Raw genomic sequence first — 288,358 nt, forward strand, 5'->3', positions numbered from 1 at the left:
ACTACATATTGAAATGAAAATATTGTGGATGTAGTAAGTTAAAAAACTACATTATTAACATTAACTTATTTGTCCCATATTATATTTCCATTTGGCAGCGTTACTCCTGTCAAAATACCTCCCTCATTACACTCAAAGATACATTTACCTTTGACTCTTTCTGTCCTTAGGATACACAGCCATCTACAGCATGCCTTGGGGAGTAAAGTCCTTACTACAGCTATTTAAAATTCTTGTGAGTCTTTTAAAATCTATTTTCTAAGTCTGATTTCAGACATTTCAACACTCTATTGATCTTTTCATTAACAATTCTTTCAAATCTCTGCTATTTTGTAGATATTCCGTTCCTGTCTGGGAAACGCTATTGCACCCAATTTATGATGGTACAGCCTCATTAGTTTCTTATTAGTCTAAATTCTTTATTATTTTCTGAATGTACATAATCTACTTCCTTTTTTTCTTCAAGTTCTTAACTGTTACATGGGGAAATGTTCAAGACACTAAAGACCAGAGAGCCCAAGTAGAAATGCAGGGTCTAATCTCAATGGATATTTTGGAGAACATTACGAAAAGGAAATGAAGGTTACTAGGATCCAACATGAGTTCATTTCCTAAGAATAATCCTATTCCCTCCACTGGTATGATTGGTAAAACAAATCAGGGGCACAAAGTTTCCTGATAGTTTAAACAAAAAGTTCAAACTATTGGTCCCAGACAGGTAAGGAACAGATATGAATTTATTTCACTATATCTATCCAAGATGTTGTTACTTGCACTGGTTTTAATTTGAGCTCCTGGCCCATGGCTTTAAGAGGCCAGCAGCAGCAGATGAGAAAGGGAATGGCAAAAGACACAAAGGAAAGGAGCTTTACAAGAGCCAGGTCTAAGGAGTGAACCTTGTATCTACAAAGTAACTAAGAAGCATTTTTCTCTGAGGTTGGTGGACAGGCCTTGAAAACCATCTCCAAAGAAAAATGGCTAAAACATTTTATTTCTAGGGACAGTCTCATTATCTTTTAGCCATGCTTCATTTGCAAATGTAAGCTTTTCTGGGAAAAGGGAAAAGGTCAAATCTTGGTTTGACTTACAGCTCTGAGATGGAGCGCTTGTTTTGTGACTGCAGAATGTGAGGGGCTGCCCTCAAGTCAGCCTGAAAACATAAAAGGTTCAAAAAACCCTTCTGTGCTGCAGAAGAAAGAATCTGAGGGGAAAATAATCAAAGGCAGAAAACTCAGAAGGCCTGACTTATATATACAAATTTCTGCTTTAGACAGAAAAACCAACAACTAACCTCCAAGCCTGGATGTACTAAAGAATATAGAGGACAAGAAGTCAATAAAACAAATTACTAGATTTAAATTCTTAAAAAGTGCTTCCAGGTTGTTATGACCTGTACCTAGATCCCCACCCCACTCCCAGATCCTCATTCACTCATCAGTAAAGCTTTTTGTGTGTGATATTGGGACTAAGGGTGTGTGTGTGATACTAAATTGATCTACCATGGGGTTTGAATGGCATCTGACTCTTCCAGTTTCCAACCTGCCTGCCCACAGAAACACTACTCTCAGTAGGGAATTCATCGCCAGCACAGGATGTTGTAAAGGCGATAAGGTAAGACAACGAATTTTATAGGCCCTGGGACATCCTGAGACACCTGAAAATTTACACTGGGCTGTCAAGGACTCTGCCCACTGAGGTGTAAGTCTGCCAGAGAACTCTGACCACAGATGTTTATTAAAATCTTCCTGCTTAATGTCCTCTACCTTCTCTCCATCCTATAAAAGGGAACACTTCCCTTTGCTCCCTGAAGATGGTCTTATTGCTGTCTGCCTGTCTGCACCCTGGCCCAATAAACTGCACACCATGTTACCTTTACAGAAGCCTGGTGGTCCCTGCTGGTCCCATCCCCAACCCTGTGTGTTACACCACTGACAGGAATGAGCGTAACTCTGGGCATGACTGACTGGATTTTCTGAAGACAAAACTCCCACCTGGGTAAGGTGGCTTGTCACCTGGCTTGCTGCCTGCTTGCTTGCTGCTTTCTGCCTCCCACGCCATGCACTATTTCTCTTCCGCTGTGCCCCTCTTCCCTGCCACCCTGCCAGCCAGCTGCACGCTGCAACCTCTACAAACTGTGAGCTAAAATAAACCTGTCCTCCTTTAACTTTAGATGTCAGGTATTTTGTCTTAGTAATGAGAAAAGTAACTAAGACATATGTCTTTTAAAATTTCTGAAAGATATTTGTCAAAATTAAATAAAAAACAACAACAAATGCAATAAGTGAGATTGATTACATCCTACCTTTTAGAAAAAAGACATTCTTGTGATGACTAGAGAAATGAGAAAAGACTAGAAATTAGACTATTATAAAGTCTATGTAATGGACATTATAATGTCATTGGGATTATGCAAAATCATATAGCAGTGAAGTGTCTAAAGAGTATAAATGTAGCAAATGCTATTAAGAAATAAAAATATAAATAAACCCATTCTGATGTCTATGGCCCATAAAAACCTGCCCCCATTAAATTTATGATATTGAATGAAACCTTACATGATTGGTAACTGTGAAGTTCTGTGTAAGTTCACATGTGCAGCAAAATTCCATCAGACAATACATACAGGGCATGCACAAGAGATCAGTTATGGTCATACCAATCTTCAAAACATTTCTTGTCAAATCTTGGACTAGGAATGCAATACAGTAGTTGAGGGTATAGATTTTGATTCCTGTAAACCTGGGCTAAAGCTACACCATCACTTACTTGCTATGTGAAATTGGATAAATACTTAATCAGCCTAACCTTTGTTCTCTTTAATAACTCTAACTAACAAAACTGGTGCAACAATCAAATGAAAACAAAACTCTAAAATAGTAAGCTTGTGCTTAATTCATGGCAGTTATTTTTATTTACACTGCATCATAACATCGGGTCTAAGGGTTAGGACTGAGCTCAGTGGTGCAGCACGTGGCTGGCAAGCCAGAGGTCCTGAGTTGATTCCTGGTTACTGCACCCCAAAAGAAAAACACTGGGTCTAAGTGTCCAATAGAAACACAAGATGCTATTTCAACTTTGACTACCTTTTCTCAATAAAAGGCTATTTGAATCTTGATTTCAGTGATGCATTCAAGAAAATCTCATATAATAATGTGAAAATATGAGATAATTTCAAATGGAGAAATACTTAAATTTTTATCAACTAATGTTCAGATTTAGCAATCTGTACTACTAAAGAAAAAGTTAGAACAAATCACAGGAAAAAACATTTAAAAGTAGCATGCTTCTTGCATACAAAAGACTTGAGATAACTGATAAGAGAGCAACCACAGGCAAATTAGGCTCTGGCAAAGAGCCAAAAGTGATGACGATGATGATGATGATAATGATAGTGCTAATACTACTACTACTAATAAAATCATTCTATTTTTGAGCTCTTGCTGCTTGCCTGGCACTGCCTATGTCCTGTGACATGTCACTCCACTTGTACAAGTCAACATCAAATTCTGCAGTTACAGGCAGCTGAGTTACAAACATAGGCAGTCAGACAGGGCTAGGACCTCAAAGGACCAGTGCAGAAGCCCAGATACCTTGCAACTGTGGGGGAAACAGGCACCTTCTGCTGTGGGCCAGGCCTCAAGACAAAAGATCAAAAAATGCATCCACATCCTAAGGACTGATATTCTAAATAGTTCCCTATCACCCTGAGGAAACCAGGAGTCACCATCCCAACCCCCGAGGGAAGAGTCACTGTTGTGTAATAATGCCCACTTTCGATGTGACTTACTTCCTCCTGTATCCCCAATTTAATCAATTTTACCTCAACCGTTTATCTTATTGTTTAACCACAGATCTGTCCCACCTGACGCCCATCTGCTTTGTGAGTCTTCCCCGCGTTAAATTCATCTCACCCCATGATTTTACTCTGTAAAAATCCCTAGGAAAGCCAGAGTCCTTGGCAACCCACTCGGGACCCCTTCTGTTTGTCTCTCAGACAGAAGCTTTCTTTCTCTTAATAAATACATCCTGTCTTTAACCTCTGTTGTTCCTAAAATTCATTCTTTGATTTTAGGAGCATGAACTCACACCTGACCTAGCAGGTTGGGAGTTTCTTGCCCTGTATCACTGCCAGCTCTCCCTTCAGAACACCATGCAGGCATCTCTGCCTCTTCCCTCCTGGTCCACCAGCCCCACCTGCAGACATTTCTTATCTGTGCCACTCCTGCAACCTCCTTACTGTTCTCCCTGCATCTGCCCTTCTGCCCTACAGACCCGGACCCCAAAATAACTCTACATTTCATTCTAAGAAGCCCTCCAAACCTTCCCATTTCACTGAGAGTAAAAGCATCTAAGTATTTAAAGGCCCACAAAATCTTATCTATGGGTTGGTCCTAACTACTTCTACAAGTTTATTTTCTATCACTTTATCCCGCAATAGCTTCCTTGAAATGTCCAAAGCCTCTCAGGGTCTTCCCCCAAGTACCCTCTGCTTGCAATTCTACTCCCCTAGACAGCCTCATGGCCTGGACTCAAACTTCGATAAGCTGATGTGCACCTGTTATCCTGTCAAAGAGTCTTTCCCTGGCCACACTACATAACTAATGAACTTTGTACCACATGGAGTACTATGCAACTGTAAAAAAAATGGGGTGATCTCTATGAACTGATTTTTCACATACATGGTTAAATGACAAAAGCAATATTCAAAAAAGTACATAGAGTGTTACCTTATTTAAGAAGGGGAGTTAGAAATAAATATATGTATCTGTTTATAACTACAAAAAGAAATAGGACAAATAAACTAGTATTACCTGTTTTGGGGGAAGAGGGAAGATAGGAATACAATTTCTTGGGCACAGCTCTGATTTTGAGCATTCTCCAAGCATGTGTTTGATTTGATTTTAACCATGTTAATATTTTACACACTAAAATTTAGAATGTATAAAACTCTTAAATTGAGTAGAACCAAAAAAGCAAACTACTACAGTTATACATCAAATTGATAACATGGACAATATCAAAAGGAAAATGTCCAAGTATCTTTTAGTATCCTATACAATATTGTCGGATTATACTGAAGAATAAAAGGAAATGCAGAGAAATCTTTAATTGTATTTAGTGCCTTTGCATTTGGCAGTGGTATTAGAATAATAATCATGAAATTGGTTTTTGTTTAAGACAGATTAAAGATATATTGATACTACTAAGAATAGAGTTTGCCTTTGGGAAAAGGGAAATACAAATACGGAATAGAGAGGCAGAAGAACTGAGTTGTTGGATTAGTCACAGAGTCAGGATAAACTCGTGACTTGGAGAAATTTCTGTTTCTTAGCTCTGAAAACTAACACGGCTGAAGAAAATGAGCCTAGTCACCTTGAGTGCGTGTCACACCCCGATCTGACATCTACACATGGTCACCCACTAAAAGGAACCAGGGCCTTAAAAGGTTTGCACACTAAGATGGAGAATGGCAGCAAGCTGTCACCTAGCCTGGGCAGCCTGACCTTGACCCTGTCTCAAAATAAAAAGAAAATTAAAAAGGGCTGGAGATGTAGGCCAGTGCAAACACCCTAGGTACAGTTGTCGATATCACCATCAAAAAAAAAGGTATCTGTACAAATGCAAAGTCTGCTGCACTCCACCCCAAACAAACAGACCAAGTAAACATGTCAAATTATGAAGCCAGTTGACCACACTTACCTTCTGAGGTGATCAGCTTGAGAAAGATGCAACATTCCTCCCAGAGTGATAGCCAGAGTCTAATTATGAGGAAGTGATTAGACACCACAAGTCAAGGGTCATTCTGTGCAATAGCTGGCCCAGGCTCTTCAAGAATGGTGATAACGTAATAAAGTGCCAAAAAAAAGCAAGCAAGCAAGCAAACAAGAAAGGAGAGGAGGGGAAGAGATATCAGGGGAGGGAGGAAAGGGAAGGAAAGGGTCAAACTGCCAGTTTTAGATGTTAAAAAAGCCTTAAAGAGTCATGACTACCTAACACAGTGTGTGATCCAGGCAGGAGTGCTTCTGCACCCTTATCAGGAAAGAGTTTGTCCCAGTGCCTACCATCAATCTTCCATTTCCATGGCTTCCACCTCTGTGGATTCAACCTGCCCTGAATTGAAAATATTTGGGGAGAAGGGGATCTGCATCTGTACTGAACAAGTAGAAAGACTTTTGTATTTCTTGTCATGATTCCTTAAACAATACAATGTAACAAGTATTTACATAGAATTTGCATTATGTTAAATAGTATAAGTAATTTAGCGATGATTTAAATGAGACGCTGTGTGAAGGTTGTACGCCAACACGACACCATTTTTTGTAAGGGACTTGAGCATCTGCAGATATTGGTGTCCACGGGGAGGGTCTGGAGCCAATCTCTCCTGGATTCTAAGAAACAACTGCTATTCCTGACTTGTGTCGATGATTCTGTGGCTTGTGGGAGGGTGTGCTTGCTCTATGATTCACATGTTGAATTATTTGGGGTAGAGAAGTCATGAGATCTGCAACTTCTAGATGATTTAGTAGGGAAAAATGCGCATTCCTGTTTCTGTTTTCTTAGTCTCCTCTTCATTGCTGTATGTCCACACACCACTGTCCTTCAGGTTCAAGTACATTTTCTTCTTGACGTCATTGCTTCACAAGACACTTGATTTCACAAAAGATGTTCCCTTTTCCCCTCGGCACACCCAAATCCTTCTTGTGTAGCCATTTCAGAGCACCTTTCTGTGTCTTCCCTCTGGGCTGTCTCCTGAGGGTGCATGCACCCCACTAGCACAGGGTACACACTTAACAAATGAATGGAGACAGACAGGTCTGATAGTCATGAACAAAGCAGTCCATACTTGGAAACCTCAAGGAAAAGAGAGTAGCTGGGGTTTACTGCTGTACTCCAGGGGTTTGACTGGAGGGGGAAATGGAGACGTCACCTATTCTGTGGGGAGTTGGGATGATTTAAGTGGAGACACAGTGTTAAAGAATGAACACAATTCTAGATGCCAGTGCTGTGATGTTTGAAAGGGAGGGGAAGGGTTGGGGATATAGACCAGCAGCAAAACACCTACCTGTCAAGCACAAAGTTGTTAAGTTTGATTTTCAGTACCAAAAAGTAAAAAATAAAAATAAAAAAATAAAGCAGGGGAGAGAACAGTATACTGTCACGCCACATAGGCCATGGCTCCTCAGACTCTTTGGTGCCTCTCCTTTCACCCTTTCCTGCTGTACTGCTGCTCTGAAAAGCTGCGACTAACTGCCAACGGAAGGGAAGGGGAGCAGGAGGAGTGAGCAGAGTCTGGATGAATTTATGGGCAGCGGAAGTGGCTCAAAGATCTGCTTAAACTGTTGGCAAAAGTACCTTGGGAGGTAGGGAAAGTCATGCCCCTCTGGAGGAACACTGAGAGAGCTGGCTGAAGGTTAGGGTGGGGTGATGATCTGAGAAGGGTCTGTAGAAAGAAGAAACCCCTGAGCAGCACGGGAGCCCAGTCCTTTTCTTCCCTAACAGGACCTGCCTCTGGACCCAGAGCTGACTGCAGTACTTGAAAGCCAATACTTTGGAGAGGAGAGTTGAGGAGGGAAATCAGTCTTCAACAGTTAGCCCTAAGATGGAGGGATTATCCTTCTTCAAGCTCTATCTTAGGGAGCTCACAGGTGTAAGGGGCTTTTATAGGTAGGGAATGTGGGAATAGAGAGGCAATGGTAGGAAAAACACGTATCATCCAGGGACGTGTCTGAATTTTTCCTCTTCTGTGGGACTGTCACTATGTACCTGGACTCTCTGGAACTAGTTCCTGCAGTTCTTTTCGACACTTTACTCTTCTGCAAGCCAAATCCCACAGCAATTTACCTGTTTTGTGTTATCTGATGTTCTGAACTAAATAATAAGCATTATTGTATCACGTCATCTGATGCAAACTGAAGGTCACCAGATATTCTGAGTTTTGTAACTCTGAAGATAGTTTAGCAGTTAACATCCTAATCATTCAGATAAAGCAACTTTTAAAAATCTGGAATGCTAGGCAAAGGGAAGGCAAATAGCCCTGCAAGGCTGTGGCCACTGTTTCATACCGGTTTCATACCGACGCAGGAAGGTGCCTCGTGATGAAATACTTTGCTATCTGACTTTCTCCCAACTCAAACCCGCAGCAGCCTGGCTGGAGCTCTGGAGCCTTGGAGCTGAAGATAGCATGGCTCTGCCCCTGGGGTCCCGGTAAGCCTCCACTCACCTCACCCAACAACAGAACCTGAGGACCTATTGCCCCAAGACCCTGGCACGCAGCCTCCCAGCCTCCAGTCTCCGAATCTCTGGCCTGGGTGCCTGTGAGGCCCTGCAGCCCCGCCCCACTCAACAGCATCCATCCCTTTTCCCAGGGCGTGGTCCAGTCCACTTGCCCAGTGGCTTGCTGTTCATTTCTCCTGCAGCTCCAGTGCTTCTGCTTGGTCTTGGTGTCCTGATGAAGACAACTCTGAGTTGGAGGGTCAGGGTGAGAGCTGCTCCCCAAAAGCTGCACCCCACTGGGTTAGCACCTCAGGTGAAGGTAGGAGTGGGCCGAAGCGCTTCATTCCACCTGTGTTTTCTAGTAGCAGCAGACTGGACATATTGGCACTGGCCTTTCCTGTCAATTATTCAGTTGGGTACCCTGGAGAAGACAACCTCTCTGAACCATGCTTTCCTCCAGTATTGAAAGGTGGGAAACAGTTAAGATGAGCATTAGGAGGTGTAGTGGTGTGGGGTTACAAGTGCCCCCCTCCTCACAGCCCTTGCCCTCATTTTATGTATTAAGTACACGGTGTTCGTCCTGGCAGAACCCTCCCTCTCCTACATGCCCTGAGCCCAGCTGCTGGGATCTCCAGCCTTAATCTCTCTCTCTTCTGTTTCCTTTCTATCCCTCTCTTCCTCCATTACCTATGCGTTAGGTCCATTATCTCACTTATAATTTGCCCCCTCTCTTTGCATTTATCTACCCCAAGCCTGGCTTGTTCTCCCTCAAATCCAATAGCCCTAGGACCAAATTACTCCTGCACAGAGGACACAGAGTTGAGGCAGAGCTGCTCCTGCCCAGACCAGGCAGTTAAGAGAACTCTAAACTTATGTGAGCAGGACTCTGCCACCCAAATAAACACCAAAGTGTGTTGCAAGCTGTGAAGTGAAGGAGTAATGTGCTTATTTATTTCCAGCTTTATCATGCTCAAGTGGAGAACCCAGTACTCAGAATGCTTAAATGTACTGCAAGAATTCACGAACTATTCCTCAAATTGCTGTAAAATCCTGAAATGTGCCCCTATTAGCACTGAAGCTAATGTCTTGTCCCAGGAAGCCTGCTACCTGAAGACATTCCTTGTTATCCAGGTGTTGAGACTCAAGGCAGGTGCAGTGTGTTAGCATAAAAAGTGAGGAAGTCGCTTGCCCTCTGCTCTGGACTGGTAGGAGCTTGGGCACCTGCAAAGGAGGTAGAACCAGTCTGACCTCCAGGCACTGGGGAACCATTAGGAGGTTCTGTGTTGGGACGCAGTAGGACAGCAAGGATCTGTGGAGCACTCCTCAGACACCACACCCTGACTTAGGTGCCGCACCTAGATTACTCTTAACTCATGTTCCTGTTTGCACAGATGCAGAAACAGCAGCTTGGAGAAGGTAAATGACCTCAGGTCACACAGTTAAGGGGCAGAACAAGAGTCCGACCTAGGCCAAGTGCAAAGCTTTCGCTCTTGCTCTTTGACATAGGCTCAGGCTGTAGTAAAGGGATATACACTGACACTTTGCTGAATGTGAACTGACCAGCAAAAGCTATCAACACTCAAAGCAGAGAAGAGATGATAATTAGCCAGTTACTTGGATAGGGGAAGTGCCCCCAGGGTCCTGGTCTCCAGATATGAGGTAAGCAATGATTCATTAGACCTGTGGTCAGGCTCCCCTCTGACCCAAGAGCCAGTTCTTGCATTGAGAGAAATACCCTGCTTCCATCAAGCACTTTTAGAAGCACTCATATGCCTGGTCTCGCTGACTTTATGAATGAAAAGTGGCCCAGAGAGACTGCCCCTATAATGTGTTTGGCAGACAGCCAAAATGGCTCCCTGCACACACTAAGAAGCTGTCCCTGAAAGGATTGCTAGATGTATTTTCCATTCCGTGATTGGTGTTGTGAGGCCACTTTTATCTTCTTGTCACTCCAGATAATCATGAAAAAGAAGGTAAGGAAGGACAGCCCATCAGCCTGGGACCACTCTTCCTGCCTGCTGTTCTCTGGTAATTGGCTCAAGGTTCTTCCAAATCCTTGGAACTATTCCTGTGAAGAATAGGGACTCCAGGACACAGTATATCAGGACACTGCCTCTCATCCTGCAAAACATGCAAGCTATTGTTTCCACCACGCACCTCATGCTCAGGCACGCATCCATTTAATTTATATGAACACCGGGTAGACTTCCACAAAGGGCATATAGGGGCAATCTTATTTCATCGAGCTTTATCTCCTTTCTAAAAATTTAGTTCCTGGCAGAAAAAGACCATTTGGAAGAAAAGAAATTAGGCAAAAATAATACCTAAGATTTAACATGAACCATCATGGGCACCCAAGAGACAAACAGTCATATTTTACACTCTCAGCCACGCCAGCAACTGCAAGAAGTTGATAAGGATGCAACAAATAGGGTGAGGAGCAGAGGAAAGCACATGTTCAACGCTCCTGGACTTAAGGAAAGGGAAACACTGCTCTGCCTTTCACCTTCGGCCTGGTTCCTCTGAGTGTTTCATCAACTTTAAAGAATCACAGGTGGATTCTAACCCCATGCCACACAGTGCCCTTAATTATTCTTACACTCTTCTTAATTCTGTAAGTGTGGTGAGCGCCTTTGACTTGAGTGGGGAAGAAGAATGGGGGTGCCATTCAGTCTCCCTGAATGACAGTGTGGAAGAAGTCTGCTGACCAGTCCAGGTCACAGTGTTACTGCACGGCTCCAGATGGATGGTAGAGCCCTGGTAGCCTGGAAGGGTGTCCCAGTTCCTGCCTCCCTGGTCAATCCTCCCTGCATCCTTCCCGCCATAAGGAAAGCAAAAAAAGCCCTCAAGATTGTAAATTCTCTGTTCTGAACCGGCCCTGCTGGCTCCAGATGTGCTGTGTGTTCACAGATCTAGGGTAGCAGAGCCTTACCCTCACAGCAGAGGTGCACACTTTTTTAAGATACATTTCAGCAGATGGCAGTAAAGTGTCTTGATGAAATGGGGTTTGGTTTGGCCTTAAACAGTGGTACAAAGGTATGCTTTAGGCAGGGGGTGGGGCATGACATAAAGGCTGCAATTTGTGGACCTTGAGCCTAGCAGGCCAACACCAAGAGCAGACCTGCTGCCTCCACAGCACAGTTCCACAGGGCAAGGGCTGCTTAAGTGAGGGCGAGGAGAATGCAAACTTCAGAAAATGCAAACAGCCATATTGTCAACATAATTTACTACAGGTCTCTGAAGTGTATATAAAACGTCTTAGTGCAACATCTTACAAATAGTTTTTCCTTTAAAAAACAAAAACAACAGCTCTCTACCCCCATGCATGGGTGGTTTTCTCACCCGATCTTCCTTTTTTTTCAACAACGCAGAGAAACCATTGTTTAAAAAGGATATGAAAACTTGCTACAGAAACACCCTGATGAAAGAGGGTGTGGTCATATCTGTGTCCTGGCATGTGCCTAGCACAGTGTCATTTTTCATAAATACAATATTGCAGACAGTAAGTCAAGAGTATCCGGCAGTTTTTCTTTCTTCAATTCAAAGACTAAAGCTCCAGTAGACTATATGCAAGGAGTTCTTACAGCCACTGGAGGGCACCATTACTATTCATCCACATTTCCATAGAAAAGGCCAAAGAAAGGTCCTGGGGTTTTTCATAGAAAGCTCAAAAAGCTCAACTTTTGATGGTTTCCCCCAGCCGGACAGAAAAAAATACAGAAAAAGCAATTATTAAAATACTGGCTTCGGTTTCTTTTTTTCTTTTCAAATCTCCTGCAACTGCTTCACATAATTAACTACGCGCAGCACCTATTTTTCTACTACTATGAACCAATTTAAACTGGCATAGTCCCAGCCAGCCCTCTGGCATCTTTCTATTCAGACAGCATACAAGTCAGTCATCTCTTGTTGACTCAGTCTAAAAATCAGGAGTCGGCAAATTCCCACTGAAAACACACCTCCTGAAATGAAGAAATGGGGCAAAAGACATTCTTTCTTCATGACTGAGCCAATTTACTCACTACCTCTAACATGTTGATGCAGCATAGGAAATGAAAATCTGCTCAGCAGGCACCAGAAAGATTAAGGTGGCAGTGCCTGCAGCGTCTCTTAAGAGAGTTCGGAGCATCGGGAGGGAGAGACTGGGTAAGCCTGTAGACTCGGCTGAGAAGTCCCCTGGCCTCCCCTGAGCTGTGGCTCAGCATAGCACCCACTGAGTGGCATGCAGTCTGCATACCTGTAGACACTGATACCCATCCGCCCCCATGTGTCACAGGGGATCCTACAGCCCCCTCTGGAACCTGTGCATCCTGGGGACCCAGGTTCACAGCAATGTCTCTCTTTAGACCTAGTTCCAAATCCCTGGTCGCTTTTTCCAAATCCCTCTTAGGATTAAAGTTGTAGGTTCTATGGGGACAGGAGAGAGACTATTTGGCCAGCAAAATACAAGGAAATGAGGGCATAAAACGTTTTCACAAAATGACCAAAAGAAAGTATTTGCAACGAATGGTGCTCCAGGGGAGCTAAGTATCTGGCCAACAGTGTGGCAAATCTGGCCCTTGGAAGGGTCATTAAAATTAAAAACCAGAATAGCAATCAAATAGCCTAAAATCATAACATGATCCAAGAAAGGGGAGGGGGAAACCCCATGGACAACAGATGGGCTCACTGTCTGCTGAGACCAGGTAAAGGGAAAGGCCCACAGGGTATGTCTGGAGCTCCCCCAGCAGATAGTCCTAGGGTAGTGAGATGCGGGAGAGATAAATGGTAAGGAAGACATCATACATCTGAGGAAAATCTCACTGGGAAGAACAAGAAAAACATCTTCACACCTCCAAGAAGGCAGCTATCCCTCCAGGCTCACCAACATCAGGTGCTAGGAAGCCTAGGCCAACCCTCACTGTCCTGCTTGCAGTGTGCGACCCAGCGCCCTGCAGTGGGTATCTACAGCACCCGCTTCCACCCCATGCTCAGCCCAGCTCACTGGTACTTCCCTAAGAGCATGACAAAGCACTCTAGACAAAAGCCTCCTGCTCACAGTCATCAGCTAGAGACTGCTTTTGCAGAACAGATCAAGCCAATGCCAGACTTCTCGTACTGCCTTCTCCAATCACTGACTGTGATCAATCACAAAAGTCAGTAGCTACTAAAAGCAGCCCTCAGCCCACTTTAGCTTGGGAAGTGTGTGCTGTCTGGAGCTTTTGACTCATTGTCCAAGACAGTCTTATTTTTTTGGCAAAGATTGGAAGAAGCCTTTTTCCCCTCCCTGACAGACAGGCTGGCCAGGCACCATCTATCCTAATGGGGTTATGCAGGATTTCTCTTGCACATATGCAGTTCTTTGAAGCAAAATTCAATGCTTTCATCTTGACTACAAAGTGTTCCAACAACTCCAGCTGAGGGAAAAGATAAGATACAAATTGGGCCCACGCTACACACATTTTTCAAGTCTTGTTAGGAAAGTAAAAAATGTTTGGGTGCATTTTGATCCACGGGTGGCACTTTCAAATGTGCAAAAACAAAAAGTCTTGGAAGAGAGTCTTTGTTACTATAAAGTCATCCTTCCTCTTGCCATCAGTTGTATGTGGGTGAAATTTGTCCACAACATGATGGAAACCTATAGGGGTAAACCACAGGGATTTGGAAAGGGTACGGTTACAAAGAGTAAGAACCCTCATAACATCTATCTGAGAATACTAGATAAACCGGTGAGTAGATGTGGCACCTGAACTACTCACTACATTACCAAAACCAAAAACTAGAGACCTACAACGGCAGGATCATGACATTTGGGCACGAAGAGCTAACCAACCAAGACTGCCACCTGCAGGCAGCCCGACTCTGTGATGACGACTGGGAGCTGTGAGCACTCTCCAGCTCTGACAGTTTTCTCCAGGGACAACGGAACCTCTGGGTGCTGTCGACTGTCTAATCACAGAGCAAGAGGCAGCGCGGGAGAGCCTCGCTCCTCCATGGCCAAGGTCTGCTGGGACACTCCCTTAGTCTATGGCTCCAGGGTGGATGCTGAGCACTGGGGGCTCCAAGCAAGTAGGGGAGTAGTTGAGGTGCGGTTCCTTGATCCATAACAGGGGCACCCCATTCTTCCCATCAGAGTTCTTGCTGGAGTTCCGGCTTTTGAAGCGCACCAGCAGGATGGTGATGATGAGGATGCCAAAGATGGGGAAGGGGTAGAAGAAGACGAAGTAGAAGAGTGCATCATTGGAGCAGATGAGTGACTGGAGGGTGGAACCTGCAAACGACAGGGGGAGGCATGACAGTAAGGGCTGTGAGCTGGACGGTCCACGCCTGTCCCTGAAGACCTCACCTGATGTGACAGAAGCTACTGCTGACTCCCATACTCACGCTGCCCTTTCCGGGCTACTACTAATGGTGAGGAGACTCTTTCCTCACATCCTCACCTCTTCCAGTTGACAGCTATAAACCAAGCAAAGCAACGCTTCCATTTCACTAAGATCCATTGTTTCTGCTTGAAAGTCACATAAGAAAGTGAAGCTTATTTATTGCAAACTTGACTGCATCTAGGACAGTAAAGAGGCTGACTGCCATTCAGTCTGAACCTCTTTTGTAATTACAGTTTACACGTCTCTTTTTGCACTTAGTTGTACTCCAAACTTCCTGCTTAGGAAATCTAACATGCTCTCTTCCCGGTTCTGAGAGCAGTCATACTAGAAATGATGCTTGCATGCTGAACATTATCAATTAAGATGTCATTACAGACCGCTGCCAATGGCCAGCGTGTCTGTGGCTGCACAGAGCACAGTTACTGCTGTACAGGGAATAAAATGTACCCAGGTGCCCCACCCAAGTCAAGGGGTGCTCAATCGCTCATCAGACTTCAGCAGGGGCGTGGCCACTCAAAGCCTACATTTTCACTGTAAAATAAGGCCACTGGATGGTTTCTATGCTCTACAAAGTTTAGTAACTGTAGATGCCCACAGAGTGTAGCTAGCATGTGGCCTAACCTCCTTCTCTTTTACTTTGGGATGCTGAGTTATTCAGTAGACTGTCTATGAATATATGTTATGCAGTCCACATATGATTTAGGTTTTTTCTCCTTTCCCCTGCACTGCAGAGCTGGTGTTCCTCGGTATTATTAAAAAAATTTAATATACATTTATACTTGCTGGACTGCCAAGTAAATGAAATTGCTGACAGTCAACTACTTCTGACCCACAAATCTCAATGCCATTTAACAGCATGTTAACAGGAGGTGATCAAAGCAAAGAAAGAGCTCACAAAACTTAAACAAGATGATGGGGTAAAATGTTCTGACTTGAGAGGAAGATAAAAATTCTAGTAAATTTTTTATATCTGTATATAGGCTAATTCTACAACAGTAAAGACTATTTTCAGTTTGATCTATTCCACATTTTGACAGACATACAATCAAAAACTTGCCTTGTGAGAACAAATAATTCAGGTGAGCGGGTACTCCTTACAGTCTTCCTTCAAGTGAAAGTCACCTATGCCTGTGAACTCGGCACTGTGGAACATTCTGCTACTAAGCCTCTGCTGGCTTTCCTGGAAACACACTGCCCAACTATACTGGTCCTCCCTGCCAAGCAAGCAAAATGCACCTACTATCTAGGCATCCTCCAAAATTAAAATGACCTGAAAATCTGAGAAGAATGATTGCACAAGCTTCATGCTTCTCTTAGGAGTCTGAAACACTTGGTCAAGTTCACTAAAGAGAAACTAGGTTCAGTATCCTAACATACAGCAAAGTGATATCTAACAGCATATTTTCACCATGAAATCTTACTGAAATAGACTCTGGTGGAGCACCAAGTTTATTACAAAGGTTATATGATTGTATTATTTACTTTCTGTACTCCCTTTCTTTTTTGCATGAGCAATCAGGAAAAAGTAGGGCAAATCCTACCACATCTCAAACATTACTAATAAATGATTATGACCATAAGGAAAGTGCTTCTTAACTTATATCATCAAGCTCCACATTACCCTTCAGACACAGTTGGAGCCACTAGTGACATCCTCCCTTTGTACTTGGAGAAACTTACTTGTGTCCAGGACACGGATGCCAATGGGGGCTGACTCCTCCTCTGTTAGCCGGTACCACTCCTTTTGAGGGCTTGGCAGCCACTCCTCCACGTGACAGGAGTAGTTGCCCGTGTCGTGGGGGCTTGCCTGCAGCACTGTGAGCCGGTAGAGCAGAGGCGAGAGTCTCTGGAAGCGGAGCCTGCCCTCCCAGGGACTGCCCTCTGGGCCGAAGACAGCATCTGGGCCCACGCTTAGCAGGACCGTCCGCTCTGTTGGATCCTCCTCCTCATCCTCCTCTTCCACTTCCTCCTCCTTTTCCTCCTCTTGCTCTTCCAGACCGAGGTTGCCCCTTTTCCCTCCAGCTTTAGTCCTTAGGGAATACCAGGCCACAGCAAAGCGAGAGTCCTGGCTCGAGCGGGACACAATGCTGCAGTCTAGCTGAAAGGCTGCTTTCTCAGACACGGTGGCATTGGGGACCACAGTGTCCACCTGGAGGGCAGCATCTGGGGAAAGACAAGGTGCAAAGAAGGGAGAAACACATTGAATGCCCAGTGCTCACTACATTATGTTTTATGCCACCCTACACAAGACTACTTGTGCCCCTTTTGCCAAAGATGGTGGAATTTTTAGGGCTTTCAATGTTTTTAACAAATAGCTAGCTATGATATGCAAAGTACAGGTTCACTACTACTGCCCTATTGGAAAGGCAAACAGGCTGAACTGTGTGGAGAAATGTGGAAAGAGGTTCTGGAAAAACTGTTAGAATCCAGAATGTATTTTATTCTGACATGTTTATATTTCCATAAAATCTCTGTGGAAGCATCCATAAGAAGCTGGTAATGTGATGCTGTTGGAATCCGGAGGAAAGGACACTTATTTTCAGTAGAACCACTTGTAGTGGCTGAATAGTATCTCCTCACAATGCATACCCATGTAGACCCTCAGGAGGTGACCATACCAGGGAAAGGGATTCTTCATAGACGAATCACCTAGATAACATCACACTGGATTAGGCTAGACCCTAAAACCAGTGACTGGTGTTGGGATTGAATTATGCTCCCCTCCAACCAATTTGTATGTTGAAGCTATTACCCTAGTGTGATTATATCTGAATACAGGTATCTTTAAAAAATCTTTTTATTTTTGGTACCAGGGATCGAACTCTTGACCTCACGCTTGCCTGGCAGGCACTTCTGCTACTGAGCTAAATCCCCGGCCCCTGAATGCAATAATTTTAGAAGATAACTTCAGTTCATTGAAGATAACTTCAGTTCATTGAAGGGTTGGACCCTAATCTAGTAGGAATGGGGACTGTTTAAGAAGAAAAAGAAATCTCTGTCTCCTTCCCCTTAGACATACATATGCAAAGCTATGTGAGGACACAGTGACAAGGCACCATCTTCTGATACCAGAAAGAAGGCAACATCAGAATCCTACCGTGCTGGCACCCTGATCCCAGGTTCCAGCATCTAGAACTGTGGGAAATGTCTGCTGTTTAAGCTACCCTGTCTGTAGCATTCTGACAGCCAAGCATACAAAGAGCATTGTGTCCTTATCAAAGGACACACAGAGCTAAGAAGGCTATATGGCAACAGGGGCAGGCACAGGTTGGAGGGATCCAATGGCAGTGCGAACCAGGATGCCAGGGTGGCTAGGAGCTGGAAGAGGTGAAAGTGGATTCTTCCCTAGTGCCTACAGGAACACCGCTGCGATGACTCCCTCATTTTGGACTGCTGGCCTCCAGAACTGTGTGTGAGAACACATTTCTTTTGTTTTATGCTCCCACATGTACGGCAATTTGTTATAGCAACCCTAGAAAGTGAATATATCCACTCAGGAGCTGCTGCTGAATTTAAATGGTGTGTGCATAGCCACAGTGAACCTAACGAAGTAGATACTCTACCCAAGGATTGAAGCCAAATGATGGGCAGAAGGCCCAAAAGGACCTCTCCCTCTTCTCAAGAGGGTGCACATGGACACGTGCTCCCAGCATAGGTGGGAGACACAGAATCATCACAGGAGACCCCACAAGGAGTTGCAGCTCACAGACACCACCAGCCTGCCTCGCACCCCAGGTTTTTTCTCTTTTTTCTTTTTTCTTTGCCACACTAGGGGAAGCTCTAAACAAACAACTCACTCCCTTACTCCTAAAAGGCTTCCCTTTGGCTCTGTTTATGAAATGTTCATGTGAGAAGCTCATGTCAAATTAACAGCAGTAGACATAGTAAATCAGATTCTACTTGGATAGAGACCAAAATGAGCACGTCCCAGGTTCCATTCCGGGCTTTCATTGGACAGGCTCAACATCACTCACAAGTAGACACCAAGCTGGGGTTCTACTGCTTCTGGAGGGCTCTGGCAAGCTCTCCATGCCCCACCCCTATTCCTGGCTGGCCCAGTTGGAATCTCACTGTGCACTGCAGGAATGGGAAGGTCAAGTAGTCTGGTACAAGTGACAGGCGCAGAGCACCAGCCCCGTGATCAGAGTCTCTGCCTCAGCACAGAAATGGCAGGATGGAGGGTATTACACCACTTTTAGGTGATTCAGACTCTCCATACTCATTAGTTGTCTCTCCCTAGAGCACAACCGAAGTGTAAAGCCAGAGCCATCAGAGACCTGTGCCCTAGATGCCATGTGCCAGCAACAGCACAACATCTCCGAGCTCCTGGTACGTGTGTGTATCACAAGAATGGCCCTGGGTAACGTTCAGTGGAGCCTATCACGGCAAGGTGGGTCAGAGGCCATTATACATTTAGCTCCCTCCTCTCTCTTTGCTTTCTTCTCTTCTCTTCTAACAGCACCTCATATGCATTAATGACGCACACTCCGGTGACCACTTTCCCTGCTCTTGGCTGTGAGAACTTCCTTTTACGCTTTATTACCCTTGTCAGTACAATTCACAGTCAGGATTGTCAGGAGGACTAAACGTTAATTTCTTAACAGTCACAGGGATGTAGCTGGTACTCCACAGCCACCTGTCTCCTCCCACCAAGGGGCCTGCGCCTGAGGATCTGCAAAATGGGTGGGAATCAGAAAGAAGAGCACTCAGCTGTCATTCTCCAGTTTTACTTTCAGAAGGAGACAAACAGAAACTCTACTCATAAATAAAGCCCATAGAAAAATACTAGGAATTCAAAGTGAAGGTGATTTCCCTTCTAGTGAGACACATGCAAGAGAACACTCCTGTAACAAAGTGTGTATTCAGTTTCTGGAAACACGGTCTGTGACGTACGAGGCCTAGTTCAATCTTGATGGTCCACTGTGCTACCAATAAAAAGAGTAGCTCAACCTGGAGGTGACACATACTGAAAACTTCCACCAGCGCCAACCACAGTGTGAAGCTCAAAACAAGACACAGTGTTCACACTGGTGGAGGTCACAAATGCACGCTCCATGCCTTTATGGGGACTATCAGCTTGAATCTGCATATCTTAGCTCATGTGTTTAAATGTGTGACAACAATTTTACCAGTAATTATACCCATTTAGGTACCTTAGAAGCAGCACCAGAGACAAGGAAAGCAAAAGGCCACACAGAATGCTCATTAGTACCAATAAAATTATTAGGAAGTGAGAGAGTAGAGGCTATAGATACTTAATTACTTTCTATTTAAAGAATCAACTCTTTTCCTCTGAAAATTCACCAGCTTGACTTTTTGAACCACATAGCTATTGCTGTAAGACTTTTATTTTTCATATCAATTGTTAGTCTGAACCTAGTCTTCAAAAAGAAAACATTCTGTCCTCTAGAATAATTAATTATTCTAATTAAGAGATCAAATCACTTTAGGCCAAGGCCAGATGGGCAACCTTTCATTCTCAGGCCAAAAAAACCCCACGAAAAACCTGAGATCATTCTGAATATAAATGCAAAATGTTAACACAAATATTCAACTGCAAAAGGTAAACTAATTTTATTCACACATGAAATATTATACTTAAAGTGAAAACACCAAAAGGAGAGGAGGGGGATTTGAGCCTCACCTGGCCGCATGACTGTCACTGTGGTCTGTCCAGCAGTGTCCTCCGCCCGTTTATACCACACGCCACTGGGGCTGGGCAGCCACTCCTCCACACGGCAGCTGTAGGTGCCGCTGTCCTGCACAGCCATATTCTGGATGAAAAGCCGGTACACACCGGGAGAGGGGCTCTCCAGGTGCAGCCGGCCCTGCAGGTGGTTCTTGGCTGCCTGCTCTCCATAGTGGAAGGTGGCCTCACGGCTCAGGTGGGCCACTGTCTCGCGCTCCGGGTGGTTGGGCTTCCACACGAACCATTCCACTGTGAGCTGAGAGGCCGCACTGGTGCGGTTCAGGACCACACACTCTAGCTGCACCTGCTGGGTCTCCAGAACTGACAGGTTCCCTTGGGCTTGGCTGAGCTTCAGGCGGCTGTCTGGAAAAGCAAGGAAAGAGACATCATGATGTGACCACGGAGGTCTGCATACACCTTTCTGAGGGGAGGTGAATGGGTACCTTCTAAGTATAGGGGAAATAAAGACTCAGTTAACAGGCACACTGCTCAGATGTGGCCCCCCAAACACACAACACTCCTGGGTCATGTGTGCAAGTGCCTAGGTTTCAGAGAGTCCAGTATGATTGCAGTAGCCGTCTCCAGTCCATCACTCTCCGGGGATTGAGGGAGGACGAACACCAGCTACAGAAGGCTGCGCTTCCCAGTGAGGACAGATCAGGAAGCACAGAACTGGGTGATGGGGCGACTGGTGAGAAGCAGGCAAGGGCAGGGTGAGAAGCTCTCTCTCGGCAAGAGTAAACTGGAAACTGATCGCGCCATAATTTGAATACGCTGTGTTGGTGCCATGAAAAAAATAGGAAACCCAGTTTCATATGCTCATGTGTGTGGTCCAGGGCCACCTCCCTCCAAAGGCAGGAAGAGGACTGACCAATACCATAAAGAAAAGACTGACACTGAGGGAACCAGATGCTTTGAAAACTCACAAACAAGACTCTCCTCTGGTGAAAACATATCATTAAACATGGCATGCTTGCATAGAGCCCTCCCAAGCCTGCCTGGGCCCAAGGGATCTAAAAGCCATGTGACTGTAAACACACAGAAGCACCTCAGGGAAACATCCCCAGGGCGACATCAACATCGGAGAGGAGGAACTGGGGCATTTTCACTTTTTACTTTCTACATTTTAATATATTTGCATGCTTTGCTTAGGACTACTGTTGTAATTAAAGGATAAAACACCTCATAAAATATATTTTAAATATATTCTCCAAAATACACATATATAAAGACGCAATCTCTGGCTATCTCTAGGTTGTAAGATCATTGTATTCCTCATTTTGGGGTTCTTTTCATTCGCTTGTTTTGCATACGTGTGTGTTTCCTCATCATTGGGAAACAGTTTTTAAAAAAGAAAGAATTAAAAGCCAGGAAAAAAAAAAAAAACAGAATGAACTAGAGAGCTTAGCTAAAAAGGGTAACACTGTTTTAATCCGTGCCTTGTGATTTTTCTGTTTATAATGTTAAAATTCACTGTCACACAGTTGCCACTTGTGTTGACAGGGACCCTTACAATCTTTTTGAACTTCCTCACTTAGCTTGACTGCAGCCTCAGATGGGGAAATCTCCTTAATAAACTCAGGATGTGCCGAGAGAATCCTGGTTTCAGAGCAAATGAGGAACAGAAAAGGATGGTGCTGGCCACAGAGGGGTGGCGATGGTGTTCTCCTAGTACGGAAAATAGCCGATAAAGTGGAGAGAACAGGAACCAGAAGGCTGGTGGCACTCGGTTTTCAAAAGCCAGAGAGACTGATCAGCAGTGAGGATGCAGGTCACTGAAACCCCTGCAGGACCACTCCAAAGCAGGTTTCTTGTCTAAATACACCAGCAGCTGGGCCAGTAGAAAATGTCACTGTGTTGCTATTGAGGGTCCCGGCATACCTGCTGGCCTCTGGAACAGGAGAGGAATGTCTCACTGCCCCCAGCACTGACCATGCCACACCTGGACTCTGAACCGGGTCCTAGCAGTCTCCTAATATATGTTTATTGAGGCTTCATGGGAGTCAAGTCCTTGTGATCATTGAGGGAGTATAATTCTCATAGAAGAGGTAGACCACAAATTTATATGTGTGTATTTGGGCATTTAAATAAGTAATATACTAGCTGATAAGTGATTCTAAGTATAAACATGAGTAAGTGCTTCAGAATTACTGACATACAGGTAAATGAAGAGTGCCAGGTGCTGGTTTCAACATGAAGGGTGTGGAAGACAGAATGACCAGGGTATTATTTAAGTTAAAATGAGCTAGAAATACCCTTCAGAGGAAGAGGGAGATAAAAGAGCATCTCTGACCAACATATTCTAGACTGGGAGAACCGTGAGTTCAAGGCCCTGTGGTGTTTGGGAAAGCAGCCATTTATTTCTCATTCAGCTAGTACTTACTAAGGGTGCCACACGAAGGGCTGAAGACATAAAGACACAGCTCTGTTCTCACGGGACTCTCAGTGAAGTGAAGAAGAAACAGAGATCATTAGTACCTGACATTTTGTAGAGGTCTTCTTGTGATACAGGAGACGTCAGGAAGCACTGTGTGTGAACTTTTGGGGATGACTGAAGACAGGCAGAGGGGCAGGAAAGCTGCACTGCAGGCAGAGGGACAGCACAGACAAAGGCATGAAGACAGATGTGGGGTGGCCACAGAGCCTGAAGCCCCCGCAGCGCTTCAGAAGGTAAAGGCAGGGCACGTGGGGAGCAAGGACAGAGAGGGCCTTAGGCCTCACCGCCTGGGAGGAGCTGAGGTCCTTAACCAAGACAAGAGACTAAGAGAGGACAGCCTGTGTGCAGCTGGAAGGAAATGACCTGACATTCTCCTGGGTTGTTCTAGGGGCAGATCTACAACCTGTGAGGGAATGAGGGCCACTGCACCAAAGACTGCAGAGATTATTAAGGCCTTTATCCGGGACCCATTCCCACAGAAGATATAGGCCACTGTCAGGGGCCCCGCTGAGGGCTCCACACTGAGGCCTGAGGTCCAAGGGCCAAATCAGTTTGGGGACAGGAAGGCCTAGTCTGGGAAGCTCTGGGAGATGAGGGAAGATGGGAAGATAGCCAGAACTTGCAATGATTTTTATATAGGAATTCTGGGTGTAAAGCTGGTGTCAGGCTGAGATCCAGGATACAAATCGCAAATCCAGGAAGAGAATTAGAAATTGCCATAGACTGTCTTGCCTTGTCACATTTTGCTTACCACAGCTGCCCCTGAGTATCCCTGGGCAGACTATATCCCTAAGAATAGTCAAGGATGCTATATGAGCTTTGCACCCACATGAGGGCACGCTGTGGGTAGACAGAAAGGGTCATAGAGGCACCTAGACAGTATATCTTGCAGACAGGTCCCCTCAGTGAGTCCCAGTCCCATAAAGTCTCTGCAGGAAGCCCTCTGGCTCCAAAAGGCTGAACTCTCTGTTCTTACCTGGCTGTTTCACGGTGACTTCTGTGCGGCCCGAGACCTCCTCTGCCAACTTATACCAGGCATAGTTGGGGCTGAGCAGCCATTCCTCCACATGGCAGTAGTAGCTGCCACTGTCACTGACCTCGGCTCTCTGGACCGTGAGGCTAAATAGGCCGCCAGCCACATGCCGCTCAAACTGCAGCCGGGGTCGCAGGCCCTCCTCCTCAGCGTAGGTGCCGTACTCGAAGGTGGAGCTGTGTGTGGTTTTGAGGATGAGTTTGCCATCAGCGTCAGAAGGCTTGTGCACGTACCAGAGCACGGCAAAGTGCGAGTTCTGGCTGGTCTGAGACTTGACGGAGCAGTTCAGCTGAATGGGCCTGTTTTCCACCAGGGTGAGTGTTCTCTTTGACTTGCTTACCTGCAGCTTTGTCACTGTGAAAGGATGGGACATGGTTCAGAAGAACTGCCACACACTCCAGAAAATATGGACCACCCTAAACCTTATTTCTGGGCTTCAAGCTTGACTCAGTCCAGCACAGCTCCTAGGGGTCTTGCCATTAACGAGCTTCTTCCAAAACACAGTTTGGTGTAAGGACACTCTTCCATCTGCCTCTTTTTTGCCATGCCCCAGGATTAGGCTCTGTTCACCTCTCCTTGTCCCCTGCCAACTCTCCCTTCCAAGGTCTGCCCACATCCTGTCCCTGCATAAAACGTTTAACAGCTCCCAACTACCTACAGATTCTAAAGGAAAAAAATTTCTTTTCCCAGCAAAAAGGCCCACCATGCTGAGTATGATGGTACATGTTTGTGCTCCTGGCACTTGGGAAGCTGATGCAGGACTGCCTGAAATTCAAGGCCAATCTAGGCTACATAGTGAGTTTGAAGCCAGTCTGAACTGGCAAGACCCTGCTTAAGAAAGAAAAAACAAAAATGGTCCATTAGAACCTGACCCCTGTCCAACTGTCCCCACTCATCTCCCCCACTTGTCCCCAGGCAGTTCCCCCTGAGTTTGGCTTCTGTCCCTGCTGTCCTCTCTGCATGTCTCCCCTGCCATCTCCCCATCTGGACCTTCACTCATCTTCTCATCCCTCCTCCTCCCCACCTCGCAGGATGAGAGGGCCTTCCTCAGCACACTCAGAAGACTGCAGCCTGTTTTTCCTCACCTCTCTTCTTCCTGAGCTGTGAGGTCCTCAGGACCCAAATCAAGCATATTCTACTCAATCAACCAGTACTTCTGAGGACCTGCCCTCCTTCCCGCAGGCTGTGAAGTGCTGGGTTTCCCCATGCAGCTCATACCCATCCTCATCGACACACTCCAAGGGCCTACACTTCAGACAGGGCTTCCTCGGCATTTGCTGAAACACATGTCTGAGTGGGCAAGCCAGTGAGAGAGGGCTGTGGGGTACTGCAACAGTGTTAGATGAGGCAGAGGCTGAACTTCAGGCCTAGAGGGCGGCTGAAGAGATGCGATGGGCTCCAGGACAGAGCAGAGCTAACGCAGGTTCCCTTCCCCTCACCGTTCTGTTCCCAAACAGCAGGAGTACAGACTCCAGGGTGCCACCCTAGCTGCTAATTGCCGATGATGTTCACCTTAAGGTGGCAAGAAGCCAAGCTCTAATAAAATATATCTTATTGAGGTAATCTGAGATCCTACTCACTCCATTATTATTCTCAGCTCTGCTTTCCCCTATCTATCTTCCTCTCCCTTTCTAAAAAATAAAGGGAAAAAGGAAAAACAAAGAATTGTTAAGTGTCTCTCCTCCGGGCACTGATAGTGCAAACACCGTTCCGCCCCCATCCTCTTCTTTATACTTTAAGTTTTCGCCACTTGCCACCTGGGAGAGAACTTAAGAGCAAGGTATAGACCCGTACAAGGTGAGCCACCTGGGTTTCCTGCAGCAGGAGGGCATGTGGGTTGGCCCTGGCTGGTCTCCAGCACCCTGCTGAGCAGTCTCTGGTTTCTCTCTCTCTTTTTTTTTTTTTTTTTTTTTTTTTTTGTCTTTTTCTTTTTTATCAGTACCGGGGATCGAATTCAGGACTGCCTGCTTGCGAGGCAGGCGCTTATGCTGCTGAGCTAAGTCCCCAGCCCAAGTCTCTGGTTTCTTAAAGTCTAGTCTAGCTGCAAGAGTAGAAACTGCATCCAGACACAAACAGCACTGAGCTGTCTGCTCCCAACCCTGAAGGTCCCTGGCCAGCCAGCTTTATGCATGCAAAGACAACCCCCAGGTTTGAATACCAGATGTTAAGGAATTCAAACTTTTGAAACCCATATACTGCCACTCAATTCCCCAGTACCGAACAAATGTTCTGAATGGCTGTGAGCTTTGGGAAGCTAGTGTGTGGCCCACATCCAGAGCCATTACTGAAGACCAAAAACCGTCTGAGGATGCAGCTCCTGGTGTGAAACTGGACTTCCTCTTCATGAGGACTGCCCAGCTCATACTCCACAGACCTTCTCAAATCAGGGAGAAAACCCCAAATAGAGAAACCCTCATCCCTCTGTTATCATCTTTTTTGTTAACAAGCCCCACCCTCTCCCTTCTTTTTCAAAGGCAGAACCTCCTCCGTGGCATGCTGAGAACCCAGGACAGGGTTTGCCATGAAGCTCCCAATCCTTGGAAATTGGACTTGAGTTAGCTTGGCAGTCAACTTTTCTGAGTGGATTCCTGTCACACTTGAAACCACCGCTCCCTTTTCATCCCTTTCCACCCCATTCACCAATGCAAATGATATCTCTATCTGTGCAAATGATACCACCTGAATTATCTGGTTCTCGGCCAAAAAGGGAAAAAAATAAATAAATAAAAAACTGGGTTGTTCAGTATAGAGTAGAAAGAGCTTTAAAATGTATTATTAATTGGGGCCAGATTATTTTTGCAACTGTTACTAAGGAAACCTCAATTGCTATAGTAACTGCATATGTTAAACTGGAATCCTATGACTCAACTTTAATTCAGTCACATGGTCTGAGAATGAGAATTCAAGGAAGAGAGATGTTTCAAAGCATTTCCATTTTTTTCCCCTTCCCATGTCAAAATATTGTGAAGTGTTGAGAAGCTTAAAAAAGAGGCACTTTTAAAATTTGGTGCATGTCTGACAGGTGGGCAAGAGGTCAACTCTTACCCTACTCTGAATTTCCTCCCACATGGCAAGGACAAGGAGAATCGTTCCTGGAGCCAGGGAGACCTGAGATGCTGTAGCTAATTAGGAAGCACTCGTGTGCCCTGCCACAGGACTGCCCTGGGCGGTGTAGTCTGAGTGCCTCACCTCACTGCATAGTTGGTGAGCAAAGGCTGCTCAAGGACCAAAGGTGTTTCCATTTGCAAAATGAACACAGTAATAGTGATAATAGCAGTATTCAGCTCATTAGGAGTGTTCCGCAGATTAAAGCAATAGTGTATACGAAGCTCAGCACAAAGCCTGGTATATAACCAACACTGAGTAAATTTTAGCTACTTTCATTCTCCTTTTTGGTTTCTCTGCCTGGTCCCAAGTTCAAAGCTCACAATAGGGAACTGTCATACATAACTGGCAATGCTACTTCTAAAGGTGCTGCCATAGATCAGCAACAGGGAATCAGCTGTGAGTATGTGAGAAATGTAGGCTGTTAGGTCCATTAAGTCAGAATCTGCACTTTAACAAGTCCCCCAGGGGACTCAGATGTGTCCAAAAGCTTGAGAAACCCTGGACTTTGCTGCATCAATGCATGGACTTAGGCAATAAATGCAGAGGTGAAAGTAAAGATGTTCAGAATTGAAGCTTAGTTAATCCCTGACAGTGAGTCAGCAGGAGGAAAAAAGAATCCAGCAAGAGGCACAAAGAAAGGTCAGAGAAGCTGGCAGGCGATGCCTTAACTGGATACCAGTGCTGCCTGCCCGGGCCACTCCCATGATTTGTAAAAACGGCCCTTTCTTTCTGCAGCAGGGCAGTTTCCTTCCCAGGCTTTCAATTACTGCTTAGCTGTGGTTGGCAGTACAGGACATGCTTTGCGTTAGAAGCCAGGACACGGTGATATGAAGGGGAAGACAGGATGCAGGAACCCAGCAACCAAGACGAGCAGATGCTTTAGCAGCCAACCTACCACCCTCCCGGTCCCACTCTGTGTGTGCTCTTCTCATGCAAAACACATTTATTCCATCAATAAAGGATTCTACTAAACTCCAGTACTTGTTGCCATCTACTAAAATAATTTTTAAAGGTCTTCCTGCAAAAATTCTAGGGCTCTCAAGGGCAAGGATTCTGCCCAATAATAGTTAAACAAGTTAATAAATGAGTCGCCAAATAAATTAATCCTTCTAAAAGAAGTACAATCAATTTTTTTACTATGATAGAAGGGAGAGGACATTCCAAAAAGCCATGACCTCTGAGCTAGGTACTAAGACACAAATGAGGAGGTAGAGAAGCAAAAGTGAGAAGGAATCACACGGAAGAGCCAAGCTGACCTTTCTGTGCACTACACTCAGGAAAGAGCAAGCTGTCAGATCTGCTAGATGAAGTTAAAAAGCCAAGCTTAGCCAGACTGGAGGGACCCTGAGTTTATGCTTGATCTGGTCCATCTGTGGCTCTCAGGGTGATATCCATGGCTCTGTAGCACAGGTTCCTTTGGGATCTACTGAGGAAAAAGCTCCAGGGGAGAAGCCCAGCTGCCCACAGGTTCTCCAGCCCTCCAAGGAAGTCTGTTCTTGAAGTCCGAGAAGCCACAGGTGTGGAGATGAAGCCACAGGTAGTCACCAGGAACCTGCAGGTGCCAGTTTCTGTACAGTGGTGGGAGCAGAAGGCAGTGGGTAGCCAGGGAGGAGAGCTGGACAGTGAGGAGTAGAAGAGGAGAGGAAGACACTGTGCTTAGTACCAGACAGCTGACAGCAATTTCAGGGATGGAGGAGGCAGGGAAGGGAAGCAAGTCAACCAAGAGACTGGAGACCAGCTGGGAATACTCCCTTAGTTTCAGGAATGCAGACAGCAAAAGCATCTCCCTTTCCTGCAATTACTATGCCTTAGGACTTCTATGTTCTTAACTCTACAGGGCTCCTTGCTCTTCTCTCTCTGTACAGCTATGAGTTATCTGAACCCTTAATAATTCCTTCTCCAATGGTTATAACTGGATTTTTTTTTTTTTTTGTCTTTTTCGGTACCGGGGATTGAACTCACGACTGCCTGCTTGCAAGGCAGGCAATTATGCCGCTGAGCTAAACCTCCAGCCCCCCAATGGTTATAACTGGCCTGCCGGTGAGGCGTTTGGGTTCCAACCTTAGCCACAGCAAGGGACATCTTTATAAGAGGCAAATAGGAAGGAGCACTTCATTTTATTTCCTTTTTAATTTTTTTTTGCTTTTTGAAAAAGGGTCTTGCTCTGTGGCCTCAAACTCATGGTGATCCTCCAGAGTGCTGTGATTATAGGCATGTGCCACCTCGTCCAGCTGGAGCACCTTACTTTCAAGTACAGAGAAAGCTCCCCACTTCACAGCTCACCACAGCAGTTCTCAATAGGGTGCCCCCAACAAAAGATGAAGAACTATCTGGGAAAACTATGTGCCTTGTGACTTTCAAATGACGTTCACATGGGTGGGAAATTCTGTTTCTTGAGCCTAGAATATAGTTTTATTTTTTTAGAAGTGCAACTACTTTGGACATGGTTTTAGTATATGGCAGGTCAATCGAGAGAGGGTTTTCCTTGTTCCATCAGAGCACAGGTGGCACTTCAGAGACCCTGGCCCCCAGCAGTGCTGCCTGGGGCACAGGTCTGTAGCACTCCGTAATGAGGAGCAGCAGCCAGCACGTGAGACCACATTTGCCAGCGCGAGCGCTCACTCTCACTCGAGCACTGACACACTTAAGCACACTATCGTGCTTTAAACTACACTCTGTCTCTTTCTGCGGCACTGGGGGCCACTCACATGCTGGGCAAGTGCTCCCTCACTGAGCTGTATCTTCAGCCCTGAAATGTATTATTTTAGTTTGAACTACTTTGTGAAAAAAATCCTCCTTTATACTACCAATAAAACAATACAATAATTTTTAAAGATTGTATGATTAGGAAAGTTATATTGCCTATGAATTTCATTTCAAGATAGTAAAGGGAGTATTACAAATTGTTATTAAAAAGCAATATGTGATCTTGTATGATCTAAAGTTCTAATTTTCTGTTTAGGGCACTGTTATTTATTTATGAACTTTTCTATAGCTCCTTCTTCATGCTTAGGTCTATTCTTTTGTTTGTGTACAGCACTAGGTACTCAATCTAGTGTCTTCCCAATGAACTATATCCCTAGCTACTCCCCTCTTTTACTGCTTTGTTTTGTTTTGTTTTATTTAAATTTTGAGACAGGACCTCTCTAAGTTGCCTGGGCTGGGCTTGCACTTTCAATCTTCCTGCCTCAGCCTCCCAGAGTACTGGGATTGTAGGTGTGTGTCACAACGCCTGACTACTCAACACTATTCTAAGCACTTTATAAATATTAACTATTTGGTCCTCATGTGTTCTATGAAATAAAATATTACCCCCCACCTTAACAGAGTTGCCTGCCTGAGGTTGCATCTGTGGTACAGCTAGAATTCCCACCCAGCCCACCTGCTCTGCCCTTGTGTTTAGTCACGATGCCTGGCAATGCCCTGTGCTTGTGTGTGCTCATTCCTTTTGCTGGCTTTGCCACCACATCTATGAAACCTTACTGCACTCCTCTGTGCACAGCCTGCCACCTCTTTTAGGCAGTCCACAAAGCAGCAGAAAGGGGCAAGCTGCTGGCTTCTATAACACAACCATCTCTGAAGCCTCAGCACCCAGCAAGTACCTGATGCAGAGCAGATGCTCAAACATCAATGCAGAGAGATAGACAGACAGACCAAAGGACTGGACAAGGTGAAAGAAGCACAGACTTGAATGTGGAAACACCTAACTTGGGGACACCTGACACACCTGACCCTGCCTTCTCTGTGTGCAGACCGAGTAGTGACCTTTCTGATTGACACCAATAACAAGTGTCATTGTGACAACAAGGATTTTGGCCGGGAAGAGGGCTGGGACTTCCTCTTAGGGTTTCTGTGCTCTTGTTTACTCTGTCTCTACACAGACAACAGGCAGAAGCCACTGGGATGGAAATCCCGGAAGAAAGCAGGGCCCACTACTCTGAGGGATGGGGCAGCCAGCTACCTTGTGCACTGTGACAAGGAGGGCCAGTGTTCACATGCACTGGACTCATGTAAGTCAAAGAAAAAGCCCTCAGCTAAACCAATCTGCAAGGTCAGCAGCAATAGGAAAGAGAAGAAAACGAATTTGGCAACATCGAGAGGGTATTAAATATTCATCCTGACTACCCATCAGTACAATCCCAACAGAATACACCCACTGACAAGGTGGCTCTCCACCACCGGAGGCCGTCCTCCTGGAAGCTTGTTTATTGCTTTGTCAATTTTAATGTGCAATATTTAATAGCCAGACCAAGATATGGTCATAAACATTTGGCAAATGAGTGCTGACATTTCCCTTATTGTGTCTGTATTTAGTAATGTGTAATTAGAGGGTGTCTTTGGAACTAAAGAAAAGCATAAGGAAACAAAGTGATACTTCACAATTAAAAGAGGAAAAAATTGATTAAGTATAGAGCATGTTGGACTGCCTGAAAGTCTTCCCAAATGTCTCCTGGGGGTCACACTGTGCATCAATGGGAGTAAGACTAGGCTAAATCAATGACAATAAAGGAGGGAGGGCATTCGTTTCTTCAAGATTTCCTTGGGGATGTGCACACAGAAGAGGAAGCATGCATACAGAATGTCAACAACAGATCTATGGCAAGTCAAGTCTAACTGGGATTCTACAGAATTAAATTCTTAAGATGTGGTCAGGCTCAGCAGGTGGCTCTGGCAGGGCGCAGCCTGGGCAGTGACCACACAGACCACACAGCACCTTGGTGAGAGACAATACATTACTGCAGTGGAAGCTGATGGAACACAGACGGGTCCTAGGTTTCTCATTGATTTTTTTAGAGAAGAACATTTGACAAATAAATCTTGAAATGGGTGACAGGGTCATTTCTAACAATCCATGTTTTGAGGAGAAGGGTATGCAGAAACAGTGAAGAGACAGGCACTGTTTGAGGTTCTGGTAGCCCCAAGTCTCACAGCCACCTTATGGCAGGAGTTAAGGGAAATAAAGAAGTTCAACGAGTCACAAGTTAAACTTTAATGCTCTTGGCAACCTGTGTGTTGAGGAACTTTGTAACCCAACTTCTATAAAATTTAAGGACCAGGAAATCAGGGGGCTAAGCCAAATGGAGGAGGCCTTATATATATACATCATGCTAAGGTGTAGCTCAGTGGTACAGCATGTGCCTAGCATGTAACATGTCCTGCATTCAATCTCCAGTGCACGCACACGCATGTACACACACACACACACACATATACATGCACGCATGCATGGTACCAAAAGATTCCTGAGGGAAAAAATTAATCAAGAATACGGTAGTATGTTTAGAAAGTTCCTATTAAAATAAAATTAAGAACTTGTTCTCTGGAGTCAAATTGAAACCTGGGTTTGCCAGTTGTTACAGATCACTGCACAATTTATTTAATCTCAGGGCAGTGTTCTGATCTATACCTTAGGTGGGGTGGTACCCTCTCAGACACTGCACAGAATTAGTAAGAAAGAATCAATTAAGTTATAAAATCAGAACATTCAGGGTTGTGATGGTCACACAAGAAATGCTGAATAATTATTAGGAATCACTGATGTAGCTACTGCTATTACTAAAAGTCCCAACAGCACTAAGACTCTCCTATACCAGTGACTTACTACTACAGGACCTACTACATGAACGCAGAAGGAATAATTTCCTTCTCATAATAGGCCTCATAATGGGTCAAAATCTCCCTATACCAACTTGCGTGTGTGTGTGTGTGTGTGTGTGTGTGTGTGTGTGTGTGTGTGTGGTACTGGAGATTGAATCCAGGGTCTTGCACGAGCTAAGCAAGTACTCTTACTACCGAGCTACAGCCCAGGCCCCACAACTATTCTTTAATAAGGTGTAGATAGGTTCAAATTCCAGCCTCCTTACTACGTGTTGCGCTGACTTGGGCAAATTAGAACCTTTGAGCCTCTGACACTTCATTTATTAGACAGAAATGCAATACCTGTCTAATAAGCTGGCCAATACCTGGCCAGCTTTCTCATGGCTGAAACAAAAATATCTGATACCCATAACTTAAAGAAGGAAAGTTTTATTTCAGCACGAAGTCTTCAGAGAATTTAGTACATGGTTGGTTGGCTTCAAGGCAGAAAGTTATTGTGAAAAAACAGTTCAACCATGGCAGCCAGCACAGACAGTGAAAGGAGAACCCAGGGAGGAAGATATACCTTCCAGAGGCCTCAGTGACCAGCCCCCTCTACCCACCGCACCCCACCCACAGTCCCAGTCAGTGGTGAACCAACTGATGAGTAGGGCACCTTCATGCCCAATCACCTTCCACGCATATGGGACTTGTAGGGGACATACTACATTTACACCATAACACTTCTTCTTAAGGTCTCAGTGAAGACTATTTAGATACTCAATGTCTAAAAGACTGTCTCCACTCCTCATGTATTTTTCTACCTCTACATTTTTTAAAGTGAAAGCACCAGTACAATCAATGGATCTAGGGAAAAGGAGAGAAATGGACCTAAAGCTCTCTGGAAAATATGAAGTGCTAGGCTCATCAATATTCAATAAAGGGAAGACAGCAACACCAAAGGGACGCACTCTCCCTGGTGTGCCTGGCACTCTGGACTCCTATGCAGCCTCAAGCTCCCACCTTTAGTTCTTTCCATCCTCCAGAGCACCAGAAGACTGTGTTACTATGTCCCTTTAAGCAGAGGCCTCATCATACTCTGCGCCCAATGAAGTGCCAAAGTCTTCTATGCCAACCAGAGGTCATTCTCTTTACAGCGAAAACACAAATAGAAACTAACCCCACACACATGGATCATGAAGGTAGACTTGAATCTGGGGCCTCTGAGCTCTCCAGCTATTTTTCTGCTAGGAAGCAATAATATGGTATAATAGAAAATACAGACGTCAGAGACCCAGGCTCCACGTTCAATTTAAATCTCAGTTCTTCTGCTTAACTAAAAATTTAGCCTCTGCCAAAAGCTCCAGCCACTGTGAGACTCTGTTTCCTCACAGCAAAACTAGGACAGAGATATCCACATTATCAGATTGTTGGAGGAATTTTAAAAGTACACAAGTGCTGAGCACAAAACCTGACACCCACTTCACAAATTTTTTTCCTCTTCAACCTTTAGTACTATTGTAAAATAATCAGAATCCAAATGGCAGTCTTCAATGAATTCATTCCATATCTGTCCCTTAGGTGCTCTAGTCTTAGATTCCAAGTAGTACAAGAAACAAGCAAATATTGCTTTATTCAAAAAGGCAATAACAGGCAAGGCCTTGCGGTCAGCATCTCCTCTGTCTTCAACTACTGCAGAACCACGTGACAGCCAGTGCTGCTCAGGACATCAACCCTGAGTGACAGAGGAGACAACACAAGGCACAATCATGATCTCAGTGTTCTACTTAATAAGGTTCGCAAGTGGGGGCTTCAGCATCTTCCACAACAAGGGCTCCCATCAAATGGGGTATCTGCCTAAGCCTCCATTAACCTGCAAACCCTCTTAAAAACAGCTGTTACTCCTAAAATTATATTGGTCTGGGTCAGGCTCTAAGCCAAAAATAGTGTTATCATTTATAAAACTTGTTTCAAAACTGCTAAAGAACAGGCCTCTCTCCAGGGGTCAGAAAACAGGAAGGATAAACTCAGACATTACTGTGATTTAACCTTACGTTGCTGAAAAAAACCCCGTGGCCATCTAAAGTCAGCTAGTGGACCAGACTAGGTATTAATCATAGCTGTTAGTGGGCAAAGCTAACATCCTTTATGCAGTGGGTTCAAACCATCTTTGCAAAATAAGTAGGTCAGAAAGTCAGAAAAAACTTTGCAAAGTCTAACCTTTGCTACTCACTGTGGGAAACCTGTTCTGTCCCGCACATAGGCTGGGCAACAGAGGGATGCAGAAGCCTATAGCTGGGCTCTGCCTCTACCAGCTTCTAGTCTAACAGATACAAGGACATCCTCAGACGAAAACCTCGAGTACTGTGTACTGAACTGCTCCAGCACGTAGGAGAAGTATCCACTGGTTTGTGCAGGAAGCCTCCCTGGAGCAGTGCCTCTTTCTGTCCACCTTCAGAGAAGAAAGGAACTAAATTTAGCTATGTGGACAGGTCCCTGAGTCAAGGAGACAGTGTAGGAGGATAAAGACCAGAAGGGTCAAATCCTGTCCCTACCACTAACTAGCTTCATCCTTCCTGGGGCTATGAAATTCTGATAAAATAACCTGAGCACAAAGCAGATGCTCAATAAGGGTCCGCTGTCTTTTTTTTTTCCATTGAATCTCCTTGTCTATAGACATGCAAAAATGATATCTCTTTCATATAATTTTCATGTAATTATTGAAAGGATGAGAAGAGATGAGGTTAAGTACAGACATAACTTTGCACAAAATAACTGGCCAGCACATGCCATAATGTCAATATCTTAACACAAACAGACAGCCGGACGGATGGATGGACGGACACACACACACACACACACAGGCTAGAAAGTTGTTCTAGATTGACACAGAACAACTAAATGTAATGTGTGATCCCTGACTGAATCCTGGTAGGGAGTTAAAAAAAAGCTACAAAGAATATTACTGGGCCCATTAGAGAAATGCAGGTAATGGGACTATACTAATGTTGGACTCCTGGACTCTGATAATGGTGTTGTGGGTGGGCAGGACAATATCCTGTTCCCCAGAGTTAGATAGTGAATATTCAGGGAGTGTCGCAATGTCCACAAGTCTCTCAAATGGTCCAAAAACAACCAGAACACAAGAGGAAAAGAAACAAGTGCTAAGACATTAATAACTGGTCATCAAGGAAAATGTAATACAAATGTTGGTGTATGATTCATGCTACCTCCTATTGACTGAAATATTCTCAAAGTACCCGGTGGATCAGGGATTGCTATTCACATCACTTTCCCTTTCTGCATCTCCCAATACTGTGGAAGCCTGTACCCTTGGGTTTCTCAACATATCCCATCAGCACTCATCATCCCTCAGGTCCTACGGTAGCGAGACTCTCAAGCCAGCAGCACCCACCTGGCTGCAGCACTCGAATCTCCAGCAGGTTAGAGGTCCTCTCTGCCAGTCGTGTCCAGGTGTTGTTGTAGTTCCTCCGCCACAGCTCTGCCACGCACTGATACTTGCCCGCTTCTGTGTCACTGGCCCGGCTGATGCTCAGGCGGACATTGTTGCTGGACTCAGCCTTCTCGATGGCAGTTCGGGTTCGGAAGGTGGAGGACCTGTCTCCCCACTGGACCCCTCCATCCCGTGTGAAGGTCACCAGATCATGGAACTCAACAGTGCTCACTGGCTGGAAGCGCCACGTCACCGACACAGGGACCCGGGCCGGGTAGTGGGGCTTGATGATGCATTGCAAGTCGAAGGAATCGCTGTAGGTCACTCCTGGTGTCCGGGAAATGGCTGTGACCGCAAAGCCTGTTTCTAGAGAGAGAGCAGAGAGTCAACCAGAGGAGGCACCTGGCTTTCTTGGGGCAGCGTGACATCAGTGACAGGGCTACTAGGAAAGTCAGAGTATACCGCAGTGGCCCAGAGCTTCCTGTTCGTATCGGTACTAAAGCTCCCTGGTCTCCACAGGGGGAGGCCTGAAGTTCTCCACGTGAGACTCTCACATGGATCTGCTTTAGATCCTCTCTAGAATCAGACACCATTGCCTTCTAGGGGCTGATCACATGTAGCCAGGACTATGTCTAGAAAACCTGAGATTTCATGCAAAAACGGGAGGAAAAGGCCCTTAAGTCAGGCCCTTAAGTCCACCAGCCTGGCCTTTTCTTCCCTTGCCTTCGAATGTTTGGGTGCCCCAGAAGGGAGGCAAATGCAGGAGGCCTCAATTCCCTCCTCACTTCCTCCACAGAAGCTGGGGCAGAGGCAGTAAGGTACCCACAGCAGGAGGGACTGATCTTCAGCAGGTGACCTCAGCTGAGGTGGGGAACAATGGTCCTTAATTAGGGTTCTGCAGTCTCAGGGGGTGGTGAGTTTTTCAGGATTCCTTGTTGAAAGGGCAGCATCACTAAACCCTCCATACTCACTCCTCAGTCTAGTGCTATGGGTTCCTTCAGTCCGGAAATACTATTCTTTGTTAGTATACTGTATAAAATCAGAAAACTAGTAGCAGCCAGAATTCATTGAGCACTATCTATGTGCCACACATGGGGCCAACTCTGTTCTTGCCAAATCTCACTGAATCAAACAAGTGTGTAGGGTAAGATTAACTGCTCCTTTGCACAGGGCACGGAGGAGTAAAATAAACTGTCCAGCACCGAGGAGCTAGGAAGTGGCAGAATCAGGCTACAAACTTGCATGTAGCTGATTTTGGGGCCTTATGCTGTTGCTTTCTCCACGGGAAGTGAAGCACAATAGCTAAGGACATAGATGCTGCAACCAGCTGTCCAACTGTGACAGCTCCTAGCTGTGTGATGTTAAACCAATGATCTAACTGCTTTCTGCTTGTTCCCCCATCTGGAAAATGGGTTCTTGTGAAGATTAAATAAATATCTGTGAAATGCTTGGTGTAATATGTGGCGCACAGTTTTAAAAACTAGGTTTGCTTAAGAAACAAAATGGACATAAAGGAAATTAAACTTTACAGATGAAAAGCAAGGCACATGATGAAGCGTCTTCCTTTCCAGGGTAGGTTATCAGACAAAATGTGCTGAAAACTCAGGATCTTTTTTTTTTGTTTTGTTTTTTTGGTGCCAGGATTGAACTCATGACCTCACACTCACCAGGTAAGCACTTACGCCACTGAACTAAATCCCCAGCAAAACTCAGGATCTTCAATTTGGATTTCATAACATATATCCTTAAAACACTCAGAGCCTACACCCTCCCCAAAAAACAAAAGACTCATGCTCAAACATTAAGCAGTTATTTATGGACCTACAGATAGCATGCATTACCCCAAAAGGTGTACAGAAAAGGACCTTGGGGACCGGGCTAGCACAAGGCATTCCTGGCTTCACACCTCAAGGGGAGACAGCTTCTCTACACCAGTGACTCTCCCAAGCTAATGAGGAATGTGTCATGGTCAACGTATGATGCAGTATGTAGTCTACGGACTACAGTACGTACAATATCTGAACAGTTCACATGCACAGACATCACAGTCTATGGGCATTTGGAAGATGCTCTGCCTGTTACCTTAGCCATACCACTTGTGACTGTCACCTTCCTCCTGAGATGGGATCACACCTAACTGTACTGATAAGAAAACTGTGTGCTGTTGTTGACGTTAGACGGAAAAGACAATCTTTATCTACAATGCTCTCCTGTTTTTCTCTGGCCTACTACCTTGGGCCACCCTAACGATGGCTTCAGCCAGAGATGTCCTGGAGGAGAAGCAAGCGGATAGAGTTGGCCCCAGGATACCAGTCCCCCTCAGGATACTTTGGCTGTGGGGACTGCTAGACATGGTGAATATAGAAATGCTCTGAGAATGACCTGAGTCAGCAGAAGTACTTCTACAGAGAAAATCCTGGCTCACTCTAACCCTGCCTCAGACACTGCTCACCACCAGTGCAAGCAACGCTGTGCACCCTAAGCTTTCCCCTCCGATGCCCAGCACAGGCACAAGCACAGGGACTGAAATCATCAGGAACAGCAATAGCAGGAGGAAGTTTCTAGAGCCAAGAGATGTAAGCCACACGATTATTGCAAAGAGCAAATTCATCTTTGGACTTTTTAAAAAATTTTTTTGTACCAGGAATTGAACTCATGACCGTGTATTTGCCAGACAGGCACTTGCGCTACTGAGCTATATCCCTGGCCCCTCATCTCTTAGATTTTTAAAGAGCAAATGTAAACCTCACCTCAGAGTGCAGAAAAGTAGAGGTCTTGTTCTTAGACAAAGCCAGTGGGGGCTGCCATTACCAGACATTCTGACAGTACCACCAGCTCAGCCTGTGAGGTGACATGGACCCTGAGAGTGGGATGTAATGTTGCTGAGGATAACTGATGCCAGCCTCCTGATAAACAGAAGACCTGACATGACAAATTATCTTCCTAGCAAAGTGAAAGACTGGTCTTTCAAAATTTAATATACTGATTGTATTTGGCAGATAAAAGTTGACACGAGCCTTTTTAACTACCCCATGAGAAGTAAATCTAATATTCTTTAGTTTTAGCAAATCTCAAGGTATCTTTTTTTTTTCATGCTAATAAGGAAATGGATTTCTTAAGTAGGAGGCTTACAGAGGAATGGATAAAAGCACAGGCCTTGAAAAATGTTAAGATGGAATGCTGGTTTCCTGGGCTCACACTGTGGGTCAGTCACTTAAAAACTGTCATCTTGGAGCTGGGGATTTAGCTCAGCGGCATAAGCGCCTGCCTTGCAAGCAGGCAGTCATGAGTTCGATCCCCAGTACCGATAAAAAGGAAAAAGAGAAAAAAAAAAAAAAACCTGTCATCTTGGGCAAATTAGCTGCCCTTTCTTAGTTTCCTATCTAATTAAACTTGGCTTGGTAAAGCTTCAGTAGAACAACTAAACCCAAGTGCTCAGACGCAGTCAGAAACACACCAATACTAAAGAAATGGTAAAGGACTTTCCTATGCTGCTCTGCCAACTTTCAGGAGGGCTGGCTGTGGGCCTCAGAGCAGGAGGCCGGAAGGCCAGGAGAACAGTGCTGTAGAGTTCAGTTGTTTCTCTCCCTCTCTTCCAGGCAGTTTTGACAGTAACCTTCCTGCTGGGCAGCGGACCTAACCCAGCTTGAATCTCAGCCCTAGATATGGTAACACTGCCCAAAGTTGCTAGCTCTGGCTGCTTCACCATCCACTACCCTGCCCATTCAACCCTCAAGAGTCTTTTCTATGAAAGAAGGTACAATGGTGTCCCACCAGAACTCTGATATAAACGTCATTGGGGAACAGCCTTTCGAGCAGTCCCATTCCTCACTTACCGAGAGCTGTGATGGAGACGAGGGTGCTGGCCCGGCGCTCCCCGACAATCTGCCACTCACCATCCACTGCCCGCACCCATTCGGTCACATGACATTCGTACTGGCCCTCGTCCTCCTTCCTGCTGTTGAAGATGCCCAGGCTGAAGGAGTTGGGCTGCACCTGCTCCATCTGGATGCCCCCGAAGCTGCTGCGCTCCCAGTAAGATGAGCCCGGCTGCACAGTGCCATCTCGGTCTAGCCACATGATGTTGCTGCGGCGGTTCTGCCTGTCCACGAGCTGCCAGATGACAGAGAAGCGGCCCTGCAGCCTGCCCGCTGTGCGGACACTGCAGGAGAAGTGCAGGTCCTCCCCCTCGAGGACGACGCTGGCGTTGCTGGCTACCTCCACGGAGATGCTGCTCTCTGAGGAGAGGAGAGAGGGCCATGTTGGGGTCATGATGGTCTCCACGGTGCCCTCCCCACTGATACTACCACAGGGTGTGTGCAAATGGAATTCGTATTTCATATTCATAGACAGTGAGCTCAGAGGAAAAGAAATACTCTAACATTTCATGCTGAAAGATCTAGCTGGTGGCAGGCATCACCTCCTATGATTCTAGATCTGAAACCTAGGAAGTTCTTTGCTACATGCAGAGGACTGGGGTAATGAGGTTCTGAGACTGAGTCAGAATCTAAGAAATACAGTTTAATGGCATGATGTTTAGGACATAAAACAATTTATAGAGTAACCTATTTAGCTGGAGTTCAAAGCTTTCAACTTGGACTTTCAGCAAAATGAGTAACTCTCAGATCCTACTTTACCTCAGTCTTTCCCCGATTCGGTGCCACATCAGTTTAATAAAAGCTGAACATCGATAATGTATCCTTTGAGTCCTTTGCGGGGATATTAGAAAGACAAAAATGCCAGGAAGTATTTGGAAGATTGTATGTGCCTGTGTGTGTATCATAATGACACACAGATGGCTTGGTTTCTCACAGTATGTGGGGAATGAGTTTTCACACTTTCATGAATACAAAATAAACCAAAGCCAATGGCTCATCATCATCCATTCTCCTGTCTGTCCTCAGCCCTGCTCCCCACCTTGAAACATGCTGCCAATCAAATCTTGGGGAAAAGATCCCACGCCCCTCGCTAGTCTGCCCTTGTTACTAACTTGATAGCTGATCTCACTCAGTTAATGTTATACTCCTTAGTTTCTTCTTCTGTAACATTGGTGGGATGCTACTTTTAACTGTAGAATTTGAGACAATGTATACAGATTATCTAAGGCATAGCAAGGTTTCACAAAATGGTCAACATGGTGATGATTAATTTTACTATCGCCAATTAACTTTTGTTTTTATAAAGAGCAAGCATATCTTTATCTTAATTATGCAGATACTATCTTGAATAATGACCTATATTGAGTTCAAAAGGACACTGATTATTAAAGAACACAAAGATCAGTACCATAACTACCTTGGCTCCAATTTTCTGGACATTAATACTTACAGTAATTTTAAACCAATCAATTAAATCAAATACCAGATTAGGAAGCACACCTGATTACTGAAGGAAACACACATATACACATAAATCAATCTTTTCTTCCCTTTATTTCTCCCAGAGGCAGAAACAAAGAAGAGTACAAGTCTCAGCATTTGGCTCTAGTTATGGTGAACATGGCTTTTACCCATTCTGGATGTACTTGTTTCATGTAAAAAATCAGATCTGTACAAAGTAGGAATAGTAGTTTTCCAGGAGGGCACTGTCCTCCAGGAGTCTTACTGAAGCAATCCATGGAGATGCAGAGGCTCCTGCAGAGCCCATCTATGGCATTAGAGGCTAAGAACATGGATATGGAGCTCAGGTTCCTACATCCTAACTTGGTGACATTGAGGTTCCTACTTACCTATTGATGCTCAAGTTCTTCTGTGCAAAATGAAGGTACTGACAGTGCCCACCTCTTAGGGTCGTAACACTGAGAGGATCAGATGAAGTACTTATTTTTTATCATCATTAATACTACTACTAATAATAATAATATTTAGAAGCATGGCATGGTGGGGCACACCTGTAATCCCAGCACTTGGGAGCTGAAGCAGGAGGACCGTTGCAAGTTTGACACCAGCCTAGGCTACAAAGTGAGCCCAAGGCCAGCCTGAACCACATAGTGAGACCCTGTCTCAAAAAGACAAGAAAAAAAGTCCTCTTTAGGGTAGAGACTTATCCTGCTGTTATCAAGTCACAGTGAGGTATTAAAGAGTGACTTCAGCCCAAAGGGAAGATATCCTTTTGCTTGTGCTATGCAGAAGAATGGCCTTCAGGGCATCATTCCCATCCTCCCTGTCACCCAATGGACTCCCTTACTGGCTTGTTATTCTAGGGGCTGCTGTTTTGCAGAAAGCCTGGAAAAATCCCATGGTTAGAAGAAGAGCTACTCTGGCAGGAGAGGTACAGGCAGTCACAGATCAGTGCTGCATTGCACATTATTACGATTCACACGGGTTCCCAGGCCTGTAAAAAGGTAGCCGACAAGTTAAAACTCTGGATTAGCTGAAAACTAGGACAGAACTAATGAGAATCTCAGTCCATGTTCACAAATGAAAATTTCCAATCGAGAGGCTGACGGTGTAGCACAAGCTAAGCGCAGAGCAGTGGATTTGGAGTTAGAAGCAATTGTGTCTAATGCGATGCAAGCTCAACTACTAACTGAACAGGCTCAGCCCTTTCGTTGAGTGGTGCTCTGACTTTATTCATAGGGTGGATATAAGATTGGCCTCTACAGGGATTTGAGAGGTGGGAGCAGAGAAGGAGATAATTTATGCAGAAGCATTTTGGGCTCTTAGGAGAAAAGGCACCATTAAAGTCCAAGGTATGATCACCATTCCCGATGTGATTGTTGTTATTCTTTGGTAGACTTACCCAAGTGGCCTTGGGACAGGATCTGGTGGTGCTGGGGGACTTTAACTACCCAGTTATCTGCTGGAAAAGCAATATAGCAGGCCACAGATCATCAAACAGGTTCTTGGAAGGGATTTGGGGGAAATCTTTTAGTACAAAAGATACAGGAAGTAATCGGTGTGGCTGTCCTTCACGCCATCCTTACAAAACAATGAGGAATTAGTCACAGATTTTAAAGTAGAGAGTCTGTGGTTAAGGCAAGCACAGGCCAACAAGAAAATAGTGAAGAGACTGGGCATTCAACTCAACAATTTCAATTATACAAGTATTCAGCAAGCACCTACACTATGCAAAGCACCATGCTAGGCATTGCTGGGTGAGGTAGGGAGGCTAAGAAATAGAATTTCGTAATAATTAGGGGTGTGTGTACAGGTTTAAAAAAAAAAGCAAGCAAGAAAGAAACTAATCCTGTTGATAAGGAAAGAAAGTAGCAAGTCCTCTGTGTCTATTTTTGACTTCACACTTAAAGAGAAGTATTTTAAATATGTAAAAATGTAAAGGAAATCATTCCAAGACTAAGAGAAAGAATAGTCTGAGCATCCGAGAAAAGGTTAAAGGTTAGTTTTACAACTTTACCACCTCGTTTAAAATTAAAGCATTGTTAATTCGTATTATCTTTTCACTAAAAACAGAACTATGAAAGGAAGAAGATTAATAGGAATACCATAACACTATGGGTATTTAAACACAACATGCACAAACACTGGTCATCTCTGGAGTCCCCAGCAAGGGCTCTCCCCAGGCAGATAACATCAGTTTACAAGGAAGCAGGCCCCTCCTAAGCAACTGGAGATGGCCTAAGCTTTCAAAGGCATGCTCCAGGAAGACAGGACAGCCTGCCCACTACTTTTGTTCTTCAGGGCTGGGGATAGAACCTAGGGTGCTGAGCATGCTAGGCAAGCACTCTACAAGCCACTGTTTTTAATAATGTAATTTCAATAGGGAAAACAATTATGGGAATGCCCACCTTTCTACCTGCAAAAACTCAAACACTAAATCCCGCTTCATAATGTACTTTATGATTTAAAATCCTCACAAAGAAGACCAGCTCTCCTTAAGTGAGCTTTCAAGACAAGCCTCTGCCCACTTCTAGAACTTATTGCCACGTAAGAACGATCAGTACTCTGAGCTTGGTCGTTTTCCAAACTGAGCTGGCACTCTAGTGTTTACACTCAGCTGCTCAAGCTCAAGTCTGCAAGTACCTAGCCCCAGCCAGAGACACCTGCAATGTTCTGGGTGCCTGATGGCCAGCTGAGTGTGGGCAGGAGGCCTAGAGGAGGCCGTGAGGCTCAGTGGTCCTCTCTCTCTGTTTTTACCCTGAGTTTCATGGCTTGCCTCATTCCCCCTACTTCTCCTAGTGACACTAGCCACTGACTCAAGGACCAAGGAAGCACAAGCAGGTAACATGTCTCTTTACTTACTGAGGGGGAGGACAATGATGGGGATGTTCTTAGGACGCTTGCTTTCCTTGTCGATGAACTCCCCAGTGACAGTTTTCTCTCGCTCAGTCACTCGACAGTTGTATTTCCCACTATCTTCCTGGCGAAGGTGGTAGATTTTCAGCACAAAGACACTGTCGCTCTCTTTGGACACTTTAAGCTGTCCCCTGGCTTCCCGGTGGGCGAATTCATTGTTGAGAATTGGCACAGCATTAGGCCCCATGCTGGCAATGAGGGAGCTGTTGAAGGCCCAGGAGACAGCAAAGTAACGGTCAGGAATGTTTTGAGCCTCCAAGATGCATCTGAACTCCACTGGCTCACCCACCGTGTGCAGCCGCTTGTCTGTTTCCAGCCGAACGGTGAATTCTTTGTCTGAGAAAACAAACAACATGGATCCCTTCTGGGCATAAGTGGGCCGCAACTAACCAAACTGCATCAGCAAACTCCCACTGTTCTTGCCTGTCCTACAGGGAGCACACAGCACTTATCCTGAGAGAAACCCCAACTCCGACCCAGGTTATCTGAAGCCCAGAGAAATCACTGAACATCACTGTATCCTAGCTAGACTCAGTTGGCCTAGGATCATGCTACTCTCACTAAGACCAATGGGGCTCTGTTCAAGGCTTCTGCTGTTCTTGATTAGTCCCCTAAAACCCAGGAGGAGTTCCTATTATCGTTTCAGTGGCAGACTGCAAAGGTTACCTTCATACATACACCATGTACTCCACGGAAGCAACACAATTACAAATGTTTTCAGCAGGTACTATAGAACTTACGCCCACAGAGCTTTATGAAATATAGTGACAGCGACCTAGCTGCTGACCCCAATCTTAGTAATTAATACTCAAAAATGAAAATACTGAAATTCTCTCTCTACCCCCATGTGAATACTGGAAGTAAGACATGAATAAGAAAATCCTGATAATATTACCTAAGAAAATAAAAAGCAACATCATTTCACTGGTCTACCACCTGCTACAGGGTGCATGGTGTGGGAAGGTACCCACACCCACTTAACTGGGCAACCTCTTAATTGATCGAAGAACCTAAACATTCTTTAAAGAACCAAACAGAGGAGAGAGACTCAAGAAAGACTCATAACCATGATGAAACATGGTCACCAACAGTGTTCCAGGCAATGGTACATGATGACTATCAATGAATGAGACAGTTATGCAATCTCAGAGGTACCCCATTAGCAGAGGTGAGAGGAAAGAAAAGGAAATTGAGGGTTAAAGGAAACCTTTGTCCAAAGAAACAGAACCACAGAGCACTAGCTATAGGTGGCAGCTGTGACCTCTGCCCCAATCCCTCCTTGCAGTTCTAGCTCTGTTCCTCCAGAGAAGACATTGAGAAGAAACCAAATCATAGCAGCATGCCGGTTTCCTATAGATTCTTTAGCCTCAATCACAGCTTCCCTCCCCATTTGGCATTTGTAGGATTTTCCAGAGCTTCAGGACCCTTGACTTAATGATTCCAGGTCACATACACTCTGCACACAGATAAAAATCCTGTTTCCCTGAAGAAGGCAGGAGTCAGCTGTCTTACCCTCCCCTTTCCAGCAGCAGCTCAACGTCACACCTGCTTGCTCTCCATCACCACCCCTAATAAGCCTTCTCCCCTTCCCTCTAGTACCACGCTTGCTACCATGTGTGAGTCACCACTGCTTCCCTTTTCCAAGAGGCCAGACCTGAGAGATGCGGCTGGAAGAAGCAATTTTCCTCTGCCACGACCTCCTAGATGGATGCACCCATGTTATCTGTTCTCTGTTATTAGCCCTTGGGTCAACTAAAGTATAGTGATTCATAACCCAACATCAAGCTAACAGGCACTCCTACATAAATGCCAGTGTGGACATGCCAACATGACACAGAGCTTACTTTTCCATTTGCCCTGGTTAAGCTGGCACAACTGTGGCTTCCCTCTTTTTGGCAACCAAAAACATCCCACAGGAGTCCACCCATGGCTCAGGAAGCCTTCACATCTCCATGCTAAAGATACACGTTACCCCAACTCCTGCAGAGCACTTTGCTCTTGGCTACCCCTAGCCAACCAACTGGAAAGGGATTTATGCCTCACTCCTTAGCTCACTGAAACCTGGCCTCTGGTCCTTCTCCCAGAATAAGTCACTGACCTAGCAAACAGCACCAATGTTTCATTCTAGCCCATACCCACTGTCATAAGCAACAGTTCTGCCCAAGGGCCTCTGCACCCTGATTCTCCCTTGGATTCCATGACACCCTCCCTCCAGCTTCTCCTCCTACTTGCTTGGCCTTTTGTGCTTCTGTCTCACTAGGTCCTGCCCATTTGGGGTTAGTGCTGCTGTTCTCCTGAGCCTAGAAGGCTTTCCCTGGGCCTTCCTCACTCAGACGTTTGGTCTCCACCCAAGAGCCAGATAGTCTTGTGTTTTCATACTCTGTTTGTGGTTTGGTATTTCACACTCTGGTTTTTTTTTTTTTTTTTTTTTTTTTTGTGGTTCTATAGACCAAGGTTCAAGCATCCATTGACTGAAATTTACAAAACAAGAAAACAAGAACTTCCACTAATAGGGAGGCAGAGACTTTCAGGCAGGACTCCACATGTGCTTCCCTCCTCCCTCCTTCCCACAGTTCAAGGAACCCCAGTGCCCCAGGCCCAGCCCCAGCTCCAGGCTCTCAGCCAACACTAGGTACAAGAGCTCAGGCACTTCCAAGGGCTGCTAAGGTTTGAAGAATAGCTGGAAAACTCCTGGTCCACAGAGTGACTCCAAGCTCTATCTCTTAGTGTTCAGGCTTTGGCTACCTTTCCTTCCTTTCCTTTCTTCTCCCGCAGTTCAAACCCAGAACTCAGCATCTAGTCATGTTTGACTTTTCTCTGCTTGCCAAACAATCAAACAATGTTGAGACCACTCAAGTCATTACACTTCCAAGAGTTACTGGATTTGCCTAACAACTATTCCACCCAAGAAAAACTTAAAAGAGCAAGAACCTTCATATTTACTGTGTTCCCAAAGCACTGTGGTCAGATGTCATTACAGCACTTTGTACTTCCTACTTGGCCACTGATCCTCGGGTCTACAAGCACCTCAAGTGCAGGGAGCTAGGTTACTCATCTCTGCCTCCCCTAGTGCCTCACACCACACTTTTAGTGCTATTGAGACTGATGACAGTTTACTGAAGTGAAGTAAAAGAAGGGTAAAGTTGGATATGAGACCACTGAGCTTGAGACCAGTGCAGAGTCAAGTCACTACCCTTTTCCTTTCATTAAATCTTCCCCCTTGCTGGCTTAGCTTGGATACATTTGGAGGGTAAATTCAAAAAGCCCTAATTCCGAATGGGTAAGATTAAAATAAAGAAGATTAACTGATGCAACCTAATTTAAAAAACATTAAGACTTAAAATTTGGTTCAGACTTTTGAAGCTGATCTTTAAACCATCCAGCAAGGAAAATGATAAATAGGAAATAAAGCTTCTTCAGTAGGCTTCTTAATACCAGAAGATCCAGAAGTTGCTAAAAGTTCTCGGTCCTATAGAGCTGATGAAGTGTTCCTATCCAGGAATCCAATCCTCTGGTGAAAGCATGACATCCATTAGCTTCCCTCAGAATCTCCTCTGCCTTATTCCCTCTAGAGCTATTCCAGATAAAATGTAGGCAACAGAAGCAATCACCTGGTAAGTGCACTGAACATCCAGCTGCCTGGACTCAGAACTTCTGGGATGAGGCCCTGGAAGTACTCTATTAAGAGCGTGTGAAGCACTAGGCTTGAATATCAGAGACACCATGCAAAGACCCTCAAAACTGACTAGCAAAGGGGACAAGGAGATGAACTGACATTTTCTATCGCGAGGACTCCACGGTAACCCACAATTCTCTATTCTCTTACCAAGACTGCCATCGCCCTCACCAAAAAGAAGCACCAACAAAGGAAAGACTCACAGTCCACCTGGTATACCTTACTAGGAGCACAATGACTACCTTCCAGAGCTAGAGACTGATGGTACAAGGGAGAACCTACCTCCCAATCCAGCAAAGGCAAGAGCAACATCTGTCAGCTCTGACTCCGAGCTCCGAAAGCTCAGGAGTGAGCATGGAATGGAGTCTGGAGTCATGGGAGACATCAAAGGAAGCCAGGGAGGACTGCAGCTCTCTAAGGTGCCAGCTCTAAACACATCACTCAGCCTCCTCAGGGATTCCCATCAGGTATTCTCTGGAGAAGACATCTATGGTAGGACCTGGTACTCTCTGGACAGGTTCATCAACAGAGTGACTCTGCCTGGGGCCCTGAAATCCTCTGCATTCAGCATCAGCACCTATGAAACAGGAATGCCACTACCTACATATCTCCAGGCCATCCTAAGCAACAGTGACAAAATGTGATAAAGCATTTTGGAGATTATACCTCTATGGAAATATTAATAAAAATAATGTAACCCACATTTCCAGGGTTCATAATTTTATAGCTATAATGGCAGGTTCATAATCTCAACTGCCTTTTACAAATGAAAATAGGTTGGTACCTGAAGGTGGCAAGGGTACCAAACTGGGCAGTGCCTATGTCTAATAGGAACGGAAACCCAGAGACACGAGATATGAGCAGCTCCTGTGAAATCTTTCAACTTTTCAATGTTTCTTGCTTTAAAAGATGTGAAACGCTCTTCAGATAAGGAAAACAAGACAATAGGCAGGATTCAGTGTGAGCAGCACCTATCTGTGATTTCCTGGAAGACTAAGTCTTAGGAGACTGCATTCAGTACATCCCACAGTGTCTTCTGGCTAAAGTCAGGACCATCTCCAAATTCATCTGGAAACCAGTACTACTATAGGTCACCAAAGGCAGTGTCTGCACACCCTCCAAGTGTCTGACAGTCCGCCCATCTGCAAAAGTACAAGAGAAACAAGTTCGAGGAGACTGACCAGTGGGCTGTATGTTGACCACAGCACCCTCAGAGCGCTTCCGGGTCATGGCATACCACGACCCATCAGGATCCTGGATCCACTCCGCGGCCTCACAATAGAACTCGCCCTGGTCAGAAGGCTGTAGGTGAAAGATGGTGAGACGGAAGGTGGTCCTCCCCAGCTTGTCCAGCCGCACTTCTCCCAGGCTCTGTCTCAGGGCATATTCGCTGCTGGACTGCAGCACGAAGTCCCGGCTCAGGGAAATGACTTCCACAGGCTTCTCGCCACCTTTCTGCCGGAGCCAGGCCACAGACAGGTGACTGTGCTGGAACGTTTCTGTGACCACCTCGCAGCTGAGCTCCAGCGGGTCCTGCTCCACTTTGTGCAGAGTCTGGGGCACTGCAGTGGTCTGCAGGGAGTCTGGGATCACTGAAACACAAAATGTCCCGAGAGCATGTGGTCAGAAAGACAAAGCATCTGAGAGATCCACAAGGGGCAAGACTCCCACTCCATGCAGGTGACCCCAACAGAGACCACCTCTGACAGGCAGTTCAGGGTGACAGATAGCCCCGAAAGGCACACAACGGCAAGATTTTGTTTTAATGTATAACGCAGTTTTAATGTATCTTTTTGGCACTTAAAATTACCTTTTTGATATTTTAATAATGCTCAAACATATTGAAAGTTTAACTGATAAACAGGCTTCCTGAAAAATACTGTGTCAGAATAATTTTCTTTTAGGCTTATTAAGATTTGTTGTTGACTTTAGTATTGCTCTGAAATACTTGCACTTTCCCTCTGGCTGATCTTCAAAGAGAAAGGGCTCCTTAGCTTCCAGCTTCTCATTTCAATGCAACATGCTCATGACCCCCTTCTCTCCGGCCCACCCTCCTCCATATCCTCTAATGCACTTCAGCAATGCATGGTCCTTGAAAGGATTGTTTTGTTTTGTTTACCTTAGCACATTTTTGGCAGAGCAAATCACCATCCCCTATTTTCCTAAGTTATATTTTGTATAACTCATCGAAGTGGCCCACACTGCAAGAAGCCATGGTATGAGATGGACTCAGGCAAGCAAAGACAATGCCCTGTTGTCCCCTGGTTGGAGCTTTCCCCTGATTCTTACATCTTTCCAGAGACTACAGCCCACCACCCTTCTGTCTGATGCGGGTATCCTGGCCACAGCTCCTGTGTTTTCTCCCTGTACTTACCCAGGACTAAGTCTTAATGTCCTTGTTGGTAGTATATAGGCTTATTAGAGAAAGAAAAAAGAAACATGCCCTGTTTAATTATGGTAATAAAAATAGAAATTAAGACTCAGGCAGAAAAAGAATAAAGCCTCGACACCGTTAATCTTTTCACATCGGCAAGCACTGTGGCCAGGGCTGCCCAAAGGACAGCTCCCAGCTCTGCTTCCTGGAGCTTCCTCCATCATTTAGGAGCATCAGGGGAGGTGGTGAGTTCACAGTTTCTTCCATGGGGCCAGGGGCCTGAGCAAGGGCCTGGACACATGTTCTTCCTGACTCAGCAGTGCCAGCCAGTCCGAAAGCTATCCTTCTGAGAGGTAAGGACTCCATGGAATTTCACCCCAAATAGTGACGTGGCATGCTGAGTATTTTAAACAGGGCCCATGAGGAGCAGTAGATGCTCGGAAAATTTTGTCTGATATCCCCTATCTACCTAAAGACCAGACCTGACAAAGGAGAAAGTAATTACCTTTGTTCCTTTTCCTGAGTTTTCATTAACTGAACTCATGTCTGCAGGGAGGAAGATTAAAGGATGTAACCACCTGGACAGATTCTGTCACGAATTGTACATCTCTAGTCCGTTCAATTTCCAAAAAGCACCATTTGCTATTAGCTGAGCATTGTCAGTTCATTCACCCTCAAACCTGTCTCATTCCTTGCCTCCCTCCACACTATGAAGAAGGGTCTATAAGCCTGGACATCACTGGTTACTGGGAAGTCACTCCCCTACACTTCTCCCAATGCACATTAACATGTTTGTGCAACTATTTTCCAATTAATTTATCTACCCTTCATTCATTTCAGCCTTTGGGGATGAGCATGGCAGTTTTTCTTGGCCTGTATATGGTTTTGCCTCTCTTTCAGCTGACTTTATAGTTTTATCTTCCACGTTATTTTTTCAGATTATCACAAATGTCTTTCCCCTATATTTTCATATTCCCATTCACCAGCGCCACCATTAATAACCTCTGAATCTTTTAACATGTTCATTAGATCTTTTTTACAGTTTCAGCTTCAAGCTTTTATTACTAACAGGTGAGAACAGAAATTTTGTTTACTTGTGCTACCTGTTGACCTTTAAAATATCTGAGGAGTCTTGCTGTCTTATTTTTAAGTCAAACGCATGGTACAAAACAGAGGTACGCTATGAAAGAAGAGACTTTGGCTGGCACTAGCCACATGGAAACAGCATTTCCTTACCCGCTAGGTTCATCTTTGCACTGTAACTCCCAAAGTACCGCTCGTCAGTGTTGGGCGTGTGGCATTCATACTCCCCTGCGTCCCGGGCTTGGAGATCTGTGATGTGCAATAAAGCTGAATTGCCTTGGATCCTCTCCACGTAGATCTTCCCACTGCGGACACGCTGGGTGTAGATTGCATACGGGAAGGAAGAGTCCATGGTGCTGACAATCTGCACCTCGCGCTCAGGGGCAGAGGGCAGATAAATGGACCACTGGAATTGCTGCTCTGATGGTCCCTGGTAGCCACTCACATTGCACCAGATGGTGATGTGGGAGCCCTCTGTGCGATACAAGGGTCCTTCCTGGACGGTGACCTGGCGTTGTGCTGCTACCATACCTACAGGGGAGACATACAACATGCTTGCTCAGACCTAAATGCAAAACAGGCAGCAATCTCCTGAGGATTTGTTATGTGTGACATGATAATAATATAAAGAGCTTACTGGCCCTCTCAGAGGTGCTCTGTGATTTATAAATATTAATTAAAACACTCTGGTAAACCACTGTCTCTAATTTGCATATATAGGAATTTGATGGTACAAGGACATGGATTTGTTATTTATTCAACAGCTGACCCTTGTGAGTTTCATTTAGTCCCTCTGTCATTTATGCAGCAGCTTTCCATCTATTTATTAATGCTGTTTATAAAGTTTTTAATAAAATAAACAGAACAAGTTGAATCCTTGGCACAGATTCAGATGAAAACAAAAGCAACCATCTCGCAATGTAGCTGAATTAAACATTGCCTCCTTGATAAGGAGCCCCGCTGGGGAGAGTCTTAAAGCCCTTATATGGGGGCTGCCCTCTTCATTTTCCAGTGTAGCCACTCCCCAACCCCATCCAAGGGGCATCCTTGTTCCTCTTCCTTCCATAAATGGAGGCAGAGTGGAGCTCCTGCAAGCTGCTTGCTACCAAATTAAGCCGAGCACACGGACACAGGAATGTGAAGGGCCGAAGCAGATCCTGCTGCCCAGACTCCCACCAACTGCCAAAGGGGGAAATGGACAATGCAGAGCAAACCTGTAACAGGCTCACACCCTACGTCCTCAGTTCTCATTCACTATGACTCCATCATCCCAACCTTTCCGGCTGAGATGTGGTCATGAAGGTCACTCCTGCCTGCCTTCCCCCCGTGCTTTTTCACATGGTATCCCTTGCTGGGGCAAAGACACAATATGCTGAGTCCAGGTTCTCATTCTACCCCACCTGCCCCTATCTGAGTATAGTCAGAGGCTCATGTGCTAGAAGCTGGCCCTCATGTGATGAAGTGAGAGGTGGTGGGATCTTCAAGAGATGGGGCCTTGTGTACCATACTGAGGTCACTGGACACTGGGATGCTGCCCACAAAAGGGATAATAAATAATACTGGTCTCAGGTCCTCTTTAACTTACACAAAAGTAGTTGTTACAAAAACAGAAAGACCAGGCCCTCTGCAGCGGGCTTCCTGTCCTACCACGTGACCTGCACACATTCCTGCCATGATACCATCCACGTTGCTATGATGTGCCGGGGGCCCCTCAGCAGAAGCAAAACACATGGGTCAACAGTCTCAGACTTCTGTTCTCTCAAACTATGAGCTAAACAACCTTTTAAAACTAAAGTACCCAGGCTCAGGTACATTGTTATAGAAATAGAAAATGGAGAGTGGCAGCCATGTGGGCTGGGAGGAGGACCAAGAAGTCAACTCGTCCCTCCTGTGAGCCAGCTGGTGCATGGGCTGGGAGACAAGGAGCCCCCCACCCCAGGCAACTGGCTGATTTGGAGGAACAGAGGCTGAGATATAGTAACTGAGATACAAAAAAAACTTAATGCTTGTATTGTTCATTGACTTTGCAGGCCTAAAGCCAGAAGTCTGAATGTATGTTTAGAGGATAACAACATGCAATCAGCAAGTATGGGGGATTTTCTTGTTTTTGAAATCTAATGTTGTTCTCACTGTTTTGTTTTGTTCCATTTTATTGTTTTATTTTATTCCCTTCAAAATAAAAAAAAAATAGAAAATGGATAACTACACTAGCACAACACTGCCTTGCCTGAGCCACACAAAAGGCTAGTGATGCTCCCCGCTTTGCACTTCCCTTGGCACCTGGGCACAGCCGCGGAGCTGGAATACCATGTGAGTGCTCATCGTAGTAGCAGCCATGAATCAGAACCGGCAGTGTCAACTTAGAAGAGTTGCTTTTCCTCTCCAGAACTTGATCTCATCTATAAAATAGTTTCTGTGGCTTTGGAGAGGACGAGTTTGTATTCCAGTATCAGCTCTGTCACTCATTAGCTGTGACCTTGGATACATTAAGTTACTTACCATTTCTGAGTCTTAGTTTCCTCATGTGCAAGATAGGAATAATAATGCGTGCCTATACAGTTATGGCAAAGATTAAGTAAGAACATATCTAGATTGAGTAAGGATATCTCTAAAGCCTCAAGCACAGGGCATAGACACAATTTATCCTCAACAGGAAGCTGGTAGCTAAGACCCCAACTGGCTGGAACATTTTGTGGCTCTGGAGCCACAGACAGCAGGTTTTAGCCAATGACTGCTCAAAGATATTTCAATGACCTCTTGACAAGGAACCATCTATGTCTGGCCATCTCCACCTGTAGCTGCAGTCCACTGCCTTCGAATCTTCCCTTTCACTCCCATGGGCAGGGCAGCTGTCCAGCGTAAACTTATCTGCGTGGTGGCTGTAGCTGACACTCAGACAGGATGCTTACGGACTAGTGGGAGGCAGCTCTCAACCCTGCCCAGGGATGGTTGTACCCTAAAGTAAACTGATGTAATCTGCAGGATAACAGACCTTCACACTACAGGCTGTGCAAGAAAAGGCCTGTGGCATACAAACTGCTATTCATACACAACCTTTGCTCCCTAAATAGAACACAGAGGCTCATCTTTGCTTTAGCAGAAGCAGGAAAAATGAAAGAAAAAAGAAAAGCAGGAGGAGGGGATGAAGAAACAAAACAGAATCATATCTGAATCTGATACATTCTGCTTGATGACATTCACTACTATATTTAAAGTCAGAGAGAGAAGACAACTCATTAGTAGTCTTCCGTATGTTAAAGTTTGGTGTGTAACAGTTATATGTACTCTTTGTAAGACAATTTAAAAACATATAAACACACACATATTGTGACAGTGGAATCAAATGTTTGCAGTACTTCTGAAATGCAGAATACTTCCTTGCCCGCATGAAGAAGGCTGGAGGCAGGTTGGTCTTCTTTTAAGAATTACTCCCCTTGGGGCTGGGGATTTATCTTAGTGGCATAAGTGCCTGCCTTGCAAATGTGTGGTCGTGAGTTCGATCCCCGGTACTAAGAAAAAAGAAAAAGACAAAAAAAAAAAAAAAAAAAAAAAAATTTACTCACCAACTTAGCACCCATATTGGAATCACAGAGGCACTAGGAGAGCTTTAAAAATAACAGTGCCTGGACTGCTGTGCCCGCCTCCTCCATGAGAGGAATGGCCTGGGCATTAGTATTTTTATAAGCTCCTCAGGTGACTCTAACCAGGTGTGCCCGGGTCAAGAACTGCTGCCTTAAGATATCTCTTCCTAGATGGTGCCAGCCAGGTGATCAAACGCAAGAACATTCCCTAACTTGAGGCTCTGAATGGCTTTAGGCTCCTCCACTCTAGAGATTCTGCAAAGATTAGGCTCGAGAAATTTTACTCTCCTCTTGCCTTTCTTGATCCAAAGAAAGTACCTGAGACCCAGCAGTTAGAACCCATTATTATACAATAATGTGTCTAACTTGAGTGCATTCTATTTGCAGACCTTATAAAAGCACTTGTGGGCAGATCACATGTATCCCACCCCTGGGAGAAGTAAACAGTGTTAAGTGGCCTGAAGGAGCCAGGGCAGCTGGGTCAAGACAACTTGTTCAGCCAGAAGCAGCCCTGACAAGTACACAAATACAGAATTGTGCTTTAACCACATACTCACCTGTACCTGTTTATTAAGTATTTCCTTATTTGCCTCCCATTCTACAGCCTTTGATCTCTGAAAATAGTGCTATCCTTAGAAAGTAGATCTTAACATAACAGTAAAAATTAACTCTTCTGTCCTGAGAGCTTCATTTCCTCTCCACACTCTGCCCTGGCCGCGTCCCTCTGCTGGTTCGGCCCCGCTGTACTGACTTGTCGCCCTTAGAGTGACCAGGTCCCGGCCCTGCCCAAGGCATCCCCTGGCTCTGTGCCCCTTCCATCTTCTTCCTAGTGTGTGACCAAGGAAGGCTCTTCCTGGGCAGGGCCACGTTTTCAAAAAATAACTAACTTTAGACATTCTGCCCTCTCTGTATTACTATGCAATAAGCAACTACTACTTCTGTAATGTAAAAAGAAAAATCAAAGTATTATATATAGTTATGTAAAAAGGAATAAAAATAAAATACTAGGTGATAGGGTACCAAATAACTTCTATTTTTCTTCTTTATATTTTCTTCCTTTCCCAATCCTCTGCAAAAGAATATGGCCTAGTTTTACAACTAGAAAAAAATTTAACCAAAAATAAAAATAATCAGTGATAGCTGTATAAAATTTCTTCTGCATTCACTACTATACTATAATAACTATACATATTTTGCCCCTATTTCCTGGCTCTGAGCTCTCACATCTCTTGGAATTTCCTGAATGACTGGAGCCTTTTCATATATATAATGAACCTCTTTGGGCCATACCAGAGACTTACATTAATACCATAATTCAAAGTGAGCCCTTACATGGTTTCATGGAAAGACCTGGCTAGACTTAGCTAAAAAGTTCAGCCCTACCCCAGACCTCCAGGGACAGGGCAGGGGTCTGGAAACTGAGTTTAACCATCAAAGGCCAATGATTTAACCAATCAACCCATGGAATGAAACTCCAGGTAGAAACCCTTGACCACGGGTGGGTAGTCTTATTGTGTTAGTGAACATACAGAGGCCTCTGCACTAGCCCCAACCATATACATTGCCGTATCAACTCATCAGAGCTGACTTGTGTGGCCAACAGGAAATGCAGCAACAGTGGTGAGGGACTTCAATGGTGGGCCATGGGGAGACACTGGGGTTTCTCCTTGCTCTTTCAGATCACATACTCCTAAGATTGCCAAATGCCACATGCTGCAGCAGGGACACCAAAACAGTCTAACAGGGAATTTCACAAACAGCCTCTTGTTCCAGCTAATACTAAGCTGCCAGTACCCTGTATGCTACTGAGTCCCCCTGGGCTCCAGTCAGGTCTTCAAGTGACAGCAGTCCCTGAGGATGTCTGGGCTGCCATCTCCTGGGAGCTTCTATGCCACAAGCATCCAGGTGAAGTGTTACTGAATTCCAAAGCCACGGAGCCCATGTGCAATAATAAAAGTTCATTGTCATAAATTAATAAAGATACCCTCAGGTTCCAAGATTGAATGTAAAATAATGTCACATATATGTGTGTATTCTCCTGGAAAAGGATCTGTGTATTTCAAAATATCCTTAAAGAATTCAAATACAAAAGAAGATTAAAAAGTCAAGATTAATAAATAAGTTCATGTCCTTTCAGATTGAGTTTGACAGTTTCTGGCCACACAAACACATGATACCACTTAACCAGTTTTTCAAGATATTGTGTGTCTAAGGATGCTCCCAAATGTTTTGTGCTGGAGTCCCAGATGAGCCTGGCTAGGAATATTATGACTCAGCAAATAGTGAGCAGGAAAGGATGCTGAGCTTTTCATTTAGTTACTGGAGTATGCTTTGGTTCAGGCCTTTACCTCTAGGTTTAGGATCCAATTCATAGGTTCAAGATACATGACTGAATATATCAAAGTGTCGGAAGGATCTAGATCATAGCTTTACATATGTTCTTTCAGAAAGCTCCTTCAACACCCTGCTGTTCCATATACTACATAGGACTCAGTCACATTAGTATCTTTCTTCATCTGTCATACAGAAAGGATAAAAACTACCACGCACGCATCAATCTCACAGTGAACCACAGCGATCAAGTAACATGGTGAAAAACAACAAATGAATACTTTAGAATTTTAACTGATTTCTATCAAAGTGAGATATCAATTTAAAAAACAGGAAAAAATCTTTGTAAAGTACAAGAGTATTAAAAAGAACAGTAATGTTTAATTTTGAGTTAAACAAATAAAATGGATATGCAGTAAAATTGTGTTCACAAAAAAAATCCTGTACCCAGAAAATGACCACACAAAACGTTAATGATTTTGGGTGAATCACTGAGTGTTGAGAATATAGTGGATTTCCCTTTCTTCCTCACTTATTACAGGAGTGACAATATGTACTGTTCTCTATTTTCCATTTTTCTCAATTTTCCCACTCTTTAAATAAGGAAGTACATGGTACTTTTAAAATGAAGACAAACGATCACAGTGATTAGCACTTCAGTGTCACGCACCATCCTTACTGCTTGGCTTACATCTCACTGAATCCTTGCAGCATACAAATGAGGTCAATTTCATCAGAGCCACACTTACAGGAGGAGGAACTGGTGTACACGGTTAAGTAACTTTCTCCGTGACGCAGACATGAGTAATGGTCTTCTTAGACCATCCACAGCTCATAAAGAATGTGCTCCACAAGTATCAGTGATAAGCGATAAAGCACGGGTTGGATTTTCTTGCCCCCCTAGTCCTGAAGGACATGATAGGGAATGCCCCTGAGTTAAAAAGAAAACTGCTGTAGCATGATGGATGCACAGAGACCAAGCCAACTAAGTGCACCATAACATACAGTGGCTCCAGAGAAAGAGTTATCAGAAAGGAACCAGCAACCACATGCATTAGTCACAACACCCAAAGATTCCCGTTTGTTAGCCTTCAGTCGGGGAGACAAGAAGTAGCATGAGTCTATTAGCCCTTACCAGATCAAAGGACAAGCAGACACAAAGCTCTAGGGTTCAACCAGGATCTGAGACTGTTTCAAGACTCTGCAAGCACTGACTTTAACCCTTGCAGCAACCCTACAAGCTGCCTGGTCTCGGTGACTTCACCAATGCAGAACCTTATTGAATAGCTGAAGAATAAATGGAGCTGAGCTAAATATGAAAATCAATTAACAAAGAAGGCCATGGCCAGATCAATCTCACTACCATGCAGGCACAGGGGAAGCCGCAAGGCTGTGACAGCTTGAGGCCCAGTTCTGCAAGATCATAGGCACAAGATCTGTATCTGGATTCTTCCCTTTGTCCAAAACGTCCTTTGAGCTGGGGTGGTGGCACATTCCTGTTGGAGGCTGAGGCAAGAAGGTCACTGGAGCCCATGAATTCAAGACCACTGGAGTGCACAGTCAGATCTATCTCAAAACCCAAATCCCTCAAATCTGTTATCAACTCCCACATGGCAAATGCAGTGCCGAAATGCTGCAGCAAACTGAAAGAATGAAGCTAATTCCAACGTCCTCTACCTCGCCGACCTCCCATCCCACAGGTGATAGCTGGGAGACTTTCAGTTGATTAACATCTCTCAGGCTCAGTTTTCCCATGTGTTAAACTGGGATAATCTCCCTGAAGAACTGAATATCTTTGCTACATTTAAATACTACAATTATGACTTTAATTCCTGGCAAATAGTAAGTATCCCTTACATTAAGCCACCAACTTCAGTAGCAGCAGTAGTCGTAAAAGATATTAGCTGCAGCTGGTAATTTCTCCCATATACCATGCCAAGATGTAGTTTCCAAACATAGCAGTAATAATGTCTCCTGTCCCACAGTCTCTTTTGCAACGTGACCATGCCATACTTCATGAAGAGGTAGACAGTTTTTGCATCTACTAAATGATCATGTGATTTTGGTCCTTAGTTCCGTTTATGTAATGTACTACATTAATTGATTCGTGTATGTTGAACCATCCTTGCACCCCAGAGATGGCTATCATCAAACCATCATAACAAATGCTGATGAAGTTACAGGGAAAACGCACCCTTCTACATCCGTGGTGGGAATGTTAACTAGTACAACCACTATGGAGATCAGTATGGACATTCCTCGAAAAACTAAAAATAGAAATTCCACTTAATCTAGCTATTCCCCTTCTAGGACTTCCCAAAAGAATTAAAGACATAATATTACAGTGACATATGCATATCCATGTTTATAGCAGCACAATTCATAAGATCTACATCTTAGAAGCAGTCTACAAATCTACAACAGGTGAGTGAATAAAGAAAATGTGATATTTATACATAGTGGAGAACTGCTATGCCATAAAAAGGATAAAAGATGGATGCATCTTGAGATCATAATGTTAAATGAAATAAATCAGATGCGCAAGCTTATATACTGCATAACTTCTCATATATAAGAAATTGCAAGTTAAATGTCTTTAAAAACAAAGTAAAAGAGAGATAGTAGGAAACAGAGATACAGCCTTTGCAAACAGGAAAAGGATTCAGACATGGAGGAGGGAATAAAAAGAATTAAGATATATTAAGTACACACACCTACTCCTTAAGATGAATGTAAACATTCTGTCCTATAAATATGTACTAATTCAACAAAAAGCAGCAGAGTGTTTGGGGCTGGTGGTGTGGCTCGACATAAGTGTATTTGCCTACCACATCTAAGGTTCAGTGTTTAATCCTCAGCTTGCAAAAAACAAAAAGGTAGAGCTTAATTCCTTTTCTTTGGATCTGAGCAAGCTCGTGGCACCACATGAACTCCAAAGCTAGGCCATGAAAACGCAGTGTCCATTTTGCTAGCTAATGCCTTAAACCACCAATGGCTGCTATGCCATGAAAGAAGTAGCCATGAACCAGAGCGCACCCAGTATTGCCTGCCCAGCATGACACGAAGTAGCCTCTATCGCAAGGCGCTTCCTAACCCTGAAAACTCTGAGCTAAGGCCCAGCCATGGCCTTACGCCTGGCCCCAAACCCCACTTAGAGATTCTGTGGATACAAAAAAATTGGTGATTCAAGCTCCTGAACTTTGCAGTGATTTATTACACAGCAAAGTATCTGATTTATATACTACACTGTATTTTGCGTTTTTGTTTTTCTGATTAGTACATGTTTGGAGTATATGATTACATTTGCATTTCTCTACTGGCCAGTGATGCTGAGTAATTTTCATGTATTTACTGGACATCTTACACTATACTTCTAATCAACATTTTTTCACAACCTATTATATGATGGATATCAGGGTAGAAACTGTGAAGGAGAAGCCAGGCATGGCGGTGCACACCTATAATCCCAGCACCTGGGTAGCTGAGACAGGAAGATCACTATAAGTTGGAGGCTAGGCCAGTCTGAACTACCTAATGAGACGCTGTTTCAAAAAAAAAAAGAAAGAAATTGTGAAGCTGAGCATGGCGGCACATGCCTATAATCCCAGCACTTGGGAGGTTGAGGCAGGAGGATCATTTTAAGTTTGAGATCAGTTTGGCTACAAAATGAACTCAAGGCTAGCCTGAACTGCACAATGAGACCCTGTCTCAAAAAGACACACACACACACAAAAAGAATTGAAACTGTGAAAGACAGATGATTAAGGTATAATTTCGATCTAAGCTGATACATCCCCACAACTAATGATCACTGTACAACACAGTACAAAGGCAATGAGGTGCCCACTGCAAGGTTAAGCCTTCTCAGAAGGACAGAAGGTCCAAAGAGGCTTCCCAGAAACAGTGAATCTGAACTGAGTTCCAAAGAACACAAGGGGAAGGACAGGATGTGTCACATGAAAACTTCACGTACGTTCCACGTTGAGCAAAAAGTTGCCCAAGGTGGTCACAGGATCAGAGCGCACAACAAAGCCAGGCAGAAAAGAGGATGAGAGGCACTTCAGTAAAGTCAAATGCCTCCTCTGGGACAGGGAGAGTTGAGAAAGAGTAGATATAGACAAAGACTGGCTTTGTGCTCTGCACCACCCCTCTGTTGGAGCCAGAGGAAGAGCAGACACCAAGTCTAGAGGCAGGGAGTCCAGATGTAACAGTCAAGGCAGAAAAGATGAGGGCCTGACCTGGTTTTCAGGCCAAGGGCAAAAATATCATTCATTCATCTTTTATTCTTTTAAATCAATCTCCTGTGTATCTAAAATAGATCTGGTCTGAAGATGGTGATTAATAAATGCTAAATTATTGATGCCTGTCTAAGGTGTGACTACCAATGATTCACTTCACGCCAGCCGACTTCGATCTCCCAGACGTCTACACTGCTGACTCGCCTGAACGCCAGACTCTCCCACATCAAGGCATTCAGCTGCTGAGTCCAGGGCTAGTTCCCTGCGTCTGAGCCATTGCTTAACAGGCTCTTCTCCAAGGGCTGCTAAACTATGGCTTCAGAAATATTCCAAACATGGTAATATTGACTTAGAATTCACACTTCAAATACTTTTAAAAGTTAAAATATCCCCTGATTACCACTAGTACTGATCTTGTTTCCTCTTCATTTTCTCAGAGGTGGCACTATGATAACCTAGGGATGTAATTCTCCAGACCTTCTTTAAGGTGCTGGGATCAAACTTCAGACTTCAGACAGGCTAGGCAAGTGCTGTACCACTGAGCTACTTCCATAGCTTCAGACATTTGAAAAGTTATTTTTATACACATAATGTAAAACTACTGAAATATACTGTATTGTTCAGTATTTTTAATAAAATATTATCAAACCTTATCCTGCCTTATACCCCTTGATTTTTTGCCTCAATGTTTTTAATCAAATAAAATTCTAATTCTTTTGTTACACATAGCTGAATGGGACTGCGTTCCATCGCAGGATTAACCCACGTCCATGGCTATACAGGTTTTGTTTGGTTTGCTATAATTATCGAGTCCTTCTCCTTTCACGTGCCTCCTACCTCTTGTCCTTTCCTCACTTGAATCTACACAATTCCTCAGCTCCTCTCTGTGTCATCATTTAAACCAAGAGGAAAGCGTGGTTTACAAAAGTTCTGTGCTCCAGGCTACAGTAAGTCCACTAAAAGGCCCCATCACTTACAAGCAGCAAGGCCTTATTTCTTCTCACTATCACTGCTAAAGTGCCCCTGGCTCTTTCATCTCATGACAAAGACACACCTCCTGCTCTTTGAACTCTGCCCTCCTCTCACCTCACTCACCTCTTCCCATCACCCTCTACTCCTCTCTAGAAAAGGCAGGGAGAATGCCCCCAGAGCCCCATCTCCCTCTCACATTCCTTTTCTACAGTTCTTGCCCTCACTCGGGGATACCTCAGGAGAGCGTCTAGGACAGGAAGCCCTCAGCCTAGCCTCGGGCAGCCTTGTCCAGGGTCACAGCCACAGGACAGACCCCTTTCTCAGCTCCAACAGGATGCAAGTCAGCATCCACTGAAAAGGCTTCTGGTTGAATCTGAGAGCAAGCATCTGCCTTCTATTTTCTGGAGGGATCAGATTACTTGCCTGTAAATGCTCTCCCTGTAATTACCCTAACTGCTCTTTGCTTCCATCCGGTTTCACAGATAACGGAGATGGGTGGAAGCTGGCTGACTTGTGAGGGGGGCAGAGCATGCACCACCCCCCAAGCTGGCCCAGCCCAGTGGCTCTGGGAACCACAAAATCAGCAAGAGTTCCAGTAAAGGGCCATTGCTGGGCACCACCCCAGGCGTTGGTCCTTGTCACAGAACAATGGCTATTGCTGCTACTTTAGCCTCCGTTCCTGGTTCAAAGAGAGACTGCTTTCTCCAGATTTTCAATCTGGCAGAAAGGTGGTTACTGGATTTCAGATCGGTCTCTTTTCTAGTTCCCTCTGCTGCCCTCTTGCCTGTGGCCATGAATAGCTCCTCCTGTCACTCTGTCCTCCTAAAAGCTGGCTAGGCCAGATGCTCGCAGGGCCACAGGAAGAGGCTGTGAAACCCACACGCCCTGAAAGCAAGCAGGAGGGGCTTCTTCAGGCAGTCAGGGTGGAACCCACCAGGCAGTAGAGGACAGTGAAGGGCTTTGCTAGGAGCTTCCAGAGCAAAACCTGACTATGGAGGGGTGGCCAAGGATACAGGATGTTCCTGAGAAGTCACTCTGCCCCCTGCATCCCTCAACAGAGTCCCTCAGTCTGTCTCCAGAACCTGGGCCGTGGACGCACAAAACTAGGAAATGAGGCTGTTGAGACGCCAATGGTTACAAAGACTCTGAGACAAACATGAAGGTTCCTCTCCTCTCAGCTCCACAAAAGTGTCACTGGCCAGAGCCTTCTCAGCAGCCTCCCTTTGGCTTCTTAATGGCACCATGGTGACCCACTCAGTAGTAGAATTGCGAGTGATAAGCCCACAGGATACCTTCTTGCATGTCAGCAGGATGACCATGCAAAGCAGGACCCCTTCCACTAGATTGAGGTAGGTCTATTAGTCACTTTTTGGTCAGTGGGACAAAAACACCTGATACCCACAATTTAAAGGAGGGGATTACTTGGCTCACAATTCTCAGTGGGTTCAATCCAAAGTTGACTGGTTCCAAGGCAGAAATGACATGGTGGAGAGCAGCTGCTCATCCCATGGAAGCCAGGAAACAGAGAGAATAGGGAGGAGCGAGGGATGAGAATAAACCCTTCCAGAAACTTAGCCTCTTTAATATATGGTGCTGGAAAAACTGGCTCTACACATGCTGAAGATTACTGTATCTTTCACCACATACCAAGCTAAAATCAGAGTGGATCAAAGATCCTAATATTAAAACAGAAACATTAAATAAGTTGGAAGACACAGTAGGTTAAACTCTTCAACACACTGGTGTAGGCAAAGACTTTATGAACAAAACTTCAATTGCACTGGAACTATCTCAAAGAATTAACCACTGGGATCTCATCCTATTAAAAAGCTTCTGCACAGCAAAAGAAACCACCAACAGAGTGAAGAGACCACCCACATCGTGGGAGAAAATGTTTGCCAGCTGTTCCTTAAAGGATTACTATCCAGAACATATAAAGAACTCAAAAAAATCTGTCCTCCAAAATTTAAAGATCCAATCCAAAAATGGGCACCTGAGATGAATATGTATTTCTCAGATGAAGAAATACAAACAGCAAATAAATATGTGAAAAAATGTTCAACATCATTGGTCATTCAAATTAAAACAACACTGAGATTCCATCTCATTCCAGAAAGAATGGACATTATCAAGAAATCAAGCAACAACAAATGCTAGAAGGGTTGTGAGGAAACAGGAACCCTTCTCCATTGTTAGTGGATTACAGACTGGTGCAACCACTGTGGAAATCAATGCAGAGAGTCCTCAAAAAACTAGGACTAGAGGTCCTATTCAACCCCACCCAACTATTCCTCTGCTGGGTATCTTCTCAAAAGAATTAAAAATATAATACCACAGCAATCTATTTGCACCCATGTTTATAACAGCAGAATTTGTAACAGCCAGATCTTGGAAACAACCTAAATGCCCACTGATTGAGGAACTGATAGAAAAGATGTGGTATTTTTATATACAATGGAATACTACTCAGCCATAAAGAAAGATAAACTGTAGACTCTCATAGGTAAATGGATGCAACTTGAGACCATACTCATCAGTGAAATAAAGATACACATGTAAACATTATATTGTCTCATTAATGTGAGAGGCTGAAAGAAACAACATATTATATATGTGTGTATGTATATATATATATATATATGTATGTATGTATATAAAAAATAGTTAAGATGGTTATACTATTGATTTTCCTGAGTTCACTGAAGAGAAAGATTTGGGCCGGTATTATAAGGACAATTGAATACAGATGTCTTGTGCTCTGGGTGAATGATTTGGGGATGACAATGCACAATGTAAGTACCACAATTGCCTCCAATTGACATGTTTTGAAATTTTTAGCTCCTCTTCCTCCCCCTCCCCTTCCTCTTCCTCTTCTTCTCCCTCTTCCTCCTCTTCTTCTTCCTCCTTCTCCTCTCCCTCCTCCTCCTCTTCTTCTTATTCCTCCTCCTCCTCTTCCTCTTCTTCTTCTTCTACTTCTTCAAATAAAATAAATTGGGAAAAAAACAAAAAGAATATACCCTTCCACAGCTAGTCATGGTGACACATGCCTGCAATTCCAGTGCTCAGGAGGCTGAGGCAGGAAGAGTCATGAGTTCAAGGCCAGTCTGTGCTCCATAGAAAGACTCTTTCTCAAACAAATATATATATTTGGGCCTACCCCTTAACAGCAAATTCAGCTACTGAACTTGTCAATGGATGAAATCACTGGTGAGTATAGAACTCTTGTGATTCAATTACCTTCCAAATACAGAGAATCTGAGGAACATTTTATATACAAATGATGACATGAGGGGAGAAAAGGTACAGAAGATACACAGTAGGATTTCAGAACACCCAATGGTACAAATCACAGCACAGCTAAGCATTCAAAAGACCAGACCCAGAAAGTCATGTAACTTCGACTAAACCTCAGGACCCCTTCTTTGTCCTTCTGCTGTCTGCGGCCTTGCCCTGGCCAGTTTCTAAGCTACCCAGCTCACACAGGCACACCAGTACTGCTGCATTCACACCTGCAGCTCTCAGCGTACATTCCCCAGACAGCAGCTCCACAGCTGAGCACCACTGTCTATACGGCCACCCACCGAAGTTACAGATTTGGGAGCTGTTGATACACATTTCACTCCACCCAGGTCTAATCCACCAAAAGAGTCTGCATTCTACCACCCAACCACTTAGGGCAAAAGCAGGGTCTGTGGGGGCCTCCCCCTGCTATAAGCATGAGCAGTCAGGTACCTTGAAAAACATCCAGCATTCTCACAGAGCTGAATTGCTACTCTCAGCTAAAAATAGTCAAGAACATCCACACTACTTCTGGAGATTTTCCCAAGCACCTGTTACTTATGATAACAATCCAGGGCCACTCCTTCCCCTTCAGCCTTGACTTTCACTGCTGGTGGTCCAGTCTCCTGCATGAGTCCTCATCTGCAGGTAGGCCTGGAGTGGCACGTTTTCCAATCCAAGGAACATGCTCTGAGCATTACAATGAACAGGCAGTGAGCAGTAAGCTCCTGCTTGTTCTTACTAGGGGCACAGGTAAGCCAGCATCACCCACCAAACAGAGCCCCAGGGATAGAGACCAATACTGCAGCAGCCTACTCTACAGAAAAGAACTGGGGCCACAGCACCAGCAGACTCAGAGCACCAGTGTCAGGAAGGACGGCTCTCATTCACCAGGGAGAGTCACAAAAGCAGCTAAGTCACTAAGGGTGAGAGTCACTAAGAAAGGATGGGTTAAATAAATTACTCCACTTCCTAGTGTGATAAAGTATCGCTTAGCCATTTAAAATCAGAAAAAATATATAGGCAACCACACAAAAGGCTTTGAAAATATTTTTATAAAGAAAAACATCCACACAACTCTGTTTTTGTGTGGGGAAAATATTTTTTTGTTGTTTTTTGGGTTTATTTTCCTTTTTGCTTTTTTTTAGCATGTATAAGAAAATGCTAAAGAGTGATTGGTAATAAGGGGTTGTTTTTTCCTTATACTTTGTGTTCTCTAAGCACTCTGCACTCTCAATGGATTGCCTTCATAATTAGGACAAATGATCAAAAGCAACTGTTGAGATCACTTTCCTGTAAAATGCAAAAACAAAGGAATCATAGAGTACGATTTTGGTGATTTTGGTGTGGAGGACTCAGGTTGTGTAAGCAGAACAGCAGGGCACCACAGGCCTGGGAGGAGCACGATGTGAAGAGGGAGGTAACTGAAAGAGAAAATTGTGGCAAAAACGGAGAAGCCAGGCTGGTCGGTGAAGCATCAGACGGTGACTCAGTGGCCCTCCACTCGAGATATTACTGCTCAGGGGCTAAATAAATTTGACATCATCTACCTAAGTTTTTTAAACTGTTTAGTCACTTTCATAAAACTCCTTGTCCTCCGAGTTATTAAGCTTTCATATTAATCCCACTGAGCCTTCTCACCCATTTCCTCTTGCTTCTTCAATTTGGAGGCCTATGTGCGGCAATTAGAGATATCATGAACCCCGATTCTCCAAGGGTAAAAGAAGCCACCTGAATGAAAGATGGCCTGAGAATCCTGAGAAAGCAAAGGTTTGGGCATTAGCACGTGGATTTCCACTGCCTCACATAGCGTCAAGGATGTGACATAGTGCAGGGCTATTTCTAAATCCCCCTCAAGCATGGGATCCCTGCAGGCACTAAGATTTCAGATTTGGGCTTTGACCTTTTGCTGCAAACTCTGACAGAGGAATGGGAGGTCAACACCTCCGGCCCCTGCTAGCAAACTCAACCAAGAATGTAATTGGCTCCCTAGGTACATACGCCTTCCTATTTGGTACCAATTTTAAAAAGTTGGCCAAAAAAATGGAATGAAGTGTATTGTCCTGAAATAGATGCTTTCTCCTTGGTTATCATCTGAAAGGAGAAACAAGGACTGAATATCTATTATTCTAAGTATCACCCAAATCTGTACTACCTCAAGCACTTCCACACGTGCCTTCTCATTTTAACTTATGAGAGGAGCATATTGTCCCCATTTTACAGATCAAATGAGTAAGCTGTGTTTCCAAGAAATTACCAGTGTGAGACAGGAGAATATTTAAGTTTGAGACCAGCCTGAATAACTCAGCAACTTAGGCAGATTCTGTCTCAAAAACGTAAACAAAGGGCTAGGAATGTAGCTCAGTACAAAAGAACTGGGTTCAGTCACCAATACACAAAGAGCAAAAAGAAAGACAGGAGGGAGGGAGCAGAGGGAAGAGAAAGAAGGAGAGAGATGAAGCAGCAGAAAGGGGCCCACTCAGGGCAGGGCTCAGTGCTAGGCTGAAGAGCTTGGGCTTCATCTCTGGGCAGTAGAGAACCACCAATGAACTGAAGGGAAAACAGATTCTGAATCTCTTGAGAAACAGGTTCTGGTAGGAATGGCAGGAAAGGATTCTTGGTAGGTTTCTGCAGTAGTGCAGGTGACAGTTGCCCCAACTAGAATAGATCACAGGAGTAGAGTGGGTAATCTAGCAGGAGAGTACAATAAAAAAGTACAATAGAGTCAAGAGCACAATGGTGACTATGGGGTCATCCAGAATAACTCCCAGGTCTTGGTGAGAGCAACTGATGAGATCACCAGGGGACAGAGAACCTACTTCCCAGGACCATCCAACTCTCCAGGATATCTTGTCATCTACTCTTTAAAAATAATTTAAAAAATAATTCTTGCAGCAGGAAAGATAGGGCAAAGACCCACAGCCACGTAACTGATGGATGGCAAGCATTCAGACAGGAGTTGCCTCCATGGGCCATGATAACCCTTGGATTGATCTGAGAATGATCAGTTCTCAGTTAATTGAAGGATGCTTTAAAATACTTAGAATTCAGTCTTTCTCAAAGTCTCAATCAGCTACAGACCTGCTAACTCCCAAATGAGCTTGGCTTGCTGCAAAGACTAAGACACAGCAAAAGTCACTGAGGGCAAGGCCTATTCCTGGAAAGCAATGGAGGACAAATCTATACAGTCAACCAAGAAAGGCTCAGAGAGGCTCTGACCGCTTACTAAGAAGAAGAATGGCGGGCAAATAGAATATTCACACTAGAAAATAATCTCAAGGCTCCAAGTTCGGCCAATCCCCCATACACAAAAGAAAAAAGAAAGAAGAAAAGAAAATGATGCCATTAATGAGGGCTCTGAAAAGCTGACCCTTTGTTGGAGCTGCATATTTAAAATACCTACATGGTAATCAGAACCCAAAAATGCTGGCTATTCCAGAGATCCCCCACCTGATCCATGCTGACACACAGCATCAGTGGCCTTTTGTGGACAGCCAGGAGATACAGATCTGTGTGGGACGAAGGCATGTGCCAGCAGCCCTCAGCAGCAGTCTGTCATGAAGTGGTGACACCTACTCCAGGATTTCAGCAGCATCTCAGACACCACTTTGAGATAACCAGAGTAAGGGCACAGCATACAGAATGAAGCAGCTTTGGAGAAGCTAAGAACGCAAATCTGTAAGGCCGTAAATGGCATGCTGAAGATTTAATTTTTTCCAACAATCGTTTTTCAGGCATATATTTCTGTCTGCCCAAACTCAGGAAGGATATTACAAGAAATCCGTGCTCTAGGGAAGAAAAAGAGAAATTTTACTCATTAACTTGGAGCTGACCTTGTTGGGCAGGCTTAACTTGATGTACTTGTAGCCCAGCCCTGGTATATGGAGGACAGACAGACAGCTGCTAAACCCAAATAAATAAAAGGCTGCAATATGAACAAACAGGCAAACCACACCTATAATCCCAGGGCAGACTGAGGCAGGAGGATCCCTGTGAGTTCAAGGTCAGTCTGAGCTACAAAGTGAGTTCAAGGTCAGCCGGAACCTTGTTTCAAAAAAAGAAAAAAAGTGGGTGGGGGGGAGACAAACAGACAACAAATAGAAAGTAGCTCTGAAAAAGTTCTAAATCCCTGGTGTTTGGGACAGTGACACTAGTGTATTTACTAAGCATTTGATTTACTTGCAAAGGCAAAATTCCAGAAATAAAGAGACTGTGGGACCTGAGCAGAGAGCTTCTCCACTGCAGCTACTGCTGCCAGGCTCATTGTTAAGTAATGAATTTTGTGGACACTCACAGAGAAAAATAGCTTTGAATGCTGAGGATCGATGCTGCGCACTGCGGAGACACTGCCTCTGGGTATTCTGCAGAGTCCAGCAACAATCTGTCCTTTGAAAGCCAGCTAAGAAGTCTGCCTCAAGCTTGGGCATGGCTTAATCTCTCACAGTGCAACCTCAGAGGACATCTGGGTTCACCCTTCCCTATCACAGCCAGATAAGTACTTCCCACCTTCTGCTTTAGGAGGTTGGGGATCTTACAGGGTCTCTCTCAGTCTCAGAAAGTTCAGCATACTTGATGTGAATTTGTTGGTGCTTTATGGTGGACAAAGTGGGTACTTTAGATAATCTTTTAACTTTTTCTCTAAAGCTATAAATTCTCTACATGTCAAAAAACATTTTATTTTCTTAAAATGAAGAGAAACAGACAATTTTTAAAATACCCTTCCATCTCCAAAATTGTATAATTTTATGATACCAGTATTCAAAGCACCCAAAGTCCCTTAACTGTATCTAACTCAAGAAAAGATATATGTAAATGATTAGACAAAAAAAAAAAAAATAGAATCATGACCTTAAGAGTTTAAAAAAAAAAAAACCCACTTAGAAACCACAGAAATCAACATAGAATGAATGTGTCTAGAACTGAAAGCAGCACTTATAATTACAGGTTCAGAAAGGGCCTGAGCAGAAGCCAGGACTGAGCTCAGTCCATAGTCTGCAGGCCCCTTCTTCTTGTGAGGGTGGGGACATGGACATGGAGAGGATATGATGGGCCAGAGGGGCCTCCATGCTACAGAGGCTGAAATGCAGCTCAGCCCTGCTGCTGTGGACAGCCCACATCAAAGAGGCAAACTGGTGGAGAACTGTTTCTGAAGGATACACATGAACCGCAAGGGTAGTAGCCTCTGAGGAGAAAGGGACAGAAGCAAACTAGGACATCAGCTCCCCACACACAAAGCAGAAAGGACTACTTTTTTGTTTCACACCCACAATATTCCAGAAAAGACTTAAGGCAGCTCAAACACAAGGAATTCTCTATCTTTTTTTTTTTTCTATACATTTTCTTGAGTGAACAAGGAATTCTCTTCCTCAAACCTAATGACGATCTTCTTTTGGGGGTACTGAAATACAGCACCTGGCTTTCTGACCTGCATCCAATATAGGAAGGCAAACTTATGAAGCATTACAAAGCCCTGCACCAACAAAAACCTCCTCCACCCAGCCCGCCCAATGCCTAGTCATACTTTAAGACTCGTTTGCCATTTGTTACCTCTGTTAGGAAACCTTCTTCCCGCCTTAGGCAAGTAGGCATTCTCTCCTTGCGCTGTGTGCCCTTGCCACACTGAAATTCATTTTCATATAAATCTTTCTGCCTCTCTAAACTTAGCACACCTTAAATCAGTGTTTGTATTTCCCTTTCTGCTTCAGACAGTAAGTGCCCAATAAATGCTTGTGGGATGAATCAATTAGTTATCTTTCCAGAAAGCCCTCTTTCCCAGGGTAACTCCCCAACAGAACAGCATTCCTCTTCACAGGGGCCTCAAATTACTTCCAAGCCCTCTGTGAGGGTCTCTCTTCACCTCAGTCAAAGTTCTTTGTCCCCCAAGAAAGCCCCACTCCATAAACACACTCCCTGGCGAAGATGGCCCCTGTCCCCTTTGCTAGTCCTTCAAAGCATCTACTCAGCTGCCGGCTTGGTGTTCTGCACTTAGCGTTGGCCTCTTCCCCTCTGAGACTTCAAGTACATCAAAAGCAATGTTGGACTCTTCATGAGCTCAGGACGGTTTCCACATACATTGTCTTTGTGCCTGGAGAAATGCTCTCTCTGATATTAATGAAATGAACAATGATTCTTAGCCCTCTGGGTCTTAAACTAGAGAAAATATTAGTATAGCTAGATTCCCAGTTCCTGGGATGGAGTATGAGACATAACAGAAGCTCAACAAAATCAGTAGAACGAATGGAAGAGTGCTTGATAACTGGCCCAGCCCTACCTTGGAGAGACCCCCTTACACTGTGCCTCCAAACCTGAGCTCACCCAATGACCACAAGGGGACTCACAAGGGAGTCTGAAACCCCTTCCTCTGCCTCACAGTCAGGTCCCTCTTCTGTCCAGCCCCGGCTTCCTCGCCACCCATCCCCTTCCACATTCCACACACAGCCTCTCCCTAAGAGGTTCTGGACAGTATCCAGGCATATTTTTTTTTCCCAGGCTTTAAAACAAATTGTGACAAATGGCTCTACAGAGCTACTGGGCCATGGAACTGAGCAGATGGGACTGCAATTCACACCATCAACTTAAATTCTATCCAATGCTGCTTCAAATTAGGGCATTTTATCTAGAAATTATAAAAAGCATTGTTTGCGGGTAGTACAAATTTGCACTTGTAAATTGGCCAGCAGTTTCATTTACAAATCTACTTGCTCTTGGCCACTCTCGCTGATTGCAGATTTTTTTGCCCACTGTTCCCCACCAAAAAGACCTGATCACATGGAAAACAATGGATTCTCGGGGCCCATACCTAGTTTCACTCTGACTGGGGAAATCCTGCCTGCAGGTGCATGTATCAGCTGACAGCGCCCAGGTGGGGAAGCCCTGTATTACAAAGTCCTTCCTTACTGAGAACTAAAATCAGGCTCAGGGATCCTGGAGGTAGGACAAGCCCAGTCTTATTTATTTATTCAGCTGATAGCAGGCCGGTTTTTAATGGGACATAGAGGCTGGTACTTAAGCTCCAGAGAGCTGTGTGGGAACAATCTGCACCCTCAAGGAGCTCATGTTCTGGGGGTCAGCTCCCTTTCTCTTTTCTTATAAACACTTGCAGACACTTGTCACTATCACTCAAAGCATGTTGCCCAGAACTATGTGCTGTCTCTCTCATGTGATCTGAGCATGATCAAGACAGAAGGCACAGTATGCTCTCCCAGGGTAGACAAGACAGCTTTGTTCGATGGCCCTGTCCCAGGGCTGATGCTTCCCAACTAAAACCCTCCATCCTTCCTGCAGGCTCTCTTCTGACACGTGTGCAGCTGGATTCACAACCTTTCAGTTACCCTTCCTTCCATCCTAACAGGACCCAGACCATCAGCCTATCTCTCTCCTCGCCGATCTACATACATGCTGTTCTTCCTTGCTTTAAAATCACCCAGGTGACTTTAAATGACTCAGATGACACCTTCATGACACTCATTAGGAAAATGCAAAACAGTCAAGGACACAGTCATGCAACATCCCCTCACAGGCAGAGAACTCTGAAGAAAAGGCCCTGCATACCATTTCTCTATGGACATGGGCTGTACCCGTCAGACCTCAGTCCTCCTTGCTGACGTCCACAAGCAGGTATATTCAGTGAACATGGCAGGTAGAGGCCAAATCCTAAGCGGTTCTGTACATACTGACAATCAAGGAAGAAAAGAAGGTAGAAAGGAATGAAATTAGGAAGGAGGGAGGAAGGGAGAGAGAAAACGAAGAAGGCCAGCCAGGTAGGCACACACCTGTGCTCCCAGAACTCAGGAGGCTGACCCGGGAATATCTGAATCTACAAGTTCAGACAAACTTGGGGAACTCGAGACCCTACCGTAAAAAAAGAAAAAAGCGCTGTTCACCCTTTCTGTGTTTTCCTGCAGTGTAACTAGCTAGAGGTCTCAGAATGAAGATGGTATCTCCCTTTTCTGTCCCTTCATCTAGCTGGTAGACCTCACCTGAGCTGTCCTGTTCGCTCCTACTATCACTAGGCACTTTGCTTTTCTATTTTCAAGGTCTTCAGCATGGGTTAAAACCAGTCTCCTTACTGATACACTGTATACCGTTCCTGCCAATCCCCTCAGCCAGCCACTGCCAGGCAGGTCTCACAGCAGTTGTCACCGTGTGAACAATGATCTGGTGACTCCCCACTACCACTCATGCACCTCCCCTCGGCACTCCAGGTGTCTCCACTCTGCTCTACTCCCTCCCTAGAGCCTCCTCCCATGGGTCTTCCAAACACAACTTGTGATCTCACTGGCTGATGTCACTGTCTTCACTTCCAGGACTGTTATTTGCATATTTAGGGTTTTTTGACACTATCATCCACCTGTTTTTTGTTGGTGAGCAAAATATGAGAGGAAAAGGAAAACAGAAAAGAAGGATCAGGAAAAAGGAACAGGAAGAACAGGAGGAGGAAAAGGAAGAGGAGGAGGAAGAGAGAAGAACAAGGAGGGTAACGACCGTGCCAATCCTTGGTCTCACAATGACCGCCTGAGGCAGGGCCACTCTCAGTCCCATTTGCACATAACTATGGGGCACAGGAGCCAAAGGACTAGACAGCTCAGGGACAGGTAAGGGGCAGACACCCATCCCATCTCATTCCACCTGAGAGCTGCAAAGTTAGGACTGGAGGCAAAGGAGAATTCATGGAAAGAGCTGGCACAGGTCTGCTGGAGGGAGGCAGTGCAGTAGAGGGGGTGAACAGACAGGCAGGACCATGCTTGTTGTTGTTGTTGTTGTTGTTGTTGTTGTTGTTGTTTGGTGGTACGGGGGTTGATCCCAGGGCCTCCACACTGTTATATTCTCAGAGCTTTGTCTTTTGAGACAAGCTCAGGCTGGGTTCAAATTTTCCATTCTCCTGACTCAACCTCTGAAGTACTAGGATTACAGACATGTGCCATCACACCTGGCACAGGGACCAGGTCTTACAGCTTGTGTCTTGCTAAATAAAGATGGGCCCATAATCCTGTGATGTCTACTCAAGAATTCTCATGGACCCAAAACCCTGTGTTTTTCCAAAGAGACAAAGCCAGTCTCCCTCTCACCTATCCTCCCCACTTCTGTGCAAACCACAGAAGTGATTTGTGGAGACAGGTGTGCACCAGCTGCAGATGACAGAAGAGAAGCTGCATCGTGGACTGGAACACACAGAGGCGACAAAAGCTCCCTCCTCTGCCCTCTCCCTTCAGCTGTTCTTACCTTCTCTGGGAAGAAAAATAAAATATAGCCTCGCTGCTTCTTTCACTCATTAAGTCAACTCATTAAGGTTTTCTTACTTTTTTCTAGCTATTAATAGAAATGTCTAGAAAATATCTGGAGTCATGAACCCCTAAGATTTCATTAAGTTTATTTATTTTTGGTTTCTTAAGACCAGGTCTCTCTATGTAGCTCAGGCTGGCCTCAAACTTGTAGCAATCTTCCTCCCTCAGCCTCCCGAATACTGGGGTTACAGGTCTGGACCAGCACACCCAGCATTCTGTTTTCTTTCTCCCCCATCTCATTACATTTAGGAAGATCCATGAGCTGCTGCCATTAAATGGGGTAAAATAAAATGCAAATTTTTTTAGGATCAGATAAAAACTGTCAAGTTTCTGAGCTTCACATCAGGTGACAACAATGGCTGTTTGAAGCTCATTGAAAGAGGAAGAATAATTACCCATTCCTAATTTTTTGGTAAGGAACTACTTAATAACACATAAAAGTATCCATAATATACATAACATAAACAAACATAAAAATCATAAACAAACATACATAAAGAATAAATAACAAATGCCTGTGCACATGAAAGTTTTCAAATCAAAACATTTTACTGTATTTCCTTTAGAGTTTTTTCTTTTCTAAGAAAGAAAGCATTACAGAATTTGCTCAGGTTCCTATTTCGACCCCTTCCTAAACAAGTCACCCTAGAAATGACAGCATCCTAAACATGGTATTATCACTCTCACACATTTTTACATTTTACAACATATGGATATAACTGTAAACAATATAGACTTTTGCAAGGTTTACATGTGTTCAAAATGCATTACACTGCACATACCTTTTGGCATCTTTCTTTTTTGACTTGATAAAATATTTGCGAGTAACTCTTATTGACACGTCACTATAGTATATTCATGTAAACTTCCCTATGTCTTAGACCACTGTCCAAATATTCAATATATATGCACGATCTATTCATTTTCCGACTGATGAACTTTTAAGTGGTTTCCAACTTCTCGCTGCAATAAATAAACTTCTAATTCTGCATCCACACTAGGCAATGCCCCAACCTGCAATATAATGTCACTGTCCCAACCTATATTTCCAAGATAAGTGTCTAGATGTGTCTGTGTTTCATGTTTTCATCAACTGGTGCTATTGTTTGACTACAACATTTTTACCAATCGGATGGGAATTCTTGTTATTCTGAAAATTAGTTTTAAATGGGAAAATAAATTTAACAGATAGAGTTTTTAGCCACACCAGGAAATACAGTAAGTGTTCACTGAATTTTCTTGGAAATAATACAGGAAGATACGTGAGTCAGAGTACAGATAAACAAGAGTGGCGATGGCTGATAACCACTGGAACGAGGTGATGGGCAGGTGGGGGCTCATTAACCTAGTTCATCCCCATTTGTACATACTTGAAATCTTCTACAGGAAAAGATTAAAAGAAAGAAATGCTTCAAAACATCCAGAGCAAAAAAGAACAACACTGGTCACTGCAGAAGGCAATCTTTTAGACCAGACAGAGGTAAAGCTGGCAGGAAAGGATAAAAAAGAACCAGGAAGAGGAGGTTGGGACACTCTCTAAGCTGTGTTATGACTTCTGTGAAACGAGGCAGGAATATTATATATTGATCGAATGTACATTTCTGGTACCCTTTACAGTACTCTAGCACTAACCCATGTCTTCAGATATTAAGAGCACCATCCACATGATGATCACCCCTAAAATACCACTGAAAGCTTTTCATTCCTAACATTTTACTTTGACATATGGAACATTTTATTTGTAAACTGTTTTAGTTTAAAATATTTCATTTAGTCCTTAAGGGTTCCATGGCTCCCCCCTTCTCTGGGGTATGCAGGGGAAGTTTAAGTCTGGAGCAACTTAGTAAAGGTAGGTCAAACTATATGCTTTTAAGTGACACTGTGGTTGTGGTTAATAATTTTAGAACTCTAGATGTCTGTAAGTAGCTGGAGCAGTAAGCATAGGTGAAAGGGAGCCCTTGCTTGAGGAAAGGGGACCCAGGGACTGGAGTCAGTCAGGGCTCCCAGAAGGTAAAAAATGTGTTACAAAGAAATAGCAAAATTTGACCTGGCAGGGAGCTACAAACTACAATCATGCCAGTAGAAAGATGCACACTGGCTCAAAAGGGTAAGAAAACGTAGAAAAGTTCAACAAGAATTTATATCCACAGTTAGGAATAGGAAACTGGAAGCTCTCCGCTGGTGCCCTGAACCAAAGGTGTGGTGGAGGGTAGCAGGCACAGAATTCTGCTGAGATAGCAGTTCTGCCACCGTGTTATCCGTCAGCACTCCACACTGGGCCTTGGGAAGCTGAGGGCTGGTAACACCTTCCAACCTGGAACCCCTGGGACCCATCGTTTTCCTCATTTACAGTCCTCACTCTCCCCCTCTGCCCCTAAAGCAATTATTCACAAACCACAGGGATTCAGCATTAGAACAGAGAGGCCTCCAGGCATATCTGTGCCTGCCCTTCTCCAAGAGCAGTGTGAGAGTGTGAGGAGGCTCCTCTGCTGAGTATCCTTCTCTGGTGTACTGTAAAGCCACCAACAGATCTGGAGTCAATCCCCTGGTCCTGTCCTCTCATCTTACAGATAAAGCAAGATCAACTTTTTCAAGGTCATATGGCTGGATCCTGACAAGAGCTTGGAGAACCCAGGTCTCCTGTTTCTCAAATCTACACTCTTGTCCCTGTCATGCCACCTTGCTTCTCTAAAGATCCACCCACAGGGACCTCTTTAGCACTGACATCACAGCTCCTTTTCTACTCACACCTGAAGTTCACTGAGTAATCCCACTTAGGATGGCCACTCCATGACCCTCTGTAGCTCTGACTTACTCCTTACTACTCCGAGGTATCCTGGTCTCCAGACCGCTCCTCAGCAGCTATGTCCTCCTCTGTGCATTTATCACTGTCAGTTAAAGGCGCCTGCGGAACGTTTCCACACCAGCGCTCAGGAGCCAGTCTGTCCAAGTTGCTCCTAGTCACACAGGTCTTCCTAGTGATCCAGGAACAGTGGCTAATGGGATAATGAAAGAGTGGCAGGTGGCTTCTTGGGTGCTAGCTTTGCTTCCCTGGTCAAAACACATGCTCAGGGAGGTGGGCAAGGCGAGGTGGCACATCCCTAAGCATGTAAAGAGGCTTTGGCATGCAGGGATCTAGGAACTTTCTTTTCTGTAGTGAAGAAACTCAAGTCCAGAAAGATCAAATGATTAATCCAAAAGGTCACAGTGGTAGCCGGGGTCAGGAAAAGGCCAGGAAACAGCTTCCAATTCCAAGGCCAGGATATTCAGCCCAGCAGCCAAGTTTTCCAGCCTTGTCTGCCTTCTCAAATGCATGCACAGGTTTGGGGAGCCTGCTGCTCCCCAGCATGTCTACTACACAACAAAATTCTGTGCTTAGCACTCTGGCTGTGACCACAATCCTTTCAAAAAGGAGACCTGCACTTACCTTCTTCTCACCCCCAAATACCTGATTAGCAGTGATCCCACTCACAAAATACAGAAATAAGTAAAGAAAAAAGTAAATCCAACCATATGTTCCTGAAATGCTTTTCTCCAGTCACAGAGACCAAACAAAGCAGAACTGTAACCTGATAGCACTCCTGTCTGATTTTGGCTCTGTCAAAACACCAGGGACCTAACAGGAAAGCAATACAGGAAACTGGTGGAATCTGGCTGCCTGCCAAGGAGAGTCCTGAACAGCGAGCTCTGGACCTAAAATGTGTCATAAAGCAATGGACACCCCACACAGCCCTGCTCACCAGCAAGCCACCCCTCACCAGCAACCATAATGATGAAGTGGCAGTGTCCCTACCCCACCTTGGCTTCCGTGTCAGGCTCACTTAGGAGAGGGTGTCTCTAACTCAGCTCTGACAAGGAGCCAGTGTAAGAGAAGCCTGTGAAAGCTGGGAAGCGAGCCACATAGAAGTGGACCGTTCCAGCGTCCACAGGCTGCAACGCATCCCAGCTAGAGCACTCGAACTCCACAGCTGAGTCTTCATTGTAAGCCAAGGTGATGGCACACACAAAGCAAACAGGCAAAGATGTGGGTGGCCAGCAGCAACCAGGAAAAATAGTCTTCTGGGCATGGTGGCACACACCTGTAATCCCAATACTTGAGAGGCTGAGGCTGTGAGTTCAAGCCCAGTGTAGGCTACACAAGACAGTTCAAGGTCAGCACGCACTACACAGTGAGAAAATTTTTTTAATTTTTAAAAATTAAAAAATAAGAAGAAGAAGAAGGCAGCTTGTGTGGCTAATGGTCTCTCCAAGGAAACCCCTCCACTATCCACTGGCTGTCAAGAACAAAGGCAGCCTTGGGGCACACAAACACTTCAGCAGCAAGTGACACTAAACACTATGGGAAGGTAATGGATTCCAAGTCAGGTTCCTGGTCCCCTTCGCACACAACAGGTGAGACAGCAGAATGTGTAGCCGCTTCGGAAAATAAGGTACAAGTTTCTTTCTTTTTTTACTGTTTTTTTCTGGCAGTTTCTTACAAAGTTAAACATGAAGTTACCAGATGACTCAGCAATTCCAGTCACAGGTGTTACAGAAAGCTAAGTCCACACAAACACATACATGTCATAGCAACTTTATTCACAGTAGCCCCAAACTGAAAGTAAGCCCAATGTTCCCTTGGTGAAAAATGAAAAATGAAATGGGGCACATCAATATAATGGAACACTACTAAGCAATAGTAAGACATGAACTAGGTAAGGCAGCAACAGGAGGGAATCCTAAATGTTATGTTGGACAAAAGAACCAGATTCAAAGGGTACACTGCAGCAGTCTACATGTGTCATGGTCCTGGATTGGACAGAAGTTCAGAGAAGTCTGGTTGCCTGGGGCCTGCAGCTTGGGGAGGTGGGATGAGGAGGCACAGGGGAGCACCTAGGGGTGATGGGAGAGTTTGTATTTGACTGTGATGGTGGCTGTATAACTGCACTTTGGTCAGCATTTGAACTACATGCTTAAAGCTGGTGGATTTTGTTGTATGTAAAATGTAACACAGTAATTTGGATTTTCTGACTCCCTTTTCCTTATCTGGATCTCAAAGACATGGGCAAGCTTGGAAAAATCACATAACCTTACTGGGCCTCAAGTTCCTTATTTGCACAGGGAGCTGCATAATAACCCCCTACCTAGGCCACTATGAGGCTGAAACCAGAGAATACCATGAACACACAAGAGTCTAGAACTCTGGATAAATGTCCACTTCTGCTTCCGCTGCTCAGTGTAAGTGACCCTAATGATCCACAAATATTCCAGCCAATAGAGTTAAGGATGTGCTGAAAGACTAAGAAAAATACTGAATTGTCAGAGAACAAGGGGCAGAGACTGAGTGCAGCACGCCTGAAAGACACCTTGCGTAGGGCAGCCAGGAAGCCACGGCCATGGCAGTTAGGGGAATGGGGACAGGAGACGGAAACAGTGCAAAGACTAAGAAGGATGACAGCCACTGACCATGCTGCCCAAGGCCAGCCCCACTGTGTACTCGGCCTCTGACTTCCTCCACCTTAACACGGGGTCACGGGAGTGCATTCCCACAACTGCAGCATTCAGTACACTGAGGCTCAAACACAGCTGAACCCAGCAGGAGAAAATCCCCTTTATGACTCACTGTGATTTGTTCCTGCTGCCACTCGAACCCAGCTCTGTGACATGAACACAAACTTCTGCAGCTCTCTGTCACTTCCCATGGGCACCAACACAGATGGAACATTCCTTTGGCTTCATTTAGTAGGGCAAAATGCTATTATTTTGAGAGAAGACACTGTCTTCTAGGGGTGAGGCCAAAATGAGGATGAATCCAAAACACTTCTAGGAACTGGAAAAGCCTGGGAAGCGCACAGTGCCAGTTCTTCATTGTATCTGATTTTGCTTTAAAAGTTCCTTTTAATACAATATCACTCATCTACCAAGCCAGGGTTAGCTTTGGCTCACAAACAGTGAAGCAGAGAATTTCCTCAATTCATTGGAGGGGAGCTAGAACCACGCAGAAAGTGGACTTGAGGAGCATTCAGGGTGACCAAGGTTGCAGGTGCAGAAACAAGTGAGTTATCACTGGTGAAATGCAGAGGAAGGCAGACAGCTGAGCTAACACAGACAGGGAAGGATGAGGCTGGTGCCTCCAGGGCTGGGCCACTGCCGCCAGCAAGTACAGCTTGCTGGCTGACAGTGTGTTTCTGCCTGTGGAATGCCGTGTTTCCAGTGATACTCAGGTAAGAAAAGCAACCATCTCTCCAAACCTCCCCGCCCCAGGGATAAGTCACTGGGTTGCCCAGGATGCTGGAATGAGGAACTACTTTACCTGCCACTACTTTACATGCAAATGGCTAATGAAGGTTCCTCCCTCTGACATAGCCTGGGACATGAGATGATGTCAACACTGCTCTCTAAGAAAGCAAACAAAAGCAATCCTAAAGAGCTGGCCAGAGAACAGTAGTACGGACAGAAATAGGATCCTGGGTAGACAGAGGTGGAGACAAATAAAAACATTTCAGGGAGGGCATAGATGCAATGCTAGTATGGGTAGCAAGAAGGGTGAAGCTGAAGAGCAGGGCAAGCCAGACAGGAACACCCAACGAGGCAGCACGGGCAGCACTTCAGAGCTGCCAACGTGCTTCACAGCAGTATTCGGGCCCGGTGAAAAGTCAGGGACCACAAAAATTAGCCAGTGGCTCAGAGATTATTCTAGAGCACAATCCAATCGCAGTGGCCTTGCCTTATCAAGACTGAACCGAGAACAGTAAGAAATTCCAAGGGAGGTGACAATGTGGTCCAAACTGTACTATGGCTCAAAACTGTACTATGGTATAAACCCAATCTCCAAATGACCACACAGTGTCTACTGCCACCTGTGGCAAGTCAGCTGACCTGGGTGGCAATGCTCGTACTGCTCAACAAAATGACAACTACCATTTACTGTGTGCCAGGCACTGTGCCAAGTGCTGTCCTCATAGCCCCATATAATCCCCACAATCACCCTAATGAGCATCTCCTATGATTTTACAGATAAGGAAATGGGAGCCCAGATAAGTTAAGCAACTTACTCCAAACCAAATTCTCAGTTCAATAATAAATGTTTATGAAATTCTAGCTGGAAGGACAGATGACTGGAAAGACAGGTGGAAAGTAAAAAGCCAGGCTAACAAATGGCCCCAGGAACACCTCTTCTTGAGATTAAACCTGGACCTTATAGCCCTGTCAGAAGAAGAATGGCAAACAGTACATAAAATGAGAATGGATGCCAATGAAAAGAATGGACTCAACGAAGACTTATGATATACCACTTTTGCTGAAAGCAGAGGAAAAAAGAACCCAAGCTTTCCACTAGAAAGAGAAATAATGCCATCCCTGACTTTAAGTTTTCAAACACAGAAAGTGGGCAATGCCAGATGACTCTGGGGATATGGAGTCTAGATGTTCAGCTGGAGGAGAAGCAGGAAGTACTGTACATCACACATGGAGCAGGAGAGGCGCTTTCCCTTGCATGCACCTAACTTTGCTTTGTTTAAAGTAAGATCATATTCTGAATTTGCAATGTTCTTTGCTGCCTGAAGAAAACCATCTGCTAAATGCCTCCCAGCAAATCATCAGGGCCTCTGCCCTTAGGAAAACAGCATGAGTCAGCCAGACAAAACAACAATACTATAATGAAGAGAGCATTGCCCTTAGCTGCCTAACTGGACTCAGCCATTAAGGAAAGTAAGAAAACATTTAAAAGATGGGCCTTCCATTTCATTCTCAGTCTAGAGCTGTTTCCTAAAGGTTTACATTTAGCCAGGTGATAAGAGACATTCACCCTGGTATCAGGGGATGCCAACCACCAAAGCTTTCCATCAAAGTAACAGGCCACTTGATGTTCTATTATCCCGTAGAGACAGCAGCCACCTCACTGCTGAACAGGGATTCCTTCCCCTGAGAAGCAAAAGGGCCTTTGAAAGCCAGAATGCAAAATGCCCTCCAAAAACATTCCAGTCCAGAAATAGAATGGAGATAACCAACAAGCTCTAGCCACTCACTTCGGATCTCTGGACAGATCCAGTCAGGAGAAGGAGCACTGTGACCCAAAGACCACACACCACCCAGCCCTACACAAACAGCAATCAGCTATGCCTCATCACACCAGCATACATATGTCTGATGAGCTACTGTCTCTGCCATGTCATCTTAAGCCCTGACCTTTCAATCCCAAAGTCTAGCCCATAGTTTCAAATGAAATCAAGGTCTCATTACTTACATCTTTCATCATCATCTCAAAACTCCAGTGGCAAAACCCAAACAACACCATCCTAAAATTAATTCCCTCCCCCAAATTTCCACTGCATGACATTTTCCAAGTTATCACGCTCACACTTTTGCAGTCAGCTTCTAGCTTTCACCCTTCTCCAATATTCAATCAACCATTCTTCCACCAGTTATTTATTCCTTTATGATTTTTCTTTGATATCTTCATCACCATCCTCATTTCCTACTGCCACCAACTGAACTCTCCTGTGACTGAATTATCTTAACAGCTTAAACTGGCCAGACAGATTTTACTTTCCTGCCCTTCAAGTTGACCTTGTTACACAGCTTCTTAACTCTATTTCTATCTCCCTCCCAAGGTTCACTTTATTAGTTTCTCCTCACAATACTTTCCATTGCACAAATCAAGGGTTGATGTCCTTTTCCGTATTCTGAAATGCTCTAGAATTAGGACATAATCTCATTGTTCTCTGACAGTGTCACATCAGCTTCTGCCTCCAAGCTTCCGCTCAGGTCTTTCTCCCCTTCAGAATGCCCTCTGGCTCTTCCTATGCAAATCCTTATCCTACTTCAGGATCCACTTCAAAGACAATCTCCTCTCTCAAATCTTTCTAGATAAAATACTTTCTTCTTTTTTTGGTCTTAAATCCAGGGGTAATCCCTGGCTCTGAATAGTATGCTCTTTGATGATAAATCTAAACCATACTGTTTCATAAAAAGAAATCCTATTTCGTACCCTTGGAAGGAAAGTCTGATAGAAGTTGTCTTCAACTATATAAGTAGTAGAAAATACTAAGTCAACTGGTTTACACAAGGAGTACAAATAGCATGGTGGTTGGACTGCTCGGCCAGCAGGGACTTAGTCATTAAGGTGTTCAGTTCCTCCCACATTTTCCCCTCTGACAGCCTTAAAAATCTTGTTTTCTGCTGGTAACAAGATGGCCAACTCATTTCCAAAAATCAAGTGGAAAGAGCTTTTTCTTTTTTTGAGTGCTTCTTTTTAAGAGATGTGCTTCCTAGACTCACCCAGAAGACTTCACAACCTCATTTTCCAATTCTATATCTAAACAAAGGACTATCATAACTGGCTTAGATTAATCGGCATTTACTCTTGAGGTAGAAACAAGATTGCTTTTCCTGGAGTGTTACAATGCCCAAACCAAATGAGGCTCTGTCAGCAGGAAGAGGGAAAAAATGGCACAGGCAATCAATTGTATTCAACACTACCAGAGACCAGGGTCAGATATTTGTGTTTCCCTCACTTGCCATCACCATCATGTGTTGGCACGATGGTGCTCAACACAAAGCTGTGGAATTGAACTGAACTAGAAATTACCCTGTGGGTGTGAGAAAATACTGAGCATTATTATATGGTGGCACAATTAGACATTTGTGCACAGGAACTAGAAAGAGAGCCATGAAATCCAAACAGATGCAAAGAAGTTCTCTGCTGGGTAGCGCTGGTCCAGTCCTCGCCTGGGCCCAACTCCCAGTTCCACAGATATGGAGCAGGCTGTGGGCCAAAGTGTCAGGTTTCTCTAGCAGGCCCAGCTGGCTCTTCTCCTCAGTTCAACTCTGGTCTACAGTCCAGCCCACTGCTGATAAAACAAAGTCCCAGGTGCAAAGAAAGCTTATGATGTGGAATGTTAGTGTCTAGCAAGTAACTGAGTACCCTGTATGGTAGTCATTTTTTCATCACTGTGACAAGATAATCAAATTAAAGAAGGACAGGTTCCTTTTGTTCCATTTCAGAGGTTTCCGTCCATCGTCACATTTGGCCCCATTGCCTCTGGGACCTGTGATGAGGCAGCACAAGGGACATGTGATGGAGTACAGATTCTCACCTCACCTAATGGCAGCTATAAAACAAAGAGAGAAACAGGGGGGAGCCAGGGACTCTACATCTCCTTCAAAAGCGTGACCTCCTACATTCCTCCGAATAGGTACCACCTCCCAAAGGGTCCAGCACTTCTCAATGGTGCCATGAACTGGAGACCAAGTCTTCAACATATGAGCCTTCTGGTGACATTCAAGGTGCAAATTCTGACACCATGGGTACATACAATCACATGAACTCTGTTCTGGACAAGTCAGTGCTCCTGCACTCAAGGTTAAAGGATGGATCCTTTAGCTGTGGTCCTTCCTTTTCCTCTTTCCTCTTCAGGCCAACCAGCTCCTCCCCCTGCCTTCTATCCTAGTTTCTTAGCACACTTATCTAGGTTCTTTGGACTATTGATAGCACTCCAGATCCACACACACACAAGTTTTCACCTGGAGTTGTGTGATGCACTAAAAACTGCATAGAAAACACATTGGTCAAGGATCTCCAGTCCCACTGATGCCGCATGACTACATCAAAGGCCATAAGTTTTAGCCATCTGAAGTTCTGGAATTCTTTTATAAGTTCTGAGCTGACACTGTCTTAGCTAGAGAAAACAGCATTAAATGCGGCACATTGTAAGACCTCACAGGTTTAACTCTATAAAAAATGGTGATATACAACTCTTTTTTGACCTGTAAAAAATGGCAGCATCATACATTTTAACATAATATGATTACACCAGGCAATAAACAGCTCAGGGGGGCTTGAAACACCAAACAAAACATACACAATGCTTGTCCTGATAGAACACAGTGTATTGAACTATTAAATACAAAAGTAATACACAGTCTAGCTTTACTAATATAATGAACTATATGTGCCCTTACCTGTTTACTGCTCTTTTTTTGTGTCCTTGTGGATACCTTACTACACAAATATAGTTGAAAGACTGGCAAAGACAGTTTTGTCTCTCCATATCACACACTGCTAAGCACAAAGGAAAACACATTATATATTTGTTAAATCTTACTGATTTGTATTATAATAGATAAATGCAGGTGTTGGAGAGGCATTTTGCAGACAGGACCAGCCTAATCATGGAAGGTAAGGATCAGGGACATCACTAATCTGGAATTTCTGATATGGGTGATATGGTTGAGTTAGATTTTCACAAAAACAAGTCTTTCTACAGCATATAAACTACCAGCATAAGGGGGTTTCATAGGGACTATTTAAAATAGTTAAGAGAACAAATGGTTCTCAGGCACATCCTAGTATTTGGAAAACTCCATTTACATAAACAATTGGTACACTAATTGCAAATCATTCTTATTTCTCTCCTAAAGCAGGATCCCCCAAGGATCTTTATTAGGCACTCTATTAGCCTAGTTTGAGTTATAGTATTTACTTAAAAGTAATAATAATGAAGATCTTGAAAAATATTTGGTAATTGAGGTATTTTACTAATTCAAACTAATCTTTCTCATTAGTCTACATTGTTAGGGATTATAGCACTCTATTAAGAGAAAGTACTAAAGGCTGTACTTAAAACACATATTCACTAAATTTCTTTGAAGGATACCTTTGGTAGCAGGAGTTATCATCAGAAGGTGAGTGGGAACAGGAAATAAACTCAAACAGGAACTATAATCCAATATAGTCCAACAGACAAGATACATATGAAGTCATAGTCAATTTATAAGCAAAGAATATGACAAATTCCGATTGGGTATCACTAATCCTTTGATTAACCTGATAGAATTTAATGAAACATGTCAGTGAATGCCACTGGGTACAGGCTTCTGATTTATTCTGTAACATCTCTGGGAACCAGGCCTATCACTGTCTCTGAAGGAGCTTGGAGATTTAGTCGCACACCGGTCACATTCACAGAGCATCTTGAACTCTCTTGACACAGTAAATGAACAGCCGGCCTTGTCGCCACGCCAACAGAAAACAAAAACCCATCGCTAGCCAGAAGAAGCACACCAGGTCTCTCTCAAGGATGCCAGTCCCCAACCAGACTCCTCTGCAGAACCTCGCCAATCTCCCAGATGCAGAAAGGATGATCATGAGCTGGGGGAGATTATGCTCTGAATGTCTTAAGAGATTAGTTACTTAAAATCCTCCACATGACTTCAGCCATCCCTGTTACAGATCACAGAGTAAAAGCCACTTGATTAAAGCTGAATGCCTATACATTTGCAGAAGGGAAAACATGTGGAATAAAAGTCAGATTTCTGATGGGCAAAGCACAAGCTCCAGAACAGGAGGGTCTGCTAAGGATGACAAGGAGGCATACAGAGGGATCGTATCTTTGCCAGAAACACCCCAGCCCTTAAAGCTCACATACTCACTTACTTTCCCCAAAGCAGAGATTGAATCCAGTCTTATCAAATGAGGCCCAATCTTTCCCATCTTCCAAATATGGGAAAAGACAGCTCCTCCATGGAGGGGGTAAGAGTGGGAAGGCAATGTTTGTATTGCATACTGTTTTAATTAAAACAAAGATGACGTGCACCAGAGCCTCTGCTAGGGGCATTTTCCAGTCCTCCCACTCTTTCTGTCCCTTCCCCCCAGGCCCCCCTGGTCTCTTCTTCATCCTCAGAATTAATTCATCTTTAAAACACGGGATTGAACCTGATACCTGTAAACACTCCTCCAAGGTAAATCCAAATCTAGGGACACATTAGTTCGCAAACTACTTTTTACCTCCCCTAGAACTCCACTGTTTAGAGGAACTCCCAGAGAGACGTCATCTATTGCTCATTCCAACAGAGTGAAAGAAAAAGAGCCAGGGGAGGGTCTTCAAACACGACAGTCCCTTTTTTGCAATAAAATATCAGAAGACAGATTGCAAAACTGTTCTACAAGCTATCTTTTGTTCTGAAACACCGAAGATATTATGAAACGGTTCAGCAAATCATCTCTAAACAATGTCATAAAGAGTTGTCTAGTTTTGGGGTGGGCCTGGAACAAATCTATTTGTACCATTGCTCCTCTAATAAAATAACAAATGTGGGCCATCTGTGAGGCAGAATTCTCCACAGCCCAACCATCCCCAGACCAACACAAAACCACTGCCAAACAAAACTAACTAAAGAAAACCAGGACGGCCTCCAAGACAGGAGGCTTACAGAGAGAAGCAGTGCCTTGCACAGAGGCTCCCAGAAGTAGCAACTGCTTACTTTGGCCCATGACAATTTTTACCAGCCACAGCTTGTAAACAGCTGGGGACCTGCTGGCCTGGGGCACTTGGTGGAGAAGGGAGAAGCACCTGGCTCCGCAGCATGTCAAAGGTATATATGAGAAAAGTTCAGACCTTCTTAGAGGAAACCCCAGACCCCAGAGAGCATACAGCAACAGCCAGACCCTGAGGAGTAGAAAAGGCAGCCCCAGAAAACAAGGACAGTAGTGGTGAGGCCCTACGCTTTGTCCCTACCCTCTCCTTTGCACCATGAGAAGTCACACATCAGGGAAGTAGAGGGTATCAATCTTACCACCATCGCGACCTGAATGCAAGGAACCAGAGAAAGCCACTACTGGCACTGCCTTCTACCTGATGGAATACATTCAATTTTTCTACTTCCACTTCTCTTTTGCTCTGGCTTCCTAGAATTTCAGAGCTAAGCATGAAATTCCCAATTCTCACAGGCAAATATTCCCAACAATTAACAAGGACATCCCACATACCTGAGACATGGGACATTTGTGTATTTTCAAAGGAAAGATTTTTTCCTTTACCATCCTGCCTTAATCTCCCCCTACCCCACCTTCATTGGTATTCATCATCTAACTCCTAAACTAACATCTAACTCTATTCATCAGGGCTGCTCAGGGTATTGATAATTCATGGCTGCCAAGGAAGAGCTAAGAACAAAACAGGAAGAAAGGATGTCTAAGTGACAGTAAGAAAAAAGCCTTACCTTAGGGATAAAAAAAGTTCCCTCGTAGAAGAGTGTTTTAATTAATCATTCTATTTATTAAAGATTAAGATACAAATCATGTGACTACTTAAAATGTTCATCATGATTTTAGCTTTAACTCTGTGGCATCTGAGATAACAGAACAATGAGTGCCTATAATAGAGACTCAAACACTTGTGGTATGAACAGACAAAAGTGTCTTTTTAGGGAAGTCTTACAAGTACATCTAACAGAAGAGGGCTGCTTCAGTGGTCTCGGGAAAGGTGGGAGCAGGTCAAAGCACTGACTACGATATGTGAATCCAACAGACATCTTCCAAAAGAAGCACTACTTTAAAAATCGGGTCTAAAGGTGAACCAGCCAGAGTGTGCTTTTATTCTGTAGGTTTTGAGGAAAGTCATACCAGTGGACCTAAGAAATAACCCATCACTTTGAAATGATAATAACTTTATAGCAGCAGCTACTCTACTCTTTGGGCTGGAGAAAAAAACTTCCCTTCCTTTGGGTTAAAGTCTTCAAAGTTGAGCTAGTAGCTGGTGACCTCAGAGGTTCTTCTCTTCCCTTCATTCTAAACGGAGGGGATCCTCAGGGAATTGAACATGTAGGGAAATGTTGCATTTTTTCCTAGTTTCTAAACAAACACTTGATTGAGTCAGACAGGAAACCCAGTATTTATGGTTGTCTTCTTAACAAGTTTTAAATAGGCTTCATTTTAACTTAACATAATTTCAACATTGTGACAAAATGGTCAGTAAAATATGAATGTGCTTAATTTGTCAAATTTATGTGTTTTCCAGAGAAAACATTCAGAACAAACAAGTCAATTACATTAAATACATTAAAATTTAAGGGTAATGTTTTTATTATCAATTGTGCTCTCTAGATACAGCAAGACAAAATTATTCTGTTATATTGCTACTGAATGAGGTTCACTACTCCCCAATGATTTCACAAATTACAGCTTCAACTAGCTATAAAATAACCGAATCAGTTCTGATATGGCCATAAAATTAAGCCTGAAAAAAGAGTGAAGTAAATCACTTTCTTAAAGTCATGTTGTCGAACAGTATGTTCTGTATGATTTCATTTATGTCAGAAAAAATCTATACTTGTATAAGTATATGCACAGAAAAGAGTCTAGAAGAATATATATTAAATAGTAAAGAACATATATCAAATTCAGTAAAGGTCATAGGACAAAGGGAAACTTCCACGTTTTACTTTTCATATTTGTTACAACAGAATTACATCTACTGTCACCTCAGACAAGAAATTAAAACTTAGAAAAAAATGTTATTGTCTAAATTAAAACCAGTATCTTTTATACAACACTTTATCCCAAAGCACTTTATTAGCTATTTTAAATCATGACTTCATTAAAATCAAATATTCAGTTAAAAGAATCTAGATTTCCTTGTTGCGGTATTATATCTAAGGGGTTATAAAATATCCTCCAGGAATCAGTCAGTCTCTCTCTCCCTCTCTTCCTCTCTCCTTCTCTCCTTCTCTCCCTCTCTCCCTCTCTCTCTCTCTCTCTCCTTTTCTCCCTTTTGGAATTGACACAGAATAGCCAAACAAATTTATGCAGCAATGGGGCAGGACTGGTGTTTCAATTCCATGATGTATACATTTTCTGAATTTTTTTCTTTAATTAAAATATTAGGTTTTAAATTTTTTGAAGTTAATTTTTTTAAAAAAGAGGAGACTGTGCCTGGCCAGGATAGGGTGGGTAGTCTGACCTGCAGCATCAGAGAACTCAACTCTAGGTGTCCTTTCCCTTCTAGTAAAGTCAATACAGGTCATCTATGCAAACAATCAATTTGAAAATATCATCTAGGGGACCAGAGGTCCCTAAGGCCCAAACTTGGGGTCAGGAGGCTGGTCACCTTGGAGATTTCAAAACATCACTTTCTCTAGACTACCGATGCAGAGCTGTAGCTATGTGTCTTTGGTCATCAGCAACCGAGAATGTAAGGGTTGTTACAATTTAGAGCTGGATTATATGAAGCATGAGCAATCACACAGATTACCATATAGGAAAAACTGAATTAGAATTTGATAGATGTGATCTTTCTGGGAAACACTATTTCAAAATGTGGGGCTGCTGAAGGGAGGGGATTATAAAAGGAGTCACTGAGTAGCAGAGTTGGAAGCAGCCTCATACCACAGTACCAAGGGACAGCACAGGTGTGGCAGAGCCCTGCTCCCAGCAGAGACAACGCTCTCAGAGGTCACCATGCAAAAGGGGACAACAAACTGCACTCAAAAAAGTTGGGCAATTGGTGTTACAAGCAAAAATAGATTTAATACACAAAAAGAACACCTACTAAAGCCACGGCTGGACAAAATCTACTACGGGAAGAATCACCCATCATTGGAGAACACCCACAACTGGTATCAGATATTTTTTTTTCTGTTTAATAAAAGGCAAGGGATTTGAGAGCTGGGTGTCCCTAAAAGATCAGACACTGTTTTCTTTTGGGGCAACAGTTTTGATAAAATCCCTTTGCTCTGACTGTCTTCTGATGGAAACACAGAGCTCTAGCTTTGGCACAGGGGCAAGCCACATGCACCTCTCCACCTCCAACAACATCCCATGGCCTCCCTGGCCACTTCTCCAGGACATGCACTTCTAATTTTCTGGTACCTTCCACCTGTCTCTGGCCCCAAATTCCACCCTTCACACCAACAAACTGCTCCAATCCTTACCAAGTAGCACCTTCGGGGCCCTGACCCACTGACATTCAAGCTTTGGAACTCTTCTCTGCCTCTATGCCATAGTTCTGACAGGCTGTTTTCTCCTAGTGCTTAGAAAAATGTCTAAAATTCCAGCTGTCCCAGAAGGCCTTTCAGGACTGACACTCAAGAATTTCTCCAGCCTCTTCCCTCTCCTGGACAGAAAACTCCCTTCACACCGCTAGCAAAGCTGGAAATAAGAACAAACTTCCACTGCCTTCTCTCTCCTAAGACACTCATCCTTGGAGAGCACAGGATGTTTGTGTCTTCCTGTCCATTTGCAAATCGATCTCCTGCTCTTTTCTGCCGTGGCCTTACATTACTATCTCCTAGAGGGCAGGGCCAGGGTGGGGTTCAGACAAGCCTCAGTCACCTGCATGACGGGAAGAGGGTGTTCCCATAATTTAATTAGAGGGTCAGGCAGAAACTTTGCTTGAACTCTCCTTGTTATAAACCTTATTATAAAGCTTTTTAAACTACATCTAACCACTTTCCAGCCTGGGTAGAGTTAATATAATTTAACCTTTGATTTAGGATCTTGTAGAGCCCTGGGCACATCATTCTCTTCTGCTGCTATAATTATAGATGCAGAAGATGTAGAGACTGGGCTGATGATTGCTTGGAAGCTAATTTTTAGAATATATCCTTCCTACTACAACTTTTGATTTTTCCCCTTCTGAAAATATAGCTGAAAAATAAAAACAAAATCCCACTTAACTTAAGATTCCAGCTAAGGGAGGCCTATTGCCATAGTCTTTATTGAGTGTCCATCACGGTAGCTCACAATTAGTCACTTAACAAGGGTTTCCTGATGAGGGAATTTGGCATCGTGGTTTTCTACAATGCTAAGCTTGAGTTTGAAGCAACTATTCATTTCTCTGAAAAAAAATTAGGGACAGGAACACATAGGTGTCCTAAATTTCCTTAAATTAAAAAAGCCTACCTTTTAAAACGAATAGCTGTACTTACTTTAAAGCACCAAAGACACAGGGACATGTGCATAGCAAATGAGAAACTCCCAAATTAACCTAAAACTATACATCGTGGGTTTATTCAGCAAGCACAGAGTTTCCAAGGCCATCACAGTTCTGCAAGTGGAGTCCCTTCCTCCAATTCACAGGGCTGTGCTCAGAAGTAGTTGGGTTCCAGGGACCCATTCTAAACCCAAACCCCAACCCCAACGCCACTCTAATCTGAGCCAATTCTCCTGGCTACCTTCACTGCTCTTCAAGATCATCAAGTCACTTCTTCAGTCCCCACAAGACCACTCCACCATTGTGACTGCTGAGTCCTCTGCATCATATGACTCCATTGGGAACCAAAGGTCTTCCCCATCCAAATCCTGCCCATTTCTGAACACTCAGCCCCTGACCTCTAGAATACAGTGTGTCCTCAATTACTACCTACACTGAACTGCGGTTTGAACTCCGCAAGAGGCTGGGGAGAGAATGCAAGAAGCATGTGAACTTGAATGAGGAAAAGACCTTTTATCTTTAGTTTCACTGGCCTCTAAGTGACCTTTAACCACCTTTTCATTATGAGTGTAGATAATCAACACAATAATGTCACAATAGAAATTACGCTTTCGCATCAAATCACGTTGACACACATACCTTAAAATACCATTTACATTCATTACAAGATTACAGTAATTGTCAGACCTACTATTAGAAGCTATTATTTAATGTGTTATTTTAAAATATTTGCTGTATCACAGATTTGATATTTCAATAGCTAAATGTCAACATAATCAATTTTATTTTATTTTCTTTCTTAAATGTTAGACCCAGGAAGGATCCGTAAGCTTCACCAGACTGCCAAAAAAACAGGTTCTTAACTCCTATTTGGTGGAATAAAGGCTAAAGTTCTAAAATCAGAAAATCTTGGACTCAGATTCAGGCTCTTTCTCTTAAAACAAAATGGTTAATCTCCATTAGCTTTGAATTTCCTCATCTTGATCAGGGAGTAATACAAAACATTTGCTTTCTGAAACCTGGGGATACAGCTTAGTGGTAGAGTACTTAGTGTGAGGCTCTGGGTTCAATACCTGGCACCATAAAACAAAACAAGCAAGAAGCATGCATTTTACTTTGTGAAACATTCATTCATTTTTAAAAAATCACCTGAACACAAACTAACTTTGTGCCAGGCATAAGGTTGAGGTCTGGTGCTACAGTAATGAACATGACAGAGACAGTCCTTAAATCCTCTCCTATAGAGCGCATGCTGTGTAGTGATTAGCACAGAGACCAGTCTAGAAGCATTCTACAAACATCACAGTACTCACTGCTACATGGCAGGTGGAGTGTTTTAATTATGTGCTGACTTATGTTGCCTCTTAAATATTGGTTTATCTTGCTTCTGCCCTCCCAATTAGGTTTCTTATGGGCTACTGGCTGGTCCTTACAAGGAGGCTGCTAACTTGTTAGATGAACGATTCAGAACCAAATGACCAAGGCCATTTCAAACCCCCATTCTGCCACTGGCAAACGCTATAGCTACAGCAGAGACAGGAGCTATCCCCAAATTCTTTCCTTTCCTTAGTATAAAAGAACCCAAAGTTTTTGGTAGGGCTCACAGACACAGGATAAGTATAGGACTTTACCACCCTACAACTAACTATAGCCACATGACAAATTCTAGACAATGGCTAGAAGTGATGAGTGTTAACTTCCAGGAAGCAATGTTTACCTAAGAGAACCTGCCTTTCACTCTCCCTTTTCATCCTTCCTGATGTCTGGGGCTAGAATGACACACATGTGAAACAACACAGAAGCAGCCTAGATTCTTAACGCTGTAGAGCACCGCATCACCCTGGTCAGTAATCTAGCTTAGTTACTTATCTCTTTGGACTTCAATATCTCTGTCTACAAAAAGATGATAACCTAAGGTAACTACATTGCTATGTTGTTTTTGAGACTGAATGACAGAACTTGGTTCACAGTAAGGGCAAAAATTAAGACAGCTGGTATTACTGCTGTTATAAAAGTAACAACAATCCTGATGCAGTGGAAAATCTATCAAGAATAGAGCATCTTAACACAGCCTTGGGTGCCCAGAGCAACTCAAATGATTCTCACAGTTAAAGATGCTACGTCCCCCAAAGGCCCACATACTGTCCTCAGGCTTGGTTACCAGGGTGGCAGTACTGAGAGATGATGGAAGCTTTCAGAGGCAGAGCCTAGTGGATCCCTTTAGATGACTGGAAATGCCCTTGAAGAGCATAATGCTACCTGGCCCTCTATCTTTATTTCCTGGTGATGAGATGAGCAGTTTCCCTTCATCATGACCTCCTGCTTTGATATGCTGCCTCATCGTAGGCCCAAAAGCAGCAGAGCCAATCTGATCAGGGGACCAGAGACAAAAGAAATCTCTTCAGAAGTTAATTGCAGTGAATCACACGGTGATGAGAAGAGGACTAACACAGAAAGCGTCCTGCAATCTAGTCCTCCTGAGAAGAATTCTCTTCTCCAGCACTTTTAGTAGTCTGCAAAGGACACTACCTCTAAGATAGTCTTACACTAGTGGTGTTTATTCATCCATATATCATAATCTCCATTACTTTGTTCCGGAACCCTGCCCTGAATGCCCCAAATCACTTCACTTCTCTCCTCTACTGCCTCCTTTGTTTCTGCCTTTGATCACCACAGTCCCACCTCTGAGCTCGTGCCCATCAGTACATCAAAGTTTCTTTCAACCTCTTCTGGAAGCACCCCTTGGCCTCTTGCCTAACTAAATGGGAAGTAAGTGTTCACTTACTCAGTACCATCCTGTTCAAATGAGAGGCTTCCCAAACTCTGAAACTAAACTCGTCTCCCACTGGAGGACAATGCAAATGATCATTAACATCCTCAGCTCCCTCATGTTGACCCAGGATGCCCCATCTCCTACATTTTACACTGCTAACACTTTCAAAGCTATTTCATCTTGCTGCAACATCATCATTGGTCTGGGAGGTGTAACCTTTCATGGCACACGAAATCAAAATGTGCTTTCTGTGTCTAATGCTTACATTCACCTTTACTGATATTCTTCTCCTGTGCACGCAGACACAAATCCTGTTCTCTTCTCCCACACTGTTGTCATGCTCCATGTCACTGTCACAGACACAGGACGTCCCTCAGCATAGACACAGCTCCAGGCACTCCCTTCCTCATTCCTTCTTCTTCACAATCACACCAGCCCTTCCTGCCTCTCTCTCTTCCACCCTTCTGGCTCCATCTATTCTCAGGAGTGAGACTTTATTGTCTTCCTGGCTCACTCAAGCCTGGGCTTAAGGAGAGTTAGAAAGGGAACAAGGGCTGTGGTATCAGCCAATGGCTCCAAGGTGGATAGGGCATCGAGGACTGCAACAGATGAAAACAAGACACGACTGTCAAGTGGGCAAGGAGAAAACCATGAACTTCAGTAGTAGCTTCAGTAGGACAAAGCCACACAGGATCAGTATCCTAACAGGCAGTAAGAGTCCTCGACATTGGCAAAGGAAAGGAGCAGAAAAGCATAGGTCTAATGATGTCCAGGGAGTCAAAAGCAATCTTAGAGATTTATTCCATGTACCCCTTTACATATAGTACCAGGATTTTCTAACTCAAATTGCCAGTTCTGGAGCTTATACCTGAATCAATCTCACTTTACAAAGCACTTACCTTTACTCAACATTTTACAGACAAAAATATTTTTCTAGATGTGTGATCCACATGGGTTCAAAGCCTGAGATTCTTTGTTGGCTTATATTCACACTACACATTAATTCAAATTACTTATGAATCCACAGTACACAGCAAGAATGCTGACATATGAAATCAGCCCACACCAGACTCTAAGCAGGAAAAAAAGACCTCAAGATGGGCTCATTCCTTCTCCAAACACACCTTCTTCTCCAGGTTTAAAGGCAGTAGCAATTTCATCTCCACAATGGTGGAGAAAAGAGGAGGTTCCACGAGAGAAACTCAAAAGCAGGCAAAAATCAGCATGCCTATTAAGTTCCAAATGTCCCTACCTGTATCTATGTCTAGCCATCTCTATTTACAACACCTTGATGCTCCCCTCCACACACACACAGCACCCCTTTGCACATGGAGTTGAGGAGGAAGAGGCCAGCACCTGCCCAGACCCAGAGCCCAGGTTCCACAACACAGAGCAGCACAGAGAGTGAACAGCAGGGAGACCAGCAGGCAGCCTTAACATTTCTTGAGCAGCCAAAAGAAACAAAAGGCACAAATGTCACATTCCCGTTTTCCCATTGGAGGCTTCTTCCCCAGCCCTGAGCCCCTCCCTTCCACTCAGCCCTCTTTCCCACCTCTGATGCACGCCACACCTACGCCCCTCAGAGGGCTTTCCTTGTTGGGAGTCCTTTTGAATCCACAGGAATCCCTAATTGGTGATTCAAATCCACATACTAAGTGAATAATCAAATATAGCATGAGAAATACAAATTCATTATCAAGAGATGCAAAAAGAGGGCTACCTGCCTTCTTGCCTCTGCCCAAGAACACCAGAGACCCTATATCCTAACCCTCAGCTGTCATATATACATGTGTGTGTGTTGGTGCATGAACACAAGCTTGTGGGTGCATGCACCCACAAGCCCATGTTGGGCAATAAAGGACTGCCACCAATGAACTCACACTGATTTTGTGACTCAGGCACCAATGGAATAACCTGGGAGAGGTCAAAGATTCAGAGAATCTTATTTCATTTGTTTGGGGGGGTCACTGTCTGAACAGCAGGATTTTTTAAAGTTCCCTCCATGATTGCAATGTGTACCCTAGTTTGAGAATCACTGACTGAACGCATGGTGAGTTTCAAACATTTTTCACGGCAGTAAGATATTTGGAACACATTATATCCTTTAGTTGACACAAGAGCCCTTGGATTTTTTATGAGAGCTCAGTTATCAATCATGGCAAGTCTAAGTTTGTTGTGAACTCAGGTTCTCTAACTCCAAAGTCCTTTCTTGGGCCACATACCTGTTAACAGTGGTACCTGTGTAGACAATGTGGGGAAGCTATCCTCACTGCCAACAGATCGTGAATAATTTCTGTAAGTGCGAGACACCTAGATTTGAAGCCATGACCACCCCTCTGAATATAAAGGTATAATTAATAAGGAGGCAGCAAGGGTTTTGTCCATGGTTGAGGTTTGAGAAGATGAGGAGAGACAATGTACCAGGTCCTACCTATAGAGTTGATTCGAGACCCAAGATAAGTTGTAAGATACCAACTTAAGGTGTGCTCAGTGGCATACAAAGAATGGACAAGTGTCGGGGTGATGGACTCTTCCCTGGAAAGACAATCTTAAGACAGAAGTCAATGGATCACTTCTCAGGGTTACAGGTTCTTTCTCCTGCTCACTCTACGCATTGGGAGTTTCTCTAAGGGGACAGAAATTATTCCTAGTACATGCTTATTAGGCAGCTTCAATTTCTGTCTCTTCCCAAGATGACAAGTGGAGCTTCCAATGGAGAACAGACACAGGAATAGTATCCTCAAATGCTTTAGCCCACAGACCACTTAGGGAGGACAAAGCATCCCTTAACACCATCCCCACTTTTATCCAAAAAAAAAAAGGAAGAGGCACCATCATTATCACTAAAGCAACTTATCTGACAGAGTGAGAATTACTTTACCACTTCCAATTAGGGATGAATGCAGACCAACACAAAAGTGCAAACACTGGAGCATCCTTTTTTGCCACCACTCAAGACACTAGTCCAAAATCCACAGTAAGTCCTTATACCATGGAGCTGAGGTGAGTGACCTCACCTCAAAGCCCAGTGCAGCAAATAGTCCCCGCTAAAAACAATATTCCACCATTCCAACAGATCAGAAATGGGCCTCTTGGTACTCTATTCCAGTCCATGCATACCAAGTGTTCTGGCGTCCCCTAAAGCATTAGTTGATGGGAAAGAACCACAAGGAATTACAGGAACTAAGCAGGTTAAACTTTCACATCGATTGCACTGTTAAGAGTCACTCACCCAGCACAGTCAGACAGCTCAGCACTGGGAAAAAGCACTTCATGTCGGCAGCGTGGTGAGAGGACACAACACAGGGCACTTCCTCTTCTCCAGGCACCTAATCTTTCATTTGTGGCAATCCACTTATAGCTCCAGTTTTGGAAATAGAACTTAACACAGAAAATGAGAACTGGTTAAGGAGAAACAATCAGGAGGAGGAAGCTGGGGGGAAGGCAGGAGTGTCATACAGGTGAAAAGTCCTCTAGGCTGAAGCAAGGGTCCAGAGCAATTCTGATGGTGCTCCAGGCTCCCGCCACATTGTCTGTCTTTCAGTCTCTGCAGGATCTGTAGATGGTGGTGGATTAATCCTCTAGGAAAAAGCGGGAGAAAAGTCTCAGAAAATCCTTTCATCCACTGATTATACAGAAATGTCCTTGGCTTCCCAGTGAAGGTGTCTGTGATCTCCCTCATTCGGTTTCCCCAAAGGAAACAGGGCGGGTTTTGTCAAAATCTCGGACTGCCAAATTACCCTGGCTGGTGTCGACAGTTTGAATTTCTTCATCAAAAAGTCCGTCTCCATCCATGGTATAGATCACAACGCTGTCCCCGGCCCCACACCTGCCCAGGACACATGAAGCAAGTGGGCATTCGGTGGCCCCGAAGCGGTCCCACAATGCTACCAGATCTCTAAAACAAACACAAGAGAAATTAATCAAAGGCAAACACAACCGGCACAAAAACCTAGAAGGTTGAGCACTGGGTTGGTCCTGGCACCTGGGTCGCCTCTGATCTTGCACAACCTTTGCATTCTGACCTTGGGCTGGTCGTTCTCTCTCCCTCCGCCTCAGTTTCCCGGTCCACTGTAGGGCAACTGGAGGAAGCCCAATTGTCCCTGAAATACTTTCACCAAAAGCTTCACTCCTGGGGTTTCCCGTCGCCTCCCACGGAGCCCGGTCGGGGCAGCCCCACCCTCCGCCGGGGCAAATCGGGCAGGGGCTCCGAGGTGGGGCCGCGCCCCCCGGGTTCTACCCCGGCTCGCGCACCAGCCGTGGGAGCGCAGAGCGCGCCGCGTCCCAGGTGGCCCCGCTATTGTTTTACCTTCCCGGGTGTTTATTTTTCGCTGATTGGAAAGAAAAGACCCGGGAAGAAGGCAGCCGGGGGCTCCGTCTCCGCTGCCGGAGCGCGCTCGCCGCGCACCCGACCGGCCAGGCGAGGGGTCCGGGGCCCGGCCGAGCAGCGCGCGCCGCCCCCTCCCGCCGGCCCGGGCCGGGCGCCACCCCCGCCGCCCCCTCGTGCGCGCGCCCGTCCGCCCGCCCGCCCAGCGCAGGAGGCTGACCTCGCCCCGGCCCGGTCCCTCCGCGCTCCTCCGCGGGCCGCTCAGTCAGTCGGTCGGTGCCGGCGCGCGCCTCGGGGGACGCGCTGCTTCCCCTCTCGTCGCTGCTACAGCCCCGGCAGCCGCGCTCCGGCCCCTCCCGAGTCCCCGCCCCCCAGCTCCAGCCCGGCCCGCGGCACCGGGCGAGGCGAGGCCAGCTGGGGCGAGGGCGGCGGCCTGGGAGGAGGCCCCGCCCCTGCCCGGGTAGCCCCGCCCCTTCCCTCCCCCCCTCCTCCCGGAGACCCGCGGGCGGCCGGACCTGGGGGTCGCGCCCAGGCCTGGCTACACGAGGCCCCGGGCAGGGCGGCTGCCGGCTGAGTGCTGGAAAGTTAACCACGGCCCCCGCCCCACCCCGGGCTCCCGGCCGGCGGGAGAGATGCACGGGCCCTTCCCGATGCCCCGGGGAGGACCCAGGTCGTAAAGAGGGCAGCAAGAGAGCGCATCCTCTCCTGGAGGGACCAAAAACTGCCCTTCCCTGAAAAAGACCCCGTATTGTGTGTACTCTAGAATAGAATCTCGGCTCTGGAAACAGTCTGGGGTCTGGTCCCAGCCTTCCACTTCCTACAGTGCCTTAGTTTACTCACCTGTTATATGGGGAAATAACCCCTGCTTACAGGGTTATAGGAGATGTCTATGTCGTATTTATAAAGCCCTTAGAATAGTGCCAGATACATCATGCCCGCTAGTAAATATAAGCTATTATTATTTTATGACCACAGCAGTCTTACCCAGGCAAGAGCTTTGACATTCATTCAATACTATTTACATACACACCCTGTGGATGATAAGATGGTCATAGGTGACAAGGCGGTGCAGGACAATCCTCATGGAGCTTCCAGGTTAATGGGAACACGAACAATAAAAAAGGTACGACACGAACAAGGCTGTGTTTGGGGATGGCAGGGAGCTGATCTGGTCAGGTCACGTCCCAGGAAGGAAAGGAGAGGTGCAAGCGGCAGGAGGAGGTATCTGAGGACCACGACAGGGCATTGGGTAATCACAGTCCAGAGGGGAGAGGATTAGCCAAGGTAGAGGGTCAGCAATCTGTGTGCGGCCCAAACTAGACGGTAAGAAAGATGTGTCCAGAAATGGACAGAAAAGAAAAGCTGGAAATTAGCTGGTGTGCTGAGGGGTTTGGCCTTTAACCTGGAGCCACGGAAGCCCCTGAGGATTCGGAGCAGGGGAGTATGGTCACCACCTGTGCAGTTTTAGGAGCCCACTCTGCCTTAGGTGTGGAGGGCAGGTGGGAGAGGAGTTTCACAAGAGGCTGCTGAGACTGGAGCAGCATGGGATTGCTAAAAATCCAGAAAATGATGGTGTCGAGACCACAGAGGTAGCAACAGGGTCAGAGAAATACAGAGGTCCTCTTGGTGTCAGCAGATAAGCTCTGCAGAATGTCAGGTAGAGTGTGAGGCATGAGGCAGAAAAAAAATATTACAGCTCAACCACTGAGATCCAGATTGAAAGCAGAAGGCTGGATAGATGTATTGAGTTTGGATACCCAAGAGACGTGGAGAGGATGCTATCCAAAGAAACAAATGGGGAGAGGTCAGAACTCACAGAAAGCTGAGTGTGTAGTGTTTCCACCTTCTTGTCTTCTGCTACAGCAAAAAATTTAGTGACAGACTATGCTAATTCACTTACGTAAAAAAGTAATATCCCCAGTATATCAAACAATGGAATTATCCTATAGGGGATGCAAAGAGAACTTGAAAGTCTCACCTTGTCCTCTCCCCACTCTTTTGGCTATAAATTCCTTGAAGGTGGGGTCTGACCTTTAATTATCATTAATCACAAATAATTCTTGGCATAGGTAATCATACTATAAACACTTTTGTGGAATTGAATGTGTATCACATGTTTAAAGTATTATATTGAAAATCTCCTCTTGCGTGTGAAATATTACCTCTTTTCCCCAAGATGATAGTGACTCTGGTATCTCTCTGTTCTTGTCTGTTATACTCTTCTGTTTGTTGAACATCTACGATTTATGAAGAAGTCTGTGATCTCATCTGTTTAGTGAAAAACTGACAATGAAACATATGTGACATAAAGTGACATATATTCTCAGGAAAAGTGGGGGTATGCGGGAGTGTAGGGATAGGGACTGTGTTCTAGGTGTGTGCTGAGGGAATACTTCTCAGGGAATGACATTGATCAGAGAACCACTGAGAAGGGGAGAAGAAGCCTTAGAGATTTCTGCAGGAAGGGAATCCCAACCTTAGGGAACAGCAAATGCAGAGCCCCTTGATCTGCAAACAAGAGGGATGCTGGTGAATCTGAAAGGGTGTGAAAGAGAAGATGAAGGAGGGATGTGATGAGAGGCCGCATAGGTCAAATCCTATAGGACCTTGCAGAGTGAAGGGCAGTCTGGACCACTCCGACTGCTGGGGAAGGAGTGTCAGGAATGGGGATGGGTGCAGGGTGCTGAGAGGTGGCTCTCACAGTCACAGGGGAAGATGGCCATGCTTGGACTAGGGGTGTGGGTGTGCAGGGTGTGAGGAGTGGAAGGATGCTGAAAGCAGTCTGAAATTAGATTCTGTGGGATTCTTCAAAGACTTGAATATGGAGAAAACAGAGTAGTGAAGGAGTCTTCTAACAAGTCTTCACTTCAACCTGTTTGGCAGCTCTCTGTCCATTCCAAGCTGCCCAGCTCCTCCATATCACACCTCTCAGGACTTCTGCCTGGGCCCTGAACCTTGAACATCTGGACTCAGCAGTTCCTTCTAAATGTGTAGTTCTTTTCTTCTCAACCTGCCCTTCCTCCTACCACTTAGAAGCCTTGCACTTTTCTGCATGATCTTCCGCCCCGGGTTTCTGTTAGCACTGCAAATATGTGATGGTTGTTTCTCAGCTTAGCCTTCTTTCTAATTTCCACATTTATGGGAGAGCTACAATATGCAAAGAATTGTACTAACTGTTGGTTAGGGAGAGAAAAGTACAATTTAAAAAATGCCTCTGCCCTCCAGACATAGGAGCAACCAAATGAAGTAAATGTAAACAGTGGTGTGATGGTGGGCCCTTCAGAAGATCCTCAGCTGGCAAAGAATGAAACTGAGAAAAATCCCAAGGGATGGAGAGACATCAGAGGAAGGCACAGAAGTCCCCAGTTAGCAAATCTCTTTGGTTTCTCAGCTGAACATTAGCAGCTTGCTTCAAGACATTTTACATTTGAATTTTGAAGCCACTTCTGGATTGACCTGGCATCACTAGATATTTGAGACATTTTGGAAGACTCCTGAAGCTTCTCTACCACAGAGTTAAACTCAGAAGCCTGTGAAAGTCAAGCTGAGGCATGGCACCAAGGATCTCAGTGCACAGGCTGACGGGCCTGCCCAGCTCCCCCCGGGCACTGCAGCTAGGAAGCAAGGTCTCTGGGGCGTGATTTTCCTGCTTTCCAAGAGAATTAGGAAATCCACCATTTTGAGTTCCTCCAGTTTTGCTCATTGGAAACTAGTGCTTAAATTAAACACTGTGAGAGACCAACACAAAATCTATTTGTAGATAAGATATGCCCAAGTGGTTCTACCAGTTTGAGGTCTCTAAACTCATAGGAGGTTATAATCAAAAGGCTGATCTATAAACTACAAAATAGCCTAAAGTTACACTTTTAAGATAAAAAGAAAAAAAAAAAAAAAAAACACGTGGAAGGCCTAGCCTAGCTATCTTTTGTCACTTGAAAGAAAATTGAGGGGAAAGCATTTTGTCTAAAGATAGGCTGACACTAGCTATGCACTCACAAACAACAGATGTTAATTGTTTCTAATGCACTCTGAAATGCCAAGTGAAAGGAGCAGGACCTCCCTACCTCACAGAACAGCAAGTCAGAGCTAAAAGTGTGCTCTGAACAATTCTCCTGATAGCCACTTTCTTCTTGGTGATTGCCTCCTACACAGGCAAGGATCCCCAGTGCTGAAGACTGGAAATAGCCTACACAGGATGCCATCTGTCTTTAAAGTAAAATGAAAGAAACGGAGGTGACTGTTAATATCTGGACACCAGGGCATGGGTGGTGAGTGGGTAGTCCCCGAGAGCCTTGCCCACAGGTGGGCGCTCAGAACTTGAGATGCGCCATCTAGCGTTAGAGGGGGGCTTGGATTTGCTTTCCCAGAGGGAAAAATAAGTTGCTTTTCATCTTAAGGTCTCCTTCCTCCCCAAAGCCTAGAGGTGTGCTTGCTTCTTTTCTTGGTTGACAGAGAGATCTCTGGATCTGAAGGAGAATGACCAGGTTTGTGTTCCAGATTTGTGTTTATTGACTCCTAACTCTGTTCAATATAACTTCTCCTGTTCAAGCTTCCTTATTTGTAAGAGGGGTTTGCAATAACTCCTGTCCTCAAAGAGGCGTTGTAAGAACATCATGTATAGGAAGGACTAAAAAACATGCCTGGTACTGAATTCTCAGTACATGTTAGATGTTCTCCTCACTAACTGGGCACTTTATGTAACCTGAGAAGTAAGACCCTGGTAGTCCGAGATTCTAGGTTCAGTCCAAGTTCTGCTGTTTATGCTGTTTTTGACCTCTGGACCCAAGTTTCTTCTATATAATTATGTTGGCTAGATTAGTAAGAAAGTCTCAACTCACTGTGCATGAGTTATTGCAGAAACATTTAAAATGCTGATTTCCACACCATCCAGAAGATTCAGTTTCTGAACATTTGGGTAAAATTGGACTCAAATGACTGTTGAGGGATCAAAATTTTATTGTGTATCTGCAATGGTTTGGATGTGGTTGATCCCCATTAAAATTCAGATCCAGTTTGTTGAGATCCAGTTGCCAATGCAATAGTGTTAAGAGGTGATTAAATGGTAGGGGCTCCCCTTTGGGAAGGATCAATGTCATTTCCAAAACAATGGCTTAGCATGAGAGAGTTTGGCTTCCTTGGCTCTTGTTCTTGTTTTCTCCCTTATATGTGCTCTTCCACACATGCCTGCTTCCCTTCCACTTTTCTACCCAAGATGACACAGCGTGAGGCCTTCGCTAGATAGCTGAGCATGCCAGCACCGTGCTCTGAGACCTCTGGAATTGGGATCTATATAGATGCTTCCTTTATAAATCAACTAGTCCTAGGTATTATGTTGTAGCAACAGGTAACAGACTGGAAACAGATCATCACAAATTCATGATTCAACTCCTCCTGTCTGAATGCATTTCTGATTTTGATTGAGAGAGGTGGTCACCTAGAGCAAAGGAGTGAAAGGAGCTCATATTCTCCACAGTATTTATGCTGGACTTTGCCCCGACCAGGGTAAAAAGGCTCCCTATTCTTTCCAGCTCCAAATCCCGAGTATTTCATTGCTCTGCACGCCTCTTTTCCAAAACCTCAGCAAATCTTGACACTTTTTTAAATAAAATCTAACAGTGATAGATATGCCTTTTTATACCCTGCTCTGGCTCTTGGCCAGTAGCTTTCCTTCTACGGGCTCCTTCTCTTTAGTTAAAAAAAAAAAAGCATAGAAGTTGTGGGTAGGCTAGATGCCATAATGTTTGTCATGTTGGAGTGACTTCTCTGCGTTAGATTGGCTGACCCCCAATTTTGTTCCATCTCAATGTCCCAGGGCATCTGGGCTGTGTGCCCAAGCTGGCTGCCACTTTCAACCATGCTGCGGTCCAGGTGGGGGACTCTTAAGAATCTGTCTTAGACTCTGTGGTTTAAAAATAAAAAAATTAGTTTGATTACAGAGTATCTGTCTTTGCACAGGGACAGGTATGTCACCATGAGTCTGAGTTTCTAAGAATCCAAACAACCATGAACTGAAAGCAGGACAGACCCCTCTGGATGCAGTGCTTTTTCTGAGACATCTGTTACCCCACTGATCACCAGGGCTGTTTGGCCTGAGCTGGCTGGCATGTTGCCTCTCCCTGCGAAAGACTGCAAAGACATTAGCGAGCCTCGCCCAAATATACATGAGCCTGGCTGATGGCTCCTAGAAGTTCACTTGGAAGTTAATTATTTGGAACTCAGAACATATTTTCCCATAACAGAAGTATAATATATGCTGATTATATTTCCAGGCTGACATTCAAGTGTGCTTAACCCTTAACATGCCTGAGATACTACTCATTTAAGAAGAAAAAAGCAGTAAAACAACAATATGTTTGAAACACCAAGAATTTCCTAATACTGAAAAATAACACTGAAAAAAAGAACTTTGTTTTGTAAAAAGAAAAAGAAAGAACAAACATTTATTTCACTGACTGCACTGCTCTATGCCCTGAAGTGGTTTGAAATAAGCAGGTGAGTTTCTATCCTTATAGAATTATATCCTGTATTTATTTCTCTGTTTATTGTCTGTCTTCCCCAGGAGTATAAATGCTCACTGTGGGCAGAATCTGGTTTGTCTTTTTGCTAGTGTTTGCTCAGTGCCTAGAATAAAGCTTAGCACATATCATATGTTAGATAAATATTTATTGAATGAATGATAAAAATCTAGTTGGGAGATAAACAAATTAACAAATAAATATGCAATCAAACTACATATGGTGGTAAGTGCTATAAAGAAAGGAGGGAAATAATTATTTTCAATCGAGTAGTCAAGAAAAAATTGTCCAAACAAATGATACTTGAGGCTAAGGATGTGGCTCAGCGGTAGAGTACTTGCCTAGCATGTACAAGGCTCCAGGTTCATTCTCAGCACTGCAAGATAGTGGTGATGATGATGATAAAGGTATTTGCACAGAGATGTGAATGAAGGATAGGATCATGGGAGGATCTATGGGAAAGAGTCCTCCCTTTGATAATGTGGGACCAGGAGGACCAGTGTTCTGACAGAGGTTAACTAAACTGGACAAGATTTCAGTATTCTTTGATAAATTGTGAAAGTTGTGAGGAATTATCAAGAAAAATCTAAGAGAGGATCTGTTCCTCAAATCCACTGTTGTCCTGAGTACATTTGTGCAAAATAAAACCTCAGAACCAACCTGAGCTTTTATCCTCTTAAGGCAGATGAGACAACACAAAGTACAGGAAGAAAATGAGCCTCTAGTCTCAAAGCTCAGATCCCGGAGAGCTCGGTCTTCATGATAAATAGGAAACAGAAGTAAATCAGTCCTTATACAGACTTGGAACTTGGCTTCAAGTGATCTGGATAGTATGAGACCTTGAACCCAGCATGTGGATCAAAGTGCTCCCAGACTAGGATTAGCACCAAATACCTGACAAAAGTAAACATTTCCTGCAGGAGCAAGACTCCACGATCCTGAGCCTCAAATTATTCCGAAATAGAATTTCCTGCATGCAGTCAGATATAACCTAGAAATAAGACAGTATGAGTGAGAAGCAACAGATGACAGAAACAAACTCGTAAAATCTGGATATACTGAAATTACATGGCACAGCCAATTGAATAAATAGGCTTATTATGTTCAAAGAAATAAAATCTCAACTTGAAAACTTTGGTAGAAACTCAACCACGTTAAGATCTGGAGAAGAGCATCAGGGTAAGAGGACAAATGCTAAGGACCTGAGGCAAGCCTTGCCTGTTAGAGAGAAAGTAAAAACGTTAGAGTGGTAACAAGTCAGAGTGAGCAAGAGGAAGAGGAAAAGCAGAGTTCTGGGAAGGACAAAGGCCAGATTCTGTGGGTCTTATGAGAATTTCAGTTTTAATTTATGTGCCCAAAAAATCCCACTGGACGCCTCAAGGAGCATTAAAGTAAGATGATTAACTTATATATTTAATAGGTCAATGTGACTTTTATACAGAAAACAGACTGTAGGAAGCAAGGAGATCAATCAGTAGATAATAATGTGGTGCAGACATGATGGAAGCTTAGATTAAGGTAGCAGTAGCGGAGGTAATAAATGAACTCAACATGCACCTTCTGCTGTTACTGCTGTGGACTGGATCCAGAGCTACCACTGAAGCTACTCTCCCCGCCCCCGGTTTCTAGAATATACTTCGAATTACACTGCAATGCAGTGTGAGAGAAAGGTCATAACAGTTCCTTCCACTCTGTACCCCACTATATGGCCTATTCTCCCTGAAACTCACCTGGTTTCTTTCTTCTATCAGCAGACATTTTTGGCCCAACATCTTACCCTGTACTTTACACAAAAAGAGCCAACTGCCTTCTGAAGTGTTCTACCTGGATGTCATCAGACCTTACGCAGAACATTTCCCAAACTTGTTACTTTCTCCCTAAGCTGCTTTCCCTCCTCAATTCCTATCCCAGTTAATACACACTTTTCTCTCAATCACATAAAGCACAGCCTGTGGAATCGGGGTAGACTTCTTACTTTCCCCATCCAACTGGTAACTGAGTAGTGATAATTCTGCATTCTTCACCTCTTTTGAAGCTATTTGTTTCTTTCTGTTTCTGTGGCTTCTGCCCTAGATCAGGCATTTATCCCCTCTCTGTAGACTATGGTTGCGATTTCCTACCTGGTCTGTCATGATGATCTCACTCCCTCTCTTTGGCCCTTCTAAAATGTGCATCATTCTAAATTGTATATTTAACCTTCTGGAGATGCCATTTGCTTATATAAGGTTCAAGTTTCCTACAGTGGTACAAGGAACCTTTCACTTCCCCTTTATTGTTCTTCAACTTCCCTGTGCTTTTGACTCTTCCTTCCTGCTATGATCTGGTGTTTCCAGTTATCAGTAGTTTCTTGGCCTGGATGAGCCAACGTTTCAGCTACCCACTAACCTGACAAACACTAACCTTTTTGGAGGGATACCAAGAAGCAACTTTCCTCCCCTTTTTCTGGAATTGAATCAATCATCTATGAGAGCTCTGCACTTCTTACAGATCTCTAAGGGAATTCATTTATTTAGCTTACTTGTTTAATGTTACCTACTGAGGGTTTATTTTGTTTTGTTTTGTTTTTTTGAGATCAGTGATCACCTGGAATAACTGTCTTCACCTGAACAATCTAAAATCTAACTAAAGCTTGACAAAATAGATGCAGGGCTTATTAGATGAATGCCTTCCCAGAATGTGCTGTCATGCCCACAGATTGAACCTCCAGCTCACTGGCCCTAGGCAACTGCGGTTGCCTCAAGTGTCTGTGTGTGTGGGGGGGTGAGGTGTTGTAGTTTCTGCCTGGGTGACTCTGTCCACAGAAGCTACCTCTCTCCTTTGTTGCTTTGGGTGGGAGGATTCACACAAACAAGCAGGAGATCAAACTTTCTGTTCTTACTTATACTAACTATTTTAATTACTGATCGCTCTTTTTAGTTCTATCCACAAGAGCTGGCAAGGAACATCTGTCTGGGATTCATACCCAGTCCTTGGAGGACCCTGAGAACCTAATCAGCAGCAGCTCCTCCTCCAGGCTTCAGAGATTAATAGTATGCAGAATAGAAGCTGTGGAAGCAGAGGACATGTCTCTAAATTCGCTGTATAGATTACCATATATGGACACCAACAAGTTTACCAAAGTCACTTGTAATTTCTACAATACTGTGACCCTCAATTTCCCTTTACTTATGATTTGCTATTTGTAGAAGAGTTATACCACAGAAATAAAACTAGAAAAAGACAGAATGAACCAGAAAAGGAAACTTGAGAGGGGGAAAGAATGGAGGAAAAGAAGGGGGGGGAGAGAAGGAAGGGGAGGGAAGGGGAGGACAGTAATAGAGTGAGGGATAAGAGAAGAAAAGGGAAAGAGAAGATGAAAGGGAAAGGAAGAGAGGAAGAAAGGGGAGCGGGAGAGAAAGAAGGGAGGCAGGCAAATCATTACCTCAATTAACTACACACACGTCTGGGAAATATATCTGTATTTTCTACTTAAATGGTAAGAAACTGATGGCAGATTCTAAACATGTAACTTGCTAGAGAATCCAGTCATGAAACAAAGCCCCTTTTCTTTGCGACCTTTCATATAACCCAGATGCAGGAGTTGCTATTTTTCTCCAGACGGTATCAACCACAGCCATCTGTCTTGGTCAGAAATTGCTTAAAAATATCTTTTTCCTTTGTGTGTGTGTGTGTGTGTGTGTGTGTGTGTGTGTGTGTATCAGTGACAAGACTAAAGTAGTCCTTGTTGCAACAGTAACCAACTTGTGGAATTCAGCAGTGACTCCCCCAACCCACTTCTGGTTGCCAGATGTCAGGCAGGCAGTGGGTCCCTTTCATCTTCATCTACCACAGAGCCATTTCAGCCTGAGTAATGCTAAGGCTCACAACCCTTCCTAGGCCCCACCCCAGAGCCCAGCCAGAGGCCTAGTCCTGCCTGAGGCAACTGTGGGGGAGGGCAAGAGATAGGCCAGTTGGGAATGGTTCCAAAAGTTCAGCCACTGCTGCTTATTTAAGGGTTTTAAGGTTGTTTTCATCTCGGGAATCCTTTCTTTTACTCTGTTTACATCTTTAACAGAAGACAGAGTAACACCAAGGTGTGAACCTGGGTAATTAACGGGGAAACACACAAGAGCCCCAGTTCCCTGAGTGCAGGCTGTGTGTTCCTGTGGACTGCAGACTGGACCTGGATAGTTCTGGATCCCCTTGCTTTTACCACCTCCTCCATTTTTGTTTTTCCTCGTTCGTTCCTCTTATCTTTCTCCTCCTCTTCCTTCTCTACCTCCCTTTCTTTCATAGCTGCCAATTTGTATCACCAGCAAGCACACAGTAACGTAGCTGAAAGTCACATCCTATCGATAGGCCCAGCACTGGCAGCTCCACCCCTGCGACCTGGGGGAGCACAAGGACAATAACAGTTTAACTTTCCAGGTAAGAGTGGGAATTTCATACTCACTGTTTAACTGGCCTAGGGGCAAAAGGAAAGCCGTTTGCCTTTTTGAAGTTTTGCTGAAATGAATTGACAATAGACAGATTAACAGTAGAAAAAGTATATAGATTTATTATTATGCATGGGGGAAAATATCATGGCACAGGAGTCATGCAAGTATGCAAAGTCTGAATCTTCCAAAGGACCAGATGGTCAGTGTTTAAATATTCTGAGCTATAATCTGCAGTTGAGAAAAAATTGTCCTATTAGGTAGACATTTTAGTAAGTAATCGGTCTACTTGCCTCAGAAAAATAGGTGAAAGGTTTATCAAAGCAGGGAGTGATATCTTTAGAGATATCTCTTCCTTCTCTCAGTGCTTAATCTTTCCTGGTTATTTTATCAGCTTGCTAGGGAGAGGGTGCTTAGGACAATTGCTTTTCTTTTGAAAGAAGCTTTCCTCAGTCAGACAAGGAAATTCCAGGGAGTCCTGGCCTACACATGGCAGAAGGAGAGAAGAGAGACAAGGCTGGAGGGACTGAGACTCCCAGGCAGATTATAAGATTTTGCAACACACATCAAAGTACCAGAGCTTGCAGTAACCATTTCTGGGCTCTCAACACTTGATATGTGACCTTAAATAATTTTTTGAATTAGCCAGTTTTAGTCTCTTGGTCTGCAAAATAAAGATCCTAGCAACTATGTTTTAGTCACTTTCTCATCACTGAACACGATATCAGATACCCACAACATAAAGGACTTTGGTTCATGACGTTAGACGATTCAGCCCTTAGTTGACTGGTTCCAAGGCAAGAAGGGCATGCTGGAAGGCCATGGCCGAGGAAGGCTGCTCCTGTCATGGTAGCCAGGAAGCAGAATGACCCATGTCCTAATAGCTACTTAGCTATAGGGTCCCATGATCCAATCATGTCCTAAACGTATGAGGCCTTTGGGGACTATTTCAGATCACACCATAATAACCTGCTTTATTTGAGGAGATACTATTTGCATAGGATTAGCATGGATAAAATATATACTGATAGAAATGTGGGGGACCGGCAGCAGCTGAAAAGATTAGTAGTATGAAATATAAATGACCTTTATTTTGAGAATGCAAAAGGAAAGAGAGTTGTCGGGAGAGACACCCCGATCCCCTGGGGCGCGGCATCTCCACCCTGGGGTCGGTGATCTCTCCGTGGAACACGTGGAGTGAGGCACATAAGTAGCCTCGGTTTGGGGTGGAACCTAAGGGGGCATTAGGGATGCACAGGTGGCCATTTGGTCTTTGTTTGGTGCCATAGGTAAATTCCTAGGGGTGGGGGAGATAGGAGCTCCTTGGCTTTCCGGGCTACCGTGTCCTGTCTGGGCCAAAACTCTTTCATATACTAAGAAGTAAATGCTCAAGACAGCTCAGTAATTTAATAAATATGATTAGAGAGGTGCTAAGCACCATATTCCGTTCTAAGCACTAGGTGAACAAAAGAGACAAAAAAAAAATCCTGCTTTCATGAAGTTAACATTCTCGAAAGAGGAGACAACAGTAACAAAATAAATATAATGTATAGCACATCAAAGAAAAGAACAAAAAGAAATAAAACCAAGGAGAGAATAAAGGAAGGAAGAAGGACAGAGCTGTTCAAGACTCTTTGCAAATGGAACCTTTGAAAACAGACTTGAAGGAGTGAGAGGCAGGCATGGAGGAGCTAAAGGGAGACCAGACTGAGTGAGGAGTGTGCAGGGTGTGCCAGGGAAGCACCTAGGAGCTCAGCCCGGGTGTGGCTGGTGTTCAGGAGACAGAGAGAACCTAGGGATGAGGTCAGAAAGGTAATGTGCATGTGTGCTGGAAGGGAAAGCGGGGACAGGGAGTGCTAGCCTGTAGGAACCAGCTGCCATTGGAAAGCCTGGAGACTCTGAAGGAGAAGAGTGATGGAATCTGATTAATGTTTCAACAGGATTGCTCAGAGGCTGTGACAACAATAAACTGTGAAAGTCAAGAGCGAAAGCAGAGAAACTAGATAAAGTTTGGTACAATCATCCAGAGGAAAGAAGATAGTGACTTGGGAGAGGTCACTATCTTCTTATGATGACATGCCTATGGTCTTACGATGAGACGTGATTAGATTCTGGGTATATTTATTCAAGTAAAAACTAAGAGCATTTGATGGCAGATTTGATAAGAAGTGTGAAATCAAGAAAGAAGTTCAGGAATCTCTGGGAAAGTTTTGGCCTGAGCGACTGAAAGGATGAAATGGCCGTTTACTAACATGGGAAAGATTGTAAATGGAGTGTATTTGGAACAGGAATGGGGTGGAGGATGGTGGTTGTTATGCGATGTTATAAATTCAGCTTTGGATATTCTGAGAGATTATAGCTTTAATATCCCAAATGAGTCATGATTGCACATTGGGTTTACACTACTGGGTTTGGTCTCCTAGAATGCTGTTTTAGACTTGTAAGGACCCCCAGGTCATCCTGTGTGAGAACCATAAGAGTAACCAAAGTCCCTGACTGTGGCTTCAGTTAGTGGCCAGCTTGGAATTAGGTACATCTTAAGATATCCAGTACTAGTAAAATTTCAGAGTATTTTAGTTGCATGAGTGACCCTAGGCAAGATCAGAACCACCTGGCTGAGCTCAGCTGAAATGACTGTTTCAGCTTGTTACTTAACAACAGAAAAGTGCTATAATCTTGTAAAATTCGAAGCCAGTGGACATTCAAATTAGGATGTCAAGCAAGCCTTTGGACGAGTTTAGAATCCAGGAAAGATGTCCAGGCTAAAAAGGTATATTGGGAGTCATCAGCATACGGATGGCAGTTAAAGCCATGAGACTGGCAAAAGTGTCAAGGACATGACTGTAGGTAAACAAGTCCAAGGATAGAGTCCTGAGGCACCATAACACGTAAAGACAAAGAATCTACAAATATCATAAGGAAGGACCAGCCACTTCTATATGAGGAAAAGCCAGATACATGTGATGATTAAGTACAGAATATGTTTTTGGAAGAAAGGAGGAATCAGTTGTGCTGAATGCTGCTTACTGAGCAAATAAGATAAGTACTGAGAATTGATCATTGCCTTTAGTCAATGAATGTCTTTGGTTTCCTTGAGAGGAACAGTTTTAGAGATGTGCTAAATGTGGAAACCCGTTTAGGGGTTAAAGACAGAATGATAGGAAAGGAATTGGAATCAGATAACCCTTTTGAGAAACTCTAGTAGAAAGGAAAACAGAGAAATAGATCCACAGCAGTGGAAGGACATTGGGTTAAGAGACAATTGTTAAGGTTGGAAGCGTGCTGTTTACAGCTGGGAAGGATCTAGCAGGAAGAGAATAATGCAGTGACTCAGGAGGCAGAAAGGAGATCTGCCAGATGATGTCCTGGAGCAGCTGAATGAGACTGGGACCTCAGGTAAAAGTGCAGGCATTGACCTTAGCTGGGAGCAAAGATGGATCATATATAATGTGGAAACGAGGGAAGACCATGTGCTCCAATATTCTTGGGAAAAGAAGTAAATAGAAAATACGGAATTTCTCTACTTATATTTTTCTCAGCAAGGTCATTTGCTGAGTTAGAGGGTTAGTGTAGATGTGTTAGAAGTGACAGGAAAAAAGGAGCTAAATTCTTGTCTGGAAAGGAATGGTATCCCTCGTTATTATATTCTTGTAGGAGGCAATGTTTCCATTCTACTTGTTAATGCTCAAAAACTTAACGCTACTGTTCTGAGGGGCCCATGCTTGATAGGGTATAACACAGACTGTGACTGTACTATCGTCCCTAACCGAGATCATGTGTTACTTCCTCTTAGGTACAGAGCCCAGTTTTGTTCAGATAAAAGGTAATTATGAACTTAGGGAAATTTGAGTTTTGATTCGTGTGAGCCCATCAAGAGGATTCTACTTTCTTTACCAGTGATTGTTTTAGCCACAGGCATGTTCCCAGCTCTGCCCAACAGCACGTGAGAGATCGGATGGTAATCTCTTAGTGAAGATTTATTTTATGATAAAAAGAGAATCATGTTAAGACCAGTTTTTCTTTGTTCCCTGGTTCTGTATGTGTGTGTAGGATCTAGATCTGCTCAGTCACAGTGTGCCAAACATTAAAGCCTGACCCACAGACTGAAGAAGACAGTCCTCAGCAATGCCTCCAGAGCTGGGATGTGATGCCACAGCCACCCAACCTCCAGGCTTCTCCATATATGGAGTATTGTTATGTATTTTTCTCATCAACTATGCCCTTTTGTGTTGATTCATTTGTGACTTGCAACTGGAATAATTGTGATACACACAAAAAATCAGCAAAATAAATGCAAAATTCAGCTTAGCATTCTTGAGGACACAAATTCAATTCAGTGTCATATAGAAAAAATGAGAACTTTGTGTCTGGCACAGTATTAGATGCAGATCAATAAAACTGCCTTACCATGAATAGTTTATAGCAAATATATATATATGCATCTCTATTGTGGACTGTGGAGAATCAAATATAGAAATTACTATTCTGCAAAGCAGAATATGTTAAGTGCCTAGAAAGAGATACAAGAAATCAAAGAAGATAGTTATGACATCTACCGTGGGAAACGGGTAGTGTTAATCAAAGAAGCAGGATCTAGGAAGGAGACAATAGTCATAATAACATAGAGGTTAGCAAATGGACTGGTTTGGAAATTCAGGTGGTAAATTCAGTTTGGCAGGCTTACAGACTGCATGCAGCATAGGAGTGGTAGAAATAATGTTAGAGGCAAGAGTTTGAGAGGTTTACAGACAGACTAGGCTAGGTTAAGTCGGAAATGGTGACCCCTGGAGACTTTGTTCTAATAGGCAAGTAATATGATCAAAGCTGAGTGTGAGAACATTCAGATTTGACAGGGGAATGGCAGGCAATTCTTTTTCATCCAACAATAACTAATTGTTTTAGACATTTACCACACCCAAAGTATACACAGGTGTCTCATACAGATACACCTAGACCTCAGTAGTACAAACAAGAGAAAATTACATCCTCAGACCCAATCAACAAGGGTGAGAAATCTGCCTGGGGTTCATACAAAATTCTCCAGCCCTTTTAAATATATTATCCAGGCTTCTTGTAAGATGCCTGCTATGGCAGAGAGCCTCCATCCTAATTAAATCCTGCCCCCCAACCCAAATTTGTGCCAGGATAGTGGTTCTATATTTTCTAGGTTCAAACATTCACATCATGGGACTCTTTCAGTCAGTGATGGTACCCTTTGCAGAATACCATGAAAAATCAATAGATTTAAATCTGAAATAGTGCTTATGAATTAGCACAAAATTATATATTTAGTGCTTCTATGCTTAAGTTGCTTTAAAATGTTAAATTTAATTAAATTTATAGACACTGGCACACAATATAGAACCACAACCATAAGCCCAAACACCTGTCCATAGAAAAAACAATCTGTCAAACTAAGCACTGTCAGCTCTGTCTGATTCCATTAATATGCATTTGCTACTTGCTAATTCTTCCTGTCATCTGCTAGCACTGGCCAGTGGACGAGCTATAACAGGTGCCAAAAGATCTAATAAAATCACAGAGAAAAAAAATAAAAGCTGAGGAAATTCTGCCCATTAACTTAATTTTTCTGGGAATTAATATATTTCTTTTTCATACAACAGAGATTGATTGAGCAGTTTCTTGTGCCAGGCATTGTGCCAAGCAGAGACGATGAAAAGCTGCACCCCTCACTTCCAGAAGACATCCAGGAGGGGAGACAGAGGAGATAAGGTAGGTAGGTCACGGGAAGTGAGGGCTGTGTTACTGCGGAAGCACTGCAGCCTGGAGCCCAGGGACAGAGAGTCTCAGAGAGCGTGAGTCCCTGGGAGGCAGAGCTTGAAACTAAGCACAGGTTCTCTAAGCCAGCACTCCTCAGCGAGTGGGACTCCCCAGACCAAGGCTCTGTCTGTGGACTGGGGTGGGAAGGTGGTCAGGACCGACATGAAATAAGATTCATTCAAATGATCATTCGCCACTATAATGTTACAGAAGAAAGGGCGTTTTAGAATTGTCCAAAGACAAACTACGATACATTTAAAGATCTTAATTGGCATTATTTGTAATTCTAGGATCAGGCAACGCTTCCTTCCATAAAATAGAAGTAGTGTTTCAAAGTGGGCTGAGCAGAGAAAAGAATTTGGTTTTATAGAAAGGAAGGCTGGAGGGAAACAGATGCAAAGAACAAAATGTAGATTGGCTGTTTCAGAGTTACTTTTCTTGTAGGGCATGACAGAGACAAAACAAGAGAAAAACTGATTGGCTAACTTCAGGCCACTTTTTATGGGTTAAGGATTAAAGCAGAGAAGCTTTATTATCATGTTGACTGAAACTGGCCATTTTAGGACATTTGGTTATTATCTCTTTCTCCTAATTTCTGAGAAGGTTAGATAAACAGCTTAGTTTTGTTTTGCTGCCCTGAAAGTTTAGTCCAAGTGCCTCCATGTTTATTTCTAGCCTGGTGTGTTTGGGCTGATGTAGGAACCTAGTTCAAAACAATGGCCTTCTCTAGAAAAGGAAAAACCTAGATAGATAAATTTAGATAAAAAAGAATTTCTCTTTAATTGGTACAAATGTAGATTTGTGATGAACATATTGCATTGACCTTCTTGGTCTCATTCTTCTGCGGATTCCTGCAAAAATGAGCCACAGAGCTACAGCAGAGAAAGAGGCAAAGGAAGGGGCCACGGGTGGAGGAAAGGAACATGGGCAGAGGTGCTGAGGACCCAGGCCTCAACTTTTTCTCTAGTGCTAAGGTCTCTAGTACCTTCAGTGTGGTGGAAGAGTTGGGGGGGATCACTCTCAATAACCCGACCCCAGACCCACACCATGACCTTTCACAGAAGGTAGTTTTTCCTGGGAGTGGTGAGGGCTTTGCATTTCAAACCACTAAAAATTATATTTTATGACTGCAGTGATATAAGAAAAAATGTAATCCAAGTATAAAAGTTCATTATTTTGGGTCTGGGGATATAGCTCAGTGGCACCGTGCCTGCCTGGGGAGTGCAAGGTCTTGAGTTCAATTCCTGATACAAATGTTTTTTAAAATTATTTTCACCCTGATATTAAGAAAAGTTGAAACATTTGGTGAGCCTCTCAAAGCACTGTGGCTCTATAACTCTGCCTACTGTATCTTATGGGTAAGTTAGGTCTGAGCATCCTAGATTTTAAGCAGCATCTAATGGGTAAGATGGAATTTTAGAGGATTTCTATATTCTGTGGGTGAATAAATGGATGGTGGAACTCTTCTACATTAAAAAAGATTGAGAAGATATAACAATCAAATTGTAGTGAGTTCCAGGAGTGGTGGCACAAGCCTGCAATCCTAGCACTTGGTAGGCTGAAGCAGTTGGATTTCTATGAGTTTGAGTTTGAGGCCAGCTTGACCTGCATAGTAAAATTCTATCTAAAAAAAAAAGTGACAAAAAAGTTTGTAGCAAGTGAAGTTGATTAGATCCTAGATTATAAAAATGCTATAAAATAATTTTTAGATTTTTGGATTATATATCAAGCACAATTGCATGAATGTTAAATTGTTTATGTGAGTATCTTCATTCTTAGTAGTTGTAGTTGAAGTTTCATGATGCCTGTAACTTATTTTCAAATAGTTTAGCAAAAATAATCATGCATACATACGTATTGACAGACATATACATGTGGTATACATGCACCACACACAGAAAGAGGAAAAGAAAATGTGGCCAAACATCAGGTAGTGAACTGAGGAAGGGGTACACAGGCATATCCTTAATATCCTTTCCAGTTTTCTCACTCACTTGGCCTTTGGAGAAGTCTAAGCCTGCCCGCAGAGGGAGAGGGAAGCATGCTAGAGGGAAGTTGAGGAAAGAATTCACAACATGACCAAATCCCACAGAGGTCCATGCATCTGGAGGTGAGCACAGTCTGAACCAGCACTCACGGAGCTGAGGGCCTTTGCCAGTGACTGGTCGATGGGCTGCTCCTGCCTGGCCCCAGGGACGGGAAGCAGCAGGACCTGCCATCTAGAAACTCTGCCAGATGGTCTAACATTCTGGACTTGGCCTGATCTGCGTTTTATCAGACAGGGCCAGACCAAGCCTCTTATAACCCAGAGCCCCTCCCCTGTCAAAACTGCCTGAAATACTGCTCCCAGTGTGAATTTTATACACTAAGGGTTAATTTCTTATCTGTCTTTCCTTTCTTATTCATGCCTCCAGTGTGCCTATGTTACCTGTGTGATGGTGGAAGAGAAGGCCTGGCTTTCTGCTCAGAGGAAGTCTTATCTAGGATATGCAGGGCTGGAGAGCAGAAATCAGGGTCATTTAAATGCTCAGGGCATTTGAGTTTACCAGTGGGAACAAAAAATGCAGAAAAAAAGGAAAGGAGGGTAGAGAAGTATGGAGGAGAAGGGAGAGGGTTTGGAGTGAGAACAGAGAGATGGAAGGAAAAAGAAAGGGAAGAGGAGGAGGGAGAATAGGATGGGAAAGGAAGGAGACACAGCAGGCATACATGGCAGGTTGACTGTTCACCTTTTTGAAAGAAAGATACATCCTCACAAATATGCTTGTTCTTATGTATTTCCCTGGGTCCCCCAGACTAGCTAAAGTTTAAAGTCAGTTGCCCATCCATCAACATTGAGAAAACTGATGGGGAGAAAAGGCGAAACTCCCACAGGAATAGTGTGTAAATGAGCAAATATTTTTGAGTTCTCTGCTAAAGTCTCCTCACCTCTACTACCACATGACATTTTATAGTGGGAAAGTTCAGAGTTATAGAAAGCTGGAAAGGACATTGAAATATAACTATTACCCCTTCCTCAGTTCACCACTTGATGTTTGACCATATTTCCTTTTCCTCTTTCTGTGTGTGGTGCATGTATACCATGTGTATATGTCGGTCAATACATGTAGTCATACGTATGTATGATTATTTTTGCTAAACTATTTGAAAATAAGTCACGGGCATCAAGAAATTTCACTATACAAGTAACTACTAAGAGTGAGGACACTCACATAAAATATTTAACATTCATGCAATTGTGTTGTTTGATATATAATTCAAATCCAACTATCTAAAAATTATTTCATAGCAGTTTTATAATCTGGTATCTAATCAGCTTCACTCACTACAATTTGATTATAATATCTTCTTAATCTTTTTAATATAGAAGAGTCCCCCTGTCCCTTTATTCATTTGATATTGATGACACTGGTATTATTAAGAATTCATTCACTGTCTTGTTGAATGGCCTATAGTTTGGATTTTGCAGATTGTTTCTTCACCATTGTATGCAGTCTAATTTTGGAGCCTAGTATTCTATGTAGGTGAGCTGGGGCAATGGCCCTGTGTTTCATTCAGAGCACTAAACCAAACAAACAAACAAACAAACAAACAAAAAACCACAGGAAACTACACCAGTGATACTGTGAGACTGTGTACTGAGCCTTCTACCCAGGCCCATATCAGGAAGCCTGTAAGGCCACTTTCCCACATGCTTCTGATGCTCCATTTAATTACTTAATTAAGAGGATGTTCATCAGATTTCATCTCTGCATGGCTATCTATTGAATTTGTAATTAATAGTTTTATTGTGGGTGTTAAAGTCTCTGTCTCTTTTTTCAAAGAGGGCAAAAGTTGGGGCCGGGGATTTAGCTCATTGACTCAAGGGCTAGCCTGGTAAACGTGAAGTCATGAGTTCAATCCCTGGTTCCAAAACAAACAAACAAACAAACAAACAACAAAAGTTACCTACTTTTCCTGGAAAACTTTTCTTCCACTGTCCCACTGAAAATTCCACTAATGGGGAGGGACGCTTTAGGGCTCATCCCATCTTCCAACAGGCTGCTTCTGTGAGATGAAGACTGGCCGTGGTAATTTATAATCATAACAGTTCCCAATGCCTTGTGTACCACTTCACACGTCATGGAGCATGTTCACACAGACTGCAGCTCTTGATTTTCCTCAATCTTCACTGCATTGTGTAAGAAGTGACCCTGTTTGCAATCCTTCACTCACTCAGCCATCCATGTGTCTGACAACATGCCAGCCCTGGGCAAGAAGCAGAGGCCTTCAGAGTTGTGTAGGGGCATCAGAGACAGGTGAGAAGCCCAACACGAAACTCCTCCAGAGCTGTGCACCGTGATACTGCGGGGCAAAGTTCTGGTGCAGAGAATGTGGGGATGAAGAAAGTTAACTGGGAAGAGTAGAGAAGAAATTGAGCCTCCAGCCTGCCCTACTCTGCCATGAGAAAAAAGCTCTTTCTTCCTTTTTAAAACATTGAGTTTTAAAACAAGAGTTTTCCATTACCTGCAGCCAAATGCATCCTAACTGGTACCTTCAATGTCTTCACATTATAGGTAAGGGAATTGAGACTCCAGAGGCAAAATGATTTTGCCATATGATGCTTACCTAGTCAGTGTCCAAGGTGGCTGTTGATCTTAGGTCTTGATTACAAGTCCATTGTTCTCTGCATGACCTGCTACTTTCTATGTGAAGAGACAGGAGTGCCCCCAACATCAGAGCCTGGGAGCACTCCTGGGTTCTCCTCTTCTATACACAGAGCTAGGCAGAAGAAAGATGCCCAGTGGCATTTAGATGCCTCAAATACTGGTCACTTCCCCCAGGGGGCTGAGTATAGGCATTTCAGGACACAAAGCAATTTCATTAAGTTCAGTACCACTCACATGGACAGATGGTGATGTGCACAGAAAGTCAGCCCAAACAGATAAGCCTCTGTCTGAAGGCCACCAAGTGCCCCATGAATAATTCCATTTAACGCCCATCCAAAGTCCAGGTTTCAGAGGGACTGGCTGACTGTGTCAGAGACTGAGTGGCTCAGGAAATAGGAGTTAATGGATGCGAGGAATCTTTCGGGGTCGAGGCCAAACAGTAGGCTCAGTGTAACAAAGAGTGAGCTGGCCAGCCTGCTGTGAATTTGAAATATGGGGGCAGTTAAGCATGAGCTGTTTGCAGACAGAACGAAAAAGGTGAGCTGCAAGGCTGAATGCGATGTGCGGGCTGGAGGTTGAGTACCATCACTCTCAATAGAGGCTGGGAAGTGATATCGAGGTGCACCCTCAGAAGAGGGGGTGCCCGGAGATGGGGACATTTAAAGTACACCATCAGGGTTCTAAAGGACATGTCATGTATATAGATCAACACAAATGTCAACAATTCTAAAACCTTGACTGCTAATTGTTCTAGTTCAGCGTAAGTAATTTTGCTAGAGAATGCTGATACAGCTTATATTTGCAGGGTGTGTGTGTGTGTGTGTGTGTGTGTGTGTGTGTGTGTGTGTAAGGTAATGAGATGGGCAAAATGTGACACTTTTGCCAGGTTTGCCTTTTTTTTTTTCCTTCGGTCTTTTCTTCCCCCCTTTCCTTGCTATTCTCCACCCCTACAATAAGCTGAGCCAGTGTAAGTTACAATTTATTAGCTGGTTGCTATGGGTTACACCAGCACTCCACAGATATTCCCTTCAGAAATAGTAACATTTAATGTAATGTAAAACAGAACTACTGTACCACCACTTGGTTGGCTTCTGCTGGCTTGCAATATTATATCCTTCCCTGCTGAGATTGAAGCCTCGGGAAATTAGCTGGTTCCGTTATTTTATTATGATGATGGGTGTCTGCCATCCCCCCAGTTTCATGAGAAAAAGAGCTTGCAAACCAGGGTGCCTGCATGTTCTGGGGTCCTGGACACTGGCTGCTTGTTTCATCTGTCAGTTCATTATTTAAGGCAGTCTTCTCAAAGTCAAGGCTCTGTGGGGCCCGAGGCCAGTTACCCTTTCTGGGAGGCTAGTCTTCGCTGCCTATGGTTTTTATTTATTTTACCATCTAAATAATATTAGTGGCAGGTAGGTTAACACAATTTTGGGGCTGATATATTTTTAGGATGCTAGTTAACTGCAAAGGTGATTTAAAAAGCAAAGGTTAGGGGATGGGGACCCTGAGGGTAGACATTCAATTTAGAATCAGCATAGTGGGGCGGAGATGGCTGTTTTCAGCTTGTCTCCGGTGTTCTTTCTTTTCTGCCCACCATCTTCATCACCCACTAACCTTACCACGACCCCTCCCAGAATGTACCTTGTCCTGCCTGTCTGCCCACTATCTTCTCCCTCCTGCCCATGGAAGTGCACTGACTTTTACAGGTGGGTCACCGGGTCAGTCTGCAAGTATGTGCCTCTCAAACACAATCCAGCTGTGTAGGAGTCCTGCGGTTACGGATGAAGTATGGGCTCTTGGACCAGGCTGTATGGGCTCAAAGCCCTTTGGAGCCTCAGCTTCCATATTACAAGTGGGAGGTGAGTATTTCTCTGGCATGCATCTTGCAAGGGTTACAAAGGAGAAATGAACGTGAGACACTTAGTACAATGTCTTGTTCACAGTTGGGATTTTGGAAGTGGTCCTTTTTGCTAAAGACTCAGCTCAGACACATTACCTTGTGAAGCCAGCTCAGTCACTCTCTTGCCTACCCACATTCAGTCAGAGTTCCTCCTGCTCCTGGCTGCTGCCACGGCACCCGGTGGCCCTGCTTTGGCAGGAGGTCCACTCTGCATTGTTGGTATCTCTTCACATGTCTTTGTCCCCCTGGAATCTGGGATTTTTCAGACAGGGCTTCTTCTCAATCTCTCTCCATACTGCTGTGCCTAATACCCAGAGGTTTTCAATGAATACATGAATGAAGTAAGGAAGAAACTTGTTCATGAATTCACACCTACCTGACATTACACCTAGTGGATAAAAGCCAATGCTCCAATCCACAGCCCAGTAAGGCATAGTGAATGCAGTTTGCTCTGTGTTTTAGATGTCTTTGCAACAAAATGCATGAATCACAATGACTTAAAAGTAAGAAAATGCTTCATAACAAGGCCAGAGGAATAGATAGACCAGGATTGGTTAATTTAGTATCATCATAGAAGACCCAATTTCTTCAGACTTCCAGATAGCCACCTTCATCATGTTGGGTTTTTCCTCCAGATACTCCTCAGCTTGAGATGCTGGATGCAGTTATGCTGCACGAGGTGTCCGGATGAAGTGATAGCGACTGCTTGTCTTTTTATGAAGGGGAAACCTCTTTGAATTCCCATCCTGTCAGTGGAGTTCTGATCATCTTTTGGCCAGGATTAAGTCACAGATCCTTTCTGAAACCAGTTATTAGCACAGGGGAAAAAACAATCGTGAACAGTGATACACGCTCAGTGATACACATGCACAGATAGGACATGTTGCCAAATCAAATCGGGGTCTGTAGGGAGAAACAAGAGGGCCAAGTTATCCTGGATAAGCAACTACATGCCTGCTGCTATGTGCCTTCATTCACCATTTATTCACTCCATGCATGTATATTAAGCATTTATCATATGCCAGGCATTGTTCAGGAAGTTGTGAATAGTGGCGTATAAGAGACAGTGTCAGCTGCAGGAGCCAACATTCCAGTGGGGAATGAGAAAGTGAACACATAGCAAATGCACAGAGCAACCCTGGCCGTACTGCAGTTTGGACCAGGAATGTCCCACTATGTGTTAAACGCTTGGTTTTCGGCTTGGTGCTATTGAGAGGTGGTGGAATATTTATAAGGTGGTGTCTAGTGGGAGACGGGAACTTGGATATGCCTTTGACGTGAACTGTGGGATCCTGGCTGTTTTGTACTCTCTGTGTTTCCTGTCCTGCCTCACTATAAGCTCAAAGTGATGAGAGCAATCATTCATGGACTGAAGCTGCTGAAACCATGAGCCAAATGAATGCTTCTTTTCAAATTTGTTGTCTCTGGTATTCTTGTACACTAACAGAAAGTTGGTGAACACAGTTGTAAATGTCAGAAAGGAAATAGATAGTGTCGCATAGCAGAGAGTGAACAGGGACTACATCGTTATCATCATCATCATTGTTATTTTGGTTCTTTGAGAGAGGCTGTCACTATGTAGTCCAGGCTGTCCTTGAACTCACTGTGTAGCCTGAGCTGGCTTTAAAATTGTTTTGATCAACCTACTTCAGCCTCCAGAGTACTGAGATTACAGGCATGAGCCACTATGCTTGACTAAGACTATTCCAAAAGTGCACACAGGAGGCCCTCTTGGAATGGGATATTTAATGGAATAGGAACATCGGGTCAGGTATGATCAAGAAGAGCATTCCAGGCAGACAGAATAGCAGGTGCAACAGCCCTGAGGCAGGAATGAGGCAGTTTGTGTGACTGCAGCAAAGTCTATGCCTAACAATTGATCCAAAGTTGCTCCTGGCATCTAGCCTGGCTCCCACCCCAGGCTGGAGATAAATCACAACTCTAGTTTCCTGAACCTCTCCTGTCCAGACTTGTATCCCCACCCAGGCAGAGGTATAGTTGTGAGTCCATAGAACAATGAGCTCAGCCCTGGGTGGAGAGGGAAGTCGCCATGGTTCTGAAAACAAACACAGAAACAGAATCAAATATTTTTTTTAGGTGCTACTTATTCTATGTAGCAATTTTTTTTTTAGCTATATCTACCTGGAAATATGAAAAGACTGGTTTAAGAAAATGATGTAACTACTTTCTTTGTGGATTTTGATATCCTTACTCGATGGTTAAACACCTGCTAGCTCGCCCACTTTGGAGGGGTCAACCCAGCAGCTCCTGCTTCATCCAGAATCAGGGCAATATTGGTGCCATGTGTCTGAGGAGGCGGGGATTGGAGTTCTCAGCTGCTGCTGTAGCCATCTCTACCAGCCCACAGCACAGACGTGGAGTAGGACAGTGTTGAGCAGCAGATGGAGTCTCCTGGTTTCATTCCACTGCAGGGCCTGCAAGCTCCTCACCCAGAGTCCTCACCTGCTCCTTCCAGGTCCAGGCAGTTGTACCCATCATTGCCTGGCCAAGCCGTAGGGCCCTTCAGTCCGCCTCTTTCCTCCTCTGTAAAGCAGCAGCATCAGGAATCCTCCTTGGGCTTTCTTTGAAGGTCTCTTCCTGGCAGTCATTTCCCCAGAATAATGTGTTGGTTTGCATTCCTGTGACAAAATACCCAAGTTTAAACTCTGAAAGCAGAAAGGATTCAGTTTGGTTCTCGGTTTTAGAGGTTTCAGTTCATGACTAATCAGCTCCGTTGTTCTGAGCCTGTGCCATGCAATCCTTCAGAGCAGAAGCACATGAAAGAAGAAACCTTTACCTCATGGCAGCCAGGGGGGCAAAAAGACAGGGGAAAAAGAACAAGTTCTAGATGTCTCCTTCAACCCAGTGACTTGACTGGCTGACTCTTGGCCCCACAGCCGAAAGTTTCCTCTGTGTCACAGACCAGTCACCAAACCTTCAATATTGAGCCGTTAGGGGACATATAAGATACAAATCACAGCAGTGAGCTCACCAGATTCTGTTTGCTTTTGCTGTCGTTTTTGAGATAGGGTTTACCTGTGTTGCTTAGGCTGGCTTTGAGCTCCTGGGTTCAAGAGTTCCTTCTGCCTTCGTCTCCTTAAGTAGCTGAAACTACAGGCATGTATCACCATGTCTGCAACCACATTTGTTTTTTAGGTGATATTGGGGACTGAACCCAATGCTTTCACACTGAGATCCACCCCAAGTCCTCTTCTTTCTTTATAATTTTGAGCCCGTGTGTCTCTAAGTCACTAACCCCAGGCTGGGATCAAACTTGTGATCCTCCTTCTTTCAGGCTTGTGGGACTACAGGCACATGCCACCATGCCTGGCTCCAGCTTCATTTTAGCTCTCATTTTCCTTTGAAGCTGTTGTGAAATTATTGTAACTGTGGAATGTCCAAATATGGCTCCATCCATCAAGCAATATCAGGCAGTCTGAGCATCTCTCCGGAGGATGACAGTATGCAATATAGCGAATATGGGGGATTTCTTTCTACCTTATTTTTGAAGTCCAATACTGTTTTCACTATTTTCATTTGTTTTGATCAATTGTTCTGCTTTATTCAATATTCTGTTTTGATTGGTTTTACTGTGTTTTGGTTTTGGCTTGATTTTGCTGTGCCTGATGGAATGGACAACCATTGTGAAGATAACAAGATATACTATGATAGCTACTATTTTCCCAGTATTCTGCTCTGAAGTTCTGTACCAATTTTGCTGCATTGTCTTGATTGGTTTTGTTCTGTCTTGCTTTGTTGTATTTTACTATCTTTAAAAAAAAATTGGGCTGGGGATTTAGCTCAGCGGCATAAATGCCTTGCAAGCGCGTGGTCATGAGTTCAATGCCTGGTACCGGTAAAAAAAAAATCAATTATCAGTCCCCTCTCCTTGCGTCTCTTCCCTAAGACACCAATCTACTTATGTTGCAGGGTGTCTCATCCCCTAATTCTGTTTCCCTGGAGGTCCTTGGAGAGCACTCACACCAGCAGATTGCTCTGTCTTCCTGTACCTTTGCTCTTGGCAATCTGTTTGGGAGTCTAGGAAAGAGAGCAACTCCCAATCCCCAGGTGACAGACAATATTTCAGGGACCAGTGGCAGGGTTATTTGGCATCCAGGGCCTGGGAGGTTGGTGCGGGGCCGCCAGGATCACAGGTTGCAGCACAGCCACACTTTAGGTCTGAGCCACTGCTTCTTCTGCTCTGCAGCTGTGCCTCTGTGTCTACAAAGCCCCCTCCCCCCCTTTTTAAGGCTGTCTCCTAGAGGCTCTGCATTTGGACTTTGTCACCAGCCTCCCTGCCTCCTTCATCTCTCTCCTAAGTTCTACAGGCACCAGAAGTTCCCGTGGGGCTCTTTGCCTGTGTGGCTCTGGAAATTCAGGTAGTCCTGTGGGAAGGAGTTGGAAAAGGGCATCAAACAAATCTGAGTCTAGGCTCTGACCCAGCCTGCTGTACAATTCACCGAGAGTCTGGGAGTCATCAGTCAGCTGTGCCCTTCTGTGGAGGAGAAACCAGAGGCCCAGGGAGATGAACTAGCTGTACCAAGGACAAGGTCCTCAGAATCCATGGCAGGGCGGGGCTAACCATGTCCCTTGACTGGGGTCTGGGTTTGTACCTTCTGCTCTTGCCTTTTCCAAGTGTTTGAAAGGTCTCGTGGATTAGGGCTCCTTCTCCTCTTTTTGTCTACCTCCTTCCTGAATGAAGTCTGATAAGGAGTCAAAAAGAGCTTGGTATTCTTGGTTTACCTTGGTAAGGACGACTTTGTTGCTCCCTCCTTGAGCACACATAGGGAGAGTGACACATATGTATTGAATCAGATTAGAGCATAGTTTCTCACTATTTATTCTACAGTGTATCAATAAGACCACTGTAAAAATAAAAGTGTATATTTTCTCCCCCGATAATTATATTCAACCAGGTTAGATGGGCATTTTCACTGTAGCACTTAGAGCTTATCTTCAGCCAAAGAGCCCTGTGATTATGGTCACCCACTATGAACCTAAGAGGAGTCCAGAAAGTGCTCTCTGCACCACAAGTAAGGAAGCAGTATTTGGGATGCACAGAAAACTCAAGGCTTCTCTGCTGGCCTGGCAGGGCCTCCCGGTTCCCTGGGACAGACCAAGCTCTGTTTAGTCTCAGAAACAGGCTGCTATGGAGCAGGGCGATGCTCAAGTCACCCTGGGAGCACATCAAGGGTATCTGGAGTAGAGGAGATGCTTGTGCTATCTGTGCCCCACCTCCTACAGCAGAGTGAAAGAAACCAGCCAGGCTCTCAGCCCAAGGGACCAGACATGAAACAAAACCTGTCTTCCACCAGGCATTCTGCTGGCTTTTCCTTCCAGTGGAATTTTGACTGCAAGACTGGGTTTAAACACTGAATTTTAATTTTGTACATACCCTGAGAGGCCTGGGGGCAATAGGGGTGTTTGAAATGAACACCAGTCCAAGTCCTTTACCTGCCAAGTGTTCGATTAAGCTGCTTAGGTCGGTTTCCACCATCCTGTCTTTCAAATATTTATGTGGCAGATTATAGGCAAGCTTCAAAGGCAAGAAAATGCAAATCTGCTCTATAAATCATAGAATAACACAGCTGCTGTCTTCCTTGGAGTGACAGCTTACGAATGCCAGCATTTCTGTCTGCAGAAGGGTTGGTGGAAGGTGGGTTTCTTGTGTGTGGTTAGGGCTGGTGTGTGTGTGTGTGTGTGTGTGTGTGTGTGTTGGAGGTGGGGGAGGGTATGGGAAGTTCTAACAGTATTTACACTTTTGCAGAACAGAGTATTTTATTTTATGTATTTTTTATTGTCCCAGAAGTTTAAGAGTTCATTTTTCTTGCTAATTTTAAAGAACTGTGGAGAGATTAAACCTCACCTGAGGTCTGAGGCATTTTGGAACTAGTTTCTTATGACTCTCATTTTGCCAAAAATGTACCTGAAATGTGAAGTAAGGGCAGAAATGTCAACAAGCAAAGACTTCCAGAACTTCAAAATGAATTTAATTTAGCATACATGAATAAAAAATAAATTTTGCATTGCAAATAATTATGCAAATTAAGTTCTGCCCCAGGGTCTTCAATGACGTGCCAATAGAGGCCTCAGATGCCAAAGATGAGACTTTGCCAGCTCCCTTGGCTATTGCCATGAACACTTGGGTTTGGTATACCGGTGTTTGGTGACACATTAGCATCCACCAAGACCAGCGCTGGATTTGTGGTCCTTGCCACCAGCTGCTTTTGGCCTGGCATCATCTTGTGGAAATACCTGGGACTCAACAAGACAAGGGTGTTCAGGGGAAGAGAGTACAAATGAGGAACTGTGCTAGGAAAGATTCGCCAGGTATTAGTCAGGATTCTGCTGTAAGTGACTCAAACTTAGGCAATAGGGGAAATTTTCCGGGTCACGGAGAGAAGGGTTGAATAGCCAAGTCATGGAAAGGAAAGGGATATGGCTGGGCTTGGGAACAGCTGAGACCAGTACTGGAATATGCCAGTGCTGTCTTTTGTCACCTGTCTTTAGATTTTTCTCTGTGTTGGTTTCTAACATAGTTGCCAACAACTCCATAGATTTTGCACCTGACAATTTTTGTGCTATGGGGCATTATTCTGAATAATCCCTGGGAAGTGCTATATTTTGTTCAGTTTGGATCAGGTGTCTATGCCTCAATCAATGAACGGTAGAGAGAAGAGAAAGGGTCATATAAAAACATGGCATTTCTTAAGGTAGTCTTATTGGTGATAAGAGGGATTTCTAACAAAAGATCTGGGAATGTTTTAGATAATTTAGTGTCCATCTATGACAATATAAATAGAATTAGAAAAAGAGTGCAAATATAGCAATGAAGATGGGCTGGGGGAGATGTTGTGGCAAATGAGTTACATATTGAATTCACTGGGCTCGCTCTTGAAAGCCAGGATTCCACAGGATTCCTTAGTGACACTGAATTCTTCTGGCTCTCTTCTTTTTTTGACGTCTCTTTTTCTCCTTGGTTGTTCTAGGTCCTTCTCTTCTCTACACTGAGAATCTACTCAAGATTGCAAGCTCTTTGTTGACTTGTCTTGTGTTAGTCAGCTTTTCTTTTCAGTGCACAAAATGGTAGAGATAATCTGTATGGAGGAAAAGATTTTTTCACTGACAGTTTCGGATACTGGAATCCATGGACAGTTGGCCTGTTGCTTTGGAGCCTATAGTGCAACAACGCATCATGGTAAGAAGCGCGTAATTGGGAAAACTGATCACCTCAGGTTGGCTGGAAAATGTACCAGAGTGGTAAAGCTAACTAAAGTAGTGGGACTTTCAAGAGGTGATTAGACCATGGAGGCACTATTCTTAGAGGCATTAATGTAGGTCTTTTCCAGGACTGCATTATTTACAGGACAGCAGGTTAGTAAAAAGGACGAGCCAGGTCCCTTCTCAGTCTCTTGCTGTCTTTTTTTTTCCCCACACACATTCCCTGTCTGTATATTCCAATTTTCTAACTTCTCCACCATAGTATGACACAACCATCCACCAGCATTATGCCATTTAGAGTTTCCTGCCTCCATGCACACAACTGTCCATATATTACCCAGTGTCAGGCATTTTGTTTACAGTAATACGAAATGGACTAAGATAATCAGGTAAATTTTAAATACATTCAAGAAGCACAGCTTTAAGAAATTGCACATTCAACATACAGATTTCCTGTTTCCTGTTTTCCTGTTTCCTGTGCTTAAATAAATCACTCTTCATAATTTTTCCAGCAGATAAAAGGAAACCAGATCAAAAAACCAAGATTCGGGGCTGGGAATTTAGCTCAGCGGCATAAGCACCTTCCTTGCAAGCAGGCGGTCGTGAGTTCGATCCCCGGTACCAATAAAAGAATTAAACAATTAAAAAAAAAAACCAAGATTCAACAACCTTCAGAGTTATTTTTTCAATATTTTCTTGTTTTCCTTACCTCTAACCAATCTACCACCAGTGTGTAGCTATTTATTCCTGTGTTCCATTGTTCTGCTTTTCTTAACTTTGCTCTCCACATGTTCAGTAGGCTCTTATACATGCATTTGCTAGTGAGCATCTTTATTTATTAAATGGGCCAAATAATAATTATAATGCCCGATACACAGTTACACATAATATACATTCAAGGTATCATTTTCATCCTACTAGGACCAGTTTTCAGCTTTGTAAACAGTTATAAAATACCATCATTTATCAGCATTTTATATTTTAAAATAAATTAGAAGAGATTAAAGATTACTTCTGAAGTTACTTTCCCTTATCTGCATTCTAATATGATACAGCAAGGAGCAGAGAAGGCAGTAGAATGATACCCTATAGGCTAAGTATTAGAGTAGAAATGTTTTTATGTGTGAGCATTACCTGTCATAGGGGTTAGCAAATTCTGTACTAAATATTGTAGACCTTATGGGCTGTATGGCCCCTATTAACAACTATTTAGTTCTATCATTAAAGTAAGGATGCTGCTACAGGTTGGGGGTTTAGCTCAGTGGTGTAAGTGCCTGCTTGGCAAATGCAAGGTTGTGAGTTCGATCCCCAGCACCAAAAAAAAAAAAAAAAAAAAAAAAAAAGAATGCTGCTACAGAGAATTCATACTGATTATATATCTCTGAAGCAAGTCTTAAAATCAGATACAGTTCTCACATTTTGAACCTTTTATTCTTAATTCTTTTGGCAAACATAGCTTGCTTTCATTTTCTATAAATTTTAGGTTCTGCATAACAATTGCTTCTTACAAAATCTGCTGAGATTTTTATTGAGATTACATTGAGCTGAGAGACCAATTTGGGAAGAATTGACAGCTAATGGTATGGGGTGATGCAATCCACGAACACGGTATGTCTCTCCATTTTTGTATCTTTTAAAATTTCTTGCAGCAGTTTTTGGGGGGCAGATTTTAATATGTAGATCTTGTTTATGGTTTGTTAAATTCATTCATATGTGCTGTATTTTATTTTGGTATTATTGTAAATAGCATTTAAAAATGTTATTTCCTACTTGTTTGTTGCTAGTATACAGAAATACAATTGATTTTACATACGGATCTTGTATTCTGCAATCTTGATAAATACATTTATTAGTGTGATATCCTTTTTTGGCAAAGTTGCTAGTATTTTGTAGTTCTACAATGATGAATAAGAGAGTTTTGCTTTTCTTTATTCAGTTGGTAAGTTTTTTGTTGTTCTAATTTTTCATGTCGTATTGTTTGGTTTTTCATGTCTTTGTCCGCCAGACAAGACACTAATGCAATACTGAATTAAAGAAAAATGCTAAAAATTCTTACTTTAATTTCCATATTAAACTGAGTTTGGGGTGAGTCTGGGCTACATAGTGAGTTCAAGGACTGCCTAAAGTAGATAGTGAGACCCTGTCTCAAACAAAACATTAACAAAAAACCCCCACAAATATTCAAGCCTGACATTAGAAAAAATAGGAAATATGAATTATCCTATCCGTTTAAAATCTTCTGAAAAATAAACTGAAGAGAAAATAATAATTTTAATAATCTTTCAGGAAATAGAAGAAGAAACAATATCTAATTCATTTTATGAAATCATCATTACTCTGATATCAAAAGCAGACCAAAGACATTAAAAGAAAATTATAAAGCAACATTCTTTATTAACATATTTAAAAAATTCTTAACACAATATTAGCAAATAGAACCCAGAGATATAATTAAAATGTGATAATATATTATTACTGACTTCCATGAATGGTTAATTTGACATTTGAAAAACCAATCAGTGTAATTCAATACTTTAATAGAATGAAGAGAAAAACCATGATTATTTAAATCAGTACAAGAAAAATCACCGGGTAAAATTCAATATCCCACTATGAATTTTTAAAAAAACTCGGCAAACTAGTCAAAAATATTATTACCTATTGTAACAGAAAATGCCCCCCAGCTAGACTGTTGGTTGCCCGGGTAATAGTTCCTGTTAATACTATATCCTGGAAATGGTTGGTCACTGTGATACATAGTTGTTCACTATGATGCATGTTGTAAGATCCAGTCAAATACAGCCAAGTACTCTACTTCTTGCTCCAAAGCCCGTAAAAACTTCCCTCCTTGAGCCTTTGGGGCCTGACATTTTGAGGGACAATTTTCTCTGTCAATGCCTGTCCGGCATTAAATAAGTCTCTTTCCAAATCCTGGGTGTCACATCAGTGTTTTTATTTGCTGTTGCATCTGGTGCACTGACCAGGAAGACCGACTCTGCTGGCCTCTATGGTCACCCATCATGGACCTCATAGAAGGAGCGAGGACTTCTCCAGGACTCAAAAGGAAGGTGGTCCCTCTAGATTTCTCCAGTCCCCTTGGAGCTCTGGAGAAGGATTCTTAGCTCCCTGTTTGAGCAGCTCATGTCAGACCCAAAAGGGAGGAGGATATAGTCTGATCTGGTCATTAGATAAAGTAAGATCCCTGGGGGATCCTGTGCCATGCCCTTTGCCATGTCCAGAACAGCTCTTGAAACTCCTTTGGACAGCTCTTGAAACTCCTTTGGATAAGACCTCACAGCTAACCTCGCTATAGTTTTCTAGCATAAAATGTGACTCCACTTCTGATTAGACACCCAAGCTGCCTGCAAGAAAAGCACAAAAGTTCTGATACAGAAACTGATTATAAGGGGAAAAACTCTGCAAATTTCTTGGAACTTCTGGCTTCTACAAAATCTGGATCCTTGAGTTCATAGAAACAATGACGCTCACTCAGACTGTCAGCTGTGGCTAGGCTCAGTGGCCTTCCTATGCAAATACTTGAATCTGGTCACTAAGGGCTTCCTCCTCCTTTGTCTTTGTGCTCTAACAGCTATTATCCTTCTGATCAAGAAAGCCAACAAGCTCACCTTAGCCCAAGACCTAACTGTCCAGGTGCTGTACTGGACCTCCTGAATAACTGAGGACCATTGAATCCTGCCATGTGCCTGCTCACCAAGCTGGGTCCACCAGACCATGACTGCCTGGCACTGTCTGATGAATGGTTTTCAAGGAATTATCCAGATTTAAAATTGAACTCTGTGACAGATGCTGAGTATATCCAGTTTACAGATGAAAGTAACTGTTAGGAATGGAGTTTGACAGGCTAAATATGCTGTGGTCAATTTGGACAAAGCTATTTTGGCCAAAACTCTCCTGCAGGAATGGTCTGCACAGCAAACTGCTTCCTGCTGCTGTTTGAAAGCTTGCCAGCAATGACACCAAACCTGTGCTCACAATAATCTGGTCCAGAGGCCTATGTCACCTCAGGAGGTCTGATTGACTGAAACATCAACCCCAGCCAGAAAAGCTTTACCTGGTACTCCTGGAAGATCAGAGCCTGACCTGCCTCCCCCTCCCCGTTATGGTCTGCAAGTTCAAGCCACAGTGCTGGCATCCATATGTCTGCAATCAGCTCAGTGTTTGTGTCACTGGACCTGACTTCCAGCCTGACATTGTGAAGGACAATTGATTCCCTGTCGCTGTCCATCAGACATTAAATAAGTCTGCATCTAAATCCTGGGTGTTATTTTGTTGTTTGTTTGTCATTATTGCACTATAATCTAATAAAGGAACCTATGAGAAACCAGCCAAATTCTTCCTTCTTTCCTTCTTTCCTTCTTTCCTTCCTTCCTTGCTTCCTTCCTTCCTTCTTTATTTACTTCCTTCTGCCCTTCCTTCTTGTTTTCTTTCTTCCCTTCAGTTTTATAGGAATTATAGGAAATAGATTTCTGTTGTAGGCCTCAAATCTATAATACAATTACAACCAGGGAATACATTTGTGATAAGAGATCACGTGATATGGTATGAACCATAGTATCAATTGTTCCAAGAGATTTTAGCCTAAACTCAAATTCTTATCGTTTATCTTTCTTTGGTAGTTATAATTTTTCTGGGTTCATGGAGTTTTATTTCCAACATGTACATCTTATTATGCAGCCAATAATTCAGTGGGATCCTCTGCAGATTTCTAGAAACTTTTCGTGCCATTCTTCCATTTTGGTCCGCTGTCACACAGCTCCAGTGGCCTCAGGCCTCCCCTGTTCTCTCTGCTTAGACTCCACCTTCCTCCAACTTGGTCCAGAAAACATACTGAAGTAAAGCCCAGGGCTAGATGCAGTTTACCTCATTCGTTAGGGATGGAGGGATCCCAGTGATGAAATGACAGTTGTTCAGTAACTGAAAATAACTATTGAACATATCTTGTGTATTTCTCTAGTTATTTACACTTGATGAGCTAGTCATATACTAGTTATGCTAGAATGGCCAGAAATAGTCCTATTAAAATTAAAATTTAATGTCTATGCTGTCTTTCATGAACGCTCTGTCCTACTTCATTTTCTGCTGCTTCCTATACACAATTTGATGTTCTTCAGTGTGTGTATTTAGACTCTGTGTCTTTCTAAAATGTACTGTCCCTTTTCTTTTTGTGCCTGTCCTGTTACCGATCACAAACTCATCTTTTCCTGAAAACCTCCTGAGATTAATCCATCTATCCTCTTTAGTCACGACCCTTTGTTGTAATTTGTGCAGTAATTAGTTTCTGCAGCATCTAATTGCATTGTTATTCCTACAATTTTGTAAAACTGTTTGGCAGTTTTAAAAAATGGCTGATTTGATGATGATTATAGGCAGGAGCTTAGAAATGGGAAAATTAGTCTTCCATTTATTCCTTTATCACAAACCACCTAAGACAGTTTGGCTTCCCAGTTACAAAGTATTGGTGGCCCTCAAAAATTAGAGCTTCATGTAGAGACAGTGATATATCAAGAAACACAAAGCCGAACATGAAAGTTCTTGTTGGATGGGCCATTTCTTGGACTCTGTGGACAGGGGCTCAGCTATCTGCTTACATGGTAGAAATTTCTATAAATGTTACAAGGACAGCTATTTGAATCACAATGAGGCATTCTCTCTTTCCGTTATAAATTCCTTTCAGCCAATCTTGCCTTTTGCCGAGTAGAGTACAGTGGCATTCTGGGAATTTAGATATAGAAAGGTGAATTGGTAATGGACTTAGCTGAGGTTTGAGAGCAAGCATTGTATTTATGCAGTGTGCAGACATTTCATCACATGGTTACCTTATACCTAGCTGTCCTGTGCAGGACTGTTCTTATTGCACACTGGGTCAACTTAACCTAGAGCATGGTAAGAATACACAGGGCAGCGGGCTGGCCTATGCAACACACACCTCTCCGTGTACCCAGAACTGGATGTTTATAGGGAGAGGAAGAGAAGCCAGAGTTTAATTGTGCAGAGCCAGGAGTAACATTTGACAATCTTGTTTCAATCAGACATATCACCTGGGGGAGTAGTGGGGGGTCAAACTCATGACCTCTCATTTACCAGGCAAGTGATTGAGCCACTGAGCTAAATCCCCAGCCCTCGGACATACCACATTTTGAGTGGAGGATTTGGTTCTCCTCAGTTTCTAGTAAAAGAAATTCTGTCAGACGATACTATTTATGTAGTGTGTACAATTATAAGTGTGTCATAGTTTTTAAAAATTTCAAAGAGGTTAATCAAAATTAAACAGTGGAATTTCTTTGTGTATAAGACACAGACTTGTGGAGGTACTACAGAGAGTGAACTTGCCTAATGAAAGTTACATATTTTATGAATCTTTAAAACTGAAAAAGCCCACCGTGATGGCACATGCCTGCAATGCTAGCACTTGGGGGGCTGACGTAGGAGAATCACTGTGAACTTGAGGCCAGCCTAGGGTACAGAATGAGTTCAAATCCAACCTGAACTATATAGTGAGACTCTGTCTCAAAAAAATATTATATTACTATCTGGATTTTGTAGCATTTACTAACTTTTTAAAATTGACATGCATTATAATTTCTTTTCTCATTGTTCATGAATATTCACCTTTATGCCAGATTTTATTTGCACTTATTAGACTGTTATGTCCTATTCCTGCAAGGGAGGGGACGCGTCTACAGAATTCTATTTAATTTCTTTTCATTGACCATCATTCCCATCACCGACCAAAAGCATTTCTAGCACTTTTTATGGTAAGCAACAAGCCTTTCTGCTGATACTGGTGAGGATGACAGCTAAAGGACTCATAGGACTTACCCTCCCCGGTACAGCTTTTGGGGTCAGTGTTAGCAAAGCACCCCTGGGTGTGCATTTACAATTAGAGCAAGTGACGGTCCCCTGGGTGCATGTTAAATCTAGATGCCCGTCCAAACAAATTATACTACTAATGCTGACACATTTCAAAGTAAATTATGGAGAATGTAACATAGCTGTCACTTCCGCTCTAGTCCTGGGGACCCAGGGCTCCTGTGGAGCAAGGCAAAAGAGAAGCTTCAACCACGGTAGCTCTGCTTTGACTGTCCTACACTCTGGGGTTTTGCACAGTGTTTTCTTTGTGATAAATACAGTGGGAGAGCTCTGGTGCTAGCTTTTGAAACTTTGGTGCTCGTACTAGCTACCTCTCTATGGACAATGCCAACTTATTGCTATAAAGAAAGATTAAAAATGATGCTTGAGTTCATGTGTGCCAATGAATATGTTGCTTGGAAACTTGGTCTAGGTCTGCTGAGCTGAGTGTAAAACAGCATCGCTGTCTGGTCCTCTTCTCCTTTCCTGCCGCACCACTTACTGTTGCTAACGTGTACACCCACACCACGTTTTATCAGAAAGCTTTGTGTCCTGCATCCAAACTTCTCATAACCAACTTGCCAATGTACAATGACTTCTGGCCTAGAAGGTTGATTAGAATCATGAAGCGAGCATTGTCCTGCTGGACAGTGAAACTAGGAGCTTGTGAAGCTGTGGCTGCTAGAGCCCTCATGTCCAGCCATAACAGCAGAGCCAGTGGGGACACAAAGTTCCCCAACAGTAAGTGGGGGAAGGGGCAAGAACAGTGCCTGGGAGCTTCTAGTCCTGGTGCCCGTATCAACAACGCCCTGCTCTATTCCCTTTCTTGTTTAGGCTGCATGAATTCAAAAATTCTCTCTATTACTGGTGCTTGTTAGAGTCAGACTGCTGTCATTTTTAAAAGCAAAAATGTTCTAAACAATGTACTAGCGAAGGTAACAAAATTACAGAACTGGATAAAATAAAAGAAATGGAAGCCACAGATGAATACAGGAAATGTTTGGTAATGTGCAGGAACAAAGTAAGTAGGGAGCAGAAAACTGTGCAGCCTAGGATGTCTGCACCCCAGGATACAGAGCACAGTACTGAAAACAGTGTTTCTGAGGCTCCAACTCAGGAGGATCCACTTGGCTACCCTGGTCTCGCAGCATGGTGCTGGGTAGATGGCAACAGTGGAAGCGTGTTCCTCTGTCAAGACAGAGCTGGCAGGCAGGTGATCAAGGAATGTGATGTGAGCACCTGCAAAGAAATCCACACTCTGTGAAGACAGACAGAGTAGCAGATAGGTAGAGAGACAGGGAAGGAGACTATGGTCAGTACACCAGGTTGTGCTACCAGCTCTAAGACAGGGATGACACTTTCTTGGGAGTGTCTAGTCCACATGCTGGACAAGTGGCAGGACCACATCTAGATCACTGGGAGTGAGTCAGGGATTTAAACCAAGGGCCAGGAAGCAAGGAGCCAGGCAGGGGCACATCTGGGGACAGGGGACTACGCAGAAGCAAACTGGATTGAGTCTGGAGTACACAACTAGGGGTTCAAGGTCATCAAAGAGCAGGTGATGCAAGAGAATCAAACTTAAAGGCATGTACAGGCCCAGGTAGAGGTAGCACCCAGCAGCAGACACCAGTACTCGGAGCCAGCTCAGCTGGGCTGTGAGAACTTGGACTGTCTCCACGTGTGCTTTCCTTTCTCTTGTCCACAGCAGGAAGCTGACTGCCCTGGGGGTTCAGAGGCACCTGTGATCCTCTCTATTATAAAATCCCCTCACGGCAGATATGCCTACAGGTGGCCAGGGCTGAGATTCCACTTTCCTGAACACAGGCCATCTGGTAGGAGGTCCTTTACACTAACCATTTCATTGCTCAGAGGCGGAAGAAGGGAATGAGAAGGACTGCTACCCTGTTATTGCTGGATATCCTGCGCTGCAGAAGAGGGAAGGAAGAGACAGGGAGAGGAACTGGGCTCCGTGAATTTGGTGACATCCAGGGCTTCATCAGCTGAGAGCCCTGCACCATTTGGAAAATAGGTTTAAGGAACTTTCAGGAAAATGAGGAAGACGTGGGAAGTAGAGATGCTCCATGAGAAGCTGCTTAAGGGAAGGGGAGGTTAATTGGACTCACTGAGTTTCATTAGTAGTTGGGAGCCACAATGCATAGCTCCTCCTCCTGTGCTTTGTCTCCCAATTCTCTGACCAGAACACTGACCCTCAGACTAAAAAGGGCAAGTGCTGAAGCCACATATGATTGCTATGCACACAGACTTTGCACACCCATTAAATACTTAAATGTCCAGCAGGGTTTAACCCCCTCAAAGTGCTCCTTGGTGTAGCTGAGATTCCTCCATGGTGCCAGACTCTGAACGTTCTCCAGCCAGTCTGAACTGTCCCCTGCCATTAGTGATTCTGAAAAGGGAACGACCTCTGTAGTGCTGGGCCTTGCTGCGTTTTCTGCCCAGCAGGGCACATCTGAGGTTGGATAGTCCTTCCCCTTGAATGCAGCTGCATAAGAGCACAGACTGGTGAGTCCTCCTCACTCCCGTTCCCAAAGTCTAGAGCAGTTCCTGGCAGGTAGCAGTTCCATAAACCGACTTTTAACAAATCTTGTTAAACATTTAAAAGTAAACAAAGGAAAGAACAAGGCAGAGAACAGCTAACAGTAATTAAAAGGTTGCAAATTTCAAGATCCTCAGGCTCAGCTTCAGGAATGCATCTACATCAACTACAAAAAGTGCCCCTTGATCAGGCCTATGGCCTTGTATATGGAAGATGCTTTCATGGGCCATGCAAATTCCACTGGCATATCAAAATAGAACGTGTCCTCTCTCCGCCTCCCCAGGTAGGTAGATTTATCTGCAGGAGACCTCAGATGCATGTGGGCATGCCCCTGTGGCCCAGGGTCTGATTAGTAGGTGGTATCTTTGTGTAAAGAATAAGGCAGAGGCAGTCCACATCAGAGTAGACATGACCCTGTCCTTCGAGTCACAATTCAGTGTTATACCCTTGACCAGAGACTTTTGTTCCACATAGGAGCCATACTATCTGCCCCCATAGCCCCCATCCTGGCACCCTGTGTCATGAACCATCACCTCTGTCCACAATGCAAGTGACCTCAGGTCAGGACCACTGTGTCTAGAATCCCCATCTCACCCCATGCAAGACCCAGAAAGGGCCAGGGGATCTCAGAGCCACCCCTTGCACTGACATGCCACTCTCTGGAGACTGGTGGTAGACCATTCCCCAGGAAATTAGTCCTCGCCCCAACCTGTGTGCTTATCCTGTGCCCTCAGGAGAATAGTCACTTCAGAACACAAGTCCCGAGGGTTTGGGGGTCATTGGTCTTCATCAATGCCACGTGAAGGACAGACACTGCCCATTTGAGCCTTCCTGTTCTCCGTGCCCTTAGTTCTCTTTGATAGTCTCTCTTCTAGGAAGAGGTGAAAATTCTGACTAAATGTCCTTCTGTAGTCCTCTGGACTCTCAGTTCTCACAAACAGTGGTAAAAACACTCTCAACTCTGCAAGAATAAGCAAAGACTGTAATTCACTGCATTCCTACAGAGCTAAAAAATATTTCTCCCTTTCTCAGAACACAGGAGAATTATAGAACACAGCTCAGGCTCAATTGTTGACAAAAACATACACTACCAACATAAAACGTGTATCATCCAAACCTCAAATCATCATCCGGCTTAATGATGCCTTTATTCTTGTTCCATAGAGCACACCAGATGTTTGCTTCATGTGTATGTGTGCAGCAAAAAGAACCATGAAGGTGATTCCAGGTAAGGTCTGGATAAATTTGGGGTCTTTGTTGGTGTTGTTTGCCCCCATCCCAATATAGGGGATTAAATCCAGGGTTTTCACACTGAGTTATGCTCTCACTCCCTTTCTTATTTTTAAAACTATTTTTGTGTTTAAGACAGGATCTCGATATGTAATTCAGACTGTTGAACTCCCTAAATTCAGGCTGGCCTTGAACTTTCAGCACTTGTCCTGCCTCAGCTTCCTGAGAGTGCTGAGATTACGGAAGTGCACTATGCTTGGCATTTATTTTTTATTTTGAGACAGGGTCTCACTAAGTCACCAACTTGCTGGGAACTGGGCTTGAATTTGTGATCTTCTTGCCTCAACCTCCCACACTACTGGGATTACTAATGTGCACCACCATTCCTTTCAGTGGTAGTTTCTTCAGAGTCTACCTATAAAGTTTCCCCCCAAAATTATAGGGGCCCAGACACCACAGTTATAAAGAAATAATTATGACATGCAAAAGAGTATCCTATAATTGAAAGTGATGTCACATTTCTTGGAAGCTAAGAGATCTGCCCATGTGACTGCTGAGTCTGTTAGTCGTGTTTGTTTGTCTGTCACGTTTGTTTGTTTGTTTTGAATTAGGGTCTCACCATGCAGTCCAGACTAGCCTTGAACTCACAGTGATCCTCCTGGATAAGTCCCATGGCGCTGGGATTGCAGGCATGCACCACCAAACCAGCAATATGCCAGTCATCTTTGAAGAACTGTGATGAACAAAACTGACCAATCCTAGATCCAGGAAAACATCCTGATGTGAAAAACAAAACAAAATAAACAAACAACAACAAACAAAATAGAGGTGAGTTCTCAAAATTACAAAATGGACATTGAGTTCTCAAAACTACAGAATAAGAAACACTCTCAATTCCAGGGCGTATTTATGAATGAATGGTTTAAAAGGGAATTTATGGGCATCTAAAAAAAGAGAGAAGTGATTAAGTGATTACTAGGAGCCAGTATAGGGTGCTTTATCCTGTCCAGGTAAAGTAACTGCTTTTCCCTTTCTCTTATACTCAGGGACTCTCAGACAGTGTGTGTATCTCAAGGAAGAGCTCAAGACTACTCACAGACTCTGGTAAATCAGACACTAAATTCTTGTCCCCAGGTGTCTCCTATGCGCCCTCCAGTGGCCGCGTGGGTGGCAGTGTCCCTCGGGCGGTGGTTCATCCTTTTCTCTCAGGCTTGGCCAGAGGCATTGCTTTGGCTAACAGGGTGTGAGCAAAAGAGATCTTGGTCACTTGGAAACAGAAGCTGCAGAAGGTTTCATGTGAGTCTGAGACCCTCTTTCCCATCTGCCACAAGAGAACACATCCAGGTTTAGTTATGTTCACAGTGGATCCTGGAGCAAAGGGACTCCAGAGCAGACCCTCAGTGCCAACACGCAGCATGCCCAGAGATGAGCTCTGTGGTTAGAATGCTCCGGAATTTGGGAGCAGCTTCTTGTTATAGCCTAGAAAAACGGACTGATGAACGGAGGTGTCACATGAGAGTCTGGCTCTTCCGTTGCTCTGAGTCAGAAGATCCAGTGACATTGGCTCCGTGACCAAGTACCACATAGCTGTCAGGGAAGGGGAAAGGCAGCACCTCTATAGCAAGAGATGGGTCTCCTCCTTCTGTCACCCCACCCAACTGTGGCTTGCCTGGCCCTGCTGATTCTGACTCAAATCTCCATGCCACTCCTGCATAACGAGAGCTGGGAACCTATGAAGGCTGTCTCGAGCAGTAACACCCTCTGTATGAGGCAACTGTTCGACTCCTTGCCATGGTTTACGTGGTGCTGGCGGATCTGGCCCTGCTTTACATCTCGCCTCTGACTCAGGCTTTCTCAACTGCTCTGAGCTCCTTCGAGCAGAATGTTCTCTCACCCCACAGCAGATTTGCGCAAGTGGTGAGAAAAACAAGAACAATCTTGATCTTCTTTTATCCTCCGCCTCTCTCTCAGATGGACCCCAGGGTCTGTGGTACATCCACAGGCACCCAGGTCAGGCAGCAGCATGCCGCCATCCTGGCTGAGGCCTTTCCGACAGTGAGAACACATATAATACAGGGCATAATCAGTTAAGTTCCCAAGTTTGTGCTTTAAATGACACTGCCTTCATTGTCATTTAGTTCAGTTCATGAAACTAAAGCAAGGTGGCACCCACCCCTTCCCTGGCATGGAGAAAGAATGCAGTAACAGCTGTTCGTGCTTGCGGTGGGTAGCTCTTATCCATGTCATTTGTGCTATCTTCCTGCAGTTAGCAACTGGGACCTGGGACCACCCCAGGATATCTTGATATTTTGGCCTCATCTGGCCTCTAATCTTGCCTCATGCCAATTTGGTTTATAAACTGCTGCCAGAAAGAACCTCATAAAATGTCCATACAATTATGCCAAGAGCCTGTTTAGATACTCTTCCTGGTTCCCATTGCTTTCAAGATACAATTCAAACTTCTTAGCATAACAGACAAGTCTGCTCATGATCTGAGCCCTACAGACCTTTCCATCCTCCCGCCCTCTTGATGCTGAGTTCACCCTGGATCAAATCGCTCAGGTTGTGGCATGTGGCTGCTCCTCATATTGGGAACACCTCTTCCGGATTGTCCCAGCCAATTCCTCCTATGTGTTCTTCTTTGGACAGCTTCCCTAAACCTGCAGGTTAAATTCAATACCCATCCCTGAGCTACAAAGCCCTCAGCCTCCCTACGACACAGCAGTTCTGACAGTGTGTGGCTACTTGTTCCCAATGTCATTTGCCTATAGACAAAGGGCACCAGGAGAGCTAGGACTCTGCCGTTGTGGGCTGAGTGTTGTCTTTGGCATCAAATAACAACAGCAATCATCCCACTATGTCACTCTGTTTTCTTCTTTCCTTGCCACCATCCATCCTGAGCCTTCATATTTTCTCCACTAATCTTTGTGTATATAATCAGGAAGACATCTCTTAGGATTGTTGCTTTGTTCATCCTTTCATTCATTCATCTATCCACCCATCACACATTTATTGTGTCCACATTACAGCTGCAACCATACTAAGTGCTGGGGACCTGTGAGAAATAAGCCTGACAAGGCTGAGGCCTTCATGGGGTTCACATGCTGGGAGCGTGAGACAGACTAAAGCAATTCAGGCACTGATCATTGGCCTGGTTAGATGCTCTTGTCGGTAGCCTGCTACCTACTAAATAAAGGCTGCATTAGGTGATGTGTTAGGAAGAAAAACAGAACACTACCAGGAAGATATGAATGCTGGGGGAGGTTAGAATTATTATTTTATCCAGCACAGCTTGGTAAAGTTTCTTGGGTAAAATGTCATTGGAATTTTGTTTGTTTTCTCTTTTCACGGTGCTGGGAATCAAATCTAGGTCTCTGCTCATGCTGCATAGGGACTCTAGCTCCCACCAACTAAACAAAGGATTGGCAAACTTGGTCTGTAAGGGACCAAGTGGCAGATATTTCATGTTTTTCAGGCCATATGATCATTCAAACATAAAAACAACCATAGATGAAATGTAATGAGCACAGCTGTGTTCCAATAGAATTTTACTTACAAAAATGGGCAGTCAGCTGCTATCAAGGTTGCTGACCTCTGTTAAACCAGAAGCAACTGGTGCTGGTCTCCTCTTATCACGCATTCTAATCAAGGTACTGATGGCAGTTACAGAAGACAGCCAAGAACTCTGGATGTTGTCAGTGTTTGCACAGCAGCCACTCCCAATGAACTGAACTTTTCTTTTCGTAGGAACTCTTGTGGCCTAAGAATGAAACAGCTTCCCACTGTCTGTGAGCAAGTTCTCTCTTGACAAAGGAAATGGTTCTTTGCCAGGTCTCTCTCTCTCTCTCTTTTTTTTTCTTATAGTCCAGGCTCATCAGCTATTCTTCTTTAATGAAATACCTTTATTATGTGTAATTAAGGCAGCAACTGAGAAAAGATGCAAATGTGTTCTTAGAAATCTGACTTTGAAGCAGCAGGGAGTTTACAACCTTTTAAAAGAGCAGTTTTAAACTGAAACACATTAGGCATATGCCAAAATGGAAATAGAAGAGAATCAAAGCTACAGAAATGAATTAAAAGATAAAGGGCCTGAAGATTTGTATTTAGGAATCTAGCTAGTCTTGTACTCACCCTGTGGGCTGAACCCACCAGGAATACCGGGGAGCATCCCGGGTTTTATCAAACACATGATTTACCCACCCTATTATCCACCCCCCTCCAAAGCTAAAAGCATGATCACAGAAGAAATACCACAAGCTGCCACTTTCATTGGTACCACTTTTATTGGTACCTTCTTTGTCAGAATTTTATCCATCCTTCTACCTGGCATCGTTGACGTGTGACAAGACAAGGCAACTGAAGAATAGGGAAAGAGGCTAGAGAAAGAAAGTGGCTGTCCCCTCACCTCATTAAGGACGAGGACTGGAAGCCCAAAATGACCCATTCTTCTTGAACAGCACTGTCAGTGGTACCTTGTGTGGTGTCCAATGTTCGGCCTTAGCTATCCAATGCGATATCCATATATGGCTATAAAATGTGGCCAGTATAACCGGGAAAGTGAATTCTTGATTACTTTTACTTTAATTACTTTGAATCTAAATGTTTACAGCTGTGTGTGGGTGATGACACTGTATTGAGTAGTCAAAGTATGTTGGTTAAGAGCTTGGGGTCAGGAGACAAAAGGACCCAGATCTCCATCCTCGCTTCCCACTCATGGTGTCCATGTGCGTCACTTATGCCGGACACCCCCGCAGCCCTCATTTGCAAGCCGGGCTGCACTGTGCCTGCAGCATGAAGTAGATGCAGAACGAGTCAGCAAGTGCAGGTGAAGTGCGCCTTGCACGATGTGGCCGCGGGAGGGCACCGCTGATAATTGTCCCAGGTTTTGTTCTTCTTGGGGTTACTCTTTAAAGGGCTTGTTCCACTGGGTGGCATGACAAGAAAGGGACCCAAAGGCATCTGAACTGGCGTCTTGCAAGCCTCTCTGGTTCTGTATGACACTACAGAAAGTAGACTTAAAAGAGGAACCACGTGAGAACAGGAGGCAAAACAAAGGCCACAAACCAAAGCTCTGCCACCTCCCAGCCTTCCTGGGAAAGGCACAGGTTTCCTGCTTCCCTCTCTGTGCTTGATGGCACTGTCCTGCCAGAAGAACACACTTCCTGGCCTGGTTTACAGTTAGGGAAAGTCCATAAAGTGTAAGCAGATCTTACGACTTAGATCTGTTCAGTCTAAATGTGAGGATCTGGACCTTCAGAAAGAGTTAAGAAGGGTCAGACTGTTTGTATGTGCCCTTCTGTCCCTTTGCCTTCTATCTGAAATACAGACATGATGGCTGGGCAGCTGGCAACCTTGAGATGGTGTCCTTGAAGGCGGGAGCTCTGTACAACTATGTACGATGAGGCCAAAGCAAAACCTGAGTTTATAAACAGCAGACCAGCCTGGGACTATCTACCTACAGTTTCCATTTATGTAAAAGAAGCCTCCATATCACAGTTAAGGCATTATTGGTTTTTTGCTTGTTCTGCTTTGTTATATGAAGTAGCTGTGAGCTAATTATTCTCAAGCAGGGATTAATTCTGCAAATTCAAATTCTGTTATTGTTTTTGCTTTTTTTTTTTTCCTTTGTGGGTACTGAAACCAGGGTCCCCTGCCCCCCAACTTTATTTTAAATTTTTAAAAAATCTTTGTTTTACTTTGAAACAATCTTACTAAGTTGCTTGGTTGGCCAGGCTGGACTTGAACTTGGGATCTTTCTTCCTCAGCTTCTCTGAGAGTTCTAGAATCACATACAGGTATGCACCATCCCTCCCAGCTAAATTCAGGTTTTATGCTAGTGTGAGAAAATCAGTGTTTGTTTCTCCACACTGCCTGAAGGGGGCATCAAAGCTTAGGAGCCACATTATACATCACCTACAGCCTGGCTAATCCTTGAGGGGGTTCAAAGTTTTTTTTTCCCTTCAATTTCTTTGTTTTTCTTTCACCCTCTTCAATGAATTCCATGTTTCAAAACAAGATTTTCATCAGTAAGTAAATTCTATTGTTTTTCTCAGCATGAAAACCAACTGTCAACTATAGTGGACATTTTCACTTAGGAGTTCACACAGCAACTGATCCCCTTTATATATTTGGGGGGCTTCTCCTAATAAAATGGAGTCTATGAAGACCTAATACTGGTTCTCCCTGCCTCCAGCAGCTGGAAGTAGGCGCCCAAGACTTGCAACTCGATGCTTTCCTCTGGGAGTCACCCTCTGGGGAAAGTAGCCCAGAGAAGCAGCCATGGTTTGGAATGCATTTCACAGGGTAGCAGTATGCTACATCCTGGAGTCCTGGTTCAGTGGGACGGTGTCTGGTGTCTGGCTGCTCCTGGGGTGTGACCTTAGCCAAGCCCCTCACCATTTAAGTTTCTCTAGTCACTGCCTATTCCTAGAGCCAGGTCCTCCTGCTTTTCCATTTGCTCTGGAATTAGCTGACATCTTTTCAGTGCACATATTTTCTGCTTACATTAACCAGATTTGGTTTCTATTGTTTGCAACCAAGAATCCTGATTGATGCACATGCTGAGCAACATGATTTTACCCCAAATACCACAGAATTGACATCATTCCAACCAGATCAGGAGACAGTGTTTATATGCAACTTTCACAGGCTACGTGTGCACTTTCTTTGTGCTTGAGAAAACTCAAGAATGGTTTTGTCTATTGCTCCATTTCTTTTACTGCAGATTGTAATGGACTGGGTACTCCAGTCTGTAATCCAAGGGTTCCATTGTATGTTTTACAGAGGAGTAAATGAAATCTAGAGTTAAAGTAACTTACTCCATGTGTCAGGCCAGGGAAAGAACTTCCCAGCAAGAGTCACTGGTCATTTGTTCTTGCACTGGGCATGGCCTATGAACACGGTACCTCAAGGAACTCAGTCAGGCAGAAGTGGATGATTCCAGTGGATTCACAATCCTACTCTTCTGAAGTCAAGCTTTGGGGAAGGCAAAAATAATCAAATAATCAGGAGAAGGGCAGGTGAGGATTTTCAGAAAGAGACATTTAAACTGGGTGCACTATATATTTGTAATCTCAGCTACTCTGGAAGCTGAGGCTATAGGACTGAAAGTTCAAGGTCAGCCTGGGCAATTTAGGGAATCTTGTCTCAAAAAATAAAAGGGACTGGTGATGTAGCTCAGTGGTGGAGTGCTTGGCTAGCATGTGTGATGTCCTGAGTTCAATCCCTCAGTACTGAAGAAAAAGAGAAATAGGGAAGGATGGAAGAAGCAAGGAGAGGCACTTGAGTGACAGAACAGAAGGGATGTCACTTAAGCTTTAAGAACTCAAGCATGGTGATAAGAACAGGGACTTGGGGAGTTGTTGTTAGTACTGTTAGTGTTAACCTCTGTAGTGGGCCAGAAGAGAAGATCGCCCAGACAGGGCGGAGTTCTAGAGGGGAACCCAAGAACTGTTTGAATGGAAAGTTGCCAGAGTGACAGAGTGAAGCCAATAGATGTTGTGCTCTCCTTTGCAAATGTGTGATACAGGGGTCTCTGAAGTAGCAAAATAAATTGGTGAAAAGAGTATGCACTTTAAAGACAGGAAGACATAGCTGTCTTCTAGGCTGCAATAATTGTGTTTAGCATGTTTATATTCTTCACCAGCATGTTGGGATCTCCATTTCACAGATTAAAACCTAGGGTTCATAGTTACATCACCGGTTGAGTTCATACAGCTGGCAGGAGGTAGACCCAGATTTGGGGGTTATTCTCTCTAGCTCCAAAGACCCTATGTTTCCCACTGTACCATGATACCTCCCACAGAGCAACTTTAAATAATGAACACTCAAAATGCATTTGGAAGGCACTTCTAATTGAAGAGACTCAATTTACAAAGATTAGATTTGCACAAAATTTTGAGAACACATCCATCGCACAAAGCATTATGCAACAATATAAGGATAAATTGTGTGGATCTCATGCAAAAAAGAGGAAAATAATAGAGGAAGTGTGGTTAATTAATGCGGCAGGAACTGAAACACTACAGGAGCAGATGAACAGGCACTCCCACAATGCGATACAATAAACGGCTTCATTAGGAAGGTAATTTATGTGGAAGGAGAGATAATAGCAAGGGAGACAGGAAAATGTAAAAACAAATTAGCCTACTGGAAAACACTGATTTGAAAATATTTTACAATGATTTATTTGTCAGCGATCTGTCTGTGATCAATAAACATGGAGCTCTACCTTTAAGATATCTGAAAAAATAGGCCAGTCTCTCTGGGTTGGGCAGGTTTAGGTGTGATTTTCCTCTGTGGGGAAAGGGACCAGCTGGATATTTTCAAAGATTCCCTTTAGTTTATGATTTGAAGGTTCCACTTAAAGGAACTTTCTATGATTGTCATTTTTCAAAGCTGGTTAACTTGGTGGCTTTATTATTTTTTTTTCCTTCCTCAATTTCCCACAAGGCTTTAACTGAATCAGACCACATTTGGAGTTGTGTGTTGCTTTCTGGGCACCACATTTTAAAAGGGACATTGACCTGCTTTGCTGCCAAGAATGGAACCAAGACAAATGGGTGGAGGTTGCTCAGAGAGAAATTTTGACTCAATATAAGAAAACCCTTTCTCTTGCTCTCCTAGCCCTCTGACAATGGAACTAGGCTGCTTTTTGAGACAGTGTGCTCCCGGGGATGGGAAATGCTAAAGCAGAGGGTGTTTGAACAGCTGTCAAAGTTGCTGTGGAAGAGATATTTTAAAAACTAAGTTTCCTTTCAATTCTGACACTGTATGATTGATTGATCATATAAGTGTACAGTATATTTTGCCAAGTTGATAGCTCCTTTTTAGTTCTTTTACCTTGGTGATTAGCCTCTCTTCTTCCCACTATAAAAAAAGAAAGGAAGGAAGGAAGAGAGAAAGAAAGAAAGATTAGCTAAAACAATGCAGAATGCCAGTTCCCACTTGGAGGTTCTACTGCCTGATTTGCCATGGCCCCTCTATCGGGGAAGCCGGATACCACAGGATGCCACAGGCCCAGCTAGTTATCACAGCTAGTTATCCACAGACCAATCCAGGTAATGTGACAGCCCTGGCATCCCCCCAACACAGTGGTGCTTGGGCAGGTTCATGTGCAGGCACTGTGCAAAGTGAGCTGAGGGTGTGTGAGGTACACTTTGGACCCCCTTTCTGCTAGGGATCTTTATCTTGATCACCTTCATCCATATTTATGATCCCAAACCTCAATGTCACTTTGACATCTTTTTCTCCAGGACTAATACTTTACCACCACATTCAGCTCGTCACTGAATCTTGCTTACTTTTTATCTATCTTTGCTGCCTCTGCTATAATCCAAGCACCCAGCCTCACCTACCACCTGGACCTGTGTTGACTCCTACTCACATGCTGAAGCTAGAGTGATTTGTACACATCACAGATCCCATCTTTTCCATCTTGCCATGTCTCGGTGGTTTCCCCTTGCTGTTAGGATATGTAGGACGAGGCGAAGCCCCGTCCTGTCGGGGTACCAGGGTACTTAGTGTCCTCTGAACCACTTCTTGTGCTCTAGGGTCCAATAATACTACCTCCCCTCTGGCCTTGCCCCTGTTGGCCTCTCTGCCTTGGTGAGTTCTCTTCCCACCCTATCTGGCCTAGTGAAGGCTCTGTCATCCTTCCCACCCCAGGCACCTCCTCATCAGGGGTACCCTCCCCTAATGCTTCTGACCTGATCACATCAGCCCAGGGCCTGTGATCATGAATCACCTTCTTTTCTGCACTTCTATTTACAGTCAGTTGAACTTTCTTTTTTGAAGTCATTTGGTCCTCTCACTGGATTGGAAGAGAAGCAGTTGTGTCTGTGTGCCAGGCAGGGCTCCCTCAGAAGGGTGAAGGGGAGGATGTGCTAGTGATGTTTATTCCAAGTGATGCTGAGGTATCATCTGGACCCAGGAAGTGGGCAGGCACAGCATTTTCTAGCTCTGAGTTCCCTCCCTGCTCACCCCCAAACCTCTGCTACCTCCACTGGGTGGGCTACCTATTGCTTTGTTTCAACAACACCTTCCTATTTTAGACTTCTTGGTAATGCAATGGGGTGGGGAGAAAGGGTCCCTGACACCTGAGTGAAATCGATTCCTGAAACTACCTCTATAGCAGGGAATAGCTGAATTAAAAGAGAATGTTAGGCAACTGGGGTTTTAGCAAAAGGACTTAGAAAGGAAAGGGAACAGTTCATCACCAGATACCACACTATCGGCGCCCCATTGGCCTTTGCATGTGGACTTCTTGCCGTCTGAAAATTACTGCTTTGCCACATTTCAAAATTCTAGTCCTTTACCAGAACCAAGCACAAGAGACCTTCAGAAGTCTTCCCTGCCACAAGGGATGCTTCTTCCTCTAAGCCACCAGGGCACATCATGTGTACATCTGCCATCACCACAGGCATCACATTTTATTGCGAGGTTTTGTGTGTGTGTGTGTGTGTGTGTGTGTGTGTGTGTGTGTGTGTTCTTACTGAGCAGTAAGGTCTTTGACAGCAGAACCTGCTTCTGACCTCTGTGTATCCTCAGTGGCTAATAGAGCCCTGAACTGTATTAGGACTTCGGGTAGCAAGTTACAGAAATCAACTTTGCCAGACCACTCTTGCTCATTTGACAAATTCCAGAAGCACTGTAATTCCTTCCACTTCTCAAAAGCAGGACAATATTGCTGGTATGTTTTTTGTAGGGAACAACCCAACAGATATGCACTGATCCCTGGAAGATAAGCGCTGGACACTGAGGAGGACGAGGAGGGAGAGAAGAGGGGGAGGCAGAGGCAGGGCCAAGGACTGCTGAGCCTTCCTTACTGCTGGTCAGGGCAGCCTGGACAGTTCCTGATTGACCATTGCTTAGGAACACCTGGCTCGTTTCTCTCCTTCTCACCATCCCCTTCTTGTTCTACTCTCTTTCCCCAGCTCTGTTAGTTCCTTAAACTTAGGAAACAGTACAGTGTGCTTTACCAGCCTGTTGTCAGCTTGGGGCTGGGATGGTGACAGGAAGCCATGGTACTGCTGCGTCCCCCAAAATTGTCTGCGAAGTTTGAGAACCACCCTGAGCCGACACTTCTTCCCTGCCAGTGTCTGCTTAACTTTTTCCTCAAGTTGTCCTTCCTTTTTAATTGCTCAATTTCTTTTCTTTGTTTTTCTAGTTAAAGGCTAATAAAGAATGAATTGGGTATTTCAGTCGTTTGTGGTCATCATTAATTTCATGGTCCTCTGAATTTATTAAGCCTTATTTCCTCTCGATAATCTCCTTTCCCCCTGATATTTGTAAAAGCACATCTTATTCTCCTTAATTGCTTTGCTGGTGTGATCTAATTCTGATTTTTCACCACCCTTATCTTTTCCCAGGAAACTTTAACTGATGCAGCATATTCTTGTTTAATTCTCTCCCTTTTTCTCTGCAGACAGCAGCGTATTTCTTTCTCCTTAGATCTCTCCCTGGTCTTTGAGGGGAGTCGCATTGATTGTACTTTGCTTCTCTGTTAGAAGTCTAGGGCTGGGCTTTAATTATGTGTGGACCCGTCCTTCTCCACATGATTTTTTCCCCAAACACACTCAGCTTCTTCAGTCTTCACTGTGCAGCCAGGCAAAGTGTTCTGAGTACCTGGGAGGCAGGTGACTCCTCCTGTGGCTGTTTTACTGCAGGAACAGAAGGCTGTGCCTGGGGCAGGAAGGCAGAAGGGAAGCTGAGCATTCAATGGGCTTCCTGTTAGCAGCCAGGCACACTGACTGGCATTGGAGCTAACAGTCAAAACAGTACTGGCTACCTGGTGAGCTCCAAGGCCGTGAACAATTAAGAGCTTGTTTTCCTAGATGGTGAAACTCCATCTTCTGTTTACTGAGAGCCAGGTGGAAATGTCCATGTGCCTCAGTGGCACCCCATTTCTCCATCTGTGACCTGCAGGCACCACAAATATAGTTTCTGTGTGGATTTTGCTTGCTCTTCTCATTTAATACTGTACTCTTCTAACTTTACTTGTGGCTAGTCATTTATGTGTTTCTTTTACGTGCCCAGAATTTACTCATGGTCTCATTTTTTCATAGCCTAAGCATGCGTTGGATCCGTTTGTCCCTATCGATATTAAGATCATTGTTTAAATTATCCTAGAAACACTGCCAGTTTCTCCTTTGCCTCAGTTATCACACGAAACATCTTACTGGTTCATACCTTTTGCATATACCCTCCTTACTATTCACGCTTGGTACCTTTGTTAAATTTTCCCTGGCCACATGGACACTGGTGAGCTGCTCACGTCCAGCCCCTGCTCCCAGAGCCCAGCCTTGGTCTTCATTCCATTATCCACATTTTCCCATGAGCATCAGGGGCACTGACTCTATTCAGATCCCTAGGAAACCAGGCTGGCTCTTAAGGCTAAACTAGCCAGTGAATTTCACCCCTTAGCAAGTCCCCTTGGTTTGGGGGTCAGCACAAGACACGGTTCAAGGCAGTGAACTCAGAGAGGACATTTATTGAAGATGATTGGGGGAAAATGCTTTTTTGGTCTTGTGAGAGAGTTTTCGGAAGTGAGATATTGCTGGCCATTGGCACCATCACACAGGAAGGGCTGAAAATGAAGCCAGTGCAGAACAAAGCCAAGAGACATAGAAAGAGTCTGGATCCAGCTTTGCAGAAATGCCTCCTAGACCTTTGTCACTGTGCTCAAATCCTGCAGTACCTCAGCAAATCCCCGGCAGTGTCTTGGAGACACATCCAGAATCCAATACCATCCTCTATATCAGCTGCTACCTCCCTAATCCCCTGCTCAGAGCCCTGCAATTAGCATCAGACTGATTTCCTTGCCTCCATTCTTATTCTGTACAGTCCACCCAAGGGTTCTTTTTTTTTTTTTTTTTTTCTTTTCTTCTTTTTGGTACCAGGGATCAAACTCATGACCTCTGGCTTGCCAGGCATGCACTTTAAGCCACTGATCTAAATCCCCAGCCCAAAGATTCCTTTCATTTTGTCATAATTTATTTATTTTATGCAGTGCTGGGGATCAAATCCAAGCCCTCACACACACTGAGCAGGCCCTGTACCACTGAGCTTCATCTAGCCCAGGAAATCCTTTTGGAATCTTGAAGTCAGATTGTACCACTGGCACTCCTCAGAACACTCTAAAGGCTTTGTATTCATCTCCAAGGACCTTACTTTGACCTTCAGGTCTTGCCTGTACCTTAGTCACTTGTTTGTTTCTGGGACACAATGCCATACACAAAATTTAAAGAAGGAGAGGTTTATTTTGGCTCCTAGTTTCCATGAATTTCAGCACAGTTGGCTGGCTGCAAAGCCAGGCATCATGGTAGAGGTGCATGGCAGTCAGCAAACAGAGAGAGATCTAGAGAGGCTGGAGGGAGATATGCCCTTCCAGACCACGCCCCCAGGAATCCGCTTCCTCCAATCAGACTTCACTTCCCAATATTGCGTTCAACTTGATCCAATCACTCACCTCAGACCACACCTAGGAGCATGAGGCTTCTTGGGGAGACATCTAGTTATAAACCATAACAATCTCCCTGCTCCCATGGCCTCATCTCTTACACACTACCGTAGCTCAGTCCATTCCACTCTCATGACTTTTTGATTCCCACTTCAGGACTTTCGTACTTGGTCTTTTGTCTTCCTGCAAAACTTTTCTACCAAATAGCTATGTGATTTGCTCATGTTTTTCCAGGCTGTGCTCATTTTTTCCAACCTTACACAGCATTTCCTTGTCACTCTGTATTCCCTTGATTTGCTTTAATTGTTTTGTTTTGTTTTTGAGACAGGGTCCCACAAGCTAGTTCAGGCTGGCCTTGGGCTCACTTTGTAGCCCAGGCTGGTCTCACATTTGCAAAGATCCTCCTGCCATAGTTTTGAGTGCTGGGACTACAGGCATGTGCCACCATGCCTGGCTTTTGTTTTTCTTTATACCACTTTACTACTGCCTCATAAGCTATATTTTATGTGATCATTATCATCTTGTATCTATCTTAGAATATACATCCTATGAGAAACTTGAGCTCTTTTGTTTTTTGCTAACTATCTAAATTTCTAGAGTAGAACAAGTACATAGCAGGTACTCAATAGAGTGTTGTCAACTTACTGATTGATTAATAATGAATGAGCTTTGCTATTTTGGATGAAGATTTTTGTTTTTGTTTTTGTCTTGTTTTTCAGTACTGAGGACAGATCTCGGGGTTTTTGAATTCCTACCCCTTCTCACTTTTCATTTTGAGGCAGGGTCTCGCTCAGTCATTCAGTTTCCTAGGCTGGGCTCAAATTGCAATTCTCTTTCCTCAGCCCCCCAGATTGTTCAAATTACAGGCGTGTACCACTCACTAGTCCTGCTTTGTGAAGTATTTTTAATTGAGTTTCTGCCACTTGCAGCCAGAGTGTTCTGATGCAGTATTCAATTAAGTTTTGCTTTAGAAGTAGACAAGTGAATACTTTAGCTTTGGTTGGGTCGTAAGTAGCATCTTCATAGAAGAACAGTACCTGACACCTGACTGTCCCTGTTGAATCACAAGATACTTCCACACATAAAGCCCCATTAGATCCTACTGGCGTTTTCCTAGATATCCAGGCCAAATGTGCCCCCTCCCATATGACAGGAAAAGCTCTTGTAGTGTGGGAGAGATTAGCAACAGAACTGGGACTAGAGCCCATGGTTTCCTATCCCTAGTCCACAGCTCTTTGCACATCTCAGATTTGCTTTCTCTCCCTAATCCTGCAACTTCACAGGGTGGCACTCACTACAGCCCTGGGGGAATGCTATAAAATTGTGTTCCATATGGTCTCTATTTATCTAACATTTTCAATTCCCTCTTCTGTGAAAGTCAACAAAATTCTGAATTTTTCCCACATGAGACTGTGGGCTCTTTGGGAAAAAGAAAGGCAAGCATATGGCTTTTAGGAAATCGACTCTGCTTGATGAGATAAAAATTTTCCTTCTGTTAACCAGCCCAAGGCATGGCTGTCTTTGCAGGTGCCTTTTCCATCTCGGGGCCACAGATGACAGACATACATGTGCTCCTCCTTGAGTGGCCCTAATGCACTGTGAAAGACCTCCTGAGCCCCTCTCCTCCAGAGATGCTTTCTCTTTCCCCAGCTATTCCCCATGGATGACATTAGCTCCCTTTTAAATTCCTTTCCCTTCACTGCACACTCTGATGCTACTCTCCAACCCCCAGTGGACATGCACAGACTTATTTGGTTTCATGTGTAATAGATAAAACAGCAGGGGCTTCTAATCGGAAAACGTTTTCCTGGCTACAAAAGCCAGCAGAAAACCACAAAGCTGCCAATATGGTTCAGAGTTTATTAATAAACACTTGGCACAAGTTTGGCATATGACACGTCCCTGTCCCCAGGGAAAAGGAGAAGGGACTTGAATATGGATATAGACATAGCCCACAGCAGCAGTGGCCAAATACAATGCCCTTTCCGGGAACTTCGCCCTTCCTGAGGTCAGGAGACAAGCAGGTGGAGACTTTGGAAAAGGGGACAGTATCAAAGGGTGCGGAGGTTCTCTTGCTAATCCTAAACCTGTAGCAACTCTGCTCCAACAGGCACACTGCGATGGTCTGGTTTGTTTATTGTTTTCTTTTTTTTGGAAACCAAGAAAATCTTTCAACAGATGGCTTGTTGATATTACATTACAGTGAACAACAAGAATCCTCGTATCTGCATTCCCAAACTTTCTAACCACCCCATGATATGTAGTTTTTGGAAGAGGAAAACAAATGAAAATTTTCATTTTCATATAATCATAAGCTGTCATATGTAAGCAGGGTACAGTTAATGAAGATTTTCTTGAATCTCACAGACTCCATTCTCTACTCCAGTATGGTTGGGTCACTCAAAGGAAGGAAACATGATCCACATCTGTATTTAGGAGCGTTTTCTAAACACCTACCTCTCACCCTCCCACACATACACCAGTAGTACTGGAGACTGAACCCAGACCTTTGCACTGAGCTTTATCTCCAGGCCTTTTTGAAAAAATTCTTTACTTTGAATCAGGGTCTCAGTAAGTAGCTAAGTTTCCCAGGCTGGGCTGGAACTTGGAATTGTCCGGCCTTAACCTCCCACGGAGCCTGAACCACCACACCATCTCATTTTGTTGTCTCCAATGAAAAATTTAACTCTTCTCTTAGTGCAGTAATTCCATTTGGTCTTATTACTTTTATACAAAGGAGGTAATCTTTGCACATTTATGTAGATAAATAGGAGAATATTTCACAAGTGTTTCTCCTTTATTCACAATAGAATAAAGGAGCAAGATGATCTCTTATGAGTCACACTAGCATCTTGAGTAAGACTCTGAATTCTCAGTTCCTGGAGTATGAAGACATTTTATACGGCCCCTAGCTCCTGGGTCTTGGAGGAATTTGAAAGAGAGAAAAGCAGTAACTACCTGTATTATTTAATGGCTTATGTATCATAGCCTAGATACAAAACAGATATTAAACAGTATAACAGTATAACAAAACAGTATTAACTACAATCTCAAAAGGAAAAAAAGAAGCCAAATCCTTTCATCCCACGATGGGTAAAAAGGAAGGATTCTAGGAGCGTGGGAGTAGGAAAAAAGGTGTTGCTCCAACCAGAAAAAAAAAAGGTTGACATAACTATTGGGAGGTCAGCCTCAACTGCGCTGTCCCCAGACAGGCACAGAACCCGGGGCAAAATCTGGCTCACCCCTCTGAGGTCCTCAGGCTGACTGGTGCTGCGGTGCCACAGCCTGGGGAGACTGGGGAGAACCAGAGCCCCCAACTTCAGGGGTAAAAAGGTTATTTGAGCAACAACGCAGCAAGGGAGAGTAATCCTCCTTTGAAACAGCAGGCTGCACTGTCTTGCAAGGACTTGACGCATGCGCAGACTCCTCTTTTGCAAAGGCGGTGAAGGGTCTCTTTAGAAACGCCTTCCACTTGCTAGTGTTCCTACCCACTCACCATTCGACTACAGTGAAGCTGCAAGCAGTCCCAGCCGTCTTCTAATTTGGACAGGACCCCCAAACACACACAGGACCAAATGGATGACCCCTAAGGCAGGGAAGGCCTCTTTTCCTCTGGACTAATGATTCACCTGTGAGGTCCTTTCCCAACTCTGCAGCAATCGGCAGAGAGACCTCCTTGGGAAACTTTACCGTCCATCTGCCTGTCCCTCCTGCACCTCCCTCACCTCTTCTCCTTCCACCACGCCCTCACCGGCCTCCTCTCTGGTCTTCCTCAGGGCCATCCCCTACCGGGACTACTGCCCTCCCTGTACTCACCTGTCTCCCCCAACTCTTTAGGGCTTTACTGAGAGCCACAGCCTCTGCGAAACCTTTGTGGCCACCTTGGCTAAAAGGTGGGACCAGCTTGAACAACCCCTTTCCTACCTCATTTTTTTTCTGATTCCTTGCCTTTGTCTAAGTACTTAGATTTTACTTATTCATGTTGTTTTATTATCTGTCTTCCCACCAGAATATGAGTTCAACACAGGCAGGGATTCTTCCACGGGAGCTGGGAGAACATGCAGCCTGAGGCAAACAGGTAGTCGATAAACAGCCATTGCAAAAATCACCGAACACACTAAAACAAAGGTTGGTTTTGCTATTGTCTCGAGAAAGCCAAATGGGTGACTATCATAAAAAAGTGTGTTAAATGAATAAATGCAAAGCAAGAAGAATGGATGGCTTATCACTGCCATTGGAAAAGGAGAGATTTCTTCCTGCTGTTCCACCAAATCTCACTCCCACCTTCACTGCGGCCTCTGTCCTCTGCCAGACCAGAGCCTGTTTCCCTGAGCACTCAGGTGTCTTGCCATCCGGCTCCTGCACCTGCGATGTCATTTTTCTACCTTGTTGTGAGCTGAGATCCTGCTTGTCTCGTAAGGACCAGCCCAGGTACCACTGCTCCAAGCTGCAGGCCTTTTTGTTACAGAAAATGTACCCAAGACGGAAAGAAAAACACCGAGGAGATTCAGGAGGCAGTTTATTACACCAGTGGGCTTGACTAGGATCTCTCCCAAAGAGCCAGAGCCCTGCCAGGCAGAGTTCTGGGGGCTTTTATGGGGAGAGCAAAAAGGGAGGCACAAAGGTAGATCTGGCGCAGTATGATTGGAAGGTTGGGTGACATCTTAGGTTGCTAAGGGGGTTTAAACATTTTAGGTTACATTGCAAGGCCATCAGCTATGCCAAGCACAAGCTATACAAAGGGAGAAATGTCCTGTTCCATTGCAAGTTACATCTTAAGGCCATCTGTTAGACAAGCTTACACGAAGGAAGGAATGTCCTGCTATCAGGCTTCTGGACAAGGACATGTCTGCCTGGTCTTGGTGACATCCTTGGTCAGGCTTATTTAAAATTCTAATTTCACTTTCCTGTTGATCTCCCCTTAATTCCGCCTGAACTGTGTGGCTCTTCTCATGGGCACCACCGTCCTAGGTGCCTGCTCACTCCCCTCACCAGTCTGAGAGCCCATGGAGACCACGAATCTGTGCATACTGTCCACAGCCTCCACCACCCTGGCCCACAGATGGCTGCGGTTAGACAAGGTGGGTGGAGAAGTGCTCGGGGCCCACGGGAGATGGTGTGGATGAGTAGAGGAGGTCAGGAGCATTCTGTACTCAGATGGTCAGAGTATTCCAGACTCTGAGAACTGCTGCCATAGCTGCAGAACAAAGTGTTCACACTGGAGATGCTGGAGGGAGCAAAGGTCCTGCAGTCAGAGAGGCAGGGCTCATTTCCTGCCTGTCCCTTTGGACCACTTATTTAACTTCTCCACGTCTTGATTTCCTTTCTCTTTTTTTTTTTTTACAAAAATGTCCACTCCAGAAATATATTGTATACTAAAAGAGTCTCATGTCTAAAGGAAGGAAAGTATAAACCAAAAAACCTTCTGCAAATATAGATACACAAATGTTCTAATTTCTGACCTTGAAATCAGTTGCATTTCAGGTGTGGCCAGTGGATGGCAGTAGCAGGCAGGGACTTTCTCTCAGTCTTTTGAAGTAAAGGGGGCGGAAGAGGATGGTGGAGGGCCTGGGCTGCTCCGCGGTCTGCCCAGCTCACCTGATGGTGAAGAGACTCCCTTCTCTCCTGGTGTGGGATCTGGTCGAGGCTGAGCTGCACCTTAGAAGCCTCCCCTGGAGAGATTTTTCCAGATTTTATTCTCTCCTCACCATTGCAATACAGTCCTGCATTTTCAGTCTGCAGTCCAAGCTTTTCATTGGTGACCTTCCTTCACCTTCACCACAGACTTTTGGACTAAAATAAGCAAGTGAGGAGCCCCCCCCCCCCCGCCCCGCCCCACTGTCTGAGCTGTGCGGACACCCAGAGAAGTTACTGTGGAAATCACACAGAAAGTAGGAAAAATTAAGACTTCACCCTTTAATGGTACCTAATTCTATCATGCCACCTTTCGGTCACTTTCTCTGTGCAGGGCTCACACTACCAGCGTTTTGGGGGCTCTGCACTCCACTGGAGAGGTGCCCAGACTTCTAGCCCTTTAGGGCACTGGGAGCTGTTCCCTTGCCCCCAGGAGATGTCCCCCACTTCCTTTTCCTCAGGTCGGGCCTCAGCGCACCTTCCTCTACTCAGCTAGGGGGCACCATCTCCTTAGTGTGCTGCTCCCAAGCTAGTTTGGTCCCCACGTCCCCTCTATCCCTGTCCTAGATCACAAACCCACAGGCTCTCTTGGCTTTACCCACACAGAGCTGGGCACGGAACCCAGAGCTTCACACACTAAGCAAGTGCTCTGTCATGAGCCTCAGCCCGGCCTGTAACTTTCTAACTTCTTGGCTGTCTGAGATCTGTGACTTCCTTGCAGAGGGAATTCAGGACTGAGCAACTGGAGCACTCTGAAGGTTCTCAGTTTTAGCCTCTGCTTATTGTCTCGGTCCTCCTTATCTGTGGTTTTGCTTTCCAGTTGTGGTTACCTGAGGTCAACTATGGTTCAAATGGAAAATGTGGTCTAAATGGAAAATTTTAGAAATAAACATTTCATAAGTTTTACATACCCTTCATTACAGTATACTGTCATGATTATTTTATTAGTAGTGATTGTTGATCTCTTACTGTGCCTGATTTATAAATACACACACACACACAGGACTGAAGGATGGGACTCCCCTCCCCATGAGGAGGTGACCATAGGGCTATCAGAAATGCAAGGGACAGCAGGAAAGTATGCTGCCGTTTGTTGAGAGTGATGGATCAGACCTTGTGCTGGACTCCAGATATATATCACCTTACTTGACTCTCATCATAAGCTTAAGAATAAAGCATTTGTCTTCTTTGACAAGTGTGGAAACCGAGGCTGAAGAACATGAAAGTGTCCCTACATCCACATATGTAGTTTGTGGTGGGGCTGAGGCCGTTGGGCTCAAAGCTCGTTTCTCTATAATCATGTGATTGCACGGTTCAGGAGAGGTGAACTGTCCTTCTCTCAGGGGCATTTACCTACTGGGGACTTCCAGGCAATCTTCTCTTAGAACTCTTGTGTCACCCAGGAACTGTCACTACAGGCTGATCCTGTCCTCTCTGCTGTGTGGTGGCAGACACAGCAGAGAGGACAGAGGAAAAGAAAAGAAAACTGTGTGCCTCAGACACAAGTCCACTCAGAGGGGAACGGGCTCTTCAGAGAGGAGCATTCCAACTGGGAGTCATGGCGGCTCATTATAAGATACTGCTGTTGTGAGGGTGTGAAAGCATTTTTAGATTTACTGCAAGTGAAGACACTGAAAGGCGGAGAGAACCAAATATCACTATGTCTGCAGGCTCAGAGGAAGGAGCTACGCTCCAAAATCTGAGCCTGAGACTTTCTTGGGGGAAGTCTTATGTAGAGGATTTAGGTGGAATGGCGTGGGCTGAGTTCCAGAGGCAGAACGGGGTGCAGTTAAGCACAGAGGGTTTGAGCCAGGCAGTCTAAGCAGGATACCAGAAGTGGCGTGAGACTGTTGCTTTGTGCAAGCTATCTAATTTGGTCTTCGATTTTGGCTTCCCAAAGTTTTGTTTTCCTCATCAAGGGGACTGAACACAGTGCCTGGCAATGCCAGTTCCAATGCCAATGGAACCCGATGGGCTGCAGCTGGGCTAATGTGACCAATGAGATACAACCACACTGACTTATCAACAGGACCTGGCCACAAACTGACGTGGTGTGGCCTCTCTGGTTAGCTAGCATGGTGAGGCAGGGCTTGTGATCACCTGGGGAGAGGGGCAGGAGAGGTGGAGGAGGCAAAGACAAGCTGAGGAGGTCTCAGGAGGAAGCAGGAGGGCCCGAATTGGAGCACAGGAGTATACGCTACGCACAGGATGACTATGCAGCAGAACCTCTTTGGACTCAGGATCCTCAACTGAACGGTGGTGAGGAGGTCAGATTTCCTGTTAATTCTTTCTCTTCCTAAATCCTGCAATTCAAGAAATTCAGCTGGCTGTGATCTACTTACCTGACACAGGGGGAGGGAAGTGGAGTCTGGACCCTCACTATTCCACTCATCCTCCAAGCAAGCGAAACTCACTGTGAGCCAGCTCTGAGAGGGCTCTGCTTCCTCCTGCGCTTCTTGTTTTTGTTTTTGTACTGGGAACCGAACTCATGACCTCGTGCTTGCCAGGCAGGTGCTGTGCTCTGAGCTGTCTCCTGGCCCTCCTCTTCTGCTTCTTATTCTCTTCCTGTTATTCTATCTCTCAGGAACTTCAGTTACAGGAAGAAGAGTCAACAGATGGAGAGAGGTGAGATAGTAACGGGAGAGACTGGAATGGCCCATGGACCAGATTCTCTGAAATGCACGCACCCACAGGTGGGAGCTGTCTCCACCCTCCGTACTGGCAGCTGCTACTAAACAGGGTGGGAGGCACTTAGAATGAAAACGAATTTAATGGAAAAACCACATGTATCAAAGCAGAAATGTCAGCGTAGCAGCAATAACCAAGGACAATGGAAAAACAGCTATCACCCCTCCACCATGCAGGGACTGCCCCTCCGCCTTCCCAACAAAACACACACCCCCACACGCACTCTTTTGAGAAATATAGTGATTTTATATGATTTTCTGAAAAGGCAACCAGAGTGTACGGAGTACAGAGGCAAACGTGCTTCTATGCAATGGGCACTACCTTAAGCTATGGCGGCTTGAACCAGCAGAAAGAAGTCAAACTCTAAAATCAGGCACAAAGTTTTCTTTCACAAGAAGAACTTACATTTATAAAGGAAATAGTTACTTGTAAAAAGTGCCACCCTTTCCTGTGCCAGGAAGAGGACTCTCAGCTTCCATCACCTGACTTCATGTCTCCGACTAAAACACCCTTGCACACCTCTCTTCCCTGGCATCCCATGACTTGTCTTCCCCACCCCAAATCCCTACCCCTCTTCATTTTTGCTGAGCCTAAGAACAAGCCCAAATTTGACCCATCTTTTTTGATTACTCATCCGGGGGTGGCGCCATGTGTCATAATGTACATCTTCATGAACTTTCGTGTGCGTGTGCGTGTGCGTGTGTGTGTGTGTGTGTGTGCGTGTGTTGTTGTTAATTTGTCCTTTTGGAATAGAACAACAGGTCTAGAAAACCTAAACTGAGTATAGAAAAAGGATACGCTTTTCTTCCCTTCATACAATTGTGCTTAGTTTGTTTTTCTTGCATTTCACAGTTTATCCAAACATGATTTACCTTCTTTTTTCTTAGACATTTAAATCATGTCTGAGTTTCACTTAATACTGCAGTGTGTGAACTTAAAGCCAAATCTTATTTCAGACCTTTCACGGTTCCCTTATGAAAAAAATTATTGTGGGCTTGATGGATAGAAATAAATTTATTTCTGATGCTTCTGATTTACACGGACAGGTTGTTCACTAGAACCTGGGTTATTTGCATTTTTACTGGCCTACTACAAGTGTATGTTTTTATCATCATTAACAGTAACTGTTTTTATTTTTAAATGAAAATTGTATCTATGTTAAAATGGACATGTCTTTATTAATACGCTAATTATGTTTCCATAGGCTTGTTACTTAGTTGTACATTTTATGAATTGTTCTGTTAGGACCTTGACTCATTTTAATATGAAGGTATCTTTCTTGTCTTTCTGTATTTACAAGAAAACATTGATTTTTTTTAGGGATGTTAACTTTGACATGTATCTTGTAAGTAATTTGTCTCTTTCAGTACTTGATATTTAAATTTTTAAATAATTTTTTTAGACACAGAAGTCTTTGTTGTAAGCAGCAAGCCTATCAGTCCCTTTCTTTGTCCTGGTTTCTGCCACTGATGCCATGCTTATCCTTCAGAATTGAACTAGATGTGAGAGGAAGAGTTAATGTCTCAAGAAGAGCAGGCCAGGCTGGTGGCATATACCTATGATGCCAGCACTCAGGAGGCTGAGGCAGGAGCATGCCATAAGTTCTAGGCCAGTCTGGGCTAAACAGTAAGACCCTGTCTCAAAAGACAAAACAAACAAAAATTTGCTTTATACTTGCTCTGTGAGAGTGTAAAACTATCTGCACATTGATGGGAAGAGACGGCAACCTCTTAAAAGCTACAGAGGTTAGAGGATACCATTCACATGGCTGGCTTTGGAGAGGTGGCTGGTGAATTGGCTACTCAGAAGTAGGAAAACCACATGCTAATAATGTCTCAGAGCCCACCAATACTATAGAAAAATGTGTGCCATAAGCATCCTCTATTTTTAAAAAAATTTTATTAAAAAAAATGTGTTCTTTACCAAAATTTCCAACTTCACAGAAGTTGACACAGTAAAAAGGGAAGTTTGCATTTAGACTTTCAGTCTAAATCCTGAAAGATAAGCATTATAAAAAGTTCAACATGAGTGAGTGGACTTTTTCCACGCATACATTAGTAATAATATAGTGTAGTATAGCACATTATATTATAATATAGTACAATGTCATATCATATCTATATGAAAAGGGGTAATATTGTTTTGCAATTTGCTCTTTTCACATGATTTTCCAAGATGTCTTTCCATATCTTAAAGTCTGCTTCATTCTATTTTGACTGTCATGCAATATTTAACAATTTGAGTGTATTATATTTTATACAAAATCATTTGGGCAGGATAGGGTTATTAAAATGACTGTACAAAAATATGTATTTTTAAAAAGTTAATAGAAATTACCAAATTCCATCACTTAAAATATATCAATTAGATTTTGCTAATATTGTGTGAAGCAACTTATTTATTCCCACATTATGTCAATAATGTAAAATATATTTTTTTATAATTTTGTGGTAAAATGATATTTTGTAACTTGGATATCTATATTTTTTGGTGAATTAGAGTTTTTTAATATGTCTGATATTTTTTATGTGAAGTATTTCTTCTGTAAACTGATAATTTATATCTTTTGCCCATTTAAAAAACCTTTTTTTCTTATGTGTTAATGAAAGATATAATGGACAAAATTAAAAAATGATATAGACAAATACATTTGCAATATATATGAAAATTGTATAATTTTACATTTTTTAGGTATCCATAATTGTAGGCATGACTGCCCATGTTTTCTGTATTACTTCTGGATTGTGTTGTCTACGTAGGCTGGTCTTCCATACTCAGAGATATAAAAATATCTTTCTAGGTTGTGTTTTAGGCATTATTACAGGACGTTTTTAACACTGAAAAATTTATGCCAATTGTACTCTGTTGTCATGTATGTTGTTAATGGTTTATCACTCAACCATTTAGTTAGGCTTCCTGTCACAAGATGATGGAAAATTCAGTGCTTTGTCTTAATCTCATTTCCTGATAATTTTCTGAAAGATAATCTCCATATGTGTAACTGATATTGGCCAAAAAAAAAAAAAAAAAAACCTCTCCAGAACTTTAAAGGTGTTTACTCACTGTGTCCTAAACAGCAGAGGAATGAAAATTTACCTTCGCAGTCTGTCGCTGTTTGCCCTTTGAGAGGGTCCTGCCTTGGCATCACGGTCCCTCCCTGTGTCACAGATGTCTCTTCTCTCGCTCTGCAGGGTCTCTCTCATTCTGTTCTTCCTTACAGTGCCCCTGTCTTCACCATCCATCGTGTAACACCTTAGACATTTTTTAAGCTGGTTGTACAGTAGTATTCAAAGTCTCCATGACTTTTACTTGTTTGGCAGCAAGTTTTTAGTCACCTGTGAATTTCAAAAAGTTGCAAAATGTATGTTAAACAGAAGATCTGGAGATTGTAAGCATTCACAGCTGATACTCAATGTACATTTCTTTTTTTGTGGGTACATAAACAATTTTAGGGCATAAAAAATACCTCTGGGGAAAAAGAAACCCATTTCCTAATCATTTCATGTATACATGTTTCTAAACATTTACCATCATGCAACAAATATTTGTATTCTGCTGTTTGCTTGTGTGCATTTGTCCATCTTTCTATGTGGTCCTGTTACAGGTGAAATAACCGAGTGGCTGGGTTGTGACATTAAATTTGGCTCTTCATTTACTAAAAGATGGCCCTGTTAGACTTACTTACCTTTCAGTTCCTTTTCTCTTCAGTGAGGTCATAAAACCCACCTCTCCTCATTCTTTGTTTTGGTGAGACTTAAACAGTGATAAGGAAAGCACACCTGCTTTGGCAAGCAGCCTGAGCAGTGTCTCTTTGTTGAGTGTGTGCGAGTGTTCTGCCCGTTAAGGGAGCAAAGAGACACGTGGTTCTTTCCTCAGGGGTGGGTTCCACCAGCCTCTTGTCAGTTCCTTTTGCAAGAAGAGCTCAGAATCATCACAAGGAAACGAATCCCAAAGATGAACCTGCCATATAAAAGCTTAGCCAGTTTCTTTCTGCTTTTCAGCTTTTCTGCTAAGGGTAAGTTGGTGTGTGGGTCTTCACCGTCACGATAAGACGCTTTTTTGGACATCCTGAAATGAGCACAGGATTTAAAAGTGTTCACAGCCCAGAATTTTCTGGCAGAGTCTCAAGACCCCAATAACTGGTTCGTTTTTCACAGGTTCAACCGTTGAAGACGTTAATGTCGCCTGGGGTGCCTTGGGTCAGGATGTAAACCTGGATATTCCCAACTTTAAAATGAGTGATGTTATCGACGAGATACGATGGGAAACAGCAGGGAGCAGAGTAGCACAATTCAAAGGCAAGCAACTGTATGCGATAAACAAAACGTACAAAATATTACCAACTGGAACTCTGCAAATTAAACATCTGGAGAGAAGTTTTAACAATACCTACAAAGTAATCATATATAATACAAATGGAACATGTGTGTTGGCTAAAGAATTTCATTTGAGGATTCAAGGTAAGCCTTCCCAACATTTCTTCATCTCCATGTGAGTGCTATTTGGCAAGTTGAGAAATAGCATTTTTGAAATGTTCCCAGCCCTGGCCTCTGCCTCTGGAGTAGCTTTAAAGCAAATTCAATGTATCCTTTCAAACCCATGGAGACACAAGTCTTGCGTGTCTGTGGGGTGGGTGGATGGGTTCATATCGGAGGAAATGCCCAGCTAGTAAAGCCTCAAGCCTATCTGCTTACAGCTGTCTCTTTAGGTGGCTGCAGGGTGGTGGGGCTGAATGGGGGTCCTGGATTAAGATGGCATTAATCCAGGAGGGAATGGGTGGGGAGAGGAAAAGATGGTGTCCCAAGTGTGTGATGAAGGTGTGAACAAGATGTGAACGAGGAGGGAGAGGCGGCCTGGAGTGCAGGTAGTCTTTGTCTAGAGAGCCAATTTCAAACCAGGGTTCTGTGGCAGGAAAGGGCTGGCAACAATGACAGTAAGAATGAACAGTCTTTGTTTCTGATCTGCTCGACAGCATAGCAATTGAGGTAGAAAGTGATTTTTATTGGTGTGGCTTTGACTGTCTTCACATAGTCTGAGAGGCTAAGGGTGGATGTTGAGATGGAGGTGGGAGACCAGCTCCAAGCTGCCATTGTACCCCAGGCAAAGCCAGGAAGAGCCAGCAGGTGGTTCTAAACTTGGGTTTCAGATGTGAATAACAGGGATGCTGTTAGAAGTCACCAGTGCCCAGGCCCCATCATAGACCAATTATATTGAAATGTCAGGGCGTGGAAGCCCACACATGAATGGTTCTTAAAGGTTCCCAGTGGTTCCAGTGAGCAGCCAGTGCACTGTGACATGAGGAGGGATGTCTACCTGGGGTTGTGTGCAGGCAAGGGAAGGACAAGGTGTCTTGTGTGAAGGTGCAAAGGAGACAAAGCGGGACAGCGGCAATGCCACTGGAGTTTGAAGCCTAGGGAGCCTGGACGGGGAGGAGAGAAAGCTGCCCTTGGCATGGTGAGGCAGCCAGGCATCTCAGCACGGGCACAGGCCAGCGATTTACAGAGCAAATGAGCACCTTCTGTGCTTCACACAGGAAATGTCACTAGAGGCTGGGCAGGGGCCCTCCTCCTACCCAGGGTCTCCTGCCTGGTCCCCAGAAGCCACAGGTGACACCTGAGCCCCTTTCACACAGTCCAGACACTGTCAGCTCATCGCAAGTGGCCCCTTTCCTACCTTAGAACCACAACATTAGAACTGGAGAGTGTTCTCCAGAAGTGGTGTGGGAGCCAAAATGGCTCTGCCGGCAGCTGCCAGTGCAACTCCTACATGCACATTTCAGGAGTCCCATTTCAAAAGTGAGCATCACGCAGGGCGCCATCCTGTTGGGCTCACATTTGTGTCACATGTAGTGCTGTGGGGTGATAATAATTACCAGTGAGGTGGCAAGGGCTTGTTACTATGATAGTATGTAAATCCCCCAACGATGCTGAGCGCTGGTATTTATCGTTCTCTCATACGTGTAAGGAAATAGTCCTACTCAGAGGTTCCTCACCCCGCTTCTCACCGCTTGACAGCAGCAAAATCAGGATTCAAACCCAGGACTTCTTTCACAAAAACAGTAGCATTCATCACTCTCCAAGCAGCTTCTCTGTGATATGACTCACACACCACACAATGCATACATTTAAAGTATAAAATGTGTATCTGTGTGTTCAGAGTTGAGCCTTTATCATCATAGTGTTGGATATTTTCAGGACTCCAGCAGAAACCTTGTACCCATTAGTCAAAAGTCAGTGTTGCTGTTGTGTGCACATCAACATCACACAGCACTTTTAGTTATAACCTGGTCACCATTACTTGTCACATGGACGTGGCCAACTCCTGCCTGCTATAAATCTATTTTCCCAATGCAGGTTAAGTATCCCCTATCTAACATGTTTGGGACTAGATATATTTCAGAAATTGGATTTTTGGATTGGGATACTCACCTGTCATAACTTCAAGGAATGTTCTGTGAGACCATGTATGCCAAAGTGCCCCAGAGTCCCTGGGACACACACCTGGTTGCTCACTGCTAATGCCCTCAACTGTTTCCCGTGGTTCTCACAGCTTTAGCCGTGGGGTCACAGTGCTCTGATGAGGCAGTGCCCTATTAGCTGCACAGGCAGTGGAAGTCTCCTTAAAAGCGGCAGAGAAAGATTTAATCCTAGCCGCCAGAATTAAGGAGTTCTCATTTAGAAGAAGGATTTTCTCCTATTGATCAGGTCACGCCACTTATGAAAGCTGTCTTGCGGTAAGGAGAAGTGCAAAGCCATTACTACATGAGGTTCATCACTATATTGTTGATAAAAAAAAGAGTAAATAAGATGCAAAATGTACAGTAAGATGCAAAATTGTGAAAATGAAAGGGAATGGAAGTGCCCAAAAGGAGAAAACACCTGGGACGGGGAAAGGAGAAAAGAAAGAAAGGAAAGATTATGTAAACACATATGTATACATATACCTGCGTGTTTGAAAATTTACACAAGGCAGATAACTGTATTACTAATTTCTGTTAGCTCATCAAAAAGAGCAGTTTGTGTTTTCATTGTCTGATTATTTCATCATTTTTTCATGCTTAAATCTTGTAATCTGAGCAACTACTTTCAAGATAATCATATGCAATATATTAACTAGGTTAATTTCCAATTTCTGAAATTCTGTATCATTTTTGCCCTTTTTTGTTTTTAAAATATGTTGTTTACACTAGTAAAACACAGAAATGGATTAAGAAATCTCTAGCAGAGAAACAGTAAATGAAGAATGTATCATTTAAAAAGATAATAGAAATGCGCATTTATTGATACTCATAAAAGAAAGAACTTTGTAATTTAACATAGTTTTATAGCAAGGAGAAAAAAGTAGGCCATAAGATCACCTAATATAGTTTTACTTTTAGCATATTATATCATTAATACATATGTCTATGCATAGACAATATCTAGTAAGGATATATATAAAAATATTAATAATTATTGACACTAGTGATTGCTGGTGATTTCTAACTTGCTTTAAATATTTTTCATACTTATAAATGTTTACGATAATTGGACTTTGTTACAAGGTTTTTTTTCTATTATGAAGACAGATAAAGACTGACCTGACCCCTAGACCAAATACTACTGTTTTCTGAGTTGATTTGTTTTTCATATTCTTCATCCTAGATTCACACAATTTCACAGAATTTCCAGATGAGTAGTAAACTTTATATATGCGTGCCCGTGTTTTAGAAGAGATAGAATGTGACTGGGATAGCCTATGGGGGAGGATATTGAAATCCAGACAGGGAGGGTATCATGGAAAAATAAGAAACCTGCTTAAAGCTTGAAATGCAAAAAGAACAAAAGCAGAGCGATAGGGACCTAGCTAAATACCAAGGTCAGGCTGTTTTCTTTCATGATGCAACTTTTAAATGTTATCATATCAGAAAACGAGAGAGGAGTGGTTTCTGGCCACTAATGTAAGAACCAGCACCAACGATTTGCCCAGGGCTTTGCCACATGTTAGCTCTCTGGCAATCGGTGTAGCATTTTTTTCCTCTTATTCTCCTAAAGATGAGGGCTAGTGAAGCACAGTGAATAACTAAGCAGCGTTGGCTGGAAGAAGCTGGGTCTCTTGTTGCCAGGCTGGTGCCCTTCCTTTTCGGCTCCTTGAGCTCCTGACACACCCACATTCTCACACAACCACCTGGCAGGGGGAGGGGGAGGCAGCTGACGAAGGCCACTCGGAGGAAACAGTTCAGCCAGAGTCCTGCCTCTGGCTGTTGTGAAACATCGCTCTTTTCAATCTTCTTGGGTAAGTGGAGGTCAGAACACAGTGATCCTCTCACCTGCACCCCTGAACTTGGAAGGATAGTCTTCTCTCTTGATCTTCAGTTTTTATAGTGAAAACTCTAAGGTCACTCACTGAACCCTCAGAGCTTTGGATATTCCATCCATAAATGGGGAAAAAAACATCAGCTTCTTGGGTAAAATTAAATAATAGCACAGGAAAGCATTATAAGAGACACAACAGAGCATAAACATTAGATGTGTATATTTTTTACTGCTATAATGTATCTATGAACGTACCAGAAACACCTTTTCTGCAGCATGCAAATAAAGTAAAGTAAAAACAATTTTTGAAAATTGCTAGGAGTTTTTGAAATTGTTCCCTGGTTCCAAACTGAAACTACTCCCCACTGTCTAAATAGGATGTCTATAAAAATAAGAAAATTGCCTAAGAAGAATTGTATCTTTATTTTCTTTTCAGAGATGGTCTCAAAACCACAGATCTTCTGGGACTGTAGCAACAAAACCTTGACCTGTGTGATAGTGAATGGAACTAATCCTATGTTAAACCTGTACCAACGTGGGAAATATCTCACAAAAGGTTCTGGGAAAGTCATCACGTACCGGTGGACAAAATTGACTGAGGCTTTCAATTGCACAGCGAGTAATAAAGTCAGTATAGAATCCGATGCAGTGGTCATCAGCTGCTCAGGTGCGTGGCAGGCATGGGCCAGGAGGTCTCAAATTCACCTCACACACAGCCTACCAGGCCCATAGGCATGGCGACAGGTACCATGATGGTTCCTGGGCCTGCATTCCTCGCCTGGGAGGCAGACTTGGCTTAGTAAAAGAAGTGAAAATGCATCTCTTTCTTCCTGATCCCTCAAGGGAAGCCTTCAGAGAGGCAGCCACCCATTGTAGGAGTCCTCTCTCTGAACATCTTTTCCTCCCTTTGACTTCAGAAAGTTAAAAAGAACTTGAAAGGTGATCATCTGATGGGAATCTCTACTTAATGAAGAGGGAGACTGAGTTGCCCAAGGTCCCTCTTCTGTTAGTGACAAGGACTCTGAGTATCCACCTAAATATGCTGCTTTAGAGGGGAAGGTTTAGAAAGACTGTAGAGACCTGGGGAGACTGTGGGTAGAAGATTGCAGACACAGCAGGGCAACACTTCTGTCACACAGAGGACAGCCTGGCCATGATACTATTTCCAGAAACTCCTAAGACTCGCAGGCTCTCGTTTCCCCATGTGTCCCAGCTTGCCAAGACTCCCAGGAGTAATTTTTATGATGGTGACCTTGCCTTTTTTGGTACTGGGGATCGAACTCATGACCTCATGCTTTCCAGGCAAGTGCTTGAGCTGCTAAGCTAATTTATCCCCAGCCCTCCCAGCAGTCATTTTAGAGATACGACCTGCTATAGTACCCCGCAAGCCATAGGGCTGGACTTCTAAATTGGGTCTCTCCAAATATAGTTGAACAATCTTGACAGAGATAGTTCTCTCTGGGCTTCAGTCTTTTGGTTCAGAAAGAAGGCAGCACATTAGTGAACTATTGGTCTACTTACTTCCAAGCTCTCCGGTGTGAGCCACCAGGCTGCCTCACGGTGTGGTAGTTAGCATCCCAGCCAGCAGCCTAGGAGAGAGAAGAATAAGCACTCATGACACAAGCCATGGCCTTTCTATAACTTCATCTTAGGAGTAACATCGCATCATTCTAAGTTCTATTTATTAGAAGCAAGACTGGGTCAGAGGGAGTGACACCAGGCCTGATCCCAGGAGGCCTCCCGAGTGTCTGCCAGCCACAGACACAGCCCAGCACCCTTCCCCTGCCACCCTCTAACATCCTCCATCACGAAGGCGCAGTGGCGGAAGTTGCGCTCTTTTTGACTTTGTGATCTTTCCCCTTCCAGGCTGCCCTTGATTAGATTTGGCAGATTTAACAGATAGAAATACAGTATGAGTATTTCCAAATGTTACTTACTTGTGCACAAATTATTCATTGTTTATTCGAAGTTCAGATTTAACTAGCTGTCTTTTACTTGGAAATCCTACACTTCATATTTATTTTAATTGGATCCCCCAATATAATAATGTGGGTATATTAAGAAAAGAAAGACAAAAGACCTCAGGAGAAGGTAAAGTTTGAAGACAGGGACCTACATGTCCCTTACTCCATGGTAGAGATCAGGAGCTGATCTTCAGAATGAGGGGCGGGAGGGATATTTTGGAGAAGGTTGAGGAGGCAGGAGCTTCTCTTGAGCGTCCTGGAAGGTATTTGGTCATTTCATTCTAAAAGAGCAAGGCAGAGAGGAGCAATGATCAAATCCTAACCGTTTGACTCCAAGAAGGAGTCAAAACAAAATCCTAGGAGGAAGGACAGGTTGGCTGAGAAGTACCCCATGACACAGCTCACAGGCACACTATCTCCAAGAGGAAGTTTAGAGAAATAGTTGAACTTGGAGAATACATGGGCCTATTTCTGAATGACAAAATCACAGCTGCATCTGAGACAAACAAGAATTTGTACCTGGACCGAGATGACAAAGGACAAGTCTGAGACAGACACTAGGCACTGCCTGCATTCCTGATTGTGCCAGGACAGGGAGGTGGGCACTCTGTCCAAGGACTCCAGGACAAGCCAAGCTGGTGGTCACATGGACTAGGCATGTGTATGACAACTCATCTAGGCCTGTCCCAGCCCAAAACCTGGAAAGTCCTCTGTTCAGTAGGAAATGGGCTCCTGACAGCCCCAGCCACTTGTCCAACCCAGCAGGCCCTAAAGGACCCCAACTTCCTTCTGGACTCAATTTGAATGGTTTAGGATTATATTTGCTTATCCATGGGGCTCTCCTTCATAAGTGAGCATAGAGACGGTGCAGAGCTGACAAAGAAAGGCTTGGGGAAAGAAAGCCTTGATTGGTTTGGTTTCTGAGCCTCTGAAACCAGGGCCCATCCTGGTTTTGTACGTAATCGCCTCTTCCTAGGATTGCTGGCTGGAGAAGTGTTTTAGTGATGCTGGGATTAGCTCCAGCCCGTTTTCCCCAAGTACCAGGCCCCTGACCCCCAGCTCCAGCTGCTTCTCTGTAATTGCTATTGACTCACAAAGGGCAGCAGGCCCAGCACCCCTCCTGGGAAACGGCTACCAAAAACACCTGTGTAAAGAGTGCCAGTAAACACAATACCTCACATTTGTGGCTGTTTTACAGTTTACAAAGCACTTTCGTATTCATTATCTGATTGACTTCCAACAGCCACCCTGTGATGTAGTTTTCATTGTTTCCATTTTATGAAGAAGGAAATAAGCTCAGAGAGGCAGAATGGCTTGCCAAAGGCCACACAGCTCTTACCTAGAAGAGCTGGTCTCCAAGCCTATTTCCCTTAACATGAAAGCTATTATTTTGCCTGTTGCCTTCCAGGGACTGAAAGGTTAGGAACTGAAGGCCCAGGATGCTGTTGTTAACTCCATATACACCTCACCTTCTCTCATGGATTGGGCAAAAGCCTGGAAGAGGGGACTACTGTGAGGACAGAGGGCTGCACAAGTGAAATATTCACCCTGAGTGTTTGGAAACTGCCTAGACAAGAGAGTCAGGAAGGATCCTGGTGCAGGAGTGAAGTGAGAGATGAGAGCTGAAAAACAGAGCAGAAACACTCTGCTTCAAGGAAGCACTCAGGGACAAATACTGGGGGGCTTCAGGCTACTGTTGTTCTTTCTCTGGGCTTGGTCTTTGAACATACAAATTGTACTAGATTATGTCTAAACTCCTCTGGTGATGCTGTCCTGTACAGGGACAAAGGAGTGGGCAGATTTTGGCTCATGAATGATTAGGCATTCAAAGTGTATGGGAGCAGTCTCCCAGGGAGCTTTGGAAGGGGCTTACCCTGGGCCCTGGAGCTCTGCAGGGATTGACACAATTCCCCTCTGTCCAGGAGCTTGGCCTTTGTAAAGATCAAAATTTCCATCAATCTATCAAGCTTTTTTCCTATGCTTAGTGAGAGGACCTGGGGCCTAGACCAGAACAATGAAATGACCTCTCTACTGAAGACACCTCCCGCATCCCATGTCTGTTTCTTTTGCAGTGAAAGACCTGAAATTGTACTTCATTATTGGCGGCAGTGGAAGCATCCTCATAGTCTTTGTGGCACTCATCATTTGCTACATCTGCAAGAGGAAAAAGCAGAATGGTAGGAGGCATGGTAAGCTGCTCCACTTTTGTGTTGCTACAGGCCCCAGCAAATCTCCATGGAAATATCTCGTGGGGAGGGTACCACTAGTCTGCAAGGAAGAAAAGATGAGCAGTTTCAGAATATCAGGTTGAAACCAGAGGTGATGGCTTGTTCCATTTTGTGGCTAGCATGATTTGAAGGAAAAAAAAAAAAAAAAAAAAAAAGCCCCACACAGATGCTCAACACTGACAAGGAGAGAGATTTGAGAACTATATCAAGGTTGGTCTTGGTGGGATCCACCTGATGAGATTCTCTTGGTGTAAGGGTGGTGTGGAGATGTTTAAAAGGGTCACGCATCTCTATGTGGGCAGAAAGGTTTGCCATATTTATGAGTAAACCTGTTGTCCATGGGTGGTGACTGTTCAGGACCAAGCTCCTAAGAACACAGGTCTAACCATGTCAGGCTACGAAATACACATGGGAAAACAATCATTCCAAAGCACAGTCCTGAGGTTATGAGTATAGTTCAGTTTTGCAGTCCTCTCCAAGTATGTGCAAGGTCCTGGGTTCAATCTGTAGCACCACAAACAAATAAAACCTCCAAAACAGGGTGATCGTGTCCCTCTTTCTAGCTGACGTCCAGGAGGGATGTGTTAGGGAGTGTTGATTGCCAGATCCGGCCTGCTTGGCCACCCACCAAGTAGGAAAGGGTTATGCTCAGAGCAGGGAGTACGCTCAGGGAGCCTCTAGGTCATACAAAGCAGAAGACTGCAGGGAATGGGAAACCAGGTGTCTCTGCAGGTGGGATGTGGTGTCAGTCATCCTCTAACCACACCACCAGTGGGCTTCTCGGCTCTGTGCAGTGTCACACAGACAGCAGGCTTAGTTCCTTTGCATGGGTGACCCCTTGGAGTAGACCCAGCAAGACACATACCAGCACTTCCAGCAAAGTCTGAGGACCTACAAAGTGGTGGCCAGGGCACCGGTGTCTTTTGGATTTGGCTTCCTTCCTTCAGAAAACTAGGTTCTCCTTCAGTCACCTCTGTAAGCTGTCACCAGTTTGCCCCAAATGTTACCACCTCACTGCTTCCAGCACATCTTTGTAAAATTAGACTCATTTTTCCTCCAACAGTTGTTTTCACACTCTCCATCTTGGTGCTGAGTCTCAGGCCCTGTGGCTTCCTCACCTTGTCCCACTCAGGCTGTTCTCCACCCCTGGCCTTACTAAACTCCTTTCTCATCACCTAGTGTGATGGGACCACAGATTCTTACAAAGTAGACCTCATATGCCACCCAAGACGAGCAATGGCTGCTCTCACTAGCCTGAAAATATCAACATGATAATTAGTTCATGTGGACTAGGCAGTCTCTTATGCCAGGAACTAATCTCTGTATTTTAGAATCACTATCTCATCTAGCTTTTAGTGATCTTAGGAGACCAAAAACACAAATACAGATATGAAATTCAAATTCAGTGAGGCTATATTATTGTCTTCAAATCTTCTATGGCCAATAGGCAAGACAGGAAGCCCAGGGAGCAAAATTTAAGGAGGGCTTTGCCTTGCTCTTGTAGGAACCTGAGCATGGGCCTCTCTTCACATTTTGCACTCCATGTGTCTTGCTTGCCTCGCCTTCCTCTAAGCCCTCAGTTGAGTGACAGGAGATGAAAATGGATAAAGGCATCCAATGAGCCTGGGGAATTCCTTGGCACAGATGTTAGGTGGCAGCTGCAGGCACTGGGGTGGACGTGCCAGGAACTTGCAATCTTGCTGACCAAGACAGCTGTGCAGAGCCATAGCTAACTTTGTCTGTCCAACTCAGCCTGAGGATTTGACCACTTGGACAGTTATCCATACCTGCTCCCTGAACTCACAGGGCTCCTTATATGTGCCTCTTTGGTGGTCGTGGGCCTTTCTGGAGGCTGACACTGTGATTGGCAGTCCGGATCCATCTCACAGGCTTGATTTTAGACTTTCTGAGAAAAGTGCTTGTGTCTGAGTCATCATTTCCTTAGTAACTTAGTACTTAGTAATAGTTCCTTAGAACTTAGTAATAGTGCCCAATACCTAGAAGCCAAGGAATGAACAGAGGAGGAACAAATGAGCAAAATGTTGGACAATCAGACTAATTAGCAAATGGCCAGCCCCAGATTGCCACATGGGATGGAAGAAAGGCTGCTTACTGTCCCCCATCCGGGAACAGAGAGCAGGGGTCAAATTCCTCTTCATCCCCTCCCTCAGCATAACCTCAGGCACCTTGAGAAAGCAAAGTTGGCACAGATGATGTGTTGTGTTCTTACTTAGAGCACTCAGACTATGATACACTGTCTGACTTCGAGGTTCCATGTTCAAAGCTGCCTAAAGGATTGGCATAGTCACCCTGCAGGCACGGGATATGCTCGGAGAGGAGCTGTGCTTCCTAAGCTGCACAGGCCCATAAAGATCCAGGAGATCATCCCTTGACCCCAAGGAGAATCTGCTCCTTTTGCTGCCTTTGCAGCTGGTGAAGATGGCCTTGGGCCCTGGGGCTGAATAACTCACTTGTTGCCTAGAGGCAGCCAGAGGGGCTCTGTAGCAGCTGGGCTTTGTCACAGTTTTCTGTGTGCCTCTAAAACGACACAGAAAAAACTGCATTATGATTAGACTTGTGTCTGTCATCATGGACAAAGCAGAAAATCCCAGAATGAATAGAGGAGTAAGCTTTCCCTGCAAGCCCAAGAAGTTGGGTCTTGCTGATGAAGTTCTGCAGAACTGATAAATTTCTAATGGCTAAAAAGCCCCTGTGTGTACTCTGGCCTCTTGGCCGAATGTGGGTTGCATGACAACAGAATTGGGTAAATGATAGCTCTACCACAGAGATCCGTTAGTGAGAATACAGTTCCTAATTGCCCCTGTGACTACTCAAACCTACTCAAACAATGGGTTCTAATAATGAGACTTACTCTTGGGGCATAAACTCTAGGACAGTGCAGAGGCAGGGCTCTGGGGTCTACTCTCTGGAGCCCTGCTGTGACCTCCTCCCCATGCCTTCTTCCTTTTGGCTTCCTAAGTTCTCCAAAGCCCGGGGAGCTTGCTCTGCTTTGTGATGAGCATTTCTGTTTCCCCAGTGCTCTCGGAGGAGAGGGACAGCTTCCTTCCCTTAACACCCCCAGAACAGCTAGCAGGGAACCTCACACCTAAGAGGCACTCAGCAGTTTCACAGACCACACTTTGCTAGGTTAAGCTTTGACAGGTCTTCTTGTTGCAGGTGAAGGGCTGGATATGAGCACCCACAGAAAAACCATGGAGGAGGAAGGGCGCCCAAGGCCCTCCCCCATCCAACCTCCATCAACTCAAAATCCATTAGCCTCTCACCCGCCCCCGCCACCTAGCCATCGTTCGCAGGCACCTTGTCATCGTCCCTTGACTCCTGCCCACCACACCCAGCAGCAGCAGCAGCGGTATCAGAAGAGGCCTCCTGCAACAGGCACACAAGTTCGGCAACAGAAAGGCCCTCCCCTCCCCAAACCTCGAGTTCAGCCAAAACCTCCCCGTGGGCCTGCGGAAAACTCCTCATCCCCTGCCTCTAATTAAAAGTGACTGGAACTATCCTTTTTAATAAAAGGCTCTGTGGATTCCTCCACTCCTACATGCAGGTCCACTCTTTCCTCGAGTGATTTCTACACAGGACAGGAGGTCCTCCCAAGCAAGGCTGTGTCCAAGTCACATCAGCACCTTCCAACTCAGCCATGTGATCTAATGCCTGGAATCTTTGGCTTCCTTGTGGATCTCTGTCACATCATGGAGAGCCACAATGTGTGGATTTAGGGGGATGGGTGACAGAACATAAAAGTCTTAGCAATCTTCTTGTCTCCCTCTCAGATGCTACGCAAATGTGATACACCAGCTGGTTAGAGGGCCCGAGCATCCTATAGGTGGTCTATTTGCTCGAGGGACTAGGGTTCTTGTGTTCCCTGGTGGGCTCTGGTCATCCACCCTTGAGTAGGAATGAAATAAAAACTCTAATTTGACCCTGGAGTCTGGTAACTGAAGAAAAAAAGCAGCTCAGTGTCTAAGAGAGGAAGCTGAAGACTGAAAAAGAGGCTCCTAGGTGTGACCACAACATTGGATTTAGTCACCTTAACTCATCTGAGCCACCTAAAGCCTGATTACCATGACCAGAACATGTCCCCATGTCTCAGTTGCCACGCCGGGCAGCAACCTATTTGTAGATTTCTGTGGTGCATTGAAACTCATATGCATACCCTTTAACAAGAGGCACCAGAAAAGCAATCATTAAAACAAAAAAAGAAAGAAAAGCAATCATTTATGACCCACTTCCTTGGCTTTTTGGATGTGGTCATTATGATCTGTGCAGTCATCACTGAAAAGAGGAGAGTACATAAATACTTTGGGCACTGAGGGCCCATCAGACAGCACACAGAAGGGCAGACTAAGAGACGACAACAAAACAACTTGACTCAATCAAATCTTAAGTGTCACAGTAACTAAGCAGTACTTAAAAACCAGACCACCCCAGCTAGCAGTCACACCAGCTGTACTTTGGAAGATGTGTGTATGTGTGGCGGGGGAGACAGTTTCCAGATGAAGTTCTAACAATAGGCTGTAAGAAGGTGCCTGCTTTGAAGAGCTGGTACCAAGTTTGTGGTCCCATTGCCTACCTGCCTTCCTCTTGACTTCTTAGGCTTGTTAACCCTTGTAAAGCCCTGGCAGGAAGCTCTGAGGTATAAACCACAAGCTCAGGACTTCCTGTGAGAGTTTACCCGGCCTCAACTTCTTGTTCCTTAGGATCTGGGCATGTGTTGTTTCAGAACCCAGGTCTGATCATTAAGGGCACTGAGAAATTAGACCCCACAGCCTCCTGACTTTCCAACACAGATCTAATTGAGTAACAAGCATCACAAGATCTGCCCAGAGGAGGAAGGAGGATCCTGGCGCTGCCTTCTCCTCACCCTTCATTGTGGTCCTGAGTGATGAATACCATAGACCCTCCAGCCAGGATAGCTCCTAGGTCCATCCCTTCAGAAAGCTTTCCTGGCCATTCCAGAACTGTACCCTGCCCCTCTTCTTCCTTCGGGTGTGGAATACATGTAGCTGACAACTCTTTAATCCTTGTACAGACTCTGTGCTAGGCAAGAGGAAAGCAGAGGTGGACAATTGTATGTCTACTTTAGAGTGTCTAGGAAGGAGGGGGGAGCCAATTATAGGATGATGTAATAATGCATGATATATACGTTAGAGGGGAGTACTAAATCCCAGAGAAAGAATTTTTTCAATCAGATTTTATTGGTTCATTTTAGATATACATAATGATCACATTCATTGTAGAGAATTTATGCCTGTACATAATATAATTTGATTCTTTTGTACTCTTACGTGACTCTCCCTTCAACTCCTTCTCCTCCTCTCCCCATTTATAGAAGCTTTGTTTCCATATTTTTCTTCTTTAAAGGAAGGATTTCGAATCCACATTGGGTGGTAGGACTAGGGTGACACAGAGGGCTTCTTGGAGGAGGTGACATTGAGCAGAACTGGTGAGGCAGAGGTGCAGAACTCTATGGAAAGAGAACTGCTTGGGGAAGGCTTATGTTTACTACCGGTTTACACAAGTATATTTTTCCTTTTTCAAATACTGAGTTTCATTGATTTTACATGGCACCATTATTGTACATAATATTAAGAAGGAAAGAAAAGAGAAGATGGGCGTGGGGATACAATCCTGAAATTTCAGTACTTTGGAAAGCTGAGGTGGAAGAATCATAAGTTCAAGCCCAGCCTGAGAAACTTAGTGACGTAGCAAAATTCCTATTTCAAAATACAAGGGAGAAGGTGTGGGGATACAGCTCTATATAATGGCATTGGGTTAAATTCTTGCTAGTGCAAAACCAAACCAAACCAAAATGAAAACAAAAATGCTCTCAGTTAAAACAAATGCTAAGAGATAACTAAATTTTGGGGACCACTTCATTTCTTAGATGTAAAAATATGGAGAAAATACATTTTAGAATTAACAAAATGCCTAGTCAATAAGCTTCTTGAGAGCAACTGAGCATCTTTTAATACGGCCAATAGCACTCTATGAAACATATCACTAATCAGGTGGCTCAGTGAGTGGGTACAGTCCTGATGAAGGAAGGGAGTGAGGGTACTCAGCACCCCGTAAGACACACACCCACCTGCTGCCATCTGCACTACGATGAGGACAGCATGGGTCTTGCTAAAGATCTGTGAGATCATCTACCTGGTGACATTGTGTGACACCCATTGATCTTGTCCTGTAACGTAGACTTTCTGAAATTAACAGGAAGGTAGGCCTTCTGGAATCGGGGAAGGACACCAGAAGAAGGGAACCAAAAGTGATGTATAACATATATGTATACCAACTCACCTAAATGTGTGCAATTATTATGCATTGAAAGTATACACCAATAAACTTTTTTAAAAAATAGTCTGTTGAGCTTGTGAAGAACCTGATGTTCAGTAGGTTAGTTGGCTAGAGGATCGTGTGTGTGTGTGTGTGTGTGTGTGTGTGTGTGTGTGTGTGTGTGAGGTGTGGTGGTAGGGATAGAATGCAAAGCTTTGTACATGCAGGACCTACTGATTTACATTCCCAGTTTATTGTCCACATTTCTTAACGTCTCCAGGGAATGAGCATTCAAATATAGGTTTTTTTGGTCCTCAAAGTATTAAGCATCAATGAACATTCACACTTGAGGATTTTATAGATAATGAAACATAATAAAAGATAATGATAGTCCAGTTAACTAATCCTTAGCAGGGAACTTTCCAGAGCAAAAAAGCAAGCCATGTTGGAAAGAAATACACAAATAATTTGTAGGACTGGTATTTCCTACGAGTCATGTGAAGATAGAAAACTTGGTTTCTTTGATATCCTATCTGCCTACCCCAAATGGCAGTTTAACCCTACCTGCTGACAAGCTTAGTTCCAAGAGGTTTCAGTTGTGATCTGGAAGCTCCCTGTTAGTATTCTTGTTTCTCTTCCTCTGTTCACATCTAACACTGTACTGAGATCCTTGGGGATCGCCTGGGCTCCTAGGCTGCAGTCACCATATTTCTCAAGGTCCCCCGTGTGTTTATCACCTCAGAGCCACTATGCCTGCTGTTGACATTGCCAGTACTTGTCACCTGGCTCTTTACCTGTTCAGCCTCTTCTTACACGATTTAGGTAGAAGGTCATCTCTGGAGAGAGACCTTCCTTGACTTCTAAATTCCACCATAACATGATTCTTCTGAGCCCCTTTCATTCTATGCACAGTTCTGTGGTCAAGTACTGAGTAGTAAAAGACCCACTGACACTGGAGCCAGAAAGTTCTGAGTTTCTATATGGGTCAGATTTCCCATCACTGGGAACAAATACTCAATACCTCCAATGGAGTCAACCTAATTTGACTCATGGTTTCAAGGTTTCAGGCTATGACCCACTGGCTCCAAGGAAGGAATATGATAGAAAGGCACACTGAAGCAAAGCTCCTCTATTCAAGGAGGCTGGGAATTAGTGCACAGGGGTAGAGCAGCTCCAGGGGCAGGCATCCAGTGACCCAGGACCCACTTCCTTCCTGTTTCCTAGCAACACATTCCGCTACATCCCCATGATCTAATTATCTCTTCTGGAGCCTCAATCCAGTCCAGTTGACAAATCAGATTACCTGGCATGGTATCCTTTTCACTAACTGTACCATCTTGGGTGGTTTATTCAATCATGTAAACAATAGCATATTCATCTCTAAAATGAAGATGAGACTTTGCATGGTTAGACTGGGAGTTAAATGGAAACAATGTACTTAGTTCAACCTAGTAAATCCTAATATGCAAAACACATCCAATGACTATGGAGTTTGACTCTTGCTTGATGTTCAAGGAGAATAACCCTGGGTAATAAATATAAATTATCCAGTCATTGAAAAGGCACAGACTCGGGCTGGGGATTTAGCTCAGCGGCATAAGCGCCTTCCTTGCAAGTGTGCGGTCGTGAGTTCGATCCCTGGTACCGATAAAAACGAAAAAGACAAAAAAAAAAAAAAAAGAAAAGGCACAGACTCTTATAGGGTAATAAATAAGTACTCATCTGCTCAGAGTTAAATTCACCTTAGCCAGTTCCTAACATTAGGTCTTATGAAACAAATGGCTAAAATCCTACACCAGATGCATTCAAAGCTAAAGAATGGTATGTGAGACTGTATCTTAAAGCTTACATTGGCCACCAGCCTGCTGTCCTGTCTCTGCCTCATAAGCAGAGTGATCTGATAAGGGCTCTGGACTTTGTCCCTTGAAATATCTTGGTGGTTTATTTACAACAGTGTGGAGCCAGGGGCAGGGTCAAATTCTGGTCTTTTAAATAGCTGGGCCACTTTAAATAGCAGAACTAGGGCCATTGTCAGAGATGGCCAAAGAGAGGGACTGAACTTAATGTTTAGGGGAGAAATTTGCCATTGTGAATTCAAACAGTCAGCCAATCTTAGAGGGTCAAGGTGACCTGGCACAGAAGAGGCCACCCATGTAGACTGAGATTGCATAGAGATACCCTCGAGCTGGAGGCTGAGCAGGGGCAATAGCAAGCAGAGAAATTTTCAGTCAAGGATAGTAGCTTAACTCATATATCGGTCTTGACTCTCCTGTGAAACATTACCAAAGCAACATTAAACTTAATTAAAAAAAAATAGGCATAAATCACAAGGACAGGGGGAAGAAGAGAAGAAACAAGAGCAGTAAAATTTGGGACACTGGAAAAAGTAGAGAAAATATGGAACTAAGAGAATTCCAAAAGCTGGACAAACCTAAGGCAGCAAAGGGGAAAGCTGTGGTGCAAACTAGTCCTCCACCAAAGCCTGGAAAGATCTGGGAATTGGTGGCACTAGTTATATCCAGAAGTGGGCAAGACGAAGCCAAAATGAAAAGACTGATGAAATATCTGTTTAAGAAGCAATTAAATCCAATATTCTTTTCCCTACACCGTGAAGATCAGTTACTACCCTGCAAAAGCCTGCAAGTTTATACTCTGAGATAAGAAATGACACATAATTGGTAGCAAGCAAAGATGTTAAATAAAGAGGGGTTAAATAGGTGTTTCCTGCTGGGTGTTGAGACAACTTCTACCTCGCTCAGCAAACAAATTATTGGGCAGAATATTTAGCATATGTTTCAGGGAGAATATTGGAAAAAAAACCTCTTGGCTTGAAAATCTTGTCTGCTCAAGAGAAAAAAAAAAAAACCTAATGGGGGCTGGGGATTGAGCTCAGCGGCATAAGCACCTGCCTTGCAAGCAGGCAGTCATGAAAAAAAAAAAAAAAAAACACCTAATGACATCCAGGGTTCCTCAATGAAACCACCCAGCTATGGATCCCACAGTGAATTTTTTAGTCACTCGGTTCCTTCTACTCACGCTGAGATTTCAGTTTTTGCTGCTCTTCTCTAAGTATTAGCAGATAGTTAAAGATTCCCACAAAAATGAGGAAAGCCACTAATATGAAAGATAGTGACTGGAAACAATCAGAAACATTAGAAGGAAGACAGGAAAATTTCGAACAGCACGTATATTTTATTGTGTTCCAAAGGATGTGAAAATATTGCAACCATGAAAAAGAATAGCATGTCATAAAAAATTCAAGGAACAAAGAGCATTCTTGGGAATTATTAGCATAATAGCAAAACAAATCCAGCAGATTCAAAATCTAAATAATATGCCTTGCAGGAAAAAAAAGAGAAAAAACAGAAGGCAGTTGATTGTTCATGAGATAATTTCAGAACATTTTTGAGACTGGACACACTTACCACATTCTCATTCAAGACTTCTGTTTCCTGGTCAAGCACAGAAGGAGCTAGAAGATGCTCTTCCATTCTAACAGTGAAAAAGCTGAACAAATCTATAAAATTGGCAGCTCTTCAAAAATCTAACTCCAGCAGAGAGATGTGGTCTCAAGGCAAACGGGCCAACAGGACAGTGCAGAGGATTGTGGCTGGCCAGAGCCGAAACAGAGCACAAACCTTTTCAGGCACCAGTGTCAAGGTGGGAAAACCTAAACTATCACTGGAGAATTTTTGGAGGTTCAGCATGGACAAGATTGAGAGACACAAATTCCAGTTTAAACTTTTTTTAACTCCAAGGTCTCCACTGGTTCTCATGTGATACTGGAGAAAATTCTCTCATACTTCTGGCAAGAAGAGGGGAAAAGTAATTGTTTTCGTTGCTTTTTTATTTCTGGAACAAAATACCCAACACTCACAATTTAAAGGGGAAGAGGTTTATTTTGGCTGACAGTCCTAATATGTTGAATCCATGGTCCAATTTAACCAAGTTCAGTGTAAAAACTACACAGTGGAACAGCCTAGCAGGCAAAGCTGCTCCATCATGGTAGCCAAGAAGCTGGGAAAAAAAAGAGGTACCAGGCCACACTCACAGAGCTGACTTTTTCAAAGTCCCACCTATGAATACAATGGCTGAATAGGGGAGCAGCCACATTGAAATTACTCAGAGAAAATCAGCGAAAACACAGGCAACTGGAAGAAAGACAGGGGACATACATTCTGAATACATGAGACTTTTGGGGGACATTTAGGTTTAAGCCATAGCAATTATGTTTTTTTTTCTTAACAAGACCTCTCCTTGGAAAAAACTAATCAGATTCCAACCTCTTGGGATTTTATCAGAGTCTAACTGATCTGAAGGAAGGGAAATACCTAGTTTGCGTCTACACACTTATCTTGTCCCCCAAAAAGGAAGCAAAAGTGCATGTGAAGCCAGGTGTAGTGGTGCACACCTGTAATACCAGCACTCGGCAGCTACCCTACCGAGGCAGGAGAACCTCCGTGAGTTCATGGCCAATCTGAACTACACAGAGATGCTGTCTCAAAAAACCACCACAACAGCAAAAAAGTGAATGTAAAATATACAGTCCAGAGGTACAAAATTACTAAAATGTTAATGCCTTGATATTTCAGTAGAATGCTTCCCTCACACTCTACATGACCATATCACAAAGGATTTACTTACCACAATTTCCCTACCCAGCACACTATGTATGTACATCAAAAAAAAAAAAAAAATAGAAGACAAACTAAAAAGCAAAAATAAAATAAAACATAGCTCAAAGAGGCAGGTCAACCATCATAACTGGATGCAGATCTGGAGGGATTTTGGAATTGTAAGACCAGGAATTTAAAGCAACTATGATGAAGATGACAAAGTTTCTAATGGATAAAGTAGAAAGAATGCAAAAATAGAGATGTAGAAATTTTAATGAAATAATCAGAAGAAATTATACATACACACACAATAGAAATGAAGAATGTCTTTGATGATAGACCGAACACAAAAATTATCTGGGCTCAAAAAAATCTTCATAGAAGCCAACAAAAATGGGAAAACAGACCAGGGATTTAACTCTGTGGTATAAGTGCCTGGCTGGCAAGTGCAAGGTTGTGAGTTTGATCCCTGGTACCAAAAATGGAAAGAAAAGAAAAAGAGAAAGAGAGAGACAAAAGAGGCACAAGTGGAAGCCTGCACAGCAAACCGCACCTAGCAGTGCGACCTTGGAACCTCACTTGAACCTGGTAGGGCTCCGCCCATCAACCTCAAGCAGGCTGGGAGCTTTGGTGAGTCATGCAGCATGAGCTGAAGACCTATACAACATACTCCATCTGGTTAGTTGTTCAGCCTTGGTATGCACTCAGAACCTGGCAGTGTCCCACCCAGCAACCTCAAGGAACTGGGGAGCTTCAGAGTGCCATGTGAGGTGTTCTGAAGGTCTGTTCTGTGTACTCTCCCATTTGAGGAGCCTTCAAGCGCCACTAGGGGTCTGATAAGGCCTGCCTAGTGACTCCCACTCAACTGGGGAAACTCCCTGCAGAACAGACAGACATCCTTTACCCAGGAAGTAACTGAGACCTTGCATTTGGCTTCCCTAGGTGAATGCGGGAAAATAACAAAATGAAAGAGCAACATGCACTCTCAAACCTCCAGCCCACCCCCGAAAAGGCTAGGAGATGTGGACATAGAAGAAAGTGTAAGCCACATACCTGAAACTTCTGAAATGATAGCAACTGAAGTAAAGAAATAGCTCCATGAATCTATAAAGGAACTCAGATAAAAAATAATCTTCCAGGAAAAGAACAAATGATAAACATAATAAAAGAAATGCTGAGCACATCTGAAGAACACATAGTTTAAAAACTGTAAAAAAAAATTGAGGAGTACTGCAAAAAGATGGAAACCTTGAATGAACAATATAAGAAAGCAATAGAATGCATGAAACAAATTCAGTGGGATATTGGAAATCAAAAATTGCATCAAAAGCTGGCAAAACCAGCTGAATGAATGTGAAGATAGACTTTAAGACCTCAAAGACAAGACTGCAGCTAATGAACAAGAAAGGAAAGATCTTTTAAAAATAACAAGGAATCATGAAATAACAATTCAATTGGAGCAAGATGGTGCAAAGTAAAACAATACAAGATTGATAGTTGTAAATGAAAAAGAAAGTGCCAACATAAAAAATATCAAAAGATTATTTACAGAAGTAATAACTGAAAGCATCCCAAACATGGGAAAGGAAACTGACATACATATAAGTGAAGCATATAGAACTCCAATTATCCATAACCCAAAATAAATCTATATCCAGACATAGTAATCAACATCCCAGAAATTCAAAATCATAACAGAATGTTAAAAGCCATTAAAGAAACAGATTACCTATGAAGGAAAGCCCATTAGAATCACAGAAGACCTATCAACACAAGTAAGAGCATGGAATGAAGTATTTCAAATCCTAAAGGAAAAGGAATTCCAACCCAAATTGATGTACCCTGCAAAACTGTCCTTCAAATCTGATGGAGAAATAGAATACTTCCATGACAAAGAACAGCTGATGAACTTTATAACTACCAAACCAACCCTGAAAAGAATACTGAAAGATATTCTACATAGACATAAAAGTAACTATGACTCCAAGAACACCAACAGAAAAAAATCACCAAACAAGGCAAACAATAAAACAGAGAGGAAAGGTGAAGAACCAACAGCAGAAACATAATATGACAAACATGAGCCAATACATGTCAGTTATAACCACTAATATAAATGGCTTCAGTTCACAATTAAAAGGAACAGACTGGCAGAATGGATCAAGAAACAATATCCAACCATATGCTGTATACAAGAAAACCATCTAACCCAAAAGGAAATTCATATACTGAAAGTCAAAGGATAGAAAACTAAATGCAACAGGAACTCTCCAAAAAAGCAGGGGTAGCTATTCTGTTGGCAGACAATGTAAACTTCAAACCAAGAATGATCAGAAGACATAAAGGTCACTACATACTAGTTAGGGGAAAACTTCAAGAGGAAGAGAGAACAATCCTAAATATATATATTCACCAAATATGGGATAACCTAGCTATGTAAAACAAATATTAATAGAAATGAAAAATCAAATAAGCAATAACACAGTTATAACAGGAGACCTTAACATGCCATTGACACAAAGAGACAGAGCAACTAGACAAAAAATCCACAAAGAAACAACAGAACTGAATCAAACTTGTGAACAAATGGATTTAGTAGATATGTACAGAGTGTTCCACCTGACAACATCAGAATACACATTGTTCTCAGATTGACATGGGACATTCTCTAAAATAGACCACATATTAGTCCATAGAACATCTTAAATAGATGCAAAAGAATTGAAATTATTCCATGCATATTATCTGATCATAGTGCAATGAAACTAGAAATTAATGAAGATAGAAACTGTAAAAACTCCATAAACACATGCAAATTAAACAATACACTCCTAAATAATCAATGGGTCACAGAGGAAATTAAAGAAGAAATTAAACAATATCTATAAGAAAACAAAAATGCAAATACAACTTACTGGAATTTGTGTAATGCAGTGAAAGCAATTCTCAGAGGGAAATTTATTGCGGTGAATTCCTTCATCAGGAAAACAGAATGAACTCAAATAAAAAACCTGATGCTATGCATCAAACATCTAAAAAAACAAGAGCTAGTCAAGCCTATAGCCAAAGAAGGGAGGAAATTATAAAGATCAGAGCAGAAACCAATGCAATAGACTAAGAAAACAATCCAAAGAATTAATGAATCAAAGAGTTAGTTCTTTGAAAGAATAAATAAAATTGATAAACTCCTAGCCAAACTTGTTTTTAAAAGGAAAGAAAAAATTCAAATTTATGCTCTAGGGAATGAAAAAGATGAAATCACTACAGATCCTGTGGAAATACAGAGGATCATCAACACCTACCTCAAAAATCTTTACTCTCATAGGCTTGATAACAGAGAAGAAATGGACAGATTCTTAAACACATAAGAAGCACCAAAGCAGGGTCAAGAAGAGGTACAACTGCTGAACAACCTAATTTCAATTAATGAAATTGAAAATGTAATTAGAACCTTACCAATGAAGAAAAGCCCAGGTCCTGATGGATTCACTGGAGAATTCTATAATAAATTCAAGGAAGACTCAATGCCAACACTCTTCAATGAAATTGAAAGGGAAACAATCCTCCCTGACTCATTCCTAGAAGCAAATATTACCCTAATACCAAAACCAAAGAAGGACCAACCAAAAAAGAGAACTACAGGCCAATCTCCCTAATGAACATAGACACAAAAGTCCTCAGTAAAATACTGGCAAACAGAATGCAGTAAATCATAAGAAGATTATGTACCATGACCAAGTGGAATTCATCCCAGGAATGCAGGGATGATTCAACATACATAAACCAATAAATGAATCCACCATATCAATAGAGCCAAAAATAAGAATCACATGATCATTTCTATAGATGCAGAAAGAGCTTTTGATAAAGTCCAACACTTATTCATGATAAGTGTCAGAAAATTGGAATAGATGATTTTTAACCTCAATATGGTAAAAAGCCATCTATGATAACAGCCAGCATCATATTAAATGATCAAAAACTTAAACCTTTCCCTCTAAAATCAATAACAAGACAAGGTTGTCCATTATCATCACTCCTATTTAATATAATGGTGGAAACATTAGCCAGAGCAATTAGACAAGAGAGAGAAATAAAAGGAGTAAGGATAGGAAAGGAAGAAGTTAAATTATCATTATTTGCAGATGACACGATACTCTACATAGAAGACTCCCAAAACACCATTGAAAGACTTCTAGATGTAATAACCAGAATCAGTAATGTAGCTGGATATAAGGTCAACACTCAAAAATCAATAGCATTCTTGTACAAAAACAACAAACTCACTGAAAGAGAAATAAGAGGAACCACATCCTTCACAGTAGCATCCAAAGAAATGAAATGCTTAGGAATCAATCTAACAGAGGAAGTAAAAGATCTATTCAGTGATAATTACAACACTCTGAAAAAGGAAATGGAAGTGAATCTCAGAAAATGAAAAGACATTCCTTGTTCATGGATAGGAACAGCTAACATGGCAAAAATGAGCATTCTCCCAAAATTTTTATAAAGATCTAATGCAGTTCCAATCAAAACAACATTAACATATTTCACAGATCTAGAGAAATCACTCCTAAAATTCATCTGGAACCAGAAGAGACCTAGAATAGCAAAGGCAATTCTGAGCAACAAAGACAAGGCAGGAGGCATTACAATCCCTGACTTGAAGTTACACTACAAAGCTACTGTGATAAAATCAGCATGAAATTGGAATAAAAACAGAGCTGAAGATCAATAGAATATATTAGAAGATACAACCACAACTACAAACACACGCAGCCACCTCACCTTTGACAAAGGAACCAAATATGTTCACTGGAAGGATAGCCTCTTTAATAAGTGGTCCTGGAAAAACTAGCTTTTCATATGCTGAAAACTAAAACTAAATCTATGCCTATCACCATGCACTATAATAAAGTCAAAATGGATCAAAGATATAAATACTAAAACAGAAACATTAAATGTGCTCAAATACAAAGCAGGTAGAAATCTTGAAGATGTAAGAGCAGGCAGACAATTCACGTGCAAAAATCAAACTATATGGAAAATACTTCCCAGGTTCAACATCTCATTAAACAGTCTTTGTGTGTCAAAAGAAATTTCCAGAAAAAGAAATTCCATGAAAAGAAAACCTATGAATTGGGAAAAAGTGTTTGTCAACTGTCCCTCAGACAAAAGACTTCTATCTAAGAACAATACAAAGAATTTAAAATATCAGATTTCCAAAATTCAAATACCCAATTCAAAAATGGGCATCTGATATGAATACACATTTCTCAGCTGAAGAAATAAATGGCAAATAAATACATGAAGAAATGTTCAGCATCATTGGCCATTAGAGAAATGCAAATTAAAACAACGCTGAGATTCCAGCTCATTCCAGAAAGAATGGCCAGGATCAAGAAAACCACCAATAACAAATGCTCAAGAGGCTTTGCGGGAAAAGGAACTCTTCTGCAATGTTGGTGGGAGTGCAGACTGGTGCAACCACTGAGGCGGTCAGTCTGGAAATTTCTCAAAAAGCTGGGATTGGAAGTCCCACATTTGACCCAGCTATTCTACTTCTAGGCATATTCCCAGAAGAATTGAAAACATCATACCACAGTGATATATGTGCACCCATGTTTATAGCAGCACAATTTGTAATAGCCAGAGCTTGGAAACAACCTAAGTGTCCATCAACTGAGGAATGGATAAAAAGTTGTGGTATTTTTATATAATGGAGTACTACTCACCTGTAAAGAATGATCTCATTGAGGTTTTTATAGGTAAATGGATGCCACTTGAGACCATACTCATAAGTGAAATAAATCAAATTCACTTATGTAAACACCATATTGTCTCAGTGTAAGAAAGTGAAAGAGTAAATAAGATACAAAAACCTTCAAAAAATACTGTGAAAGGGTAAGAAATTGTGCAAAGGGGAGGAATAACTCAGGGAAAAGGAGAAAATAAGGAAGGGAAAAGAAAAAAGATATAAATTTGTATATATAGTTATGATAGTTAAAAGTGATTGTTCAACTAATTCTATTAGTTCTTGGAACAAAACAGTTAACATTGATAAGATTAGATCAGCCTGTGTTGCTTGCATTGTTTTGTTGTGATCTGTTTTGTTTTATTTTCTTTAAAATAAAAAAAGGAGAGACAAAAGACTGAAAAAGAGAACAAAAACTGTGGGACAACTACAAAAAAGTGTGACTTGTAATGGAAATTCTAGAGGGAGAAGGTAGAGAAAAAAATACTCAAAAGAAAAATTTGAAATTATAATGATTGTGAATTTTCCTAAATTAAGTCAGATCCCAAACTACAGATCAAGGAAGCGCAGAGACAATTAACCAGAATAAAAGAAAAAAAGCATCAAAATCAAAACAATAAACAAAGCATATAATTTTAAAACTAGAAAAAAAAAACAAAGATAAAGAAACAAATTCTGAAAAGATGCAAGAAGAAAAAAACTTCCCTATAGACAAACAAAAATAAGAATTACATCTGACTTCTCAAAAAACCTACATATAGGAAGAGAATGAAACAAAAGCAAACACCAATCAAAATTCTGTACCCTGAAAAAGTGAAAAAGACATTCTCAAATAAACAAAAACTTGGGGAATTTGTTGCCAGTAGACTTGACATTCCAAGAGATTTAATGTTTTCAGAGAGAAGAAAAATGATAAAGATTTGAAATTTGATCCTACATAAAGAAGTGAGCAAAACTGAAGAATGAATAAAGTAAATTGTTCAAAATAAAGCAACCAGGTATTTATTTTGTTATACACTTGCATACTTGTATAAATGAAATGACAGGTAATGATACAAGGAATAGGAGGAAGGAATTAGAAATATATACTTTTTATTACAAGGAACTTGCATTACCTATCAAATGGTACAGAGTTATTTGAAAGGGGAATTGGTTTTGTTATAATAATATATTGCAAATGCTAAAGCAGTCATTAAAAAGTTGAAAAAAAGTACAACTGATAAATCCTAAAAAAGGAGAAAAATGTAACTATATAAAATACTGAATTAAAGCAAACAAAGAAATAGGTGGAAAAAATGTTGACGACAAAAAGACTAATAAAGTAGAAACAAATACGGTATATACTAATTTAACTATATCAATTTGCTTTGAATTTTTTTTTTGGTCTTTGGAGAAGGGTTTCATTATGCACTTCAGGCTGGTCTTGAATTCACTCTGTAGCCCAGATTGGCCTCAAACTTTCAGTGATCCTCCTGCCTCAGCCTCCCAAGTGCTGGGATTACAAGAGTGCCACCACGCCTAGCTTTCACTTTGAATATTGATGATCTTAGTAAATTCAATTAAAAAGCAGAGATTGTTACAATGGATCAAGAATCAAAACCCAAATTATTTGCTGTCAATAAGAAACCCACCCTAAATATAAAGGCACGTGCAGATTAAAAGTAAACGGAGAAAGATATATCATGCTAACGCCAATCAAAAGAAAGCAGAAGCTGGATGCCCTGATGAATAGCTATAGTTATAGCTATTTGGGAAGCTTGGGGAAGAGAATGATGAATTCTAGGTTGGCCTGGGTAACTTAGTGAATCCCATTTCAGAAAGAAAGTAAGAAAGAAAGAAAGAAAGAAAGAAAGAAAGGAAATGAGAGAGAGAGAGTATATTAATGGAAGAGTTCAGATCCAAACCAAAGTTATTAGAGATAAACAGAAATTATATAACAATACAAGGGTAAACTCTTTAAAGAAATATAGCAGTCCTTAATGTACATGCACCTGGTGAGAGAGTGTTAAATAATATGCAGTAAAAATTGGTAGAAATACAGGGAAAAAGAAATGGTTTCACTGCCATAATTAGAGATTTCCACATACTTATATCAATAATGGACAGACCCAAAAGAAAGAAAATTAGTGTGGATGTAGGTGAACTTGACTGAATACAATAGACACCTATAGGTCACTTATCTAACAACAGCAGAATATACCTTTCTCTCAAACTAGGAATATTCAACAAAATAGACCAAATTTGGGACTATAACACACAGCCTTACAAATTTAAAAGAATAGAAATCATACACTATTTGCTACCAGACCACAGTAGAATTAAACTAGAAATCATTAAAAGATAGCTTCAAAAAATCACAAAATATTTGGAATCAAATAGTATATATGTCAAATCTCAAGAGAAATTGAAAACACTTTGAATTAAATGAAATACAACTTATCAAAATTTGTGGGCTACAGTGCAAGGCGTTTTGAATATATTAGAAAAGAAAAAAGATATTTATCATCTAAGCTTCCACCTGTTGACATTATAAAAAAGACCAAATTAAATCCAAAATAAGAAAAAAAAGAATTAGAGCAGAAGTCGATAAAATTGAAAACAAAAATCAATACAGAAAATCAATGAAATTGAAAGTTTGTTCTTTGAAAAGATCAATAAGATTGATAACCTTGTAGCAGGGGAGATGTAAGAGGAACACAGGAAGGGATGCAAATTAGTAAAACGAAGGAAAAGATATCATTATAGATTTCATGAACAACAAAATGATGAGAGAATATTAAGAACTCTAAGCCAACAAATTCGATAACCGAGATGAAATGGGCAAACTAATCCAAAGACACAGATTGCCAAAACTCATGCAAGAATCAATAGACAATCTGGATATGCCTATCTCCATTAAAAATTCTATCAATGACTAATAACCTTCTAAAACAAAGTTGTTTGTTTGTTTGTTCCGAGCAGAGGTTTGAACCCAGGGCCTTCATACTGAGCTATATCCTCAGGTAGTTTTTTGTTTGTTTGTTTGTTTTAATTTTGAGATAGGTTTTCCTTCAGTCAATAGCCTGCTCAGACTAGGTTCACTCTTGGAATTCTGCAGCCTCTGTCTCCCAGAGGAAATTAGCGGTATATACTGAAGGTCTCCCGCCCAAGACTTGCCCAGTCATCCCGGTGCCCGTCCAATGCTAAGTCATAATGGTGCCTAGCTCCTTCTCCCCAGAAACCCCTGCGGTTTCTTCTTCTAACTGCCTTTGCCAAAGCCCGCACATCAATAGTGACCCTATTCCCTTTAGCCTCATCATACTGAGCAACCCAAATCAGCTACCCAATACTCCCCCATCAGAGTACATTTAAACTCAGATCGTACCCTTTATCCTCAGAGAGCCAGCACACCCTTTGTTGTGGTGACTCTCTCCATGCCCACACTGAACTCTTTCTTATCTAGTTGCATCCTCTCTTTTAATATTCTGTGCTGCTCTAGATTGAGTACCTAATCGCAACTCAATCATATACCAGTACCAAGCCCAAATAGGCTAAGTAGTGAAGTTCATCAAACAGTTAGAAACAGAAGAAAGTGTACAAGTTTTCTACAATCTCGTTCAGGAGATAGAGTCAGAGGGTGTACTTCCTAATTGATTCCATAAGGCCAAACATACACAAAGGCATAAAAACAAAAGAAAATTACAGACCAGCATCTCATGAGCATAGATGCAAAACCTTGAACAAAGTATAGTAATATCTCCCTTCATCAATGCTTCTGTTGTGAACTAAAAGCAGTCAACAAAAATTTGCTTCCATTAGCCAACTCTGCATCAGGTGGGAAATGTGACTGTAGCTATCCTCCCAGCGTGAACACTAGCCTGGTGTCTTCTCCAGAACTGTGGAATGAATTGAGTTCATAAATCAAGGTATGACTGTATTTGCAAGTTGAATTAAACAATGTCTAAAAATAATCATATACCATGCCAAGTGGAATTTGCCCCAGGCATGAGAGGTTGATTCAAAATTTATATCAATTAGTGTAATCTATCACATTGACAAACTAAAGAAAAATGTCAAGCAGGGTATGGAGGGGCACATCTATAATCCCAGCACTTTGAGAGGCTAAGATAGGAAAATCGCAAGCTTCAACTTACCCTGGGCAATTTAGCAACTGAATGAGGTCCTGTCACAAGTCTTTTTAAAATGGTCTGGTGATATAGCTTAGTATGAAGGTCCTGGGTTCAACACCCAGTACTACAAAAAGAAAAAAAAAAAAAAGGAAGAGGAGGATAATGAGAAGAAGGTGGATGTGAAAAACACTCTGAAAGAAATTTCATACCCATGTATGAGTCTCAGTAACTGGGACTAGAGGAAAGTTTCCTCAATTTGATTTCTAAAATCTACAAAAAATGTACAGTTAACATTATATGTAACAGTGAGAAACTCAAAGCTTTTCCATTAATACCAAGAAAAAGGTATGCATATCCCCTCTTATCACTGTGTTTTCAATGTTGTATTGAAAACTCTGCCTGATGCAATAAGACAAGAAAAAGAAATAAAAGGTGTACAGGGAAAAATGAAATGGCTTTTGTTATCAGGTAGTGCTATGGTTTGTGTTTGGATGTCCCCATAGTCTCATGGAGTCATGGGATATGTATTTTTGGAGGTGGCTGAATCTAGAATGTGTGATTGATTCATAGTGCAAGGCTGGGATTAAGGGTATGAGTGCCATACTTGCTCTAGTGTGGGTAGTTTGCATCGGGTCAGAAAGAGGCTTGCTTCTCTCTCTCTCTCTCTCTCTCTCTCTCTCTCTCTCTCTCTCTCCCTCCCTCCCTCCCTCCTCCCTTCCCTTGCTTGCTTCTAGGGTCTTCTGCCACAATTAACTGTTTGTCCTCTGGAATGCCCCTATACTAAGGCACCTTGAGATGGACCCAGGTGAAAATAGACTGAAGCTTTTGTAAAATACGAGCTAAATAAACCTTTCCCCCTTTAACTTTGGGTGTTAGGTATTTTCTCTTGGCAAAAAGAAAAGGTAGCATAACCATCTATCTGGAAATCTTTAAAAAATCGTCTCCTAGAATAAGAGATTATGCCAAAATTTGGGGAGACAATTTTTTAATATAGAAAAGTCAGTCATTTTATTATATAGACCAATGAACAGGTACAACTTGAAATAAAAATGCAAAGCTATTTACACTAGCACTTAAAATATGAAATATTTAGGTACAGGTCTAACATTCTACACATAAGGTCTACAAGAAGAAGAAATGTACAAAATTCTGATGAGAGAAGTCAAAGAAAAATTAAATGCAGTGATAATTTGTGCTCATGAATAGGAAGCTCGGTGTTGTCAAGATGTCGGTCCCAGTTTGATGCATAGTTCAATCCCAGTCAAAATCCCAGCAAGTTATCTTGTGAATAGTCTAAAGTCTACATGGAAAAAGATCTAGAATATCCAATAAGAGTCCAAATAACAAAATTTGAGGGTTAATATCGCCCAATTTCAAGACACACCATAGACAGAGTGGTATTAATGAGAGAGTACGGAAAAAAAGATCAATAAGGCAGGATAAGAAGCCCATAAAGAAATCCATCTTAACTTAATTATCTCATCCTTGAACAAGAATAAAGACAGTTTCTTGGAGAAAGCATAATCTTTTTATCTTTTCAGCAAATGGTACAGCTGGACACCACATGTGACATATAAATCTAGACACAAGTCTTACACCTTGACAAATATGAATTTAAACAGATCACAGGCCTAAATTTAAAATGCCAAACTAAGCTGGGGATAGTGGCTCAGGGGTGTAATCTCAGCTCTGGGGAGTTTGAAGCGTGAGGATTTTACATTTAAGGCCAAACTGGGATACCTAATGAGTTCAAGACTGGCTAAGACTACATAAGAGAGACCGTGATCTAAAAAAAGAAAACCAAAACCCAAACAAACAAAAACAGAAGAAAAAATCCCACAAAATTATAAACTCCTAGAACGTTACACAGGAGAAAGATGTCTTTGGGTTTGGAAGTAACTTTTTAGACACAACCACAAAGCAAGCTCCATGAAAGAAAGCAGTGGTCAGCTAGACTCACTTCAAATAAAATTTTTGGCTCTGCAAAAAGCATTCAAGAGAATGAGAAGACAAACAATGGACTGAGAGAAAGTTTGCAAAAGAAATAGCAGATAAAGGACTATCACCCAAAGTATAAAAGAACACATCAAATTAAAAAATAAAGACACAAACAACCAGATTAAAAATGAGCCAAAGATATTAACAGATACCACAATTAAATGTATGGATGGCAAATAAGCCTGTTAAAATATGTCCCATGCTTTATTTCATGAGAGAATTGCAAATTAAGACCAAAGAATGATATATCATTCTCCACACCTATTTGAATGGTCAAAATTCAACATAAATGCTGGAGGATGTGACACAACAGGAATTCTCAAACGCTTCTGGTAGGAAAACAAAATGACACAGAAACTTTTGAAGACAGTTTAGTGGTTTCTTATAAACTACACATGTTTTTGGCTATAAGATCCAGAAGTTGTATTCTTTGGTATTTACTCCCCAAAACTGACAACTGAAGTCCACATAAAATTCTGCACGTAGATATTTATAGCAGCTCCACCCATCATTGCCCAATCTGGGCAGCACCCAAGATGTCCATCAGTAGGTGAATGGATAAACTCTGGTCTGCCCAGATATGTAACATTACGCAGCACTGAAGAAATGAGCTATCAAGAAGTCCCAGAACGGAGGAGCAGTGAGAGCTAGTGACTCAGTTTCTCCAGGACCAAGTGTCTAAGATCTGGAAACAATAACTTGGAGAGGAACACGATAAGTGGAAGTTGTACAGGAATCATGAGGGAACTGATAGGGAGTGACGCATAAGAAATAAATCACTCTGTGGAGGAGGAACTGTGCAACACCACTGATGGGCTGGCTAGCTGCCAGCTGGAAGGCAAAGTGAAGCTAACAACTTTTTTGTTCAGGACAGAAAGAATCATTTGTAGTTGGAACTAGCATGGCAAATGCAGGACATCCTTCCACAGTCAACAGTTGGTGAGTGACTGGTACAACTGCCCACAGTCACAACTGTGGAGCAAGAGCCAGTGAGGATGCCATTACAGGGAAGGGCTGAGTGTTTGAATCTGGGTCCCAGGACAGGGCCTTGGCTGCTTCACTTTGCCAAGTTCCTGAAGTGGATGAGGGAGAGACAGTCATCAGACAGTGGGAGTCCCACTAAAAATCAGATGGAGAGAGAATATTGCACCCCTCTGTGATAGAGTATGCAACATCACATGTACCTTTTCCAAAATAGTTGCATGCTAGCCCACAAAACGTGCTTAAGTAAATGTAAAAGAATAGAATAGAAATTACCCCAGGTATTCTATCAGACCACTGTGCAATAAAAATAGAAATCCATGGAGGAATTGTCTAAAAAGGGAAGGCAGTGGCCATTGTTAATGTATTATCATGATTTGAAACCCATATTGTTTTCGTCGTTCTGTTTAGTTTGGTTTTATTCTGTTTCAGTTTGTCTACATGTATCAGATTTGATGTCATGAGCAGCTATTCCAAAGATAGCAGAATATATTATGGTAACCACTTTTGATTTCCTGTTAGTGTGACTTGAAGCCCTGTATTGCTTTCACTGTCTTGTTTGGACTAATTTTATTCTATTCTGTTATGTTTGATAGTATCAGGTCTGAGGGTAAAGGCAACTACTTTGAAGACAATAAGATACACTACAATACCCATTCTGGTTTGACTATTATCTTCTTTTGAAGTCCGGTATCTCCAATGTTTTGTTTTTATTGGTTTTGTTCTGTACTGTTTTGTTCAATTTTATTATGCCTGATGATATGGGCAATACATTTAAAGATAACAAGAGGCATTATGGTAGCCATTGCTGATCTCCTTGTATTTTGTTTTTAAGTCATGTACTATGTTCATCATTTTGTTTTGTCTTACTTGGTTTTATTCTCTTCAAAATAAAAAAAAAATCTTTTAAGGGAACTCCAAAAACCAGTTAGAAAGTCACAATAGCCAGGCAAGTAAGTATAAAGACAAGCACTGCTGCACTGAAACCAAGAAGCTATGGGCTTCAAGGTGATACTTCTTCTACAAGCCAGAACAGCTTAGTGTGATTGAGAAAAAAAAAAAGCTCAATTTTGACTGCTCCTTTGGGAGAGGAAGAGAAGAGTGGACTATATGTCAAATGCTTGGCTTTGTGGGCACTTCTAAGGCACTGGTTCTATCTTGTTTGACTCTGAGTGGAAAGGTAACTGGCATGCCTTGGATAATTGAGAACAAATGAAAGTCTAGGCCAGTGATGGCAAACCTGTTAGAGACTGAGAGCCAAATTGCAACCCCAAACCCACTTATTTATGGTGAAGTGTCAACACTGCAATTAAACCTGAATACTGAGGCTTTCATTTAGAAAAAACAACCCATATATTAACGTCTTTTGTCTTTAAAGAAAAATTCAATAACAACTTTCAGATGATACAAATAGCAATTACTGAAAGGTAAAAGTTTGTATTTGTTGTGCTCTTGTCTAATTAATGTGATCTTTGCTGTTGTATGCATCCTGATAATTCTCAAACCTTGGTTCATACTTCATTAGTTTGAAAGAAATATGCAGCAACTCAGATCATCTGTTAGTCTGGTTTTTTGCATCAGATTTGATATAATTCAAAACTGAAAGCAGCTGTAAATGACCCAAATAGAGTAAGAAAAGCAATCTCAAAAAAAAAAAAAAAGAAATAAAAGAAAATAGAAATCAACAACAGATGAAATTTTGGAAAAAGCAAAAAACTCCTGGAAAATTAACACTATACCCCTAAATGATAAATGGGTCACAGAAGAAACCAAAGAAGAAATTTAAAATTTCTAGAAGTCAATGATAATGACAGTACAACCCACCAAAACCTCTGGAGTACTAGGCAAGCAGTTCTCAGAGGAAAATTTATCACAATTAAAGCTTACGTTAGGAAAATAAACCAAGTACATATAGACAACTTTGAGAAATCTTAAGATACTTCAGAAATAATGACAAACCAAAATTAAGGAGAGAAACTACAAAGGTGAGGGTGGAAATCAATGAAATTGACACTCAAAAATAGTAAAACAATTTTTTTTTAAAGTCAACAAATTGAAGAACTGATTCTTTGAAAAAATAAAAAAAATAAGCTGCTAGCCAGACTTATCAAGAGAAAGCAAGAAAAGACTCATATCAATGCAATTAGAAATGAAGTCACAACAGACGCTGTGACCACCCAGAATATAGTAATTATTTAGAAAAGTTACTTTCCAGCAAATTAGCAAATTTTGAAGAAATGAACAGATTCCTAGACACATACAAACTACCAAAACTAACCTAAGAAGACATAAATATGCTTAGCAACCTAGTAACATGCAATGAAATAGACACAGTAATAAAGACTTTACAAAAAAAAAAAAAAAAAAAAAGACCAGGGCCTGATGGATTCAAAAAGATTTAAGGATATTATACCACCAATACTTGCTGTTATGGTTTGTGTTTAAGTGTCCCCCTAAAGCCTAATGTGATGTTAGGGGCTTTTCACAGGGGGCTGAATTTAGAGTGTATGATGCAGGGATTAAATGTCTGTTATGTTTAGTGATTGGTTTGACACTATCCTAATCCCAGCAGCCTAGAGTATTAAAGGGGGCAGAAAGACACTGCTAAAGTTAGTTATTGGTTTTCCTGTCTTCTACCCACCATGAACTGTTCTCTGCAAAGCCACCATGCCCTGTAGTCAACTGATTAGGGACTGAAACTTCAAAAACTGTGAGATAAATAAATCTTTCCCCCTTTACTTTTGGACATTGATATTTTGTCTCAGCAATGAGAAAAATAACTAAGACACTCCCCAAACTCTTCAAAGAAATTGCAAGGCACTGTGTATTCCCAAATTCATTTATGGAACCTAGTATCACCCTTATCCCAAGGCTGGAAAAAGACCCAACCAAAAAAGAAAAACTGTAATCCATTTTCCTTAATGAACATAGATGGAAAAATCCTAGCAGGTAGAACTCAGTGCATTATCAAAATATCATACACCATGATCAAGTAGGTTTTATTCTAGAGATCCAAGAGTGGTTCAGTATACTCAATTTAATAAGTGTAATATATCACATAAAGAGAAGCAAGGTCAAAAATCATATGATCATGTTAATAGGTGCAGAAAAGCTTTTGACAAAATCAAACAATCCCCTCATAATAAAAACCCTGCAGAAAATAAGTATAGAAAGGCCATACATGAAGGTGATAAAAGTTATTTATGACAAACCAATAGCCACTATCATACTAAATGGCTAAAATCTAAAAGCACTCCCTCTAAAATCAGGAATAAAACAAAGATGTCCACTATCACATCTTATATTCAACTTATTACTTGAAATATTAGCCAAGGAAATTACACAAGAGAAAGAAATGAAGGAGATATATATATGAGAGTAAAACTAAAATTATCGTTATTTGCATGATGCTCTGCATACAAGATCCAAAGAACTCTACGAAAAACTCTTAGAATTAACAGCGAACTCCAGTGATGAAGCAGGATACAACACACGCGAAAGTCACTAGCATTTGTGTATACCAACAATTAATGTAATGAAAAGGAAACTGAAAATTATAGTATTCGCATAGCTTCCAGAACACAAAATACCTAGGAATTAACCTAGTCAAGGAAATGAGAGCCTTCTACAAAGAGAACTACACTACTCTGAAAATGGAGATTGAAGAGGACATCAGAAAATGGAAAAATCTCCCCTATTCGTGGATAGGTAGTATAAATACTGCCAAAATGACCATACTCCCTAAATTGTTATATAGGTTCAGTGGGGTCCCAATAAAAATACTTTACAGATCTAGAAAAAAAATCTCAAAATTCATATGGAGAAAGAAGAGACACAGAAGACCAGAAGCAATTTTTGGCAATAAGAGGAAAGCAAGAGGCATAGAAATACCTGACTTCTAGCTGTACTCTAAAGCAACAGTGATAATAAAAAACTATATGTTACTGAAACAAAAACACAGATGTGGATCAATGGAATAGAATCAAGGATACAGAAACTTCCCCTGACACATTCAGATATTTGATCTTTGACAAGGAGATTAGAACCATGTGTTGAAGAAAAGATAGCCTATTTGAACAGTCTGGAGAAAATTGTTTTATCTGTGTATAGAAGATTGAAAGGAGATCCTTATCTCTCACCATGTGCTAAATTAAAATAAAAAATGGATCAAATATCTAAACATTGAAGCAGAAACATTAAACCTACTAAAAGATAAACTAGGTAAAACACTAGGAGACATACGTATAGAAAAGTATTTTCTAAACAGAATCTCAAAAGCACAAGAAATAACTACAAGAATCAATAAATTGGATTTTATTAGATTACAAAGCTTCTGCACAGCAAAATAGTCCATTAGGAGAGTGAAGAGACAATCTACAGGGTGAGAAGTAATTTTTGCAAACTATTCCTCAGACAGAGGGCTAATCTCTAGAATATACAAAGAACTAAAAAAAAAAAAAAAATCACCTAAAATTAAAGATCCAGTCAAGAAATGGGCAAGAGAAATGAACAGACACTTCACAGAGAAATAAATATAATGGTCAAGAAATATATGAATAAATGCTCAACATCTCTGGTTGTAAAAGAAATGCAACCTGAAACAATACTAAGATTCCATTTTACTCCAGAAAGAATGACAATCGTTGAAAAAATCCAACAATAACAAATGCCAGTGTGGCTGCGGTGAAAGAGACATTTTCCTGCATTGTTGGTGGGAATATAAACTAGTATGACCATTATGGAAATCAGTAGGGAGAATTCTCAAAGAAATTACATCCAGTGACCCAATGATCCCCTTCTATGTATCTTTCCCCAAAGAACTTAAATCATCACACTACAGTGATGCCTGCATACCCACGTTTATGACAGCACAATTTGGAAGAACTAAGTCCTGGAAACAGCCTGTACACTCACCAGCAGATGACTGGAAAAGGAAAAGGTGCCCTCCATATCTCATGGACGACTGCTGTTCCGTAAACAATGACACAGTTGAGGTATTCATAGGCACATGGATGCTCCTGAAAAATACAATGTTGAATGAAATAAACCAGGCACACAAGTTTAAATACTGTGTGATAGCCCTAATTTGAGTGAGCATAATAGAAATAGAAATAAAAGAGAATAATAAAAGGTGGCTAGAAAGGGGGCGGATCTTTCACAATAGGAAACTAGTCCAAGGGAAAAAGCGCAAGGGATGAGGAGCGGGGCGAGGGAAGATGAGTGGAATGAAGGTGTGCTATGACAGGAAGCCGACAGCCTCGATTAATGTGAACATTATATACCACAGCACAAGCTAATATTACTAATATTGGCCAGAATGAAAAGCAGGATGGGGACTGAAGGAGCAGGAAAGGAGGCAGAGGTAAAGGCGAGGGAATTTAAAAAAGACTGCAGATGTCCTGAACTGCAAACAAACACTAACAAAATTAAAAATTAGGATAAGAAATTAACTATCAAAGCACGAAATGATGTGGAGGGCACAAATACACATTACTACATGAAAGAAGCTTGTCGTCTGAAAAGTCTAAATGATTCCACCCATGTCACCTGGAGAAAGCAAAATCATGGGGGTAATAAGTCCCCATGCTAGGATTTAGGGGAGAGGGATGAACTTGAGGACCATGGAAGGTTTTTAGGGTATTAAAATACTCTATGTGATATGAATGGTGGTTACATGTCCTTACCATTTGTCCAAATCCACAGAACGCTTACTTCCGTAATATTATGAGTGAATCTTTTTTTTGTTTGTTTGTTTTTTTCATTTTTATCGGTACTGGGGATCAAACTCACGACTGCCTGCTTGCATCTTAACATCCCCTATGGACTTGGGGTGATAGTGAGCTCATCCTGTAACAAAGCGATCGCTGGGCTGGGCACATCCAAAAATGCAGAGGTTACGTATGTGTGGAGGCGAGGGACACACGGGAAATGGCCACAGCTCCTTTCGAGTTTTGTCGTGAATGTGAAACTGTTCTGAAAAATAAAATCTACTAAAAAAAAAAAGGAGTGCTCACTCAGGACCTAGCACCATGGAGGAAAATATGTTCGCACTGTGATGTATCGCTATAGAACTTCAGCAAATTATCATAAAAAGAACAGGGGAAGGGAGGCAGTGGGAGATGCGGGAGAGAGAGGGAACAGGAGAACAGGAGGACTGGACAAAAGAGGACAAACATTGAGGATAAAGAATTTAAGGGATGCGGATGTAGCTCAATGGTAGAGCTCTTTCCTAGAATGCCCAAAGTTTAGTTCAATTCCCACTCTTGTAAAAACAACAAATAAATACAAAAAAAAGAAAAAAAATGTCAAGGATGCTAATGTTAAAAGAGAACAACATTGTACCTCTCAATGGCTGCGCCTAAGCAAAAAGACACCGAGGTGATTTCTTGAACTTCTGAGGAATTTCCTGCCTACTGTTCTGCACTATCAAGTAGGTGGGAGGCGAAAATAGCAGAATTTGCAGATGAGTGCACTTCTAAAAAGATTTTCCTCTAATTTACGCCCTTCGCAAGGAAGGTCTTTGAGGAATGTGTCCAAAGGAAGACATAAAACACAAGTGAGGATCCAGGACCTGCACAGCAAGTACTCCGGTCACCCAGTCCTGATGGGACAGAGTAAGAGACCGAAACAAGTCACTGGAGAAGAAGAAACTGACAGAACACCAGAATCTGTTGGAGCAGATTGAGAAAGGATTTACACATCTGTCAGAGAGTTTAGGAATAAATTAGCGCTAAGTACATATGACACGACTCAATAAACAACACACAGTAATTAACTGTGGGAAAAATAACTTGTTCTGGACAGCCTTAGCAGTACATATAATTTACCTGATTGCTAGTAATATAAACACTGCACATTAACATTGGGGACTAGGGATAAAAAGGAGCTAATAATGCCTGAAGTGGGGAGGAGCAAGAAGCACCTACACGATCACGTTATTAGGATGCAAAAGGCAAAGTAATGTTTAAAAGCTGTAAATTGTTCTCTCTGGAGAATGCGAAAAGGGGGGCAGTCAGAAAGTTACTCTTGGTAACTTTTCCACTAGGTATCAGGTCTTCCGCGTGGGAAGAGGAAAAGGAGGTAAAGGGACCTGGAAAGTGCGCACAGATGAACGTCACCCGTCACCCGAGGTCCCAGCAAGAAGGGAGTCAGTCATCTGCGAATCAGGAAGAGAGGCCTCCCCGGAAATCAACATGTTGACACCTTCACTATGGACTCGCAGCCTCTGCGAATCAGGAAGAGAGGCCTCCCCGGAAATCAACATGTTGACACCTTCACTATGGACTCTCAACCTCCCTAAGTGTGAAACAACAAATTTCTAAATCACTTGAACTTGCCATCACACCCTGAGTTGCCTAACCTATGCTTAAGAGCCATTTTCAAATAGAGTATCGCCACAAAAGAGGACAAAAGAAGAAACGGAAACAAATGTAACCACCCTGATTGATCTTCTCTGTGCCCCTAAGCCACCATAGAAGTCTCACTTCCAGCTGTTAACAGCACTGACTCGGGATGTGGTATTTTGGGGTTGACTTCTGGGCATATATTGTTTCTTGAGTCATCACTAAATCTCTACTTAAGGTTCTGATTCATGGTCCAATTTCTCCAACCTAAGGTCCTCTTGAGATCCAATTTATATATTCTATTATTTTTCTGTGCTTTTAAAAACAATTTGCCCCCAGGCATGGTGGTACACACCTATAATCCCAGCCCTCAGGAGGCTGAGGCAGGAGAATTACCACAAATTCAAGGCCAGCCTAAAGTACATAATGAATTCAAGGCCAGTCTGCACTATATAGCAAGGCCTTGTCTAAAAAGAAGGAGGAGGAGGAAAAAGAAGAGGAGAAGGAAAGGGAGGAGGAGGAGAAAAAGAAGAAGAAAACAAAAATAATCTGCCTTATTTTTTTTCACCTTTTTTGGGTAGATTTTATTTTTTGTTCTGTTCTTTTGAAAAAAGGTCTCTATATGTCACCCAAGCTGGTCTCAAACTCATGGTGATCTTCCTGCCTCAGCCTCCCCGGTGCTGGTATTACAGGTGTGTGCTACCACAGTGAAGTGGGAAGATTTCATTTTTGTTGAGGTTTAAGATCTATATAACTTTAAAAATCAAGTAGTTTTACAAGCCCCTTCCATCTTAATCCACTCTGGGCTCTTACAACAAAATCCCACAGACTGGGTAAGTAGTAAAGAATGCAGATTTACTTCCTCTGTAGGCTGGGACATGCAAGATCAAGTGTGGGCTCTGGAGAGGGCTTTCCTGATGCAACAGCCCATAGCAAAAAGCAGAGTATGAGAGGAGGAGAGAGGCAGCAAATATGAGGCTCATGTTTACCACAAACCCATCCAGAAACCCATTTCTGTGATGGCAACGATAAAATCTTCTCTGTCTCTGTCTCTGTCTCTGTCTCTGTCTCTGTCACTATCTCTGTCTCTGTCTCTCTGTCTCTCTCTCTCTCTCTCTCTCTCTCTGTCTCTCTTTCTCTCTCTCTCTCTCTCTCTCTCTCTCTCTCTCTCTCTCTCTCTCTCTCTCTCTCTCTCTCTGTCTCTCTCCTCTCCCTCTAAAACAGCAGCTTGTCTGATGAGGCCTGTCTTCCTGGCTCATAGGGGACCCTCTCCTTGCTGAGTCCTCAGCTGGCCTTTGTCTGTGTGCACATTCAGGGTCTCTTTTCCTCTTCCCAGAAGGAAATCCTATGTAAAAACTCCAAACTTATCACCATTTAATTTTAAGTATCTCCTTAGAGGGCTTATCTTCAAATACGGTCCTCCTGGGGAGCATAGCTTCAGCATGAATGGGGAGCACGGTTTAGGTGAAGCAGTGCCTAAACTTGTGCAGTGTCCCTGAGGGCGACCAGAGTGTGACACCCCTATGGAAAGAATGCGAGCTATACAAGCTTCGCTGAAGCGTGAGTTATAGCGCTGTTGGCCGTGAATTCAGTGTTAATGCGTCAACAATATATCTCAAATATGTCTTTAAGCTGAAACACCCCTAAAACAAAGTTACGGATTGGTCACTTGATGAAAATGTTATGATCAGAAGCTCACCAGGACCTAACCCTGCATTTCCTCTGGGAGCAACGTTTTGGTAGCTTCTAACTCCGTTGGCAGCAACTTTATAAACCATAGCTGCTGTGAACAAGGAGAGCACACTGCATCTTCATTTCTTTTTGCACTGCTTACCAGTGACCTTTCTTCGCACCTTCTCCACCACCATCACACTGACTACACCACAGCGGACGACTGCTGGAGTGACAGGTCCCGCCACGGTGGCCAGGATGGAGTGTGTGTGCGTGTGTGTGTGTGTGTGTGTGTGTGTGTGTCTGTCTGTGGCAACACTGAGGGTGTCGGTGCTCCCCAGCCCTCCCCCAGCCCTTGATGTTTATAAGCTCACATTTTGGCTCACAGGCTTCTCACTGATATGCTACCTTTTTGTATCTTTCTGTTTTTCTCTTATGTAGTATTATGTTTTGCAGATTTTGGAGGAAGAGGCCAACAGTAAATTTGCTTTGTTCCTTCTCAGAACTCAGCCAGGGAGAATATTAGTAATATGATGAAAGAACAACCAAGTGGAAACATCAGGTACGGAAAATACAATTAAAACAAAAGGCATAAGTGCTAAGATAATTAACAAGATCGATATAGTTGAAAAATGATTTAAGAAGCAACAAGATCGAAGACTTTTTTAAGAAGGCAGGGAAATAGAAAAAGATTTGTAAAAAAGAAATGCTAGAGATATGAAGAATGAAAATACCAAAATTCTGAAAATAGGGATTCCACAGGAAGCAGAAATAAACAGAGGACAAACGCATCCATGATACGGAGCCAAACGGAGAGATAGAGACTAGACATGTCAATATGAAGTAGGATCGCTGAAGCAAAGGAGTGTTCCAAAATGCTTTCAGAGAGAAAAACCAGCTCTTGCACAGCAGTAAGAATTAGACTGACATCAGATTTCTCAGTAGCAGCCCTGGAACGCTAGAAGATGAGTGTTATAGTTTAGGGATACATGTTTGCCCAAAGTATCCTGTGTTCAGAGGCGGGGCTTTGGGGAGCTGATCTATTGGGAAGGTCTACCGTGAGAGCTCTGTTGAGGGTTAATCATTGCAGGAAGGAACAAGACGTCCCAAAAAGGGCATATTCTTGTCCCTAGCTTCTATTGTGTGCCAGAGGCAGCAAAGTGGCTAGAACTGACTAAGACAATAAAGCAGTATTTTAAAATTTCTATACATTGGATTTTATATCTAGCCAAACCAGTCCTGAAATATGTGGATATACTAAAAATATCCTGGGTATAACCATCACATTTCTTGGCATATAAAATCTGAGAATCTGTGCCATGTGATGATTTCCTTTGAAAACCTCTGGGAATAAATATTCAAATTAGAGGAAAATAAACTGCACACATTCTATATTTACATTAAATTTGGGTGATTAAATAACTTAGAAAAATTCATTGCTGTCTAAGAAAAGCAAAGGGGAAAGAAAAATAAAGGAAAAGCAGTATTCATGAAAACTCAGAACTGGAACGTAGCTCAGGCATAGAGTACCTGCCCAGCATGTGCAAGGCCGTCTGTTCAGTCTCCACCGCTACAAGCAAAACAAAAAGAACCCAAAACTAAAATTCTGTCTATAGATATTAATAGTATGCATATATGTTGTTATTGTTGCTGTTGTGTGTATTGGGGTGAGAAAGGAAAAAGAGAAAATATGTTAGTATATTGTTGGGGGGGAAATGGGTTGAGGTAAATATCTAAACATTAAATAAAAACCTTAAACTTTCTGGAAGATAAAATAGATAAACACTTGAAGACACAAGTATAGGAAAGGATTTTCTAAACAGAATCTCAAAAGCACCAGAAATAACCACAAGAACAACAAATGAGCTTTTATTAGATTAAAAAGCTTCTGTACAGCAAAATAGTAAAGAGTTATGAGACAACCTTCAGGGTGAGAAGTAATTTTTGCAAACTACTCTTTAAACAGAGGGCTAATATCTAGAATATACAAAGAACACACAAAAAAAATTAAACCACCTAAAATTAAAGATCCAGTCAAGAAACGGGCAAGAGAAATGAACAGACCCTCCACAGAGGAAGAAATATAATGGTCCACAAGCATGAACAAATGCTCAGCCTCTCTGGTTATAAAAGAAATGCAACCTGAAACAATGCTAAGATTCCATTTTACTCCAGAAAAAGAACGGCAATCATTGCAAAAAATCAAACAACAACAAATGCTGGTGTGGCTGTGGTGAAAGAGGCATTTTCCTGCACTGTTGGTGGGAACATAAACTAATACAGCCACTATGGGAATCTGTAGGGAGATTTCTCAAAGAATTAAAATTAGAAAATTCACACAACCCAGTTACCTATCTTCTACATATCTTCTTCCCCCAAAAGTTTAAGTTGTCATACTACAGCGCTACGTGCACACTAGTGTTTGTAGCAGCACAATTCATAATAGCTAAATACTGGAAGCAGTATGTATATCCATTAACAAACACCTGGCTTTAAAAAATATGATATCTATATCTAATGGAATACTACTCAGCTATAAAGAATGACAATCTGACACATTTGTAGGAAAATGGATGCACCTGAAAAAATATAATGTTGAGTGAAATAAACCAGGCACACAAGTTCAATCCTGTACAGAATTTCTTATTAGAGCAAGGCAATGTGCTAACAAAAAAATGATAAAGGATGGAAAGAAAGGGACAAGGGAACAGGCCCCTTATAACAGGAAAGCGGTGTAAGGAAACAAGCGTGAAGAGATGAGGAAGAGAGAAAGGAGAAATAAGAAAACTAAAACTGCGCCATATGTGGAACCCAGTAACCCTGGTCAGTGTAAACATGATAGGCCACGGCAGGAGCTAAGACAAGTAACACCGGCAAGTGTGAGAACCGGGACGGGGAACCAGAGGAGGGGAAAGGCGGGGCCGGACAGAGGGAAGGGGGTTAGAAGAGGAACAAGCTGTAACAAGTACGCGCTCCCCAAGGGGACTGCACACTGCGTAATAAAAAAGGAAATGGCTGCTGGGAAGTTTAATGATTTTGGATAAATAATTAAATATATAACGATCATAAAAATAAAAATAAAAGGTAGTCTTTTAAACCAGCAAAACAAAATTGTACTAGAGAAAAGTAAGGTTAAAAAAGAAAAAAAATATACCAGTAATAAAGAACATGAAATCGGGTGGGTGAAATAGTCCTAATAAACGTGATCATAATAAATGTAAATGAATTAGACAACCCAGCATCTCGAAGCGGATGTTTTTGAAGATCTGACAATATATGGTTAGAAGATATTTTTACCACAAAAGAAAGGAAAAAGTTTGAAAATAAAAGAATATCAAGCAAATATGATGCAAAAGAAAGCTGAGGCTGATAGTATCTGGTAAAGGAAAACAGAAGGAACAAAGAGAAATCATAGGCTGGTAGGAAGACTAACCGAGCAGGCACGCGCGGGTGTGGCCCGTGGGAGAAGCTGGTGCTCACAGAGCTGTGTCTCCTGCCTTTTGCTTGCTGCTCTCTGATTGGCTTCTGTTTCCAGACCAGGACATCAAGATGGATTTAATGCTCTTGGGTGAGATGGCAACATGTGTCTTAAGCATGGTAACGTTAGCAGTAGCATAACCACACCAGCGTGACCGGCAGAAAGACTGCTAGAGACCCAGGATGCAGGCAAGTGAAGAGGTTCCACCCCAGTGTGCATCAGAGGAGGCAAAGCTCGTGAGGAAGAGGCAAGGTGACTGGGAAGTACACTGGTCACTATGTCAACACCTGCCCTTAAAGAGTGGATAAGGACTTCAAGCATGACAATTGCTTAAATTATAGAACCACATTTCCTTAAGCAAACAAAGGAATAAAAGAACAGAAACTCCTGCTTCTTAGGAAGCAGACTTGTCATCCTTGGGGGTCACATCAACACCTCTCTGGGGCAGAGATCCGCTGGGAAGCCTTAGAAACGTGGAAGAAGGTCTCCTACATGTACTTCCTAGAGAACCTCTGCCTGGCCCAGGACACGAGGAGCTCATGGATATGATTTCTGAAAGACTAGGACTCCCTGCTGTGCCCAAACTGATCCCAGGCATTGTCTGCTAACTGACATTCTGCTTTAATAGCAGATTTGTGCTTTTCAGGGTGAATTGGTGCCAAGCAACCTGATGACACAGTATTATGGGTAAGGTCCAAGAGACTGGTGAATGATTTTCAGGGCGTTGAAAACCAACATTTTAAGGGTGACAAACCCAAGTCAGCTTGCTCCCTGACACTCCTTGATTCAGTTATGCAAGTGTTGTAAGCCTTGAGAATTTTCAGCATATTGTTTTCCTGGCATTTTTGTTTCAGCAGAAAGCAAATGCTATGCAAAGAAGCCTGCTCTCTTCTGGCTGAGGTGCCCAGACACTGTTAGAATGTAAATCTCCCTGAAGAGTGCAGGTTGTTTTCTCACAAAGAAATTTAGAAAAAAAATAGGCTTTATTTTTAGAACATGTTTAAGTTCACAGCACATTGAGACGAAGACACAGAGGTTTCTCACATTCTCCTGCCCCACAGATGCATTATCTCCCACCTTGTCAACACCTCCAGCCAGAGTGGAACATTAGCTGCACTTGGGAGCCTACACTGACAAGCTACCATCACCCCAAATTTACGTTAGAACTCACTCTTGGTGTGGTGCATTCTGTGACACTGGACAAATATATAATGAGACACCACCACCATTATAGCAACATGCAGAGTATTTTTCACTGCTCTGAGGATTCTTTGGACTCTACCTAATGATGCCCTCCCCTCAGCTTCTGGTGACCACTAATCTTTCTACTGTCTCCACAGTTCTGTCTCTTCCAGAATGTCATATGGTATTTCTAGAAGACCAAGTCAGACTTTCAGACTGGCTGCTTTCACTTGGTAATGTACATTGGAAGTTTCTCCGTATATTTCCATGGCTTGAGAGTTTGTTTCTTTTCAGCAATCTTTAATATTCCATTGTCTGGCTTAATATCACAGCTTATTTATTCATATACCTAGTGGAAGAAGTTTTTACCTCCAAGTGTGGGCGATTACAAATCAAGCTCTATGCAGTCTTCTTGTTGAAAGGAGAGTATTTTGGCAAAGAGACTAAAAGTATGGGCAGTGCAGTGTGATTGGGGGATAGGGCACAACTTAGGGCAGCAGACTTGTATGGGGAAGGAGATAGATTTTTTTTAAGTTTTCCCTCTCAATTCTGAAGCCAGCTCAACTCAGAACAGAAGTACTTGGGCTGATCCAGCCAAGCTGCTGGCCTGGTGCCCTCCTGAATAGCTAGCAGGCCCACGAAGCCCTCCCCTGGCTGTCTCCATGAAAAGATGTAAAAGAAAATATCCTCTTCTAAACCAGAAAGTTTCCTCTTCCAGGAGAAGCAGTCTTTTCTCTTGGGAGAATCAATGTGGAAATGGTCAGGGGAGCCTTGCTCTGTAGGATCAATCCTCAGTGGGAACGCTTTTCAGGGGGACGTTTTCCCCAGGGAGCTTTCCTCAGGGGCACACACCTCAGAGGGACGAGGTTTCATGGGAAGCAGTCCTCAGAGGGAGCTTTTTCCCTCTGTCCATTTCTCCTCAGTGCAGCTTCTGGCAGGCTCTCAGAGCTGGATGTGTCCCTACTTCAGAACAGGATCAGATCTAGCATTCCAATTCATGCTGAAAAAGTAGTCACCTATATTCATAACCAAACAGAAGAAAAATATCTTTTTGTACTCATCCTAGTTCCGTGATGGAAGCCCTTCAACAAATCACAAACTAATAAGAGAAAAGTATACAAATCCATTCAGGGTTTAAGTAATGTAGGGTAGTTCACCAGGAAAGGAAGATCTAAAGAAATAGATAAGCCAGAATAGAGATTGGAACAGTCATCAAGGAATTTAGCAGGATGATAAAAGAGGAAGAGCCAATGGTCATAAACTAAGGAAAATTTAGAAAGGCCTGTTCAGATTTCTTGCTTCAGACAAGAAAGTATACGAAAGGTGCTCCGTGAGAGGCACCTCCCACATGAAGTCTTGTGATTTGCTTTCAGAATTAAGGGCAGGGAAAACTAAGAAAGATGTTCTTGCACATGTTGTTTTCTTAAATTCTTTGAGTATAAAATATTCTGGTTGTTACTCCTATTAACACTGCTGTTTACCTTGCCAGTGCCCTCGAGGAACTTCATGGCAAGGGCTGAAAATGCTTCTCCTTATATCCTAAACCATCTTATGTTTGTGGCTGGTCCCAAAATAGAACCTGTTCTTCAGAGATCAAGGAGGGACTGGGAACAGAGAACTGACCCTCTCTCTCCTGAGTGATGCCCAGGGATGGGGGAGGGCCTCCTTGGAAGCCTGAAAGAAGGAACTGTTACATCTTTAGCCAAGGGGCCTGAGGTCTCTGAGCTTGCAGGAGCGCTCAAGAGCATCACCACGAGCCGGGCTGCATCATGCACTGTCAGCACGGGTGCCGCTGTGCAGCAAGCTCCCGGAAACAGCTGAGGCAGGAAGGTGTTGAAAACACAGAAATCTGTTGTTGAGTACAAGAACTTGTTTTCAATGGAAAATAACTTTTTACATGACTTTTCTGTTTTTCTTTGTTCCAGTCAGGACACTGGCAGGAAGCATAGTATCTGCCAGGATGAATTTGAAAAATTTCACCAAAGGACCATGTAATACAGGTGGGCGGGATCAAGAGTGTGACAGAATTCTGGAGGTTCTGGATACCAGGGGCCACAGGAAGCTGGTAGTGCCCTAGACCAGAGAGACATGGGACCCATTGAGATCCAGAGCTGGGCAGAGGGCTCCCTGGAAGCAGCAGTAGTCATAGAACAGAGCAGAGGCTTTCAGATATGCAGCACAAAAGCACGCAGCAGTGTGTATGTGTGTGGCAGGAGGCAACCTCTTTTTCCTCCTGTTGATGCTGCCCAGTGATTAAGATTACACCAGCCAGGCCACGAGGACCTCAGATGATGCAGCTTATAGGAGTCCTGACACACAGAAAGGCACAGAAGAATGGAATTCAGGGGAGGGTGCCAGCTAGAGATAACCAATTCATTCACTGTCAAGTGGGGACATGTCTATTCTTTAGATAAAATGTTATAAAATTTATTGCAGGGAAGAGTCCCTACATTTTCACTACTTCTTCTACCTCTTCTGGGGACCACATTTGCTTTCATGAATCACAAAGACTACCATGGGAATACACATACAGAGGAGATAAGCAGTTAGGTATTTGAGAAATGTTTTCCTTTTATCACTTAGAAATTTCCCTGTAAATGTATAATGGAGAAAAGGCTGACAGAGGACATGTCCATCTCTCCTGAAGTCTTGCTCCAGCCCCTTCTCCTGGATATAGCACACTTGTGCCACACAGAAGCATGACACAGAGCTAGATCTGCAACCTCACAGGCGCCACCAGACCTTGAAGTGTCAGGAAGTGGTTCTGAATTTTTAGTGGTGTTCATGAATGTATGGGGAAAGCTCAGAATGTTTGTCCCGTTCCTTCAGAAGCTACCTTACCTCTTCTCTCTTAAATTTATTGTCTGCTTTCTCTTCCTTTCAGATGACCAGGAAAATATAAGATATGCTATTCATTTACTTATCCTTCCATCCACCTACCAGTCCATCCACGCTTTCAGGAAATTCTTATGTTGAATGTCCATCATGCCAGATACTGTATTAGTCACTGGGGATTAGAAGGATGATACTGTTAGTATTGATTTAGGGAACTCACCGTGCAGTTGAGGTGTGCACACCGCGTTTACTTCCCATGGCTGTTCAGCCTTGGGGATAACTAAAGGCACAGTGTCAAATGAATGGTACTGGACCCTCAGGACCCACAGGCAGTGGTTAAACCCCAAGCCTCACTCTGGGAGCCACAGGGGTCTGCTACCACTTTCCCTTCTCATTATCCCCACTTCCCAGACAAAGCGTGCTGCGCACTGATCACAGGACCAGGGACAATGCCCTGCACCACGAGCTTTTAGTGGACTCATTAGACAGTTTCTGTTAAAGCTGTTATATCCATTGGGATTTCCACCTTGTAGAACAATCCTTTGTTGCTCTAAAATCTTTTCTTCATCTGGCTGTCAATCTTTCATAACATCCTGAAGAAAGCATTTACAGTTTTTTTAAAATCATCTAACTGTTTTTACTTAAAGCAATTTCTGTCAAAATACACATGGTAACAGCCCTTTTCTTGTTTTGTGAGTAAGTTAGACAGTAGGAAAGTGCTTGTAGGGAAGAAGTAGCAATGAGATTCCTGGGACTTGGGGGACCAATGAGAGAAGCAGGAAAACCCACACCACACAATTTCACCCCAGGGAACCCCAGTAGGGCTATGGTGCACAAATAAAACTGTGAATCTCAAGTTTCCTGAAGTTCTTGATGATCTACATCAAAGTTCCCTCCACCTTTTAAGAAAACAAAAATGTCCCAGTCGGGGGCTGGGAATTTAGCTCAGCGGCATAAGCGCCTGCCTTGCAAGCAGACAGTCGTGAGTTTGATCCCTGGTACCGATAAAAATGAAAAAGACAAAAAAAAAAAAAAATGTCCCAGTCGTTCTCAAACACCAGATGAAACATCAACCCTCAGAATATGACATTTTCTCTGCTAGATTGGTTCCATCACCCACCTATTGAACAAATATCCATTAATTTGCTGTGACAAAGGACTAAGAAATGTATAAAATAGGAAACAGGCATTGCCTCAAAATAGTATTTTCTAGCCAGAAAAATTATGGAAGAACGGTGTTTTTTTTCTTCCTCATCATCCTTTGCCTTTCCAGAAAGTCAACTCCTTGGAGCTAAAATAATGAAGGAGAGATTTTTGCTGTCACTCCCAGGGCTTGGAAAGGAACAGGTTTTTCACATGATGAGATATAGGTGTTTTTTGAGTAGGTTAATCTTTGCCTTCAACAGATCTTGTATTAATTTTAAATGTTCCACATGGTGGTCGCCCTTTTGTGAAATTTCTTCCTTTCCTGAATTCTATTTCAAAACCAAAGCTCTTCCCTCATCTAACACACATACACATACACACACACACACACACACACACACACACACACACACAGAAAGAGAGAGAGAGAGAGACAGAGAGACAGAGAGAGGAGAGAGAGACAGAGACAGAGAGACAGAGAGAGAGAGAAGATAAAACAGGAAATAACTGACAAGGTGTCCAGAAGTTTAGACACCAGAAGAGGCAGGATTTGGGGCAGGTTGCTATGGAGGCAAAGCTTTAAAGTAATTACGTGACACAGAAGAAAAGGAAGAGGCAGGGGGGGACTAGACTTTGTCACACACAAAGCTGTGACTCTTTGGCAGGTGCACAATGTGCCTGTGAGTCAAGGCGAGAATAAAAAAGAGATGAAGTCAAGTCGCCATGCATGTTTGGATTATATGGCTTTGGACAGAAATAAAGAGCTAGGCTTATATTCTTTGTGAATCCTTTAGTGTGTCTGACTATGAGATTATCAGTTACCTTTCCATTTCCACAACACCTCCTACCCTTCCTTCGGCAGCAATTTCTAGAAGCCGGGCATGGGCAACTAGAGAGCCATGGCTGGAATCAATTGATAGATAGCTTGAAAGACTACGCTTGGGCGACATCACCACCTTCTACGTGGAGAGATTGGTGTGCAGGTGCAGACATCTACAGCAAGACACAACAGAACTACACGGTACTCTGTGAGTCCTGAGAAGGGAGAGGTTAAATCTTTCTGCTTTGACAAAAAGGAAAGTTTGATGGAGAAGTGGCATTGAAAAGGAGCTTTAAAGGACAGCTGTGATCTAGGAATGTGAAGACAGATGAGGGAGAAATTCTAAGCAGAGGCGGCAGAGGTGAAATAAAATGGAAATGAGACGTGTAGTCTTTATTTATCAGTGGTGTCGTGGGATATCATGTGGAAAATCAGTGTGATTATTTATCTCCGAGATGCTGACCTCTTTGTATCTTTGCAATAATAACCTTGGCAGGAACTTACATAAAATCCCAACGGGAACCAAATATTCATTTCTTATTTTAATAACTAAACCACAGATCAAACCAAACTTGAAACACACACACACACACACACACACACACACACACACACACAAGCACACACACACACACAATAGACTCCAGCATATTTTAAAAAGCTATTGAAGCAAAATTGCTGATAAGAAAGGTATACTTTAAATTTGTAATTATTTCCCCCTTCTAAATATAATATAAAATTTTTTTGGGCAATCTTAGTTTGTAACCTCTTCATTAGCTCACGGAACTCAATGAGGCGGGACTATTCGTAATGATATTGATTTCTGCATGTAGCTTTTGGAATTAGTCTTCATAATTAAACCCCTGCACACTGCTATATCCACAGGGTATCAGCCAGGGTCCATAATTGAAAACACAATCACCCGCTTAGCTCGTTTAAACAGAAGGAAAGTGTATTAGAAGATGTTAGGTATTACATACACTCTCTGGGAAGGCCAGAGGGTCAAGATTGGAAACCCCTCAGGGAAACAGTATCACTCATCACAGGACTGCATTTACAAGGACCACACAAGGCAGCAGAGCAGGACCCAGAGAAGCCGGAAACTATGCACAAGAATCTCTGCAACTTCCTCCCAGAGAGGGAGACATTCAACTGTTGTGCTTGACAATAGGGCCCTCGTGCCCGTTCTGCCATTGCTGCTTTCCAGTGTAACTGACATGGATGCACCCAGTACCTGCACTGTAACATGGAGAAATGCAGTCCCCAATGTGGAAAGCTTCCCAAGCATGGGAGCAGTCTGAATAATGTGGTGGCCACAAGCATGCAGGAGACCATGAGCAAGTCCACTATATGGTTATGGTACCATATGCCCCGGTGCCATGTCTATCAATTTTTATTCTTTGTGTTCAGTTTGTTTAACACACTGATGATTTCTGTTCCTGGAAATATCACAAACAAAGCACCCTTGGGAAATATCCCACTACGAGACATGTAGAAACATTAGATGGAATCTCTACTGATAAAAATAATCGATCTTAACAAAAATAGGTAGTGACATGTCTCACAAAATGAAGCCAAAATGCAGAAACTTAGTGATGAACTGGTCTGCAGTAGCAGCTGCCTTTTACAGATTTGCTAGTATCTGTAACCCAGATTTCCAAAAATCAGTGGTGGTGTAGGTTTGAAGATAAAGCCTCAGGCCTTTACCAAGGCAAGAGTAGGAACAGAGACTTCCATGCAATCATGACAGCCAAAGGTACTATGTGAAAACTGTTCAAAGCAGAGAGAGACACAGGGAATTGTTTACACCTTTGGCTGAAACTGGCTAGGTTTAAAAGTCTCTTCAAAAACTTTGAGTTTGAGCTTGATTTTTTTTGTACCTGGGGTAGCCCAAGAAAGCATAAGTTAGAAGGTTACTGATATATCAGCAAGCTTGTCATGTACAGATTGACAGGTTCGAAGCAAACCTTCTGTCTCCAGAAGTATATCCTGAACAATCTCTCAGTATTCCAGGAATAAAATGCAACCAAACACAAGATAACATCATGGAAAGACATAAGGAAACAAAGTATTATTAGCAAGAGTCAATAAAAATAACAGTCAAATTAGATCACCTAAGAAATCCTAGACTTACTCAACAGTTTAAAGTATTTAAAAAAAAAAAAAGGAGGGGGAAAAGAAATTGAAAATGTAAGGAAAAAATGTCACAAAAAAATATGGGTTGTGGAGAGAATAAGGCCACACCAGAAAGCAAGCCCCATCTGGAAATCAGTGCCATGCACAGCCCCCCACCCCAGACTGGGGACAGTCAGACCCAAGCCCCTTCTGGCACACAGGCAAACAAGAAGTACCCCCTGCCCCAATAAGCAACCGGCTAATCGGTGAAACAGAGGCTGTGATGATAGTTATTGAGGTAAAATGCAATTGGACGCCTGTGGTGTTTCACTGACCTTGCAGGTCTAGTGATCTGATCATCAGTTCAGAGGATAGTGGTACACGGTGTAGCATCTAGGGGGATCTTCTTCCAAGGATTATAGCCATTTTTGATTCCCTATGGTCTTGTTTTCATTGTTTTGTTGGGTTGGGTTTTATTCTCTTTTGTTTTGTTTGATTATATTAAATCCGATAGCAGAAGCAGCTGTTTAAAGATAGCAAGACATATTATGGTAGCCATCTTGGGCTTACTATTGGCTTGTTTTGAAATCCATTACTGCATTCATTGTTCTGTTTTTATTGTCTCTAGTCTATTCTGTTCTGTTTGATTTTTACTATGTCCAAAAGTATCTGCAGCTATTTTGAAGACAGCAAAAGGCATTGTGGTAACTATTGTTGATTTCGTAATGTTTTGAAGTCCTGTATCACTTACACTGGTTTGTTTTGATTGGTTTTATTCTGTTTTAATATCCTTGGTTTTGTTCTCTTTAAAATAAAAGAAAAAGGAAAAAAGATGAATCGTACACAGCTAACGACAGAATTAATGAATGGAAAGAAATCACCCAGAATGAAAAAAACAAAGAATGAGACAGAAATATGGCAAATATTTAATAGAAGTTAAGATGCACAGGAAGCAGAATAAGCATATGAATAATTAGAATTCTAGAATAAGAAAATAAAGCACTCGGGGACTGGGGTCTAAGAGAAAGGTGGATAAATAACATTCTATTTAGAAACAACTGAAAATGCACATTGGATTCAGGTGGATGAGATAAAAGTGTCAGATTCATTACTGATGGAACTGATGAATGGATGTGTCTTATTGGTAGCCCTCCTGATGTTGAATCTCAGAATTAGACACATTCACTCTTCACAGGCAGGGCTGACTGATTAAATCTCAGGCTCTTATTCCTCACCCTCCATATAACTATAGTATCTGCCCTGAAAAACAAGCACTGAGTAAGAGATAGAGAGATGCCCTCATTCTCTGCAGTAGCTGCCAAAAAGGATTAGGCCGAGCATGCCCAGACGCTCACCCAGTCCACCTACTTCACTCCAGGAGGGTAAGTGAGTAGACAGACCAGGAGCACTATTGTTGAAGTGCTGTGGCCAAGGAGAGGAGAGGTATTATTCAAGAGATCGTACCCAAAACTTTTTCAGAATCCTGGAATGAGGGACGCATAATCTATACTGAGGAAGATAAAATTTAAAATTATAGTCCTAAACACACTGCAGTGAAACTGCACATTAAAGACAAAAGCAATGTCAAAGCAGTGAAGAGGGCAAAGACAGATTACCCACTACGAAGGTAAGGAAATTTATCACCAGCACGAGTTAAACCAGGAGACACTAAAATCTTATTTCAACTTTCTTATAACTCAGAGGAAATAGCTGTCAACTTAGAACTGTACCCAGCAAAACATTTATTTTGGGCATTTTAGAGACCTGAGACCCTGTCTTGAAAGTTTTTTTTAAAAAACTTTAAAGGGCTGGGGAAATAACTTTGGGTGAAGGTCCTGGGTTCATTCTACAGGATTATGAGACAGAGAGAGAGAGAGTAAAATAAAGATATTTTTAGACTATGACCACCACAAACACCAGCAACAGCACCACCATAAATAAATCTAAGAGCTTTATTTCGTTTTTCTGTTTTTGTTTTTTGTTTTTCAGACAGGCTATTACTATTTGTCTGGACTTGTACTTGCTATACAGCCTAGGATGGTCTCCAACTTGCCACCCTCCTGTCTCAGCCTCTTGAGTGCTGAGGTTACAGGTGTGTGCTACCACATGAGGCCTGAGAGCTGCTTATTTACTACAGGAAATTCTAAATGTTTCATTCCAGGGAGGAACAAAGGCTGGAGATGTGGCTCAGTGGTAGAGCACTTACCCAGCATGTACAAGGCCCTAGGATTGATCTCTAGTACTTTTAGAGATCTAGTACTGCACAAATATACAACAAACAAAAGATAAGGAAAGTTAAAGAAGAGGAAGAGGAAGAAGAAGAGGAGGAGGAGGAGGAAGGAGAAGAAGAAGAAGAAGAAGAAGAAGAAGAAGAAGAAGAAGAAGAAGAAGAAGAAGAAGAAGAAGAAGAAGAAGAAGAAGAAAAAGAATCCTTTTAGTCCCAGTTTCCCACAGATCCTCAACTGTGATTAAGGTGCTGCTGCTTTCTTCTCTTATGTTTTACCTTTTATTTTGAGACAGGTCTTTGCTAAGTTACTAACTCCCAAGTTGGGCTCAGATCCTCCTGCTTCAGCCTCTCAGTGTGCTGGATTTACAGGCATGCACAGCCATGCCCAGTTGCTGCCACTTTCTTAATAGATTCACTTCCTGAAGCAAAAAGGAAATGAGAGAAGAAAACATGAGCAGCTGCACGATATGATGCATTACCAGGAGCTAGGAAGAAAATAGATTGTTCAGGTTGGATTTCCTCTGGAAAATGTTGCAAGAAAAACATATGCAATGGAGGGGAGAGCGGAAGAGAAAATTGCATCTGCTTGGCTGTCACAAGCATTCCACAGGTCAAGATTTACTCACTCAGAACGTGTTTGGGCTTTGGATGGCATCACCAGGCACTCAGCGTCTCCTCAGAAATCAAGGGATATGCTCCCTGTTGTCTCATTTCATTGAAGTTCCAGAAGTGCTGATGTGTCTCAGCACAAATGGAGGTTAACGAGTGAGATGTGAGAGCCACACTGGCCCGGAGCCTCCACCCGTCTCCAGACAGCTCAGAAACATGGAGGATCCCAGCAGAGGAGGGGATGGAGAAGGAGACAGCCCAGGGAATCTGTGAAGGATCCTAAAATTTGAAGCCCACAGATTCTTAAAACAGTTTTTCTCTCCTTGAAGTTAACTAATCTGCCTGGAAATGAAATCCTTGTCTTGATCTTCTTAGAACTCTTTTTTTTTTTTTTTTTCCCAGTGAGTTAATTTAAAGGTTATGGTTTGAATCTTAAACATCTCCTAAAAGTTCCCATGAGGCACAGGCCCCAGCTGAGGGTGATGCTGCAGAACTTTAGGGGTGAAGCCTCGGTGGAGGAAGTGGATCACTGTGGGTGTGCCCTTGAGGGGAAATGGGGACCTTGGCCCAGCCCGTGTCCATGCTCCCTTCCAGGCCACCATGAGAAGAGCAGTTTGCTCTTCCAGCTGCTCCCTGCCCTGATGTTTCGCTTTGCCCATGGCTTGAAGGCAACAGGGCCCAGCAACCATGAGCAGAAGCCTTTGAAACAGAGCCAGAAGCAATGCTTTCTCCTTTTAAATTGTTTATCTCAGGTGTATGGTCACTGTGAAGGAAATCTGACTAACATACTAAACCAGATTAAAACTTTTAAAATGGAAACTAAAGGAAAAAATCAACTACTGTACCAATTCAGGAAGCACAAGGCACCAATAAGCAGCCCTCAAATATCCAGGTTTAGCACAGTGAAGGTTAATTTCTCACTTATGTACCATGCAAGGAGGTCCCAGGTGACCTCCCAGAGCATCCTTCCTCCATGAGGAGCCTCCAGATCCAGCCATCTCATCCTGCAGGTTCTGAGTGAAGCAATCTCAGCTCGTGCCTTCCCTGGTGTGTGAGGCAGGAGCACAGGAGAGCCACGCACCAGTTCTTGGTAGCTTCCTCCTGGAAGGGAGAAGCTGTGTCCAAGGCCTCACCTCATAGCACTGATTGCCACATGGCTCTGCCTAGCTTCACAGGAGGGCAGAGTATCTGCCTTCATGCTTCAGAGAGGCCACAAGACATCTTTCAGTAAATATTTGTTTTAAAAAAACGGTTCATGCTGAGATCAATTTAATTACTGAAATACTATTTCCTTCATTCCGATTCTCTTCTGTACTCCTATTCTGCACATGAATTTCTACACAGCCTAAGTATCAATTTCAGGAAGATTTAAATTTATTTTCTGAGATAATCCCATCACTTCTCCAAAAGTCCTAATGAGAAGATCTGTGTGATTTTTTCTTAGACAAAATTTCAATACCTAGTGAAGTTGAAATTGAACAACAGATTGTTTTAGGACTGCAAAGCACCTTAGAATTACACACGCAGGCACACACACACACACACACACACACACTCTCTCTCTCTCTCTCTCTCTCTCTCTCTCTCTCTCTCTCTCTCCACACACACACACTTCCTAAGATGATCTGCAGAAATCTTCACTGTCAAAGTACTGTAACAGTGCGATTTCCATGTCCTCCCACTTTGGCATAATGCTCATCATTCTGTCCTTTCCCCTCATCCTATTCCTACCATAGACCCTCGCCTGCTCTCCCTGGACAGTTCGTCACCTCCCACCATCCCTATGCCTTCCCAGTTCACATCTGACCCGTATCCCATGCTGGGGCCACAGGTCTGATTTATATTCAAAGGTTTTAAATATTAGATACCGTCTCGGGTATTTTCTCATTATTTCCAAAGCGTGTTTTGTCTCTCTACTGAGACGGAAAGCTTCTGGGGATGACAACCATTTCATAGATTGTTGCCTATTTTCTCCCAGACTTGTTTCCTCCCTCCTCCAGCACCTGGCCCTGAACACTGTGTGTTCACAGAACACTCAACAAATACTTGTTGAGTTGAATTTTCTAAACCATACTAATTATCCATTCAGCTCAAGTCGCTGCGTCTATGTAGAATGATAGATTTCCAGACACCAAGACTGAGGGTCAATTCAAAGCTCTTGAGGGTCTATTGGATTTACAGTTGCGGACCACCTTCCCTTTTCCACACTGGTAAATAGAGGGCACAGGATTCTGCCGCCAAGGATTTCCAAGCAGCTGCCCTGCATTTTATGCCATCCCTAGAATTAGCCTTAATAGAAGCCATGAAAATAAGTCCACTTTTTTCCTAAATTCTGCCAACAAAAGGGCCAATGAATGTCAAATTAATGACTCATTGAAAGTCCCAGCATCCTGCTTCTGACTTTTAGGAGGAAGTGGACCCTAAGATTTCCGGGAACACTTGAGGCAATTTCTCCATGAACATTTCTCTCCGATGTCTGTAAGAGTGACAATGTCTCCATTATTACACTGAGATATGCAAAGATATTCTCAAGTGTGATATTTAAATACTGTCGTAGTTTATTTCTAGCTCTTAGTGCAGAGAATGAGTGGAGAGAACCATGCCATGGGCTTCACATTTTTGCCTGTTCTCATGATATGGCTGTGCAGGTACAAACAAGAAAAAGTTGTTACATAACAGAAGAAGGCATGTCAAGCTGCTGAGATCGGTTTTTAATTCTCCATTACTTATGTACAAATGCACTGAGAGCACAAATGTCACAAGAAAAACTGTACAAGCCACAGCTCATACAAATGCTGCCACTGAAACATGTTCTGTGAGTCACTGTGTTCCTCAGGAACAAGCAGGATCCCCTAAAGAAGATGCCAGAATCTTTCCAGTGTTGGATAATTTCACACAAACGATCTGGCTGGATTAAGACATATTCTTTAAACTTGGCACTTTTCAGAATGGTCTGTAATGACCATTGAGTTCCCAATTTTGGTTTTTCAATAGTAAGGCTTGAGATATATAATTTGAATGAGACAAAAAGTCACTTTGAGAAAAGGTGATTAATAGTGCATGTCTGCACTATCACCTGTACAAGGCTATACAAACTTGATATCATGTTTTTTAATAACCTAAAAGACTATCATGACAATGTATAGCAACAATGTTACTGGGCTAATAACTGGAAAGAGTGATTGATGAGATAAAACCAAAACAAGTGTAGAGTCAGTATGTAAAACAAAAGTTATATTTACTGTTTTGAAGCTGAATGCATTGTTTGCGCAGACAAGTAGTAAGTTATGTGAAACTTTATAAAAGATTAAAATATCATAATATATAAAGTTATCATTTCATTAAAATATATTGTCTTCCAAGTAATGGAGATACAAAAGATGTGATTTAAAATACAGTTAATGTTTAAATTCTTTTAAAAATATATTGCAATAAAACAAAAACAAAATTCTCCCTCTCATTTTAAATACACTCATCCCATCATTTTTTTGTTTGTTTGTTTTGTTTTGTTTTTTGAGACGGGGTCTCGCTATGCAGTTCAGGCTGGCCTTGAGCTCACTTTGTAGCTCAAGCTGGTCTTGAACTCGCAACGATCCTCCTGCCTCAGCCTCCCGAGTGCTGGGATTACAGGTGTGAGCCACCACGGCCCAGCTCATCCCATCATTATTGCCACTTTCTGAAGCAGCTCCAGTTTCTCTCTCATGAGTGTCTTTGGTTGCACTATCATGATTGCTTTGTTGCCCTGAATCAACTCAAAATGTTTATCCTTTGCAGACCCAGAAGTCTAACTGCATGGTGCAAAGTCTGGTCAATGAGGATGTACCATGACGGTTTTACAAGTCTGGCTTCCTGCTGGGTGGCACTCAGTAGAGGCATTCACTGAACTTTGATCACACTATATAAAGACACTCACAGAAGAGAACTTTCAGAACTGCTTAAGAAAGTGATGGGGATTGCTTGCCTAGCATTTAGCATGTACAAGGCCGTGAGTTCAATCCCCAGTACCACAAAGAAAGAAAGAAAGAAAGAAAGAAAGAAAGAAAGAAAGAAAGAAAGAAAGAAAGTAGCAGGGATGATGAAGTGAGACAGAAATATTGAGAGAGATCTGGTGATATGTTTTTACTATACTACACTTTAAAAAATTTAAACGTTCCCTGTGTATTTTGACAACACCTCATAGTACATGAGCAATCCACTTATGCTCTCTACACAGAATGTGAACCAATTAAATAATGACAAGAAGTTATTAGATTTTGCTAATGTTCAACTTTGAAACAGTTAGAAGACACTTCTACTCCCTTTGTGAGCTTCTACAGCAGCTGATAGGAGAACACTGGTAGATTAACGGCAACTCTTTCTTAAACGCTTGTGTTTTGTAGCTTCTGTTTCTTGTACTCAGTGTTTTGCCCCAAAACCAAACACAGAAATCAATCAACTAACATGAGATTCAAACTACTGTCCATCACCTCTCATTTAATGTTGTTGTGTTCACCATGGCAGCCTCATTTTTGAGTAATAGACTTAATAAATGAGTGACATACATTTAAAATGAAAAACAAGCCAAGTCCAGGCCGATAATCTTAGCTAGACAAGAAGCTGAAGTTGGAGGATTGAGCATTTGAGGCCACCTGAGCAGTGAGATCCCATTTTTTAAAAAAAATCGAAGGAAAGAAAAAAAGAAGAAAGAAGGAAGGAAGGAATTCTACAGTGAAAAACATAAAATGTCAGGGAATCTGATCAACATTTTAAATTTCATAAAAAGTATTGCTAACAAAAATTTTTTAACACCAGTGAAATAAATGTCAACTATGAAGACTTGGGGGGTTTAGTGTTGGAACTATACCATCACGTTCTCTGTAACTGTCACGTAATGTATCTGCAGAGTTCTAAAGCTGCTTGATGCAATGACATTTACCTTTGCTGGGACACTTTCATATTCACTATCTCAGATAATCTTCAGAACAGTTCTGTGATGTAGAAAGTAGCCTTGAAAGACTCTCACGTGCCACAGAGCCAACAGTTTGTGTGCTGTTACTTCAGAGCAGATAAAGCTGGAGAGCCTAAAGATGCAGGCAGGGACCCATGGCTCTCCGGGATGCAATCACTGACCGAGAGGCTTCCTGACTTCTCACAGACTCATTCTCTGAGGCATATTGGAGGCACAGTGAGGGGAGTGATGACAGGGAAGTAATTCTTTGCCCCTCAGACCCGGAGGGAGTGTCTGTGAGGACAGCAGAGCAGGCAGGCTGGAGACAGGACACCAGGGGCTGCATGCTGGGAACCCACTGGGAGTCGTCCACCCTGATGCGGCTTGTCTAGGTGACGGACCCATCAGAGGGGTCACCCAGAGCTGGGGGAGCCACAAGGCCTCTTGCCAATAAGCGTAGCTGAAGATTAGCAAGAATTTCTGGTAGCTAACACAAACCATGTGAACAGAGAAAAATCTGAAAAACTGCCCACAGTATGACACAGTTTATTCTAATGCAAAACAGTGCAGCAGAGGCTGAGAATGGGAGGCTAAAGTCTAAAATGGAGAATACTTAGCAGGTAAAGTCACAGAATATTACAAGTCAGCATTTCCTGAGCACCTTCTCCAGTATATACCATCCATTAAGCTTTTCACCCAACCCAAGGGAAAAAAGAAATTTCTGTTTCTTGCCCAATGTCACATGACTATTAAAGAGCCCCAGTGTGAGTGGAGTGGGGCATCACGTGACTGATTGCAGGTCCAGGCAGTGGTCTTTGCAGCTCACAGCATGTTTGCAATTGCAGTCATTAGTGCTTGTGCAGAAAATAGTTAATCAAACAGGTCTGGGACTGCAAGCCTTGGAATGACCTGTTTTGCAAGATTTGCTGTTGGCTGTTGCTGTCCACAGTTCCCTAGGCTGATGTAAAACTTTCTCTAAATGGTAAGAGGGGCTCACGGAGCCTAAATGGCAGACAGCGTGCTCTACTGCTAGGAGTCTGCATTTTTGCTATGTGATAGGCACAGAGTGGTGCATGGCCAGCCTCCAACACAACCTCAGTACTGAGTCCAGCTAACTTCCTGCACACGTGCTGCTGCAAGTTAGGCCGGAGGAAAGAGAGGCACCTGCTATGTCTCCCTGAGAGATGACAGTTGGGAAGCTGTCTGGTTTCCTCGGGAGTTTTCCTCATGCTCCTTTTTATTTTCTGATTTTATTTTTTATCTTTTCATTGTAATAAATCACATGCTTGAGGACAACTGGATGCTGAATCTCCTACATGTCATCCTAGCGAATCCCCAAAGCTAGAGGGTGGTCTCAGGGACTCCCAATAGGAAAGCTCAAAATCAGCAATGGATTTCAAGTCATTGACATTTTCTTTCTTTCTTATTACATTTCTGATTAACATATTTGAATTGAATATTAAAGTTCAATAAGTACTCAAAAGATGACAATAAAAATGTGTAGTCTCTTGCTTACATCTTTCTATACCTTTAGTTTTATTCTGTAGATGGATCTGTTTTCAGTGTTTTTAGATATTTTCTCATGTAGGTGATTGATAGATAGATACTATCATACTTAATATTTCATTTTTTATGTTTAGGTATTATTTATTGTGTTTCCACTATGAAAAATAAAGGTTGAATTACTCCAATACATTAACACAACCTTTTCTAACCTCATTCCTTGTGAAGTACTCTTTGGCATGATTTCTGTTTAAACAAATTTCAGCTTTTACACTATTATGACTATCTGTTATTTACTACTGAACTACAAAATGTACTATGGTTGATTTCCTTTTCTGATAAAATTTTCTAGAAAATATCCTAGAGAAAATTGTTTTACACTGTGTTTTTATTTGCTCTATTGTTAACTCTTCCTCCAAGACCTCTATCAAAGTTTTACAAATCTACCATTCTGTCTATTTTTGTTTGCTTTTGTTTTTAAGGCATTGCTCTAGAGTTCTGCCTTATCTCCTATTGTGGTTTCATCACCTTGGGAATTCTTTTTGCTCCTCTCGTGTGGTAGATATCTTGTTCCACAGTGTTTATACTGTTCTCTTTTTTCATTTAAGTAAGTGTAGCCTCCAGTATCCTCCTACAAATGGCACAGGGAGCGAAATGTTTGAGGCTTGTGTGTGTGGATATGTGTTTGTTTCATTATACACCTGACTGATAATGTGTCAAGTTGGTAAATATTTTTCCCAGAACTGTAAACACCTGCCTCCTTGTATTGCAGCCTCAAAGATCTTGATTAGAAGCACACAGACTGGGCTGGGGCTATAACTCAGTGGCACAAGCCTTGCAAGTGTGAGGCTGTGTGTTCAAATCCCCGTACCGGAAAAACAAAGTGTATGGGTTTTGTGATTTAGGGTCACTTGTTTTGCTTGTCTAAAATTTCACAGTGATGTGTCCCGGTGTCATTATCCTGGTAACTCAGAAGGTCTTTTTCAGTTGGAAATCTTACGCTCTTTGGGACTAGGTTTCTTTGTATTATTCTATTGAAATTTTATTATCTTCTTTCTTTTTCTTTCTACAATGTGTATTAGTATAATGTTACACTTCTTAGGTTGATTCTCTAATTTGGGGTTTTTTTGTTGTTTTGAGGGATTTTTAATTGTTAATTTCTGAAGAGTTTTTCAACTTCTAATGTTCTATCAAGTTTTTATTTTGATTATATTTGAAATTTTTTCATGCTTACTTTGTAGTTTTCTGTTTTTGTTTTATGGATGCAACATCTTTTCATGCCTCGCATGATATCATGACCAGAGTATTTCCCATTTTATTCCTCCACATCGTTATTACTAAAACGGCCTTTCATGGTGAAAACTTTTAGTTGACTGGTAATTCTTAGTGTTTTGCTTTGCTTTACTTTGTTTTGTCTTCTTTTTCTTTAGGAGACAAGGTATTTTCTTTAGGAGACAAGGCTGATCCTAACTCCTGGACTTTAGCGATCCTCCTGCCTCAGCCTCTCAAATACCTGAAACTATAGATGTACATTATCATGCCCAGCATCTCAGTTATATTTATAAGCAAAGCACTAAAGAATTGGTTGTGTCCAATGGGCTTCCCTGCAAAGCAGTGGAGGGTGCCTATTTTGTTGGGAAACCTTAAAGTGTTAGGAGTTAGATCTTTTGCCTTGGGTCAGTTTCTCCCTGGAAAAGTTCTACAGTTCTGGATACAAGTGTTCTGAGAGTTGAGGAAGAAAGCAAACTGTGAACCCCACTTTAAATATCAGAATTTTCACTTAATCTCCATTTGCTAACCCTTGTGCAATGTCAGTAGGTTTGCTGAGAGAGTCTGACACTGAGCCAGTTGGCAAAGAAGAAATATTCATGAGGCTCTAATCCGGCATCACAATGAGAGCAAAGAGCTGTATATTGGGATACAAGAGACAACACATGAGTAACAGACTCACCCTTTACTGGCCTGATAGGTCTGAGTTTAGAGCATCTTGGTCAATTTATTAAGCAAAAGTTTTCTTTTTACTGGTGGAGTAGAGCAAAGCACTTGGGGTCTGATTGTGATTTCTTCAGACTGTGAATCAGTGCTTCTGCTTTTATTCTCACCCTTTATTCCTAAATTTCTGGTTGTCCTCACCTGCGGGCCTCTCTCACACTCACCTGAGCAAACTGGCTTCTCATTCGAACCTTCCCGCTGCACGCTGAGGTCCCTCTCCACGGCTGTCATTCACCCCTTGTCTGTCCACTTTATGACTTGCGAGGTTCTGTCCACCTCTCTCTTCCACTGTCGTCTTTTCTCATGGATTCTTTGTTCTTCTGGACTTGCAACTTACAAAGATTCATGTACTGCCATTTTACTGGTGTTCCAGATAGAATGATGGTAACTATTTCTTTAATTTCCTATTTTTAAACCACCAACTGTTTGTTTAAAGTTTAAATATTTACAAATTAAAGAAAGCTAGTTAGAATAAGCTGTGATTAGTTAATAACATATAGCTTCAGTTTGAGTAGTACTTGGTCCCCATCCTTGGGTATGTATTTGTCTAACCCTCACTCTGTAACTGGATGTTGGTGCAGGTGTCGCCTGAAGGCATGCATGCGGAAGGCTTGGTCGTTGCCCCCAGCCTGTGGTAGGGAGGTGGTGTTATCTAGGGGAAGGAAGTCAGGTTACTGGGGATAGGAATGCTCTTAAAGAGACTACTGGGGCTCCAGCCCTTTCTTGTCACTCTCCTTCTCAGCAGTCCATAAGGTGAACCAATCTCCTTCCATGATACACTGTGTCATGATAGGCCCAAAGCAACAGGGACAAGTCTACATAGACTCAAACCTCTGAAGCTGTGAGCCAAAATAAAGTTTTTCACCTTGAAAGTGATTATTACTGCATTTTGTCACAATAACAGAAAATTAACTAATACAAAATGTCACAGATTGATTTCGGAAGCACAAGCATTACAAGCAACTTACACTACTGTATTTATTGAAAATGCAGATTCCAAACTCTACGCTGGATTATATGCATCAAACTCTTTGTGACTATCAGTGGCTCTAAAGTTTGAGAGCCTTTCTTCCATTTTGTGTTATTAATGAGTGACAGAATATTATTATAAACCCAAATATTGAGTTCAGTCATCCAACTATTGTAATCCTCTTCCTAGTTTTTCTCACAATCCAAAAAGTTATATTTGTAATTCCACTGAGACATTATTGGAATCCCAGCAGTTAATTTCAATCTACCATCACCAATGCAACCCATGGTGAGAGTAAAGACACCAAGACATGTTCCATGTTAAGGGAAGCCAAGGGGTCCTAAGTCCGACACCCATGAGGACATGTGGACAAAGGCCTTGATCCTAGGCCTCTCCCAGAATTTGTTATCTTGTGAAGAAGGGGGTGGCTCAGGGATGAGTGACAGTGAGGATGGGGAGAATTATGTAAATTGAGCTGGCTGGCCAGATGCAAGAATGACATCTCTGTATATTGTAGAGATGCAGAAGGATCAATTTATATAAACCAATTAAGGTAGCAGTGGAATTGTTTGGGAGACTGTCCCTTCAGTTTCTGATATGCAAATTCTTGTGCCCTGGGGAGTCATAGCCTCTTTATCTTGAGGATCCTACCTAGCTGACATTCCTGGAGCTATTTTCTCTAACAGCTTGCGTGCTCATACCCTGTACGTATTCTGTATGGAAAACACTATGGGAGGAAACAGAACTGCCTGTTGGCTTTAGAAATTACATACCAGCACCTCAGGTAGCCTTATTTGCAATGCCAATTACAGCCAATTGAAGAGAGAAGGAAATACCCTAGCCATCTTTTTACATATCAGTATAAGGAAATGAGTCTCCAAATCATCAAAGTCACAGTAATTGTTTTGCATTCAAAGTGAGTCACTGGAGTTGTCTCCCACAAATATTTTGATTCAGTATTTTAGTGAAAAGTTACATTTTGTTAGGACTTTTCTTTTTTATAAAACTGTCCCTCAAATAAATTATGTTTGCTTTGTGTTTTATGCCTGGTCAAACTTAGCTGATTGGATTAAACAGGTATAAAGTACCAACCTCTGCTGTCCACTACCTGAATTTGGACAGTGGATTCCTGTGGACTAGCTCCATAAAGTCAGAGGCATGGAAGTGACACCTGGAGTCACTGCCTCTACCAGACTACAGTCAAAGCTGAATGAATGTTCCAAGGCGAAAAAATATATGACACAAAGTGAAACCCCACATTATCTTTTGTTCCACTCGTAATCTCTAGTTGACTGTGAAGTTGGGAAACCCACCTTCTTCCGTTCCAGGAAGGCCTTGAAGCAAGTGACAACAGTTACCCTCCCACTCCCTAGACCTTAGCTACCCAATGGCAGGGTTTGTGCTGAAGCAAGTGATTATTTTTCCTCAATATTATTTCCTTTAATTGATTATCAATTAATTAAGAGTTTAGTACAAGGGATTGAATCCCAGGGCCTCATGCATTCTGTGCAAATGTTCTATCCTTGAACTACAAATCCAGTGCTCCATTTATTTCATTTTTTAAAATTTTATTTGAAATGTAGTAAAAATACAACAGAACAAGACAGAACAAAGCTAATCAAGACAATGCAGTGACACTGGTACAGAACTTCACAGCAGGATACTGGGATAGTAGTAATAGGTACCTTAGTATATCTTATTATCTTCACAATAGTTGTCCAGTCAATTAGGTATAGTGAAATCAAACCAAAAACAGACCATTGTAAAACCAATTGAAGGAGAATATTGAATAGAGCAAACCATTAAAACAAAACATAACAGTGAAAATAATCTTTGACTTCAAACAGAAGACAGAAGGAAATCCCCTATATTTGCTATATTACATATAGTCATCCTCCCAAGAGATGCTCAGACCTCTGTCCCCAGTTGCTGATGGAAGGGGAGATGTTTGATTCTCAGCTGGGGGGTGGGTAGGCTCCCGGGAACAGCTGACTGGTTCTCCTGCGGCCAGCGCCAGGGGCGCTTACCAAGAGGGTGGGCAAATTGCCTTCTTGTGCAGCCCTGCCTAAGTCCCATCATGGCTGGATCACAGGTTGCTCCATTTACTTTACATAACAGAATCAATGATTTTTCTACTTAGAACAGTTACATTACATTACATTTTATCATATTAGCTAATTGAAAAAAATAGAAAATTGAGAAAAACCCAGACAAACATGAATTTACCCCAGTTCCAGACACTGCAAATAGGTTAATGTGTTTCTGTTTAGTCTTTTTTCTGCACGTCTATGTTTCTTATAGTTGGAATAACGTATGTAAGCTATTTATATATTGGGGTTTTTTTCTACTGCTTAACATTTTGTAAGCTTGTCTCCACGTAGTTTTTCATCAGCACATTTAAACGCTTTCACAAACAAGCTTGCATTCATTGGTCAGTCCCTGATTGCTGGATATTTGTTTCCAGTTTTCTGCTATTACAAGTAACATGATATGCAACTTTTAATGTAAAATTTGACCTATATTTCTGGCTTTTTCCTGTGGATACAACCCTAGAGACCATGAATATTTTAAGTTTTTTGATAGAAGTTGTCACACTATTTTTCAGCATGACAAATACATGCTTTTTTTTTTTTAGCGGTGCTGGTTATCAAGCCCAGAGCTTTGCACACGTGAAGCGCTTATTTTACCTCTATGTTCCAGTCCCGACACATTCTTTCACCTGCAACTAAATACAAGGTCCTCCTCCCTGCAGTTTCGATAGGTTTACACATTAGAAAACCTTTGTTGTAGTTCAAAGAAAGCATGTAATTATTTTTTTAAAGAAAGATTATCAAAACACCCAATAAATACATGAATCCCCTGACCCACTATGCTCTCTGCTCCTGTCCACGGTACAAAAGCCACCTGTATTAACCTTTTAGCGACTGCTTTAGGTACTCAGCTCCAAAAATAGGTTTTTCTGCCATTTCGATTTTTTTAATGCATCGTTCTCTCAGATATTCTACTGAGTCCTCCTTTTCCCCAACTGTCTCCCGCCAAAGTTCTTCGGATTCCCAAGTCAGGATGACTCAGAAGCCAATCTGCTCTCTACACACATTTCTACTTTGCCAATTTTTAATTCCCTTCCTCTTTCCTGCCCCTTGGTGCCCAAGCCCAGAGGTGTAGCAGGGCCAGCCAGATCTTACGTGCTCTTCATCCTATGCTGGATAACTGCTGTGGGTTCCTGAAGCTGTGGCTTCCACCAATCTGCTGCACCCAACAGTATTATGCAGTAATTATACTGTGTTCCATATCCTCAGATACTCCATAGTCCAGTGATTTTCAATTAGGATAAGTTTGTCTGCCAGGAAACATTTGGCAATACCTGAAGAGAGTTTTTGGTTGCCACGCTGAGAGGAAAGATTGCCATAAGCACCTCGCAGGTGGATGTAGCTAAGCATCCTATAATGCACAAGATGGACCCGGACTACAAAGAATTATTTATGGTTTTAGTGTTTTCTCAGGATAGAGAGGAAATCAACATGTATATTCAAGTTGACAACTTTACATTGCTCAATCTCTTGGAATCTGTTTCTTCACTTATAAAATGGAGTTATTAGGATTCTTGGATTAAGTAAGGTGGTATACAAACAAGGTCCAAAAAAAGGTTTCCAAGACTAGTCAGAACTGCTGGGTGTGGGGGTGCACACCTGCAATTCCCGCACTAGACAGGCTTGAGGCAGAAGGATGGCTGAGTGTTTGAGGCCAGCCTGCGATACATAGTGAGGTCAACCACATAGTGAACCCTGTTTCGAAAAAATAAAAAAGACTAGTCAAAAGCTATAATTTTAAAAATACTTTGGTAGTTTGGTGAGTTAAATAATTCTATCTTGTTTGAATATGTTTCTATCTTGTTTTAGTAATGAGGATGAAGTTTTTAAAAATATGTTTTAGAATTTGCATTTATTCTGCTCTGATTTAGCTAAGTCCTTTGTTAACATTTTTCACTCAATGTTTGTTATAACCCCTGTGTTCTGGCCTCACCAGTATATGACTGCAAAATAAGGTTTTATTTACTTTGATATCAAATTATTGCTTTGAGTCTGTACATTTCAAATGAATAAAATGCTCACTAATTTCCCAGGGTTTCTCTTCCCAGCAACTCTATACCTCCATACCCCCATTATTTGAATGCCTGCTGTCCACTTCACTTGGACTTGCATCACTCCAAACCAGTGACAGGTTCATGCTTTCCGCAGCTATGGAGACTTCCCCATAGTCTCAGGGTCTCATTGTATTCACAGCAATCTTCCTGCCTCAGCCTTCTGAGTGATGGGGTTACGGGTGTGCACCACCACACTCAGCTCCACAATCTCTTAATGGCTCCAACTTCTGCTCTCCTCTGCCTGCCACACCATCAGTGTGCCCCACGTGGTTGTCACTTGTGTGCAAGATAACCACAACAAAGCCCTGCAGGCCTGGGGAGACGGAGTTCAGCTGGGCACTGTTGTCTGATTTTTCCAGGCTCTCTTGCTTTCACTATTCCTGGGGCAACAGTTCGGTCACTCTCCTAGATGGACATGGGTCAAGACTTGACTGTCCTATACTTAATGAGCCCAATACCTAAACAAATTAACAATTTCAGCCAGGGACCTACCTTAGTGGCACAGTGCCTGTCTGGCAAGCATAAGATCTTGAGTTTGATCTCCAGTACCAAAAAACAGAAAATAGTTTCAAAGACAGACATAAAGGAGGCCAAGTGCCCATGTGTCAGGGAAGGTGACATTGAATTACTTCTCATGATGTAAATACTGAGCCAATTGATTCTATTACATAAATCCATTAACAGTTTGCGCATTGCATGTTGCTATTTTACATCATGATCTTTGTTTTGTCAGAGTATTATGGTTTCCAAATGTTGCTGCTGCTGGAGAAGGAGCAGGGAGTAGACAAGCTCAGCAGGCTCCATGTGGAGGCCCAGCTTGAAGATAGTACACAAATCAGAAAAGAAAAGCAAAAGAAACTAAGAACATTTCTGCAGGATCAGTATACTTTTCCCTGCTTCCCACTAGTGGGAAGTGGCCACTAGTCAATGTCCACTTCTCCTGTTCCTGATTTGCCCATCATTCTCTTGTTCCCAAGTGGTTCACTGATACTTTTTAGCAGAGTTGAGTTAGGAAAACCATCTCCCTGGTGATTTTTATATCTGCTACAAATAGAAGTGGAGATTAGACTTTCAAATATGGATCACACTATCTGCTCAGCTCACTGACCTTGCAATGGAAGCTCTAGTTTGGAATGGGAAATTTTGACAAAGGAAAAGGCAATTTCAAAGCCTGCAAAATCTCTGGCTGAGGTTAGTCTCAGGAGCCCCTTTGAATCCTGGCAATATTGCCTTCCTAAAGCCTGGATCTGCACAAGTTATTTAACTCCCTGCCACAGGGGATGCTAATCACAAGTATCCCACAAAGTTGTGGTAAGGACCGACTGCAGGAAGCAGTGTGGCATGTTTAAGACTGTGAATAAAGCAGTGTGCCTGGCGATCACACGTTGGCTCTTCTCACATTCCCAGGTCTGACAAATGTCTGGCCCCAGGAGGGGCAGAACATTCTTGTTACTAATGTTGCTATCATCTCCACTGACTGAGTCATGCTTTGTGAATTCTTGTGAAGAATTTCCAAGGCAGACGCCTCTGTCTGGTCTCATAGAAAACTATAAACCCCAAATAGGTGCTCAAGGAGTACTTCCACATTGCAGGCCATGAGCAGCATAGAAAAGACTTCATAAGTTTCAGCTTTATCTAATAATAGAGGGAATCCTGATGCTTTTCAAGTTGGGTCTAAACTTACAATTTCATTAAGTCTTGTATCTTTTTCTCTCTTAAAAATGAAAACCCAAATCTTGAGGGATGGAGTGTTTGTAAGAGGCTTCCTCAGCGAGGGAGTGTACCTGGCAGAGGCTGAGTTAGAGGGAATGATGAAGATAGTCCAGCATGTGCCCACTGGGCACCGTGCTTCATTTAGAACCGAGCGGCAATGGGCCTGCAGGTAGTTATGCTTCTATTAGACTCTGAAATGAATGGGATTTAACCAATATTTTGCAATCATAATTCCAATCCACTGTTAGGAACTCACTTCTTAACTCTGACTAAAGAAATGTAAGCTCAGTCACATTTAAGATGGCTTGCCATTTTCAAATGGAAGAGCAGAACTCTTTGATCAAAAGACAAGGTAGACAGTGACATTATTATGTTTTTCTATCCTCATGGCTGCTGGCCTGTGGCCTGGTACATGATAAGAACTCAAGCACTCAGTGCATTTCATCCTTGACCTACTCTCTGTTACCTGGTTCATAAGCTGCTACTAAGATCTCCGGGCATATAGACAGTGGAGGAAACCATAAAGGAACAGAAGACAGCAGCAAGACAATCTTCCAGAAAGACTGAGAGACATTGCCCTGGAGTTCCAACAGGGTATGCATGTGTGGTGGATTGAAAACCAATGGTCAATTTAAACATTACCTGAACTGAATCAGCCAGGTGCTGAGTGTAGATGGCCCACCTGAGAATTGTTACCAGCACAAAACAGAGACCAGGAGAGGAAGAGGAGTTGTTGTTGTTGTTTGGTGCAGTTGGTTCTCTTGTTGCCGTGGTTCTCCTGGAGGAGCTTGCTGAGCTTCTTTCCTAATACGAACTTGAATGTTCTCATCATCAAGAGAGCTCAGGACCTTGTCACTGAGAATGGCTGTGGTTCACTTTGGGGGAGCTCTGGTCTCTACTTTGAGCATCGCTTGCTTCTTGGCTTTGGAGGGGAAGATGATACTTTTCTGGTCCTTTTTTTTTTGAGTGTTTCTTCCTGGCTTCAGTGCAAATTCCTCACCTACTGGCATTGCTGGCACAGACTTTCTAGCTTCCTTTCTAGCTTCCACTGACCTTGGGGCCTTCCCAGCATAGATCCATAAAACAGACTTGCATGAGTCATTTTTGTGGGATCTAAGCCTCTAGATGGACTCATGGAAGGCATCGTCATGAGCTCTAGCTCTTCAGCTGAATTCATGCAGGATATTGCCACGGGACTCAGCCCTTGGCTGTATTGTCTAGGTCTTTAGTGTGTGGACATATTTCTTGCACTTTCTTTGTATTTGACTCCTTGGGTGACCATTATAAGTAGTACTATAAATTATGTGTCCTGTATGTTGTTTTGTTCCTTGCAATGCTTGACTACAACAACATCCTTCATAGAGACTGCTCAATTATTTCCTATGGGATAGCCACATATACCTTAGTTTTTTGCCTTAGTTCACTTGGGCTGTGCTATGGTCTGAATGTTTATGTCCCTCCAGCCCCAAATTCATATGTTGAAACCAATTCACCAATGTCACACTGGTGAGAAGTAAGCCTTTAGGAGGTGACTAGGCCGTGAGGGTGGATCACCAACAGGATTAGTGTACCCTTGTAAAGGAGCACATTTCTCTGCCCACTCCCTGCTACCAAATGAGGACAAGCTGGCAGGTGCTGTCTCCAAAGCAAACAGTCAACTCTCCCCAGACAACAAACCTGCTGCTACCCTGATCATGGATTTTTCAACTCCAGATCCATAAGCAATACATTCTACTGTTTGTGAATTAACCAGTCTACGGTACTTTTTGTTATAGTTGTTATAGTTTAGTAAACTAAAACAGGCTTCCATAACAAAATATCATGAGCATGTAAAACAAAAACGTATTGTTTACAGCTCCAGAGCTTGGGAAGTTCAAAACTTCCAGTGAAGACCTCTTCCTCACAGATAGTGCTTTCAAGCTATAGCATCACTAGAAGGGATGAATAAACTCTCTTTTATAATCCCATCTATAAGACTGGAGCTCTCTTTGCCTAACCAACTTACAAAGGTTCCACCTGCAAATAAACACTTTGGGGATAAAGCTTCATCATGTAAATTTCAGGGAGACACAGTCTTAAAAACTAGCATATTGAGTTCACACCTTATGTTCCTCGTTAGACATTGAGACTATTGCATCAAAGTGTTGCTAGGCTTCTCCCATCAATTGTATCACCCTACGTCTTGCAGGGAGTAGATCCTTAGTAAAGCAGCCTTCACTGATCATGCTAAGGGGTGGTGGTGAAAGAATCAGTCCTTTAGGTAAAGGAGAAATGAGGACACACAGCATCATCTTCTCTGCCTGTCCTTCCCAGTCTGTCACTGTTGGCAGCCTCATCCCATTCAGTCCTGGCCTCTGAGCCCCACTATCAGTTGCTTGTTGAGAGTCCCAGCTGCTAGGGACCTCAGCCCCATCTGGTTTGTATAGAGGTCATGTTTTCAGGAATCATCTCAAAAGCTACCACTGGCACCTCCAGATTATTCCTCACTTCTACCCTCTGCATGTTTTCTTGGCTTCCCATCAGCAGCCTGGGAAAAAAGCTCCCCTGCTATACACTGTGGCAGACTCAAGCTCTCACTGCCCTGAGGATGAAGTCTTTTCCCCCATACCTGTGCTCCTCCCTTGTCCATTCAGTAGAAACTCAAAGAGCAAGACTTGGTGTGGTTTGAATGTGTCCCCCAAAGCTGATGTGCTGGAAACATAATTCCCAGTGCATCAGCATTAAGAGGTGAAGTAATCAGAGTCTAATAAGGGCTCTGACCTTGTGAACTGATGTCTTTATCAACAAAATGAGTTATCCCAAGTGGACTTTTACAAAAGTGAATTCGACCCCTTCTTAGTGCTCTCTTACTGTGTGATGCCTTTTGTCATTCTAGGGTCCGACAAGAAGGCCCTGACCAGACACAGCCCCTGGTCTTGGGTGTAGCAGCCTCCAGAACCATGAGTCTAATAAGTTTCTGTTCATTACAAGTTACGCAACGCCTGATGTTTTTTTATTTTAAAGAGAATAAAGCAAGCCAAATAAAACAGAATAAAGCCAATCAAAACAAATCAGTGTAAGTGACACAGGATTTCAAAACAGTAGGAAATCAACAACGTTACCATAATGCCTCTTGTTGTCTTCAAAATAGCAGCAGATACCTTCAGACATAGTGAAAATTGAACAAAACAGAACAGAATAGAACCAATAAAAACAAAACAATGAATTCAAAAAGGATTTCAAAAGAAGATAATGGCAAATCCAAAATGGCTACCAGAATATATCTTGTTATCTTTGAAATAGCTGCCCATGCCATTAGATACAATACAAAACAAAACAGAATAAAACCCAACTCAACAAAACAATGAAAATGATACAAGACTTCAAAATAAGATGATAGAAATTGACAATGGCCTGTACCTTAAGAAGGTGATTCCCCATAGATACCACACTGCATACCATCATCCTTAGAATACACGATCAGATTATCAGCCCTAGACCTGCTAAGGCAGTGAAACACCAAACACCACAAGCATCAACTTGCATTTCACCTCAATGCCCATCATTTCAGCCTGTGTTTCTCCAGATAAGCTGGTCACAGTGGAGTAGGGTGTGGCTCTTTATATATCTCAGCCTATGTGCTGGAAGGGGCTAGGGTCTGACTGTCCCCTTGAGGGTCTGTTCATGGAGCTGATTCACAGGGAGGGCTTGCTACTTGGTAATTTTTGTTCTCTTCCTCATAGCCCGTGAATGGCGCTGACTCACAGGAAAAGGCTGGGGTCTGCCTGTGCCCCTGGCAGCAACAGCCCACACGTGGCCCTTTGGGTATTTTATTACAACTGCAAAAAACATACTGAGAGAGAGGACCAGTCTACAAGTGTGGGACCTCCTTCTTAGATCCAGCTCATTGTACCTCCTAACTTCCTGAGCCCCATTCAAAAGCAAATGATAGGCTGGGTCTTCTGTGGTCCATTCTATTGCCAACTTGGTCTGCATTCTTCCCCTGCTGCTCACGCATGCTGAGATCTCTGGATGCCACTTGCCTATCTGCCTGTGCCTGAAGAATGACACCTATACCCTCTCAGGTCCAGCTACTCATTCTGCCTGACAGAAGCCCTGAGTCTTTACTGTTTGTGCCTGCATTCACCCCACTCTTCAGGCAACATGGCCTCCCTACTTCCTTCCTTGTGTGATCAGTCCTCTGCAGCCAGGCCATTTCCCCTGACCTGGTGCCAGGTGCTGGCCTTTTCCCTGCTCTGTCCCCTTCTCCTCTAGTCACCCATCCTGACTGAGCCTCAAGTTCTACTTTAGATAGTAGTTCAGTTAAGGGGGTCCAAAGGCACCCAAATGATTAAGCCCAGAGTATGAACTAATGGGTTAACATATGATATATAATCTGATACCTCTATAAATTCATTCATGGAATAAATTTGCATATATTTGAGGGGAATTATATGCATATATTTAATGGGAGTTAAATGAATAAGAAACACTGGCAGACATCTACTATGAAGACACATGAGCCTCTCCTTGGCTCTGCTCAGTTCTATGTTTTCATCAGTGGACACAATTTATACAACTAATACAAAGTGCTAAGGAGGATATGATTATCAAACTGTAAATGGCAATATAAGAATTATTAATATCACATTTCACTGATTCTGAGGTACACATTTTAGTGTCTAAAATTAGATATAGCGTATAATCAATTGCATATCATAAAGATAGTTTACTTGGCAATATTATTTCTTCTTCATGGTGTTTGTGTGCATGTGTGTGTGTATTGTGTGTGTGTATTTACACACTGGAGATTGAATTCACAGCCTTCACACTGAGCTACAACTCCAATCTCTTTTCATTTTTATATTTTTGAGACAAGCTCTCATCAAGTTAAGCAGACCAGGAAAGATTTAAACTTGCAATCATCCTGCCTCAACTTCTCAGAGTTAGCCACTACACCTGGCTTTCATTTTTTTAAAATAGTGCACCTTGCAATTAAAGCAGTATTTCATTTGATGAATGTGGTATATTGGCTGATGTTACCCAGACCAAAGACTATCAACAAGATAGAGTAAATGGAAGAGACTTTAATAAGATGGAATTTTGTGGTGATAAATAATATAGTCCTGCACTTAAGTTCAAAAAAATCAATCACACAAGTAAAAGATGAAGATAAGTTGGCCTAAATTCAGTTCCTGTCACAGTGATAAGAATAGGTTTGAGCAGACAGCTAACAAGAGTCAATAGCAATGTGATGTCCAAAGAACTAATGCAATTGTAGGCTGTTCTAATAGAAATACAGTGTTCCCACAGCAGCAGAAATATCCCCTTGTCATTTTCTTTGGTCAGATGGAGTTTGAAATATTTTATTGTTACATGTTTAGAGGTACATTAAAAAATGGAAGCATTATTTTATTGAAATTATAATTTGGAGTTAAGACTGAGCTCTGAACTCTACAAAAGATGACTTTATAAGAATGTGCTATTAAATTTATCATAGGAAAATTGTTGTATGCATTCTTCTCCAAGAGAATGTAGGGGAAATTTTTCTTTCTTTTTCAGGCAGAGGACAGCTGTTTTTCTCATAGAGACAGCATTGTGGAAATGCCATAATTCCCTTTTTTGCCTTGGCCACTAGAAAGCTCAAAAGACTAATTTGAGCTACATACCTGACCAAGTTTAGAGATCTCTGGACATGTGTTTCTGCAGTGTATTCACCTTGGGTCAAATTTTCCCACATTTATTTTCTCTTCATTACTATTTTATCCATTAGTTTTATTATCCTGCTGTGTCAATGTATGCTTTTGCAAAGTCCCTTAAGTCTTTTTTTTGGGTAAGTTGAGACTATGAAAGAATAGACACCAAAATAACTGAGTGAAAAGTGGATGCATATTCAGAAGAGAGCACTTGGCTTCCCAGAAGTGATGATGAAACTGCCCCTGAGAGATATGCCTGAGGGAACCTGACCTATTTGGGAGACACAAGACTCACTGGGAAATTTAAACAACCCTGCAAATGTTTACAAGCCTTCTGTACTAGGAAGACACTGAATTTATTCTGTGATTTTATAGTGAATTCAGTGGGACTTAGAGAAAATACTTTTTTCTTGATATAAAAACTTTGTTAAAAATCTGAGCACCCCGAAATTAGAGTGCTGCCTCGTGAAATCATGTGCCCCTGCTTTCAGAAGTGCTCAAGTTGAAGCTGGATGGCCATCTGTCAGAGATGTGAAAGATGGAATCTTTATGCATCTCGGAAGTGTGCTGTGCCTGGGAGTCAGCATTTTGTGAAATGGAAACAGGGTGAGGGAAGAAGACACTGCTGAGGGAGGGGCGCCAGGAACCTCTCCTTGTGCGTGTCATTCAGGGAGAGAGAGGCCATGTCCAGGGAGGACTGTCTGCTGGGCCACGGGTCATTCTGCCAAGCACTGCCCCCAGGCTGGAGACAACACAAAAAAGTCTGAAATACAAATGTGAACACAGAGAAGCTCCAAAGAGTCTTTCTGTTTTCTGCAGTCATCTCAATCCAGGGACAAGAATATGGCACTCTTGATTCCCTGGGGGTCGTATATATTCTCTTTCCATGGTTCAAATTCCACCCTCCACTTTGATTGGCTGAAAATGACCTCATCCGCTCACTTGCTTAGACCTTCCCATCTGCCCTCTGCACCAGCTTTACTCCTTTCCCAGTTCCTCTGACTCCAAAATGACAGTCTTTCCCTGGCTGTGTTTTCCTGCCCTCAAGTTCATAGCTCCCCATCGTCCTTGACCTGCCATCCTGGGGCTTTCTGTTGCCTCTTTCCTGACATCATTAGCCATGCAGATTTATGCAGCAGCGTTCTTTTAGTCCTTTATCATCTTCCCTGCTGTGTTAATATGCAATGTTTTCCTTTCTCCCCACCCTGCTTTTACCACCTCTTAATCCAAACCGCCTCAGACCCACTCTCAGTGTGGTGGAACAGCTGGGTGTGGAGACCACAGGACACTCCAGCGGACAGATGGACCTGGTGGAGGGGGCAGAAAAACACCCAAACCCAGAGCCCAGCTGCTGAGGATTTGGCTAGAGTAGGAGGGGAAGAGTAAGCAGTTCCACCAACCCAAGCTAAAAACAGACCAGGCCTCCTGTGACTGTCCTTTGGGTTAGAGCCCTCTTCCTGTCTCTCCATTTCTACCATCTTAACAAGTGAGCCACGCTACTGCATGATGGGTTCTTTCACCACTGAAGTGGCACAGGGTGTTCATCTTAATGAGATTCTGACAGACATAAAGAAGAGGAGGAGGAAGGAGCCCACAGTATGACCTGTCCTCCCCTCTTCACCCACCTCTGAGGGTGGCCAAGCCCTGGCTGGCAGGATCTACGAGCTTTGAAATAATTTACAAGCTGAGACCTCAGAAGGCTGGAACTCAGCCAAGACCATAAACTTTGTTCAAAGTGCTGATAGTTTATAGTGAAGGGCAGACGCGACTTCCTGGCCATGGGCCTGCCCAGTCAATACAGAGCTGCCCCATCCACTGCTCTGGTCGGCCCTCTCACAGGCAGTCAGGTGGGTGCGTGAGTGGGGTGGACAAACAGTGAGCAGATCTGGATGCTGGGACCCGGCATCCTCATGCATCAGTGTTTTACACACCCTTGTCATCATCGATATTACACACCTAAGCTTTTATATACTCAATCTCCACATTCACAAGTCTTTTCACATCCACACTTTTGCATAGGGATACTCACTCACATGCTCACATACCCAGGTCCTTGCACACTCAACTCCTGGAGATCCTCACACACTCAGGTACTGGATTCTCACACATCTAAGTGCTCACACACCCAGGTTTTCATATGTCTGGGGGCCTCGAATAGTCAGATTCTGCACACCCAGATCCTCATACATCTAGGTTCTTATCTGTGGAGCTGTTAGATTAAGCAGGCACACAAATCCCGTCAGAAGCTTCCAGAAAGAGTGAGGTGCCCTTGCTGGCTTTACTCCTCATTGTTTATTGGTGAAATGATATGCAAATGAACATTAGGAGCAGCCTTGTGGGAAAAATACCACAAATATTAAGTCCTTTGGGGAGAAAGAGGGTTTGCATATGTGAATATATCTACCCAGGGGTCCCCAACATTTGCTGCACCGAGACATTTTGTGACAGACAGCTTTTCTATAGCCAGGTGAGTGTGGGAGTGGGTAGGGCTGGTTTGGGGATGATACGAAGGAGCAGGCAACCTAGAGCCCTCTCAGGGCTCAGTAGGATTTGTGCTCCTGTGAGAATCTAATGGAGGCAGATCTCAGGGTTATGTGAGCAGTGGGGAGCAGCTATAAATACAGATGAGGCTTTGCTTGCCTGTCTGTCGTTTACCTCCTGCTGTACAAGCTGGTTCCTAACAGTCCACAGACTGATAGCGGATTATGGCCCTGAGTATACTCCAAATGTAAGTGCCGTGCCATCAGCTATCTAAATAAAACATTTCTATTTAAAACAAGTTACGGAACCTATCTTAGTCCCCTTTAACTGCAGGAAAGCTTATCTCATTCCATATTTCACCCCCATGTATTCCCTAGGTGTCCCCTACAAGTCTTTGCTGGTTGGCACAGCCCCCTGGACCAGCTGCAGCCTCCAGCCATTGTTGGCTCTACCCTAAGACCCCGCAACCACCTGTGGGAGCTGCTTTCTCCTAACCCTATCTGTCATACTGGGCACAAGTCCTTCCCTCCATTCCCAACCACGATTGCAAAGGCCAGGCTATTAATATTTAACAAAATTCTAACCTAAAGTCCAGATTAAGGGTTTTAAAGCACAGCCCCAAAGATAATAAACCTCAGTCAAATGGAAGGGAACACAGAATTCGCGAGCAACCTCAGTAGGTGCGACCAGGCCCACTGCTCAGTTCAGCACCCAGGAAGAGACCGACCTCCCTCTCCTTGCATCTAAGTCTGAATTCACTTGCAGCCTACACAGAGCCCCTGACCCCAGCACCCCTGTGTAAAGCCTGTGTCCCTCTTCTGGTACAGGGAAAGGATATTCATTCTCCACATCTGGCTCCAGCCTCATTTCCTGTCTCAGGCACTGTCTCCTACTGTTTGGCAGTGGAGTGGCTCACTCATTTTAGAATCATAGATCTGCTTATGCCCAGATCCTCACACACCCACTTCTTAGCTTGATCATCCAAGATCCTGGCCTCTGGGCTTCTCCATCTGCTCCTCTTCTACAACCTTTTCCTTCCCTTCCATTCTTACAGTCATTTTACACCTTGTCACTACCAGGAATAGGACCAGATCTGCAAGTTCCCTTTCCAAATCTTAACCAAGCCATGAAAACACATGGAAGAAGCTGGGCATGGTGGTGCATGCCTATAATCCCAGCACTTGGGAGGCTGAGGCAGGAAGATCATTGCAAGTTTGAGACCACCTGAGTTACAAAATGAGCTCAAGGCCAACCTAAATTGCATAGCTGCATAGTGAGACCCTGTCTCAAAAAGACAAACAAACACATAGAAGGACCTTAAAGGAAAGAAGTCAATCTGAAAAGTCTACATGCTGTTTAATTCCAAGTACATGTGACTCTCTGGAAAAGGCAAAATTTTAGACAGTAAAAGGGACTGTGGTTCTGGCCACTAGGGGGCGAGCCAGACACCAACCTTTTCTCATGGGTCAGCACCATTCAGAGATGGGGGGGACGGGGTGTTGGAGGGGGTTGGGGGGATTGGGGATGGGACAAGAAAAGAAGTCACCAAGAAGCAAACTCTCTCTGTGAATTGGTGCCATGCATGGGCCACTGCAGGAACAGTCAGACACCAGCCTTTTCCTGTGAATCAGTGCCATTTGTGGACGTCAAGGGAAGACAGCAAGAAGTCAACGAGAAGCAAGCCCACCCTGCGAGGTGGCCCCATGTGCAGGCTGCTGGAGGGAGATCAGATGCCAGCTCCCTTCAGCGGGCGGGCTGGGAAACAAGAAGAGCCAACTACCCGTCTCTTTCTCTGCCATAAGCAACCAGCTAATCTGGAAAAACACAGGCTGTAATGATAGCTGTTGAGGTAAAATCCAATTTAATGCTTGTAGTGTTTAGGGTTTCACTGACTCTGCAGGTCTAAAGCTTATGGTCTGATCGTCTATTCAGAGGATGGCAATACGCAGTGTAGCATCTATGGGGGATCTCCTTCTGAGCGTGGTGGCCATTGTTAATTCCCTGTCACCTTATTCTGTAACATTTTCACTGTTTTGTTGGGGTGGGTTTTATTCTGTTTTGTCTTATATGACTTTATTATATCCAATGGCATGAACACCTATTTCAAAGATAACAAGATATGTTATGTTAGCCATTTTGGATTTACTATTATCTTGTTTTGAAGTCCTTTATTGCATTCATTGTTTTGCTTTTATTGGTTCTATTCTGTTCTATTTTGCTTGAGTTTTGCTATGTCTGAAGTTATAGGCAACTTTCTTTTTTTTTGTACTGGGGATTAAGCTCACGACCTAGCGTTTGCCAGGCAGGTGCTTATGCCTCTGAGCTAAATCCCGGCTATGGGCAGCTATTTTGAAGATAACAAAAGGCATTATGATAACTATTATTGATTTCATATTGTTTTGAAGGCCTGTATCACACCGGCTTGTTTTGATTGACTATATTCTGTTTTATTTTGCTTGGTTTTATTCTCTTTAAAATAAAACTTAAAAAAGAGACAGTGGTTGCCAGGGCTTGGAAAAGGGAAGGATGAATAGGACAGCAAAATTATCTTGTGTGATGCCATAATAATGGTGGATACATGCCATTATACGTTTTTCAGGACCCACAGAGCATACAACACCACGAGTGAACCTTACTGTAGACAATGGACTTTGACTGAGTGACATTCAGTGTAGGTCTTCAGTGATAACGAACGCACCACTCTGATAAGCAAGGATCGCAGTGCAGGAGCTCGTGCATGTGCAGTGCAGGGGCTGGACGGAAGAAAGTCTGTTAGAAAAACATGCTGACTAATTTTCTACCGTTCTATTTCACTTTTGTTGTGATTCTTTTATTACAGTACGATGTCTTGCTTTGTTCTTCAGTAGCCTCTCCTGTCTTCACTGCATTTTCCATCCAGCTGATTCCAAGAAACCGTCTTGCAGATAGTCCAGTAGCAACGCTCCATCCTCTGCTGGGTTCCGTCAGCAAAACCCTTTACCTGAAAAACTAGGTAATTGCTCTCCTACCTCAGTATTCAGTGGTTTTATAGACAATATTTCTAGAGAAACCTCACCAAGCTGGCCCATGAACTTTGGTGTCATGACCACAAGCCAAAGGGGAACGCTCAGTTCTGCCCTGCACACTGACTGTTCCCCAGTCTCTGAAGGTGAGTAGCCCATATCTTCTTCCTTTCTTTCTTTTTTTTTTTTTTTTTTGCGGGGTGGGCGGTGTTTAAAGATAATAAAACCAAGCAAAATAAAACAGATTAGGGCTGGGGAGTTAGCTCAACAGCACAAGCACCTTCCTGGCAAGTGCGAGGTTGTGAGTTCAATCCCTGGTATCCCCCCCCAAAGATAAAACAGAATATAGCCAATCAAAACAAACCAGTGTAAGTAACACAGGCCTTCAAAACAAGATAATAGGACAACGGTTACCATAATGTCTCTTGTTGTCTTCAAAATAGCTGCCCATAACTTCAGACATAGTAAAAATCAAACAAAACAGAACAGAATAGAACCAATAAAAACAAAACAATGAATGCAGTAAAGGACTTAAAACAAGACAATAGTAAATCCAAAATGGCTACCATAATATATCTTGTTATCTTTGAAATAGCTGCCCATGCCACTGGATATAATAAAATCAAGCAAGACAGAACAGAATAAAACCCAAGCCAACAAAACAATGAAAATGGTACAGGGCTTCAAAATAAGATAATAGGGAATTAACAATGGCCACCACCTTCAGAAAAAGATCCCCCTTAGACATTACATTGCATATTGTTATCTTCTGAATAGATGATCAGACTACTGGCTTTAGACTTACAAACCTAGTGAAACACTTAACACTACAAGTATTTAGTTGTATTTTATCTCAATAGCTACCATTGCAGCCTGTGTTTCTCCAGATCAGCCAGTCAGGGCGGCAGCCAGGAGTGGGGGCCCTTGCCTCTTCTTGTCTCCCAGCCCATGTGCCAGAAGGGGCTGGCATCTGGATATCTCCTTACCAGCCTGCACATGGCACAACTCACAGGGAGGGCTTGTTTCTTGTTGACTTCCTGTTCTCCACACATTCGGCAATGGTACCAACTCACGGGAAATGGCTGGCACCTGGCCATCCTCTCAGCGGCCCATGCATGGAGGGCTTGCTTCTTGTTAACTTCTTGTTCTCCTCCCTTACAGTTCATACCTTCTTGCTCTCACCCAAACTTTCAGCATTTTCTGCAACTGTACCCTGCTCAACTGGTGAGCACATTTCTTGCTTTATTACGAATAGAGAAGCTTTGAGATGGAAGGCACTCACCTTCCCATTACTAAATCTAGCAACCTTCATTCTCACCAATCTCTTCTCCAAGACACTGAAATGGATTGAAATTTCCTCCCCCTAATTAAAGCCAAGCCCTGGCTTGAGATCTGGACCTCAGGCCTTCCTTCTCCTTCTCATGGACACGTCTCCTACAGAGATCACTAATACCTCGTCTGCCAAGATTTCACTGTATTAAGCCTTTTGCATCACTTTACAAACATGCTCATCTTTAAAAGAAGACACATGAAAAGATGCTCACCATCATTAGCCATCAGAGAAACACTAATCAAAACCACAAGTTGCCGCATCACACCTCCTAGATGATGATAATCAAAAAGGCGGATAACATGAGCTGACTGGGATGTGAAGAAACCAGAGCCCTCTTTCACTGCTGATAGGCATGTAAAATGGTACATCTGTTTTGGAAAATAGTTTGGCAGTTCCTCAAAAACATTAAACGTAGGGCAAGGCCCTGGGTTCAATCTCCAGCATTGAAAATAAATTAAACATAGGGTTACCATATGAGCCAGCAATTCCTAGGTACCTAGCCAAGAGGAAAAACCAGTGTCCACTCAGAAACTATGAATGCATGTTCACAACACTGTTATTTGAAATAGAAAGTAAAAACAATCCAAATATAATTAAATCAATGAATGGAAAAACAAAATGTGATACATTCAGACAATTAGTATTATTTTAAAATGAAAGAAATAAACTGATACTTGCTACTACATGAACTTTGATAGTTATGTTCAATGAAAGAGGCCAAACAGCAAATTTATGGAGACAGAAGATGATTGGTGGTTGACTAGTGATGGATGGTTGAGATAGACCTGGATTATGGTAATAGGTATTGTAGTTTCTTTGTGAGCTGACAAGAATGTGCTAAGACTGATTGTGGTGATGGTTATACAACTATCTGGATAAACTAAAACTATAGAACTGTACACTTTAAGTGAATGAATTGTATGGCATTGACTTATATCCCAATAAAACTGTTATTAAAAAACCTGAGATTCTCTTTGGGACCCTCATTCTCTCTTATCTGCTACCCAATGATTTGTTCTCCTTCACAGCCAAACTTTTTGGAAGTTATTTTTTACCTGCTATCTCAACTTTTCTTACTTCCCTTCATTACTGATCATAACATCACTTATTACTGTTATTATAAAATTATTCTTTATTTGACGACTACAGATCTAAAGAGTTGAATTACTCATACTTTTCATTTTTAGTGTGAACAAGGACCCCGCATGTTTTCTTTTCTTTTTTTTTTTTCATTCCTGATCACAACTTACCTTCCTACCACACAGACACCCATGCAAACGTATTTTGCCTACATTCCTGACTATGCATTATTGTTGGAAAATAATGTATTATATCTGTGTGTTTCTAACATACACAAATGGTAGCATGTTATACCAGCCTCAGAGACAGTGTGCAGTGAGCAGAGTATAGATTGGAGCCCCAGCTTTGCGCATTACCCACTCTTGACTTTAAATATGGTGTTTGAGAGACAGTTTCCATTCTATATGTGTAAAACAAGGACTCATTCAACAAACATACACAAATACTTGTTAGGAGCTTTCTATGTGCATGGCACTGCTCCATGCACTGGTGACACAGACAAAAACTCTGCCCTCACAAAGCTTATCTATAATTGCAGAGATACATACTGTAATCCCAGCCCTCGAGAGGCTGAGCCAGGAGGATCACTGCAAGCTTGAGGCCAGCCTAGGCTACAAAGTGAGTTCAAGGCCAGCCTGAACTATGTAATGAGACCCTGTCTGAAAAAATTGCTGTAAGAGTGAAATAAATTAGAAAAATCTATTAGTATTTTGTTTTCGATTAATTTTTACTTTTTTATTAAACATTATATTTTCATATATATATATATCCTCCCCTTCCCACTAGTGGCTGGTAATGTTCCATAGTTTGCATCCACCATGTTTCATCTGCTTATTTCCTAGTGATAGAAACCTGGGTTGTGTGAAAAGACACAAGAGTATTTATAATAAAAGGCAGGGGAAAAAAGTACAGGCAAAAAGATGCAAAGGAATCAGTCTTTAGAATTGATATGTTAAATAATAAACACAACATATGTTTAAAGAAAATACAGAAAGTCACCAATGAGCTGGGCTTTGTGGCACACTCTGTAATCCCAGCTCTGAGGGGCTGATGGTTGCAAGTTCAAGACCAGCCTGAGCTACAAAGTGAGCTCAAGGCCAGCCTGAACTGCATAGTGAGACCCCATCTCAAAAAGACAGAAAGTCATCGATGTTACGAAACTTTCATCTGCCTGCTTATGGTGCAAAAAGATGATTTGTTCTTTTCACGTGATCAACCTGTCCATGAATATCCTTACCAGTCTTCAGACATCAGCACTGCAAAAGGCAGGGATAGAATTGTATTTCTTAGTCCTGCAGGCACCTAAGGGGTATAACTAAAGCTTTCATTTATTTGAGGGAACAGAATGAGATAGCACCACCATCCATCATTGTTATTGCTGTTTGTCTCAGCATCCAGAATGTCCTGTCCTGAGACTGTGGGATGTAATGTACCCATTCATAATGCAACAGGACAGAAAACCATGTGGCTTCCACAGTTGCCTCGATTTGTGCCCCAGTACAGTGATACTGTGATACACATTCTGAAGCCTCCTCATCGACCTGTGGCGAGGTTCTCAGTAGAACTGTCAGGACAGGAATTCTGGAGCACAGAATGAATGATATGGTAAGTACATAACTTACATATTTTCCAAATATATTAGCTGTCTAGTATTAATTTGAAAAAGTAGCAGCACAAACATATCAGAACATACTATGTAAAAGTAAATGAAGCATGTAGTCCAATAAAAAGATAAGGGGTGGGAATGTAGCTCAGTGACAAAAATGTTTGCCTAGCATGCAAAGGCCCTGGGTTTGATGACCAGCACTGTTTTTTTTCAAAAAAGTTTAAATTAAAAAAAATTATCGGATTGGTTTACTAAAGTTTTTGGGATATATCACTTAACTAAGGTTATATAAAACTGAAGGGAAAAGTATATATATAATAAGCTACAAAATGTATAATGATAAAAAATTTGGGGTTTATGCACAGTTGTAGCCTCAAAATGTATAAAGCAATAACTAGCAAATATAAAACAAGAAAAAAACTCCCAATGGTAGTTGAATATTTTAATAGACCTTGTCTCATTTATTTATATAAAACAAGCAGGCTAAAAAACAGAAAGATTTTAAAATATATGGAAGTACAGTTTCAGCAAAATTGTTCTAATTAATGTTCATAGAACATTGCACCTAACATCTGCAGAACGCATTTTTAATAATGTAAGAAATACTTAGAAAAATTGACCATACATTTAGCCGTAAGACAAGTCTCAAGTTTCAGAGCACTGAAATCTTGTAAAATGTGTTCTCTAGCTACAATGCAATTTAGTTAAATTCAGTAAAAATATAGTTAGAAAAATACTTCATGGGCTGGGGATTTAGCTCAGTGGTATAAGCACCTGCCTGGCAAGTATGAGGTTGTGAGTTTGATCCACGGTACAAAAAAAACTTCAACTAGTTGAAAATTAAGGAATTTGAGTATAAATATCTTATATTTAAAAGAGAAATTATAATGGAAAAATTATCAAACATTTAGAATTAAATAATAAAAATACTATATATCACAAATTTGGGGTGCAACTAACAGAATTTTTAGAACTCTTGTAATTTTTGATGCACGTATTAGGAAAAAAGAAAGGCTATCATTCACTGCAAGAAAGTAAAAAAATCAACATATTGAGCCTAAGAAAAAGTGAAGCAGATCAAGTAAAAAAGAGCATAAATTTCTGAAATGTAAGTAAATAAATGCAGAGGCTTTCAATATATTCAAATGTCTGCTCACTGAAAAGATTGATAGTGGTGTTAAACCCTAGCAAGCTCAGTTTTAAACAAAGAGGCGACATAAATAATGTCAGGGATGAAAATTGCACATTGCTGCAAATCCTACAAATTTAAAAAAGATTAAATAGATAAAAAGAGCTGAATAACTTTATAACAATAAATTTGAAATTTTTAGTGAAGTAAGAAAATCCTCCTAGAAAAATACAATTTACCAAAAGAAAGAAAAGGAATCCTCATACAATTCAGTAAGAAAATCAGATGCATAGTTTAAAGCTTTCTCTTAAAATACAGACCCAGATGATTTGACCGGTAAATTCTTTTAACCACTTAATGAAAAAAAATGTCAATATTATAAAAGTCTTTCGGAGAGTAATAGCACCCTAACTCATTTTGAAAGGCCAAAATAACCTTAAGTCTAAGTTATCCAAGTAATTCTTAAAGAATATATTGGACCAAATCTCAGGTCTGAAAAAAGATGTAAAAGTACCAAACAAGTTTGACCTCAGGTTGGACAACTTAGAAAGATTGTGTCAAAATCAAAAGCACTAACAGGGTTAAGGATGGAGGTCGGTGTGAAGCCCCTGATTTCAATCACCAATACCACGAAAATAAAAATAATATTTCTCTATATGTCTGTCTGTATCTATGATACCATATCATGCCAAGTTGAGTTTGCTAGTGTATGTTAATTGTTTTAGCCCTTAAAAAGCTAGTAAATGTACTTTTTACCTTATCAGAGAAAATAGGAAAAGTCATATGATTTGGGGGGGGGGGTATTGGGAATCGAACTCACGATTTCGCACTTGCCAGGTACTTACGCCGCTGAGCTAAATCCTGGCATACGATTTTTCAAGAAAACTTTTAACAAATTAGAAGTAAAAATAATTTCCTTAATCTGAAAAGTATTTTTAAATCTAATATAGCATATCTATAATAAAAGTTGTAGAAATTAGAGAAAGGAATAAAACAGTAATTGCCCACAGGAATGTGATTTATAGAGAGTCCAAAATAATTGAAAAATATCCTAGTTTAAAAAAAAAACGAGCAAGATTGCTAATAAAAAAAACTTACTTTGGTCAGTTTGTACTGCTTTAATAAAGTACCTTGGATTGAGAAAATTATAAATAATAGAAATCTATTTTTACAGTTCTAGGGGCTGGGAGGCCTAGACTAAAGTGCCAGCATATTTGGCATCTGGTAGATTCTTTTCTCTGTTTCAGAGACACTGCTTCTTCTGTGTGCCCACCCGGTACCAGTCCAAATAAGGCACTAATACCACTAATAAAGGCAGAGCCCTCCTGAAACAATCAGCTCTCAAAGGTCTTATCTCTTAAAATTACTTCAACTGGGATTAAATTTCAACAGGAATTTTGGGGAGTATGAAGATCCAAGCCATAACTAAGATCAACATAAAAATGTATTCACTTTTCTATTTGAGAAACACAGTGAGAAAATCAAATTTTAAAAGGATATTATTTAAATAATATCAAAATTCGTGAACTAATTATAAAAGTGAGGCTAATATATTCATAGATCAGTGGTACACCATATACTTAGTATAAGTGAAGCCCTGAGTTCAATTCCCAGCAGTGTAATGATTACCTACAGAAAACTGTATGGCAGAAATTAAATTTCTAAATAAATAGAGTGGATTTTACAATACATTTATAAATTGAAATAATCATTTGTTTAAATGTACATTTTCCCCAATCTGATCAGTTTAATCCTATTAAAATGTGAAAGTATAGATTTGGGATTTTTAAAAATTGAATTTGATAAATGTGTTCTAAAATTTATGAGGGAAAGTGGAGGTTTAAGAATAACCTAGACTATTTGAAGAGCAGAGTATGAGAATTTGCTCTCTTTGAAATCAAGATTTATCATAATACAGCAGTCAAAGCACTATAATATTAGTGTAAGAACAAAGCAATAGACTAATGGAATAGAAGAGAAAGCCCAGAAATAAACTCAGATCGCAGATGTTGGATATGATCAAGATGGAAATGCCAGGTAAATCAGCTCTTCATGTAAATGTGAAATATAAATAATAAACCTTCCAGAAATTAATTAGGAGAAGCATCTTCATGATATAAAAATATTTAACAGAAGATAGTAAAATATTTTAACTATTCAAGAACATTTTTAAATTTCTAATTTCTTACCCACTTTTATTGAATTTTTTAAAGAATATGTTACTTAGTTGCCACATATTTTTGAGTTTTTCGGGTTTCCTTTTTTTTTTTTTTTTTTTTTTTTTTCAGTTCTGGGGATTGAATCCAGGACTTTGAACGTGCTAGGCCAGCACTCTACCAATGAGCTGCATCCTTAGCAATTCCAAAAAACTGATAAATTAAACTATAATAAGATTAAGATTTTCTGTTTCTACAAAGACACCATTAAAAGAGCAAAAGGAACAGGTTGAGATTATCACTCAGTGGTAGAGCATGCACAAGACCTGGGTTTGATCCCCAAAACCACATGCACACAAAAGCCACAAAATATCAAAACTTACCAAGAGTGTAGTTGGGGGTGGTGGTTCATGTCTATAATTCCTGTAATTCAGGAAGCAGAGGCAGGAGAATTGTTGCAAGTTTGAGATCAGCCTAGGCTACATAGTCAGTTTTAACACCAGCTTGAGCTACATAGCAAGACCTTAGAGATATTTATATCATTTCCCTAAGACAAATGTAATTATTACATATCATAAATATATGCTAATAAAAAGTCTATGACATGGGAAAATATTTACAACTGAAGAAAGAGTACATTTCCAGGCTATTTGAATGCCTACAAATCAGTTTTAAATGGTGTTTAGCACTTCCAAAAAAAAAAAAAAAAAAAAATTGGGGCCAGTGATTTAGCTCAGTGGCAAAAGTGCCTGCCTGACAAGCATGACGTCGTGAGTTTGATCCCCCAGTACCACACACACAAAAAAACTGCAAAGGAGGAAACATGGTAAAATCATCTAAAAATGTGCGATGGCTCTTTCAAATTCACCAGATATCTTAAATCTGTAGGAAATCCCACAGGAGGAAAATGAGACCAGGATATCTGCGACCTGGTTCCCCCTCTTGGTGTAATTGCCTTGGACAGGCTTCACTCATCCTCCAAAAGTGACCTATGCCTTGGGATTCTGTTTTTTTCTGAAGGTGGTGAAAGATTCACTGCCGCTAGATTTGAGCTTTTGCACTATCTCAGCATTTCCCTTCAGCAGCTCACACCTATTTAAGCCATTCCTTCTCCCTCCTTCTGTTTCCCGTCTTTCTTCTCTCTCTCCTCCCCCTCTCCCTCTCCCTGCCTCCACTCCCCCCACCACGTATGCATACAACACAATCATCCTATACTGAGAGTATCATCTTTTCCCTGTTTGAATTCTAGCTGAGGTATTACTTAATCTTATTATTGAGCAATAAAATTCAAATTTAAACCACACAAAATATCATTTCATACTCAGCTGGATTGTTGAAGTAAAACTTATTGACAAAGCCAAGTGTTAGTAAGGATATGTATCGGGTCCTGACCTAGATCCCCAGTCTCCCAAATGAGTGTACAGCGGAGGTTTAAATAAATTGAGACAAGTGGTATGAATTTGGTGCTCCACGAGGGTCAGAACCCTTTAGTTGAGATTGAGACTCCAAGGGCTAAGACAAAGACTTCTCTGGACCCCCACTTTATTTATTAGGCCCAACAACAAGGGGTGGGGAAACTGAGGAAAGTGTAAGCAATGAGCAGGATCTTGGGAGTCACTTCAAGGATGTCTCCAAGTAATGAATCAAGTCAATTCAGTAGCACTGTCTTATCATGAAGACATGAAGAAATGAGACTGTCGGAATAATTTCTGCAGCTGCAGTCTCTACCTATCTAATTGATGTTTGAGCCAAGTGTCAGCAGCTGTGGCCTTGTCTTGCCCTTTGCGGTATCTCTGGCCTCACAGGCCACTACAGGCCTCAGCCAGGACCAGTGATTCAGAGAGTTTCACTTACTATGAATCAGCTCCCGTCACCAGGCAAGGGGCCGAGGCCTAGGACAGACTCACAGATAAACATAGAAAGCCAATTAGTAAAATTTAAATCCTGCTCAGAGCTGCTTCATAGTGATTTTCAACAGATAAAGATAAAGTCCTCACATACTGCTGGAAAAGGCATAGTTACTTTAGCAAATAGATTTACTTTTATCTTGCAAATTTAAATATGAGCCTGGAAATTTCAGTCCTACATCCATATGTGAGGGCAGTTCTCAAGCTTCAGCTATGTCAGCTTTTTGTTGCTGTGACAAAATACCTAAGAAAACCAGATTAAAAGAGGAAAAGTTTATTTTGGCTCACAGTTTCAGTCCTCTGTCAGCTACCTTTATGGGTATGGGTCTATGATAAGATAGGACTTCATGGTAGAGGAGGGTGCTAACCCAACGACAGTCAGGAATCAAAGAAAGACAAGGAGCCAGAAGCAGAGAGAGTTCCTGTAGGGCACCCCTCCCCTATGCTCACTTCCTCCACTAGGTCTCACCTCCAAAGTTCTATCAGCTCCCAAAGACGCTGTCAAATTGTGAACCTATCGTTGGATTAATACACATATGAGGTTACAGCCCTCATGATGCAATCTTCTTCCCAGGGCACATTCTCTGAACAGTGCTAACTTGGTGAACAAGTTTTTGACACATGAGCCTTAAAGAACATCCCAGACCCAGATCATGTCATTTATCTGCCAGTGGCTACCAGAGGGCTTATTAAAACACAGGTTGTCAGGCTCCTCTCCCTCTGCATCTGACTCAAGTCTAGAATGGAAACTGAGATTTTGATTTGATGGTAGGACTACATTTGAGAACCACTGCCCTGGAAACATTGCACCATTATCTTAATAATAATAAACCGTGGACATATCTAACTCAAATATCCTCAACTCTAAGTTGGACAAATAAATGATAAAAATCAGAATTCTAATCCAGTCTACAAAGGAATGAAACAGCAACAAACATCAACATGGATAAATCATAAGAACAAACTAAGAAAGTGGTTTTTAAAGATACCTAGATGTTAAAATTATTAAGACAAGCACCAGATTAACAAAGTTACCCCCTTCGGTACCTCTAGGGATTGGCTGTGGTTAGATGTGATTAGAAGGCATGCTGAGTATTAAAAAGCCCATCCATGTTCTAGTCTGGTAGTAATTGATTGCACAGATGTTTGTTCTATAGTTACTCTTTGAAGTAGATATATCTATCTTTGGACCACACTCTGGGAACACTGCCCTAGAACCTCCGAATGAATCCATCAAAAGTTAAAAATTCTATACCAGTACTCTCCCCAAGTCTGGGTCACTCATTTCTGGAAAGTGAACGGGACATAAATAGTCAAAGTTGCTCCTAGAGCTCAGGGTAATAGCAAGCTGACCTGGCCCTCCCACCACCCTCAGAGCCTTCTGTGAGCAGCTGCAGGGCACATCAGCCCCTCCACAAAGACAAGTCATAATGCATATGTGTGGTCTAAATCCACATGTGCTTACCAAAGAAAAGTATGTTTGCTACCAGAAATACAATTAATAGAAATGCAGCTTTTCCCACAAAAAAATAAAACACGTTTTTCATCATTAGGTTTATGGTTTAGTTCCTGAAAGCCATTCTCTCAAGCTTATCATTCTAGAAAAGAGTTATTGTCCCATATTGGTATAAGCAATGGTTCCTTCTTGGTGTTTTTCTTTTTTCCAGAACAATAAAGCCTCCATGTTAAGCCAAAGCAGAAAACTTCAAAACCTTCAGCTGAAACTGGATTATGTTGTTACTTCCACACAGAAGTCTGTTCACTGCTTTCTTCTGCTCCTCCTCCCCTCTGCACCTTTAAATCCACAATAACTTCTCTTTGCCACAGACGCATTTCCACTCGAATATATTTGCCCTGTTAAAGTTTGTTCTTACTGAAATATTTCTCCCAGGGAGCTTTCAGCGAGTGGTTCTGTTTCTGTCCCTTGGGGTGAGCATAAATCCGATCTCTCTTCACCATGACAGCCTTTCACACAGATTAAGGCAGTTGCCACATCTTTTCTGAGTTTTCTGTCTTAGTCCTTCAGCCATCAGCCACGTGGTGGTTTCGAATCCCTTCTCCAACTTGGTGAATGTATCTCAGGCTCCCAACAGGAAAAGGAAGTCCAGACCTGAAAACAAGAAGAAAAACTATTTTTACTCTATCTGTCTCAGATTAGTTGTCTGAAGCCCTAACAAAAACTGAACTCGTGCAAGATAGATTGTACAACAGAAAAATAAAAAAAGTTTAATAACATGTGTAATACAAGTTTACACGGGATTACTCAATGATGAGTAGCTCAGAAGAGTGGTTAGAGATTGGTGTTATAGAGCACTTGACTTAGTTTTCCTCTGTTGTAACGAAATGCCCAAGATTGGGTAATGTTACAAAGAAAAGAGGTTTTTTGGCCTTCAGTTTTGGAAGGTTGAAGTCCAGAATTTATTAGATCCCTTGACCCTGCCCTTGGTGAGGACCTAACGGCGGATGATATCATGGTGAGCATGGTTGTGAGAGTGGTCAAGTGAAGCTGGAGAGAAAGAAAGGACCAGCAGCTTTTACTTTATTTTATCCTGTTAGCTGATAGGCAGGAGTTAAACATATTTGTAGATACAATGTGATAATGTAGTGCTGTATCAAATCAGGATAATTAGCACTTCCATTTCCTTATCATTTTTTACAGTTAAATAAAAGTGTCTACTTTTTGGCCTTCAAAGAACAGACTCTTTTCTTCTTTTTCTGAGATAATCATGTTTAACTTAGAAAATAGGCACACAATTCATCTTCAAAGCGTTTCACTGTAACAGCAAACTTAGTTTTATAGAATTTAAACATTAAAGGGTTTTTTAAATTCTATTTTGCTGCCATTATAAGATAAAATGGAATCTAGAGTAAGTCAAGGAAATCAATTCATACTTTAGGTCCTTCTCCTATTGGAACTGCTGTTGTAATACAATGTTATTTCCATTTATCAAAATCTGGTCTACTTCTTCCTTCTGGTAGGATTTCCACCTTGGTGACATCTTCCAGCACCAGACTGACGAAGGCATCAAACCCTAGAGTAATACACACAATTTTCTTCTTACTACTCATCACGATATGAGTTCTTGATTCTATACACCGGTCCGCAACTTCTAGCAACCACAGCTGTAGCTGGTAGCTGTGGTAGCTGCCACGTCTATGCTGGAAACGGCCTCCTTGTTATTATTTCTCTGTGTTTGGAACATCGAACTCTACATCTCTTGTTCTTTGTAAGTCACATGAGTAAGTTGTTGTGAACTATATTTACCCTACAGTGTTGTAGAACACTAGAACTTATTCTTTTTGTCTAGCAATTTTTTCCTAGCTTCTAATGGTCACTATTCTAGTTTCTTCTTTGACATCTACTTTTTATGTTTCCAATATGACAGAGAGTATGTAGTATTTGCTTTTCTGTGTCTGTCTTATTTCATTTAACATAATGCCTTCCAGCTCCACTTTTCCATAAGTGACAGGCTTTGAGTTTTTGTGGCAGAATAATATTCCATTGTGTGTATCACTACATTTTGTTTATCATTTTATTGGCCCATAGGCACCTTAATTGAGCATGTATTTTAGCTCCTGTGAATAGTGTTACAATAAACATGGGAATGCTGGAACTTCTTTAATATACTGATTACAATTCCTTTGGAGTCATATCCAGAAGTGGAAAAGTTGGACCATGCAGTAGATCTATTTAAAGGAATCTCTGTATCCTTCATAATAGCTGTACTGATTTACATTTTCATCAACAGTATATGAATTTTCCTTTCTCCACATTCTTGTTAGCATTTATGTTTGGCTTTTTGATTACAACCATTCTAAGTAGGGTGAAATATGTCCTTGTGATTCTGATTGTATTTTCCTGTAACTAGTGATATGGAGCTTCTTTTTTTTAGATTTATACTTTAACTTTATTTTTAAATTTTTTTATTTTAAAGAGAATAAAACAAAAGAGAACAGAACAAAGCAAATCAGAACACAACAATGCAAGCAACACAGCACTTCACAACCAGACAATCAGACATGAACAGTAGCAACCATAATGTCTCTTTTCTTCTAAGGGATTTGAGCATACCTTCACACACATTAATATCAAACATAACAAAATATTATAAAACCATTCAAGAAAATGAAAAGATTGCAAGACTTCAAAACCAAATAACAGAAAATGAACAATGGTTATTATAATATCTCATTTTCCTCAAAAAAAGTTGTCCATACCATCACACATAATAAAATCAAATAAACCACAACAGGATAGAACCAATCAAAACAGAAGAACAAAAGCATGTTATGACTTCAAAACAAGATGATAGCAAATCAGCAATGGCTACCATAATGTCGTTTTCTTCAAAATAGCTATTTGTATCATCGCACGTAATAAAATCAAACAAAACAGAAAAAAACTATTTTGCTTTTGGGTCCCATTAACTCCTTCTGTCTCTTATGCTAGGGTTCACGAGTATGAATTCGAACTGTTTTCGGCCATGAACATGATCTCCAGTTGTATCCATTCACCTACAGGAGCCTTGAGGTTACTCTACTTTACAGCTGGGTAGCTTTCCACTGCATGAAAGTATCATATCTTTCTTATGCATTCTGTGGTTGATGGACAAGTTACTCTTGCTTTTTTTTTTTTGTCTCCTTTTACATGAAACAATAGTTTTCTCCTTTGATTTTCAGTCTATGAATTTACTTTCCAGTTAAATGTTTCTTGTATACAGTGTATCTACAGATCTTGTTTCTTGATCCACTCTCCCTGTTTCTTTTTATTTTTGAATTGAGGCCATCTACATTAATGGTTACAACCAGCATACATTGATTTGTCTCTGCCCTGCTACCCTCCTGCGGTTGGCCCTCCACTTTCCCCCTTTATTCCACTGCCTGTCTTGTTTGGTGATCCTCTATTGCTGCTGTTCCTGGAACCATGGTCATATTTATCTCTCTAGAATATCCTTTAGCACTCTCTGTAGGGTTGGTTTATTAGTCATGAATTCCTTCGGTTGTTCTTTATCATGGAAGTATCTTGCTTTTCCATCAGTTAAGAAAGACAGTTTTTCAGGGTACATCAATCTGGGTTGGTGGTTGTTTTCTTTCAGGACTTGAAACACTTCACTCCAAACTCTTCTGGACTTAATAGAGTTTGTGTTGACCTATGCAGCTACACTGTAGCTTCCTTTTTCTTCCATGACTGTATCTCCTAGCCTTATTCTATGTGGGCTAGAGGTCTGAGTTTGCCTTTTGCTCCTTGGTCTTGAGGTTCTCCTGAGTTCTTCCCAACCAGCTGGTTGTGGGGCCCCAGGCACTTTCCCACATTGGCTACCCCTAGGCAGTATAGGGGGATGGGACAGGCACCTGGCTTCCTCTAATTCCAGATTTACAGGGAGACAGCAGGACATGGAGCAGGCTTCTCCAGACCTATGCAGCTACACTGTGGCTTCACTGATGACCAGGGGTGCGTGGAATGTGGGGCTGCTTCTCAGCCTCTGTATTTACACTGGGACTCCCACAATGAAAGCAGACACACAGGAGTGTATTTGTCTGATTCTGCTAGTGAGTGATGGCTGCCTGCGGAGCCAAGGGCCTCCAATGGTGGCCTACGGATGCACAGAGCTTACCCTCTGTGTGTCCCTGCTCCTGCTGGCTGACTGCAAGAAGGAGCCTTCTGGTGGCAGCTCCCTCAGGGTAAAGGTGGATCCATTGGTTCTCTCTGCCCATGCTGGCTGCCTGCAGGATGTGGCATTCCCGTGGTAGCAGCAGCAGCTCTCCTGGTTCTCTCGGCCTGCACTGGGCACCTGGGGAGCTTTCTTTATTCACATTTTTGTGCGCTATTTGTATATCTGCCTTTGAGAACTGTCTGTTCAGATTATATTTGCATTTTTAAAGGGATTGTTTTTTACTATTGAGATTGTTTTTTAGTTTCTTACATATTCTGGTTATTAATTGCTGTCCAATGAATAGTTTGTGAATGCTTTTCCTTGCTATATGGTTGTCTCTACATTCTGTCTCTTCATTGTGTTGATTGTTTCCTTTACTGTGCTGAAGCTTCTTTTATTTTTTGCCACCATCCCCAATCTAGGCTCATCAGCTAACGCTGTAAAACCAATAAATATTATATATATATATATATATATATATATATATATATATATATATCCATAGATAGATAGATAGATATAAACTGCGGTACTGAATTCTAGAATGCAATAACTTACTCTTCTTGTCTAGCAGTTTCCTTCCAGCCTCTAATAGGCACCATTCTACATAGACTTTTTTTGATGCAAAATCTTTCTAAGTCATTGAGCTGCCTTAAGCTGAACTCAATGTGGAAACTTCCTGCTTCAGCCTCGCAACATATTGGGATTGCAGGCGTGTGTCACAACGTCCAGTCCAATACAGGTTCTTTTTATTTGGTTAATACACGTTTGTACTACATAGTGTTTACATTCGTTTTAGGGAGTAGGTGCAGTTACTTTTATGTTCATACTTTTCCCCCCTCCTCCTACTTTCCCTCTGTCTCTGGAAACCCTTCCCATTTGCAAAACATTTATCTTACTGTCCCCTATTGTATATCTTTCATTTTGTTTTATAAAAATTATTTATATTTTGAGAGCCTCCTATAAGAGAAGTTATGTGATATTTAAGCTTGTGTGTATAAGGTATTTCATTTAACATTATGGTCTCAAGGTGTATCCATTTGCCTATAAATGCCTCCCAATTCTTCTTTTTTTGGGTGGGGAAAGTGGAACTCCATTGTGGATAAATACAATACTTTCTTTACTAATTATCTGTTGATAGACATGTAGGCGGCTCCCAAGTTTTAGCTATCATGCATTATGCTGCTATAAACATGCATATATATGTATCATTGTAATAGGATGTCTTTAACTCTTTAGGAAAGATATCTAGAAGGGGAATAGATCAGTTAGCTGAATGTGCCTTCAGGTGTTTCTGCATTCTCTGTTATTTTCCAGTGATCCATACCTGTTCTTGTGCCAATACCATGCTGTTTTTATCACTGTAGCTTTGCAATATAACTTCAAATCCAGGATTGTGTTGCCTCCTGTTTTTTCAGCCAGGATTTGATTTTGGAATTCCGGGTCTCTTTCATATGAATTTTAAGACTGTTTTCCTTACTTTTATGAGGAAAGCTGTTGTTATTTTGATTGAGAGTATTTTAAATCTATGTATCAGCTTTGGAAATATGGTCATTTTGATGATATCAGTTCTGCCTGCCTAGAAATAGAGAATGTCTTTCCATTTTCTGATATTTTGTTTGATCTCCTTGTTCAGAGTACTATAGTACTTACTATAGAGGCCTTTCACATCCCTGGTTAGGTTAGCTCCTAAATATTTAATTTTCTTGATGCTACTGTGAACAGCACTGTTTTTTCTAATTTATTTCTCAGTGAATTCATTATTGATGTACAGAAATATCATTGATTACTTTTGTGTTACAGTAACTTTATATCATGCTACATTCCTGAGTTTGCTTATTAATTCTAGTCATCTATTGGTGATATTCTGGGAGTCTTCTAAGTAAAGAACCATGTCATTGAAAATTATAATAGTGTGACTTTTTCCTTTCCTATACATAACCTTCTATTTCTTTCTCTTGCCTGATCTCCCCAGTTAATTTTTGAGAATTGTTTAAGAAAAAGTGGTGATAGTGGGCAACCTTGTTTTGTTCCTGATTCTGGAGGGAAGGATTTGAGTTTTCCCCTATTTAATATGATGTTGATAGCAGGTTTTTCATGAATGGCTTTTATCAGATTGACTTCAGGCCCTCATATCTATTTTATTCAAGGTTTTATTTTTATCATGAATGTATGTTAGATTTCCTCAAAAGCTTTTCTGTACCTGTTGAGATGATTTCTGTGATTTTTCCCTTGCTTCTGTTTGTGTGATGTGTTACACTTATTGATTTATATATGTTGAACCATCCTTTCATCCCTGAGATGAAGTCTACTTGGTTATGAAATATGACTCCTTTGATGATTTACTACATTCTGTTTGACAATCTCTTACTGAGAAATTTGTTATCTATGTTTGTTAATGAGATTGGCCAGTAGTTGTCTTTTGCGGTTGGATCCTTGTTTGGTTTTGGAATCACAGTAATACAGGCTTCTGGAATAACTTTTGCAGTGTGCTTTCCATTTTGATTTTATGAAAGTGTTTTAGGAGTATGCACATTAGATTTTTCCAGGAAGTTCTTATAGAATTGGGCAGTGAATCCATCAGGACCTGGGCTTTTCTTGAAGAATTTTGAACTACTGCTTAGATTTCATTGCCTATTATTGGATTATTCAGGGTTTTTACAACTTCTGGGTTCAGTTTTGGTAATTCATACATATGTAGGAATTCATCTATTTCTTTTAATTCTCCAATTTTTTGACATATAGTTTTGCAAAGTAGTTAGCTAATAATTGTCTGGATTTTGGCATTATCTCTTCTGGTTTCATCTTCTTCATTTTTGACTGTGTTGTTTGGGACTTATTTTTGGTATAATTGGCTATTTTGTTTTATTCTTTTAAAACCCTTTGATTCATTGATTCTTTGTGGTTTTTTAATTTATGCGTTACTCTCCAATTTTATTGATTTCTGTTCTTATCTTTATAATTTCCTTTCTTGTACTATCTGTAGATTTGGATTGATCTTTCTTTCCTAAGACCTTCAAGTACATTGTTAGGTTGTTTACTTGGCCATGCCCTGTTTTTCTGATGTGGGAATTCATAGCTATAAAGTTTCTTACGACAGCTTTCATTGTGTCCCATAATTTCTGATATGTTGTACGGTTAATATTATTTAATTCTAAGAACTGTCTTATTTATTCTTTGATTTCTTCTGTGATCTATTGATTATTCAAGAGGGTGTTGCTTTATTTCCATGTGTTTGCATAACTTCTGTGGTTTCTTTTGCCACTGATTTCTAATTTTATTGCACTATAATCTAAAATGTACCATGCACTAAATATACACGGTATAATTTAGATTTTTGCTTTTTCTTAAGCATGCTTTATTTGCTAATATGTGGTCTACTTTGGCAAATGTTCTATATGCTGCTGAGAAGAAGGTGTATTCTGTTGTTCTTTGATGGATCTGTAGATATCTATTAAGTCCATTTATCCAAAGGTTTTGTTCAATTCTAATATTCCTCTGTTGATCTTTTTGTCTAGTTGATGTATTCATGATAGTACAATATTGAGGTCCTCACTGTAATCATATTGATGTTTATCTGATCTTTTATTTCTGGTAGTGTTTATTTTATGAAGTTGGGTGTGTGGTTGTTTGGTCAATACGTGTTTACAATTGTTATATCTTTCTGTTGAATTGTTCACTTAACTAATATGCAGTGACATTCTTTGCCTCTTCTAGTCAGTTTTGGCAGCAAGTCCACTTTATCTGAAAATAAGACACCTTGTTTTGGGGTTCCTTTGCATAGAATATTGTTTTCCATCTTTTGATTTTTAGGTTTGTAAATTTCCTTTTGTATGCAATGGATTTGTTGTGTACACCATACCTTTTGATTTTGTTTCTTGATCCATTCTGCCAATAAGTGCTTTTTGACTGGCAAATTGTGACCATTCACATTGAGTTATTACTGAAAGTTACTGACTTTTTCCTGTCATTGCATTATTTTCCTGTTGCTGATTGTCTTTCTCTTTTATTTAACTGTTCACTCTACCTGCTGTATTCATTCTAGTGGCCTTTTGGCCTTGTTAGCTTTAGTGTCTCTGTCTAAAATATCATTGAAGCTGGGCTTGGTGGTGCACTCCTGTAATCACAGTACTTGGGAGGCTGAGGCAGGAGGATCACTGCAAGTTCAAGACCAGCCTGAGCTACAAAGTGAGTCCAAGGCAAGCCTAAACTGCACAGTAAGACCCCGTCTCAAAAAAACAAAATAAGAATAATAACAAAATATCCCTGAAAATTTTAAAGGGTGCTGGTTTGGTGGTCATGAATTTCTTTAGGTTCGCTTCATTATGGAAATACCTTATTTCTCCATCAATTCAGAAAGAAAATGTTGCAAAATACATCAGTCTGAGTGGAAAGATTCTCGTTTTTTATTTTGTTTTTTGTACCAGGAATCAAACTCAGGACCTTGCCAGCAGGCGCTGCACCACTGAGCTAAATCCCCAGCCCAGAAGGTTTTTCCTTTTAGGGCCTAAAACACTTGACTCCGAGCTTTCCTGGCCTTTACGGTTTGTATTGAGAAGTCTGTTGCAATTCTAATGTGTTTTCCTTTATAAGTGATTCACTGCTTTTCTCTAACAACTTTTAAGAATCTGTTCTTGTGTTGGAGTTCGGAGATTTTGACTATGGTACATTACAGAAGAGATTCTTTCCTGATTTTGGCTATTTGGGGTTCTATGTGCCGCACTTGTGTGTGTGCTAAATTCTTTTCCCCTATTTGGAAAGTTTTATATTATTTCTCTAAATAAGTTTTTATGCATTTGTGCTTTCTTCTGACTTTTCACTATGCAAATTAATCTGAGATTAGTCTTCTTTGTGTCGTCTAACAGCAGTTGCATGCGTTTCTCATGGTCTCTTGCTGTGATAAAGCTCTCTCTCAGTAACTGGTTAGCAAAAACAATCCTGGCTTCTCATTCTCACATTGTGTCTTCACTTTGACCCCCTACTGCTGTCCATAACTTTAACAGAATTTTTAATCTCCTGAAGTTCTGTTTTGTGTCTTTTCCTGCACTTTAATTCTTTTTTATGCTGGACATTCATATTTTGTATCATTCTATTTAGTTGAGCCAGCTTCTTATTAGTACCTTCTGTAGCCTTGCCTATTGTTTTATTAGGCCCATTATCTGCTTATTTATACCTTCTCTGAACTTACTAATCACTTTATTGATTTATCTCTTCTCATATATTTTTTAAATAATCCAGGTGTATGGTTGTTCATTTCTTCCCCCCTCAATACTCCACAGATCGGCTTTTGGGAGATTTTGGAGACATTTCATTGCCTTATCTTTTCATGTTTCTATGTTTTATTTGTGTGTTTCTTTATTTTTATTTATTTATTTTTTTTGTGCCAAAGATCAAACTCACTACCTCGCACTTGCCAGGCAGGTGCTAAAAACCACTGAGCTAAATCCCCAGCCCGTAATTGTGTGATTTTTCTGTGTATGTGTGCTGAGGTCTGCAGGTTGATTCCAGTGGAAGTGTTTGTTGGTACAGAGACTTCTTTAGTTAGTGTTGCTTTTCAGTGTTGCACTGTAGAAATGGTAACTGTAGGTCTTTGCCTCTGTCTCCAAATCTAACCACTTCCATTTAATTGGGAGGGAAATCTGCAGTGCATTTGGCTAAACATTCCATTCCCCAGGAATCAGCAGCAGTACTGTTCCCACCAAAGCAATTCAGATATTGAAACACAGAGAAAACCGATTCATAGCTATAACTATGTCACTTTAGCTATAGTAGTAAAATCAGGAATAATAGCATCAAAACCAAACTGGCTACTGACGTACCTTAATATATCAACAAGAGCATCCCGCCCCGCTCCCCCTCCTTTGAGTGCTACTCCAGCAGCACTGTGCTCACTCTGAGCTCCTTGTGCCTGCTAAGCTGGCGTGGCCACCGTCTCCCTTCAGCCACCATCACAATTATCTATCGGGACCTCATCATCCACGTTGAGTAGATATTCTCCCACATTCACAAGATCCAGGAGCTCGTGGAAGGTGGAGGCCAAGACGGTCAGTAGAACAGAGGGTAACACTGGTGACTTGCTCATTGGTGGAAATGCTTCCCCTGAAGACCCAGAGTGTGAAGGCACACAAGCACTGTAGTCACTGGTGCTCATACTGTCATGAGCCATCACTTGCAGGAAGCCAGCTTCACAGAAGAGGCCCACAAGAAATGCCTCGAAGATTATATGAAATCAATCAAAGGCAAATTTGAACAAAGACCAAAAAGAGTAAAACTGTTTGCGACAGGGGCTGCAGAACAAATCAGGCACATCCTTGTTAATTTCAAAAACTATCAGTGCTCTACTGGTACAAGCATGAATCCAGATGGCATGGTTGTTCTCCCGGACTACCATGAGGATGGTGTGACCTCATTTATAATTCTCTTTAAGGATGATTTAGAAGTGGAAAAATGTTAATGGATTTGGTGGTTACCTTGGGTCTTTCACTTGTCATAACCGCTGCTTGTCATCCACACAACACCAGAATTTTAAACAAACGCAACTGATGTCATTTTGAATGCATCACTTATTTTGACATGATTTATTTGAAGTGGAGGCATTGTTTTTTAGGGAAAAAACACATGTCATGTAGGTTGTCTAAAAATACAGTGCATTTAAACTCATCTGAGAGAATGCCTCTTAGTTTAATACATGTGTAAACTGAGCCCATTGCAGTGTTTGTAGACAAGATTGAGCTCGCCACAGACCACTGCTAAAAAGCATAAGACTGTCTTCAAATAACTTCTGCAGTGGAAACTACTTCTGAGACTGGAACGTAAGACAAGAGTCAAAGTTTTAATCCTCAATTGCAGTAAAGGAAAAAAGACTGTTGCCATAGTAGTGCCAGCATTTGAAGTGGAGCCTTATATATTTCATCACTTACAACGGAAGTAATTAAATTTGAAAGAGATTACCGAAAGAATAAAAAGACTTAACTCAGTGGGAAGCTATATATATACATATATATATATATGTATATATATATCCTTATTCATAGAAAAAGACCCTATAATTGTTGCATAAACACTAAAACAAACCAAATATTGACCTATAGTAAATATCTACTAAATGAACAATTTTAACTCCACTAACAATAGAACAGTATTCAACAAGAATACCATCTGAAGATTCTAAAGATCTAAAGATTATAAGGATTAAAGATGATAAAGATTAAAATAACCATCTAAATAAGGATTTATAAAGCTTTATGTTTATTGTTGCTATCCAACTGGAGGGTGCTTTTCTCAACTCAGGAAGAATTATGAGGTAGAGACTCAAAAGAAGACTAAACAAAAGTATTGTAGAGTGAAAGCAGAAAGTAATACGTATTGTAGAGTCAAGGCATAAAACAGCAAATGAACCTGGATATCGGCTCAAATGGGTAGTCAAAGGGACTCACATACAGGAGTTTTTATACATACAAATGGCATGTCAGTCACATTGACATGAATTCTATGGTGTTACAAGCAAGCAAGTTTGACTTAGAAGTGGGCCTGTATGATCTCAAGGTATATAGCTAGCATACATTTATAAGCACCATTAATTATAACTTTGAAGAAAATATATTTTTTAGAGAGTTATGAATATCTTACTTCTGGGCAGGAAAATCTCACCAATCCAATGAGGTCTTTTGGTTTTTGAGCACCCAGTGTCTTGGTCTTGGCTTTTATGTCCTTCACTCAATCTCCTATGGATTCCTGTTCTGTTTGCTATACTCTTTGCCCCTCTGTGACACTTTCCACACTTAGTCCCCTCATGGACCAGTATCATGCTAAGAGATCTTTTCATCTTCTCACAGGGTCCTGCTCATCCTCAGCATCATATTTTACAGAAATTGATAATTTAAATTACTGTTGGGAGCCTCCAATTGGATTATGAAAAATGACATCTGAACCTTAGATAATGAATGGCATCTAAGCCCAACCACGCCGTCACAGAGGACTCGTGGTTCGTTTTCCCCAGGTCTCTTGTTATTTCCCCATTTCAGTTATACGAGTAAAGATAGGAAGGAATGGGGGGAGGAAGGTAAGGAGAAAAGTAAATTTTAAATATTAAACAGTGAAACATGAGGAGGATAGAAAACTGATAGGAAATCCTACCGAGGCATAAAAGAAAGTTAATAGTATGAGATAACAGTAACAGAAAAGAATAAACAAACAAAAAGACTAATGAAAACAATCAAAATAAAGAAAAAGAAATAAAATAAAAAGTTAAAGGAGAAATAACAAAAAAAGAGAAAAACAGCCCTCAACCTTTGGAAAGAATAATAAAGTTAAAGAAAAAAATTTTTGAACAATAAAAATTTTCTGTGTTTTTGAAGGTGAGTTCGTTTTAGTATCGGCAGTTGTGGAATCCAGTAAGTCACAATTTTCTCCACCTAACTTTACAGCATGTGGGCTTATGAAGTGCCTTTCCTGTTCCAGGGGTCCCTGTGTCTATGCACCCTAGACTGTGGCAATCACTCAAGCTGAGGCATCCCTGTTCGTGTTAGTACATGGAAAAAGCAATCAACCTTCTGGTCAAGCAGATTATGGGACTTAATGCCAAAATTTTCAGATCCAGCCTCCTCTGGAAACTGCACTCACCAAGGATGGTTTCTCACAATGGAAGGCAAGGTCCTTGTCCTGTGCAGCCTGATCTTAAGCTTCTCAAGGGGTCTACTTTTAGCCTGGAGCCTCTCCATAGTTGTCTTCCATGGCTTTCTCTTGCCCAGCCACAATGGGAGGGTAACAGGGGAAACCCTGAAGTGGAGTTATTCTATAATTGTTAAATCAACCCTTCCCAAAAGGGAGCCTGATTAAATACTCTCTGACAAGGTGGTGGGTACTACACTGGGTTTCTTCTGCAACTCTAGTTTGCCATGAAGGAGTCAATTTTGGATTTAGACCCTATGCTGTATTTGTAGTTTACAATAATTGTACACTTTCCTTGAGGCTAGTGTTGATGGCCAGGTCTATTATTTCTTCTGAAGTAGCTGACTCTCCAGGGCTTATTTTCTTTTTATGGGTGTTGGCCTCATCCACAATCAGATTGGTTGGGTGGCCAGCAGATTTGCTCTCCCATGTCAAGGGGAAATAAAATACATATTGGGCTTGGAGTTCTTAGGTAGCTGTAACCTACCTAAGGAATATTATCCAGGGGCACAGAGTTTGCTGGGATCAAACACTGCATGGGTTCAGATTCCTTCCATTTACATGTGACACAGGCATTGAATTCCTCCTTCATGCAAGGCATGGAGATGAGTTTCTCTGTCTTGATGCTATTTCTTATAGGAAAGTTATTCTGCTTAGAAAGTTCTTTCCTGGGGGAAGAGCAAAGATGGTGGATAGATAACAGTAGGCTACAGAGGCTCTCTGAGATAGTCAACTTAGAATTCAACATAATACAGTGTGAGGAGCCCCGAACAGAGGGAGATGAATTTGCTCATCCCAAGAAGAAACTAAGGTGAGAAGAACCAATCAAACATACAGTCCCAGTGCTATTAATAAAACAGCTAAAGGTTCAGTGCTCCCACCACAGCGGGCAACTTGTCGAGCTGTCCAAGGTCCCCGCTTCAACTCATTGGAGGTGGAGTCACACTGAGGTCAGGGGCCGGCCAGCTGAACGGAGAGCTGAGCTGGTGGGGAGCCTGCATCAACCTGTAGTAAGTGATAGGAGTGAAGCCATTCCACAGAAAAGGGGGCTCCAGTGAACGACATTCTAGGACCAGGCAGGACTGGCAAGTACAAGAGGCAGCAGTGATTTCAGCCAGTTGTTCCCTTCCTGAATAGGATTGGTAGAGTGAGCTAGGCCTGGGTCATATAATGTGGCTGAGACCAAATAGGTTATCCAAAATCAATTCCCTAGGGCAGTGGAGCACACTCATGCAGTGAAGCCTCATAGTTTGACTCACCCGGAGGGGAGGCAACACATAGTAATACAGTGCAGGCCTCAGCTTGAGTGATCCGGAGGGAGGGGCCAGCATACGCTGCCGCTGTCTGCAACTCACTAGCACACTGCAGTGGGAAGAGTCACCTAGCCAGCGTGCTACAGAAGAATTGTAACCAACAAAGAAAGAAACCAGGGACTCCTGGAAGAAACAAAAAAGATGGGAAGAGGAAACAATAAGAAAAAGTGCCGAGGTCCCAACCTTGAGAACATTGATCCAGGACAGGCAAATACAAAGAAGAAGGAGAACAGCAAACATGCAATATCAGACACAGCACCAGTGGACATAAAGAGATATCTTCAGGACCTCATGGATGAGTTCAAAAGGGAAATATTTAGCCAAGTAAAACAAGATATAAGAAGATTAATAAAAGAGATGCTAAGTACCCCTCAAGCAGACACAGACAGAAAGGAGGAACTCAAAGGAGAGAACCACTTGATGAAGAATATAAAGAAAAATATAGAATATATGAAGCAGATTCAAAGAGATTACCAGGAAATTAAAAACTATGGAAAGATGGCAAATCTGCCTGAAAGAAACTAAGGATAGATTATCAAAACTGGAGGACAGTTTTGCAATGTGTGATTATGAAAGGAAAGAGAAGATTGGTTATAATCTCTAATGCAGATGGCCTTGATACACTAAATTAAAAAGAACCACACATGGAGTATATCAGGAGGCAGGGTCCACCGAGATGCTATTTATAGGAAATATAATTAACATGAAAAAGAGTACAAGGACTGAAAATCAAATATGAGAAAGCAATGCCCTAGGTGACAGAAGACCAGAGAGTAATAGGGGCAACTAGACCAGTATTTGTGGAAAGGTTGCAAAGACAGTCTTTAATAGGAAAAGGAACACAATTAGAGATCAAGTCCAGGAGAGAGAAGGTTCGGAACCACTTAGGTAAGTAGCAGATTGCCCCCCCCCCAATTTAAAACCAAGGGTCTTGGTCAGACCCAAAAATGCACAGTGTACCCTGAGGAAGTGAAAGGGGAGGAGAGTCTTAAAAAAGATGGCAGAAGATATTGTTAATAGTGTATCAGGATTTAAAACCCACATTACTCACACCACTCTGCTTAGATAGATTTTATTCTTTTTTTTGATAGATTTTATTCTGTCCCAGTTTGTCTACTTGCATTAGATTTGAGGACACAGACAGCTATCCCAAAAACATCAGGATATAGCACAATAATCATCTTTAATTTCCTATTATCTTAATCTGGAGCTCTGTATGATTTATACTGTTATATCATGACTGATCTTAGTAAAATCTTATTTGTTTGATTGCTGTTTGGCATCAACAGATTTTATTCAAAACCAATATGATTGATAGTATCAAGTCTGAGAGTATAGCCAACTACACTGAAGATGACAAGACTCTATGATACACATTCTTGTTTGATAACTGCCTGTTTTTGAAGTTTTATACTATATACAAAGTTGTGTTTTTATTAATACTGTTATGTACTGATATATTCAATTATACTATGTCTGATGATATAGCCAATTCTATTGAAGATAACAAGAGACAACACAGGAATTATGGTAAACTCCTTGTACAATGGTCTTATATTGTCTTTTTCATTTCATGTGTTTATAGGAATATGTTTTGTTTTGCCTTGCTTTATTTTGTTTCTCCCTCTAATATAGAAATACATGTTAAGTCTCATGCATCTGTATAACCTACAAACAGTTCATGAGAACTGATCTTATGACACATGATGAAATGAATAGATACTATGAAGAAAAAGAGACACTAACATACCCAGTGTGGATCCTGGAGTGTCATAATGTGACACCCAGCAATAGTATTATTCTTTGTTCAGAGTGATATTAGCCTGCTTGGGTTGTTCAGTCTCAACATACTTGAAGATATGGATAACTGCATGTATGTTTAAGTGTATAGGATTGACAACCATATTACAAAGTTTTTGTTGGATAGCTAAACAGAACTGTTTGCAGTCTCACTGTCTGAATTCCCACTTTATGTGTTCCACTTTTGTATCTTGAACAACTATTTGTAAACGGGCAGTACGTAAACATTAACTAGTAATTTCTTACTGTTTATTTTTTCTCTGAATATTTGCATTATTTCTACCCATTTTCTGTTTTGTTTAGTCTTTCTTTAAATAAAATTTTAAAAAAAGAAAGTTCTTTCCTATGTCTATACTTTTGAAAATCTTATCAATTTTATCTTCTAGTAGATAAAAGTGTTTCTGTTTTATTTTCTATGTCTGTGATCTGTTTTTATTTTATTTTGATTTATGGTGATTAGCATGGGTCTAGATTCAATCTTCGGTATGTGTGTAACCAGTTTTCTCAGCACTAGTTGTTAAAGAGACTACTACTTTTCATCCAGTATGTTTTCAGTCCCCTTGTTAAAGGTCAGGTAGCTTGATATGCCTGGGGTTATTTCTTCATCTTCTATTCTGTTCCATTGATATTCACATCTATTTTTTTGAATTTCTGAATTTTTATTTTAAAGAGAATAAAACCAAGCACAATAAAACAGAATAAAGCCAATAAAAACAAACCAGTGTAAGTGACGCAGAATTTGAAAACAATAGGATATCAGCAATGTTTACCATAATGCCTCTTGTTGTCTTCAAAATAGCTGCCCATAACTTCAGACATAGTAAAAATCAAACAAAACAGATTAGAACCAATAAAAACAAAACAATGAATGCAATAAAGGACCCAAAATAAGGTAATAGTAAATCCAAAATAAGATAATAGTAAATCCAAAATATACCATAATATATGTTGTTATCTTTGAAATAGCTGCCTATGCAATCAAATATAATAATATCAAACAAAAAACCCCAACCTAACAAAACAATGAAAATGATACAGAACTTCAAAACAAGATGTTAAAGAATTAATAATGGCTACCCCCTTCAGAAGGAGATCCTCCATAGATGCTACACTGCACACTGTTATCCTCTGAATAGATGATCAGATCACTGGCTTAGACCTGCAAAGTCAGTGAGGCACTTATCACCACAAGCATCAAATGTGTATTTTACCTCAACAGCCATCTTTGCAGCTTGTGTTTCTCCAGACCAGCTGGTCACTTATGGTGGGGGGTGGAGGTATTTGGCTCCTCTTGTTTCCCAGCCCATGCTTTGGAAGAGGCTGGCATCTGGCTGTCCCTGCCTCATGGCCCATGCATGGCCCTGATTTGCAGGGGGCTTGCTTCTTGTTGGCTTCTTGTTCTCTTCCCCCACAGTCTGTGAATGGCACCAACTCACAGGAAAAGCCTGGCATCTGGCTGGCCCCAAAGTGGTCCACACATTGTGCTGATTTACAGAGAGGGCTTTCATGTTGGTGACTTCTTGTTGTCTTCCCCTACCACATGTCTATTTTTTTGGACCAGTACTATGCTGCTATATGCTGATAGTTTATTTATTTATTCATTTAATTTGTCCTTTTGAGACAGGGCTTTACTATGCAATTCAGGCTGGTCTTGAATTTACTTTGCAGACTAGGCTAACCTTGAATTTACCATGATCCTCTTGCTTCAGCCTCCAGAGTACTAGAATTATACCACTGTGCCTGATGAAACTAACATGAAATCATGCCTCCTGCCTTCCTTCTGTTGCCCAGGCTTGCTTTTGTTACTGTGGCTTTTTTCTGGTTCCATGTAAATCTTAAAATTGGTTTCTGTAGTTTCATGAGAAATGCTACTGTTATTTTGATTGAGATAATCTTAAATCTATATATCAGTTTTGGTAATATGGCCATTATGACAATATCAGTTCTGCCTATCCAAGAATAAGGAATACCGTCCTTTTTGATCTTTTTCCAGAGTACTGAGCTTTCCTTACAGCGATCTCTTTTCTGTTCCATTGGTGTATGTATCATTTTTCTATGCCAATATTGTGCTGGTTTGTTTACTAGAGTCCTATAGCACGTCATGAGCTCAAATATTATGATGCTTCCAACTTGTTCTTTTCAGTCAAAATTGCTTTATTCAAGATCTATTGTAGGGGCTGGGGATTTAACTCAGTGGCATAAGTACCTGCCTTGCAAGAACGCAGTTGTGAGTTCGACCCCGGGGTACTGATTTTTTAAAAATGGTCTATTGAGGTTAAACATAGATTGTAGGCTCTTTTTAAAATTTTTTCCTATTTCTTTGAAGAGTTGGGAAAATTTTGCTCTTTTTACATAATCCTGTCACAAGAACTAACTGGGGGTCCCACAAGGGCTACATTAATTCTTTTTTATGAGTTCCAGTGAGCTAATTACCTTGCACTAGATTCCACCTCTTAAAAACCCTGTACCACCCATCACACAGGAACACAGGGGAAACAAGGTTCTAATCCATAAACCCTTAGGAAACATGCAGACCATATCCAACCCACAGCAGCGCCTTAGCAAGAACAGTAACTTGTGTAGGGAAAATGACAAAACAGAGGGGAAAAAGAACTACGAGGTCCTAGGAGTGGCAGATTGTGAGAGGGCAAATTTATGGCTAAACTAATGGCAGACAAGGGCTAGTTTTATTCTTTTATTGGTACATTTATATATATAAAATAACATTCATTGTACCTATACCTGATACATTCTGCTTCTTTTATTCTCTCGTCTAAGGGATAGCTTTATCAAAGTGTATTCTATAATTTCCTCTGGGTGTATTTCCAAGTTGTCTCTAACAATTAATGTCTGTCTTTCCTTGTAGAGAAGACAGAGGAGAGATCTTTACAAATGTAAGGTCTGCTTTTAGGCAAATAGGGGGAAAAAAGAAATTTTTTCTATCTGTTGCTTCTCAGTAGCCTTCAGTTCAAAATAATTCTTTAAAGTGGCAATTTTTGGAGTGACATATAATGCTACCCTTCAAGCTATAATGTAAACAGTTACAGACTGCAGTATAATGATCAGTCTCTTCATTTTAGAAATTATGCACCTCTAATGCCATAGTTTTAAGGATGATAGTGTGTATCACATCAAGAAAGTGTTCACTGATGCCAAATACAGATAATGGAGGGACAAAAAGAAGAGGATATTAGTTGTCTTTTAAAAAGAAAAAGCTATTAGAGCCGTTTCGTGAAATATTTGTCATTGATGTCTAGTTGTCACACAGCACAATCACAGCTGATGTCAAAACCTGAAGGGCTGCCAAGCAAATGAAGGATTTGTCAGATTATATTTGCCATGCTTTGGATTTGACAGCATCAGTTAACTCTAGATAAGTGGTCTCAGTTTTCATCATGTGTGGGCTCATTGTGTTCATAACAGATAAACTCTGAAGGCTCAGTGATTTAATACAATGAAAGTTTATTTCTTCTTTCTTTACTATTCATTGTGTGACTCCTGTATGGGTGGCTGGCTGTGTCCTAAGCAGTTTCAAGGATCTGGCTCCATCCTCTGCCATTGTCAGTGAGCAGTTCTCAAGGCTGCCCTGGGGATGAGGGTTGGGTCAGAGGTAGGGGGCTATTAAATTTAATAGCCAGAGGAAGAAAGAGCATAGCTGATCACCCAGGAGAAGATTTTTATGGCAAGATGTGAATGTGAAAGACTTCATTTCAGCTAGGACTCTATCAGAGATCACACTAACCTCAGGAAAGCTAGGAAACATTGTTATTGGAGCTCACAGAAAGATATTTCCAAGTATGATGCTTTGACATGCGGAACATTTCAAGTTAAATGAATGTGGAAAGTCTTCATCGGTGCCTTAGAAGCAAAGTCTCTGATTTTCCCTTTTCTTCTCACTAAGTAGAAAGACAGTGATATCTGAAGCTCCCTTATCAGACTGAAGGAAATTCTTCTAAAAGAAATACAATTATCTGGGACTTCCTCCCTAAAATCTCATTAGCCAGGGAAGGCAAACTCATAGAAAAGAAGACTAAAAGGTCTCCACCTTTTATACTGAATACATGGTCTATATCATCTATTCTTTTGTATATTGCCGTCTGTGAGACTATGTATACTCAAACACCTTTGTTGGTGGTGGGTAGCTTGCTAACACCTCCCAGAGCCTTAAGCGAACTTGTCCCAGGCTATACTTTGTTCTTTTGAGCCCATTATTTCTTTCTAAAAATCATTTACTGGCCACTCCTGCCACCCATTTCCCTCTCCTTTGTGAAAAGAATATTTATGCTTTAACCATCTGGCCCTTTGCATTTCAGATTTTGATATAAACTACCATTTGAAGTTCATTTCACAGGCAAGTATACCTCTTATATACATGTTCCTACTAATAGATTTGTGTACCTTTTCTGCTATCATCAGTATTTTTTTCAGCAGAATCAAGTCTTCAGTTGAGGAGGGGAAACTACCTTCACTTCTACATAGACTATGTCTGTGCATGAGAAAAAGAATCTAATTCTTAATCCCTAACAATCCTATTTGGAGATTCTTGGTGGGGACCAAATAACATCTCAGTATTACTTTGCGAATAATAATGTGTGCCCTGAAAGGCTGTTAGGGAACTCCAGGGGTCTGTGGATCATAGTTGGAGACTATTGACCTAGGATATCAGACGACCTTGCATAGGCTTAACTTATAGAACTCCAGTATGGGCTGGATTGTAGCTCAGCAGTACAGCACCTGCCTGGCAAGTGCAAGGCCCTTAGTTTGATTCCAGGTACAAAAGAAAAAAACCTCCATTATAACAACAAATGGATACACAGCTATCTTTTGCCTATAACTATCCCACGTTCAAGGTTTATTATAATTTAAATCTAAAATGTCCTCCTTAATATCCATGTGTTAAAGGCTTGGTCCCAACCCAGCAATGTTCAGAGGTAGGACTTTGGAGAGGTGACTGGATCATGAGGACCCTGACCTGGCCAATAGATTAATGCATTGAGAGGTGGTGGAAACTTTAAGAATTGGGGCATGGGCGAATAGATAACAACTGGCTACAGAGGTTCCCTGAGATAGTCAACTTAGAATTCAACATAATACAGAGTGGGGAGCCCCAAATAGAGGGAGATGGATTCTCTTGTCCCAAGAAGAAATTGCCGACCATCTCAGGTCCCACCGTGACTTGCCAAGCCTTCCGAGTTCCCACCGCTTCAACTCACTGGAGGTGCAGCTACATTGAGTTCGAAGATCAGCGAGCGGAACGGAGAGCTGAGTTGGCAGGGTGCCTGCATCAACCTCTGGTGAGTGACGGGAGTGGAGCCATTCCATTAATAGGGGAGCTCTGGTGGATGACATTCTGGGTCCAGGCAGGACTGGCAAGTACCAGGGGCAGCAGTGATGTTAGTCAATTGTTCCCTTCCCAAACAGGATTGGTGGAGTGAGCTAGGCCCGGGTCACGTGACCTGGCTGAGACCCCAATAGGTTATCCGAGGTCAAGTCCCTATAGCGGTGGTGCACATTAACCACACTAATTCAGTGAAGTCACAGACGTTTGACTGATCTGGAGGGGAGGCAGCGCAAAGTAATACAGTGCAGGTCACAGCAGCTTGACTGATCCAGAGGGGAAGGGGACAGCATACTCTGTCCCTGTCTGCAACACACTAGCACAAGGCAGTGGGAAGGGTCATCTAGCCAGTGTGCTTCAGAAGAATTGTAACCAACAAAGAAAGAAGTTGGGGCCTCCTGGAAGAAGCAAAAAAGACGGGAAGAGGAAGCAACAACAAAAAGTCCCCAGGTCCCAATCCTAAGAACCTAGGACAGGTAAATACAAAGGAGAATGAGAACAGCAAACATGCAATATCAAACACAGCACCAGTGGACATAAAGAGATATATTTGGGACCTCATAGATGAGTTCAAAAGTGAAATATTTAGCCAAATAAAGGAAGATATAAGAAGATTAGTAAAAGAGATACTAAGCACCCCTCAAGCAGACACAGACAAAAGAAGGGTGGAACTCAAAGGAGAGAACCACTTGATGAAGAATATAAAGAAAATATAGAATATATGAAGTAGATTCAGAGATCACCAGGAAATTAAAAACTATGGAAAGATGGCAAATCTGCTTGAAAGAAACTAAGGACAGATTATCAAAACTGGAGGACAATTTTGCAATGTGGGAGTCTGAAAGGAAAATGTTTTTAAAAATAACAAAGGAACAAGCAGTAACAATACAAAGACTAGAAGATGACAAGAGGATCTATAACTTGAGAATCAAGAATGTGAATGAAGAAGCAGAAGTCTAAACAAAGGTTATTTACAGAAATAATTAAGGAAAACTTCCCAAACATAGGAAAAGGAAATGATATTCTGATATGAGGCATACAGAACTCCAGCCACCTACAACCAAAACAGAGCTACACCCAGGCATATAATAATCAAGATCCCAGAAATTCAATATAAGAACAGAATATTAAAAGCTGTTAAAGACAAAAAAAAAAAACCCAGATAACCTATAAAGGAAGGCCCATCAGAATAACAACAGTCTTCTTGACACAAACCATCAAGTCAAGAAGAGCTTGGAGTGAAATTTTCCAATCCCTGAAAGAAAATAACCTCCAACCCAGATTGATATACCCTGATAAACTGTGTCTAGAAATTAATGGAGAAACAAAATGCTTCCAAGACAAAGAAGAACTTGGGAAATTTACAACCACCAATCCAACTCTACAGAGAATACTGCAGGGCATTCTAGAGAGAGAGAAAAGTACTAGGATTCCAGGAACAGTGGCAGAGAGGCTTCAATGAATGGAGCAGAAAACAGAATGAAGAAGATAAACAGACAACTGATGGCAAAAAAAAGAGCATAACTGAAATGAGGCAGAGAAGATTTTATTCAAAACTGATATGATTGATAGTATCAAGTCTGAGAGTATAGGCAACAACACTGAACATGACAAGATTCTACGATACACATTCTGGTGTGATAACTGCCAGTTTTTGAAGTTCTATACTATATACAAAGTTGTGTTTTTATTAATACTGTTATGTACTGATACATTCAATTATACTATGTCTGATGATATAGCCAATTCTATTGGAGATAACAAGAGACAACACAGGGAGTGCTGACAGCCTGGAGCTGAGCACACTTCTAGTTTCTGTGACTTCTTCCTAGTGATCCTAGGACACCTTCAAGCAGTCAATGGAGAGAGTGACCTTTGAGGATGTAGCTGTGAAGTTCACCCCAGAAGAGTGAGATTTGCTGATGCCATCCCAAAAGAAGCTCTACAGAGATATGATGTGGGAAACACATATGAATATTATTGTGACAGGAAGAATATGGCATAATCAGCAAATTAAAGAAGAGGACAAAAATTGCTCAAGAAATCTAAGATATGATGAAGACAATTATTTGAGAATTGAAGAGCATCAATATAAAATAATGAAGACATAAAGACCTGCAGTGATTTCCAGTCCTTTCAGAAGCATGAAACAAGGAAGAGGAGAGAAAGAACCTGTCATTATGAGCAATGTGGAGAAGACAGCTCTGATCTTAGTGAACAAACTCACCCTGGGAAGAAAACCCTTGTAGAGATTCCAGGAATGGTGTGATGTGGGGAGTCCTAAGCAGGGGGAGATATACCCGGGAACGAACTAAGCTGAGAGAAAACAATTGGAAATGCAATCCCGGTGCTACGATTGGAACAGTTGAAGTCGGTGCCAAAGCTGGAACCCGCACCTCTGGAAACCGCGACTTGAATTTCCTGCCTCCGCTGCTGCGTCTGAATCGACACAGCAGATACCATTTCAAATTTTTTTTAAAAGGCAGGGGTTGGGTTGGAGTTATTGCTCAGTATAAAGGCCTTGAACTCAATCCTTAGAACCTAGGGGAAAAAATCAGGCATCTTTTACACAGGTCTTGTCCTTACCCAATGATCCTTCTCTGGAGCAAACGATAGCCTCACCTCTCAGTATTCAACTGTCAGTGGTGATAGAAGAGATAAACAAAACATCTTAGGCAATGTCTGCAGCTATTTGTCTGCTCTGTACTAAAATAAGTACAGATAAAGTAAGCAATTTCTGGGCAATGATTATACATTAAGGGTCCCTTGAAAGAGAGAAAAATTTATTTCACCTTCCTCAAAAGTGTGTCTTTAAAATGGGAAGTCCTGAGTAGCCTCTAAGAGTCTGTTGGCAGCCTGTGGGGCTGGTGGACACCATGTCTGCAGGTTAGGTAAAAAGTAAAGAGTACCTAAGAATTCCCTGTAAAGGGGGGTGAGAAGAGCTGAGTGATTCCCAGGCCATTTTTGTCTCGAAGGTTAGTTTCTTCTGGTCTCAGTTCCTCAGCTCCTCTTTTGCCCAGGTCTGAGAAGGTCTTTTCCCCAAAGCTGTGCTTCCCATTTTCTTCCTTAATCTTGCCAGGGCCCCAGGCGGAAGAAATTTTGGTGTCAGTTTCTTCTCTGCCCAGTGCAGAGTCACTGACTTTAACAGGAGAACGAGATACACAAATTAATATGCATGGAACATTACAGGAGAGTAATTATCTAACAACCCAGACTGAGAAATTGTATCCCCTTCCTCACAGGAGAGCAGGGAAAGGGGAGGAGTGTAGTCAGCGTCAAGGAGTAATAAATGATTTTTGGAGAATCTAGTGGGCCCAAAACAGACAATGGTCTTGGATAACATTCTTGTCTTTTTAGGTGGTGTCAGGTTGAAGGAAGTTGAGGGTAAAGGGTGGGACTTCAGGGACAAAACTGCTCCATGCACAAAGGTTATTTCATTATGCAAAGTTTCTCAAACATTGCTCAGAAGAATAGATGTATAGTCTTTTTGGGTCCATTGGAAGATTTTTACTCCCTCCTCCATAGTTAATATTTCCTGGTTATATAATAAGCTTCCCAGGGGGTCAGAGCTGAAACTATTGCATTTCTTTTGGAAGAAGTTCTCTCACTCAGTGGGACAGGGAATTTCAGAGAGAGCCTCCCTGTGGATGGAGAGGGAAGAAACAAAGGAGGCTGATGCTAAGGCAGCTATGAAGGTCTTACTGCTTCCTTTCATTTAAAGTGCTCAGCATTTCAAGGGATCATACTTTTCTGACCCCAACACTAGGAAAAAGAGATGAGGCCTACGTTAGCCCTTCTTGTGGCCTGCATCACTCAGCTACTTATCGGAACTTGGGCCTATGGCCAATAGAAGTGCCAGGTCATATTTGGTTTGGATATCCCAACTTCTGACCAATGGGCTACACCTGCTCCCACCCAAAATCTCCAAGTCAGGAAGCCTGGATGCTCCAGTGGACTCCTGTGCATGCACAGATGAGCTCAAAATCAGTCCTGTCCAAGGTAGCCAAGTAACATGCCTCTCCTCTCCAAGATCAGGGGCTTTTGCTGTGCTCAGTACGAGATATCTGAACTCTGCCATGGACGAAATGCACAAATGCTGCTTTCTTCACAATCCCTGGGGACAGTGAGGAGCAAAACCGAAGGAATGAGGCTCAGTTCTCCCCTGAAGTCGCTGAACGATCACAAAAGCCAGGAGAGGAGTTACAGAGTCAAATATATAGACATCATTGCTGTTTGGCTTACATAAAAGCTATAAGAGGAGGATAGAAATTTCTACCTGTATGCCAAGATCCTAGGGTAACACGCAACCTTCACAACTGTGCCTCCGAATGCAGGTCAGTGTGCAAAACTCAGTTGTGATGTAGCCAATAGCATATTCTAATAGCAACCAGAGGTGAGGAGGTGTGTTGAGCTGAGCAAGCAGAAGGGGTGAAACTGACCAAGGAAAGGTATAGAACAAGGAGATGGCAAAGGCCTTCCTTCTTTTGGTCAGAACAATGGAGAATAGGAATGTCCAGTCAAAGCAAGGAACAGTTACACTCAAGTAGGAACCTATGAGGAAGGGACATCCAAAATATCAAGGAGTGACAGTAGGTATAATTATACTGTTTCATGTGGAAGTAGAGATCCTAGATTTAAAAGTGTGTCACAGGCCAGGGATATAGCTCAGTGGCACAGCACCTGGTAAGCACAAGGTCCTGAGTTCTGTTCCTAGTACCAAAATCTCAATGAATAAGTAAAATAAAAGTGAGTCAAGACTGCTGACTTGTTATTTAAATACTGAAATAATGAGAAGATTATAGAAGTCTCTGTACCATATGGCTATACTTTAATGCAATATTTCACATCTGGAAAGCCACAGATGTAGTTCAGCAGCACAGTACCTGCTTGGCAAGTGTGAGGTCATGAGTTCAATCACTGGCTCCAAAAACAAAAATTTCACATGTGGGGGCACTTTTTCGTATGCTTGAGTAATCTATGATAAATATATATTTCTCAGTTTTTCGAAAGTAGTCAAGAGAGTGGTCTAAAAAAAGACTGGAAGTAAATAATTCAAGATATTAATGTAGTAATTCCTGGTTGTAAGAATATAAAGGAGCATTCTTTTCTTTTTAAGGCTTTCTATAGTTTTTAAGTTTCTCAAGATACAATGAAAGAACAAAAGTAATACAAGAAGCTCAAACTTGCAGAAAGCTTTCAGGTTTCATAAACGTAGTTTTATTTAATACTCCCAATGGATACAAGAGATATGAATTATTTTTCTCATCTACAAATAGAGGAAACTGAGGCTAGTGTTCTTGAACTCCTCGAGATTACATAGCTGGGAAGGAAATTAATCTGAACTTGAACTCAGGTAATTTGACTCCGATTCTATGTTTCCGCCACTTGTACGGAACAATATAATGTGATGGCTGAACAACACAGACCTTGAAGAAAAAGCCACTGGTTTTCTCTTCTGTCACCCAGACCTCCAAGACCTCCAAGACCAGAAAAGGGAATGGGACCATGGTCACTTGGGAAATAAGATACCTATTCCGGAATGAGCAGTGTTTGGCCATGGATTTAAGGAATCCTTAGATCCGAGCAGAGAAGTATGGGCTCCTATTTTTAAAATCTCCCCTACATAGTATCTCTAATGTAAAGATCTATACATAATCATGATTTTCCATCTGTGTTATTCTGGTTACTACTGCTGAGTTATAAATTAACCAAAAAAGTAATACTTTAAACCACCCATATTGGTTTACTCATGATTTGTGCAAAAGTTTGGCAAGGACCACGCTGTTCTCACTTGAGGTCTCTCCTGTTATGGTCAGAAGTTGGCTGGATTTGGAGTGGTCTGGAGGCCCAACTGAATTGTTTGTGCCAGAATGTCACATGATTAGCAGCTGACCCCAGCTGAACAGGATCTAGCTTCCCTATGGACAGGCATCTCAAAAGAACAAGACAGCAGTTGCAAAACAAGTTCTGACCTGACTTCAGAAGGCATGTAACACACTTCCACTGCATTCTGTTGGTTAAGAATGAATCGTCACACAGACTAGATCCCAAGAGAAGGGAATTAGACTTGATCTCTTGGTTGAAGAATGGCAGTGTCACTTTGCAAAAGAGCATGGAGGATGAGAAACATTGTTACGGTCACCTCTGGAAGATGAAAAGTCCCCTTTAGTCTTTATTCCCGTGTTTCCCAGTCTTTGTCATCTTATAACACACACTGAAAGCATGACAGCATTTATGGCTCATGACACACCAATTGGGAAACTCTGACAAGCTACAGGAGATGAAAAAAATCTTCCTTTCCTTACTTCAGAGTTCATATGCATTCAGGAGCAGTTTTTTTTCATGGGTAATTCTTGAGTTAATGGAAAAGAAACTCCCCTGCTCTGGTCCTCTGTGCTACAGGTATCTCTGTTATAAAGATTTTGTGTGAAAAAGCTTTGAGATAGTTTTTCATCCTATCTGCCTTAAACATTAAAGGAGAGAAAACGTGCGTTCTTCATGCGTCAGATCCAATCAAAAAGAATAGCAACTGTAATGGATTGAGCACTTCAAATGCATTAAAACTCGAGATTTTGTAATGATTGCAAAACAATAATGACAAGAGAAATCATTATAGTAATTTTTGGAGGTTACCAAGGTACTGATTCATGCAGAATGCTGAAAAACAAAGGGTAAGGACAAAGGATTTGTCCTGCCTTTCCTGTCTGAACTGCATTTCAAGGTCTGATGATGCTCAATGTGCTGCTTCTCCACTGCAAATCCATACCGCTTTGCTCTGCGTTGTGTCTCTGGGACTGGACCTCATCAGCATTTCCCAAGGATCAAGTAGTACAATATTAAGCTTTTGTCAGTAGGACGTACTGGAGACACCACAGCAGGGAGTTCTTCTTCCGGGCTCCAGTTTACTTCCCTCCCTGCTCCTTCACCACAGAGCGGCCTGGGGGATTGGAGCGGCAGCGCTGTGGGCAGCTTCCTATCCAGCTGGGTCAGCCTCCTAACGGACAGTTTCCTGCTTGGCAGCTTTTAGCCTAAACACTCCGGTGAATTTCTCCACTACCCAGGGTCTGCAGTCACACTCTCTCCATCGATGGGATTGGGAGATTATTTTCTAGTTTGTCATTTCCTAGAGTGCTCTGATTCAGCTATAGGAATAGTGGCAGTTCCCTATGTCTGTGACTCATATAATATGTAGTTACAAACCTCTAGTTAATAATTTCTTGTATTAAAATTTTCCTATTCTAATCAGGGTTTTTCTTTTTTTTTTTTTTTTTTTTGGCTTCTGCTTAGACCAGCTGATTCACAAGTTTACTGAATTATTTCATTTTCTATTCCTATAGTAAAACACTTGGACTTGGACAATGTATAAAGAAAAATGTTTTATTTACATCACAGTTTTGGAAATTGGCTGGCCATGGTGGTGCACACCTGTAATCCCATCACTTGAGAGGCTGAGGCAGGAAGATCATTGTGAGTTTGAGACCAGCCTGGGCAACAAAGGGAGCTCAAGGCCAGCCTGAACTGCATAGCGAGACCCTGTCTCAAAAAGACAAAAAAAAAGAAAGAAAGAAGGAAAGAAACTGAAATTCCGTTTGTTGGTTTTCCTTTACTATGTCAGAATACCTGAGATAACTTAGTAGAAAGAAAGATTCATTT

The 288,358-nt window shown here is 42.4% G+C and overlaps 3 protein-coding genes, 1 long non-coding RNA gene and 1 pseudogene across 11 annotated transcripts; 3 read left to right on the forward strand and 2 right to left on the reverse strand.

Moving 5' to 3' along the window:
* Positions 1-11,423: 11,423 nt before the first annotated feature.
* Positions 11,424-100,137, reverse strand: Igsf3 (immunoglobulin superfamily member 3). 3 transcript variants are annotated; one of them, XM_063256086.1, is made up of 12 exons: positions 99,958-100,137; positions 98,643-99,308; positions 51,416-51,793; positions 48,987-49,397; positions 44,076-44,465; positions 42,616-42,675; positions 39,711-40,112; positions 35,836-36,240; positions 23,679-24,089; positions 20,221-20,628; positions 16,257-16,739; positions 11,424-14,464 (listed from the first exon to the last, which is right to left on the reverse strand). In XM_063256086.1, exons 2-12 carry the CDS (start codon positions 98,683-98,685, stop codon positions 14,214-14,216), a joined length of 3,642 nt encoding a protein of 1,213 aa, XP_063112156.1. In that variant the 5' UTR covers positions 98,686-99,308; positions 99,958-100,137; the 3' UTR covers positions 11,424-14,213. The 3 variants fall into 3 exon arrangements, with proteins under 3 accessions (XP_063112156.1, XP_063112166.1, XP_063112169.1); XM_063256096.1 differs by lacking the exon at positions 99,958-100,137 and adding an exon at positions 99,720-99,855; XM_063256099.1 differs by lacking the exon at positions 42,616-42,675 and having other exon boundaries at positions 99,958-100,134.
* Positions 98,684-100,311, forward strand: LOC134476699 (basic proline-rich protein-like). Its single transcript, XM_063252400.1, has 3 exons — positions 98,684-98,697; positions 99,169-99,206; positions 99,488-100,311. The coding sequence occupies exons 1-3, from the start codon at positions 98,684-98,686 to the stop codon at positions 100,309-100,311; spliced, it is 876 nt and encodes a 291-aa protein (XP_063108470.1).
* Positions 100,312-158,827: 58,516 nt separating this feature from the next.
* On the reverse strand, positions 158,828-166,470 carry LOC106025567 (uncharacterized). Of its 4 annotated transcripts, none has more exons than XR_010049753.1 (5): positions 166,333-166,470; positions 165,744-165,982; positions 162,374-162,546; positions 162,165-162,262; positions 158,828-159,997 (listed from the first exon to the last, which is right to left on the reverse strand). It is a non-coding gene; the product is annotated as an uncharacterized LOC106025567 (long non-coding RNA). The 4 variants fall into 4 exon arrangements; XR_010049752.1 differs by having other exon boundaries at positions 162,060-162,262; XR_002788988.2 differs by having other exon boundaries at positions 158,828-162,262.
* Positions 162,089-181,511, forward strand: Cd2 (CD2 molecule). Of its 3 annotated transcripts, XM_013143177.3 has the most exons (6): positions 162,089-162,226; positions 162,544-162,652; positions 166,805-167,107; positions 171,378-171,608; positions 174,978-175,094; positions 178,311-181,511. In XM_013143177.3, the coding sequence occupies exons 2-6, from the start codon at positions 162,637-162,639 to the stop codon at positions 178,634-178,636; spliced, it is 993 nt and encodes a 330-aa protein (XP_012998631.2). In that variant the 5' UTR covers positions 162,089-162,226; positions 162,544-162,636; the 3' UTR covers positions 178,637-181,511. The 3 variants fall into 3 exon arrangements, with proteins under 3 accessions (XP_012998631.2, XP_012998632.1, XP_003479073.1); XM_013143178.3 differs by lacking the exon at positions 162,544-162,652; XM_003479025.3 differs by lacking the exons at positions 162,089-162,226; positions 162,544-162,652 and adding an exon at positions 166,509-166,662.
* A 74,362-nt stretch (positions 181,512-255,873) lies between these two features.
* LOC100735328 (translationally-controlled tumor protein-like) lies at positions 255,874-270,038 on the forward strand (annotated as a pseudogene).
* Positions 270,039-288,358: the final 18,320 nt, after the last annotated feature.

This window comes from Cavia porcellus, unplaced genomic scaffold (assembly GCF_034190915.1).
Source record: "Cavia porcellus strain 051 isolate PalLab524CR breed Dunkin Hartley unplaced genomic scaffold, mCavPor4.1 scaffold_1, whole genome shotgun sequence".
Lineage (NCBI taxonomy): Eukaryota > Metazoa > Chordata > Mammalia > Rodentia > Caviidae > Cavia > Cavia porcellus.

Coding starts and splice junctions, on each gene's coding strand:
- LOC134476699 (XM_063252400.1), top strand. Junction 99,207..99,487: donor AAAGTCCGTCTCCATCCATG/GTATAGATCACA, acceptor GGTCCACTGTAG/GGCAACTGGAGGAAGCCCAA.
- Igsf3 (XM_063256086.1), bottom strand. CDS start 98,685: ATGAAGTGCTTTTTCCCAGTGCTGAGCTGTCTGACTGTGCTGG. Junction 24,090..35,835: donor GATTCGAGTGCTGCAGCCAG/GTGGGTGCTGCT, acceptor ATCCTTTCACAG/TGACAAAGCTGCAGGTAAGC. Junction 16,740..20,220: donor AGTGACAGTCATGCGGCCAG/GTGAGGCTCAAA, acceptor GTCTTTCCCCAG/ATGCTGCCCTCCAGGTGGAC.
- Cd2 (XM_003479025.3), top strand. CDS start 166,602: ATGAACCTGCCATATAAAAGCTTAGCCAGTTTCTTTCTGCTTTTCAGC. Junction 166,663..166,804: donor TTTCAGCTTTTCTGCTAAGG/GTAAGTTGGTGT, acceptor CGTTTTTCACAG/GTTCAACCGTTGAAGACGTT. Junction 167,108..171,377: donor ATTTCATTTGAGGATTCAAG/GTAAGCCTTCCC, acceptor TTTTCTTTTCAG/AGATGGTCTCAAAACCACAG.